This window comes from Canis lupus, chromosome 1, assembly GCF_011100685.1.
Source record: "Canis lupus familiaris isolate Mischka breed German Shepherd chromosome 1, alternate assembly UU_Cfam_GSD_1.0, whole genome shotgun sequence".
NCBI classification, from domain to species: Eukaryota; Metazoa; Chordata; class Mammalia; order Carnivora; family Canidae; genus Canis; species Canis lupus.
Genome location: NC_049222.1, coordinates 59654223 through 59942580, shown reverse-complemented (window position 1 = coordinate 59942580; position 288358 = coordinate 59654223). Strand labels below are relative to the sequence as shown.

The window sequence follows — 288358 nt, the reverse complement described above, 5'->3', positions numbered from 1 at the left end:
AGTTACATGTAAGCAAATATAAATGAAAACATGTAGTCCAGGGGGATCCCTGGGTGGCGCAGTGGTTTAGCGCCTGCCTTTGGCCCAGGGCGCGATCCTGGAGACCCGGGATCGAATCCCACGTCAGGCTCCCGGTGCATGGAGCCTGCTTCTCCCTCTGCCTGTGTCTCTGCCTCTCTCTCTCTCTCTCTGTGACTATCATAAATAAATAAAAATTAAAAAAAAAAAATAACTGTTTGTCAACCAATGGCCCCACTGCGCTCTCTGGGGAGGAGAGCTAAGAAAGAAGCACACACCAGCAGTTACAGGACTCAGTGGGAAAGACACACAGAGCCAGGAGGGTAGAGAGGGGAGATTGGGAAAGGTTGGGCTGTAGAAGAGGGAGTGGTGGAGCTGGGATGGATGGTACTGAAATGTGGAGAGGGGTGGGGACCTTCCTTCCTTCCTTCCTTCCCTCTCCCTCCCTACCTCCTTCTTTAAAGAAAAAAAAAAAAAAAAAAGAAAACATGTAGTCCAAAACCTTTGGGATGCAGCAAAGGCATCCCTAAGAGGGAAGTATATTGCAATACAGGCCAACCTCAAGAAGCAAGAAAAGGGGATCCCTGGGTGGCGCAGCGGTTTAGCGCCTGCCTTTGGCCCAGGGCGCGATCCTGGATACCCGGGATCGAATCCCACGTCGGGCTCCCGGTGCATGGAGCCTGCTTCTCCCTCTGCCTATGTCTCTGCCTCTCTCTCTCTCTCTCTGTATGACTATCATAAATAAATAAAAATTATTAAAAAAAAAAAAAAGAAGCAAGAAAAGTCTCAAATATACAACCTAACCTTACACCCAAAGGAGATAGAAAAGGAAGAGCAAACAAAGCCTGAAGCCAGAAGAAGGGAAATAATAAAGATTAGAGAAGAAATAAATTACATAGAAGCAAAAGAAACAGTAGAAGAAATCAACAAAACTAAGAGCTAGTTTTTTGAGAGAATGAAATTGATAAACCCCTAGGCAGACTTATAAAAAGGAAAAGAGAAAGGACCCAAATAAATAAAGTTATGAATGAAAGGGGAGAGATCACAACCAACCCCACAGAAATACAAACAATTATAAGAGAGTATTATGAGCAATTATATGCCAACAAATTAGGCAATCTGGAAGAAATGGAAAAATTCCTAGAAACATACAATCTACCAAAAAGGAAACAGGAAGAAATAGAAAATTTGAGCAGAACCAAACCAGCAAAGAAATTGAAACAAAATCAAAAGTCTCCCAACAAACAAAAGTCCAGGGCCAGATGGCTTCCCAGAGGAATACTACCAGACATTTAAAGAAGAGTTAATACCTATTCTTCTCAAACTGTTCCAGAAAAATAGAAATGGAAGGAAAACTTCCAAACTCCTTCTATGAGACCAACAATACCTTGATACCAAAACCTGACAAAGACTCCACTCAAAAGGAGAATTACAGACCAATATCCCTGATGAACATGGATGCAAAAATCCTCAACAAGATACTAGCAAATTGAATCCAACAGTATATCAAAAGAATTATCCACTGTAATCAAATGGGATTTATTACTGGGCTGCAAGGTTGGATATATTCACAAATCAATGTGATATACCACATTAATAAAAGAAAGGGTAAGAACCATATGATCCTCAATAGATGCAGAAAACAGCATTTGACAAAATACAGCATCCATTTTGATAAAAACCCTCAACAAGGTAGGGATAGATGGAACATACCTCAACATCATAAAGGATACATATGAAAGACCCACAGCTAATATCATTCTCAATAGGGAAAAACTGAGAACCTTTCCTCTATGGTCAGGAACAAAACATGGATGCCCACTCTCACCACATAGTACTGGAAGTCTTAGCCTCAGCAATCAGACAGCAAAAAGAAATAAGAGACATCAAAATTGGCAAGGAAGAAATCAAATTTTCATTAATTGCAGATGACATGATAGTCTATGTAGAAAACCCAAAAGGCTCCACCAAAAAATTGCTAGAACACATGAATTCAGCAAAGTCTCAGGAAATAAAAATAACATACAGAAATCTGTTACATTTCTAGACACCAATAATAAAGCAGCAGAAAAAGAAAGCAAGGAATTGATTCCATTTGTAATTGCACCAAAAACAATAAGATACCTAGGAGCAAACCTAAACAATGAAGTAAAAGATCTGTACTTTGAAAACTCCAGAACACTGATGAAAGAAATTGAAGATCTGTACTTTGAAAATGATAGAACACTGACGAAGAAATTAAAGAGGACACAAAGAAATGGACACAAGGAATGCTGGTGGATTGGAAGAACAGACATTGTTAAAATGTCTATATTATCCAAAGCAATCTACATTTTAATGTAATCTCTATCAAAATACCACCAGCATTTTTCACAGAGCTAGAACAAACAATATTAAAATATGCACGGAGCCACAAAAGATCCACAGTAACCAAAGCAATTCTGAAAAAGAAAGAAAAAACAGAAGGCATCACAATACCAGACTTTAAGCTACATTACAAAGCTGTAAATCATCAAGACAGTGTGGTACTGGAACAGAAACAGACGCAAAAATCAATGGAACGGAACAGAAAACCCAGAAAGGGACCCACAACTACATGGTCAACTAATCTTCAACAAAGCAGGAAAGGATATTCAATGGAAAAAAAGAAAGTTTCTTCAACAAATGGTGTTGGGAAAACTGGACAGGCACACACAGAAGAATGAAACTGGACCACTTTCATACACCATACACAAAAATAAATTCAAAATGGATGAAAGACCTAAATGTGAGACAGGAAGCCATCAAAATCTTCAAGAATACAGGCACCAACCAGAAGACCTCTCTGACCTCAGTCATCACAACTTCTTACTAGACACACCACCAGAGGAAAAGGAAACAAAAGAATGAACTATTGGGACTTCATCAAGATAAAAAGCTTCTGAAAGAAACAACAAAACTAAAAGCTAGCCTACGAATGGGAGAAGATATTTGTAAATGACATGTGTGAAAAAGGGTTAGTATTCAAAATCTATAAAGAATTGATCAAGCTGACCCAAAAAACAAATAATACAGTCAAGAAATGGGCAGAAGACGTGAACACTCTTCCAAAGACATCAGATGGCTAACAGACACATGAGAAGATGCTCAATATTACTTATCATCAGGAAAATACATACACATCAAAACCATAAAGAGATACCATCTCACACCTGTCAGAATGGCTAAATTATCAACACAAGAAACAACAAATGTTGGTGAGGATGTGGAGAAAGGGGAATCCTCTTGCACTGTTGGTGGGAATGCAGACCTGTGAATGCAAAGTCAGTCTGGAGAACAATATGAAGGCTCCTCAAAAAGTTTAAAATAGAACTTCATATGACCCAGCAATTGTACTACTAAACATCTACCCAAAGGATACAAAAATATAGATTTGAAGGGGTACATGCACCCTGATATTTATAGCAGTATTATCAACATTAGCCAGATAATGGAAAGAGCCCAAATGTCCATCAACTGATGAATGGATAAAGAAGATGTGGTGTGTGTATATACAAGTGCATGTACATACATATATTACTTGTATATTCCTCAGCCATCAAAAAGAATGAAATCTTGCCATTTGCAACAACATGGATGGGGCTAGAGTATATTATGCTAAGCGAAATAAGGCAGAGAACGACAAATATCATATGATTTCACTCATTTGGAATTTAAGAAGCAAAACAGATGAGCATATGGGAGAGGGAAAAATAAAGAGACAGGGAGATACACCATAAGAGACTCTTAAAGATAGAGAATAGGGGGAGGAGCAAGACGGCGGAAGAGTAGGGTCCCCAAATCACCTGTCTCCACCAAATTACCTAGAAAACCTTCCAATCATCCTGAAAATCTATGAATTCGGCCTGAGAATTAAAGAGAGAACACCTGGAATGCAACAGTGAGAAGAGTTCGCGCTTCTATCAAGGTAGGAAGACGGGGAAAAAGAAGTAAAGAAACAAAGGCCTCGAGGGGGAGGGGCCCCGCGAGGAGCCGGGCTGAGGCCGGGGCGAGTGTCCCCAGGACAGGAGAGCCCCGTCCCGGAGACGCAGGAGCTGCACCGACCTTCCCGGGCGGAAAGGGGCTCGCGGGGAGGTGGAGCAGGACCCAGGAGGGCGGGGATGCCCTCGGGCTCCCTGGGACAGTAACAGACACCTGCGCCCCGGGAGAGTGCGCCGAGCTCCCTAAGGGCTGCAGCGCGCACGGCGGGACCCGGAGCAGCTCGGGGGGGCTCGGGCTTGCAAGTTCCAAAGATAAAGAGAAGATCCTTAAAACAGCAAGAGACAAGAAATCCCTGACTTTTATGGGGAGGAGTATTAGGGTAACAGCAGACCTCTCCACAGAGACCTGGCAGGCCAGAAAGGGCTGGCAGGATCTATTCAGGGTCCTAAATGAGAAGAACATGCAACCAAGAATACTTTATCCAGCAAGGCTCTCATTCAAAATGGAAGGAGAGATAAAGAGCTTCCAAGACAGGCAGCAACTATAAGAATATGTGACCTCCAAACCAGCTCTGCAAGAAATTTTAAGGGGGACTCTTAAAATTCCCCTTTAAGAAGAAGTTCAGTGGAACAGTCCACAAAAACAAGGACTGAATAGATATCATGATGACACTAAACTCATATCTCTCAATAGTAACTCTGAATGTGAACGGGCTTAATGACCCCATCAAAAGGCTCAGGGTTTCAGACTGGATAAAAAAGCAGGACCCATCTATTTGCTGTCTACAAGAGACTCCTTTTAGACAGAAGGACACCTACAGCCTGAAAATAAAAGGTTGGAGAACCATTTACCATTCGAATGGTCCTCAAAAGAAAGCAGGGGTAGCCATCCTTATATCAGATAAACTAAAATTTACCCCAAAGACTGTAGTGAGAGATGAAGAGGGACACTATATGATACTTAAAGGATCTATTCAACAAGAGGACTTAACAATCCTCAATATATATGCCCCGAATATGGGAGCTGCCAAATATATCAATCAATTATTAACCAAAGTGAAGAAATACTTAGATAATAATACACTTATACTTGGTGACTTCAATCTAGCTCTTTCTATACTCGATAGGTATTCTAAGCACAACATCTCCAAAGAAACAAGAGCTTTAAATGATACACTGGACCAGATGGATTTCACAGATATCTACAGAACTTTACATCCAAACTCAACTGAATACACATTCTTCTCAAGCGCACATGGAACTTTCTCCAGAATAGACCACATATTGGGTCACAAATCAGGTCTGAACCGATACCAAAAGATTGGGATTGTCCCCTGCATATTCTCAGACCATAATGCCTTGAAATTAGAACTAAATCACAACAAGAAGTTTGGAAGGACCTCAAACACGTGGAGGTTAAGGACCATCCTGCTAAAAGATAAAAGAGTCAACCAGGAAATTAAGGAAGAATTAAAAAGATTCATGGAAACTAATGAGAATGAAGATACAACCGTTCAAAATCTTTGGGATGCTGCAAAAGCAGTCCTAAGGGGGAAATACATCGCAATACAAGCATCCATTCAAAAACTGGAAAGAACTCAAATACAAAAGCTAACCTTACACATAAAGGAGCTAGAGAAAAAACAGCAAATAGATCCTACACCCAAGAGAAGAAGGGAGTTAATAAAGATTCGAGCAGAACTCAACGAAATCGAGACCAGAAGAACTGTGGAACAGATCAACAGAACCAGGAGTTGGTTCTTTGAAAGAATTAATAAGATAGATAAACCTTTAGCCAGCCTTATTAAAAAGATAGAGAATAAACTCAGTATTGATGGGGGAAGACGGGGAGGGGAATGGGCTTAATGGGCAATGGGTATTAAGGAGGGTTCTTGTTATGATGAGCACGGGGTGTTGTATATAAGTGATGAATCACTGAATTTTACTCCTGAAACCAATATTGCACAGTATGTTAATCAACTAGAATTTAAGTAAAAATTTGGAAAAAAAAGGATGTAAAATGAACTTTTCCCATGTCACAAGTTTTTCATTATCACTCATTAATTTCTGAAAAATAAAATTAATTTTATCTAAAGGTTGAATCTTTGTATATTTATAATAATATTAATTTTATCGTAAATATGAACTGTGATATATAAGTGGATAGACACACGCATGAATTAAATAAAATTAATGAGCTTTCAGTATTTTATCAGTATTTCCTTCCCATCAAGGAGATTTCTATCTGTTTTATAAATTACACATTGGTAAAAACAATTTTAATTCATCATTCGTTGGTCTTATTATTTCTATAACAAATCTAAATTAACTTAGAGAAAATATCACCTCATACATTAATTGATTAATTAAATCAATTATAAATTTTAAGGTAGAATTATGATTACAACTTATATGGAAAAATCATGTTTTGTAATTTTTTGTGTGTGAGAATGAAAAGGCCTTCCTTATAATTGCTGTGATATGAAGGAGCATCTGCTGCAATGATCAAATTTTTCAGATCGACTTATCATTTTAATGAACCAAATAAAGCCATTATCTCAATGACATATAATTCATAGAACTTCTAAAATCTCCACGATTAGGCAATATCAAGGTGCCTTAGAAATAGCCTGGAACTTCTGACTAATAACCAGTGACTTCTGAATTTACTTGCAATTCACTTATTCAAGTAATTTTGCACTAAATTCCTTTTTTTCAGAATTCACCACTCAATTAGAATTTTATTACTTCCTGGCTATGAGGTATATTTAAATGCTAATTCCATTTGCCATAGTATTAGAAACAACTTCTATGTTGACAATGACAAAAAAAAATATTGTTGTGAAAAACTTTAAAATATTTAAATAAATGAAGAGATATACCATAGTATTAGATTAGAAGAATCAGTATTATTAAGATGTCAATTCTCCCTAAATTCATGTATATATTCAATGCAATCCTAATCATAATCCCTTAGATTAGAGATCTTTAGGGAATTTTACAAGCCAACATTTCAATTACCTTGGAAATAAGATGTTCCTCAATTGCCAAAAGAGTCTTGAAGAAGAAAAATAAAGCTGGAAGACTGAGATTAGGTCACCTCAAAACTTGATCAAAAGCTACAGGAATTAAGACAGAGTGGCACTGGCATAAGGACAGAGAAGCAGATCGATGTCACAGAATAGACAATTCAGAAATAAACCACACTTCCACATTCCATTGATTTTCAGCAAAGGCACCAAAGCACCTCAATGGGGAAATAAAATCCTCTCAATAAATGGTTCTGTGGTATCTAGATACCCATATGAGATAGAGGGGGCGGGGGGGAGAGCCCCATCCTCTCTGAAACCATACACAAAAAATTCAAGATGAATTTTAGACCTACAAGAAAAGCTAAAACTCTAGAGCTTCTAAAAGAAAACACTGGAGAATATCTTTACAAATTGGGAAAGGCAAAAAATTAAAAGGGAAGTCACAGAAGGGAAAACATATTTGCAATACATATCTGATATTCTGTATCCAGAGTATAAAGAATTCCTACAACAAAGGAATAAATAGACAACCAAACAAAAGGAAAAAAAAAAAAAACAGAAAGGCGCAGAAGACTTGAACAGACACTTCAAGAGAAAAGATATACAAATGTCCAATAAGCACATGAAAAGGTAATCGCATCTTTATCATCGGGAAAATGCAAAATAAAATCGCTAGAACGACTAAAATTGAAAAGACTGACAACACCTACTGTTGAGGAGGATGTGAATCAACCAGAACTCCTGCACATTGCTGGTGGGAGTATAAAATGCTACAGCCACTTTGGAAAGCAATTTGGCATTTTCTTGTCAAATTAAACATACACCTACCCTCTGACTCAGCATTCCCACTCCTAAATCCTTACCCCCTCCAAAAAAGAAAAGAAGGAAAGAAAAAGAGAAAGAAAAGAAAACATATGTTCACAGGAAGATGTTTACAAGAATCCTCGCAGTAGCCTTAACTAGAAATGACCCAAACATCTTACATCTATAGGGAGAATGAATAAATACAATGAAACACAATTCATCAATGAAAAGATAGAAATTGTTGTAATAGGTACCAACACAAGTGAATTTAGAAAACACTATGCTGAGTGAAATAAGCCAGACACAAATCATACCATATGATTTAATGAATATGAAGTCCAAAAACAGGCAAAATTCATCTGAGCTGATAGAAAATCAGAAAGAAAATCAGGAATGGTGCTCTACTGTGACAGGCAATGGATGCAAGAGTGGCTTCAGGGAACTTCTTGGACTCCTGAGACAGTAATATCTTGCTTTGGCTAGTTGTTAAATGTGTGCATGTACAATTGTCACCATCTTTTGTAGTGCACACTGAAGATCTATGCACCTTACTGTATACAAATTATACCTCAACACTCTGCCTTGCCAACAAAAGACTGAGAAAATATGACCCTTTGTTAATGCTAATTGGTGGATATATGGTGAAGACTTATTCTCTGAATGTTCTTATATTTACAAAAACCTCTAAAATATTTTAAAGTTAAAAGTTTTTACAAATATATCTAAGTCAAATAACTAGTTCCTGTTCACAGGGAGTTTGCAAAAATAATGCAGAATCAGATACGTAAATAAATGTTTGCCATTCATAAGGACTATTGTACCAGCAAAGACTTTCTCAGATTTCCAAGGCACTAGTGGGTCTGGATACAAGAGAGTGGATCTGAAGCAGGAGACTCCTAAAACCCTCATGAGCATACTTTGGAATATGCCCACAGTGTACCAAATACGTAGGCCTTGGTCTTGGACCACCAAAATTTATAGAAAGCAAATAATGATAATAATAATAAATATTTTTAACTTGTTCCTTTTGAAATATGTGACATTTACATTTTACTGTATACACCCCCTTTGAGTAGCTCAGAAACAAGTGAGCTCCACACCTACCTGCAAAAATATTGAACAAAAATAGGCAGTAACCAGATGGCACCTGCTGATAACAGCACTGTCTGAAAGCCACATCACAGATCACACAGGTGATGAGTCTGCTTTTCATTCTCCTTGTTCTGGGCCCCAAAACTGCTCTACCCTGAACTCTAAGGTCACACAGTGACTGTTTTTCGCTTGAAACTAAGTGAGTCAACAGTTGGGTTTCAACTAATGAGGGAGAGGAACCTCTGAATATCAAAACTATGCCTGAGTGGTTTTTGTTGGATGTATAAACCCTGCCTTCCTTTAACCACAGACAAAAGTGTTCAGTTGAGCTAAATGCCAACTCCACTTCTATCCCTCTGGATATTTCAGATACTGTTTCCTTGAAGCCACACCAGCAAAGTCAGTACTTAAGCAACACTGCTTTGGTGCCTTAAGCAGTGACTGTTCATGAACTGCCCCTGACAGTATTAGACTGGTTTTAAGGATGGCATTGAGGACGTTGCCCATGACATCACGAGGTCTTATGCATGAAGATCTACCAGAGACCCCTCTCCAAGGCATTAGGGTATTAGGGCAACCCCTTGAATGGTACTGAGTCGATACATGAATCCTTCCATAAATGGTGATCTCCTCTTTACTTTGCCTCTACAAAAACTCAGAATTAAATCTGCAATCCAGTTCTAGCAATTTTCCATAAACTTATTGTATGATTTATTCTTATATACTTATTTTATCATGATATATTACCGCATTCATTTCTGTTAGCTTCCCGAAATCCATTCTGGGGAAAATAAGATTATAAATAATTAAGTTTACAAATTCATCAATCATATAGCAATTTTTATTTATTTATATCCATACCTACTTTCAAAAAAGACTTTAAATGTCTCCATCAGGTATATCTAAAAATAAATTGAAACTCAGACTGTATTTACCACAGTTTCATTTTGTTTCATGAAGATATCACATATGTATAGACCATTTGGATGAATGCTTAATGAGATACATAAAAGTAAAACAGCAAATTATTTAATGCATTGGGATAACTTAAGCTGTAAATTGGGTTTTTTCCTTAGGATAATTAAGAACAAGAATAAAGAATATCTTTTCTGATATGTATATATATAGATGGACAGATGTCACTGAGTACTAGACAAACTAGTTTCCAATATCTTGACAGAGTGAGGACCCCTAGGTCTTAGCCACGACTCTGAGGGATATAAGAGGAACCTCCAGGTTGATAAAATTAAATTTGCACCATCTCAAAAATATGGAAGGTTGAAATAGAAACTATAGTTTTAGAAAAGTAAAGTTCTATGACCTGCACACCTTAATTTGTATGCATAGAGAATCATAATGTGAAGCAGGATAATAAGCAGAATGTTTTTTCTATACACATGTACGAGCCTATCTGCAAAAATTCATGTATATACAATATTTCTCTGAGCAAATATTGGTAGGAAATGTAGAAGCCAGTTAGTGTTTAAAACCTAGATTTTACAAAAAAAAAAAAAAAAACTCTTTCTGCATATTTTCCTGTGGGATTAAAATTGTCATTGTTTGTTTTTATCAGAATAGTAGCATAGTTCTATTAATACTGGCATTTTTATTTTTTTAAAGATTTTATTTTATTTATTCATGAGAGACACAGAGAGTGAGGCAGACACACAGGCAAAGAGAAAAGCAGGCTCCATGCAGGGAGCCTGATGTGGGACTCGATCCCGGGACCCTGGGATCATGCCCTGGGCCAAAGGCAGATGCTCAACTGCTGAGCCAACCAAGCATCCCTAATACAGCCATTTTAAAATAAATGTTAGGAATACCACTTAGAACATTTAAAGGAATTGATAATGGTGTACTTCTCCAAGGAGAAAAATCTTTTACTGTAACTTCCAAGCATTTTAAAGAGTTTTTTCTTCTTTTTCTTTGTTTTTGTTTTAGAGAGAGAGAGCATAAGAGCACGCAGGGGGAGGAATGAAAGGAAAGGAAGAGAGAGAGAGAATCCCAGGCAGGCTCCACACTGAGCACGGAGCTGGAGCAGGGGCTCCATCTCACCATGCTGAGATCATGACCTGAGCCAAAATCGAGTCCAACGCTCACCGGCAGAGCCACCCAGGCACCTCTTAAAGAGTTTTTCCTAATCAATTGTGAGCACATATAATAAGTTGAGGATAGACATTTTTGTTTTTAAGCAATGAGTTGCACCTGAAAACGGTTAAGTGACTATTGAAGTTGACACACTGGACCTATGACCAAAATATTCTACATACTGTTTGACTTTAAACATTGAAGGTCAATGTTTTGATCAAACCTTATATTGATCAATACGTGCCATTGTTTTACCATAATGAGCTATTTCTCCTTCACCCTTTTTTATCGTCACTTCCTCTTCTATAAATATAATGCACTTTCTATCTGTAGAATAAATTCTTTATTGTGCTGATTGTATCTAAAAACTCATTCTACTCCTGAAATAATGAGTCTGACACAGTGATCAGAAGAATTAGCAGAAACTAATGTTGTGCGTATGGGTCTCAAGACACAGAAGTGCATAGATCACAACTAGAACTACAACCTAAATCCCTCAGTGAATCCTTCACCTTGTCAAGTTAATGGCTTTGTCTGTGTGCTCCGGGCAGTTTGGTTTGGATCTGTGCCGTAGGACTTTCCCATCTTAGTTTTTACTATCATTTGCTAGTTGCGTGGGCATATCCCTTCTTGGACTCTAAGCTCCTTCAGGGCAGTAACAGTGTTATGTCAACCTTGTATCCCCCTCAGTATCCAGCACAGCTTTGTGCAGGACTGACCCAGAACAAGCATGCACTGAATTAAAATAATTTGCAATATGACCCAAAGGGAGATTCCATTTACCTAAGGTCTCATTTACAGTTGTTCACATAAGTGGACAACAAGCAGCCCAGCCAAGAACTGGCACAATATAGAAACCATGAAAAGCATCAAGCTACCTATTCATGTTTTCTCCTCTGCTGCTTGTCTCACACCTTAAATGACTGCAGTGCCAAGGCTCTGATGGAGTGCCCTTGCCATTAGCCTATGGCCATCTGTCATGCCAGGCTGTGAATGGCAGCAGGTCGAGGGATCTAGGCAAGGAGCCAGAATCAGGAAACCAGGATACAGACAAAACACGAGGGTCACATCAGTAACAGGGCTGGTCAAAAGTCATTAAACAAATAAAAGTCAAAAGGACAGTGACAGCAGAGGACAGAGAATGATGAAAGACCCGACAATGAACAAATGGGAAATCAGCTGAAGTTGAAGTTTGGTCCAAAGTAGAGGGTTATTAAACCCAAATGAGGTTGCACACACAGATGCGGAGACAAACTGATGGGATTGAAAGAAGGTATTTGTCATATAGTTTTAAATAATAGTCCCATGACCAAACCTACCAGGCATTTTGAACTAACTATTCTTCAATAAATCTTGTAATGTCTCATAGGAAGCACAATTATATCACATGGTGTTATTGTCTGATAAAAACTTTAATTTGGGGGGATCCCTGGGTGGCTCAGCGGTTCAGCACCTGCCTTCGGCCCAGGGTGTGATCCTGGAGTCCCAGGATCAAGTCCCGCATCAGGCTCCCTATGTGGAGCCTGCTTCTCCCTCTGCCTGTGTCTCTGCCTCTCTCTCTCTCTCTCTCTCTCTCTCTCTGTCTGTCTCTCATGAATAAATAAATAAAATATTTTTTTAAAAAAACCCTTAATTTATTAAATTCAAACAATTTAAATAGGCCACAATTTTTGCCCACCTCTTTTGGATTTTTTCTGTATTGTAACACATCCGGAGCTTCAAAAAAATTAGGAGACGCTTGACTTAAGGAAGTATTCGAGAGGGCCCATTCTATACTTTGCTTTCATGGTGCTGACAAACAGGTATTCAAGCAAACAAGAATTCAACTATCCCCTAGCTCACCAACACTCCATCTGATCCTTACCCTGGTTTTCAAGGCCCTCCACAACCTGGCTCCAGCCTATTTTTCCAACTTTAACTCTTACTATTGGTAAAGATTAAGGCTATCCCTCCCATCTGCCCTTCTCCAATGGCAGAAGTAAAGAGGCCAGGAGTCCGATGAGCTCTGAGTAAGTCTCAGCCTCCCCCTCACCACTGACAGGAATAAAGAGGGAGCCTTTATCCCTGCCTGATCTTGGCACGACCTCCAATCCTTCCTCCCCTGCCACACTCACAGCCTTGCCACCACCATCTGCCTCGAAACCTTCGGGGGCAATCTCACCTTGCCCTGCATCCCTGTGCACATATGTCAGAGAAGCCTGTTCAGACCTCCAGGTCTAGACATATCCCTGAAATTGTAATATCCTCCCCCAGCATCCTGCCCCTCCTTTTCCTTGATTTTTCTTTACTATATGTGATGTGAGACAGATTTTTCTTACTGTATGGTTGTCTACATTCCTTTACTTGAATACAGCCTCTATGAGGACAGGAATTTGTATCTATTTGGTTTCCTGCAATATCTTTTCTGCTGAGAACAGTTCAGGGACATAATAGGCACATAAAAAAGATTTATCTAATGAATGAGTGAAAATAATCCATTTGGAGAGTCTGCTCTCCATCTTGGATGTAAGCAAATATCATACTGTTCCACCGCTCTGTTCAAACAGTTCCTGATGCTACAGCTGGGGGCCCGCCCTGGCTCCTGTCTGCCTCTGTAAATCCTATCTGTCAAGACCCATCCATAATCCCTCCTCTGCTGGCAAGCTTTCTCAGCCCGTTCCAGCCTGCAGGTATCCTGTCCTCCTCTGAACTGCCATGGTACTTACTGTCATTTAACCATTAATCATCGTCCTGCCTGTGCCAGCTCTGCACAGTTATGCAGAGCCACTGTTTATATCCCTGCAGTTACTTAACTTATCGCTTTTAATTTGTCTTCTAAACTATATTGTAAAGTGATAAGGGCAGGAATCTCAATTTCATCCTTCCTTATTTGCCTTGCAAAGCCTTCCACAGAATAAGAGTTCAGCAGATTATTGTTGAATAAATGATTGAAGTCGTTTAAAACTGGGTCTGGAAGGAGGAACCAGGACAATTTTAAGTTATCTATTCTCAAGGATGGGATTGGAGCTGCTTTTTGTTGTTGTTAATCTTTTAGTAAAAATAGAGTAATAGATGTGAAAGTGTTTCGGGAAGTGTGTGTCATAAGTTAGGAACAGTACAACAAGTGTGAAAGTAAGCATGGGACAGACTTTATGATGTGGACCCTGTCTATCCAATATTGACTTAGTCTTCCTGCTGGCAGACCCTGACTTTGTTCAGGTGTCTACACTCAACCTCCACAGTTATGTGCTTCGGGGGAAATTATACAAGCCTTGTCCCAAAGGATCGGGTCCTGAATGCTCTTAGCTCACTAAAGGGCTCCCACGGTCTTTGCCATCAGTGGCTTCCATGTGATGCAATTCCAGACATTTGATGCAACCTAAACCAAGGAAATGTGAGACAAGCCCTTGGGGGATTTCTGGGCAAGATTCCTTGATCTTGAGAAAAATATATGAGTAAAAGCCCCATCTTCTACCTCTGGACATTGTTCTATCCAGGTATAACTGTTGTCACAGTTATTTTGTGACCAAGAGTAAGAGCAGCTCAAAGAAAAAAACCAACACACAGGAAAATAAAGGAAAGAGAGGAAGAGCTTGGGTCTTTGATGATATTGACGATCAGGTGAATTAACCCCCTTAAGAGCTATTCTTCTTTTAGACTTTTATTAATGCAATAATAAATTTCTAGATTTCAAGTTGATTTCAGTCAACCTTCTGCAATTTGCAGCCATAAGCATTCTATATGATACATTAACTTGAATATTTGCTCAAAAGGAACTAGAAACAAGATCTGTAAGTTAATGCTGATAGCAGCCTTAATAATAACAGCAAAACCCTGAAAACAACCCAAATGCCCATCAACTGGTACACGGTTAAGAAAATTATAGTATATCCATTCAATGGAATACTACTCAGTAGTAAAAAGGAAGAAACTCCTGTTATATCCAATAATATGCATAAATCTCAAAAGTAGTGTGCTAAGTAAAAGAAGCAGCCACAGATGATTATATATTGTATGATTCATTTTACCTGATATCCTAGAAAAGGAAAAACTATAGTGTGATAGCTAATTCTACACATCAGCTTGGCTAGGTCATGGTACCCGGTTTTGGGTACTAACATCACTCTAGATGCTGCTATGAAGGTACTTTTTTTAATTGTAGTAAAGTACATGTAACATGAAGTTTACCATTTTAAATATTTTTAAGTGTACAGTCCAGTCATGTTAAGTACATTCCCATTGTTGTGCAACCAATTTCCAGAACTCTTTTCATCTTGAAAAACTGAAACTCTATACCTGTTGAATAATAACTCCCCTTTCCATTCTATCCCCATCCCCTGTCAACCATACATCTACTTCCCGTCTTTATTAATTTGACTTTTCTATGTAACCCATATAAGTTAAATCATACTATTTGTCTTTTTGTGACTGGCTTTTCTCACTGAGCGTATCTTCAAGGTATACCCATGTTGTAGCATCTGTCAATTTCCTTTTTAAAGCTGAATAATATTCCATTATATGTAAATGCCATATTTTATCTATCCATCTGTTGATGGACACTTGTGATGCTTCCACCTTTTTGGATATTGTGAATAATGACCCTTGTACATGATGCTATTAATTGTACAAATATCTCTTCAAGATCCTGCTTTCAAGAATTTTGGGCATATAGTCAGAAGTGGGATTTCTGAATCCTGTGGTGTGAGGTAGTTTTTAGGTATGATTAACATGTAAATCAGTAGAATTTGATTAAAACAGATTATCCTCCGCATTGTGGGTAGACCTCATCCAATCAGTTGAAGGCCTTAAAAGAACCTCTCCTGAGGTCCCTGCAACATAAACTCTAGGTCTCCAGCCTTAGGTTTGCCCTGCAGATTTTAGACTTGTCAACCCCACAATCTCATGAGCCAATTCCTTTAATCTCTCTAGATAGATAGTGATAGAGAGAGGTCGGCAGAAGTAGATACATCCCTTTGGCTCTATTTCTCTGGAGAACCCTAACTAATGCTGTGGGGACAGGAAACAGATTAGTAGTTGTCAGGGGACAGAATTGGGGGAAAACAGATTGACTACAAAGGAACACAAGAGAACTTTTGCGCATGAAGGGAATAATCCGTATCTACACTGTTGAATACAGTAACCACTAGATACGTGTGGCTATTAGCATTTGAAGTGTGACTAGTCTGAACTGAGATGTGCCATAATTATAAAAGACACATCAGATTTCAGAAACTCTGTATGAAAAAAATAATGTAAAATACATCAATAACTTTTATATTGATTATACATTGAACTGTGATATATTTTTATGTATATAATTAAAAATATATTATTAAAATAAACTTCACCTGTTCTTACTTTTTTAATGTGTCTACTAGGAATGCAAGTTACATATATAGTTTATACTACATCTCTGTTGGACCACGCTGTTCTGTATCTTGATTGTGATATTGGGCATTACTGTTTACATTGACAAAACTCTTCGAACCGCATACTACAAAGGGTGAATTTTAATGAATGTAAATTATACCTCAATAAATTTCACTTTAAAATATGGGCTAAGAAAAATAGAAACAATTTTATCATATAAAAATATTATAATATTCATATCATGCTCATTCCCACTGTTACATCTTTGCTTGTATTGTTTCCAGTGTCCAGAAATTAAACCTTATTCATCTTTTAAGAACTGGCCCATCTCATGCATTTTCCCCCTTCTTGCTCCTTCCTGTCACTCTGATCTGCCTCCTCTGAATCCTTACTGTACTGAGAGTCACTGTCTAACTCCTTCTTCATGACATGGAATTTGAGCTTGCTGGGCCAGATACCAGCCAAAAGAGGACTTAGAGGCAAGGATTGTATTCAAAGGATGATGCATTCAAAACCTTAGATCAAGCTGAGCTCGTTTTATTTTTTTAATTTTTTTTAAATGTCATGCGATTTATTATTTTGGGGGGTTTTTATTTTTTTATGTAAATTTATTTTTTATTGGTGTTCAATTTGCCAACATATAGAATAACACCCAGTGCTCATCCCATCAAGTGCCCCCTCAGTGCCCATCACCCAGTCACCCCCATCCCCCGCCCACCTCCTCTTCCACCACCCCTGGTTCGTTTCCCAGAGTTAGGAGTCTCATGTTCTGTCTCCCTTTCTGATATTTCCCACTCATTTTTTCTCCTTTCCCCTTTATTCCCTTTCACTATTTTTTATATTCCCCAAATGAATGAGACCATATAATGTTTGTCCTTCTCCGATTGACTTATTTCACTCAGGAACTGGAGGGTATTATGCTGGCTGAGCTCGTTTTAAAGAATAGGGCTGAAAGCCAATTGCTCCAGCTCAGCAGCAAAATGTTTTCCAGGTGTTTTTGTGTATGCTAAGTGTGGCTTCCTAGTTGGAACAAGTTACCTAAAGCCAGGAACCATGTCTTATCCTTCTTCAGTAATGTCTGGAACACCAAATGCCCTTGAGCTTGAGGGTGACGATTACTGGATCTGATACCAACAGCATCCTTGCCTTAAGTGAAACCTGACTCTCCCAGGACTCCATATCCCTTGACACCATGAAGGGGTACCTGTTTATCTTCTCACATCTCATGTACCTTAGGATTTGTAGATGTGGTTGGTGTCTGTCTATTCTTTATTGCTACTTCTAGAATCATACTCCCTCACCTTCCTGGAAAAAGAGAAGGAAAAAAAAAAAAACATGTTCTCTCGAAGAACATGAGTTTCTACTGTTCAATCAATCCTCTCCCTTTCCTCAGGATCAGATCCAAGAGCTGCACTGCACATGCCCTCACTTGTCAATTTCTTCAGTACCTGGTTCACATCTTACTCTCCACTCCAAGTCCTGCCAAATGGTGACTCAAATGCACAACCTAACCAGCCCAAAAACTGACCTCTGGTGATTAAAACTCAGCAGATAAACTTGGGGAATACGGAAAGAGCGAATTAGACTCCTCTTCCTCCTATTCCTTAATTCCATCCTTTCCCTCACAAGCCTGTAATAATCTGGGGAACCCACTGGAGGATGAGGAAAATTCATGCAAGAATAGAATGTAGGGAACATTAAAAGAGGTGAGGTTCTCAAGAAGCCTTCAGGGGGATGATTTGTTCCAAAAAGGCTTATGATTCCTTTTATAATTTAAACATTGATTATCCAATTAATATATGTTAATGTGAGAATATTGAATAATTACAGGTGAAGATAACAAAAATCAAAATGATCCATAATTTTACCAATGATAGAAAATGTCTATTAACATTTTAGTGAATATTTCTTCCCAAACTTCCCTGTCTAAGCATGTAAATTTTTCCTTTTAATAAAATGCCAAGTTAGTAAATATGCTACTTCATAACCAGCTCTTTGCATTTAAAGTAACATAAATATCCTTCTAAATTAATAAACATATTCTACGTTTTCACTTTTAATTTTGTATCAGAGTTTATTTAACTAATTTGCAATTGTTGGTCATTTAGCTCATCCATAGTTTTTTGTTACTATAAGGTGAATAAAATGAGCATCTTTGTAGCTAGATCTCTGTGCACATTCTTTTTTTTTTTTTTTTTTAAGATTTGTTTATTCATTTTAAAGGGGAGGATGAAGGGGAAGAGGGAAAGACCTTCAAGCAGATTTCTGGCTGAGCGTGGAACCCAGGGCAGGGCTCCATCTCACAACCCTGGAATTACAATCTGAGCCAAAATCAAGAGTCAGCTGCTCAACTGACTGAGCTACCCAGGCACCTCCTTTGTGCACATTCTTAATTTCCTTAGGATAAATTTCTAGAAGTAGAATTTCTGGGTTAAGGAATTTGTAATGTTACATATATATTAATATCTAAGCATATTTTAGATAGAATATCTAAAATCTGTAAACAACCACCTCTTTTTACATGTTCTTAGATTATTATTTGACAGGATTCCCTAAGTGACATCAATAAGTAACCAAGCTTCTATCAATATTAATATAACTTTTGTTTATATATTCATTCTTAAAGTTGATAGCCTTTCTCATATTCATTCAACAAACATTATTTAGGCCCTACTCTGTGCTGGGCACTATGCCAGATGCTAGGGATAGGAAGTGAGTAAGACACATGGAGTAAAGATCACAGTGTGACTCAGTATACTTTTCATGGGGTTGGGTGCCTGGGTGGATCAGTCAGTTAAGGGTCTGCCTTCAGCTCAGGTCAGGTCATGGTCCCAGGGTTCTGGGATCGAGTCTTATATTGGGCTTCCTGCTCAGTGAGGAGCCTGTTTCTCCCTCTCCTGCTGCTGCTCCCCATGCTTATGCATACTCTGTGTCAAATATATAAAATCTTTAAAGGATATATATATATATATCCTTTAAAGTATATATATATATAAAGTATATATATACTTTTATATATATATACTTTTCATGGGACTATAGAGGAAGGTGAGTCTAAACTGACCTACATTGGCCAGTAAAAGCTTCATAGTGTCAGATATGATGTCTAAATGGAACTTTTAGGAAAATCATCAAATGTACCAGGTATCCCAGGTGGCCCAGGAAAGGAAAAGCATCCCAAGCAAAGAAAAAAATACGTGCAAAGGATAGAAACATCAATGAACAGGTCATTTTATATGACTAGACCATACACTACTGGAGCCATGCCTGAAACCTGATAAACACTAAAAATACTTGTTGGTAGTGAGGAAGTTCTATATAAAGACTATAGTACCGGATCACTAATACCACTAATTGATTATTGTTCTTTCTTTATTTTTCATTAACCTTCTGTAGTACTATTAATTCTGAATAAACTCACTCAGTTCGATTTTTCTGTTTGTGCCAAGGAATTAATGTTTTTCCTAGTCAAAAGACAAGTCCTTCCCCACTATCTCAATGTTTTGGGTAAATTCTATACAAGGGTACAAATGGTTATAGTTCAGACCCCACCAGCCCCAAGGGAATGCACTTTTCTACCCTAGAGGACATCCTTGACCAACACAATTGACCCATTTTTCAGATGAATTTCCTCCACAATGAATAGGAGGAAAAAATTATCTTTCAGTCCTGTATGTACTGAAAACCTTTCCATATAGGATAACTCTTTTCAAGAATGGATAAAGAAGATGTGGTTTATGTATACAATGGAATATTCCTCAGCCATTAGAAATGACAAATACCCACCATTTGCTTCAATGTGGATGGAACTGGACGGTATTATGCTGAGTGAAATAAGTCAATTGGAGAAGGACAAACATTATATGTTCTCATTCATTTGGGGAATATAAATAATAGTCAAAGGGAATATAAGGGAAGGGAGAAGAAATGTGTGGGAAATATCAGAAAGGGAGACAGAACATAAAGACTCCTAACTCTGGGAAACGAACTAGGGGTGGTGGAAGGGGAGGAGGGCGGGGGGTGGGGGTGAATGGGTGACAGGCACTGAGGGGGGCACTTCATGGGATGAGCACTGGGTGTTATTCTGTATGTTGGTAAATTGAACACCAATAAAAAAAATTATTAAAAATAAAAGAATATCCCTACTGCCCTTTACATTAAGTGGTAATTTGTATTGGTCAAGAATAAATACCCCTACTCTCCTGAAAAAAAAAAAAAAAGGATAACTCTTTTCTTACTAAGTACTGTCTAAAGTCCATTACTATACCAAAGAATACAATGCTTCACTACAGTCCAAATAGAGCCAAAAAAGTAGGTTTTCCATTTTTTTGTACAGCTTCACCATACTCAAAGCACTTTCACAAATTGCTCAGTTGAGCCTCAAAACAACCTTGATAAGTCTTGAGACTCAAAACAACCTTGAAATATTAGCCACATTTGTGCAAAGAAGGAAACAAAAAGACGGTGATACATAACTTATCCAAATTTACGCAATTATTATGACTAAGACATTCTGCCCAAAAGTCAGTTTGGCCATCAGCTAACCTAGGAAGCCTTCTGAAAGTTTTTATAAAAGATTGGACTAATTATGCTTCCTCTGGGTTCCCATTGCCCTTGTTCATGTCTACCAAGCACTCATTTTACCAGTGCTTCTCAAATTGTAATGTGCATGCAAATTACCTAAAAATCTTGCTGAAATGCAGATTATGATTCCCTTGAATCACTGGGAAAGGGCCTGAGAGTCTGCATTTCTAACAAACTCCTGAGTGATGCTGATCCTGCTGGTCTAAGGCATTCCAGTGGATCATTACAGCTCAGTGGGTTGTGTTTCTTTTTTTTTTTTTTTATTCTCCTGCACGCCACTGTAAGCTTCATAAGGCCATGAACTATGCATTATTAATCACAGCATTCCCAGTATTTAGTTCAAGATTTGACAGGTTATAAAAGGCCCAGTAAATGTGAAATGAATTAATGAATAAGTGAATAAATGAATAAGTGAAATCAATGTTTTTAGCTGAGAGATGTTTCTCCTGTTTCACGCTGTCTCTCAAAAACATGGGCCAGGACCACTTTTCCCTTTTGACTACCACATTAGATAAGATAAACTCCAGCTTCCTTAGGAAAATTCAAAAAAACCTAAAACACAGTGAAGGATTGTTTTTCTTGCTCTCTAAATTCACTCGAGTGTTTCCACTTGAGGTAGGAAAGGGAAGATAAGGAGTGCTCTCCTCTACTCATTCAGAATCCAAGCCGACAGGAGCTTACCAACTACAGCATGATGCATTCAGAGTCACCTTCAGAATCAAGATCTAACTGGCAGGTGAGGCCTGGAAATAACCCATCACATCTGCCTCTATTCCAAGAGAATCTGGGAAACATTGCCTTTGGCTGGATAGTCACTCCCTAGGAACAATATACTGGAGAAGAGAGCAAGAATCTCAGGTGGGCACAGCCCCTTCGTCTCCTGTACAAACCCCCATCTCTACCCACTGATCTTTAAAGACCTCCACACTTTCCCAGATTATATGGCCTAATCTATAATTTTCCCTTTCCTGGATTTCCTTTACCCCAAACAAACTCCATCTGTTTATCTATCAGTTGCACATCTCAAAAGATTTTTATGCAGTTTTTTCAGATCTCCCAAACAAATATATTCTCTCCCTTTTTTGAATCTTTCTAATGCTTTATACTTTTCAAATAATGTCTAACACCATTCTATGATGCTTTTCAGTTATGGGTGTACTTTTAAGTTCCCAAAGAGCAGGGACTCTACCTCAATCAACTTGGTGGCCCTCTTGGCATCTAGCAGGAAACCAGTTACTCAGCAGATCGTGGCATTTGTAAGTCAAACTAAAAACATAGAGTAAATATAAAGAGTTTTTTTCTGGTAGCAACCTTGTTCTATGTTTTCCAACATGGAAGACAGCCATAACTCCAAAAGTAAAAGAAAGTAGAACTATCCGTGCACGAAAGCTACACATATAGCTAGAGCCATGGCATAAAATGAAATACTTCTGGTTCATATACTTCCACTGAGCAACACTGCATTTTATACACTTCTTTAATGGTTCAGACGTATAGTTCTTAACATCACATGGAGACTCATAACCTTCAGAATACAGCATGAATCAGCTGACTGCACAGCAAAGAGAATATAAAATGCCATCAAGAATGTCCTAAACTGGAACAGTAAACTTTTAAAGTACAAACAACTCATCTGTTAGCAGCCTGGTATTTGGTTGTCTGGAAAGTAAATACATTAGAGAGATGTCTTTAAAAGGGATTCTATTACCTGTGTAAGTCAGTGATTTTCAAGCAGGTGTGTAGGGCAGCTCCAGGGAAGAGGTGCTGTGACCCGGCCTTTTTGCACTAGATGGTACCTAAGCAAGCCATGGGTCCAAGCATGAAGAGCTTTCTAATCACCAGCCCACAAATCTGTAATCATTTCCTTAGGCTAAGCCAGATTTGTCCTCATTTACCCAGCTTGCAGGGCAAGAATTCTTAGATAGACTACCTATAGGAGAGTATCATTAAAAACATAAATCCGAGAACAAATTCTATCCTGCATTATCTCACCTTTTTGGTTTTTCAGAACCTTGCCTAAGCGGCCTGGTTTTGCCCAAGGGTGCTCCAGGGAAGCCAGTGTCCGGGCTTAACAGCCCACTGAGGAAAACAGTCCCTGCTTTGGCTTGAGGAAGGCTGTTGCTTTTCCTCTGAAACCTGGAATTGCAGCTCTGCGCAGCTCAAACTTTCCAGGGGGCATATGTGGGAATGTAACTTAGGGAGTCTCCCCATGGGACTCCTTACAGTTCCCTTCTGGTTCCCTGACTCCCATCCACAGAGGGTGGGGAGAGACGGGAGAAGAAGTAGGCCACCCCAGACTGGGGGTGGGGTGGGGTGAGGTGGGGTGGGGTGGGAGTGGTGGGCAGGTTTAGTCAGCCAGGGAGCTTCTGGGTGGTTCTCCTGAGCAGCTGCAACTCCAGGAGCTCTCTGCACCTGCCGGCCAGAACCTTCCAGGTGCAGGTGCACAGGCCTCACCAAAGCTCCCCGGCTCCCGAAACCTGTCCCCCACCACCCCCACCCCTGCCAACCTGGAGTGGCCACTCTTCCTTTGCCTCGCCTTGCTCTGTGTGTTGGGGGGCCGATTTCAGATTATACCAGAGAAGCTCTGGAAGTTGCAAAAACGTTTCCACCAACACTGCACACCCACGTGAAAACCAGAGTACAGGAGAGAAAAGGGAAGAAAAAGGTAAGCTTGAGTCAAGTTTCTTTTGGGGAAAGAGGGTGGAAAAAAAGAAAGAATCAGACTGAGAGCTTTCCAGCTTAAACAAAACAAAACAAAAAAAAAGTACAATCCCTGCACCACCCCCCAATATGCGTAAAGGAGTATCAACACGGTTCTGATAGCTCCTCTTGATTACTTTGATCTTTATCTCTCGGCAGGGAAATATAAAGTGTGAAGCTTTTTCCAAAGAGTTTTGGATACCACAATTTTACAAATTGTCCTGAGGATGGGCTTTCCCCCCTACAGAAGCTCGGGGCTTTAGGAAATAGCTAACACCTATGACTATCAAATCGAAAGGCAGGATTTCTGGGAGTTATGACAAGTAATCCAGCACACTGGGTTTATCAATTAAGCTTACTAATTAATTTACCGATTCACTTAAGTTGTCCATTAAAGGGGCATTTGAGGATCTTGCCTCTGATCCTGGGGGATCCTGCAGGGGACACAAAGATAAGTAAAGCAGTAAAGTGTTGGTCCTTGCCTTCAAGAGGTTAATTGTCTATTTGGGGATTTGCTCTGTGGCTCTTGAGATAGCGTTTATGGCTGCAGGAAAAGAGCTTTGTTCAAAAGAAAGGGGAGCGCATGAGAGTTTGGAGGAGGGAAAGAAGGTATCTGGTTGGATGGAATGAAAAAAACACTATAAAATGGGCAGGTTTGAGAAAAGGCAAAATTTGGAGGATAGCTAGTGTTTCGTCAAAAGGAAACAGAGGCAAGGTAAGTGTAAAAGGACCGCTCGAACAACAGCACTCATCATCACCATCAGTCTGGCATCTATGGAGGCCTCACTCCACGGTAGGCACTGCTACCTCCTTTACGTGTGTGTTCGCCTCTAATCTTCACAACCACACTTTCAGTCTATTATTGTCTCCATTTTACAAAAGAGGAAACTGAAACTCTGGTTAATTGCCCAGGACCATGGAGCTAAAAGTAGCATCATCTGAAACTGAGAATGTTTCAGGTAACCGTTAGAATCTAGCTTGAGTGGAGCTTTTAGTGCATATCTATAAACTAAATGATAAGAAGTCTAGAAATGCAGGTCAGAATTTCCCAAGGTCCCAAATTCTAGATCAAAGACTGTTGCCAGGCAGCGGGCAGCCACAAAAAGGTTTTTGAACAGGTTTTGACATTACTTGGGTCAATGACATTGTAGAGACAGAATGGAGGGGAGGGATCTGGGGAGGACGGTAAGACCAAGAAGTCATTGGCAATTTCTCGGGTTAGAAGCAAACTCAGGGTGAAGGCCTCAATGATGAGGTGAGGTGAGAGATATGATAAACATAAGAAGGTCAACTCAACAGAACGTGTCGACTAATGGATGGAGCTCTGGAAATCTTTAGAGAAAATAGGAAGTCAACAGTGACTCTCAGATTTGGGGTTAAAGGCTGAAAGGATGGTTTCAGAAGTAGAAGTAGGTAAGAAAAGATGATTGAAGGGAAGATAATGCCTGTGAGTCCTCCTCCACCTGCTGCTCTTTCTCCTCCTGCTTCTCCTCATCTTCCTCCTCATCAACACCATCACCATCATCATTCTCTACAAATGATGGCACCTGGTTTGTTCCGGGGAGCATTCTAAGCATTTAACACATATTAACTAATTTAACAGTAAAAGCAGCACATGAAGTACGTGCTGATAATACTCTCGTTTTGTAAATAAGAAAATGGAGACACATAAGTGCCAGTGACTTGCCCAAGGTCACATCATCCGCAAGTGAGCAGTGGAGCCAGAATTACAAGTCCAGGCATTCTGGCGTCAGGGCCCATCTTGAAATTGTCAACGCCGAGTGAGGGGCAGGCATCAAAATGTTGTTTTTGTCGGACTTTCTTGATTGCTGTTTCTCAACAATGTACATACGGGGCACGAGGACCAGTAAACAACCATGTACTTGCAGGGGGCACCTCTAGCCTGCATTTTACAAAACAGCCGTTCTGAAGCCTTTCTTCCTTTTTCCATCCCACTCTCACAAGTGCCAGGATTTTGTCCACATGCACCTTGCAGTGCTCCATTAATTTTCCAGAAGCAGCCTGCTGCTACCTGTCTCCCTGTCCGAATAATCTTCATTCTGCCCTTTATAAGGAATAGGGATCTTCTCTCCTCTACAGAAGAAGTATCTGACCTTTCCCACTCTCATTGCTCTGATCTAATACATCTGGGCGATGAATGGCTGCCTGGTGTCCTCTTTTCTTTAACAGGGCAATTTGAAAATATTTGCATGCAGAGTGTTTGGAGAGCCCGGCTCTTGCTGTGGTGCTGGCTACAGAGGAACTGTCTTCATTCTGCTCAGTTAGAGTCTCCTCCAGCATCTTGGGGTGATACAGTTAATTGATTTCCTTGTTTCTCTTCTCCTGGTTCCACCACTATGGAGTTGGACTGTGTGGTGCCATGAGCAGGGATTGGAGGGAAGGGAGGCAGTGCCCAAGGAGAGAAGGACGAGAAAACGGAGAGGCTGCTGAGTATGAAGCCAGGAAGGGACCCCTGACATCTGGTAGCCTGAGTGGCCGAGTAAGGCAGCAGCTGGCCTGGGCCTTGCCTCCTGACTCCAGGGAGTGCAAAATGAGCTAGAAAGATTGAGAGGACACAAAATCAACAGTACGCATCATTCTGGCCTGGCATAGCCATTGCACTTGCACAGGACTCCAAGCCCACCAGGCACATGGGGCTAAGCACTAACTGATGCTTTAGGATCCCACCCCCCAAAATTTATTATGATAAATATTTTTAAACATACAAAATAGTCGAAAGATTGGTATGTTAATCATAAGTATCAGCACTGCCTAAATTGAACCGTGGTTAATATTTTTGTTAACATTTTACCATATTTGCTTTATTGGTGTGTGTACTGAAATACCTAAGTATATATTTATATATGCGTATCTATTTGTTTTACTGAACCATTTGAAAGTACGCTGCCAACATCATGGCCCTTTATTCACAATCACTTCAGCTTACCTCTGAGAGAAATTAAAATGTTCTCCTTAAAGACCCCAATACCATCACACCTCAAAAGACGAATAAACATTGTAATGTCATCCAATATTTAGACAATATTCAAATTACCTATATCGTCCCAAGTACATATTATCAAGGTTTGTCTAAGTTCAGCTTTGCATGGCTTCGTTTTAGCTTTTTTTAAGTTTTCTTTTTGTTGTCATGTAACGTATGCATAGAAAAAAGAAAAAAAAGAAACAGCCCCTTGCCCCAAAAGAAACAATTATATGCATCCAGCTCAGTTTTCACCAAGTGAAAACCTATGTGTAACTATCACTCAGATCAAGAAGTACAGTATTAGCAGCACCTCAGACTCCAGCCTATGCTCCCCCAACCAGAGTGCCTCTCTGAGGGTAACTACTGCTCTGACATCAGGTACCATCAATAATTTTTGCCTGGTTTTAAACTTTTTTTTAAGATTTTATTTATTTAATTATGAGAGACAGAGAGAGGCAGAGACAAAGGTAGGGGGAGAAGCAGGTGGGGAGCCTGATGTGGGATTCGATCCCAGGACCCCGGGGTCATGCCCTGAGCATGAGCATGAGTAGGCAGACGCTCCCCACTGAGCCACCCAGGTGCCCTGGTTTTGAACTTTATATAAATGGACTCATATAGTTCACACTTTATTTTGTCTGCGCTTATGAAATGCATCAGGGTTGTGTATGTAGCAGTAATTCCTGTATTCTCTTTTTTTATATACTATCACATTTTACTAATATTCTACAATTTATTTTCCCATTGTCGATTGGCCATTTGGATATTCTGTTTTCAAATGCATGCTAAGTCTAGGCACATTTTTAAATTAAGTTGCCCATCATTTTCTTATTAATTTATTAGTTGTTTTTATACAGAGGATGTGAGACCTTTGTTAAATATACGTATTCCAAATATATGCTCTCACAGTGGCTGGCCTTTCACTTTCTTAACTGTGTGTTTTTCTGAGGAGCTGTTTATTTTAATGAATTCCAATCTTTCCCTTTATGGGTAATGCCTTTTGTGTCCTTTTTAAGAACTCTCTGCCTACTCCAAAGCCATAAGTATACTCTCCTTTGTTATCTCCTATGAGCTCTACTCTTTTACCTTTTACACTTAGATTTACAATCCATCTGGATTTTATCTTTGTGTGTGACATTAGGTAAGAGTCAGATTCACTTTTTTCCAAATGGATACTCAATTTAACCATTCCATTTATTAAACTTTCTTTTCTCTCTTCACTACTATGTCAACATTGTCATATATCCGGTAACCTTGTATTGATAGGTCTATTTCTGAACCTTCCACTATTTGATCTACTTGTTTATCCCCCAAACAATACAGTATTGCCTTAATTACTGTAACCTCATAGTAAATATTAAAATTTGCTAGTATTAAGTCTCCCAGCTTTGTTCTTCTTCAGTATTACCTTAACTACTTTTGGACCTCTGCATTTCCATACATCATTAAGATTCAACTTCCTAACTTTGAGAAAAAGTATTTCATGGGATTTTGATTGGATTTTCATTTAATCTATCAATCAATTGTAGACAAGCAGCATCTGTACAATATTGAATCTTCTAATCACAAACATGGAATTACTTTTCATTTAAGTCTGCTTTCATTTATCTCAGTGTTTTTGTTTATTTGTGTATAAAGTCTTTGTGCATCTTTCATTAGATTTAATTCTAGGCTTCTGATGCTTTCTGGTATTAATGTAAATAAATTATATATTTTATTCAAATTTTTCATTGCTTATGTAGAGAAATACAATTGAATTTGTATATTTACTTTTTATCTAGAAACGTAGTTAAATTTACTTTTTCATCTAAGTTGGATTTTTTTTAAAGATTTTATTTATTTATTTATTTGAGACAGGGAGAAAGAGCACAAGAAGGGGGAGCAGCAGAAGGACAGGGAGAAGCAGACTCCCTATGGTCAGGGGATCTGATGCGGGGTCCATCCCAAGACCCCAAAGGTATGACCTGAGCCAAAGGTAGTAATACCTTTATCTTTTTTAAGTTTTTACTCATTTATTTGAGAGAGAGAGCACAAGAGGGGGGAAGGGGCAGAGAGAGAGAGAGAAGCAGATTCCCCTGCTGAGTAGGGAGCCAGGGCTCAATCCCAAGATCCTAAGATCATGACCGGAGCTGAAGGGCGATACTTAACTGAGTCACCAAGGTGCCCCAATAGCTTTTCCTTGTTTTATTTGAACTAAACTAGCTTCTTGGCTAAAAATGTCAGTACGATGTTAAATGAAAGAGGCAATAACATAATTTCTTTTTTTTTTTTTTTTTTTTTTTTTTAATTTTTATTTATTTATGATAGTCACACAGAGAGAGAGAGAGAGGCAGAGACACAGGCAGAGGGAGAAGCAGGCTCCATGCACCGGGAGCCCGATGTGGGATTCGATCCCGGGTCTCCAGGATCGCGCCCTGGGCCAAAGGCAGGCGCCAAACCGCTGCGCCACCCAGGGACCCCGCAATAACATAATTTCTGCATTAATTCAGTCTCAAGGGAATTTTCAATATTTCACCACAGTAAAGGAAATGTACCGCATGTGTTTTGCAGACATCACGTGTCAGATTAAAGCAGTTCCCCTCTAGACTTAGATTCCTAAGAGTTTTATTCATAATCATAATTGGTTGTTGAATTTAATCAAATACCTTTATTGCATCTAGTAAGATGATTGTATGATTATTTTCATTATTCTATTTATGTGGGGTTTTTTGTTGGTTATTTTACTGTGAAACCACTTTGTATTCCTGGAATAAATCAAATTTATCATCATGTGTTATCCTTTTATTCACATTACTGGTTCAAATTGTTAGTATTTTTTGTAGAATTTTTTTGCATCTATATTTTTGAGAGAGATTGTCCTCTATTCTGATAATATTGTTGTTCCATTTTGGTTACCAAAGTTATGCTAGCTTCATAAGACAAGTTGGAATGTGTTCCCTCATTCTGTTCTCTGAAAGAGATTTTAAAAACTGATGTTATTTCTTCTTTAAATGTTTCAACACCTTCACTGGCGAAGCCTCTGGATCCAGAGATTTTTCTTCTTTGGGAAGACGTTTATTTACCAATAGATGTAGAACTATTTATATTTTTGTATCTTTTTGTGTAATTTTTGGGAAAGTATGGATTTCAATGGATTTGTCCATTTCATATGTATATCAAACATAGTAATAATATATTATTGTTTTAATGTCTTCTAACTATATTTTAAATATCTATATGAAATGTAGTTATGTCTTCTCTTTCATGCCGACTTCTGGAAATTTGTACTCTTTTTACCTTGATTAATCTTACTTGGGTCTGTTAATTTTATTAGTCTTTCAAAGAACCAAATCCTGATTTTAGTGATTTGCTTTATTTTATTTCACTAATGTCTGGTTTGATTTTTATTATTTTAATCTTTCTGCTTTCTTTGGATTTAATTTCCTTTTTTCTTCTAATTTTTGTGGTGGGTACTTAGATCATTGATTTTCAGCATTTCTTTTATAATAAAGCACATATGGCTATAAATTCACTTCTTAGCACAGGTTTATTTATATCCCACAAGTCTTGAAATGCCATCTTTTCAGTTCAAAATATTTTTTGAATCATTCAATTCAAAATATTTCTAACTGTCATTGTTACATCCTTCTTGACCCATGAGTTATTTCCACACATTTGGGGATTTTGTAAGTTATTTTTTTTATTATTGATTTCAACCTTAATTACAATGTGATCCTACACTATACTCTCAATGATTGCAATTCACTCAAATGTGTTGAGATTTATTTTGTGACACATCGTATGATCAGTTTTGGTAAATGATCCATAGACGCTTGAAAATAGTATGTGTGGTTACATTGTTGAGGGCAGTGTTTCATATATGTCAATTAGTGTCAAAGAAAGAAATGTGATAATAGAAGCGAAGGTTGGAGTGATGTGATTGCTGCAACGTGCCACAGGCAAGGAACGCAGGTGGCTTCTGGAAGCAGCAAAAGGCAAGAAACAGATTCTCTCCCCTAGAGCCTCCAGAAGGAACACAGCCCTGCTGATGCTTTGGTTTTAGCTCCATAAGATCCATTTCAGACTTCTTGCCTCCAAAACTCTAACATAATAGATTTTTGCTATTTTAAACCATGTTTTTGGTAATTTGCTACAGCAGCAATAGCAAACTAATATATCCATGTCTTCTTGCCTTCTTTTATTTTCAGGCTTTGTGCATCCCTATGTCTAAGATACATCTCTTCTAAATAACAGTCTTTCTTTTTTTCTTTTTCATATACATCTGACAATTTCTGTCTTTTTAAAGATTTTTATCTATTAATTGGGCAACTTAGATCCTTTTCATTTATTATAGTTATTGATGCACTTTATAACTAATTTATTACTATCATATACCCATTTGTTTTTTATTTTCCATCTGTTTTTCTTCCCTTTCTCTTATTTTTTTGCTTTTCTTTTTTTTTAATTTTTTTCAAATCTAGTATTTGTTTTACAATTACACTTGTTGTCCTCTGTTAGGGTTTAGGTATACTTTCTTTTATCCCTAGAGATTATAATATGCATTTTGAGTTAAAAGAACCTAACATCAATTAGTACTGTTTTCATTTCCTAGACCATACTGATGATTTTTCCATTTCAATCCAGCTTTTCTAGGCATTCTCATTAGTACTCATCTGCTACAAGCTTTTCTTCCTTGACCAACCTTAGGATTGTGTTTTTACAACTTTTCCTGCTGTGATGATATTGCCACTGGCCCTGTTTCAGTCCTGTGCATAAACCCCACCTGGTGCCTCTCTCTCCTTTTCCTCCAAATAGCCAGTTTTCCTGGATTGGGAGAGGAACAGGCAGCAGAAATGCTGTTCTAAAAGTGATTTAAGGCCACTTTCTGCACACTAGATCTGTTATATTTCCTTGAACTTGAGGTACTCACTCTATCTTGTACACTGTGCTAAGAATGCATTTAATCACACACTAAAAAATTAAGGTATTTGATTCCAATACTCTCTTGGGCACTTGTCCATCTCATTTTCTCTCTTACAGCAGTTAGCCACACTGAGTGAAACATAGACAATAATCACAAATGCATTCACAGCTAACCCTGGGTATCTAATAACCCCCAACCAGCTCCTGACTCTTTAAACCTGGGAAGAAAATTTGGGAGAGATCCCAACTTTCTCTAGAGTAGGATCATGGGCAACCATTCATGTACGGGATACTCAGCAAATAAAAACATGACTTGCAGTGGTCCAGAGTGGGTTGAAGACCATCCATTGCTAATTTTTAATTATATGATTTGGGCAGGTTGCACACACCCTGTAACCTCTGTTTCCCCTCCTATAAAGTAGTGAAAGTAATACTACTTCCCCCTTTTGTTTGCTATGAAGGTTAAACATGATAAAGCAAGCAAAATACCCAATATAGTACCTGGCACATTAGGTATACTCAATAACGGCTAGCAATTTTTATTTTAATTCTAGCTCACTGACATTCTCTACGTGACTCCAAGGGGGGCCCTGAAAGATGCAGAGGAACACTAAATCAGCAGATAGGAGAGTAACCAGTAAACTTCACTTCCTTGGCACTTTGGCCCTGGAAGTCGTTAAGAGATTACAAGGTTAATTTGTGAAATTTTCCTGATTCTGTCCCCTATCTACTGAGGGTCTAAAAACCAGGCAGTGGACTGGGCAAAAATACATCTGCTGCATTAAGATAAAGAAATATATTTGTAAATGTGTGTGTGAGCCATCTTTTGGGGGGTGTGGCCTCTGCAGATGCTTCTCTCTGTCTATAGTCACTTACAAATATTAAGTGCCTCCTATGTCCTGGTCATTGGGCAACACAGCAGGAACTCCAATAAGGAGCCTATGCCAAGGGCCAATGTTCTATCTCCTCTATATATTTATGTCATTTTGCCTCTACTGAATGTCTGTGAAGTATGTACTATTGTTATTCAAATTTTACAGGTTGGGAAACCAAGACACAAAGAGGTTAAGTAATGTCTCTGAAGTTACAACAGATGAATATTCATTATTTAGTCCTTGTCCTCATGGTGCTTACAGTCTACCAGATAGAAACTTTTTTTAGTAGAACATTCGAAAACTCTGTTAAATGTTTAAGTGTAATACTGTCCAAAAGCCGGCAGCCATCCAGGTGATCAGAAACTAAGTTGATATTCGATTTTCATTTAAGCGTATAAATTCACGTAACCCCAGCCTGATGTCTCTAGCATTTCTGGTGTTCCATGATTTGTACACATAAGAAATATTATCTGCTCCCTGTCTTAGTAATTTTAAGGGCCTCTTAGAGGATTGAAATGAAATTGTTAGGTATACTAATGTAACTCTGGTATTTAAAAAAATGTGAGATGTGCTAATTATAAGTAAAAGTAGGTTAACAGATAATTTTGTTGGAAGTGGTATTAAGAAAGCTGGAATATTGTGTATTCAGTCAGCAAGATATCTGAAGGCATAATTAAAGTTTAAGGGTGATTAAGATATACACCACAATATGTGAGAGAATATTTAACTACTATAAAAAAAAAAAACTTAAAATCAAGTGCAATGCCTAGGAACATATGATGGAGAATGCTGCTAACGAATGTGCAATCTTGTTAAGAACATTATTTTATTAAGCATGTGTGTGGCATGATTTCCACATTGAGAATTTGATCATTGTTGATATAATGGGTGGGTCCAAGGAGACTACATCTGTCTTTGGACTTTAAAATGCCAGTACTACATTTTTAAGATGTAATATAAATATTGCTTTGAAGGAGATCATTCTTGAGAAACCACAGTCATGCATGAAGGAAGCGTTGCTAGGAGCCTGGAGCTGGCGAATATGGCTTCCTAGAGTTACAAAAGACCTTGGAGTTTCCTCAGGATTTGGGGGTAGGAGAGAACTTAAATCAATAAGTATTAATAAACAATGATCTGAGCACCTACTCCGTAGGCAAGTATGCTTCGGGCTTAGATGCTTCTTTATAACATTTTAAGCATTGTATTTCCGGTTGTATTCTGTGTTTTCTCTCCTGCCATTGCGTCCCACCACACACACACACACACACACACACACACACACACATGCTCACACACATGCTAAAATATAAGGAAGAGATCTTTTTTGTCATGTACCTACAAGAGATGTCCATGGTCTGTGCTCAATACATAACTAATGGACAAATATATGGAACGGAATGATATAAGACACAGCCTTCACCCTTACAAGGAGGCAGCATGGCAGCAAAGACAAAGAGCACTGAAATGAGAGTGTAGAAACCTGGTTCTCACCTTTGCTTGGCCAAGACCTTATTGGTCAGCCTCAAGCAAAGGACCTCAATTTCCTCAGGTGCAAAGCGGTTGGACTATCTCTAAGATCTCCTTTTTACTTCCAAATTCGGTCATTCTATGTCAGTCCCCAAATACATGAAGAGTGCTCACACTCAGGTATGAGAAAGAGAGCATCTGATCTGGGTTGCTCTGGGAGGTGGCTCTCTAGCAAGATGGATTGGGCACTGCATTAGCTCCCTGTGGCTGCTGTCCCAGGTTAACGTAGGCGTGATGGCTTAAAACCACAGAAGTGTATTCTTTTCCCAGTTCTGGAGATCAGAAATCTGAAATCAAGGTGTCAGCAGGGTCACACTCCCTCCACTGGTTCAAGGGGAGGTTTCGTTCAGCAGATCTCCTACAATTAAGCATCAACTGGACATCTCCTAGTTGTCCTAAAGAAAGTTCATCAAATCCAATTGTATCCATATCTCCAGGAGCACACGGCGTCCCCACCCAACACCTTCCTCCTCCTCTGGCCCATGTGCTCTCAGTCTGCCTCTGGGAGCTGAGGCCCGTCTTTGAGGCCCTCGGCCTCAAAGCTGCTCAGGCAGCTTGCCCAGGAAGATAGTGAGGGAGGAAGGACCAGGAAAATGGGATGTTGCCCTCAGGGGCTGTGGACAGGGGCCAAGGGCTGAAAGGGTGTCTCCACACACCGTGGGGTCTGTTCTGGACAGCAGGCTGACTACAGGGCAACAGCACTTTGGGGCTGGTGTGTGGCCTGCAGAAAATGGAAGAAGTGGGGAAAAAATGCTGGTTTTCCCTTTCCCCTTTTTCTCCCCACAGCTCAACCCCCTTCTCTTCCTAATCTTGTCTCTCCCTTTCCATGCATCTCCTTTATTTCCCTTTGTCTCTCCTTTTGTTTCCTCTCATTTTTTTTTTCTCTTCCCAGTCCAGATAATTTGGGTCTGTGGGGAAAGTTAGTATCAGTGTGATTTGAGGAAGCTAGAAGCTCTCTACACAAAGCAAGGAGATGCACACAACCCTGCTCTTTCACAGCACACGGGCCCAGGAAGGGATATACTGGACATAAAATGCACTATGTCTTTTTTTTTAATAATAAATTTATTTTTTATTGGTGTTCAATTTGCCAACATACAGAATAACCCCCAGAATGCACTATGTCTTTAGGAGGTGAAGGATTTGCCCAGACTGAGGAAAGTGCCTCATTCTTTATCCCTCCTCAGTCCCTGAGAGGAAGGACGTAGGGGTCCCCTAGGAAGACCTGTATATTGACTGTGACGGCAGTGGCCTTATGCGTGTACTCCCTGGGTTGTTTATTTTGTACAGGTATTTCTTTTTTTTTTAAGATTTTATTTATTTATTTGAGAGAGAGAGAGTGGGACAGAGAGAGAGAACGATCGGAGGGAAGGGCAGAGGGAGAAGCAACAAGCTCTCCACTGACCAGGGAGCCTAACATGGGGCTCGATCCCATGACCCTGGGATCATGACCTGAGCCAAAGCAGAAGCTTAACCAACTGAGGCATCCAAGTGCCCCTATAAAGGTATTTCTTACAGAAAAAGACAATATTAGGGTGCTCAGGATCTAGGTTCCCAGGAAAACACTATAACCTCATCCAAAACTAAAATGTCACAGTTCCCTTTACTAGCACGACACCGTGTAGTAAATTTTGGACACACTTATGGAATCCGCTTCATTCATTAATCCTCTCAGCTACTACATGCATATACATAAGAATCATTATTTCTACTCTAGAGATAAGGAAAATGAATCTTGGGGAGGGCAAACGATTGACCCAAGTTAACCAATTGATAAATGTTAGAAATGAGATTTTAACACCAAGTCCATGTTCTTTTCATCACACTATATTTCTCATTTAAAATAATTGACTCTTTGTATCCCTTGCAAATCTAAAAGTAAGAGACTCCATGATCTCTATAAAATCACCATTCTTTCCCTAAATTTCAAACAATATCCTTTCTTTGTCAGATTTCCTTATTAGAGTGGGTTTCAATTTCCCACTCTGTACTCTTGCCAAGGAGATTTTTTTCAGCTCATGCTTGAGAACTTCTCTTTCCACCCTGGTTACTTGTTTTACATAGCAAATGCTCTCTCTAGGTAAATCAAGCACCGTAATAGTATTCTCTCAAGTATACGGGGCTGATAGCGGAAGCATGTGAAGAAGTGAATTAGATCTGGCAGGTTCAGAGAGCTTGAGGAGCGACTACCAGGGATAAAGCAGAGGGAGGAGCCTGGTCTGTATGAGGAATACGTTTGCCAGGTAGGATATGATCAGATTAGGAAGGGCACTGAACGCCATGAAAATAGTTGAAACTCAATGTATCTGACATGTGGAAGCCAATAAAGGCCTTTGGTTCTACTATTTGTAGCAATAGTAAAAGCAGTGTTTCTGGAAGGTTCTCCCTGGCAGCGTGCTGCTGGATAAACTACAGCTAAAATGAGAATTGAACCAGGTGTACCAGCCAAGGATGGGTATAGAAATCCACGCGTGAACTAATGAGAGCTTAGATAGGGGTGACAGAAATGGGAATGGTGTCTCAACACTGGACTGAGTTGCCTTTCTTGTATTTCCTTAGGACACTTGTCTGTTTACATGACTTAGCTGCAATGGCAAAGTGGTCACTTAGGCCTTTAATAATAATGAAAACAACTCTGATATATGACTCTTAAAATTGCCTTCTCGAGGCCTTGCCATCCTTTTTGTTTCGTAGACTGGAGCCATTATTATCTCTTTGACGCTTTCCCAAAATATACATTTAGAAAAAGCTAATATGTGGGAGACAACTCAAGTTTTCATTACAAGTTGATTAACAGGTGCAGCTGTGAGGGGGTAGCTGGCATCAGAAGGCCTGGGTTTTGATCTCCTTCCTACCAATTAGAAGCTGTGTGGCTTTAGGCAAGTCATCTCACCATCTTGAGCTTCAATTTCCTCAGCTGTGAAATGAAGATGGCAATACCTATCTACAGGATTATGATCGCATTCAAATGGGGGAAAAAAGTACATGAAAGTACTTCATACACTTTATAGTGCAGTGTGAGTGCAGAATCGTAGTTTTGTGAGCGATGTTACATAAATCGAGACTGAAGCTCTCCTTCAAAATGAAACTTCATTAAAAATCTCTACAGTTATTTAATGTCTGTGGTATTGGGGTGCACCCAGCAGCAGGAAATGAGAGGAAGTGGCATGTTACCAGAGACAAGTTACAAGGAAAGAATCTGGCATAAGAAACAAGGCAACGATTCTGTTATGGAACCAGTACAATACTGAGCTGCTTGAGCTATTGGACTCAGGTTCTGGAAACTTCCCCTGTCCTGGTAAGGTTGATATGGTTTTAAATTTAAGTGCAGGAAGTTATATTTATACCTATTAAATTTCATCTCATTTCTTCTGGCCCACCGGTCCAGCCTGTCAGTATCTTTTTGAATCTTGACTCTGTCATCCAAGTAATTAGTTGTTGCTCCCAGCTCCGTGTCATCTTCAGATTTGATGAGTGCGCTTTCCATGCTTTGCCACTGGTTTATTATAAGTTCGACTGAACCCTGTGGCACATCCCTAAAATCTTCCTCTAAGGGATAGCCGGCTATCAGCGAGCCCCCATTTCTTCACCTTTGTACAAAAGCATCAAAAAAGGTACTGTCAGATGTCTTGCTAAAGGCTGGAAACACTGAGACTCATAGCTCTGCCCTTGACTTTCCACTCCCCCACCTCACACACTCAACTACCTCTGCCCACATCTCACCTCCCACCTCCTTCCACCTTGAAGTTGCAGCTACATCTTCTGCCAAAGGCCACTCCTACCTCTGCCACGACAAATTCCAGCACTTCCAATCTCCTCTAAGTCTTCTAACACATCATTTTTCTTCTCTCTTTGTTTTCCACCCCCACCCCCCACCCCACCCTGTGTACCACCTCTTCCTTAGCCTAGCACAGTGGCTCTCACAGATTAGCAGGCATCGGAATCTCCTGGAAGTCTTGTTAAATCACAGGTTTCTGGGGTCCAAGAATTTGCATTTCTACGTTCCAGTGGTTCTTACGTGGTGTGGTCCTTGGACCATGCAGCATCAGCACCATCTGTGAACCAGTTAGACATGCACATTCTCAGGCCCCACTCCAGACCTACTGAATCAGAAATTTGGGGGCTAGGACCAAGCAATCTGTTTTAACCAGCCCTCCAAGTGATCCACACACACACTAATGTCTGAGAACCACTGGTCAGCATATGGACTAAAAATAGGGCTTTACAGCTAGGGAAATTTGAGGTTTGACCCTGTTGTGTCTCTTCCTGTGTACTGAGGTCATATAACTAAGCCTCAGTACTTTAATCTAGAAACTAAGGTCACATCCCTAAGCCTCAGTACTTTAATCTAGAAACGGGGAATAATAATACTCACCTCTGTAGATGATAATGCAGATTAAATGAGATAATGTAGGTAAAGAACTCAGCACAATGCCTAAATATCTAATAAACGGAAGCTATATTTAGTTTATCATCATAAAAAAGTTCTTCCCTCTACCCTATGTCCCCCTCTAACCTTTATAGGCAAGCCCATAAGAATCTCCATTGCCTATTGCCATTTTCTCACATCTCATCACTCTGTAGATTGCTGTAATTGGCTTCTGTCCCCACCACTCCACTGAAGTGGCCTTGCTAAGGTCATCAATGATCAAATTCCAAAAGTGATGGGCTCTGCTTGTCTCATTTTTCTAGTCTCTGTATCCTTTCTTCTGGGACATTTCTCTTCAACTCTTTCGTTGCCCCCTTTTGGCTTCCACATACCCCCCTTTCTTGATGTTGCTTTTACCTTCCTGCTGGTTCTATCTTGGTCTCTTTAACTGATCCCTCCCTGCCACTACCTGCCTTTCAAGTGACCTCTACAACTCACCTTCATTTCTTCTTACTCCAGACCACAGCTTTACTTACCACCTACCTACTTCTCCAGACAAGAGCTCTCTGGACCTCCAGACACATCCAAAGGACAACTAGATGTTCCAACTTGAAGACCTCAAATTCAGCACAACCCAAAGACCACACTCATCGTGCTTTCCCAGATATCTTCCTCCTTCTAGGTTCCTTATGTTCCCAGATAGACTGTGAGTTCTTAAGGTCAGAGTTGGGCATCTGATTATCTCTGACCTCCCCTACCTGGCCTCAGAGCCAGGTGAGTGCTTAATAATGTATTCACCTATTGAATGTATGAATCAACAAAATGAATTATGTCATATTGTCAAGTAACTTTCTTTTTTTTTTGTCAAGTAACTTTCATAATAAGAAATTAAATACTCACAAAAGAAAAAGAAAATGAATTATTTCCAAAATCCACACTGTTGCTAGGAGTTACTACTTCTTCTAAATCTTGATTTCAAATTCACCTTTAAATTAGTCTGAAATCCACCTTTTCTACTTATTAATAATTAATAGTATTTACTCATCCCAGACTTTACATACTTCCCTTCATAAATCCTCCAAAACTACCAGTAGTTTCATAATCATACCCGTAAGTACTTCAATTCTGCTAGAATGCACTTTGCCCAGAGACTCAAGCACCTTTAAGGGAGCTAAGTGTTTTCTCAGTATTGCTTCTTTATCTCGGGTTTCTGTTCCTTTTTAACTGTATTTTTTCTACTGTTTTTATTTTGAAGACCATTCTCCTTGTAGAAAAGACAGAAGTCGAAATCAAAGTTTAGTAGGTAGCTAATCCTTTAGCCTTATACCACCCATCCCTACTCTATCAAACCTTTATCCTATCCTGATCATTTAGTTAGGAATATGGTTTGAAACGTCCTTTGCTATTACCTTTAGCATTTTTATCATGATAAGTTTTAGATCTGCTCATTTGATTCTTCCACTTTCAGTCACTATAGGGAATTCATGTTGGGCAGTGATCCCTTCCTTCAGTCTTTTGTGTTCTGGCCAAGGGAAACCAGGGTAGAGATGGAAGGGGGTAGGGAGCCAGCCTGAGAATGGGGCAGTTATCTTCTGTCCTGGGGAGATTCCAGTAACACAGGCAACCCGAGTATCAGAAGGACACAAAAACTGACATCAGATCTCAGTAAGCAGAAAAAGCATGATCTGGGCTGGCCAGGTGTCTCCTGTTGAACCAGGGAGTCAAGTATTTCAACTTCTTATCTGATAACGTGAACCCTTCGAATTTGTTGTTGTTTTAATTTTAGATTTGCCTTATCTTAATTCCAGATTGCTATTTAATCAGCAGTGGTTTGGAACATTTCAGCTTTTAGTTTCTCACTAAGTTAAGTATTTAATGATCTGTAAACAAACACTTGAGAAGATGCTACTTAAAGGGACTCTGGTCCCTCTGTACTTTGTTCAGTGAATGAATTCACTCTTGAAGTTACCTTCAATTTTGAAGGAAGCATTCTGCTACTAATGTCAAAAAGAAAAAAGCCAGCTGGGAACCAAAGGGGTGGAAGGGAAAGAAGCATCACTATGGAAAGTTTATGGGTTTTTTAGCCCCCACCCCAACTGAAGGTACAGTTTTTTTGATGAAGGCTCTCAGGCCATCATAACTGGGAGATGGGGAGGTGTGAAGGAGGCTAAGAAAGGGAAAAAGAAAGCAGGGAGGTGAAAATATAGGACGAGGAGCACACCAGGACTGTGAGTGGCAAGAGAAACTGTGTGAGTGTAGGTTGAAATCCAAGAAATGCAAAAGAAGAAATTACAGGAATGAGAGAGAGAGATTAATTTAAACACCAAGGTAAATTCACAGGCAAAAGGAAACCACAAGGTGGAAGAAACAAAAGAGCAAACAAGAAACATAATGAAGATGAGTAGGAAAGACAACTACTAGCTATTTATTTGCACTCACTTCAGATTCCAAGAATGGGATTGATGTTCTGTGATTCTGATGCTTGGAGCACATTCTTTTGAAATATGCACTCAGACCTCCCTATTTCTTTGGATAACTAAATTTTATCCTTCATAAGGATCATTTCTCACAGAGACTGTCATATTGGTTTTTTTTTCTTTTTGTTTTTGTTTTTTGTTTTTGTTTTTGTTTTTTTTGTTTTGTTTTGTTTGTTTGTTTTTTTTTTGATAGCCACTTGTGCCTCTTGGACTCTTCCAGAGTCTCAGATTTGGGGATTATGCTTTTTGAAAAATCCACCTCTCCCTAGAAGTTAGGGTTCTCTCCTCCTCTGGCTAGTACATGTGTCATAACACAGTCACTTCCACCTCAGCAGTTCATCTTTCTGTATTCATCAGAACTTGGTTCAGAGCAGCAGTTCCCCTTTTCACTTCTAAGAAACGAAACTGTCAGGAGGGCAAGTCAAGTATTCTCAGATGTTGTTCTCCCAATTTATTATCATTGTCTCATTATATTTGAAAATCTGTCATGATGAGGTTTCAGCTACCATCCCCAAAAAAGTTTCCACATAATTCCTTACCTGAGATCATAGAAGTGAAAACAATCCACATCACTTCCAAGCAGCCTCTATGACCACAGAAACCATCACCATGCAGGCAGCTCCACAAGATTTCTTGGCCTCTATGACTTCCAGAACATGAGAAGATAAAAATGGGTAGATTTCTTAGGGCCATCGTCACCAGCATTAAGTCCCAGCTTGAAGCAATAAGGAAAGCAGAAGTCAAAGGGAAGAGCAAAACTGAAGGACCTAAGGTGTGCAAAGATCCCAAATGTCTGGAGGGAAGCGTAAAAAGCATTAAACATGGTGTTGTGCCCAAATGCCAAACGGTTAGAGCCAACGTTTGGGTATGGAGCCAAGAGTTCATTTAAAAAAAAAAAAAAAAAAAAAGACAAGTAGAAAAATACTTGGAGCAAACCTACAGTTTATTTTGATCCTGGCTTTGATTCAACCTGTTGTTTTACAGGTTCATGAGTGCAGCAACTCATCTGTTTAATTTTATTCTTCTGCCCTTGGGGCCTAGGATAGCCCTGGCATATAGTGAATGCTCAAGAAATTCAGACTGAGTCAATCAAACATCAGTGTTTTCAACAATTTGAGTTTGTTTTCTTGTTTAATGGACCAGCAGGGGTGTGCACACAGTGATTAGAAGTGATTTAAAGGGCAAACACCAAAGTGGAGATTATGCCGCTGTGCCAAGTCAAGCCACTTGGCCAGGGTCTATCCTCTGTCCATGTTACATCAATTCATAATTGCACTTTCAACATGCTAAGCAATCCCTACTAATAGAGATGAGAGAATGAACCCGCATTATGTAAAAGTATGCTGATCACACGAAAAACTAAGCATTACTAAGGCTGCATGGGAATGCTAATGTCTTCTATGCCATGGGTAAGGTCAAAAAAAAAAAAGACAACCCCTTTAAAATTATAATAAAATACATTTTGAATTATCTAAAAGCTTCAAACAAACTATTACTCTTTGGAAAGGTCTTCCCTCAGCAAAATTAATCTGAAACCTTAGATAACACAATTAAATATATTTTCACCTTGGTTAAAACTGTCACTAGTGGGAATCTTTAGGAAGACATTAATGGGGTTTTTTTGTTTTGTTTTGTTTGCTTTTTGTACTGCAAAAATGAATGGATTCCATACCTATCTGAACTGTATAATAATTTAACAATTCTCCAATTCCGAGCTAAGATTTCTCTCAGAGCCGTGACCCTGTTCTCATCACTTATGTTGTAGTCTGCCCAATACATTGAAAAGATTTCTGCTTATTATAACCCAGCAAGAAACTTTCACTCAATAATCTTTGTGGCAATAGAATCTCAATAACTAATTCTTTGCAATTTTGAAATGTTGTGAATCTTTGAGCCCCACTTCTGTAAGGACTCTGAGCACTTTCTGTGCTGGTTTGCCTGACTGAACTCCAACCTTCTGTGCCTCTCAGAGGAGCATGATGAGCACCATATAAACCACCAGAAGATGTGGCAAAGGGAGAGCACTCCAGGGAACATCGTTGCTGTGAATGCATGGGCTTTCCCAAGTTCCTCTCCTGATGTTCCCTCCCCTTAAGGATGATAATTTGGTGGCCATTTGCTCGTTTTTGAGAAAGCCAAGCATGAGGTAAGGACATAGAAGGCAAATGGGGAGCAGCAACTTTGTTCAATCTTTCTCCAATTGTCACTGACACACAGAGGCTAGATTGGAGTGGGTGATAATAAAAGATAAATGCAGGATATCGTGCGGAGTGTTCTACTTTATAGAGTGAAAGTAAAGAAGACTTAAGATGGGTCCTAGGTAAATGGGCAAGAAAGCTCCTTTCTCTCAGTCTCTTTCCCTTCAGATACTCACAGAATGCTCACAGATATCCATGGCCATTGACTGAAAAAGGGAGAGAAGAAAAAAAAATTATTTTCTCTACTGACACCCCTTACCTAGCTCTGACCCTGGGCACAATCCTTTGGGGCTGTGGCTGGTTATAGGAGTGGAGCAATTAGTTGGCTGCTGAATGAGGAACATAGAAAAGTAAGCTCTGATGCCAAGCAAACACATAGGTTTCCCATGGAGGCAGGACATCTGAGCAAGGAGGAGCAAGCATCCTTGATATGGTACGATTCTGACCAGGTCCAATGTGTATGGGTTTTCTTGCAATTCTTGGACACCAGCTGGGTGTCCTGCAGTTCAACACAATTCTGACACTATTGAGCTCTCTTCACTTAGGAAACTCCAACAGCTTTAGGAGCTCTGTGCCAGAAATAGGGATAAACACCAAATACATACTTATTATAAATCACATGGGGTCATTCTGGGAAGCAAGGGAAGGTCTAAAACATCAAGGCCAAAGCCAGACAGTAAAATGAGATCTTTAGAAGTTGAAGTCTAAAAGAATGAGAACAGATAAGACCAAGAGGGTGAGTTTAGGAGCCTCGGCCCCCAAATGTCCTGGACACAGTGCTACAGGGACACGGTATGAGAACTTGTATGTATGTTTTCTTAGGCAGAAAGTTGGAAAGGAGAAGTTAAGGGCATCATATTTGCCAGGACACGTTAAGGATTGTATGCCCAATTCTTTACATGTTTATAAAGAGTGTGTGTGTGTGTGTGTGTGTGTGTTGAGAAGGGTGTTTCTATCTGCTCCCTAAAGGATCACCATGGTACCTAACAGTGTCCCCAGTAGCAAGTCATTCACTCAGTAATCACTGAGCCTATGGTAAGGCCCAGCATTGGTCTGGAATCAGTGCTGTTCTTTATATCAATAATCCATGCTCAGAGGATTTATTTTCTTCAGCAAGAAGAGACAAGGCAGCTAAATAAAGGCTTTTTTTCTAGAGAGTTTATGACATTTGAAGAATGATGTAGGTTATTGTTAATGCCATGTAAGCACCCTCTAAAAACACAAAAAAAAATTCTCTGTGGAGACCTGAATTACGCGTGTAAGGAATGCCTCTCGATCTGTTTAACTGATCTCAGTCTTGGGAAAGGGATAATTGTGGAAATAAAACAGGAAACATGACACAAACAAAACCATTTATAACCCATGAAAATGGACAAGCAAGAAGGGTGGTGTGCATGAGGTGTAGGAAGAGTGCATTTGTACCTAATGCTTCCAATGAATTGTTCAAGAACACTTCATCCTTGGAGTAGGATTTCCTCTAATTCTGTCAAGGTTGGTGTCTGCATGGGTTATGTGCCAAGTAATTGTCCGGTCGCAAGTTAACAGTGTCGAGAGGCTATTTTAAAGATGAATGGGAACATAAAACATATTTTGTCCTATTCTCCACTTTGAATATGTCTCTGGAACAAAACTTATGCTTGAAATGAAATGGAGAAATGTGATTTTTCATGAGTTATGTGTTGTTGTTTTTTCATTTCACATGACAGAACAAAAACATTTAGAGGAAGACAGCCCAATGTCATGTAAGTATTTGTATATTTGTTCTTACCATGGCACACAAGGGACGTAGCGACCCCCCCCCCCCTCAACTCAACGCTGGATATTATTTAAGCTCTGCCATCATACTCCAGTGCTTTCCAAGAGCTGAGGATTTTTGCATTTCTTCCCGTAGGAACTGTAAACTCAAAAAGATTCTCCTGCAATAAATTGTATCCATTTTATTTTCTGAAATAGCTACTTTTTAAAAATATATGCTAAGAAAAAGTAAAGGGGAGAGAGAGGGCCCCTATTTGTGAATCGTGCTCTTTGTTTATTCATACTATTTCCAAGACCAGGCAAATTATCATAATCTTCCCAACAGAGATACACAATTCCACCTAAGAATTACTGTTTTCCTAAACCAGTGAAAAAAGCAAAGTTTCCAATAGATGCTGAGATAAATCATGTGTATGTGCTTATATGTGCACCCTAGCAATTCCTTTTGAATTTCAAGGTTATAAATAATTCCCAAGCCCAACTTTGTGTCGGTATTTTAATATGGATTATTTGTACTCCTCTGCTGGTGTCATTTCTTCTGATTTAATCATTATCCCTTATGGGCTGGCACCAGTCCATTCAGCATTCTGACGGGACCAAGCCACCATCCCACCTAAGAATATCAATTATGTTGTGAAAGCATACAATTTGATTCATGCAGAAACCACTGTATATGCATCATGGTGTTTTCATAAAGACTCTCTTATTTACTCTAAACAGTGTTATGACTTTCACTGTACGGCCACATAGTAACTGTTTAACCTTCTTAAGTCTTTTCAAGAAACCTTAAAGGAGAAAAAGGAGAGCTTGGCCTCAAAAATACATTTTCTGTTCTTATAAAAATCGGCTCCTCTCTGAATAGCTGAAATGAGGCAAAGCTTCAAAGCGGCAGCCTAGAGTGCCATAAGTACTGTTCTGTAGAGACGGCTCTCCAACCATGTCTGAGCGGGCAAAAGAAAGGAACTTTCTGCCAGCTGAATGTATGTTTCCCAACGTCTTCCCCTCATGCAGATCTAAGAAGGATGCTGGACTAGAATCCCTAGTCGGTTTCCTACTTCAGGCTTGTTAGCAAGGGATTCCCACAGTAAAATCCGGATGCACACACACACACCCCATCCCACTCCTTTGCTCACTCAGGATTATCAGGACTTAGCCCTAGGCCAGCTCTGCTATCTGTGCTGCCAAGACTTCTAGAGACAAAAGAAGTTCAAATGAGCCGATCATCTGATTGAAAAGGCCTCCCTTTGCCCTTATTAAATGGGATCATGGTGGGCAAGACTCATCCACGCCGATCAAGCCTTTTGATCCTATAGACCAAACCACCTTCATCCTCTCCATACTGTGAACACACCTACCAGGCACCAACACACACAGGCGCACACGCTTATGCACACACATGCAGTGACAACGGGGATGGCTGTCCTTTCTCCCACATGTCCACTTACCATATGACAGGGAGAGCAACAAGGGGAAAAAAAAATACTTCACCTCCCAAAACCAATCCCAGTGCTCTCTGTTTAGTGGAAATGGCACACATTTCTGCATGGGGGATTCTCTGTAGGAGCCAGAAGCTCTGCGCTTCTCCAGACATGCTCATCTAGAAATAATGAGCACAACTGTACAGCGGAGAATACAGATAAACAATCACGGTACAGTTGAAAACTGCTCTGTGCAGCCTGATTATCCACAATGTACCACGCTCTACCAGGATCAGTGTGGCAGAGGGGAGCTGTCTCCCCTGTGCCATTCATCTAGGATCAGCTGTCCCAACTCATGTAGAAAACTTCTCATTAAAACCAGTTGGAAAGACTGATATTCCACCTGAGAAGACTAAGGACGTGCCATTGGTATGCTCACCCCTGGAGGTCTTTAGCACAGTTTGTCCATAACCTGCTTACCATACTCCTCAGGATGAATTTTGAAGTGTGATCAGGTTGTTTTAAACATTTCCCCTCATTTTAATTCTTCAAAATAAATTTAAAAATTTTTGTGACTATTCCTCCAATGTTTCTATAGATATATCTATGCAGGTTTTTTAAAGGATTTTATGTATTTATTTGAGAGAGAGAGAGCAGGGACAGTGGCAGAGAGAGGGGGAAAGAGAGACTCTCAGGGAGACTCTGCTCTGAGCACGGGGCCCGATGCAGGGTTCAATCTTGCAACATTGAGATCATGACCTGAGCCAAGATCAAGAGTCGGATGTTTAACCAACTGAACCACCCACACACTCCATAAGCACTTTTTTTATTAAGATCGAACTGCATAGACTTTTGTTAAACTTTTCACTTAAGCATTTTATTTTTTCATAAAATATTCTTTGGCAAGAATGGTTATAATTAAATACTCTGACACAACTTTTTTTTGACATTTATTAATTTAACATTAAACATTTAGATATAATTTATGGGTGAATTCCTGTGGTATGGATCTGATATAAACATTTAGGTGTAATTTGGGGATGAATTCATCTGTAGTATGGATCTGATAAAGCCTGTGGAAGTCCAGACCCCATTGAATACCAAGAATTATTTTTCTGTTTTATAATCCATGTTTAAGAAATGAATTCTTCTTTTCTCACTGATTGTTTCCAAATCTTGAGAACTTATGTGTTGATCTTTATTAAGTCTAGGCATGATACTCACTGGCTAAGTGTAAAATATTATTATCTCACTTGCAAAAATAAACAATCCTTAACTCTCCACAACTACAACCAACCACATTTGTTCTTAGATACTCCGTATCACCCTAGTGACGATTTAATTCTACCTCTTACACTTAAAGAGCATGAGCAGAGCTGAGAATCTGCAGCATTCCCTCTCTCACCGAAGGACCTGTTACTCTCTAATCGTCTTGTGAAGACATTTGTCAAGACAAAAGTAAAACACAGTATTGGCCACATGAGCCATCATTTTAGCACAAATGAAAGATTGTTGACTGTCTTTGGCCTTTAATTCTGCAGGCCAGAAGCAGTTACAGGTTAAGCTGTACGTCCCCAAGCTGGTAATTCTTATATAAAATCTTCTCTTTAGCACCAGCATGAGACTGTAGATCTATAGGAAGGTCCCTATATGGTCAAATCATAATCCGAATTTTTCTTAAACATGTGCTTGAATAAAATAAAACTTCCTTAAGATGCTTTGAAGCACATTCTTCACTAAAGAGAGAAAAATATCCCTCCTCAGTGCTGAGGACATAGTTTTATTGTCATGAACTAACAGCAACAATAGACAATTAATTGGCTCAGCTGTCTACTGATTGTTAGAAAGAATTGGTTATGACCAATAATTCTGAAGGTAAAAATCATTATTTTTGGCAGCTATTCCCTGGCTCAATTAGTTTATATTTAATAATTCCATCTAACAAATCATTCATGTGGTTACTTAGGACCTTGGCAGTTTCACTGGGAAGCTCTGTTGCTCAGTTTCGCCAAACCAGATGTTTCTTGAACAAACTTAGAACTCTCTATGATTGTGACAGGCAATTGGCAACTCCTACTTTGAAAATGTTCCAGGATATATTATATCCACTGCATTCTATAGTATGCAGCTTTGAGACATTGACCATTCATGTGTTTTTGTTAGTGGTGCAGATACAATGGTGCAGAAAGAGGAACTTTCTATAGAAAATTATATACTCCCCCCATAGACCTTCTTTTGTGCCATTTCAGTGGAGTATTGACCGTTCATTCAGGCATGAGTTTTAGTTAGATTGCAGCAGGAGCATCAACAATGAAACTGGCTGATAATGGAGGAAAATAGGGTCCAGAAAGACTTCTAGAGAACGTGACCCCTGTTATGATCCGGAAGGACAAGTGGGCTGGGGCTGGTTGGGGGAAGGGGAGGAATGGCATTCCAGGCAGGGGGACTACTGTGTGGAAATAGCACTGCAGCGTGGAGCAGCATAATGTACTCAGGAACTTGCTTGTGGCTGAGCAGGAATGAGGGCCAGAGCTGGAGAGGGCACAGGAAATGGGGCAAACGCCTGGTCAGAAGACAAGCCATGAAGGACATTCTGCATTACACTGAAAGTTTGATCTTTATTTGAAGAATAGGAGAGCTCATTCAAGGATTTTCAAAGCAGGCACGTGACATGATATGATTTCCCTTTTAGCATGGTTACTCTGGCAACAGTGTGAAGGAGGGTGGGTAGGACTGGAGGCAGAGAGGGCAGTTTGGAAGCTATTGAAGTAATACCAGTGAGAAAGGGCACGGTAAGCTAGTGACAATGAGACCGAAGAGCAGGACAAGGATGTAAAATGATATTTGGGGAGCAAGGGTAACAGCATAAATTGAAGGTAAAAAAAAAGAAGAGAGAGAGAGAGCGAGAGGGAGAAAGATATTGGAATTAAGAACAGTACTCAGGTTTCTGGCTTGGGAGATTATGCTGGATGTTGAATTTGAAGTGCAGATAGGACATCCAGTCCATCTTCCAGGCATTTGGGTTATCTGAACATAGAGTTAGGGAAAGAGGTCTGGGCTGTGGGTATAGATTTGAAAATCATGAACATCTAAGTGGTAGATAAAGGCCCTTGGGTTGAAGGAGGTCGCCCAGGACAAGTGACAAGGTCATGGATAAAGAGCATTGTCCCTTAGTGTTGTCAGTAACCTTAATGACAGCAATTGCTCTGGAGCAGGGGGCTCAGAACAGTGATTTCAAGGTGAATGGCAGGTAGAGAGGTTGTCAAGCTTTTGGACTTTGGTATAAACAACCAGAGCAGAAGCATGGGAACAAATGGGTTCCTTATCAGGGATTTCAGTCATCATTAAGAAAACTAGGAATCTAGAATGAAGTCAGTAAAATAACTGTTGTTATTCTAGGCTGGACTAAAGATGTGTTATGTCTGTGACAAAGAAATTGTCACATGTACATTGTTATACTCATTTCTGGGCATCATGCCTTAAATTCTAGCTTAATGGGGTTTTAAATTCAAGGATTCGCTCCTCTTTTTCAGCACTGTTGCAAAGGATGAAGACAAGATGTGAGGAATTAAGCCAAAGGAGAAACCAAAGAATTAGACTAATTACTTGTTATAACAAGTATTGGGCTCTCTAGATAAATGGGAGGAAATGGTGATGTCTCCTCCCTCTCATCCACTCTAACCTAAAAACAGCCGTGTTTTACAGAGCATGCCTGACCCGACCTACTCACCTGGAAAGCAGGGAACTTGAAAATTAAAGCAAAATAAAGGCATTTTTTAGCTGCCTCTAGAAGACAAGCTCTGTCCTGCTTCAGTGTGCTCACCGCCTAGAAGCAAGAGTGGGGAAGGAGGAAAAGTGGGTAGAGAAACAACAGAAGTGCTCCCACCCGTTGCCCCCCTACCCTGTTCCTCAGCCCTGCATGGAGAGGAAAGGAGGATTCCTCTCTTCTAGGGAAACATGTGGACAGAAATGAAAAGCTCCTTCCCCCCCAACAGAGGATAACACATTCTGAGGAGATCATGTGGAAAATACAGTATTTAGAGCTCTGCCAGCTGAGATTTTTTGGAGCAAGAGAAATGTACCTGAAATGTGTCAAAATGAATATCCTCCGAAGGAAATAATAGCACATCTTTGCATAGCCCAAGATGGAGCATAGGGCCAACAGATGGCAACTAAAGATGGAGTGACCAACCGTCCTGGTTTGCTCAGGACTGCAGGGTCCTCCAGGACACAATTTTCAGTTCCAACCAAGACATTGCTGGGCAAACAAGAACACTTGGTCACTTGGGATGACAGATTGCGATTCAATGAAGGGAAGACACTTTTAACAGTCAGGACTGTCCAACGGGAGGTAATGAGTTCACTGTTTGGAGATGCTCACTCTCGGCTCAGCATGAGGCTGACACTAACTGAAAGGGAGGTGGGAATTGGTGACTTTCCAAGGCAACCCACCTCTGGAGTCTGGAACTTCATATATGCGGAAGGCCTATGTGAGATGAGGAGCTAAATTCTGTGAGCCACGGAGGAAAAGAGTTTCTTTAATTCCAAACAATGCATTATAGTCTCAGTAGTCATAGCTTTTCTTTCATGGGTTGACCGCTCACAACTTAAAGCCAACACAGAGAACAGTGCTGGTGCCCTTTCCCGGGGCCAGCCTCAGGGCCTCAGTTAAAGGTGAATAGCCAGTGTCGCTCATAGGGGTCACCCTAAAGGAGGGAGAGCATCCCAGTGCCCCTGCCTTTTAAAAATTGTATTGGAATATAAAATTAACAAAGTCATAATTGGTTTGCTTTTAGCATGGATATAATAACCTTTCTCTAAGAGATTTATTTTTTCATGCGTTTCATATATATATGTTTGTGCTAGAAACATATATATATATATATATAACACATATATATAAACATATATATCATACACACACACACACACACACACGTTTTGCTTCTGCTAGAAACTGCAAGTACATTGTAAGTATGATGCTCTCTGAAAAGGATTCGATTTGGGATCCCTGGGTGGCGCAGCGGTTTGGCACCTGCCTTTGGCCCAGGGCGTGATCCCGGAGACCCGGGATCGAATCCCACATCGGGCTCCCGGTGCATAGAGCCTACTTCTCCCTCTCTCTGCCTGTGTCTCTGCCTCTCTCTCTCTGTAACTATCATAAATAAATAAAAATTAAAAAAAAATAAAAAAAAAAAAAGGATTCGATTTTACTTGCCATGGTAGCCTGTGTTGAATTACACAGTGGTTAGGCTGGTGAGAAGGAAGTTAGTTCATAGAAACCTCTCTCTCAGTTCCTTCTTTCTCAAAACTATGTAACAAGGGCCTGCTTTTTTTTTTTTTTTTTTTTACAAGAGGTAGGGGAGGAAACACCAGAAAGGATATGGTCAGTGTCACCACAAACTTGGATTATTTAAATGCACTTGTAACAAGAAAGTCCCAAATCCATGAGTAACAGTTCCTGTATACCTTAAAGCCTGTGGACCTAGGGCAGCAATGACTTACAGCTGCAGGAGCCAAGGCCTCCATTTGGCTCACAGGGACTGGCCTGGTCCACAGTCATCATAGGAGCTTACGATTGGAATGACTACATGTTTCCATTTGCTCAGGACAGCCCTGGGTTGTTCATGTTATCCCAGCATAATTATTTTTTAATATTTTATTTATTTATTCATGTGAGACACACAGAGAGAAGCAGAGACATAGGCAGAGGGAGATCCTGGACTCTAGGATCATGCCCTGAGCCAAAGGTAGACGCTCAACCTCTGAGCCACCCAGGCATCCCTCCAGCATAATTATTAATAGTATTCCGGTTTGAGTGGTAAATTAAAGGAGCCCTGGATATGGCTCCTTTACTGGGGATGGTCAAAGTAGGAGCTGAAATTGGAATAGCCAATAGCACTTGATTGCCTCCTGGGACTTGTGTTTCTAGCACACATCCATGCTGAGTCCAGATCTCAGGGAGATGGTTATACCTGTGGGTATATGGCAATATTTTTATTATCATTAAATCTTGACTCAGAGGAATTTATGACCACTTGAAGAAAACATATAATAAAATTAAAATTCAAAATGTTACTCAGTAATACCTCTGTGGGCTTCATTTTGTTTTTATATTTGTTCAACAATAAGAGAAAAGAGAATAACACTGGCTGGAAGTCGGTGACTTTTTAACTGCGTATTTTTTTGCACTGGTGATGCTTTCCCCTGTTGCATTGGCCCAACCTATCCTTGTAAAACATAAAGGTTGGACTTTCCTTCTAGCTTTCACTATCAGTATGCTTTACCCGGTGACCACAATTGCTACACAGTAGCTACACAAAAAAAGTCGAGTCTGCAAATAACTTTGACAGAGACACTTAGGATTTCAGACGACTAGAGACAAGTTCTGAGACTTATCTAGCTGGTCCCAAACAGGGAAGTTTTTCCAGACGTACAGAGCAAGTGTGGGACTGCAACATTCCAAACTGGCTCGAAGATGCCCACCAATCGCCACCAACACAGCAACCTGTAATTAGTGTTTAGGAAGAAGGAGGTTTTAAAACTGAGGATCTTATTGAAAAAGAAAAATGAGAGACTAGAAATGCGTGGCCAGAGTGGTATGGGTGTGTGGGAAGAGAAGGAGGAGGAGAAAAATGGAAAGCACAGACCCCAAATGAAGCTGGTCCCACATGGCTTCAGACTGATCTGGAATGAGGCGTCCCACCAGGAACTCTCTTTTTAGGGGCAAGACAGCTCCCCCAATATTAGAGAGAGTAGTCAGACAAACTTCATCCAGTTAACAAAAGCTTAGTTGTTAGAGGGAAGAGAAGATTCTAAGTACGGCATTGTGTCTATCACTCAACAAATCCTCATTGAGCATTTGTGATGTGCCAGGCACTGTTCTAGGTGAGGACATGAGATGCACAGTCAACAAATGAACAAATAAATGAACATGATCAATTCGGATAATAAATGCTATGAAGACAATAAAGCCGAGTGATGTACTGGCACCGTTATGGGGGAAGGGAGAAGTATTTCAGCTTGAGTCATCAGAGCAGGTCTCTCTCTAAGGAGATGCAATCTGAATAAAAACAACAGAGCCATCATGTGAGTGAGTCAACTCAAGAATGGATAGCATTCATTGGGTTTGACAGCGTGGAACTCGTTGGTGATCTTAGAAAAAGCAATTTCAGTGGTGAAGTGGAGATGGTGAGCAGCGGCATCCTGATGGGCGGGGATACAGGGGATGTGGGATGTGGAAGCAGAGATAAGGATTGCAGAGAGCGGTCCCCTTCAGATCTACACTTTCTAGAAATCGCAAGGGTTTGTGCAGCTATGGGAGGGTTCCATCGTGGAACATCACTGAGAGGGAATTAGCTATTCAGAAAATAGCATCAGGAGGAGGGAATTGGGTCTGACTGGTCCCTAACAATAGAAGGGACATTTTCTCTGTATTAGTAAGAAGGGACGAAAGGAAGAAACTAATGCTGGGGTGGTTTTATGGGTCTGACAATGGGAAGTTGGAGGAGTTCCCATCTTGTTATCTCTGTTTCCTTAATGAAGTAAGAAATGAGGTCCTCTGTGAGAGTGAGGGTAAAGAAAGGGGGTACAAGATGTGAAGTAAGGGGGGCGGGGGAGTATAAAATAAAAACTTTAAAAAGAAACTTAAAAATTGAAAAAAATAAAAAATAAAAATAAATAAAAATAAAAATTAAGTGGCCTGGCTATTGATCTGTCTCCAGCCACCCACAATTGCTCACACGTAGGAAGAAAGGAGGAAGATAGCTGTGCTCAACCAGTGCCTAACTTCTGCCAAGTGAGCCTGGGGGCCAGAGAGCTGAGTAAGGAGTTGAGTCTCTACAAGGACATGGTTGTGATTTCAACCGAGAAAACTAAAATGGGCAAGAAAAAAAAGAAGTGAAGTCTCATTGATGAATAATAAAACTGTCGTGGCATTTATGGAGTAGGTGTCTCAGTGAGGATGCCCCAAAGGGGCACGCAGGGTGTGGCGGGATAGTGAAATACACTAGTAGTGACTGCAGAGGAAGTGAGAAACAGGATGTGTTGTGGCAGTGGGTGGCCAAGGTAATGTGAAGAATTAGATGCCAGAGATCTTATCTCTAGTCTTCTGAAATCCTAAGTATCTAGGTCAAAGTTATTTGTACACTTGACGTCTGTCATCTAGCCACTAAGATGTTGTGGTCACCTGGGGAAGCATCTTAAGAGTGAACATTAGGTGTGTCTCTGTGAGAAGCCCAACCTCTAGTTTGACAGAGCATAGTGTCACCAAATTTCCACCTCACTCTCACTGATGACCTCCTTTCTTATTTTATCAAGAAAATACAGATAACAGGATGGAAACTCTTTCAACGTCCCATTGTCAGATCCATAAAACCACCCCTACATCAGTTCCTTTTTTGCCTCCCTTCCTACTGCTACAGAGGAAATGCCCTTCTTGTAAGAGACCAGCCTCTCAATGTGTTCTGGATCTGATTCCCTGCTAGGAGTTGCAGCAGAGGAGACAGAGGAAATGGGAGCAAGCCCTTGTGCTATGAAAAAGCCCAGGGGAACTGAAGTGGATCTGGCTTTAAAGGCTGTGACCCAAAGATATCATCATTGGATGAGGAGAGGTCAGTAGAAGTCACCGGGCCATGCATAATGACTATGGATGTGTGTTCTGGAATAAGACTTTGAGGATCTGAATCCCTGTTCCCCCACTCTTTCACAGAGCCCCCTCGGGCAACAAAATAACGGAAAACACCTGCACGGTTATTTACTGAGCACCTTATAAATACTGATATCTCACAGTAACCCAGTGAATTAGGCACTCTTAGATGTGCATTATACAGATGAGAACAAGTTTCTTGGCCCTTAAAAACCTCATGATGGTAGGATAATGATAGCTTCTACCTAAATGGAATTATTAAATGGGATTATTGTGGGTTTTCAGGTAAATAATCTAGGCATGATTATTACACTCCCTGGCTCAATGGAAGTGTTCAATAAATGTTAACTGACAGGGTTAGATGAGAGGGAAAAGGTTGGCCTCAAAAGAGTAGGGTTTCATTTTCTTTTTAAGATTTTTATTTATTCATGAGAGACACAGGGAGAGAGAGAGAGAGAGGCAGAGACATAGGCAGAGGGAGAAGCAGGCTCCCATGGGGAGACTGATATGGGACTTGATCCCAGGACCCCGGGATCAGGACCTGAGCCAAAGGCAGACTCTCAACCACTGACCCACCCAGGTGTCCCTAGAGTAGGGTTTTAATGGGAAGGAGTAGTGGCCTAAAAGCAACATTGAGAAGCAAAGAGGACACTGAGCCAACTTCTGGCCTTCGAGAACATGGAGCACGAAGCAAACAAACAAAGACTACATCAAAGTTAGAGAATTTCCTGTGAGTAATGTACTGTAACGTACAGAATTGTTAAAGCAGTATGTTGTATACCTGAAACTAATAAAATGTATAAAATAGTATAATGTTAATTTTACTCCAATTTAAAAAATACAATACAATATAATAAAAATCCTGACTCAGAGTTCCCAGCTGGGAGTTAGGCAAGGAAAGGAAGAAAAGAAAGAAAAAGCTACAAATATTGAAGAGTTTGTTATTCAAGAAAGAGGAGTTTGAAAGCATGGAGCAAGAGTGAGGGTAATGGGAAGTGTTGGGCTGAGCTGGACTAGAAGCCTGCAGAGGGTGGTAGGGCTGAGTCCAGTGGGGACTCATCTCACACACACACACACACACACACACACACACACACACACACTGATCTCAGGCTGACTTTAGATCCTAACCCTCCACTTAGGGGTCATAAGACCAATGCCCATGAATGTGACAGCTGCTCACAGAGGAAAAGCAACTTGGAAAAAAACAGGAAACAGGTGGCCTGTTTCCAAAGAACAGTGTATGCATTGATCTGACCAAGCAAGATTTAGCCTTGATTCCAACAAATATTTTTTTGAGCATTTACTATATGCCAGAGCCTGAACTAGGTACATTCATGTATATTATCTCCTTCAATCCTTACCACCACAAATCAAACCAGATGCGTATTAAGGTTGTAAAGGCCCAATATTGAAACATAGTGGATTCATCAGCAAATAAACTGGAACACTTCAGAAACCTCCACCTGTTTACCACCAGGGATGTAATTATTACCTTGAAGGAGACAAGTCAGATACACTTGCCTGTATTTTTCCCCTTTGTTCATTCCTTTAGTCTACCTCAGTGGTTCTCAAAAAATTGCCGTATGGAACTATATCCTCAAAACCGCAAAACTGTACCATCCTGTGTGGATAATTTAAAGGATTTTCAAAAGTAATTCTGGTTTTGCCTTAAACACTACCTTTATAACCCAACCCCCAAGTAAGATGTGAGTCCTCTGTTGCGGAGTCTGTTGATACATGGAGAGGCTTGCATTTTGAGTGATAACCCATATAACAAGGACAACAGGCAAAATGGAATTTTTTTCTAACCCCGTCTCCTATGGTCTAAGAGCTGGCTGCCCTAAAAGCCTCATTGAACTTTGGGACACAGGCAGTGGTAATTTAGCAACTTTCTAACAGAGTCTTACATCAAAATAAAGAAAGGATGTCTCCCCCAAACTGGCTTAAAGAAGACAAATCTTGGGGCAGCTGAGGTGGAGCAGTGAGGATGAGGCTACTTAGGAACCGATGAGTGTGTGTGTGTGTGTATAGGTCAGGACTTCCAGAAATTCTTGGGAAAAGGAATTTATAAGAGGCTAGCATCCTACATCAGCAAGTAGGATAGGGTTACCGGTGGAAATTCTCAAAAGCAAGAGACACATCTGGGTGGGGGATTTTAGAAGGATTTGTGGGTTTTGTGGTGGCTACTTATATTTTTGTTGTTTACTTTTTTCACTTTTTAGATCAAATCATCATTAGGCATATCAGTCTATTCAACTATTCAGATTTACTTTGAATTATAAGAATTTTTTTAACCATTCCACAGAGATCCAATAATTTCTAAAGAACAGATGTGTGAATACATACAACTGCAACACCTAACAATACGTTTTTAGCCCTTAAAAAATTGCACAATATCAAAATTACTGGCTGATTTACTCGTGATTCCAAGTAATAGAGGCAAAAGTCAAACCCTTGTCTTACGTTAAGTAGACAAAACATTTGAGGGACTGAATTGGTTTCTCTTTTAACCATTACATTTGACAAAGGAGAGACAATATTAAGATTAGGACATCAATGAAAACTTGCTTGTGGTTGATAAACTTAAGGAATTTCAGAAAACTAAAAATAAAAAGAGGGAACTTTCTTCCTTTGGATTTTGAAACTATGTAGTTACAAAGATTATTTTGCTCGCTTTTACATGCAATACACCCCTCAAAATGCTTTAATAAGCAAGTATGGTTTCAAGAGTAATTATCAGAGAATCTTGCATCTTGTCTTTTAATAATATTTATACACTTGTATATTATTGGACATTATAAAACCTGAAGTGTGTGTGCTAGTAGACACAGTCTAAATTTTTAAAGCACATTCTTTTTTTTTTTTTTAAGCACATTCTGATTCTAATATTCTATTCTTAGGAAAATCTATTGTCAAAACCTTTCAGAAGGAAAACTGGAAATCATCATCACAATAGATTCTATCTCCTAGATAACAAAATTGAGTGGCTCTCTCAAATCTCAATATAAGCTAGAACAGGATCTGAGTTCTTTATTTGGCTCTAACAAAACAGCTAATTTTCTTTCCATCTTCATTTATTCTTTTTCCATTTATTGAGCACCAACTCTATCACTTACTGTGTTTCCAGTCACTGAAATATCAGAGATAAAGGTCCCTGACCTCCAGGAGCTTGAAGAGGAAAATAATTTCAATATAAATGAAAAAGTGCTATGAGCTAAGCACAGGATTTAAAATAGCTCACAAGAGAGGCAACTGCACTGCTGGAAATTTTCTCTGAGGAGCCCATGTCCCGTCTGGGTTCTGAAAGATACATGCATGTCAAAGGAACAGGAGAGATGTACCAAATAGCAGTAAAAGGATTCACAAAGATCCAAAGAGGTAGAAGGACACTTGGCCCTTTCACAAACAGGAAGTTGAACATGATTTGAGTGAAGGTTGCAAGAAATAAATGGCAGAATGTTTTAAGAGGTGAATTCAGAGTCAGGAGCCAAATAAAGGAACCTCTTTACTTTGCTAATAAGTCAGGATTTTTTTTCTACAGGTATTAAAGAACTATTGAAGATGTTAATGTGTGGGGTGCCTGGGTGGCTCAGTGGCATCTGCTCAGTGGCTTGGGTCATGATCTTGGGGTTCACTGGGATTGAGCTCCATATAGGCTCTATGCTCAGCAGGGAGCCTCCTCTCTCTCCCTGTGCGCCTCCCTTCCCTCTCACTTGTGCATGTGTGCGCTCTCTCTCTCTCTCAAATAAATAACATATTTAAAAAGATGTTAAAGTGAGAATGACATGATCTGATTTGTATATTGGAAAAATGACTATGTTTTAAGATAAAGAATGGATTTTTATGACATCAGGACTGGATTTAGAAAGAGTAGTAAGGTGACTGTCTCTACCTAAGGAGGAAAATGGTGAAAATTCATCCAGTGAGCAGAAAAGGGGATGAATTCAGAAGATTCTAAAAGCATAAAATTGACAAGACTCTGCCACTAATAAGCCATGACACAAAAGGAGGAGGTAAAACCTAGGCTGTGTCCCAGTTTATCTTGGGTGACTAGATATCTGCTGGTCCATTAAACAGGAGAGCACACAGATGGGAACCAAATTCAGAGGAGACTCCACTTTTGACCAAGTTAGATTTGAGGTGCCTGTGACACAGTCAAGGGCAAAAGTCCAGAAGAGAAATCGAGGATGTGATGTGGGTTTGAGATTCATCAGCATGCAGGTCACAGCTGAAGGCAGCAAAGTCAAGAAGGCTTTTCATAGAACGTGTGTAGATTAAGAAGCAAACAGGTCTGTGCATAGACTACTAGGGAGTACCAGTGTTTAGAGGAAAGATAAACAAAGAAAGATGCCAGAAAGATATGCTGAAAACCATGAACGTTTAATAGAATGGAAAACAAGATGAGAATTTTCATAGACAAAATGGACAATAATGCTGAACATGAAGGAGCAGTGAAGTAAGAAAAAGAAATGTCTCAAATTTAGCAGTGAGGACCCTGATGACTTGGAAAGGAATTGCAATTGCAATGAATTCAGCTGCAAAAAAAAAAAAAAAAAAAAAAAAAAAGAAGAAGAAGACATTTCTTGAGAAAATTTCAGCTATACATTAATTCGAAAAATAAGCTAGTAGATAGAGGAAATAGAGGATTTGGAGGAGAGGGTGGGGTGAATGTTTTTCCTTTGTTTGGTTTGATACTGAGACTTCAGTGTCTTTTCAGGCTGAGGAGGAGAAAAGGGAGAAGCTCGGTGTACAAGATATTTGAGTGCACATAGAGGAATGGGACTGAGGGAACAAATGGAGATTAAATTTCTGGAAAAATTTTAAAAGCAATTCCTCTAAGATGGAGGGAGTAAGTTATGTCCTGGTCTAGACAGAGCTATCTTAGTAGAAGGGGGTGAAGAAAGAAATTAAGAAGTTGAGGAAGTTGCCCCCACTAGACTCTCTGTGACTCAGGAAATAAGAAAATCACTTGCTGGGAGCAATGGGGAAGCCATGGGATCTGGCCCAAGGAAGAATGTTAAAGGTCTGAAATAGCTGAACAATACTATGGATGTGCTTGCCTGCTTATTGCAAATAGCAATGCGTGAAAAACAATAATTTCACATACACACACACACACACAAAATTGTCAAAAGGAAAGAGTTAAAAACTATTCTTCTGCATATTTTCGTTCCCTAACTCTTGTACCTGAATTTCATTTGAGTCCTTATTTCCTGCCAGTAAGTGGCACCGGCACTATTAGGATACTCTATACAACCAGCTATAGTCTTTCTTTGAGGCAAATTGCAGCATTATTGGAGCAAACATTAAAAAATATTGTTTACATTTACTGTAAATTCCATTCTTCTCCAAGACAGTGGAATTCCCTTCTAATACTACTTGGTGGTGGGAGACGGCCCTAAGTCTATGGTAATAGGAAAACTGTATATTCAGTTTTTGCAGGAAGGGAATACAGTGTAACTGCAATATACCTAAATCCTTAACAAAGAGCTATATTATAATATACTTGCACTTGTAATTTTTTTCTGTTATCCTGTCATTCTGTTTTAATTCTACTTTAATTGCATTTTGATTATCTGAAAGGGAAGAATAAAATAAAATAAATGACACAGTGATTTAGACACAGCAGTAGTTTAGCTTGGATTGCAGATCGATGATACATAACTGAGGTCATTGAAATATGCTACATGAGTGAGATTTTAAGAGGAAAAAAAAACCTGTATTTTATATGTGGTTAATAGTTGAATTCTTATGGAGTCACATTCCTAAGCCAAAAGTAATGATCTAGATCTGAGCAAAACTTTTGGTGGAAGTCTCCCAATAATTCATTGGGAATGTAAATGCAATGAACTGTAAATTAATATCACCTACAAAGATTGAGCTGGGCATTTCTCAAAGTAATAAACTGGCTCAATACATTTTTTAAAAAAATCTGTTTCATTCCTATAAAAGACAAATGGCCACTGAGAATGACAAAAGAACAGTCAATCAGAGTAATACTGGTACAAAATAATATAGCTGTGCCATGTAAGCTTGCCGTTAGATAGACTAATTTGGTGTTACCCCTCCAAAGCAATTCTGTAATTGGACTATATCAACTTGAATTCAAACCATTTTCATTTGAAAACAGGCAAGGATTAGTCATTAGCAAATATTTTTAAACATTTAACCCACTGTCTCTTTCTAGTCTTTATAGGAACTGTACTAGGTTGGGGAACAGAAAGCCTACACAAACAATCCCCTAACGATAGTGCAGTGTCTGGTAATAGAAAATGAATTTGTCGTTATAAAATGGGCGATCCATTGGTGAACTTTACCTATTAAATACTAATGCACAGTGTAAGTAAAATAGTTAATTTCAACTAACATTCCCTTTTAATGCCCTAATTTTTATTATTTATAAATGTAAGATACTTTTTTTAAGTGTCGAAACAATCATTTGAAAAATTTTAAAGCAGAAATGAGAGGAGAATGGGGAGTTTTGTTGTGAGTTTTCTTAATCTTTACACTCAGGAAAATTAAATAGCTGTGCTTTTGGCATATTATATAGCACTAATTGTGAAGTGTTTAGCAAACGGGTTATCGTTTAGGTTTATAAAGCTGTCAAAAAGGTAATACCGTTTAAATGTTCAGCCCAGCAGCAGTGCTTGAAACATTGGGTAAACATCCAGAAAACAGGTGGCCAAACTCTACACTCTAACCCGTGTAGTATCAAGACATACAACAGAGGGAAAGCTAACTGGCCCAGAGAAAGACAAATAACTGTTTAAGTTTTGGATTGAAATTCTTTAAGGCCAGGGTCAAACTTTATCGCCTGCTCAACTAATTGCACTAATCAGCCATCATATAGTTTTTACTTTAAAAAAATGTTAAATTTAATTGTGGTTTAAAAAAACAATATTAAAAATTTAGCATTTTAATCATTTTTAAGTGTCCAGTTCAGCAGTGTTAAGAGTATTCACAGTATACAACAGATTGCTAGAACTTTTTCTTCTTGCAGACTGAAACTCTACCCACTGACTACCTCTTTCACACACCCCTCCTCCATCCCAGCCCCTGGCCACCACCACTCTACTCCATTTCTATGACTAGATATCTCATGTACATAGGAACCACATATTATCTGTCTTTTTGTGACAGGATCATTTCACTTAGCATGATGTCCTTCATGTTCACCCATTTTATATCGTGTAACACGACTTCCTTCTTCTTTAAGACTGAATCATATTCGATTTAATGCATATATCACATTTCCTTTATCTTCCATCCCTTGATAGACATTTGGGTTACTTCTACCTCTTGGCTATGGTAAATAATACTGCGATGAACCTGAGTACACAAATCTCTCTCCCAGATGGTGCTAGTGTTTACCTTTTCTTTTAACCAAATAACTATAAACTGCATAAAATCTGCTTAATAGAACTTTATATTTATTCTTTAATCACCAGGAATCAGGCAGACGTTTTACAGAAAAAAGGGCCCAAAGTTATAAATAACCACATCCATAAGCCATTAAACTGGGCCATAACGTCAAAAACAAAAAGTACATCTCAGATATTTGTGTAGTTTTGTTTGTTTGTAGCTCTTAGGCTTGTGTCCAGTTGTTTGATGCACTTTGTCAATAAGGATAATTAGTACGGTTCAATTTGTTTCTCTGGCCTGTGTCCTGGCAAAGCATCTGCCTGAATGCCATTCTGGGAGAGGTTTGAATGAGGCTTGCATTTAGGAAGAGGCTCTTTGCGAACAGCAGGACTGAGAGGCTGCCCACCACCCTGAACTTGAAAGCAAATCAATCAGGAGGGAAACACAGAAACATGCGAAGCTCCCAAAAAAGTCATTCATCACGTTTGTCTTTGGGGTCTGATTTACAGGGTTATGACTTATTTTCTCAATCCTCTTTAAAGAACTTACTGATCAAAAGACAGTATAAAGTTCAGGTTTAGGGACGCCTGGGTGGCTCAGCGGTTGAGCATCTGCCTTCAGCTCAGGACGTGATCCTGGAGTCCCAGGATGAGTTCCACATCGGGCTCCCCACAGGGAGCCTGCTTCTCCTTCCTCTGCCTATGTCTCTGTCTCTCTCTGTATCTCTCATGAATAAATAAATAAAATCTTAAAAAAATAAAATAAAATAAAAAATAAAGTTCGGGTTTAAAAGAATCTATTCCCAAAAAGAATGACCTCCATCCTAAAACATTTTCATTTTAAGTCTAACCTCATACAATGAGAGAAAATCAACAATGGTAAAGTGCCTCAATTAACAGTCTTGGTAATCAACTTCCAAAAATTATTATTCATATGTTTGAATCAAAGATGAAAGCCATCTATCATAAATCTAAATATTAATCAAAATGGATTCAGGAAAATATAACTTCAAAAGTCATCAAATGTTTGTCCAAAAACACATGGCTTTTTTTTTCCCTCTAAGTTTTCTCCATGAAACTCTCTCATTTTCATAAGAAGGAAAAAACGTAATAGATGTTACTTTTATATACACAGGGAGTCAGTGAAAACTGTCTATTGACTCAGCAAGTGTCTAGGAATATGGATTAGAAAAATACTTCGTAGTCACAGTTTGAGCTTGCTTTGGCCGGAAAGAATGAAATTTCAAGCCTGGACCTCAAACAGCACTGCAATCAGATGAGTCAGGGGCTTTCTGGTGTCAGGTAGACTTTTTGTCACTAGAGCACTGGCTAAAAATGTGTTCTGTGTACTGTAATGAAAAGCTGTCTCTTTCCAATAGCTCTATGGTGAATTAGCCTAGATTAAATATTTAATGCTACAATCTTAGCACAACAAACACTAATTATCTTCATGTTTGCAGTCCCAAAAAGATCCACAAAAAGACAACAGTCCTATCACCCTCAATCCAGGGCTTGGACTTCGAGCCAGTTTATCATGTGTTGGTCAAGTTGTCTGGCAGGCTGAAGCTGTTTCCTATTTTAGAATTAGTCTGGAATAAAAACTAAATATATATGCCTGCAAGACTGTCAACTAGCACTTCTCAAAAACTTACAAGTCATGGATAAGGACTCCACCTTTCCTAATTTGTCAGGGTGGTGAGGGGATTGGAAGAAATTTTTGAAACCATTATCAGGGCAATATTACTCCCTGTAGTGGGTCTAATTAGTTAACAAATAGGGGATGCATTGCCCTGACTTAATGGGAGATGAATAAAAATAAACATAAATAATGCTAGATTGAACAAAGAACGTGAGAATCCTTAAATCCACAATTTAGGCATATTTCCAAATAATTAACTTGGCAATAAGACAAAATTGCCTAATATATTTTACATAAAATATTTTTAATTATGAATGCTTCTTTTTTTCCCCCTATTGAAATAAAAGCCAAGAATTCTGTTTTAAATCTTTCAGCAAGCAAAGCTGCCCAAGAACCTGATACCTTGACTCTCTCCCAGTGGTTCTCTGGCTTTGCAAACTTTGTGAAAGTATTAATTGGATATTTTTTTAAATGCTGATTCAGAGATCTTAGTCCTAGTGGGCCTCATACAGTAGGAATCTGATTTACATGCATATACTAGGTAATTCTGAGGCAAACAGTCTAGGGAGGAGATCCAGGTACATAATTTGTGGAGCCCAGGGCAGAATGAAAATATGAGCCCCCTGTTCAAAAATAATTAGAAATTTCAAGATGGCAACAGCAGAGGGTTAAACCCAGAGCTAGGCCCTTCTAAAGATGTAGAAGGGCCCATGTAACTACATGGGCTGCATGCCCATGAAGCTGGCCCTCCCTGCAGGGGAGTTTACAAACACTGTCCCAGGTGATGTCTAAACCTAATGTCTCCAGAGCCCTTAGAAACTGGAACAGAAACTACTCCCACTGCACCAAAACCAGGCCTTACTCAGAAGAGACAGGCCAAAATGGCTTTTCTTTCTCAAAAATCTTCGAGAAATGATAGCTTAGGACCTTCTAGAATGGAAAGATACCTTTTAAAATCCAGTTTGGGGGGAAATTCAAGAAAGAGCCAAATGTCATAGCCCCGTTAGGGACCACATCTGTTTATTTTCATTATTCTCTTTAATCGCTCTTTTCTAATTCTATCTCATCAATGAGACCATTATGCAGTATAAACAGACACAGAGGATTTGTGGGAAGCTTCTCTCCAGCTGTACACAGCCCTGGCCATGAGCCTCAGCATGGTTTCTATCCTCTGGGGTCCATGTGGAAAGGGGGAGAAAGCAGAAAGTTACTATGGACCAGGATGCCCAGGTTTCCTGAAGAACTGTCTGTCCAGAGGCCTTCTGCCTAGAGGCGGTTCCTCCCCACCCAAAGCCCAGGCACAGGGTAACGGCTCCTCTCTTTATGGTAAGAGGAGAGTCCATGTGCATTGCTGGATGCAGGTCACAGTAAAACACCACAGAAGAGTCTGAGCTAAAATGGTAGTGGCTGGCAACCGAATCAAGGAGGCCTCAGACTTGCTTTCTGAGCTCAAGAGGCCAAAGAGAACGTGCATACTTAGGTTACATAGCTCAGCACAAAACGAGCCTGAGAGAAACCAAGACCACACAGGGCTTGCAACACACAGCCCAGGAGCTCAGAACAGGAAGTAGCAGCAATGACAGCAGACAGTTTATTTGAGGGATGGTAGCAAGTCATCATACTAAACCAATCAGGAGGGGGAAGGGTCCACAGGAAAAGTAAAATTCTATGTCAACGGTGCAAAGCTTGTGAGGACCAAAGGAGAACAAAGAGGGCCTGTCTAGTACTCAGAATTGGCCTTCAGTCCTAGGACAAGGAAGGTGGAGGGGAATGGAGGGAGAGGGAGGGAGGGGAAAGGAAGGGAGATAGATGATAGATAGATAGATAGATAGATAGATAGATAGATAGATAGATAGATAATAGAAAAAAATCTGCCTATCTTGAGGAGAAAATAATAATTAAATTAGACCTTCTCTGTTATATATATTGTACTGAGTTCTCAAATAGTTTCTTTTGTTTTCTGACGTCCTGAGTTTAAAAGAAAGAAAAGCTCAAGCATTATAAATGAATATATTAGACCAAAATGGACCTCAAAGGCTATATCATGCTCTTGGTTCTGAATTGGGGAATTAAATTTTCCAGGTCACACACTGTACATAATCCCTGCTACACTGTTAATTAAGTCAAACCAGGTGTGGTCTGATTGAGCATTTCCAGATTATTTTGTTCTATACATTGTGTCAAAAGAAAACACTCCAATTGGGTTTTATCAAAGCAAGTCTTTTAGATATGGACATCAAAAAAAGTACATGGTTGAAAGAGCCTGCATGTGATACAAGTTAATTAGATGAAAAGAGAGGAAGTGGCAGATGGAAGAGAGGAGAGAACAAAGCATTAGAGTTACACTAGAATGTGGACAGAAAAAAAGAATTGCAATAGAAAAAAAAATCTCGTGTTTTTCTACTTGAACATAGACTTCAAAGACCCCATCTCACTGCTCTTCAGGAGAAGGAAGCATTTCATTAGAAGGAGGCACTTGGGGTTTTTTTCAAAAGATCACCATCAAGCCACTTAATTTTTCTGAATTTCTGTCTCACCAATAAAATGGGAATAACTTTTTGGAATTGTTAAGATTAAATTAAATAATACGTGCAGTCAGTTCTTTAGAGTTTTAGGGGGAAAGCCTATTCTGGTTGCTTCATCCTTGACAGCTTATGGCGCGAGGCCTCCTGGACAGAGAAGCAGCTGACCTTCTCAAAAGCCAGAGCCCCTGCTCCCTCACTTAGCACCCACCTCTAGTAGTGACCTCTCCCAGCTTCTCTGTCTCGGCCTCCACAGCATTTTTCCCTCTGATCTGTGACTTTCTATCTTCTCCTATTAGCCTCTATGCTCCAGGGCTCCTGCTTTCTCTTGTCTGGGTACACATGTGCTCTAAACCACTTCCACCTACCCTGGGAACCTACATCCAAGCTCTGTCCAGAGAGAGCTAGCTAGTGCGTGGGTCAGACAGCATCCAGAAAGAGCATTCTTGCTGGACAGGGTTCTCTTAGCCAGGCTCACTCAAGGCCACTGACGTGTGCATGGATGGTGCCTGCAGATCAGTCCTTTGTCCAATCAGCTGCTGGGAAATTCATGAGACATCACCTGTAATAACTTTCCTTGGAAGGAGCAATCATTGGCCAGGCACTCAGAGCACCCAGTCCTGCCCCACAGGATGGGTACCCTCAGCACAGTAAGGAGCAGTGGGTGTGGATGCTGAGCTGGCCAAACCCCTAAGTGAAGGCGTACTGAGGGAATCAGACACTCTGCTCTCTCCATTTTCAAACAGCACAAACCAGAGCTTGATAAATACCAATCTTGATGAATATTAGGACGCGAAGCACAGTGGCGCGGGTGGGCTCCGGGGGACAGGAGAGCGTGAACAAGAGTGAACAAGTGATGAAGGAGGAGGAAAGAGAAGTGTGTGTGAGCAGGGATGAGAAAGTCAAAGAAGAAAAACACCGCAGAAAACGTGAGCAAAGAAATGAAGTGGGGGCACGTGGGGGGCTCAGCAGTTGAGCCTTTGGCTCAGGTCATGATCCTGGGGTCCCTGGGATCGAGTCCCATGTCGGGCTCCCTGCAGGGAGCCTGCTTCTCCCTCTGCCTGTGTCTCTGCCTCTCTCTGTGTGTCTTTCATGAATAAATACATAAAATCTAAAAAAGAAAAGAAATGAAATGAAGGGATAGACCCAGAGAAAAGTGGAGAGGAGAACAGTCCGAGGGGAAGGGATGTGAAATAAGAATGCTTGACTCTAACATCCCAGAACACAGCTCACAGCATAAGGCCAGCCGCCTAGACGTCACAGGTGCTCCCTTTTCCATTATTATTTTTCCATTATTCCCGACCAGCCTCAGCATCACATGAAGGTATAGACCGAAGGCGAGAGTCCCAGGTGGCTCCTCTCTCCCAGGTGCTTCTCACCTCCTGCCACTTGAAATGCTGCTGCTCTTCTCAGCTGAATCTATTTCTCTGACGTTACAAACATCTCATAAAAAAAAAAAAAAAAAACTCATCAGCTGTGTGTTAATTAAAGGAAAACAAATAATTTCTTGCCTCTTTGCTATGCTCGGGAATCAAGGACATAAGGACACGGCTAACAGTGTAGACAGAGATCAAAAACCAAAGGCTACTTCTCGGGCGCTGAGTGGCTCAGTCTTTTAAGCACCTGCCTTGGGCTCTGGTCATGATCCCAGGGTCCTGGGATCGAGCCCCTCACCCGGCTCCCTGCCCAGCACGGAGGCTGTTTCTCCCTCTGCCTGCTGCTCACCCTGCTTGTACCTTCTCTTTCTCTCTGTCAAATAAATAAATAAAATCTAAGAAAAAAAAAGTCTACTTCTCTCTCCTACATTCCTTCCTTCTCACCTTCCTACTCCCACCTCAGTTCCCCCTAAATTTAGGGATTAGCAGAGCAAATAGGTGCATATACCAACTCCCTTGAGGGCAGACATAGGGATTACAGCTGCAAGAGAGCTGGGGTATCTTCATGCCACGTCCTTCAAGGACGGTTTCTGTACAGTGTCCCATTTGAGAGGTCAACCTACCGAACTTCCAAAGACAAATGAAAAGTAATTAAAACCTTTACTGTAGTCTTTCAAAGATGCCTAAGAGTCATTACATTTATAATATCCAGCAAAACTTCAAATGAACCCTCTTTCTCTCCTTCTCCCAAGGCTTCACGTAGCATGAAGAGTGCTTCTCTTCACCCCTAACTCCCAAATTCCCCGAAATAATACCCCCCAAAAAACTAGTCCCTGTTGATCTATTATTTCTCCTTTCTTTCCCAGTCCCAATCTTCTTTTATCCTGAAGAAATTTTCTGCTGTGTCCATTTTTAAATCAAGTTAATCTAGGTCACGTCTGTGTGTGACCTAGGACAATTACCTGTTGCCCCAATTCTGCACAAAGCCCCCAGGGTGACCTAGCCAAGGCCACATGGCAGAAAGGAAGGGAAGGAATTAGAGGGTATTCAGATATCAGTTATATTCTCCATCGTGGCCACCATATTATTCCATTTCTAATCCCTGACCTTACAACTTTAGATGGCTTAGAGCATGGAAAAGACTTTTGTTCTATCCCTTCAAGTGGTATAGGCTCAGAGAACAAAGGTCACCACTAGCAAGTGAGCTCAAAATAAGAATCTTCTTCAAAACCTGGTTTGGGAAGCATAGGTTTTATTTCCACTCCAGCTTCAGATTTATGCAGCCCAACAAAAATTATGGCTCAGGCTTTGTGTTTTGTTTATGTGTTTAAGAAATCTCATTGTGCAAGTAGTTTATTTGAGAAACTGTCGTCTTTCTAGTGCATTTGTCCTCTCTACAGAGGAAAAGTAGCAAACCTTGTCTCTCTGGTGTCTTTTACAAGAACAAATAAGTCAGGAAAATGTAACTGCTAGTCAGGTCTTTAGCAAGCTTACCAAACAACCAGCTGGCTCAACTAAAAATTTTGCCCAATTTTCAGAGAAGATCTACTAGATAAAGCAAAGCAAATAGGTTTAGTAAATACGCTGTAAATGATGATAAAAAACATTTCACGTTATTTTTTTATTTGAAAATGTAAATCTATGCTTAAAACTTTAAATTCACTATGCTCACATTCATCAATCCATAATCTTCATTTTTTACTTTTCTTTTTTATCATCTTCATTTTTCCAATAAAATAGGAAATTCCAAAATTTTCCCTCTATCCTATAGACCAAATTTACTACTAATGAAAAACAAATCCATTATTATAAGAGAAATAAGAATGTAGAGTAAAATGAACATGTTTAAGTTAGTGAAAATCTACAGAGCTTTCCATATCCGCTCTTCTCTTTAGACAGGACAAGAAGTAAGCTCTCTACAGGCGTGTATGCAGGACCTTCTCCTCCTCCAGTTCATCAAATTATATTTTGTTGTCAGAATTCACAGGATTCACAGATTCCCAGGACAGGAGGACAGGAGGTATTATTCCATTCTCATCTTGTCCTGTGTACTAAGTACTGAAGAAACAGCAGTTCGAGGCTTCCTGGACTCTCAGATTGTAGTTCCCTATCACAGATGCACCACTTGCAGAAGCCAAGGTTGGTAGGGGGTCCCAGCAACCTTAAAATGTGCATCTAAGCCAAGGCTTTCCCACTGGTGCAGATGCCAACAGCTGCCCCACTGCTGGGCAGCCACATCCACACCCTAAACTGGCCTCTGACCCTCGCACGCAGCAGGTCAGATCTGCCTGCCAGGTTGTGTGATTTTAAGGATGTTGTTGCCATCATGCTTGCAACAGAGAAAGTGATTTTTTTTTTTATTGCTGATGATAATCAATCAGGATGATCTGAAAGTCTTTTTGATAGCTTGTTTTACCTTTTAAAAAGGAAAAAAAATTATAGTTTATTTTTAAAGTTTATCATTATAAATACAGCATACTCTTTTTTTAAGTTGAAATAGAAGGAGGAAAAAAAATCCATATTGTTAACAAATAATGATAAAGCGTGAGGAAATCTTTGTGATCCAAATTAGGTTAATTGACTAAAACAGGAAATAAAGTCACTGATGCTGCTTTTGCTTCCTTCATTTCACATTCAAATGGACAGAAATCAGATGGAAAGTCACCCTTCAAGGACAACTGGTAACATTTTGGTATAATTCTAGCCTTCTCTGCTGTATGTTTTTAAAATCGAAGTAGCAATATGCCAAGCAAACAGTATTGCACCTCTACCATTTCTCTAGAAGTCCCTAGATAATGGTCTCCAATCACATCTTCCACCATTCCTCCTCAATTATGTGACTACGGTGTTCCCCATTCCTTACTGTTCTTGATAGTTTTGCCATATGGTAATTATCAGTAGACAATATTGCTCAATTTTGCCTCAATTTTGAAATCTATTTCATGAACTCATATTCCATATATTCTTTTGTGGCTTGTTTTCCCTCAATCCTTTCTTTCTGAGATTCACCCATGTTGGGACATGTTATTCTAATTCATCCTCACTGCTGGATAGCATTCCATCACACAAGTAATGCCCAGTCTATACTATCCATTCTAGCATTGATGGAATTGAGGTGGGCTGGTTTTTGCTACAGTGAACAATGCTGCTATGAATATCCTTATACATGTCCTCTTTTGTCACATATTCTTTTTTACTTTTTCCTTTATTTTTATTTTTTTGCAACTTTTAAAAATGTTGCAGACTGCACAAAACTGACCTCAGGGTAGATTTAGCACATGGACCTAGTGCACCAGCTCCAGCTGTACTGGCCATGGGTACCCAGCTTTTCTATATCCTCTTGAGTCAATTTGATAGGTGACATTTTTCTAGAAATGTGTTCATCTTTTTAAATTTTCAATATAGTAGGATGTTCATAATGTCCTCATTATGTTAATTCCTGGGGCCCTGAAGTTATGTCCCCCTTTTTATTTCTAATATTATTTATCTGCCTTTTTCCCATTTTTTTTTCTGATCATACTTGCCATAAGTTTATCAATTTGATTAGGCTAACAAATATCCAATTTTCGTCTTTGTTGATCCTTTCTAAGGAATGTTTGTTTGATACTCCACTAATTTCTTTTTTTGTTTTAAGATTTTATTATTTATTTGACAGAGAGAGAACAAGGACACGAGCAGAGTGAGAGGCAGAGGGAGAAGCAGATTCCTCACTGAGTAGAGAGCTCAAGGCAGGGCTCCATCCCAGAACTCTGGGATCATGACCTGAGCGGAAGGCAGACATTTAAGCAACTGAGCCACCCAGTGCCCTGGGACTTCATGATTTCTATTATTTTCATTATACATTTCCTTCTTTCTTGGGGTTTACTTAGTTCTTTTGCTAACTTCATCTTGATATAAATGCATAACTCAGTAGCTTTTAGCCTTTCTAATAAAAGTCCTTAAGGCTATGTATTTTCCTCCAGTAATGCTGTAGCCACTCCCATAAGTTTTTATAGACAGTGCTTTTGTTATTATTCAATTCTACATATTTTCTGATTTTCTTTATGATTTCTCCTTTAGTATATGAGTTATTTAGAAATAGGTTTCTTAGTTTCCTATCTAAAGGATTTTTTATTTGTCAGATAAGCTTTTTATTAGAATTCTCTAAATTAATTGTAATGTGGTCAAATAATATGGTCTACAAAATGCCAATTGTTAGAAAATTTTTGACACTTACTTTGGGGCCCAGTATGTAGTCAATTTTTTAAATATTTCATGTGTGTTTTAAAAATTGATGATTTAGTTGTGAGACACCTTGATCATTTGTTTATAAATCCATTATTCAACTCTTCTATATCTTACTCTTTTTTTGCTATATTTGTCAGTCACTGAAACAGGTATATTAAAATCTCTCCTTTTTTATTTTTATGCTTTTTTGACTTAAAAATCTACTTTGTCTGATAAAAATAATAAAGCTATACTAGGTTTTTTTTTTTATTAGGTTTTGCCCAAAGTATGTTTCTCTTCTTTAACTTTTTTAAAATATTTTATTTATTTATTTATGTTGAGAGAAAGAGGGAGAGCACATGAGCAGAGGGGAGGGGCAGGGGGAGAGAAAGAAGCTGACTCCCAGCTGAGCAGGGAGCCAGCCCTCTGAACTCTATCCCAGGACCTAGGATCATGACCTGATCTGAAAGCAGATGCCTGACAGACTGAGCCTCCCAGGCACCCTTTCTTTCTTTACTTTTGAGCTTTTCTTTTTATTACTATTATGCTTTTAGTATGTCTCTTGTAAGCAGCCTATATCTCAATTTTACTTTGTAAAATTTCTTCATAATCCAGATTAATAATCTTTGACTTTTTAATGGGAGTATTTATCTACGGATACTTGAATTTCCTTCTACCCCCAAATTTTAAGATTTATCCTATCTTTTCTGTTTTCTTTTCCTTTTTTTGTCTTACTTTAGATTGCATAATGTTTTATCATACTATTAATTTGAAAATTATGTATACATTCTATGATAATTACTCTAGAAATTTTAATATGCATAGTTAGCTTAGCTACATTTAAAGTTAATCTTTTCTTTCCATTAGAACGATACAAGAGTCATAGTGTACTTCAATTCCATTTAATCCCCTCCAAATTTATATGCTATTACTATCTAGCATTTTATTTCTATCTTTAAATTTTTACTTAAATTTTTAGTTTTTTTAATACAATCAAATATGGTTTTAGAGGCTTAGATTTACTCTCTTATTCACCATTTTCTCTGCTTTTTTTTCTTGCATCGCAAATCTTCTATTTGTTTTCTGACCGAAATAAAATGTTTCCGGTATCCTTTAGTTAAGCTCTGTTGGATGCAAACTTTTTCAGTTCGTATTGTTCCCAAATGTCCCTATTATAGGACCCCCACCCAGAGGCAGCCCTTCATTGCCCCTGCTTAAGGGAGATGCTTTTGTGTTTAACGTCACATCATGGATAGGTCCTGAACATTTTTTCCTGGTTTCAGAGCCACAGTCCAAGATTACTACCCCAAAATGCAGATTAAAGTCCAAGTTCACCTGATTATACAAACACCCTGGCTTCAATTCTTTGCCCACTTTCCTGGGTTCCTGATCTTATTTTCCTTAAATTCTAGCTCATGGATTTTTTTTAAAGATTTAAAAATATATAGGTACTCCAGTATTTTTTGGAATGTCAGTCAAGTTATTGAGCGCTAAGTTTTCATTCACTCACATGATATGAATTAAAGAACATTTTCCCATGTTATTTCACAGCCTTTGTAAATATAGTTTACAACGAATTTATGTTACACAGAACAAATGTACTGTAGTTTACATATCATTCTTCTACTGTTGGTCTTTGGTTTCCATTTTTTATGACCATAAATAATACAAAATAGGAATCTCTCATAAAGCAATGAAAGATAAAAAGCAATGAACAAGATAAAAAGATATGAACATTTTTAAAGACTTTTTAAAAAAATTTTTTTATTGGATTTCAATTTGCCAACATTTAGCATAACACCCAGTGCTCATCCCGCCAAGTGCCCCCCTCATTGCCCATCACCCAGTCACCCCATCCCCCCACCCACCTCCCCTTCCATTATCCCTTGTTCATTTCCCAGAGTTAGGAGTCTCTCACGTTTTGTCACTCTCATTGATATTTTCACTCATTTTCTCTCCTTTTCCTTTATTCCCTTCCACTAATTTTTATATTCCCCAAATGAATGAGACCATATAATGTTTGTCCTTCTCCGATTGACTTATTTCACTCAGTATAATACCCTCCAGTTCCATACATGTCGAAGCAAATGGGGGGGGGGTAGTTTGTCATTTATAATGGCTGAGTAATATTCCATTATGTACATAGACCACATCTTCTTTATCCATTCATCTTTCGATGGACACCGAGGCTCCTTCCACAGTTTGGCTATTCTGGACATCACTGCTATAAACATCGAGCACCTCCAGGTTATTAAAAAAGTTTTCAGTGAATCTGGTTGAATTCTCCATACCTTCCAGAATTGATTTCACCAGTGATTCTAAGGTTTGATATATCTACAAGAATTTTATGTTAAGCTCGCTTCCACTAAAGATAAAAAGAAATATAAGGAAATAGAATCCTTTCTAAAGAGTGAACAATGGGAAATTATATGCATAGCATCTTTGTTATCTGGATATAAAAGGTGGGATTATGGAAATCTCCCCTTCATCTTCTCTTCTAGAATAAAGAACCTGAATTCTTTCAAACCTTTTTTGACACAACCAATTTTTCTTCCTTCCTGCCATGTTAGTGATTCTTCTACTTCTGTCCTTTCTCCCCATCTTTGTGATAACATGGCCGAAATTGGAGACTGGACCCAATAAGAGTCTTAGTAGGTCTATATGAGGCTCTCTTTGAAACCCTTTTCATGCAGGCAGGTCCAGAGTCCCCCTAGATTTTAAAAGGCAATACCCACCCCTTCATAATCACTTATACTCCTGAATGTACCCCCTGTCCTTCTTCCAAGAGCTGGTTTTGGGGCCCCTTCTCCTCCCTGGCCCCTTCATCATTTTTCTTTCTTGCCAATTCTTCATCTATAATGTTTTGCTTCAATTCTGTTCTCAATTTATTTCTGGTCCTGTCTTCCTTCTCTTCCCCTCAGGCCCTTATCATTACTCATTGAACATTGGGGTGCAGGTGTCCTGGCGTTTCACTGCATCTGTACGTTTGGGGTCAATCCCCAGCAGTGCAATTGCTGGGTCATAGGGCAGATCTATTTTTAACTCTTTGAGGGACCTCCACACAGTTTTCCAGAGTGGCTACACCAGTTTACATTCCCACCAACAGTGTAAGAGGGTTCCCCTTTCTCCACATCCTCTCCAACATTTGTGGTTTCCTGCCTTGTGAATTTTCCCCATTCTCACTGGTATGAGATGGTATCTCATTGTGGTTTTGATTTGTGTTTCCCTGATGGCAAGTGATGCGGAGCATTTCCTCATGTGCTTGTTGGCCATGTCTATGCCTTCCTCCGTGAGATTTCTCTTCATGTCTTTTGCCCATGTCATGATTGGATTGTTTGTTTCTTTGCTGTTGAGTTTCATAAGTTCTTTATAGATCTTGGAAACTAGCCCTTTATCTGATACGTCATTTGCAAATATCTTCTCCCATTCTGTAGGTTGTCTTTTAGTTTGGTTGACTGTTTCTTTTGCTGTGCAGAAGTTTTTGATTTTGATGAAGTCCCACTAATTCATTTTTGCTTTTGTTTCCCTTGCCTTCATGGAAGTATCTTGCAAGAATTTGCTGTGGCCAAGTTCAAAAAGGGTGTTGCCTGTGTTCTCCTCTAGGATTTTGATGGAATCTTGTCTCACATTTAGGTCTTTCATCCATTTTGAGTTTATCTTTGTGTATGGTGAAAGAGAATGATCCAGTTTCATTCTTTTGCATGTGGATGTCCAATTTTCCCAGCACCATTTATTGAAGAGACTGTCCTTTTACCAGTGGATAGTCTTTCTGGCTTTGTTGAATATTAGTTGACTATAAAGTTGAGGGTCCACTTCTGGATTCTCTATTCTGTTCCATTGATCCATGTGTCTATTTTTGTGCCAGTACCACACTGTCTTGATGACCACAGCTTTGTAGTACAACCTGAAATCTGGCATTGTGATGCCCCCAGATATGGTTTTCTTTTTTAATATTCCCCTGGCTATTCGGGGTCTTTTCTGATTCCACACAAATCTTAAGATGATTTGTTCCAACTCTCTGAAGAAAGTCCATGGTACTTTGATAGGGATTGCATTAAATGTGTAAATTGCCCTGGGTAACAATGACCTTTTCACAATATTAATTCTTCCAATCCATGAGCATGGAATATTTTTCCATCTCTTTGTGTCTTCCTCGATTTCTTTCAGAAGTGTTCTGTAGTTTTTAGGGTATAGATCCTTTACCTCTTTGGTTAGGTTTATTCCTAGGTATCTTATGCTTTTGGGTGCAATTGTAAATGGGATTTACTCCTTAATTTCTCTTTCTTCAGTCTCATTGTTAGTGTTTAGAAATGCCACTGACTTCTGGGCATTGATTTTGTATCCTGCCACACTACCAAATTGCTGTATGAGTTCTAGCAATCTTGGGGTGGAGTCTCTTGGGTTTTCTATGTACAGTATCATGTCATCTGCAAAGAGGGAGAGTTTGACTTCTTTGCCAATTTGAATGCCTTTTATTTCTTTTTGTTGTCTGATTGCTGAGGCTAGGACTTCCAGCACTATGTTGAATAGCAGTGGTGAGAGTGGACATCCCTGTCTTGTTCCTGATCTTAGAGGAAAGGCTCCAAGTGTTTCCCCATTGAGAATGATATTTGCTGTGGGCTTTTCATAGATGGCTTTTAAGATGCCCTCTATCCTTACACTCTGAAGAATTTTGATCAGGAATGGGTGCTGTATTTTGTCAAATGCTTTCTCTGCATCTATTGAGAGGATCATATAGTTCTTGGTTTTTCTCTTGTTGATATGATCAATCACATTGATTGCTTTACAAGTGTTGAACCAGCCTTGCATCCGGGTCATGGTGAATAATTTTCTTAATGTACTGTTGGATCCTATTGGCTAGTATCTTGTTGAGAATTTTTGCACCTGTGTTCATCATGGATATTGGTCTATAATTCTCCTTTTTGGTGGGGTCTTTGTCTGGTTTTAGAATTAAGGTGATGCTGGCCTCATAGAATGAGTTTGGAAGTACTCCATCTCTTTCTGTCTTTCCAAACAGCTTTAGTAGAATAGGTATGGTTTCTTCTTTAAACGTTTGATAGAATTCCCCTGGGAAGCCATCTAGCCCCAGACTTTTGTGTCTTGGGAGGTTTTTGATGACTGCTTCAATTTCCTCCCTGGTTATTGGCCTGTTCAACGATTTTGATATGTATTACTTGATGCACTGGCTTTTCTTTGATTATTCAAAAATTGAACATTTTTCCATATGTTTCATTTCTTTTTTTTCTTTATGGATTTATCTATTAATGCCTCCTTTTTTTTCAAGGAATGAGTAGGAACTCCTTTTCAACATTATTATTTCTTGTAAAAAGATTGAATAAGAGCAAGCTGAATTCAAATGATTTGTGTGAAGCTGTTTGTTAAAGTTCAATTTCTATATTCATCCTACCACTTTACTCCTAAGCACAATGCAATGTGGGTGGCAGCATTGTCCTGAAGTATTTGTCACAGCTCTATGAATGGATGGGTGAGATTATCACCTTGTTTTTCATGGTTAGCTAAAACTGAAGGCTATGCATACAACAATTAAAAAAAAAAGGAACTGAATGTGCAGATGCCTCTATTTTTAGACATCCTATATTATCTTGTGTTAATTATTCTGTTCATATCTATAATAATCAATAAAATTATAATATTGGAAGAAACCTGGGTTACATTTTGTGGTCATGTATATATATAAATACATTGTTGTGTATGTATATAAATAAAACAATTAGAATTAATCAGTACCTGTCCTCCTAAATCTGTGCATTTCTAACATTACAACCAGCCTCTTGAAGTTGCAGTCACATACGATTAGCATCGGACGGTGCCTGGCTCACTTTGGGAGCCAAGCTAAAGATCAGTTTGCTCCAGAAAACAGACCTTGGCCTCCTCTCAAGAGCTAGGGCCAGAAGAGACCATTGCAGGCAAAGAGGACATGTCTGGTAATCATAATGCCTTAGTTGGTCCCCAGTCTGAGCAGAAAGAACCTTAAAGAAGAGTTAATATCTGAATACAAAAGAAGAAAATGAAATGAAATGACTAAACCTAGTCACATACCTAGAACAGAATCGAGGTTTTCTGAGTGCTAGTCTAGGGACCTGCTCCACACCACTTGCTACCTTCTTAACCTTCTGTGAGCTATAAGATCTATAATATGCAGAGGTTTATAAATTGAAATCTGTCCCCTTATTTGGGATAGAGTAAGAATTATAAATTTACAAACCAACTACAATAAAGAGAAGTTGAAGAAATGACTTAAACCTGCTCAGCTCAAATCACTTTTATTAAAACCCTCCTTGTAGGGGCACCTGGGTGGCTCAGAAGGTTAAGAGTCTACCTTCGGCTCAGGTCATGATCTCAGGGTCCTGGGATCAAGCCCCATGTCAAGTTCCCCGCTCAGCAGGGAGTCTGCTTCTCCCTCTGCCTCTTCCTCTGTATTCTCCTTCTCTTTCTCTTAAATAAATAGATAAAATCTTAAAAAAAAAAAAAAACAACAACTGCAAATCCTCCTAGTAGTTGGTGACTTTCAAAATGTCTTTGAACGTAATATTATCCCTAGTGGATCCACAAATTATATTAAAAATGATAAAAGTTGGAGTACCTGGGTGGCTCAGTCAGTCAAGCATCTGACTTAGGCTCAGGTTATAATCTTAGGGTCTTGGGATTTGGGCCCAAGTCTGGCTCCATGCTCAGAGGAGAGTCTGCTTCTTCTTCTCCCTCTGGTCCTCCCCATCTTCATGCTTTCTCTCTCTCTCTGCCTCTCTCTCTCTCAAATTAATAAATAAGATCTTTTTTAAAAAAAAAAAAGAACATAAAAGTTAAAGGCACCTGGGTGGCTCAGTTGGTTAAGTATCTGACTCTTGATTTTGTATCAGGTCATGATCTCAGGGTTGTGAGATCGAGTCCTGCCTAGGGCTCCGTGCTGGGTGTGGCGCCTGCTTAAGATTCTCTATCTCCCCCTTGCTCTGCCCGTACCCCCACCTCTCTCTCTTTCTCAAAAAAAAAAGATAAAAGTTGTACATATTTGTGAACTGAGAAATAAGCATATATAAAAGGAAAATGATAGCTCTGTTCTACTAAAGACATTATGCTAATTTAAAATAACACCAGCCTAATAAACTAGTTAAATAGTTTCAAAACCAAACCTTGAGACAGCACCTTTAAAGATCTCTAAAAATTAATTTCTATATATATACTTCACAGGCTTCACAGTCATAATTTTAAAAATTTTAAAATAGGGCACTGTATTAGAAATGCAAAAGTATATTTATTAAAGTATAATATTTGATCAGAAAATTGTACTACAATTCATGTTAAATGGTTTAAAACAATAATTGATAAGTAATAATTCATGCAGATTTACCTGAAAATCCATAGGTACCATGACAGAAAAATCATCAAATGTTTCTTTTAATTTTGTAATTTATTGTTCTTATAGAAGTAATGGTCACTCATTATAACCAGTGAAATGATGAAAAAATAGACTTTTTCATTTCCATCAACAGTAATGTATGCTGACTGCTGGCGTCTTTCCACAACCTTCTCCCTGATCATATAAATATATAAGCTAACTTATACATAAGGGTTTGTTGTTTGTTTTTACAGAAAATGGGATTCTATTATATTACCCTTGAATGTTCTTCTTTTGCAACATTACAGTATGGATATTCTTACAGGTCTATAACTTATAGTCCTAATTAATTCTTTTTAAGAATTGTGTGATAGTACATGGAATAAATGTATTGTAATTTATTCAGCTGACCTATTAGATTATTTCAAACCAAAATTGAAAAGTAAAATAATCTTCAAAATGAGAAATGCATGCAACAAAACAGACATGGATAGATGTAAAAGGAAGTAATAGCTCATGTTTTTTTTTAATAGCTCATGTTTTAACACTTCAGTGCAAAAATTATTAAGTATGTAACTCTGCTACTATATAATATTCAGGTAGAACAACTTATTTTACCCCCAAACAAACCAAAGGTACATTTATCACAGCTTTATTTAATTATATTTTTAATCACTATATTGAAGTATGATTAACATATAATAAACTGCACTAATTAAAATGAAGGTTGATAAGTTTTAACATGCACTAAAGACATCACCACAATAAAGATAATGAACAAAACCATTTCTCCCAGAAGTTTCCTCATCCCTTTTGTAATTCCTTCATCTCTCCAGATTTATCCCTAAGTAATTCACTTTTTTTTGATGCTATTATCAATGGCATTGTTTAATGTCAATTTCTGATTGTTCATTCCTGATATATAGAAATGCATTGATTTGTACACCAATCTTGTATTCTACAATCCTGCTAAGCTCGCTTATTACTCTCAGTATCTTTTTTGTAGACTTTATAGAATTTTTTTTTACAAGATGATCATGGTATCTATGAATAAAGACAGTTATTCTTCTTCGTTTCCAATCTAGATACTCTTGTCTTTCTTGCCTTATTGTCTGATTAGAACTCTAGGAGAATGTTGAATAAAAATGATTGGTAAGTACAATTCCTTGAGCTGTTAGGGGAAGGCAAGCAGTATTTCATCATTATGTATGATGTTAGCTAAGTGTTTTATGGATGCCCTTTATCACTTTGAGGACATCCCTTTTCTTTCCCAGTTTGCTGAGATCTTTTTATCAGGAATGGATGTTGAATTTTGTGAATTGCTTTTCTGCATCAATTAGGATAACTATATAGTTTTTTCCTTTTTAGTCTGTGTTTGTGTCCCCCAAAATTTATATGTCAGAGCCCTGCCTCCCCCAATGTGACTGCAGTTGGAGTTAGAGCCTGTAAGGAGGTGATAGAGGTTAAAAGAGCGCTTAAGAGTGGAGCCCTAATCTGATAGGACTGGTCCCCTTGTAAGAAAAGGAAGACATACAAGACCTCTCTTTTTTTGCTACATAAGGACACAGAGAAAGTGGCCATCTTCAAGCCGGAAGCAAAATTGGCTGGCAGCGTGATCTTGAACTTCCTAACCTCTGGAACTGTGAGAAAAAAATTTCTGTTGTGTAAGCCACCCAATCTATAGTATTTTGTTACAGAAGTACAAGATGACTAAAACAGTGTGTTAATATATTGAATTTCCTTCTTTAATTTTTAAATGTTAAGGTTGCCTTAAACCTTGCTCTCCTGGGATAAATATCACTTGGCCATGATGCATTGTCCTTTTTATATACTATATGATCAATTGGCTAAATTTTTCCTAAGAATATTTTCATCTCTGTTCATGATGGATATTAATCTATAATTTTCTTGCCTTGTAACACTTTTGCCTGCTTTTGGTTCAGAATATTAGCCTCATAGAATAAGATAGGAACTATTCCTTTCCCTCTGATTTTCTAAAACAATCTGTGTAGAATTTATATTATGCCTTCCTTAAATGTATAATTCATCAGTAAAGACATCTGGGCGAGGAATTTTCCTTATGGTAAGTTTTAAATTGCAAGTCCATTTTTATATCAAATTTAGGGGTATTGAGGTTATCTATTTTTTCTTGAGTGAATTTTGGTAGTTTGTATTATTCGAGGAATTTAAACATTTCATCTAAATGGTCAACTGTATTGTTAAAAGTTCTATCTGTAAAATCTGTAGTGATATCAATTCTCACATTCCTGGGGTTTATATTTTCTATCATTACCTTGGCCAATCTAGCTGGAGGTTTATCAATTTTACTGATCTCAAAAATTAGCCTGTAATACCATTGATTTTCTCTATTGACTCTATTTTCTAATTCATTGATTGCCTCTCTAATCTTTATTATTTTCTTTCTTCTACTTTATGTTTCATTTACTGTTAGCTGAGGCCCTTGACCCAAAACCTTTCTTTTGTCTAATACAAATATTTTATGTTAGAAATTTCCTTCTAATTAGTGGAATAGCTACATTCCACAATTGTTTTGATATTTTAGTTTTCATTCAGTTCAAAATATTCTATTTTCTTTTTTGACCTCTTCTTTGATCTATATGTTATATAGAAGAGTATTTTTTTTTCCAAATGTTTAGTGGTTTTCCTAGAGTCTTTTTGTTTTTACTTCTAACTTAATTCTACTGTGGTCAGAAAACATACTTTGTATGATTTGATTTCTTTTACATTTTTTTAATTTAGTTGTTCTGTGGTGCAGAATGTGGCCAATCTTAGAAAATTTTCTCTGTGTACTTGAAAACAATGTGTGTGCTGTTGTCTACTGGAATGCTATATGTATGTCAATTAGGTCAAGTTGATTGACAGTACTGTTCTAGTCGTTCTAATTCTCTATCGGTTGATGGAAGAGGAGTTAAAGTATCTCTGAATATAATTGTGGATTTGTATATTTTTTGTTGCCGTACTACCAGTTTTTGTTTTATGTATTTTGAAGTTTTGTCACTAGATACATAAACATTGAGGATTGTTATGTCCTCTTGATGAATTAGCAGTTCTTTATTCTTCTTGTTATTTCTTGCTTTGAAATCTATCTGAATTAATATAATCATCCTAGCTTTCTTTTGATTAGTCCTAGCATAATTTATCTTTTCCCATCCTTTTCTGTGTAACCTATTTGTGTCTTTATATTTAAAATGGGTTTTTTATAAGCCACATGTAATTGGGTCTTGCTTTTTTATATGACAACCTCTTCCTTTTATTTTTTTTAAAGATTTTTTATTTATTTATTCACGAGAGAGGCAGAGACACAGGCAGAGGGAGAAGCAGGCTCCATGCAGGGAGCCCGGCATAGGACTCCATCCTGGGTCTCCAGTATCATGCCCGGGTTAAAGGCAGTGCTAAACCCCTGAGCCACCTGGGCTGCCCAACCTCTTCCTTTTAATTGGAATATTTAGACCATTTATATTTGATGATTATTGATATGGTTGGGTTTTGATATACCTTATTGCTCTTCATTTTCTATTTTTCACATATGTTGCTTGTTCCCTTTCTCCTCTTTATCTTCTGAATTAATTGGGTTTTTTTTTTTTGTGGTTCCATTTTATTTCCGTTGTTGCCTATTAGCTATAATTTGGTGGTTTTTTATTTTAGTTATTGTTCATGGCTTATCGTGTACATTTTTAAGTTATCAGTTTACCTTCAACTACTATTTTGCCACTTCACAGAGAGTATAATAATCTTATAACAGCATACTTCCATTTTTCCTATCCCTATTTTAGTGCTGTTGTTGATGTATTTTTTCTTCTATATAAGTCATAAGCTCCAGAAAATATTTTGTTATATTTACTTAAGTGAACTTTTTCAAAGTTTTCAATATTAAAAAAATAAAATATTTTATATGTAGCCATATAGATATCATTTCCGTGGCTCTTCACTTCTTTGCATAGATCCAAGCTTCTATCTGGTATAATTTTTTTCTGCCAGAAGGACTTCCTTTACAAGTATAAATCTGATTATGTCACTCTTCCACAAAAACTCTTCAATGGATTCCAATCACATTTAATATAAAACCCAAAATTCTAACCCATGACATATTGGATTCTACATGATCTGGTCCCAGGCTACCTTTCAGATTTAATTTCTCCTCTTACTCGTACCTTAAGTCTTCTTCAGTCACACTGGCCCCCTGCCAAGTACATGCTCCTCTCAAAGCTTTTATAGTTGCTCTACCATTTATCTGGAGCTTTCCCCAATTTATCACTTGTCCTGCTCTCTCATTCCATGAAATAAATCTCCTCCAATATCACCTCATCAGAAAGGACACACACACACACACACACACACACACACACACACACTTCATTTCTTATGCTTTATATTACTTTATTTCTTTTCAGAGCACATAATGCTACTTGAAGTCATATTATGTTTTTGTTGATTATCTCTTATCTCCATCATTAGAATTAGGTTCCACAAAGATAAGAATTTTGTTGTGTTCATCCACCTATCCCCAGTGCTTTGAAAGTGGTGCCTGACACAGAATTGGCTTAGAAAAAAATTGCCCTTCAACAACTGCCGGAGTTGATTCTGATAACCATTATTATCTTATATCAAACAAATTAGGAAAAAGAGGATTTAGAGTAGGCTGGATTCTGGAAAGAATTCAAGAATAATACATAAGTTTGGCAATCTTGAACATGCAGTTCCTTTTCTATTAATCCAAATAAGCTAGCTTTTAATTTCAAAGCTGTAATTAAGTACCTCAGGGCAGTAGAGGGTAAAGAACAAAGGACAAGAGAGCCTTGTTTCTTCTTAATTGCCCCTTCATCTCCTCCAAACCCTACACATTTACTGAGTATACAGGGGCACTAGGAAAGAGGGAGGGTAGGGTGAGGGGGATGAAGTGCCAAACCTCCTTGGAAGAAGGAGGGAGCTGCCAACCTACCCACCCCCCACCATCATAACCTGACAGCTTCAAACAGATTTGAGTCCAAGGATTTTGGATGTGGATAAAGTTTGTAGAGCTGATTCATGCTTGAGAGGCTTGTTCAATTATTTTATCCACTCAACCGGCTATGAATTAAGTGATGACCCAGCTGAAGGACCCAGCACCAACATCTTCTGTAATATGGCATCTACACCCATCTTTTCTGTGCTCTGGGTCCCCTGCTAACACAAAGGAATATTATTTAGAGTTATATTATTAGTCCCTAACTTATGCTTTATACTTAATATTTTTTGGCTTACACCATTCTCAGTCATCATTTTCTATGACATACAGAGATGAGTTTATGCTGTATAAATTGTGTCTAATGCAAATAGCGTCCTATTTTATGTTTTTTTACCCACAAAAATATCCATACTTATAACCATTATAAAATACTATGTAGTAAATTTGGGGTAGGGTTCCATAAGCAAGAATTATCTCCCAAACTCCTTTTACTACATTATGTTTTCATAATTTATATATTTCAGAAGTGTTATGCAAAATAACTACAAGACATAAAGATACCAGTTTTAGATTGGAATCCATTTTCTCTATGTTCCAGAAATATTCATGATTATAAGAGGAGTTAGATATTTTGATGACCCGTTTTTGTTTATACAGAAATAATCTAGAACTATTCCTATACAAACCAGTTTACTCATGAGATTATTTTGAAAATTAAAGATGTAAAGAATTTAAAGAATTTATGTAAAGAATTTAGCATATAATAGGCAGTAATAAATATTAGGTATCGTTGATTAATAAGTGATGGCAATCCATATAGATAAACCTATCCTATGCAGATATTATAAAATGATTCTCAAGACACTCCTTCCAATTTCCACAAACCTAAATTACAAGGAATTGTCAGTCAAAACAATATACAATATACAATGGAGGACAATAGAATAAAGCAACTTTTTAGGTATAACAATAATTCTATTATTTCCTCAGTTTATTCTACAGTGTGAGATTAATAGAAACATCTTTCATTGATCTAACAAGAATGTACTGAGCATCTAAAATAGACCAGGTACTGAAACAGTATCAAACAACACAGGCAAGTTCCCTGTTCCCGCTGAGGTTCTAAATTATCATGAAATAAAAGTATTAAGTGCATGTCTTACAAATGTGATGAATATCAATAAGAAATATAAGCAAATAACTGGCTCTTAAACTAAATTTGATCTGGATCAAGAAAGGACTCACTGAGGAAATGACATGACTTGGTATTTTACCTAGATGTATAAAAGTGCATTTCTTTAGAGATTTTGAAATACGAGGAACTGAAATTTCAAACTTACATATGTGGTTATAAAAGTCATCTTAGGGACGCCTGGATGGCTCAGCAGTTGAGCGTCTGCCTTCAGCTCAGGGCGTGGTCCTGGAGTCCTGGGGTTGAGTCCCGTATTGGGCTTCCTGCGAGGAGTCTGCTTCTCCTTCTGCCTATGTCTCTGCCTCTCTCTCTGTATCTCTCATGAATAAATAAATAAAACCTTTAAAAAAAAAAAGTCATCTTAAGCAGTAGTTAGAAACTGCAGTTGCCACCTGATTATGGTACATAATTAAAATTACCTTGGGAAACTCCTTAAATTACCCCCTAAAATTCAGTATATTTTGTAATATTCATATGTTAGTGACAATATTGAATTTAACTGAGCTTTGTGCTTCTGAAAAACAGCAAAGGTTAAGAAATCACCTGTTCCTTTGTATTCTAGGAAATGGAAGGGTAAAGAAGGACCCTTCCCCACATGACTTAAATAAAAATTATAGGTGGCCCCCAGTTACCTGGAGTGAAACCAGACAATGTCCCCCCAAATTCCCATTCTTTGTTTCATAAATGATCAGCAGAACTGCTCATCCCCACTGATCAATGTGAACAGATGCTTCTTTTTTATTTTTAATATTTTATTTATTTATTTGAGGGAAAGAGTGCATGAGTGGAGGGGAGAGGCAGAGAGACAGGGAAAAATAGGTTCCCCTGCTGATCAGAGATCCTGATATAGGAGCTCTATCCAAGGACCCTGGGATCATGACTTGAGCTGAAAGCAGTCGCTTAATGGACTGAGCCACTCAGGGGCCCCTGAACAAATGCTTCTTAAACTTTGGTTAAACCCTTCTTCTTTCCCAAGTTTCCTGAACTTGGGCTCACTCTCATCCTGAGCCAACAGACAACATTCCTCAAACAGGCTGGTCTCAGGGTAAAGCATTCTCTGAACTACCATCGGATCATGCCTCTCATCCACTTCTCTCCCCCTAATTCTTTCCAGCCCATTCCTCTTTAAAAAATAAAAACCAACCATTTTTTTTCTCACTCTTGAGATGCTTGCCTTCCCCAACTCAACAATAATCCTTTCAAATTAAGTCCTTATTAATCCAAATTTGTTTTTTTTTATTTGACATTAAACACTGGAGCCCAATACAGAACCTCTCAATAAGTACAATACAATCAAGTTTTACTCCAGCATTTGAAGAGTTTAACATTTTCTCAGTTGTTCAACAGATAAAATATTTTGTTAGCAATGGGGCACAAAAACATACGTGCCTTCAGACACTGTAATCACAAAGCAAGATACTGGCATAATAAAAGCTCTGAAAGTAACTGAGATTGAAGTTACAGCATAAGCCTGTCTTCCCTCCCTGACTCCTGCCAAAATATGTGCTCACTGAGTGGGATGGCTGATGGAAATCCCACCCAGATCTTTTTTCCTCCTTTTCTTTCCTTTCTCTCTCTCTCTCTCTCCCTCTCCCTCTCTCTTGTCCTACATACATACATATAGTCAAATTCAGGTAAGTGAAATATTAGTGGATATGTCTTTTCCATACTTTAAAACACTAAAAAATAGAAAGGGAGACAAAAGAAACAAAATGAAATGAAATCTCATCTATTAGGAACTCCTAAGAGGCTGCGTCACTCTGAAGTATTGAAGATTTGCTCTCTTAAATCTCTTTATAGAAATTTTTCTGAATCGCATTGCATATCTTATTGCTTTCTTCAACAAAGTAGTCTAAATATAACTTAACCTTTTCTTAAATGATGTACAATCATCATTGTTTGAAAATGAAATTCCACTCTAGTGTAAAGTAATGATGCCTGCATGGCCTACTGTGGTGCATAGGACTATGTACTGCTGAACTTCGGTGTTCTTTCTCCTCCTCCCCTCTCCCCTACACCCTCCTTCTCCTCCCACTCTTTCTCTCTTCCTTTCTTTCTCTTCCCTCTCCTCCCCCTCTCTTCTTTCTCCTTCTTCTTTAATGGCTACTGTCTCCTTTGAGTTGCAAGAGGCCCAAGATTTTTTTAACCTCTGTCATTTCATTTGCCTATGATAGGAAACTCTTCCTCTTTCAAATGCTGCTTTTTATATGCTTTAGATTCTGGAAGAGGTGGAGGAAAGAAAGAAATTTCCGTACTTCTAGGACCTGTTCCAGAGTGTTCCAACTCTCAGGGTAAGCTCCAGGAACTTCTCTCTGTGAGAGACTATTTATCTATGAGTAAATTGTGTAAATTTTGGCATTTTGATTTTGTTGTTCCCACCTTGGCTGTGCAGAGCTCTCTTTATTTCCTGACTTCCAGCCATGTTCCAAATGTCAAAAAAAAAAGTAAAATATACAGAAAAGAACATCTTAGAAGAGCATCGTGATGACACGGTGAAAGCTGTTTTTTAGAGAATTTGAAGGAGCAGGCTGACAGATCATATGAAATGATTTGACTGGAAAGAGCAATTCCCTATTAAATTTCCAAATCCATATTTTTTAATAAATAGAAAGATCTGGAAATGTCATTTAATGGAAAACAAACACCAGACTTGGAGCAAAGTACTTTGTTCAAACTAAGGACCTGTCATGTATTAGCTGTGTAACTTTAAATAAGTGATTTTTCTATACTAATTTCTAGTTTCTCAACTATAAAGTGGGAATAGGAATACTTGCTTTACACATGACAATGCTGCTGTCAAGATCAAAAGTAGGAACATATTTTCAAAGTGGCTTCTAAACTGTAACAGTATTAAAAGTAAATGGTCTATCTAGCTAACACCATCTGTCATGGACAAAATATCTATTTACAAGTTTTCTGTGACTCAAACCTAGCATATCCTCCATATCCATGTCCCTAAATTCCCTGATGATATAAGCACCTAGAGCAGCGGTTCTCAAATATTAATTGACACAAATCATGTTAACATGCATTATGAAATGCAGATTCAGATTTGGAGGCCTGGTGACCAAATGGAGATTTTCTTAACAAGCTTCCAAATGATGCAAACATAATCCACCTGGAGGCAGTTTGCAACTGGTCTGGTATTATGTTAGAACTGCAAAATCCTCAACCTTGCCCAGACCTATAGAAATAGAATTGACATTTAGCAAGATAACCTGGGATTTGCATGCAGCTTAAAGTTTAAGAAGCATTTTCATAGTTTATAATAGTGACGCTCAAAGTTAGACATGCAAATTCTCAAACCCTCCTCCACCTAGACTGCAGAGGTCTCAGAGGGAAATGAGGAACAGATTACTAGAAACTGGAAGAAAGGTGATCCTTCTTATAGAGTGGCAAAGAATTTGGCTGAATTATGTTCTAGTGTCTTGTGAATGATAGAACTTTTGAGCAGTAAAATTGGACATTAGTGGAGGAGATTTCTAAGCAGAGTCTTGAAGGTACAGCTTGGCTCCTCCTTACTGCTTTAATAAAATTTGAGCAGAGAAAGATGAATTGAAGAAGGAAGTGTTAAATATATAGGAACAAGAACTTGTAGATTTGAAATACTCTAAACCTACTCACATTGCAAAAGAATGAAAAAGCTTGTTCTGAAGAGAATGCTAAGGGTATGGCTGAGCAGCCACTTGATAAAGAGATCATAGATGTGGCTCATGGATTTAATCAGTCATCTCAGCAGAAGCCAGGAATAGAGATGGGATTATGCCAGCAGAGATACTGCCAGTTTGGACCAAAAGAACAAAGTAGAATAGAATGAAGGAAGTCTATCATACTTCTGGAATTCTATAAGGATGCAACCCTTGAGCTATTTGGCTATAAACATGCTTTATCCTTCAAGAAAAGAGAAAAATGGCGCTAATGGAGATTCAGAGATCGTCAGGGTCACTAACTCAATTTCAATAAGTCAGATGGCCTCTGCCCGATATAAAGATGTGACCCCTGATTAAGGTCCAGGAGGCAGGGCATCAAACTAGAGAGGATTATTCTCAAGATTTAAGATCTAATAGAATTTGCCCTGTGAGGTTTTGGACTTGCTTGGGATTCCTTCCTTCTTTTTCTACTTTTTGGAATGAGAATGTCTATCCTATGCTTCTCCTGTCACCATACTTTGGAAGGACATAACTTGTCTGGTTTCACAGGTTCACAGTGAGAGAGAAGAATTTTGCCACAGGATGAATCATACCTCACGTCTCACCCATATCTGATTTAGATGATATTTAGGTGAGACTTTAGAATTTGGAGTTGATGCTGGAATGAGTTAAGACTTTGAGGGCTGTTGGGATGGAATAAATATGTTTTGCATGTAATAAAGATATGAATTTGGGGGGTACCAGGGGAAGAATGCTGTGGACTAAATTGTGTCCCCCAAATTCATTTGTTGAAGTTAGTCAATGTGACTATATTTGGAGATAGGGTCTTTCAGAGGTGCTTAAGATTAAATGAAGTCTTAAGAAAGGGGCCTTAATCTAATAGGATTTGGAGTCAGAGGAAGAGATTTCCCCCCCACCTACAGGTATGTGCAACAAGGAAAACCATGTAAGAACATGATGAAAATTCAGCTATCTGAAAGCTAGGAAGAGGGCCCTCTCCAGGAAATGAATCAGCCAACACCTTGATCTTGGACTTCCCAGTCTCCAGAATTGTGAGAGGTAAATGTCTGTGTTTAAGCCATGCAGTCTGTGAAATTTTGTCATAGCAGCCTGAGCAGACTAAGTCAGCAATCAGGAGGGAGATATGATGAGGTGTGAAGGATGAATAGGAGTTAACTATGTGAAGGGAATAGAGGAAGAAGACAGTTCCAGAGGGAGGGAACAGCATATGCAGAGGCCTGGAGGTAGGAAGCAGCAAGGCACATTCTCAGGGGACTAAAAGAAAGAGGATTTAGCTGGGTAGTGGGGCAGTGTGCAACATGATCAAATTTTAATATTTAAATATTTAATTTATTTGGGGGGGGTATGTGCAAGCAGGTGGAGGGGCAGAGAGAGAGGGGGAGAAACAGAATGTGAAACAGACTCTGCTCTGAGCATAGAGCCAACACGGGCCTTGATTCCACAGACCTCAAGATCATGACCCCAGTCAGTTGGGTGTCTAAATGTTTAATTAAAAATTATAAAAATTAAAACACCCAGGTACAGGATCAGATTTTACATTTAGAGAAGAATGGGGAAAAGTGCAGGTAGACAAAATAGATTGTTGTGGTCTCAGTGAGATATAATGGTGACTTAGGCTAAGGTGTTGATGGTGATAGTGATAAAGCTGGAGAGAAGTGGATAGACTCAAGGGATATTTCAGAAGGAAAATCAATAACATTTAGTGGTAGATTAGATGTGGGGGAGAGAGAGAGGGATTATCAAGGATGTACCCTGGATTTTTGACTTGTTCAACTGGATAAATGATGCTGCCATTCACTGAGCATTTAAGTGCTGTGTCTGTTAAGATACAAGTAACATATGCAAGTTATATAAGTGAACTCTGACTAAGTGCAAGAAAATGGAGAAGAGATGCTGTGATGAACTCAACCAAATCAAAGGCTGCTGGAGCACAAGACCCAGAAGCCAGACAGGAATCAAACCACGTCCAGAAGTCCAAGAATCAGTGATAAGAAGAAGTGGCTTTTGACAAGAATCATCTGGCCAGAATACCCCGGACACTGCAAGAATCATGCCACCATAACCAAATATGAACCCTCATCCCATCTTTATTTATATGCTCCATTTTCAAATTTACACTCCAAGGTAGTAGTCTATCTGGAGAACTCCAGATAATGTCTCTTCCCACCTCTAGTTCCATTGTGATATATATTCTTTACCCCGAAAGCTAAATTTTAGGACTAACCATCAGTGATAAGCCATATATATTAGACTGTAGTATAGAGTAGTATAGAGAGAAGAACTCTTCACCAAACCAGTAGATTTGGGCTGGAGAAATAAAATATGATCTTAAGGGACTGTTCTTCTATTTAAACACTGAGGATTCTGTGATCAATTATTCAACTGGCAAAGATTCCCATAGTCACCCCCATTTTATACCCTGCTGCCATTATAGTAGCAGGCATCATTCCTCCAGTGGTGAGTGACCTATCTGGCTTTTACCATCTTCGGGACTTACTGTTCCTACTGAAATCAGAAAACCCATTTCTATTTTAGCTACTCCCATAGCCTCTAAAGGATAACCTCTACACCCCTTTTGCGATATGCCAATGGATGTCTCAAAACCCTAGTAAATGGAATGTCTTCTAGGATTGATTGAAGAATGTATTTAATGGATAGTTGAACAGGACACCTATGATAAATCGAATCCAGCATTCCAATCTCCCAATTATTTGAATTATTTTCTCTACATTATTCTAAGACATTTCTGACATCTCAAGTTCATTTTTAAGTCTAGTTTAGTGTTACCCAGACCAGCTTCTTTCCATCATACAGTATCAGGAATTAGGAATCTCCTAAAAGTGAACTTGTATCAATAATTACATTCAGCCTAATTTAAAAATGTCCATTTTTGGTCATATACATTTAAATTATCTTATTATATATATTCTCCAAATTATTGCTGATGTGAATTGGTAATGTCCTCTAATATTTTGATGTCTAAGCCTTCTCTTTCTGGATTTCACTTTTATAATTGGTATCCTGGGGCTTTCTGTGTTCTAACTCTGAATACAAGTCTGCAAATAATTCTAATTCCCTCTAGCAGCATAACTGCCTCATTTAAGGGAATAACAGTAACACGTTGATTCCATAAACTCTTTGTATCTTTCTAACAAAGCTGTCCCTTCCCCTTTTGTTATTAGCTGAAGGAGACCAGTAATGCTTTCTATTATTTGCAATCAGAAGCATCTTATAAAACCAAAGAATTTAGAACCAGGAAATAGAGTATTATAGAAAAGCATGAAAGCCTCTTTTTTTTTTTTTTAGATTTTATTTATTTATTTATTATTTATTTGAGAGAGAGAGGGGCAGAATTAATGACAGAGATAGCAAGAGAGAGCATCAGTGGGAGGGAGAGGGAGAAGCAAGCTCCTCACTGAGCAGAGAACCCAATGTGGGGCTCAATTTCAGCACTCAGGGATTATGACCTGAGCCAAAGGTAGATGTTTAACCAACTCAGCCACCCAGGCACCACTGTATGAAAGCACCCTTGATGTTATCGGAAGATAATCTGAAAGCTCATGGTATACAATGACCAAAAGGTAATTAAATTATCATCTTTAGTCACTTGCCCTCTGGTACCCAATAGGGATAAAATCTGGGGGGACATTGTTGCCACTACCAGTGAAGGATTTGACCAAGTCAGTGACTATGGGTAGAAGTTAGGTTTTTTTAAATAGCATCAGAAATCTTTAAAAAAGAAATAAATTCAAATACCTAAGTATTTGGCTCATGGTATGAACTAAAACCTGGGAACATCTGGTGACTGTTCTAGAAGTGACTATTCTAGTTTTGACTGAAATAACCTTTCATCTCTGGCAAAACCTAGGCCAAAATCAGACTTTCATCACTCCCAGCTTAATGTCAGAGCTTAATGTCCATCTATCTAGTTCTGACATGCAAATAAGATAGTGAACAAGTGGTATCAAAAGAATTTGGATGAGAGCATAAGGAAAGACCCCTCCCAAGTAAGTACCCTTGTCTTCAAAAGCAATCCCTACTTTTCTGACTAATCAAGCTTCAGAAACCAACAAGAACCAGATCATTCTGGAACTCCTAGTACCATAGAGGATCAAAAACATCTTTTAAGAGGAATAATTTGGCCAGAATCAGTTACTTGAGAGACAAAGAGGCAATAGGAAAGGCTATGTGCTATGAACTGGCTGTCTCGACATGGAAGAGGATGAGGATCAAACTCTTTTAGGTTCAATTATGGAAGGTGGAAAATTTCATCTTCTCAGGACCTGGAAAGGCAATGTTGGAAGGAGAAGAGTCTAAGAAAAGAGGCAGATGTCAATTAGAGATATGTTGAGATTGAAATGTTTGAGACATATGAAAAAAAGAAGCAGGTAACTAGATCTACAGATCTAAAACTGTGAGAGGCCCAGACCAGACGTATTAATTTAAAAATATCTTATATATTGAGTTGCCCGAGTGGCTCAGCTCAGTGTCTGCCTTTGGCTCAGGTCATGGTCTCAGTGTCCCGGGATTGAGCCCTGTGTCAGGCTCCCTGCTCAGCCTGCTTCTCCCTCTTCCTCTGCCCTAACCCCCCACCCCTGCTCATGGTCTCTCTCTCTTTCTCTCTCTCTCAAGTAAATAAGTAAAATCTTTAAAACTATGTATCTTGCATATGTATGTTAAATGAAGCAATGGTTCTGAACGACAGTAAGTAGAAAGAGAGTGAAGATAAAGAAGATGTGGAATTCCAGCACTGAGCCTTAAGGAGATGCCTACATTTAAAGGCCAAGAAAAGGATGAATAAGCAAGAAACAAAAGAATTGATCAGAGGTGTTGAAAACCAAGAGATTGTTGTGTCACAGAAATCAAGGGAAGGATGTTTCAAAAAGCATTGTTGAATGCTTCTGAGATGTGAAGTCAAATGAAAATTTTAAATGATCTCAGGACTTTAGGATGTGGAGGACATCGGTGACCTTCATTAGAGCTTGTTTTCATGGAGTGACGAGCCTAGAAGCCAGACTGGAGTAGGTTGAGCAATGAGTGGGAGGTGAGGAACTGTAGACAGCTGGTGTCATTAACAACTACTTGAAGAAATGTGGCTGCAAAGAGAGAGGACAGAGTAATACCTGAAGGGAGGGGAGGGTTTTTGTGGATTTTTTTTTTTTTTTTTTGGTCTTTATAGTTGAAGAAACTTTATTGCATTTAAAATAAAAAAGGAAGCATGTAGAAAGCAAGATTGAATATACACAAGATAAAATGAATAATATGTAGTATAATATTATAGAGAAAAGAAAGAGGCTTTGAAGTCCAAAGCACAGGGGGTGGGTTAGTCTCAGCCAGGAGGAGATAGTCCCTCTGTTGGAAGAAGATGGGAGACCCTGTGCAGAAATGTATATTTTGTGTTTGAAATAGAAAAGATGAGAGAGTGCTGAAAAGTTGGCTGCTATTTTCTCTGTAAAGGAAGAATAGCATCTGCTGAGCATGAAGGTGCTAGAGTTGAGTTTTTCAGCCTCAACATTATTGACGTTTTGGACCAGATAATTCTGTGTTATGCGGGTCTTTCCCGTGTATTATTAGATGGTGAGCAGCACTACCCCACCCCTGTCCTTCCAGCTATGACAATCAAAACTGTCTTCAGATATTGACAAATATCCCCTAGGGGCTGGGGTTGGGGGGCAGAATCACCCCCAGTTGGGAATTACTGGGCTAGAGAGAGTAGAAGAAAATGGAAAAGGTCTGAAAGTGTTGTGTCAGGTGGGATAGTAAATTGACCAAGTAGATTCAGGAGGCTCGAAGGGCAGTCTCCAGGCCCAGTTGAAGTTGTATATGGATCCCGGTGCAATCAGTCCGCCATATTGTACTTTTTCTACTAAGGACTGGCAGCTGGGGCAAAGGCACTGAAAAGGTAGAGATTTGTGTTTCCAAGGGATTGAGGTTTTTGCCAGAGAAATGTGACAAAAAGACAGAAGGACAAAAGGTTTATAGGATATTGGCAAAATATTTATTGAAATTATGAATTACAGAATCGAAGCAGGTTGAGGGGCAAAGGGCAAATGAAGAAATTATCTTTTTAAAGAAGAATGTTGCAGGGGGGCCCAGGTCGCTCAGTTAGTTAAGCATCTGCCTTTGGCTGAGGTCATGATCTCAGGGTCCTGGGATCGAGCCCCACACCTGTGGGCTCCCTGCTCAGTGGGAGTCTGCTTCTCTCTCTCCCTCTGCCCTTCCTTCCACTCATTCTCTTTCTCTCTCAAATAAATAAAATCTTTTTAAAAAGAAGATGTTGTAATAAGTTTAAAAGCTAGAAATGAAGTTTTGGCCTAAACACCTCTGACATCCACAGATAGACAGACATGTGTGCCTGCACACACACACACACACACACACACACACACACACACATACATATTTATTTCAAAAAACAGTTTTACATCATCACTTTTTCCTGTGTTAAATTAAGGACATGAGAATAAATAAAAATAATGAGTTCCATTTACTTTGTATCCCAATTTCAACACATTGTTTCTGTGTTCAGTTTCTCCTGAACTTGATCTGAAAGCTGCTGCAATTTTACATTTGCATTTCAAATTTCCAAGTCCCTTATTTTGCTACAGGTAATGCATAAACAGCAAGGCACTCATGAAATGACAAAGGACTCTGTTTTTACTTAAGATTGGTCACTAAAATGTCTTGAAAGGCTGTTGTAGAACACTGCCCAGAATTAAATCTTTGTTTTTTAGAAAGACCAGTAACACTGAAGAAGGAAATTAACCACAACAAAGTCTATTTTGAGGAGTAGAAAGAACCAATAAGCCAATTTCTTTTAACTGTAGATACCATGTGAGTGGTAAGGCAAAACAAAACAACAATAGCCAAAAAAAAAAAAAAAAAAAGCCAACAATCCTATTTTAAATTGAACTAAAAACTCCCAAAGAGGAAAGCAATTCATAACCAAAACTAAAAAGTAGGTACATCTTTTAATCAATCAAACCGGGTTTGGGTAACCTGAACCTGCAGAAAAAGAGCTGAAGCAGTATGGAGAACAGCTAATGCTAAGAAAAGTTCTCTTTGACCAGTTCAGATAATTCTTTCTACATGCCAAATTTCTGTAGCTTGAAAAAGAAATTGTTTAACTGTTTTCCATTTATGTGTTAAAAATTCTTTTGCCTTTAGATGTATGTTTTCTAACGACAAGGAAGATGTAAGATATATTAAATATGATTGTGAGGAGGGAAGAATTGGTTTCCTTTTTCCTTAATTTCTCCCCAAATTTTTGCAAAAAACATGTCTCTGCACTAAAATAGAAGTTACCACATTTTAATGATTTGGCATCAAGAGGAAGTAGAGAAATAGGTGGTCAGCATAAACAGAAAACTGTAGTGACTAGAAAGAGAATCAGTGATAAAACCTCTTCCATTTCCCATTGTTTTCATGTTAGCAAATGCATTACACATCTGCTTTCAAGGTCAAGTGGGAAAGAGGGGTATTACTCACTACAAATAGTTTTTAAGGGCAAGACGGAGGAGAAGGGAAGAAAACCAGAAGAAAAAAAAAGTTTATTGGAACATACTGAAAGGGCACACTCTGCTGCTTTATGAGACATGAGCACACTGTTATTGTAAAAATTTTTGGTTTTTCTTCTTTTGTTGGTCCATATCTCCTAAGTTTTCTATAGTAAATATGTTTTATATTTGTGATAAGAATATAAAATTGTAAAAATATTAAAGGCAGAATCAATTTAAGAGGGAAAAATTTAAGTTTAATGGGAGTATGAATACTATAAGAAAGCAGAAAATTTTTAAATTTCTCAGGATGTCCTGATTTTTACTATTTCTTGAAGGCATTCAGCATACTGGTTTTTATTTTGGTAGGATTAACTGAACACAGAAGAGCCATATATTGATTCTGCTATGAATTTGATACTAGGTCCTATTAAATATCCATAATTTCTTTACAAAATTGAATAGTCAGTTCTTCAAGATATTTTTCAGCCAAAGATATTGCTGATGACAGATAGGTAGATAGAATAAATACAAATTCTATCTCTCTCATCTTCCCAGTGATTCTTGCATTAGAATTCTCATCATAGGATCTCCAAGTACTTAATAATAATTAACTAATATTAGTAAATAATACTATTATATTAATACTCAATATTATTTTAATACACACATAGTATTTTATTGAATTTAATATAAGTTAATATTGAATTAATCATAACAAATATTTAAATATATGATATAATGATTAATACTATTGATTATTAATAGTTGTTATAATATGTTATAGTTGTGGAACATTTTCTGATATGCATATGATATATAATTTGATCTTCACAACAACCCTTTCAATTAGGAGTCCCCATGATTTTACAGAAGAAATTGAGGCTAAATGTTTGAATAATCCACAGAAATGAGAGCTAGTTTTAAAAATAGGTCTTCTGATTCTTAATCTAACTCCTGTGCCCCTGAATCATTTTGCTTAGTTTAAGCTGCCTACTCTGAGCAGCTTAAATTCTCAATTCTCCTGTAAACATTTTGGTCACTACAGTGCTGTGAGGTACAGTTAACTTAATAGTAATTTTCCACACATCAAAAAATATGAAAGCTATTACTTGTCTATGTTTTACTTAATAGGAAAGAGTGTGGAGTATAGAAGTGATTCATAAGTTAAAAACATTCCCTTGGTTTGACTACTCAATAAAAGTATGTATTTCTCAAGCTGAGGAACTGTAGCATTTTCCTTGTGGTCTTGAAAATGTTTCCTGACTTTATACACTCTACTTGCTACTTTTTAAGCTTAAATATTTAATAGTACTATTTAATATGATATCAACTTTATTTGTTATTTTTATTTATTTTTGCTTAAGCTATTCCATGGCTCTTGAAAAAAGATTTCTTATAAACTTGCTCTGAAAGGAAAACATTATTTTTTTAGTAGTTTTATTTAAATATAATTCACATACTATAAAATCCATACCATAAAAATCACTCATTGAGAGTGTACAATTCAGTATTTTTTAACATATTCACAGAGCCATGCAACTGTCATGACAATTAATCTTAGAACATTTTTTTCATCTCCCAAAAGAAATCTCTCACCCTTTAGTGGTGACCTTCCATTCCCATAGGACCCCAGCTCAAGACAATCACTAATTTACTTTCTGTTCCTATGGATTAGCTATTCTGGACACTTCTTTAAATGGAACCATAGCATATGTGGTCTTTTGTGATTGCAATCTTTAACTTAGCATAAAGTTTTCAAGGTTCTTCCATGTTGCGGTTTGTGTCAGTAGTTCATGCCTTTTTATTGCTAAATCATATTTCATTGTATGGATGTACCATATTTTATCAGTTGATAGACATTTATGTCGTTTGCACCATTGGCTGTTATAAATAATGCTGCTTTGTGTGATGAATAGTGCTATTATGAATAGTCATGGACAGATTTTTATGTACACAGATATTTTCATTTCTCTTGGGTATATACTTAGCACTGAATTGCTGGTTCATTTGGTAACTCTATATTTACCCTTTTAAAAAACTGCCAGACTATTTTCCAAAGCAGCCACACCATTTTACATTCCCACCAGCTGTGTATGTGAACTTAAAACACTTTTGCAAGGAGAGGGAAATGATGATGCTACACACACTTAATAAAAGGTACTTAAGGGAACATTATATATAGCCTATTAGTTAATTGAAAAGTTTCACAAATTTACATTTATTTCCTAACTTTCTTCTTATAGTCATTTATTCTACCTTATGAACTCCCATGGAATAAAAGAAATTAGCTCTAGGATTACTTAAGTAAACTAAATTCCTTATAATGGCTACTTACTTTTAAGAATATTGAAATTAATTTCTTGATAGGGATATATGTGAATTTCAATTTTAAGAATATAAAATGGTCTCTCTTTGCCACATCTACTGCAAGAATAAAGTCCATTCTCAGCAATTAGACTGTTGACATTCCAGAAGATATTGACATCACTCTGAAGGGACGCACTGTTATCCTGAAGGGCCCCAGAGGAACTCTGCAAGAGGACTTCAATCACATCAATGTAGACTCAGTCTCCTTGGAAAGATAAAGAAGAGACTAAGTTGACCAATGGTGGGAAATGCAAAAGAACTGGATGCTGTTCCCACTATTGTAGTCATATGCAAATTATGGTCAACGTGTTACACTAGCCTTCCATTATAAGATAAGGTCTTTGTGCACTCACTTCCCCATCAACACTGTTATTCAGGAGAGTGGTTCTCTTGTTGAAATCCAAAATTTCTTGCATGAAAAATACATCCACAGGGTTTGGATGAGGCCAGGTGTTGCTTGTTCAATATCTTAAGCCCAGAAAGATGAGTTAATGCTTGAAGGAAATGACACTGAACTTGTATCAAATTCAGTTGCCTTGATTCAGCAAGCCAACAGTTAAAAACAAGGACATAAGAAAATTTGGGGATGGTGTCTAGGTTTCTGAAAAAAGAACAATTCAGCAGGCTGATGAATAAGATCTAAGTTGTCCAGCCAGAGAAACAGCAAGATGCCAGATGATTTTTCAGACTTATTTGTGATATTTTAAAGATGCAATAACAGCTGGATTGATTTGGGGCTTTTTCTTAAACCAATATTCTTTCCAATTTGGAAAGTCAGCCATTCAGAAGTCATTTGTAGTGTGCCAAGAACAGTAACAGAAATAATAGAACAGGAGTTTTTTTTTTTTTTTTTTTTCCAGTAAAACTTCATGAGAGAAGTGCTTTTAATTTGTTTGGGTTTTTTTTTTTTTTTTTTTTTTTGATGGAATATTAAGGGTATTTCAGCAAGAGAAATATGGTACCAGCAACAGGCAATACCATGTGGCCGTTCATCATTGGATGTAGAACTTTTGGGGGTGATTTTGAAGGTATCTAACTTTGCAGAGGCGTGGATTTGAATATTTGTGAGGTCAGTGTGCCTGGGTCACTTGTCTATATACCAGTAGCTTTCTGTGAAAAACAGGTGAGGAGTGGAACAAAGTGATAAGCCTTAGTAAGGTTAATTTATGTTCATGATAAACGTGGTTGTTGTGTCCAAGATCCTCTCAATCTTAGTCTCTACCCTCCCTCAGCCATTTATTCCCATATGCTAGCCCTTGATATTTTTAGAAACTGACAACCTTTCCATAATCTCCTAATTCCATGTGTCATTTTTTATTTTTTTTATTTTTTATTTTATTTATTTTTATTTATTTATGATAGTCACAGAGAGAGAAAGAGAGGCAGAGACACAGGCAGAGAGAAGCAGGCTCCACGCACCGGGAGCCCGACTTGGGAATCGATCCTGGGTCTCCAGGATCGCGCCGTAGGCCAAAGGCAGGCGCCAAACCGCTGCGCCACCCAGGGATCCCCATGTGTCATTTTTTAAATATGTTACCATGCTACAGTAATTTAGCAGTGGTTCCCCTCTCCACCCCCCCTCCCGCCACCCCACTTCCTGCAGTTTTCCCCATCTCACTTGATGGAAACTCCAACCTTCCAATTTCTCAGGCAAAATAACAACATTCAACCTTGATTTCTTTTACACACCACACATTCAATCCATCAGTAAGGTGCAGGCTTTGCCTTCAAAGTAAGGTGTGTTTAAAGACTTAAAGAAATTAAGAAAAAGAGCAACCACCTAGAATATATGGAGAGAACTTGATTTAAAGTGAACCAACTGGATTTTTTTTTTTAAGGAGTTAATCGGTATTTGTTGAAACTGGAAAAAATAAAGAAAGAATATAAAATGGATGACAAGTTTAGGCACTTGATATTTCATTTCTTGTTCATTACTGTTCAAGCTATGATAGCATCATAATAGTGAAATAAATTATACACATTTCATATGTAGGAGAAACTGGAAACCTAACAATCTCAGTGGATGTTGGAAAACTATTTATAATCTAAGAGCCAGATTAAGTATCTCAAACTCAACACATTTTAAGTTTAGTAATTTGTAGAAACCCTACCTGCCAGTTCCAGACCATTAAATCCACCAGATTTGTGGGTCATTAGTTTGGAATTCTTCCCTTCACTTTTCCTATGTTAATTTCAAAATGTCCCTCTCTTTCCCACAGTCCAGACCAGTATTCATTGTACTAAACAAATAGACTACTGGTTAAAAAAATTCAGCAGATACAATTTGTTCAGGAACAATCTGCAACATAGATCTGCTTTAACCTTAGCCCCCAGTGAATTTACCTATTGCAGAATGCTCCAAGTGAACTTGAAAAATAAGCTCAGTGGACAAAGAACCATAGCTGAATTCCTAACCATTTACAGAAACCCAGGCCTAAGACAAAGTTCTGCCTGGAAGGACAATGTGCAAGTCCGAATATGTAGTGCAAACAGCACAATTATTTTGCAATGAGATTGGGAAGCCAAGTGCTGTTGTGTCATAGTTGTAGATCATTTCTCCAAAACAGGAACAAGCACATGTGGTTTCATTTCATTTTATTTCATGAAAAAAAATTTCAGTTGGGCAGAATAATGTGTTGTGACTTTTCTCTTCTGGAGTTTACTTGGTCTTTCTGGAACACTGTATGATCTTTTAAGGGACAGAGAATGAATGAAGAGGGGGTTTTGTTTTGTAAGAAAAAGAGATTTCTTTTAAAATGTATCTAATGAATTTAAAACTGAGGAAACATTTTATACTTTTCTCTGGCCATGGAAAGAAACTTTTTCCTTTCCTTTCACTCAGTTGAAATAATATACTCCCCTCAAGTCATAAAATTCAAAGGTTTTTATATACAAGGGCTCTTTTTGCCCTGAATCCTTGGTTTCCTGATTCTTCGTGCACTGAGCAGTAATATCATTCTTCTCAGTTTGAGACTTTGCCATCGTTCACATTTTCTAAAGGCTTAAAGGACTATCAAGTCGGTTAGTTGGCAAACTTTTGGGTCCTATTTATATAAAGATTGGAGACACTTGTAGGACTCTCTGCCTACCAAATCTGAGGCTGTTCCTCTGACTTTTCTCATGGATTTTACTTAAACAGAGTACAGAAGTTGGTAAGTGACAACCATGTGAAGAACCACATAATCCTAAATTTCTTGCTTACCACACTTTTCTGGTTCTTCCTTTTAAGAATCCTCTAGACACGGTTCTTTGACTACACCAGACACTAAGTCCCTTTTTAGGAAAGGAGAAAAATTGAATTAAATTTCTTGAATGCCTATTGTGCCAGACACATCAGTTATATCATTTAATCTAAGAGCCATAGCAATGCTACAGATGAAGAATGGGAGATGTAGAAGGTCAGTGACTTATTACCCATGGTCACACAGCCAAGGACATGCATGTCCTCTATAATAAATCACTCTCTCATTCAAACTTTTGCCCACTTCACTCAGAAAAATCTCTCCTTGTACTTCTCTCTTTTAGTCCTTTTGTTAATCAAGTCAAAGCAAAACAAAGCAAAAACATCCTAAAAGTAATTCTAGTGATAGACTTGAAACCAAAAGAAAACTTTATGTAATGAAGGAAAACTATACCTAAGAACTTCCATGAACCTTTCTGACCTTGAAAGCAGGTTTAGAATCTTTCTGAAATAATCATTCTATTTCCTTTTCTTTCAAATAAATGTTTGTCCTTAGGCTCCAACATTCAAGATAAATAAAACACTTTCTAATTTAATGCTACTTTGATTACTACTAGCATTGCAACAGTGTTTTTCCAACATTTTTTTATTCCCTAGAGTATTAGATCTTTGTAGAGTAGACTACAACCCAAAAGCACCATTTATAACTTTGTTTCTATGGAGAGGAGCACTCTGAAAGTTCCAAAGAGCTAATGTACAAATACTCAGTGGAACACAATGTTTTTAAGTTGGGGACTGCTCATATTTATGAAATGAGTGTTTAAAACAAAAACAAATATTTTAACAGGGACATGTAGGGACAGAGGGGTCTCACTGATTCAGCCTCTTACCGCCCCCTCCCACACATACACAAAGATGATTGGAGTCCTATAATCTATTATACAGCCAGTTCCAAAGTAAATTGAGGAATGGGAGAAAAGAACCAGAGATGTAACTGTAGCTCGTGAAATGACCACAAATATTACTGATAGTTTATTTAGTAACTTTGGTTAATTCCTATCTTAATAAACTTCATGTAAAATTCAGAGTTGCCCAATTGGGGGGAAAAAAAAGAACTATTTTTTTTTACATATTACATTTCTTTAAATTTTTTTTTACATTTTTTTAAATAAAAGCCAAAACCAAAAAAAATTTTAAAAAAATAAATAAATAAATAAATAAAGGCCAAAACCTATTCTGATCTGAAATTTGAAGACAATTAGAAAATCAGCAACAGGAAAATGTTATCAGAAATCTGATGCGTCGGGTAATTTCAGTAGTTACACGTGTATGTTAAGTGTGTTTCTTTTGTTATACTAGTCTTTATTTTAAAGTAAAAGAAAAATTCTCAAAAGTATTCTTCTGAAAACTTCTACCTAAGACCTTCTAGAAACTTCCTATTTAGAAATATTTTTGCACTTTAATTTTTTGGAATTTACAACTTTATAAAAATATTCATTCACCGTACTTTTTATAAAAACACTGTCACTTCCCCCGCCCCCGTAACTCTGTTTATAATTATTATTGTATTTAGTCTATGGCCATACCACCCTGAACGCGCCGGATCTCATCTAATTGTTACTATATTTACTTTTCAGCATGTTAATATAAAAGATAAATGAAATATTATTTTAAAAGCACAGAAGTCCAAGCAACCAAATGACTTGGGAATTTTTGGTTGGATATCTCTAACCAAAACCAGCTTTAAAAAACTTAGTTGACTCTAAAGATTTTATCTTGAAACACAAAAATTCACAAATTCTGAAAAAAAGATACAGAGATGTAAGCATTGGAAAAGAAAAAAGTAAGAATTAGGTTTGCAGGCAAACTTGCAAAAGGTGCAAGGAAGTCATACGTCAGGACTAGCTGGCCAACTTAGAAGACACAGCAAGTATTTAAACAGAAAAACCACACAGAACTACTAAAGTTGCTAAATTTGCATTGGATTATTCGTAATGAAAAAACAGCAGCTCTGTCACCATCATTGTATTCACAAAGATCATGACATATCTTCAAGTAGATGTGGTGGGTGAGTATGGATTTATGGGACACAGTCAAGGTTTATTATTTGGGGACCAGAATGGTCACCTGTACTTTTGCTTTATCTCAAGATATAGAACATCATTTTCCCATCTGTGGAACGAGAAGTGCTTATGGTATTAAAATCAGGGCAAAGTGTCGGATTTCACTTCAACAAAATGCAATTTCTAATTTATTGACCATCCGGTATTCCTCCTCTACCATGAATATACAGGATTTTGTGTGGTTATTTTAAAAGTTTTTACATGGTTAATTTAGTTGGTATGTCTCTTTAAATACCTTTTCTCTTATTATTATTATTTTTTTTAATTTGCTGTAGTCCATATATGAGCACTCCCACATATTTCTCATCCTACCTAACACAGACGACTGTCCCCATGTAAAATAAATCCTATAATCAGCCACCCATGCTATTCTCTTGTTTAACAAATCATTAAAGCCAGGCTTCATTCACATTAAATCTCTGTTTTATAAGAAACATAAGTATTAATAAAGTAATCTTAAAGTAACCTTCATAAATGGGAGCAGAAAGAAACAGCAGTTACTTTAAAAGATGTAAAAACTATAGATAAATCCAATTTGAAGTTTTTAGGGGAAAAATTGTCTTTAAGACTATATGCTAGATTTTTAATATTTCCACTACAGATGTTGGGTTAAATGTCCACACTGGTCTGGTATCAAAATTCAAGAGTGCCGGAAGTAGAACTAGGTCTATACCCGCCCCCCCTTCAACACCCTTTTAACATTGGCTTAAAAGTAGTTTTTATTGCCTTTCTGGAATACTAGTATACTATTTTTAAATTAAAGTTGTAAAATATTTCTGTGGGTGTAAGAAATAATTCCTTTCCTAAAACATAATAATTAAAGTAATAAGTCATTAGGGGAAAGATGATCATAAAGGGATTACCTTTTAGGGCATTAACCCTAATTATTACCTAACTAGCCATGAGGTAACTGAATTTTAAAGCTGTTGAAAGTTAACACTATTATTTCACACCGATCCAGACTTTTCAGCCTATCCACAACTTGCAAATGTAGTTTGGGAAAAAAAAATTACCATTTAGTTTTTTAAAAATCGTTTTCCTTTTTGGTCCTTCTAAACTTTGTTACCCTGCTTGGATATGCTGCACTCTTCTGGGCAGAGAATTTCATAGCAGTTATCAGAATAACCGAGCCCTAAGACCAGTCTCCTCAAACAATCTCCCTTTACCAGAAACGTTGGAGGTGTAAGTCCTCTTACACAAAACAGATGCACAACAAACAATGACGATTTAAGTGAAAACTGTAATAATGACTTCTGATTTAATTTTGCGTCTTCTCGCACAGTCTACACCTGAAACAACTGTACCGGAGGCACCGTCCTGGAAACTGCCAGCTGCTTCCTTTGTTTTAAAAATGGCAAGCAGACACAGAGCTAAAAATCAACGTTTCCAGAGAAGGTTGGGGGGGGGGGAGGAGGAGGAGGAGGAGGAGGAGGAGGAGGAGGAGGAGGAGGAGGAGGAGGAGGAGGAGGAGGCATAGACGACTTCTAACAGACCAGCTTTCAGAAACGAGAAGTCGGTAGTCAACTTTTTCCTGATAACGGGGGGAAAAAAAATCACAAACACATTTTGGAAAATAATGCTGTCTTGAAAACCATCTCTGTTGGACCAGGTCCTTACTTCCCTGGAAGTAATCACACCCATAGACTTCATTTCAGCACAGGGTTCACATGTATCACTCGAAGCTATGGGCATAAAGCTGCCTCCTTCAAATGGAAAATTTGACCAACCCCTAGGAGATAAGTGAATTTTGAAAGTGGGAGTGGGTGGGGGAGGTACACAACTTTTTTTTTTTTTTTCTTCAAGTGGGTGGGGAGAGGATGCAGAGCAAGCATCCTAAGCAACCACAGAACGATGAGTATCTTAGGGCATAAAAGGATGTCAGCCCGGAGAGCTCAGATGTTCTCGCCTCGCAGCTTCTCGACGGGGGACTTTTGCTCGGACCGCTGCCGGGCCCCCGGGGAACCCCCGCCCTGGGTAACAGGCGGGAAGGCGCGGGAGAAGACACACGTTGGGAGCGACCCCGCGCCGGGGAGGGGTGGGGAGGGGGTGCGGGTGCGGGTGCGGGGAGGGCGCCTCCGCGGCCAGCCAAGGCCAACGAGCCCCCCTTGCCCCGGGGTCGCGGGCCGCGCGGGACACGCTGCAGCACCGCCAGCCTCGCGGGGCCCCGCGCGCCTGCACGGCCTCCCCGCCCCCGCCCCGGCCCCCGCCCCGGCCCCCGCCCCGGCCCCCGCCCCGGCCCCCGCCCGGGCCCCGCGGGGGCTGCGCTTCCCGTCAGCTCCCCGCCCCCGCCCCCCCCGCGCGGCCCCCTCCCCGCCTCGGCCCCGCCCCCGCGGGCCCCCGAGCGGCGCGCGATTGGCCGGGCCGCGCCGTCACTCTCCGGCCGCGTCACCGCCCCCGTCTCCCGACGCCCGGCGGCCGGCGGCGCTCCCAGTGCGCGCGGGGCGGCGGCGGAGGGCGGAGGGCGGAGGGCGGAGGGCGGCGTGCGGCCCGGCTCGCTGCCACTCGCCCGCGGGTCGGCGCGCTAGCCCGGGCGCAGCGGCCGGCGGGGCTGCCCGGGAAGCCGCGGCCGAGCCGGTCCCCAGCTCCGACATGCGGGGCGGGCGGAGTTGAGCAGCCTCCCCTCCCCGGGACCCGCGTGCGCCCCTCCTGCCCCGGAGGCGCGCTGCTCCCCCGCGGAGGCGCGGCTCCAGGTGCGCGCAGGACACCCCCGCGCCCCGGGGCCCGGAAACTTCGCCCCAAGTCCAAAGCGTGAGCTCGGAGGGCGGGGCCCGGGAGAGCCGTGCCGGGGCAGCTGTCCCGGCGGCTCGGCCGGCGCGGCCGCGGGAGGGCGGGGACCCGCGGGAAACTTTACGCGCCCCGCTCGCGATGACATTTCTCCGTTTGTGTCCCCGCAGGGGCCGCGGCCGGCCGTGTGCCGCGCCTGCCTGCTCGCCGGAGGAGCTGCCCCTGGGCGGAGACCCGGAGAAGAGCCGCTGCCCCGGGGCGTACCTGCGGCGCAGCCCGGGGGCTCGGGCGGCCTGGATGCGCAGGACGCAGCCCCGCGGCCGCTGACGCCGCGCGGCGCCGAAGTTTGGCTGCTGAGCGGCGCGGGCGCCCCGGCGGCTGCGGGGATGCCGGTGGGCGGGCTCCTGCCGCTCTTCAGCGGCCCCGCGGGCGGCGGCCTGGGCGGGGGGCTCGGCGGCGGGCTCGGCGGCGGGCTCGGCGGCGGGCTCGGCGGCGGCGGCAGGAAGGGCTCGGGCCCCGCCGCCTTCCGCCTGACGGAGAAGTTCGTGCTGCTGCTGGTGTTCAGCGCCTTCATCACGCTCTGCTTCGGGGCGATCTTCTTCCTGCCGGACTCGTCCAAGCTGCTGAGCGGGGTCCTGTTCCACTCCAGCCCCGCCCTGCCGCCCGCCGCCGACCGCAAGCCCGGGCCCGGGGCGCGCGCCGAGGACGCGGAGGCGGAGGGGCGAGCCCGGCGCGGCGACGGGGACCCCGCGGCCGCCCTGGAGGACAACTTGGCCCGGATCCGCGAGAACCACGAGCGGGCTCTCCGGGAAGCCAAGGAGACCCTGCAGAAGCTGCCCGAGGAGATCCAGAGGGACATCCTGCTGGAGAAGGAGAAGGTGGCCCAGGACCAGCTGCGCGACAAGGCGCTGGCGAGGCGGCTGCCGCCGCTGGACTTCGTGCCCCCGGTCGGCGCGGTGGCCCGGGAGCCGGCCGACGCCGCCGTCCGCGACAAGAGGGCAAAGATCCGGGAGGTGAGTGCCCCGTGCCGCAAACCCGCCTTTCCGGGAGGGAAAGGCAAACCCTTGAAACTCCAAAGACTAACGTTGCGGTGTCTGGGGACGCGGAGGTAGGTGTTGCGCTTCCTCCAGGTGCAGTGGCAAAGGCTCCTTCCTTTTCCTTCCCCTCCCCCTCCCACTATCCTAGTAGATGTGGCCAGTTACGAGCTGAGGTCGGACCCCCATGCTTTTACCTGCGTGCCCTGGTAAGCGTGAACCGCGAGAGCAGGTAGTAAGTACGTGGGCAGGTGAGGCGCTGCGCAGACCTCCGCTTTCGCGGGCCGCTGCGCGCCGAATCGCCCCTGAGGACGTTGGCAGTGACGGTCCCAAACCGCCCCCTGTGAAGGCTTGGACGCGCCTGGAAAGGGAAGGATGAGTGCAAAGGCAAAGCATTAATCACGCAGGATAGAAAGGTGCTAACAGCGAGCCAGCACGCCCCGGCCTTGGGTCACGTGGCCTCGTCCTGCCAGGTGACATCCTGTGTGCACTTACACATTATAGAGGTGAAACTTGAGAACTTCCTATCAGAAGGGGGCACACTGTTGTTGGCATTCTTAAAAAACGAAAAATTCAGAAAGCCGGACCTCCTGTCTCTTGCATTTCTCGTGTAGTCAGGGAAAAAAAAAAAAAAAAAGAGTATTTTATGGGATGCAACAGGTTGGCCTCCGTGCGGCACAGAGATGACGAACTTTAATCCAAGACAAACGTGGACTTTGATAAGCCTTCCATCATTTAGTGCTTGTAATTTACAAGGTGGCACCTGGAGCATAAGGCTACTTCCCCGGCTTAAAGCTGAGGGGGACCTGGGAGGTCATTTAAGAGTGTCAGTTTAAAGATGACATTTGAGGAGCCCAAAGCTCCAGAATCAGTTAGTGACCAAGTCAGGACTTGAAGCCAGAACTTCCTCCCTGTCACCTGTCACCAGTCCCCAAGGCTCTTTGTGGACACGCTTCCTTCCACAGCTAGTGTCCTGTGTGAAACTCCGCCAGCCTGGATTTTTAACACGATTCAAGAGCTGTAGGAAACGTATTAAGAAGCACTTCTTCCCAAGTCCCCTTGCTTCCGATTTCTGAAATGCATTATAAAGTGGAAGTAGTATTTTGGCATTTAAAAAAAAATTCAGAGTCTCCGTGAAAATACATTTTGTGTTTTGCCATTGGGTAGGTAATCAGAAGAGGAAGCGTTCTCCTTCTCCCGTTTTCAGAGAGTAAACAGAATTTTGAGTTGGCGAAGAGGTGTTTAGCTTGAGTAGCTGCAGAATGGAGGCAGCTTGATTGTTAGAGGATTTGTGACTCTAGTATAAGACTAGATGAATTTGGTTAAGCTGTAATTGAGCAACTTAAAGTGGATTTGGGTCCCTTTCAGTTTGCCCTAGACCCACAGAGGTGCCTTCATCCTCCTGTGCAGATAGCTTCCTTCCAGTCCATCAGCTTTTCTGCGTTGGGACCCTCCCTCAAGGCATAGAAGCCCAGACTTGGAGGAGTGGATTTTATGCCCTCAGACAACTCTGTCTAGGAGATTCCCTTCTCCATGAAATCCTGTCAGGGATACCAAACCAGGAAAGTGGATAAAAAGCTCAGTTTCTCACCAGTTTCCCTCACCTCTTCATCTCCCATCCTCCTTAAAAAGATCCAAACAGAACCCATAGGTAAATTAACCCCAAATCTCTATGTTCATGTTTTCCTTACATTTAAAACAGTGTCATTGACACATTTCATGCCTCTAAATTCCTATGAAGCTGCCAGTTAGGGGCGGATTACAGTTGTCCGAGGAAATTATTTTAAACACTAAAGATGCAAGAATGTTGAAAAGCTATCGGTACCAACCAATAGTGATTAAAAGTGCATTTAGAGCAGAAGCAGTGGGAATTCAGGACAGCACATTCACAGTATGCCTATCTGCCCCTATTAGATCCGTGTTATCTGTCTCCGTAAATCAAAAGGTCTTAATTAGCCATGTAAAGAAAATTTATGTAGCCTTCTGTATCTGTGTGGTGCTAACATCTTAGCACTTAGATGTTTTGAAACTGCCCAGTCTTGCATAAAGTGGTGGAACTAAATGTGTTCTTTAAAATTCCATGTTGCCGTGAGAACCCAAAAAAGCTAGCATTAATTAGCTTCAGTATTTAGTCAAAAGCTAATGGGAAGAAATGGATTATGGTTTTTCATCAGATTAGTTCAGGCAGATGTGTTCCTTTGTAAACCAAAAAAAAAAAAAAAAAGTAACTAACTCCTGCTACTCTAAACTGTGCTGAAAATGCTCAGTTTTAGAAAGGAAAGAGTGGTTACCTATTGTGACTAGAGCACAGCACTTTTAACTTCACACTTTTATATTTAGTTTCTGGTACCACCATGGACTTTTTGTCATGGACCAGTGGGTCTTTGCCTTGTTTTTGATCTTTATTATTACTGTATTTTCTAGTTCTCTCTATATACTTAGGTTCTCTATCACACTTGAATGTACTAACAGTTTTATACCTAAAATTTAGAAAGTATGGGCAAGTCTAACATGTTGAGAGCCTAGACTATAATTTTTGAGCCAAACATTTATTTTGTAAATTTGGTTTAAAGACAGCTAATACTATTTTTATATTGCCAACACAATTGTGTTACTGATACTTTGGTAAATTTTTAATAAATTTGTGCCTAGAGAAGACAGTCATAATTTCAAATAGGATATTACCTAGCTCCTTTCACAAAAAGGTATTACGTGCTTTCCAGTACTAATTTGATGGATGGTAAATCTTTGACGTAAAACTTAAAATTGAAATCAAGAATCCCCCTGCCCCCATAAAAACTTGTAAATAAATCAACTCCGGAATTTCCCTGAATTTTTGTTTTCACAAGTTTAATCTTTTTAAAACTGTATTCAGGTTATCTTTAGCATTAAAAAGCAGTGTTAAAAATAATCAAGGACAGAAGTTAAAATAGCACGATGAAACTTTTAAAAGAATAGTCTAGTTTCTCTTCTATCTTAACCCTTTTTTAAAATCAGGAAGCTTTTTACTTTTTTTGTGTGTGTTTTGTGTTTTGTTTTGTTTGGAGCCTGTACAAAGAACTTGGCGCTGTCCTTTAGCATTAGAGCCATAATATTAATTTAGAGGATGAATAATTTTGGTTTTCATCTCCTGGAATTATGGGGAGTCATAGGGGCTGAAGACAAGTTGTCAGAGGCGATTCCTCCCTCCTCAAGCTGGAATCTCTTACCAACCTAAATGGGGTAGGAGTGAAAGGGCTGACAGTCAGCTTTGGGTCTCTCAGGTAAGGCTTTAGACTTGGTCAGCCATGGAGGTCATGGTTGTCTTTAGGTTTCTCAAAGCATTCTTTAGTTTCTTATTCCGGACCTATTTATATGATCATAAGTTTAAAGAAAATGTTCGTATTGATGGCTAAAGGTTAAAATATATTTTTATGCCTTACACTAGCCTTACGTGGTTCTTGCGTCTGTCATTTATGTCAACCATTGGTGATTAACCCTTTTATTTAAGGTTAGGAATAATCTACCATGACACACTAATATTTTTATTTTGAAAACTTTCAATTTATTTGTATGGATAGTTCTGGCATGGAAAATCATATTTGCAAAATAATAAAAGCCAGAATTTGAAGATCTGGCTCCAGAGGAACTTAAATACCCTTGGGTTACCTCACCTGTTCTGCTCATCCTACTCTGAAACATACCTGACGTTGACAATAGGCAAATGCAAGATTCCCTCGCTCTTAGGTCTTTACCCAGAACATGTAGGTCGAGTATTTCTAAAAATTTTTTCTCTTTAGTGAGTAAAGGAATAAGTTAAGATTTCAACAGTGTGAGTGCTAGAATAGATGCTGACCGTTGAACTTTAATACATGAAAGCATGAAAAGATTGTTAATGGATGATCAGTTTCGTTCAACTTAATTTTTTCTAAGCTATTGATAATTTGAGGGGAATATTCTCTTTCCCTCTTATCAGGTAACTTAAGATTCATAGGCCTTAGAACCTAGTTAAGGCATGAAAAGTGGTAAAAAAAAAAGTGCATTTTCAAGTCAATGCTTCTGTATTTTTTAGGGGAGCTGGTAAATAAACCATCCTGAGAAATTTATCTTAGTATTTCACATGTAGAATAAGTGCCTTTGTATGAAATCTGAGTTTGTTGGAATTCAGTAGAAAATATTCAATATCTATATTGAATTATTCTATAAAGCTGTAGTAGCACAAATTCTTCAATAGAGTTTAAAGTATGTGTCTCAAGGTCAGAGGGGAGGAATATCAGCAGATCAGTGAGTGATGAGAGAGAAATAAATATACGTGGGTAGGTCAGAACTATGCTGGAACCTGCTTCTACTCCAAAGTCCAATAGAGAACCCGTGACCTGTTAAGTTCTTTATAACCTACAAAACCATAGAAATGTATATGTTTGTCAAAGATAAGTTCTGATTGGTCAAAACAGGATCATCTACCCCATGGATTCCAGAGATACTATGAAATGCTTTTCCCCTAAGCAGACAAAAATGGTAAAGGAGTAATCAGTATTTGGTAGTTTAAGGAAGAGATTCTTTCTTTGGCAAAATTAAGTCATGACTTTTCTTTCAGTTCTTAGCCTAGTGTCTTGTTTAGTGTTACATAATTGAACCACCTCTAATCAACACCCCCTTAACCCTCCCTCCCAAACATGTTTAAAAATCCTTTACACAATCTATACAGATTTTTTCTGTTACCAACCATATTCCATAAAAATTATAACCCTCTGAATTTTAAGAGTTAATGTACACTCTAAGTCATAAAGTATTGTAACTGTATGCGTCCTTAGAGATAGTTCAGCTTGCTCATTTTACGGGAGATGCAACTGAGGCAGAGATTATTCTGGAAATCACATTAGAGTTGAGTTGAGGATGGAAGCCCAATCCTTGGTGAGTGTTGCTCACAATCTTAACATGGTTTGCCTCCTAAATAAAATGCCACAGAAGTATATAAATGGACTGGCCATATTCATTATTTGCAGACTCCAATGTAGAATGAGTACAGAACACAACTCTGCAGTATTATCTGACCTTATATTAGTTAAGTTATATTAACTCTAGTCATTCATTTTAAAATCTCATTAGTGGCATGATTTAGAAGACCTCTTCGTTTTGAAGCCACCCAGGAAAAGTTTGATATGACATTTTTTTTCCGTTTATAAAGATCTCGGCAAGAAGCAGAGGCATTTGCAATCATTCAGTTGGACATTCTTTACAAAAAGAGGTGGGGAAGCAAAAGGGAAGAAGAAGAGAAGAGAGCTTAGGGAAGAGGAGTGTGACAGCATGGGGGGAGCTCTTTAAACCATAAACGTTCATAGTCTTTTGACATTGTGTGATGTATGACAGAGGAATTGACAGCTAGCCTGGAGGACTATATTTTTTAAAAAGTAGACATACGTTTAAAAATTACAACAAGCTATGGGCTCTTTATAGTAGGAGCACAGGTCTCCCAAGTAGGTCCTAGAGAGTCTTGGGATGCCCTTGACTGTTTGGGCCTCATCCACTTGCTTGCAGCACCGTGGTGTAGTGTGGTGTGAGAAGGGCTGGTGTGGAGGCAGGTGACCAGGACCTGAATCTCTTCCATTTACAAGCTTTGTGACCTTAGGCAAGTTGCAATTGAATCTTTCAGAGCTTCAGTTTTCTCATTTGTAAAATAAATACGGTAATGGGCACCCGGTTTTGAATGTGATCCGTCCACAATGGAGCACTTAGAATGGTATCAGGCAGGCCCTGAATGTAGGATAAATGCTACTTGCTGTTATTACTGTTATTAGTCACTACCTAAAGCCATCAACCTAAGATTACTTTGTTTTATAACCTTTGGTAAATCAGGAAGTGGATAATGAATTTTCAAAAAGTTACCAAAAACAGTTCCAATTCCATTTGGTGCTTAAAAGGATACATTTCCAGTTCATCAAGATGATCTTTCCAGACAGCTATGATTTTATTGTGTCACTGTCAACTCTGATTTTCTCGGATTCCTTCCCAATTCCAAAAAAATTGTAGGTACCTTGAAAAAGATATACCTCTTCAGCTTCTCCACTTCAAGGATTTGATAATTTGTCTCTCTGATAGTCAGAGGTTCTTGTTCCTAAAGTGCTACCTTCTCATACTAATCCCAGTGCTTGACTTACTTCCTTGGACATTGAAACCGCTCCCCGAAATAGAAAGAGAAGTTGAGTAAAGTGCATTTTAACCGGTTTTATCCCTGGAGGAATGTTTTTAAGAAGTGAGAAGAAAATTATTTCAGACTTGACAGAAGTTTACTTAATTATGATCAATGCTGTACTCAGAGCTCAGTCGATCACCTAAGAATCAAAAGTCACGTACGTCAGTTGTACTTTGTAACTCAAAGATGTTGCCCATCTTTGAGAGCCGTGAATGGAGATTTATTAGGGTTTCCAGCCCAGAAAGACCTCTGAGATCCTGAAGCCCAGTACTCATTTTCCACATGAGAGACGGGGCCCAGCGAGCTGTGACTTCCTGAGATTTCCCCCAGTGCACCGGCCACGTCAGAGTGGGAACTACCTCTTAGCCTGAAGGCCGCACTCCGCCTGTGATTTTTTGACTCTAATGAGAACATATGTTTTGGAGGCTGCCGGGCTGGCCCTCCCTCCCTCCTCAGCCCTGAGTGGCAGGCCAACCATCCTAGAGAGAGGAACCTCTCCTCTAGGTGAGGACTGCCTGAGAGAGCAGTGACCCCCCCCCCTTCCCCCACGGGTCCCTGATCAAGACTTGTGTGATCATTAGGTACTTGAAAGGAAACGAAATGAGATTAAGGCTTAAGAGCATTTAAAAGGCGCAGACAGCCCTCCTTTCCATCCTGAATGCCTGGCAGTTGCTTTAGGTACATTAGAGCCCAGCAGTCCTGCAGATAATCCAGAACAGAGATAATAAAATTAAAAAGCTCGCCATCCTTTGTATTCACTTGTCTTTTGTAACTAGAGCGCGTCGCTCACTTCCTCTTTCCTGTCAGTCCATTTGTCTCCCTGGTTATTAAGCTCATCAAAGGGCCAGGCCCGAAACTGCCCCCCTGCCTTCCCATCACTCTCCCACTGTAGCCTCCGCTTTAGCAAGCGCGGGCCTTATTATAGTAACTCTTATTTGCACTTCTTCATGCTTTTGTGTGGGGGCCCCCCCTGTGTGTGGATTGTCCCGTCCTCAGTCCTTACTGTGAGGGCGCTGGGTGTGAGAGGAAGCATGGAAGAGAGAGGTGAGAACCCGAGGAAGGACGCCAGCCTGCACAGGGGCAGTCTAAGAACGGCACAGCGTGCGCTCACAGCGTTTTTGCTGCCTGTTTGCTGAGGCTGCGGGTTATGAGGAAGGGTGTGGCCGTGGGGCACGTTCACAGGCCTGTGGTGGAGAGTGAACTCAAGACCGTGCAAAGGCCATGCGCTCCTGCGGGAATCTCCATCTACCAGCCCTTTCTCACTGAATGGTCTTTTCAAAGTCCTGTGAGGGATACCTGGGTGGCTCAGTGGTTGAGCGTCTACCTTTGGCTCAGACGTGATCCCTGGTACCGGGATGGAGTCCCACATCGGGCTCCCTGCATGGAGCCTGCTTCTCCCTCTGCCTGTGTCTCTGCCTCTCTCTCTCTCTCTCTCTCTCTCTCTCTGTGTGTGTCTCTCATGAATAAATAAAATCTTAAAAAAAAAAGAAAAGTCCTGTGAGGAGCAATTGATTCTTCTAAGGGACCAAGATGGCCCATGGATAGGAGGTGAGGGCTCGTGGTCCATGCGGGGGTGGCCATGTCCAGCTTTCCTGAGCTCATGTTTGGGCATGACTGTCTGACCCTAGCTCCCCTTTCACAAGAATATGTGCTGGCACTGCTAAAATGGTGGTTTCCTCACTGTATCTCTCTCCGGGCCTAATGCAAAAGGACAGCCCTGTAGAATGATTAAGGAAGCACAGGGGTGTGTTCCCAGTCTCAAAAATCTCATTCCCAGCTGCCTGAAATTTCGCCACCAGTGCCTCCCTTTTGTTGATGTATTGCTTCTTAAAGGCTGCTGTTAAAAGTATATCACTCAAGTTGCCCAGCAGAAATTATTATACTTTGGGATTTGTCATAGCAAGGGTGAGAATAGGTTTCTAGAAGAAGGAAGTGTCTTTCATTGCCTTATTTCATTACAAACCAATGCTGGCTTAGGAAAAAATATTTTGAAAGTACACAGGAATAGAAAAAGGAAAAATATATCCTTCACATTCCTACCACTTAGTCATAGGTAATACCAACACTACTCTGCCCCAAAAGGCTTTTTTCCCCCACGGTTATAACCACACTTTATATACGTGTTTTTGTTTTTTTTTTTTCCATTTTCTTTGAAGTGTCATTTTATGATAATATATGAAATAGATGCATCATAGTTTATTTAACCATTCCCTTTGACCTGCACATCTAGATAATTTCTGTTTTTTTTTTGTTTTCATAAAAATATGCTGAGATAAACACCCTTGTCCATTAGGTGTCCGTCTCATTTTTCATTGCCCCTACCCCTGTAAGTAGGATGTCCTCTTAAATTCCTAAAAGAGGAAATGAGTGAGTCAAAGGATCATAGTGCATTTTGAGTATAATTGGTTTCCAAAACCAATTTATACTTCCACTTGGAATATAGTGAATGTAGTCTGTTGAATCTTGGCAAATTTCATAGGTGATGAATTTTGTATATTTAATTTACCTTTCAACAACATTTTTTCTGTGTTGGTTGACTTCCTTATTGTGAGTTGGATACAACAAGGAAGTTATTAAAGGGGCAGGATTTGGGGAAAAGGCAAAGCGTGGAAGCCTAAGGAGTGGGGTGTCCATTGGAGAAGGTGGCTCTAACAATTATCAGGTTAGTCGGTTATGGGCTCCCAAAGGAGGCAAGGTCTTGTAAGGTGATAGCATTTTATTTTTAAAAAGCTTATAACAACAAAATTTGCTTCTTCCCTGGGTTGGACACTTACGATAAAAAGTACCCTTTATTGATAGGAGTATTTACAAAGCAACTTAGAACAGTCCACTTTTCCTCAGCTAAGACCCAGCCCAGCTCCCATCAACTCATCCTCATTGTTAGGTTATAGTTGGGCTTTTGCATCAGATATCTGAGGAAAGTATTGGTCTCTCTGAAGATCTGGGGAAGGAGGATGGGATCCTTCCTTTTTTTTTTTTTTAGAATTCACCAGGATGGTTTCCTAATATTTTAAGATCATAGTTGAAGATCAGAAATGGTCCAAATAGAATTTTAGAAGTGATTTTAGTGATGCCAGAAAATGGCAAGTCTTACAAAGCTGAATTCTTACAGAAGAAAAATTATGTTATGTATCATATGTTAGAGGCCTTTAGTGTTTTAAATATGATAAATATACATTTTGTTTAAGGTATTTTGAGAATAAAAGAATAGCATAATTTGTTTATGAGATATGGGCTTTTTTTTTCCTACTCCTTCAAATAATGTGTTTTTAGTCATGCATTAAGATAGTGAGGAACTACACGTTTCAAAATGTATTTTTATTCTGACCTTGGTTAATTCATAAAAGTCTGCCAAATGCCAGAACTGTTTAAATTTGGCTTTGAGACTGTGTTAACACGGTGAATAACGATTGACATAAATGTACTATATTATTTTTATAAATTGTGGCTTGAGATGATAGTAATTTTAGAATATTTAGGATGCTGTTCTCTGAGACATGTTATTTTTGGAGTCAACTAGCAGTGTTGAATGTTATAATGCATCTAGTCAACTACAGGTTTTCATCTCATAATTAGAAATGCTTCAACAGTCCATACTGTGTGTTCAGGAGTTATTAGTCTGAGTCAGCAATTTTTAAGACATTCTTATTAAATGTAAAAAGAACTTTATGTAGTAATTGGTGTTTATTTAATACATTGTATACATTTACTCATTAAGCATTTTGTTTAACCCTCATTATTTATGCCTCCCAGGGGTTATTAGAATGTGTGGTGAAGAACTCAGTAGCTCAAAAACACCACCACAAAAAGAAAGCTGGTTGGGTTGGGCAATTTGAGAAGCATAAAAAATGAAGCTGATTTATTAACTACCACTTTAAGCTGCTTTAGCAGTTAGGGTGAATAAAAATTATGAAGTGTTCTATCAGTGATAAGATAAAGCCATAGCATAAGTTAGACATACTTGTTTTCTCTCCCTCCAAGAGTGTAGAATCTCTGTGATATTGACTCTTCATAGTCCTGAATCTGTTCCAGGATTACCATGTGAGAGCAGATAAAGAGCTTCCCCTTTATGTACCCAACAGGTCAGCTAACCCTAGGCCTTAACCAGAATAGGACTCAGTAAATATTTGATGAATGAATATGCTTATTTAAGCAAATATACCAAGAGGAGTTATTACACAGGTTATGTGTGACACACATATCCCCACTTTGTATAATCACATAATCGAAAAATGGTGTCCACTCCTCTTTGGAGCCCCTCCACGTATCCTCATAGGCTACAAGCCATTGTCTTTTGAGGGAAAGCCTGATATTTCATAACAGTCAAAAGTCATTCAGAACCAGATCTAGTGAATAGAGATTAATCAATGTAGGAAACATCTTTTCCCATTTTATAGTTGTTTTCACAGTGATTTATAAAATGAAAAACTATTCATTTTCTTATGTGACTCATAAACTGGCTGTGCAGGTTGTTCATAAGAGAATCTCAGGCAGTTGTAACATTGCTGGAATAAATGTAGACAATTGAGATATTCCTTTGAAAGTCAACACTTAATTGAATATGAAAGTTTGTTTTGGGATCCCTGGGTGGCGCAGCGGTTTAGCGCCTGCCTTTGGACCAGGGCGCGATCCTGGAGACCCGGGATCGAATCCCACGTCGGGCTCCCGGTGCATGGAGCCTGCTTCTCCCTCTGCCTATGTCTCTGCCTCTCTCTCTCTCTCTGTGTGACTATCATAAATAAATTTGAAAAAATAAAAAAAAAAGAATATTTCTTAAAAAAAAAAAAAAGAAAGTTTGTTTTGTTTAAAAGTTAGCCTGGGGGCAGCCCCGGTGGCGCAGCGGTTTAGCGCGCCACCTGCAGCTTGGGGTGTGATTCTGGAGACCTGGGATCAAGTCCCACATCAGGCTCCCTGCATGGAGCCTGCTTTTCCTCTGCCTGTGTCTCTGCCTCTCTCTTCACTCTCTCTGAATGAATAAATAAATAAATCTTAAAAAAAAAAAAAAAAAGTTAGCCTGCCTTTTTTTTTTTTTTTTTTTTTTAAGCCTGCTTCTTATTTACACTATTTTCTTTCTTAGGTATCTGATTTTGAAATCAGGTAGAGTTCTCATTCATTTCTGTTTATTATTATGTAGAGTTGTGGACTACATTTGAAAAGAGTTGTCATTTTTCTTAGAATTCAATTTTATATGGGAGATACCTAATTAAAGTTAGTTTGGCTCCCCCCCCCACCCCCCAGCAAATATTTTTGAGACAATGTTGTTTTTATAAGTAATGTTTACAGTACCACACGGAAATGAAAAGTAATAGGTTAAGGGTTATTTTCCACTCAAGAAATTAGAATTTAATAAAAATTTTTTCTGTAAGTGTGATATATTGAGAAAGAATCTTGGTCTTCTGTTTCCCAATTAAATATCTTGTAGCTCCTGAGAAGGGCTGTTTCATATAAATAATTGGTAGAAGCTCTGAATTTTATGAATTTGTAAATGGTGCCTTTTCCGATTCATTCTGTAGATCACTATTAGATTAATTTTTCAAAAATATCACTTCTCTCAAAGCCCCTGTCTCAGAGGTTTTAGTGGGCCTCCATTTCCTATGGAGTAGTGTTTCAAACTTCAGCCAGTTTCAGAATCCCTTGGAGGACAAGTTAACGCACACAGATTGCTGGGCTCTGCCCCCAGAGTTTCTGATTCAGCAGATCTGAGTGGGCCCCAGAATTTGTATTTTTAACATTCCCGGTAACTGATACAGCTGGTCCAGTGACTGAAGTGTGAAAAACATTGCTCCAGAATGAAGTCTCCATTCCTTAGGCTGGCATTCATGGTCTTCTATAAATCTGCCTCAGTTTGCCTCTTGAGTTATGGCTCTTAAATTAGGAGGGACTTTAGATTTGGTTATACTAAACCCAAACTGCTTTTGCTAAGCTTTCAGAGTTACCATCTCGAAAACACACCTAATTAAGGGCTTCGCCTTGTTTATTTTATTCCTATCATTTGGAATGTCCTCTTACCTGCTCAATATCCATGTCCATGGAGCCCTTTCTCACATTCCCAGCATTTACTGATCTCTCTCCCTTCTCCAAATTTCCATGACATTTGTTATGTCCATCTTTGCCCTGTCGGTTGCTAACTTCATGGTCATGTATGTTATCTTCCAACTAAATGTTAGACACCCAAAGTGTGGAGACACCTTTTTCTATCCCATAGGTTCACAGAATATAACAATGAAAGGCAATTTGTCTTTTTTTTTTTTTTTAAGATTTTATTAATTTATTCATGAGAGACCCAAAGAGAGAGGCAGTTTCCCATAAGAAGCCTGATGCGGGGACTCGATCCCAGGACCCCCAGATGACCTGAGTCAAAGGCAGACACCCAACCACTGAGCCACCCAGGCATCCCAGTTTGTTTTAAATGTAACCAAGTTGAGAAACGATTTAAAAGTACCTCACCAAAATTGTAGTCAGACTATGAAGTACCGTTGGCAGAGTATAAACCCTCTGAGCCTCCCTTTCCTCGCCTGTGAAATGGGGCTAACATTTCTCTGTGCAGAGTCGTTGTGAGAATTGAAGTAGAAAATACGTATGAATCTCTCAGCGCGATGCCTGGCACATAGCATTCATTATTCATTATTCGATAAGTAGTATTTATTTATTAGTAACTAGGGATTGGTTGGAGTAACCAGCTTCGACTTTTGTTGAGAAAGGGGTTGTCGATAAGTAACTGAGTCATTTGAGAAGTCATTTCCAGGAAAGAAAAGGAAGCTTTGGCTGCAGTATTGTTGCATTAACCAATACTAGCTTGTATTTTCTGCTGTTACCTCCTACTCAGTTGTTGTTGCCAAAATTCCCACTTCCTGTGGCAGGAAAGTAAGCATTCTTTTGCCTTGTTTCAATTGTTATCTCGTAGAAGTGATGCTCATCCTTGAGAAGATCATAGAGAGAGTGACCATTCATCAGTGTCCAGCTTGCCTCTGGCTTCCCTGGCCTGGTGTGTCACACAATGCTCAGCTTGAGGGAGAGGGAAAAAAGGAGAAGAATGAAATCTGGAGAAATACCTTAAGGGCATGGAAAGAAATATTTTGTGAGCCGAAAGGCTGAACATGTTTCATTCAGAGATAGCTACGTGTATAAATTTAGCTCAATAATTAGGCATATGGTGCTTTCATTTGGGAAGTATCTACACCCTTTGTGATAAGATCCGTTGATTATTAGAGCTGCTGCAGCTTTAACTACGTCTGCAGCAGAGATTCCTAGTGCATTTAAAACAAGAATTGAAGAGTGAAATGGAAAACAGAATTAATAATTTGTTCTTGGTTGGTTTTAATCTGCTCTTTATTAACTTTGTAGTTTATGCCTGGAGGATTAGATTTGGAAACAGAACATCAACCAATGTTCTAAAAGTTTACTTCTTTTTATTGGAGCATTATATTCCTAAAGACTTTCTGAAGAACATTTTGGCTGAATTTAGTCTTAAGTTCTTATGATTCAACCTAAAAGAATAGAAAGCTTTTGACCTACGGTATTTTTAATTTTTAAGTTTTTTCATGTGAGATTTCAGAGTAGGATTTATTTAATAAAAACTGATGGATGTGGAGAAGTAAAGGTATCCTTTGCTGGTCACAAGTATGTTTTAGTCTCCTTTTTTTCTAGCTCTTTCTTTTATGCCCCTCCCAATCTATTTTTTTAGTCTTAGAATTTTAAATCTACTTGCCATTGGTGGTCAGGAAAATAGGAATAGTTAAAATCAAAAGATACCTGTATTTCCCAAATCTTGTCCATGTTTCTAAAATTGAAATCGAATAGACAGTCATTTCATAAGTAGGAAAGAATCCTATTCCGAGATATAGCATAGTGTGATGAACTAAAATACAGAGGTTTAAAAACAGTTGCCCTTGGGAGAGATGCTGTTCATCTATTTCTTTCTTAATGCTTCTATAATGGAGTTCCAATAGAATATGCCTGTAAATCTGGGATTCTGTGTAGTTGCTTCTGTGGCTGTAGGTCTCCACCCACCTGTTATCTGGAGAATTACACTCCAGGTTTTCCTAAGGTAAAAGTCACTAAAATTTAGGCATTTCGAAAGGGACTTTGAGGACCAGAAGTTTAACAAACTGTAATACCAGGTTTGAGCTAACTGACTATAGATCTCTCACGAGGAAAGCAAATCTGGATATATGTTCTCAATAAGTAAAAGCTTTGACCTAATTCTTCTACTTTGGCTTTGATGTGGAAATAGAGGTTTAGGGTTTTTATAGCCAAACATGCCACAGGTGATCAAGTATTAGTTTTTAGCGTCTTAATATCACTGTCTTTTTTTTTTTTTTTTCATATTTTTTACCCATGCTGTTAATCATCTTCCATCCTTTTTGTGTTTTCTCTCACAGAGAGGTGGAGCGAATGACCCAAAGGTAGATAGCAGAAGAGGAGCAGGAGTGGGACTGTAGGTTACACTAGTCCCCTTAATCATCAAGAAGTGACCATGCTTATCAGCAGGAACTAAGAACACTCTCGGCTTTCCTGGAAGCTTGAGCAGTGAACTCCAGACATTAGCACCAGTGCACAGACAGATCACCTTTTCCCTGACCTGTGGGGCCCTTGCTGCTAGGTTTTAGAATTCCTAAGGGAGAGAACTGGTTACATGATTGGTTAGCATATCTGTGGGCCTTTGGCTCTCTGCAGAATTGCTGGAAGGCTAGCTCAGGAAGGAATGCCTTTGATTGATTTGAAATCTCAGGCATCACCATAGAGCTGTTGGAACTTTCCAAGGCACTGGGGGATTTTTGCCAACAGCACTTTCAAGAGCTGATCTGAAGGTAGTAAACTAAACTGGCAGGGAGGGAAGGTTCTTCCTCCATCTCCAGATGAGACACTGCTCCTGTAGGGCACTCTGGAGTACCCTGTCTTCACAAATCCCAGGGGCACAGAGCACATGAGTGGTCATAAAAGAGAATGTGCTTATAATGCTTCCTAGAGTTTTCCATCCTTATATAAGAGCCCAGTTAGGGCAGCCCAGGTGGCTCAGCAGTTTAGTGCCACCTTCAGCCCAGGGCATGGTCCTGGAGTCCCGGAATCGAGTCCCACATAGGGCTCCCTGCATGGAGCCAGCTTCTCCCCCTGCCTATGTCTCTGCCTCTCTCTCTGTCTCTCTGTGTCTCAAATAAATTAATTAATTAATTAATAAAATCTTTTAAAAAAAGAGGCCAGTTAGATATCTCTCCCTGAAACAGATTTTTGCTTGAATATTTATAAAAAAAAAAAACTTATTTATTCTTTAATTGACTCTTGAACTTCAGCTGTTAGTTTGCTGGAGAACAACAACAATAACAATACCTGATAATTTTCTCTTCTACCCTAGGTTTAAAATAGCGGGAGCAGTTAAGACCACATATTTAATAAAAAATACTGTTTCCCAGTTACACTCTATAATATGCTTCTTTCTTTCTCCTAGTGGAATACATGTTATTCTTCTTGTTCTGAGAATAGTCTCTTTAAGTGATTTTCCGTGTAGCTTGATCTATATATAATTAAAACAACCAATAACTAGATTTTTACAATCTTATCTTTGCATAGATTTTGTCTCTTTTATCTGTAATTTTAATTCTAGAGTGGTGAAAAATATGAAAGTAATTACAGCATACCATTGTTGAGTGTCTGTTTCTTGTTAGGCACTATGCTAACCACTTTACATAAACTCACTTAATTCTCAGAAGAGGCCTGTGAATTCGGTATTATTTTCCCCATTTTACACATAGGAAATTGAGGCCAGGCAGGGTCATCAAGTTGCCTGGGGTTCCAAAGGTCCTGTGTACCTCACCTGGGATTTGACATTGGGTCTGACAAGCCCTGGCACACATCCTCCTCCCATGACTGCATTCACTTCCAGCAAATGCACCCACCGCCCCTTGCCTTGGCATCCTTGAGGATCTTTCCTATTTTGACTAAAGAACTGGGCGTCACAAAGCCCCTCTCCTTTGCCTGAGAGGAAAAGGGGAGTCAGGAGCATGAGGGCTGATGATACTCCATCTCAATTTGTGGCAGACAACATGCTGGGTTTTTGTTTTTGTTTGTTTTCATTTTGGTTTTTAGTTCTTGTTTTGGTGTGTTTTTCTACTTACTCTGAAAGTAAAATCCATGATCAGTTTGTTTGGAAAAGCTTCTCTTAATAATACTGTGTTCACCATTAAGCACATGTTTATTATTAAGGTTTATTAGTGTATATTAATGTATGTGTATATACTTTAATGATATGTTTATATTTAATATACACTGATTATGTGTGTATATAATTATCTAAAATAATACTTAAAGCATTAATGAAAATAATTAGAAGTTCTGGAAAATTGTTTAAGTCAAGATGGAGAGAAAGAGGACAGTCTCTGAAAGAAAGTCTAAATGTGCTTGCTTTTCACCCCTTAGTCTTAGGGCAACTATGACTCTTAAATTTTAGAATAAATATTCTTTTTAAATTTTTTACTTAAATTCTGCTTGCCAACATATAGTATAACACCAAGTGCTCATCCCATCAAGTGCTCTTCTCAGAGCCCATCACCCAGTCACCCCATTCCCTCACCCACCTCCCCTTCCACAACCCTTTGTTTGTTGCCCAGAGTTAGGAGTCTCTCATGGTTTATCTTCCTCTCTGATTTTTCCCCCCACTCAGTTTCCCTCCTTGCCTTTTAGTCCCTTTCACTATTTCTTATATTCCACATATGAGTGAAACCATAGGATAATTGTCCTTCTCCGATTGACTTATTTCACTCAGCATAATACCCTCCAGTTCCATCCACATCAAAGCAAATGGTGGGTATTCATCCTTTCTGATGGCTGAGTAATATTCCATTGTATATACATACCATATCTTATTTATCCTAGAATAAATATTCTTGCAGTTATTTAATTCTTAAGGAAGACATTTCATAAAGTATGGCCATAGTAAACACAAGTGAAATATTAACTTTAAATTCCTAATGAGGTATATTACCAGAAAAGATTTGTGAGTCAAAGTAAGCGTTGTTACTGACCTGGCACTCAGATTCTGTGTAGAAGTAACAACAAAGCAAGTTTACTTGGTCCTAAGTGATGATATACTGGACAGTGTAACTCTTTCTGAAGTGTATGCAAATGGAGCAATGTCTAAATGTTTTGAAAAAAAATAACTTTAATATTATTTTCCTATAAAAAGCCAAAGTAAGAAAACATTTCCAGCAGTGCTCTTTCCAGAAAGATTTAAGAGTACCACCCTGTACAAAGCACTAGAGAGAAAATAGTGAGCAAGACATGTGTAACCACTGCCAGCGTGGAATCCAAAGAGATAGGAAAGAAAGGAGTAAAAAAGCAGTGTAATGAGTTTTAGTAGGGGAGCTGTGGGGTATAGTGGGAGAGGGACAGTTAGCTAAGACTTAGGGGTGTCAAGAATTCTTTCTAAAAGTGGTAAAGTATGAGTAGAAGGGTAGGAATAGGGAATGGCATGTATGAAAGCCCTGAAGGTAAGCCAAAATCTGACCCAGCAAAATGCAGTTGAGAAGCAAGTGTTAAGAAATGAACCAGAGAATTAAAGCAAAGAATGGATCTCACAGGGTATTTGGATTTTATCTTGAGATCATTGGGAGCAATAAGAGGGTTTAATATTGGGGAAATAATATCAAATTTGCATTTTTGGATAAGATTGAAATCAGGCTTTGCAGTAATCCAGGTGAGAGGCAGTGATGGCTTATTTAACATAAGGGTGGTGGGGAGAGCCAAAGTGAACAGATCCTTGAGATATTTAAAAGATAACATTACAGAACTTTGTGAATACCTATAAGGAGGTGGGCCGAGGAATTAGTGCTTGGATTCCTCGGTTTTGATGGGATAAGGTTGGGGCGGGGAGTTACCCAGGCAAAGTAGAAGAGGGGAAAGGTGTGATGGCTTTGGTTTGGGGGTTTTGCATTAAATGAGAAAGATGTCTAAGTGGAGAAGGTCTCTCACAGGCAGTTGGAAATACATGGTAAAAACTGAAAAGACAGTACTGAACTAGAGATACTGACCTTAAGACCATTAGGCAAGGGATGCCTGGGTGGCTCAGTGGTTTAGCGCCTGCCTTCTGCCCGGGCCATGATCTCGGAGTCCTGGGATTGAGTCCCACATCAGGCTCCCTGCTTGGAGCCTGCTTCTCCCTCTGCCTATGTCTCTACCTCTCTCTCTCTCTATCTCTCATGAATAAATAAGTAAAATCTTTAAAAAAAAAAAAAAAAAAAAAGACCATTAGGCCAGGGAAGTAGATAAGCTCCCTCAGGGATGGAGTATCCTATTATAAGAGTCCAGGCCCTAAAGCCTGAGAAGCATCAACATTTAAGGGATGGACAGAGTAAGAGACAACAGGCAAAGATATCAGAAGCACAGACAGAAAAAACTAGCAGAGCATGGCAGCACCCTGGGGCTTTTCTAGATATTTAACAATTTAAGTTGTATGTCTCAGCAGTGTCAAATGATACTGAGAAACAAAGTAAGGACCAAGAATTGGCCTTTGGATTTGGTAACAAGCAGGCAGAAATCAACCCCGGACTAGAGCAGGTTCAGTGGCATGTTTGTAGAGGAATCTGTATGGCAGGGGAGGTAAGGAGGTACAGAAACAGTTCTTTCAAGAAGGCCACTGTGGTTGGGACCAGAGGATGGGGTGGTAGGTGCAAGATGACTAGAGGCAATGAGAAGGTTGAGTAGAGAAAGAGACAGCTTGCTGGGCACTGCCCAACACACAGTTGGGGCTGGCAGCTGAAGAGCTCTGATGGCCCCATCTGCTCGGTTGTTTGATCTTCTTTAGCAGGTTGCAGCCACTCCGACATATTTGAAGAAGGCAAATAGGTAGAATGACCTAGTCTTGGGGTTTTCCCAAGTGTTTGGAACAAAGAAAAGACCTGTGGCCCCAAGTCCTTTTTTTTTTTTTTTTTTATTGAGAATTTGATGAAAGGATCATTTGTTTGTAAGACTATAAATCCACTCAATTCAGGTTAAAATAAGTGGGGAGGGATATTTATTATAAAGAGAAGATATCTCATGGACCCAAGTCAAGAAATGCAGCAAGACATCACAGGGCCCAGAATGAGGAGGCATCTGGAAGCCACCTGGCTCCAGGTTTTATCCTGGGCAACTTGATCTTTGATCTATAGACATATCTGTTTTATTCTGTCCTCTACAAACAAGCTCTTTATGGCTTAGTCCTTTAGTTTACATGGCCAATGAGTTTAAATATTAATATTCCAAAAAGTGTCTCAGAGACTCAATTCCAAATTCCCAGAATGGAGACTCTGACCTGGCTGTAGTTAGGTGTCTAATCAGCTGTGGCCAAGGGGTAGAGTATTGATTTTTAGTACCAATATAGCCATGACATGGAGCCTCCTGAATGTTGGAGAAGACGGGGTTGCCTGGCTGCACAGAGGTCTCCCTCCATCTCTGCTGCATCTAGCTGCATTTATCTTCTTGGAAGTGTTTTTGTCATAGGACCCCACATTAGAGGCAGATTGTCTGGGGTTCTGCTATATATTCACTACAGAAAATTCTGTGTCCTTGAGATGACAATTCACCAGCACTTTCATGTTGTTCTATTAACTATGACAAAAACATACCTGCAAAAATCTAGTCCATTAATCAAATGTTCCTACCCAGAATGTTCTCTATTTAACAACCTCTCCTAGTGCTGCTTCATAATGAGATAAAGCTCAAACACTTTTACCTTAATGGTCACTAATTAAAACACAGAAACAGGCATACCAGAATTTGATTCCGTGGTCCCCCACCAAAAATCACATCTTAGCATTCATCTTTGGAAATCCTACCTGTTCATCCAGACCCAACTCAAATCTTATTAGTCCCACAAATTCTTACCTGTTTCCCTTCAGCAGACAATCATTTGTCTTTCTGTACTTCTATGCCTTGCTTTGTGTAATCCTCTATATTTATTACATTTTTACTGTTAAAGGCAGAACATGCAAAGGCAAAGAGATAAAAGAGCTTATGGCTTTGTCACTCATTAACAGTGCAACCCAATGTAAGTACACAATGCCTTCCTCATCTATAAACTGCTTTCATGGCTGTTGTGAGGAGCCAGTGAGTAAACGGATGTAAAACCATCTGCTTCCAGGATGGTGCAGATATTTATTACTTAAAGAAATAGTTTGGAGGTTGAAAGACCGGGTTTCTAAACCCTTGTCTACCACTTGGTGATTCATGGTGTGGCGGTGGGTGAGTTACTGTTCCTCCTTGTTCGTGCGTGTTGTGTGCTGTGTTGGTTTTCTGTAGCTGCTGGAACAAATTATCACAAACCCTAAGCTTAAAACAATAGAAATTAATGTCTCAGCACTCTGTAGGTCAGATTGAGTGGGCTTGTTTGCTTTCTCTGCACTGGGTTTCATAAGGCCAACATGAAGGTGGCCTGGGCTCTTCCCCGAAGGCTCTGGAGAATAATCCACTTAGAGGTTCATTGAGGTTGGTGGCAAAATTCAGGGCTGAGGTCCCGATCTCCTTGCTGGCTGTCAGCTAGGAGCCTCTCAGCTCCTCAAGGCTGCCTATGTTCATATTCCCATCGCCTCTCCATTTTCAGACTGATAGCGGCACACTGAGGGCCACTCAGCCAAATCTCTGACTTTCTCTTCTGCTGCATCTTGAGTCTGCCTCCAGCTGAAGAACATCCTCTGTTTCCAAGGCCTCAGATGCCTATAGATTGGCTCCACCTAGATAATCCAGGTTTACCTTTGTGTTTTAAGGTTACTTTAATTATCCTTAGATAATTAGGTGTGACTTTCATTACATCTGCAAACTCTCCTTTTGCTTTGCAAAATTACATTTCACAGGTCCAGAGATTAGGAAGTGGACATCTTGGGGGGGTGGGGAGTAGGGGTTTCTACTTACTCTAGAAAGTGTGTGTGGTGGTGCCATCTGTGAGGCCATCTGTGTGGTGTGGTGCCATCTGTGAGGCCCCCACGCAGCCCATCTACTAGACTACTCAGCAGCCATTGGCAGATTGTGTGGCCTGTGGCTGTGGTTTGCAGTCAGCTGAGCTGTACACCAGGCAGTGCTCTCGGCTTGAGGTTACCGGGAGGGGTAACCCAAAGCAGAAGCAGCCAGGTTTTATAGTAGTTTCTTTGTATGACCGGTTCTAATTACTATATGCTGGTAAATAGGGAAGAGAAGCCAAAGACATATCCACATGTAAAGAGTAGGGATAAACAAGAATATTCTATTCATTATTCTTAGAACTTTTTTTTTTGAGGCATTACTAAGTACTTTTGATAAAGTATTGTATTTTAATCTCATTATTGTTCCTGCCTTACCAAGGACTCTTCTGAATTCACTAGGGATATATCAGATGCCCAGTGTTATAAGACTACTGAAAATCTTGAATAAAAAAGAATTCTGTTATGTATTTATTCTGCCTTTGTCATAGCAAGTATCATGTAGAAGTTAGGAGCATATACTCTGGAGCCAGATCCCTTGTGTTTGACTTCCCTCTCTGCCGTTTATGTGTCCATTGGCCTTGGGCAAGTAATTCAACCTCTGTACCTCCATTTCTTCATCTGTAAAATGGGGTCTAAAATAGAGTTATCATAAGGGTTATCATTGAGGCTTAAATTGAATTGTGCCTAGTACATAATGCTATAAAAGTATTAGGATTATTATTCTAGTGGAACTGTTTGTTTCTCTCCTGGGGCTCTTTAGCCCCCACCACCCCCCACCCCTGGACATTTGGCAATGTCTGGAGACATTGGCTGTCACATCTGAGGGTGTGTGCTACAGAAACTAGGGATACTGGTAAACATCCCTCAGAAGACAGGACAGCCCCTACAACAAAGAATTATCCACCTAAAATGTCAGTAGTGCTGAGGTTGAGAAATTGTGTTTTAAACCAGTGGTCTTTTCTACTTTTAGGAACAACTTAATAAGATAATCATGTTTCCTTAGTGACTTTTAACACCAAAGATATTCATGCCTGACAGCCACGGGGCTCTTGAGTTTTACCATAAAATAAAAAGAAAAAACATTTTCTGATGTTGAACAAACTTTTGTGTATCTATTTGTCTATGTTTGTATGTAACACAATTATAGAATACATAATTAGGGATTAGAAATACTCTGTTACTGTGAAAAATTGAGTGGAATTTTTAATTTTCTTAATTTCCTAGTTTTCCAGTGAGCTTTCTTCTGGAGATCATAGGAAAGAAATTACTTGAATCTGGGGACTTGCTGTTGCTGTGTACATTGAAACACAGTAATAGTCGAGATAAGTACCCATTGTAGTTACCTGTTTTGAATTTACCTACATTATAGTGTAGGGTTTGGAAGCCCTGAAATGTTTTTGCCAGTGTCATTTTTTTTTCTCTTATGTAAGGTTTGTGTGTGTGCTGTTTTCAATCCCTCCCATCCCCTTCTTTTTTTTTTTTTCAAAGATTTTATTTATTCATGATATATATATATATATAGAGAGAGAGAGAGAGAGAGGGAGAGAGAGAGGGGCAGAGACACAGGCAGAGGGAGAAGCCGACTCCATGCAGGGAGCCCGATGTGGGACTCGATCCTGGGACTCCAGGATCGCGCCCTGGGTCAAAGGCAGGCGCCAAACTGCTGAGCCACCCAGGGATTCCCCCCTCCCATCCCCTTCTTATATGTAACTACCAACTTAGAATATTCTCCAACTAATCTTTTCCTTTCACCACCCCGTCACCTCCACCTCAAGTTGAGCTATTTCTTTTTTTTTTTTTTTTTAAGATTTTATTTATTTACTCAAGAGAGACACAGAGAGAAAGAGAGGCAGAGACACAGGCAGAGGGAGAAGCAGGCTCCCTGCAGGGAGCCTGATGTGGGACTCGATACCGGGTCTCCAAGTTGAGCTATTTGAGTTGTCTTTCCTCACTATCCCACAATTTCTCCTGATGATTGGGTCAGTCATCAACACCTGCATTACCACTGGGTACAGAGAGCTGGTTAGCCTGACATCCTGGGAAGGAAAGGAAAGAATCCGGGTGCATTCCCACACTTTCCACTCTGTTGTCTACCTGGAGAAACATAACCACAAGACACAAACCCAGCAACAGCCTGCAAATGTGAATTATTATGGATTAAAGCAGGAGGAAACTGACATGCTGGGCATCAATTAGGTGCTCAAAAATACTTGATAACTGATTTCATGTTACATGATACAGTTGCTAAGTATTGGCAAAATATATAATTGTGATCATATTATAATAGAAATACATTTTTCTTGTAGTAGCTAACAAATTCTTGGTTTATATAAATGTCAGCAAAAGGAAAGTTTTTACCAAAGTGAGGATGACAATTGCTCTATCCTTTGGGTCGTTATATTACAACTTCGAATCTACAAAGAGAAACCCCCAGGCACTTCACTTAAAAGGAGCAAACAAAACATTTTCCGTACATACTATGTATCTGCCATACTTTGTCATCCTGGCCAGAAACTGGGAAAAGTGGTTTACAACAGAATTACATTTTTTTAAATGTGGTCTTCTATTAAACTTCACGGTTTGTTTTTGTGACACTTTCTAGAAGTGGTGCAACAGTGATAACTACTTCTTCACAGACTTCATGATTAAGAGGGATTAAGTGTAATTGGCATCCTTCAAGGCTTTGGACAAAGTCCAGCTTGTTTCCTCTGATCTCAGGCTGTTAGAATAGAGAACCTTATCTGTCAGCAGCCACCTCGCTCTGGACTTGGTTATGCCCTTGAGTACCATGCTAAAGATCAAGCTAATATAATAGCTGAAAAGTAGTTAATGCTTTCCTTCAATTTTGAAATGACCGTTATCCAAATCTTATATTGCCACTTCAATGTTTAGAGCCTTGTGTTGAAGACATTTTGGGAAAACTCTCAGAAAAACATGGAGGAATGCCTAAGTTTAAGTTTCTCTATCAAGAATTACTTGATTTAGGAGAGGGTACCTTAAATTCTAAGGAATCAGCATCTATATAGGTTACTGTGTAAAAAAAAAAAAAAAAGCTTGTAAGTGGGATTAGCTCAGTATCAAACATCACAGCACTGCGTTTCTTGCCTTGTGGAAGTAGACATACATGTAAGCATGTATACTGGCAATTTGTTTGATGTACTAGGCCAGTAGCTAACCAAAGGCTAGAGACCATGCTAGAAAGGCAGTTCTTCTTCAAGAGCTAAGTTACCAATAATCCTGAGAATAGAGTTGAGGTGTGAGTTTGGGTTTCACAGAATACCAGCATGGTGTATCATGGTAGTCATGGGTAGAAGCTGAACAAAGCCTGGTACCCAGAGATCCAAGTCAGAGAGAAAAGAAGCAAAAGTAGAACCAGAATTGAAGTACTTGGAAGCACTCATGAAGACTTACAGATATACAGCTGTGCAAAGGTTAGCCCCTGGTGGACAGGAATTGAAGGTAGTGTGGGTCATGTAGCTGTAGATGCTCAGCTGTTTGGGGAAGGAATGAATGGTTCAGCGAGGCACCAAGGAACATGTGGGAATGGAGTTGGAATTGGGGCCCGTAGAGTCCAATATGGAACAGGCAGGCAGTTGCACCCCACTGCTAATTGAATTTGTTCTGGAATTTTCTCTCTACCTGACTGGCAAAAGTTTGGTCTGCTTCCTGTTGTGAAAGCATGTTCTACAGGAGCCGGCCAGTGTGATGGAGGGCTGAGGCTACTCTAACACCCTCACCTTTGCCCAGCCTGTTTCCTGGGCAAACATGTATAAATATTTGCAGGCTTTGCATTTGATCCACTAGATTCCAGGACCTCAGATCTTTGTCAGAAAATTCAAAGGTGAGTAATTACTTGCTGGAAGGGCATCCTTTTTCTAAGACAGGACTAAGGAAGTGGGTAGGATGGACAGATTCCTCATAAATCCTGACAGAGCATCCTGGGAGCAGGCAAACTATCCTCCTAGTTCTGAGGAGCATTTTAAACAAGGATATTTTAAATCAAGTTAAAGAGTCCTAAGCCAAGGACAGTATTTTATATTCAGTACTTGGAAGGTATTTTCTGTCAAGTGTAGAAGGGCATACTTCTCTATTTGGAACAACAGTCTCGTTTCCAGAAACGAAGGATATGGAATTCTAATATTGTTCAAACAAATGAGAAGAAAATACATAGTATAAGAGGGTCAGTTTCATATGGAAATTGATATTTGAAGATCACAAGTATACTGACCTTTTAAAACAAGATTTGAGGTAGTTGTAATAAAACATAGGAGGAAATATATTCTTTTACGTATAAATATATATATATGCATATTTAAAGGAGAGAAATTTTACATTTGAGAAAAAAAATTGTAACTCAGCTATGTAGCTCCATAAAAGCAGATAACAAACTTTTCAACTAGTGTTATTAGTTTAACTAACTTGAAGCATAGTATTAAATAAAAATAGCTTTCTGCATATTCTTTTAACCAGAGGCCTTTTCAGATAGCTTAAGCTATGTAATATAGCTCATAAGATTGGGATGCACGTATTAGAGTAATTCAGTTTTTACCAGTGCTGTGGATAAATTATATTATAGAGGATATCTTAACTAACATTTGAGATTTTCACCCAAAAATATAACATAGTCCTCTTCTTCAATAACAATGTTTTCTTGAATACTTTAACCCACTCTGAAGAAGTATTTTACTTTTTTCAAGCAAGGTGGAGGAAGGAAACTTAAATTCTTCCATAAAGTTACTGTGTTCTAGGTGAATCTAGGAACCCTGATTACATACCTCTTCTTTTGTTAACCATTCATGTCCCTCCGCATAATCCCTGCAACACATCAGCCATTAAAGCTTGGACAGAGGAGTCAGCTACCATAATTTCTGTGATAAATCCTACAATTTATTATTATGCAGCAATTTAGAGTAATATTAGGGGATCCCTGGGTGGCGCAGCGGTTTGGCGCCTGCCTTTGGCCCGGGGCGCGATCCTGGAGACCCGGGATCGAATCCCACGTCGGGCTCCCTGCATGGAGCCTGTTTCTCCCTCTGCCTGTGTCTCTGCCTCTCTGTCTCTCTCTGTGTGACTATCATGAATAAATAAATAAAATCTAAAAAAATAAAAATAAAAAAAAAAATAGAGTAATATTAGCTACCAAACAATACTATGAAAATAAGTAATCCAAAGAAAAACTTCCTATTTCCCTTCATTGGGAGTATGGTATAAGTCCAATTTTGATTTGATCACTCAAAAAACACCTTTAGATAGGGACTTAAATGTTAAATTCATTGGTGGTTGATAGTCTATGAGTTAAGCAACAATAATCTTAGTATTTCCTTTTTAATTTCAAGTTTTTATTTAAATTTCAATTAGTTAACATACAGTGTAATATTAGTTTCAGGGGTAGAATTTAGTGATTCATCACTTACATATAACACCAAATAGTCATCACAGCAAGCACCCTCCCTAGTACCCATCACCGGCTTAGCCCATCCCCCTGCCCACCTCTCCTCCAGGATCCTCACTTTGTTCTCTATAGTTAAGAGTCTGTGTTATTATGGTTTGGGGCACATTTTTTTTTTGACCAAACATTAAATGCACATGCACTCACATACACACACACTCAAGTCCCAAAGTAAAAATTAATTCAGTTATCCAGTTAATATGAGCTTGTGTTCCCAAACTCTGCTCCTTTCCTCAGTTCATCATTGGGTCCATTTTTAGGATAGTCTAGACAGAAAAAAAAAAAGTTTTTGGCCATCTTCTCAAAGGTGATAGGCTCATTTCCCCTCCCTCACATCGGCAGAGCCCCAGGGTGCTTAGGCAAGGTGACTGACAGACTCAGTGTCACCTCTCCTTTCCCTGATGAAGATGATCCTCCTTTCCATGCTTAGCAAAATAACCTGAGTTTGAACTTAAAATATAATTGGGGGGCAGGCCCAATTGTGGTTGTCCACTCCATCAGGATGATGCCTCTGCAGTGCTCCCTGAGTTTACCCTCATTTATCATAGCAGAATATCCACTCTGACAGCTCATCTAACCCACATCATGCCCCATTCAAGGCAGAAAGGAGAGGGTAAGCAGAGCTACCAGCATATGTTGGCAAATGTCTCATTGGCCAGAACTTTGTCACATAGCCACCTCTGGCTGCAGAGAAGCTAGGAAAGCATACATTTGGCTTTCATATCTCATGTTCTGGAGACAAATGAGAGGAGATTTGGCTATGGGTTAAATCAACCTATATTATCTGCAGTAGATTGAATAGATAATCATTTTTCCCATTTTTATTATTGTTTTGTGTCATCTTTTTGAGTAGTAAAATAATTTGACTTCTGCTGATAAACTTGGCATCTTTTTTCCCTTCTCCTTAAATTTATGAAGGCATTTTGCCTGATTTTTAAGCTGTAAAATAGCTGAAGAAAATTGGAAGTCATTTGTACCCAAAGCTAATACTACGTAATGCAGTCTGCTTTAACAGGTCACTGAATTTGGCATATATTTAATGCTGGGCACTTGCCATCCAGCAACAGAATGAATGATGATTATCTTTTTCTACCATTTGAAAAAAAAAATCAGGCTTTATCAGATTTTCAAAGCTCTAACAGAGTGGTTAGAGTAATGCGTTTTCAAGTCTAGGAAATACTTGTCACATACAAAACATCTCAGGTGATCTTCAGTCCATAGAGAATCTTAGTTTATAGGGTGGTAATGATATAAGCATATTAAATGTTAATGCTTACCTTAAAAATCATATCACATATAGTCCAAGGTAATTATTTTCCATCTTTAGTGATAACCTTAGTAACATAGTGAAAGTGTAAAGGAATGTGTAGTAGAAAGAGCATTGAAAAATGATCAATATCCCTGTACTTTTTTTTTAATGCAGGTATTTAGTGAGAAATCTGATGCTACCAATTTAGGGGCAATTTATAGTGTGCTATTGACATTTAAACTCATATTGAGTAATATGTCTTTTTTTTTTTTAATATGTCTTTTTTTCAGTGCTCACAAAACAAAATTATTAGGGTGTTTCATTGGGATAAAATGTTATCTACTGTGAACCTAAGAATAAAATTATGAGCTAACACTGTAGGATATCCAAGTAGAGATGAACTAACATCTTTTAAAGGAAGGAACTTTTAGGTTAAAATTAATGTAAAGCATTACATTACATTTCATATGTTAACTTCAGGACAGTATACAAGACAGTATGTCATAGGCTTCAGAGTCCGCCTGAATGCAGAGCTAACCTCCACTGCTTGCCTAGAGGTCTGACCCTGAGAAAATTGCATAACCTCTTGATTTCTTCATCTGTGCAATGGGAATCTCAGTGGGGAAGACTGCCTTCCTTTGCAGGGTTGTTGTGAGGGACTGAGAGAGTATGTAAATGCTTTACATATTCCTGGCACGTGAATGTTCAATAAATGCTGGCTTTATTATTAAAGATGATAAGAAAGTGCCTTATATGATACACCAATTATGGACTGTAAGCCTTGTAGAATTACTGGCTGTTACTCCAAGATTATACTCAGGAACCATCATTTCTGGTATTCAGTATACATAAATATTGCTTTTCACAAGTAATTCAGTATACATAAATATTCAGTATACATAAATATTGCTTTTCACAAGTAATTTTTAAAATACCACCTTTTAATGCAACATTTTTATTATTGCTATGCCCAGATAATGTCTAAAACTGTTACCTCTGGTATACAAAAGGATTACTTTAAGAATCATATAAAATCATAGATTCTAGAATGATCATGGGCATCCCAACTACTCATTAATAATGGGCAATTTTAAGGGTAATCATTTCAGAAGGTTTAAAAATTATTTTCCTATACTGTGTGACATTTATAACTAATACATTCTACCTTCAAATAATAACTTATAAAATTACAATTTATAATCCTTTAACTGGTTTAATTTTTTAAAAAATATTTTATCTATTTATTTGAGAGAGAGAGCACACAAGCCAGGGAAAGGGGCAGAGAGAGGAGCAGACTGCCTGCTAATTAGGGAGCCCGATGCAATGCTTGATTCCAGGACCCTGAGATCATGACGGTTAACCTACTGAGCCACCCAGGTACCCTTAACTGGTTGTTTGTTTGTTTTTTTTAATTTATTTTATTTTATTTATTTGTTCATGAGAGAATCAGAGAGATAGGCAAATACATAGGCAGAGGGAGGAGCAGGTCCCTGCAGGGGAGCCTGATGTGGGACTTGATCTCAGAACCCTTGGATCACTCCCTGAGCCAAAGGCAGAAAGAAGCTCAACCACTGAACCACCCAGGTGTCCCCCCACCCTTAACTGGTTTTAATTTGAAAAGAAAGCAGTTGTGTCCTGCCACTTCCTTTTTGTTAGCAACTTTATTCATAATTACCAAAACTTGGAAGCAATCAAGATATCTTTCAGAAGGTGAATGGGTAAATAAACTGTGGTACATCCAGACAATGGAATATTATTCACTCTAAAATGAAATGAGTTATGAAGCCATGCAAATTCAGGCACAGAGGAGCCTCAAATGCATATTTACTAAGTAAAAGAAGCCAGTATGAAAAGGCTATGTAGTATATACTTCTAACTATATGAAAATTCTAGACAAGGCAAAACTGGGGAGACAGTAAAAAGATCATTGGTTTCAGGAGTGCGGTGGGGCTAGGGATGAATAGCTGGAGCACAGAGGGCTTTTACAGCAGTGAAACTCTTCTATATTATACTACAGTGGTGAATACAGGTCATTATATCTTTGTCAAAACCCATGGAAAATGTACAGCAACAGTGAACCCGAATGTAAATTGTGGACTTGGGTGATTATGATGCATCATATAGGTTCATTGATCTAACAAATGTACCCTGCTGGCACATGATATTGATAGTGGAGGTGGTCGTATGGTGTTCAGGCAGGAGTATATGGGAAATCTCTGTACTTCTGCTCAGTCTCACTGTGAACCTAAAACTGCTCTAAAAAATAAAGCCTACTTTAAAGAATATACACACAAAAGAGAGAGAAAAAAAGAAACACTTGTGCCCTGGGACCCTTTGGCTAACTACAGCAGAATAGGGTTTGATTATCTAGGGCTAGTTTGTTTACTTAAAAAAACAGTGATAAAATAATATAGTTTTTTAAATATCTGATTTTTGCTCATTTTTATACATACATTTCAAGCTAATTTTTTTTCATTTCTCATTTCCTAACTCACAGTATTTGTAAAGTTTTAAAAAGGAATATTTAAAAAGTTATCTGTCTTTACCAACTTGACAAATCTGTAAACAAATCCCTTCAAGAGAGCATATTTCTGTTCTGAAAAAACCATTGTGTCACCAGTGCAGAAAGATAAATGTAGTGAAAATTTGAGGCTGTGGAATGACATGCATGAGTTAAAAGAATGTTTGGACTTACTTTTTTATTACAAATATTAAACCTTAAAGAAATCTTTTCAGATGAGACCCTCCATAAGAATAGAATTTGTTTTCTATAGAAAAATACTTTTAGATCTCCTTCTTAGAATAAAGAGTTTCATGATATCCCAACAAGGGATACCAGTTTGTCTCAATTGCTAGCAAAGATCTGTAGATGCTGATGCTCCCCAGTTTGGAAAAGCCTTACCAGCCCATTGCCTGGGGACCACAGAGGTCTTAGCAGGATAATCTAATGAATGCAGTTTTAATCTAATGAATGCAATTAAAAACCATCAGAAAGACTCAAAACCCAGAGATTGAACCTTTGAACTCGAGTGACAGTTTCTATATAAAAAGAACCATAGTTATTAACCACAAGGCTGATATTTTTGATGAGGAAATAACTGCAAGTGATAGGTTCTCAGCTACTGCAGAGCTTGTCAATGTATAAAACATTCTCAGTAATAGTACTTCTTCCCCAAAAAGGATGTGCTAGGTACTCACACATCAACAGACCTTTTTCTAACCTCTCACTTTTGAGATGCTAAGTTACTGTCCTTTAGAATTATTTTAGAGATATGTATTTGAACATTTTAGTCAAGTTTGGGGGTGGTTGTTTTGGTTTGGAGGTTTTTGTTTGTATGTTTGTTTTTTGCCCTGTACCCTCTTCCACTTGGTAACAGCACAGAAGTTTTAGAAGTAATGTCAGAATTTGGACACAAAGGAAAGAGAAGCATTAAATAGCATATGATCCAGTTCCTTGAGCTGGATCTAGAAAAACTGGCTCCCTCTTAGGGAATAAGATACTTCTTAAAAACAGGACAGTCTGTCCTCACAAGTGGATATTAACTAGAATCCTCATTTTTTAAAACTGGCTTGATCAGGCATTCTCATGCTTTTTCCAAAGATTTTGCTACTGCTAACCACTCTTTCAATTCACTGGGGAATTAATGCTTAGTGGCCCATTGGGTTCATACAATAGCCTTAAATAATTACTCCTTTGTGTATTTCCTACTTCTTAAAAAAAAAAAAAGGTATACTAAAATTGACTGTGGAAGAATTCAGGACATCTGACTGAAGAAGTCATGCACACATACGTGGCCACTCAGTGGTTAAGAGGCAGCTTCAAGTACCTGGTAACAAACAAATTGCTCACACAGGGACAAGAAAAAAAGAGGAGTGGTGAGGAGGAAAGAAAAACTGGCCAAAGGTGGCCCAGGTGGGGGTGATAAAGCTCAGGACCTGGCACAGCTGAAGACAGCAGCTGGGGGTGAAGGAGGGGGATCCACAGTTCTCCATAAATCCAGGGATGAGCAGGGCCGCCATCTTCCCTGCGCAGGTAGCCTCCAGGGCCAGGAGGTGAGGAGCTGGGGCTAGAGCTGGCGGGAGCGCTGAAGTGGAGGGGAAGGAAGGCCATGAAGGATGCAAAGCAGGCAGGGGAAGGCAGTGCTGCAAGCTGTTTCCTTTGAGCTGTCTCACAAGCTTGTGTGGTGAGTGCCATGATGTGGTGCCAGGCCTGGCTGTCTCCTTGGAGCCTATGGTAGGGCCGCCCTGTGTACACAGAATGGTGGGAAGGCTCGGAGACTGGGGTTGACTATCTTAAGGTTGACAAGAAGCGAGGGCACCTAAGTGGCTCCATGGTTAAGCATGCGCCTCCTGGTTTCAGCTCAGGTCATGATCTCAGGGCTGTGAGATGGAGCCCACATCTGGCTCCAAGGAGTCTGCTTGAGATTCTCTCCCACCCTCTCCCCTCCCCATGCATAAATAAATAAAGTCTTTTTAAAAGCGACTAGCAGCAAAAAAAAAATAAAGAAAAGAAAAGAAAAGTGGGGGCTCTCTTATACTCTTATAGTGGCAAGAATCAGAACCAGTGAGTTTGCAGCCTTGCTCTTCCTCTGCACTATGCCTGGCCTCAGATTTCTCATCTGTAAAATGGAGTAATAATACCTCACAGAGGTGTTGTGAGGCATCAGTATGTGGTAAATTGTTATCAAGTTCCCCTTACGGTGACTTGTGGTAGATGATTGACACCGTTCAGTCACTTTCTCCTTTTCAACGCCTGCAGTTTGATTTATAAAACAGAGCATTGAAAATTCTAAATGCATCCTAAAATGTGAAATTCAACAGAAGAGAATTGCTGAGAAGTGTGTGCACAATGCTTTATACATCTCCGGTCTGGAGGACCTTACTAATTCCACTAATTTTTGGCCAAGAGACAGCACCGATGGTAGGGCCAGGACAGCCCAAGAGCAGGCAGTGAGGGCAGCCTGTGGCAGAGGTGGGCCAAGCCCTGCCAGCTGAGTGCATGTGGGTAAGCGATGTGCCCACAGATCTAAACACAGAGTGGTCAGGTCTAGACATGTACCTATAAACCGGGGATTGCGTTGCAGACTGCTGGTCTGTGGGCTATCTGTGGCTCACAGATCTATTTTTTTTTCCTTAGCTAGCAGACTTTTTTTTTCCCCCCAGCACTCTGGAAAACCTGGCTCAAAAACCTTAAACGCAAGCTTAGTATTTTTCATAAATGGCATTAGTCAGAGCCTCCACTCTTGTTTTACCATATGCCCTGTCATTTCCAGTTGCTCTGGACCTGGCCATTCTGTTTCTGTCTGGCTCTGGAGTTTTCATCCCTCTTTCAGGCCCAAGGCAGAGCAGGACACAAGCCAGGGAGCTGGCCCTGGACAGGGAAGCAGGCACTGAACGTGTTTTGTCCTTGTGTCCTAGGGGGGCTGGCTGAAATACAGGACTGTATTAGAATTTGCACGTCAGACAAACATATTTTACGTATGTCACACGAAGTCCTCTTATTCCCCAAATCTGGCATCCTACTCTGTCCTCATTTATAATTCACATCGTGCCACCAGTAGGTGCTCAAAAAGTAGCAGTTGGCATTGTAACATTAGGAAAAATGATCTTGGAAACAGAACACCTTAGCAGCCTTGGAGGAAGGGACAGAGAACTCATCTATTTCAGCATTTGAAGGAGATAAATTGAGCAAGGCTCCTGAATGAATGTTTTAATTTGATCTGGGGTAAAATTGGGAACTGTCACTGCTGGGCAGGTTTTCCTTGGTGCTCGGCCCTGAGAGAGAGCAGGGTGCTGGGCTCGGGGCCTTGCTCCGCGAGGAACTGCGTCAGGAGGAGCATCGTCCCCAGGTCTGTCTTGATCCCTATTAGTGAGAGGATGCTAGACGCTGTAATCGGGGTAGACTCCGGGCCTGCAGTCTCGGTGGGTGGATGTGGTCACACCAAGCTCTGCGTTGTCACCTTTGGGTGACATTGGCCTCTTTCCTTTTCTCTCCTGCTAATTCACTTTTCCCTGAATTGCCTTGCCTGCTCTGAGTGTAGCTAAGTGTCCTCCTTTTTCTCAGGCTCTTCTCTCTTATCTCTGCTGCTTAATCCTTGGGCCCAGGAGGGCAGTGAGGAGGTAGGGTGCATGGAGGCCCGCAGTATTCATTGGAGGTCTTCCCCAGCCAGGCGCATTCTCCGATTGGATCGCATGACCGCATGACCGTGCCGTGAGGACGGTGATGTTATTCTTCTTTAAATATATACTTTTATTTGTTTAGAGCAGTTTTAGGTTCATAGCAAAATAGAGGGGAAAGTACAGTGTGTTCCCATTTACCCCGGCACCTACACAGCCCAGCGCCTACACAGCCCACTGTTAACATCGTGCACCTTTGTTACAATTGATTGTTGTTTCTTAAAAATGAGAAAACTAAGAGTGTAGGAGAGGAGAGCCAGGCAACAGGGCTCGGTCATCCCCAGGGAAGCTGCTGGCTTTGCTCCCTCCGACAGCTGTCCCCAGCCCTGGGTCTCTCCCTGGCCTGACACTCCTTCCACTTCTCTCAGCCTTCCTTCCAAAGTGGTGCAGCTTCAGATAAGAAGGCGGCGTGCCTAGATTGTCGCCTTGTGTTCACACATCTAGAAATTCTTCCCCTATGCATAATTGAGGTTTTGGAGAAGCTGCAACCTGATTCCCTGAAATCACTTTTTATTTTTCCTGTCTGCCACTTCCCAGTTCACCAAAGATTAAAAAAAGGAAGATGGATACAGTGATCCTAAAAATGTTTTTGAGATTTTATCTGAAAGTTCTGGGAGGTACTTTCATGGGACAAACAAATCATTTCAGGCAAAGTTTGATAGAATCTACTGTCTGGCTTTTAAAATTCATATTTTTTCAAAGCATCAACTAAGTATAGTTTTAAGAGCTAAGGCTATCCATTTCTTCTTGAATGGGTAGGTGGATTGACCTCACACCCTAGATCTCACCTGAACCAGACACATACACAGCCCTTCATCTCTAGAACAGGGGGGAGTGTGAATGTCACTGAACTATAGTTTCTTCCTCTTAGTGCCAAATGTCAAGCTATTGACAAGCCAAAAGTGGCCTCTATCTTTTGGCCCTTGAGTTGCTAGTGTACATAGGCCAGAATGTTGTTATATATTGTTATATTAGTATTGATATTAGTATCAATAGCCCACTGATACTAAATTCAAATTTTTACACATCCAATTATTTTTTTTAAATCAGCATTTTAGCCATTTAGAGCCTGCCTGCTTTACATACTCTGTGAAACCTTACCCAGCATCTGTTGACCGTTGATAAGACCCTGTGGTTTTAATATCCCAGGCTGCTACCGCCTTCTGGAGTTCGCTTTGTGTGTTTGTACTTCTCTGCTTCTACCTCACTCTGGCCTCTGGATCCTTTGCGAATATCTCTGTTACACTTCCATAGGTAGAGGATTAGGTTGGTCCATCCAGTAGACAGAGCTTCACATCCAGACACCTCATCTTCAGGGCTACTGGCTGGCTCTTAGTTGTCTACCTTTGGGTCAGACACCAGGCCCTAGATCAGTCCACAGGTGCCAGGGACTTACTCTGATCACACTGTATAAATGATGAAAATCTTGTGTAAGTCCACACAGAATGGGGCTACAAGTGGGACTTGAGCTTGTAGCCTTTTTTTAAAGGGGCAAAGAAAGTTCAAGCCTTCATAAGATCTGTCTGGCAAAAACAGATTTTCAGAAAGCTTTTTAATGTATCGTGAATAACCTAAGATCATATAATTAAAGCATCAGCAAATAAAAATATTTGTAAGGGGGAGGTGTCTGGGTGGCACAGTCGGTTAGGCATCCGACTCTTGGTTTCAGCTTAAGTCATGATTTCAAGGTCTTGGAATCAAGCCTCACATCAGGTTTCATGTTCATCATGGAGTCTGCTTGAGATTCTCTTCTCTTTCTCTCTTTTCCCCCCTCCTTCCCTCCCCTCTTCACCCTCTGCCCCTCCTGCTCATGGTGTCTCTCTCTCTCTAAAATAAATAAGTAAAATCTTTAAAAAAAAAAAACACAACTCTCTAAGGCAACAAAAATGTAGGTTATGAACTCTATACATACCTGGGGAAATTCAAGCATATTTTGTTTATTTGTGGCTTCTCCCATCCTTGATTAGGTCAGGACATAAAATTGAAAGCAAATCATTAGGTACAATAGTAGAGTTGGGCACAACATTAGTTTTCTTATTCTGCTATATTTATAAATATTTATGAGTATGTAAGAACAGACAATGTTAAGCTTCCATACACTACGAGTTTATAAGCATGATAGAGTCATGTACACTTTCTTTTTAATCCTTCGGTATCTTATTCATAGTGTAGCAGACACTCAATAAATGACTGCCTAATTACTTAGCCTTGATGCCAATTGAAAAGAAAGTGCTAGTGGAGGAATCTTTGAGTACAGAGTCAAGGAGAAATAATGCTATTTTGGGGATATTTACGTTTTAATTTAAGTTTCTCTGGGTGAATATAATGGATTGCTATTTTAGAGTTTTGTATCATTTTCTTCTCTTTGTTTCCATTCACACTGTGTTAGCTATACCTCTCACTCATACAAACATAGGCATTCAGGAAAATACAAATCTTATGCTTTCAGAGTTTTTTTGTTTTTTGCTTTTTTCACACGTGGGTTTCACAACTGTGTTTGAAGTCCTAATCAACCTCTAGTTGTTTAGGGCTATTTTAATCCTTCTACTTGGGATGTAAGGCTCTACAACTCTAATAAAATTGATGAAATACTACAAAACAAAATTAAGGAGCATGTGAAGATGGAGATTAATCCTATCCGTGGACTTCTTTGTTAGTAGTTGAACTTTGAAAGTGACCTTTGTAGCCTGTCAGCTCATAAGCACACTGAGTCTAAAGACATTAAATACCTCCATCCCCATGGTCCCTTAGCTGGCTAGTGGCTTAATACTGTAAAATCAGAAGCTAGTACCATTTCAGTGTTTTCAGGTATTTGTAAAGTCATAAATCTTAGTTACAAAGCTGAGCTTACATATAACTTGTGAGTTCATTCTCACTGTTACTCTACACACACATACACATTATGTCTTCTGTTTGGCTTTAACTTGGTAAATCATTTCCAGAGGTCATCGACCACTGGAATCATTTAACAACATGGCTGTTCTTTTGACAAGTTCCTGGAGAAACCACTCTTTATGCCCCATTCAAGGTATTTTGACCACACGGTTTTCTTTTTCTTTTCTCTCTCTAACCCCTAGAAATATCATGGGATGAGGAACCCATTTTGTGAAATGTGCCACAGCAACTTTTAAAATGTAGGAAGCCAAGCAATTAGTGCCAGATTTTCCCTTGGGGAAAAAAAAGATGAAAAAAGTTAATATATACTACAGATGCAACTCAAGGAAGTTCTGTACTAGTAGTACATGGTATAAAGGATAATGTTTGATAAAGCAGCAGTCTTCTGTGGGAGAGATTTATGCCATCTTTGAGTCATTAATAGTATATGACACTGGTTTCCACTCAGACTTAGGGCTAAAACACATCATCATAAAATTTTATTGTTATTGTTCTTGTGTCAGGTATATTTCAAAAGCTTTTGAATTTATAAAGTGTCTTTGGAAATTTACAGGAATGAAGTTTACCAAATGTAGTCCATTAACAGGAAAACCAAATCAAACTCAGATGTAATCTCAAGGTGTTTTTGTGGATTTCCTATCCCTAGTCTTTTCACAAGCTTATCAGTTTCTTTTTCTGTGATGTGAATTTAATTGGTTTCAACATAGGTTCACATTCAATAAACATGTGATTACCCACCATGTGGAAGCAGTACACTAAGTGCAGTCATATGCTATGTTCATGTAATCCTTACATACACCCCGTGCGGAATTACCCCATTTTTTTCAGATAAAGAAAATCTCGTAAAAGCTATGACTCATCCGTGATATGTGACTAATCAGGGGTATTATAGGAGTTATAAGTCAGGTTATTTTATCCTTAAATCTATTATACTTTCCAATAAAATTATAAAGAGAAAATCTTGAAAATGCTATCTTGTCCACGTTCTGTGGACTGGGGGGAAAATCAACAATCTGATTCATCAAAGGAAGATTCTGTTGCTGACTCATTAAAGGAAGATGATGCAACATATTGGTTAATGCCATGGCTTTGGAGTCAGGCCAACACAGGGATGAACCCTGGCTCTTCAGCTGTGAAGAAATAGCAGGACCCTGACTAAAGTTCCTTGGGTTTTAACTTCCAAGCCTCAAGTTTCTTTATCTACCAAACAATAGTAATACAACATTTCATAGAGTTGTAATGAGAATTGAGTATGATACTGAATGTAGAGCATGTAGCAGAGTACCCAGCAAATTGTACAGATTTTTGTAGTTATTATTCATAGTAATAGTGAAGATAATATTCAAATTGGCTAAAGAAAGATGTTTATTACTGTGTTCAGGGACATATGAAGATTTAAGAAAATTATATTGATCTCACTGAAGATTTTTAGAAATAAACAGCCCTTGTGTTTGTAACTTTAGCTGATGCTTTTTAAAGGTATTTTAAAATATGGAGCCAGATTAGGACATTTTCAGATTATGTTCATATTTTGGTGACATTGCTAATGGATTGGGAATAGCAGCATGAATGAGACATGTGAAGAGTCTCCTGCCCTCTTTAAAAAAGGGATACAAAAATAATTATATTCCTTGAGTCCTAAAAAAAAAATTCAACAACTGTTATACAGTGATTATACAACTATTTTGACAGGCTCTTAGAACAATTTCTCCCCTTAAAAATCGTTCACTTTCTACTAGAGTTAATGTTTTAGCACAATAAGTCAGAACTTTATCTGTAAGCCAAGAGAAATTAATTTGGTTTTCATTATATATAAATTTTGTTAAAATTAATTGAAAATAATTGAAAATAATTTATACAATTAATGGCAGAGAAGTTTGGCCTTTAAAAACCTTCCTGGTACAAGGAGCCTAGAATGGAAGTATACGGGATCAGCTTCACATATATACACATGTATATAATTCAGGATTGATTATATTAAAACAAGCTGAAGTTTCCCCAAATTTAGATATAATCATAGAGTTTTACTTAAGTCCTCTACGCTTCTCCACGTAGACTTGGTCAAAATACATCAAAGTGTTTAAAGTGATAACCCTGAATATTTGTATATTATGAGGTTGACAAAATACAAAGAACCTTGTGAAAAAACCAGTACCTTAAATATAGACTCTTTGCAGATAAATCTTTCATGAGATTGAAATAGATAAATGTAAGAATGGTTCATCCTTTTTAGAATAAGCTAAATATCTGTTACTGGGAACTGACTTGAAAATAGTATGTGCTCTTTTAAACAAGAAATCTCCATTTGTAAATATAAAGGGGCAACGTGTGTGTGCGGGCACACGTGTGTGCCAGTTTATTCATATCATTGTCACCCTTTTAAATAATCATCCTTTTAACTAAGCAGTGAATTTTAAGGCTTTAACTTTTAGGTCTTCAATATATGATCTGTTTTGTAGCAAAAACCTCTTAAATTCAAATTATAATCCTGTTTTCACTTCTTTTCTCAGATGATGAAACATGCTTGGAATAATTATAAGCGTTATGCCTGGGGATTAAATGAACTGAAACCTATATCAAAAGAAGGCCATTCTAGCAGTTTGTTTGGTGAGTAGAATGTGCTTTGGTTTCTTAGTGACAGTAATTTTTCTCCAGTTGACAGAACCTGTGAGAGGTGACGTTTGAGTGCCCCTCCAGTCCATGTAGGAAACTTGCATACCTGATGGAAGTTATCTGCGAGGACTGTGCATAGTATGTCCTTCAGACTGAGCACTGTATGTTAGAATCACTTACCTACCTTGAAAAAGTGATGCCTGAGGCACACTTCCAAAGATTCTCATTTAATGGACATAGGTTCAGCATCATGATTTTTAGCTCCTGGGGTGATACCCAGCAGAGGAGCATTTGGTCCACTGCATTAACTGCCTCCTATCAGGTAAAAGTTGTGTCTTTATTGATAAGCTGGCCAAGGCAGCCTGCCATGGTGATCTTCACTGTATCTTGGTGACTCCCAACAGTAGCTCTGGGTTTCTCCTGTTTGTGCCATGGAAGAGAAAGTGCAAATAGATTACGTCAGTTATTTAAACTTTCATTTGTCTACTTTGGCATGCTTTATTGCATTTGGTCCTCCCAGCAGCCCTTGGTGATTGGTACTGTGGATGTTAATAACATTCTCATTGTGGAGGTGAGGAAGCTAGGTAACAGAAAAGTTGGATTCCTTGGGTCACAGAGGTACCCAGTGCCCTTTTCATTGCACTGGATTCTTCTTTAACCTACACAATTTTGCCCATAAGTCCCAGGATGAAGGGAGTAGAGTCTTATTCTGACACTTCTTAATTCCCCATAGAAAATGTGACTTTTTATACTGTAACTGAAGGTGTTAAATAATATCAAATCATACAACAAGCAACAGTGTCAGCTGACACTCATGACACGCCAAGTGCCATTTTTCCGACATCTCACTTAACCTCATTATCATAGGCACTTTATAGATGAGAAAAAGGCAGCTCAGAACAGCTTACCACGTATTAGCCACGTACTAACTAGCCATGCTGGGGCCAGACCCAGGTGTGGTTAAGGTCAGAGTCCGTGGTCCTAATCACCACACTATGCTTCTCTCCATTTATTCAGGATCTTCCGTGTGGTGGGCTCTCCTTCTAGCACTGGTTTAATCACCGCAGTACAAGTCTTTGCAGAGTTCCTGGCCTCCTACAGAAGAGTTGTGTGTAAATAGTTGTCAAATCATTAGAGGGTTCAGGAGATATTCATCTGAAGTTCAGATATTCATATGAAGCAGGAACTCAGGTAGGGAGAAGGGAATTGTGAGAGCAGTGAGGGAGAGCTGGAAGAGGGGCAGAAAGGCTGGTTGGCCTATTACAGTGAAACAGTTTAGAGATGAAGAGAGTCCAACAAACTTGGAGTAGTGACAGTAGAAGCGATTTCAGGTGTATTTATAAAGTAGTGCTTTCACGACACAGTTATCAGCAGGGATGATGAATTGCAGGAATTGAACACAAATTCAGAAACTTCATGATGACTCAGAGGACTTTATTTTTTTCATTATTTACTATGACTTTTAACATCTAGTTCTGTTTTTGTTTTTATCCCTATGAAAGTTGCTCACATCATTGATAAATCAGTTTTGTGTAAATTTGTCATAATGTTTATCAAAGAGATTATTTGGTTCTCTGTTAATACAGTGATGATTGATTTTAAATTATTATGAAGCATTGAAACCTAGTAAGTCTCTTAATATGGAATGTGCAGATGAAGAAGACAGGACTTCTCAATGAGTGAAAATATCAGTGAGGGTGACAAAACATGAGAGACCTAACTCTGGGAAATGAACGAGGGGTAGTGGAAGGGGAGGTGGGCAGGGGGTTGGGGTGACTGGGTGATGGGCACTGAGGGGGCACTTGGGATGAGCACTGGGTGTTGTGCTATATGTTGGCAAATTGAACTCCAATTAAAAAAAAAAAAGACATGACTTCTCCATTCTGAGGAAGTTTATAGACTAAAAGAGATGTACACAAATAATTATAAATGGAAGGCAGAAAGTGATGAGTGCAAGACCAACGTAAAGCCTTCATGTCAAGGGAGTTCAGAGGAAATGAATCATCGAGTCGAGATGGGCTGGGTGGGTGGGAGGGGAGGTTAGGATCAGGCCTTCAAAGAGGGGGTGAAATTCCATTTTTGAATAATCACTTATTAGAGCTATCATAATTTTAGATTTAATTATATTTAAAAGTTTTGCACAGGTGTACTTTTACGTGATTACGTTAAAATTAATATGTGTGTTGCTCCTCTGTTTCAGATCTACTTTTTTCTTGCTAGAGAATGCAGTCACAAATGAAATTCTAAGAGATTATTTTCTACAACTCAGAAGAAACTTTAAAGATTAGTGTATCAATCCATACCCTGTGATAATGATTAGTTGGGTTTTACTGCAGCTTTAAAATTTTCTTTCGTGATAGGAATTTTAGATTATGTTCAGTATTACCTTTTATTAATAAATTCAGTATTATCCTCTCCCTCTCCCTCTCCAGGTTTGGTCAATTTGCTTGTATGTATCTGTCAAATATTTTAATAGTTATTTTTCTGATATTTTCAGGTAGTATTAAAGGAGCAACAATAGTAGATGCCCTGGATACTCTTTTTATAATGGAAATGAAAGATGAATTTGAAGAGGCAAAATCATGGGTTGAAGAAAATCTAGATTTTAATGTGGTGAGTTAAACAAAAGTTGTCAATTCAGTTCTTAAATCTCAGTTTAACATGGACAAATTCTGTTGGGGGGCAAATTATGGTGTTATATGACCTAGCGGAAACAATGCAATTTTAAATAGTACCATACTATATTCTTGTCCTCCGTTACTACACAAGTACATGTCTTTGTTTTTTGGCAAATAAAATGTAAAAAAAAGGAAATGAAAATTTATGGAGACCTACATATGCCAAACATTCATGTTCAAGTCCCACAACCATCCTGTGAGATAGGCATTATTTTCATACCTGTACAGTTTAGAAATTAGAACTTTAGAGACTCATCCAGATCACAGCTAGTTGCGTGTCAGAGCCTCAGTGAGGCCAACACAGATCTGTGTGGCTCCGTGCTTGTGTTTGGCACTGGGGCAATTTCACTACATATAGATGCAGTCTGCCTTTTATTCCATATAACCATCCTGCTTTCCTATATCTACGCTATTCAGTCGGTTCCTGTGTCAAATCTTACATACATGTGGAGCAAAAAGGATAAAAGAATGTACTGCTTTGTATTCTTAATGGGGTGATGTTGATACATCAGCGGACCTGGGGTGCATAACCTTCTTTCATTAAACCTTCGTAGTCCGTCTGGCAGAGGATCATGTTATTCTTTGGGAAAAAATTTGTCTCCAACACAAAATCTTTGATTACAAAGCTGACATGCAAAGCAGTCCAGGTGGTAAACATTGTCCTTGGCGCACATCACCATCTCAAAGGCCCTGGCACATTGTTTTGATTTTGTTAAATTAACTTTTGTTAATCAGAGCACAGGGTGCCAGATGAGTGAGCTCTGCAGTTCAACAAAGACCACAAGAGAAATTAAAACAGAGAAGTTTATTACTCACAGGTCCTGAGGAGGTGCACAGCAGGCCTCTAGGGGCCACAACGGGGAGGTCAAGGCAGAGGACAGATAGACAGGACTTGGGGCACATGCCTTTATTAGAGTGGGTATAGTCCTTTGGGGTCTAGGCTAAAGCCAATTTGGTCAATGCAAACCAAAAAAGAGCTAGGGTTTGGTAAGCTCCGCAAACAAAAAAAGGGGTCTTTTCTGAGGAGTGCACAAGGGGACGGCCCTGGGAGCTGAGGGAGACTGTTGATCACAAGGACGACTGGGGGAGTCATATCAGGAACTTGCATTTGCTTGTGCCTCTGCGGGCTGTTATCCAAGGCATGCGCTTGCATGAGAGGCTGGCATTGCTTGAGGTCCCCAACAGGCCGCCTGAACGCTGAGGCAGCAATACCATAGAGATGCTCGGCTAAACTCTCAACGTACATCCAACAGCAGCTCTGTCTCCTCTTGCACAAGTACAGTTTCCAGCTTTATTCGTTGTATGCCCTTATCTGAATAAAGTTTTGTCAATATGAATTTGAAGTCCTTTAAAAAATCTTGTTTGCATACTCTCATTCTTAACAAATACTTCGAAACCCATTATACACCAAGGAAAAAGTTCAGAATTAAGGAGAATGGACACTTCCAGTCCTTCTTGATAATTTTTATTTGGGAGGACACCATCATGTCAGAGCTAATCTCATTCCATAGTCACTGTTTTACCTCACATAATGAGGTTGACAAAACATTTGTTTTAAGAGGAGTGTTGGCCCAGCTTTTTTTAGTCATTCACTCATTTGGCATTATTGGTATTATTTTTAATCTGAGATTGTTCTGCAGAAAGCATAGCAAACCTCTTGTCCATCTGGTATTCATGCAGTAATTGTCTGTAAATCCCCATAACCAGGCCCAAGCAACATGCTCTGTGTTGACAATGGGCAAAGAAAGATTGTTTCCCTGTCAACATCTCCACTTTGTGGAGCTCTTATTCTCCCACAGACCCAGTGAGGATACCAATGGCAGAGTGTTAAAGATTAGTAAAACTAAATCTTTTTCCTAACTCTGCATTAAAAACCTATGTAAATTAAAACTTCAAATATTTTGTCCCAACCCTCTTATTAATTGCCTTATATGCCCCATTTTGAAGATCACTGCCTTAAAGAACAATTAGATAAGTCTATGTTTAATCTGCCTTATAATTGAATTGAGAATATAAAGAAGACATATGCCAATATAAAGGGACCTTGGAGATCAATGTGTTCAGCTCTTTCATTTTAAAAATGAGAAAACAGACCCAGGGAGCTGGTGATTTGCTCAAGGTTCTACAGCTATTTGATTGGAATGACTTGTGGTAGCTCTAATATTATTAATGGAATATGAAAAATTAAAGCAGTGAAAAAGGAAATTCTGTTTCTTTTTGAGGGTTTGTTGTCTCTTACTAGCATTACTGCCCCACCTTGTTATTTATAAATTCAGCTACCCACCTTTAAATAGGGCTTGTCTTGAGCTATCTATGGGAGAGAAAATGGATAGTGTGTTCCCTTCCTGCAACCCTCTCAAGAAAGGTTCGGAGAATAGGAACTGAATCCTTCCAAAATCAAGTATTGTTTTTTCCTACTGTTACCCAGTATTTTTTTCTTTGTTTATTTCTCTAATTCAAGTACAATTAACATAGTTAGTTTTGGGTATACAACATAGTGATTCAACAATTCTATATATTATTCAGTGCTCATCAAGATAAAAATACTCTTAATCCCCTTTACTATTTCTCACACACACACACACACACACACACACACACACAAACCCTTGTGTTAACACCAGTTCCCTGTATTTAAGAATCTAGTTTAGGGGGATTTTTCCTCTCAGTTTCTTTTTTGTTTTGTTTCTAAAATTTCCATATATGAGTGAGATCATACGGTGTTTGTCCTCCTCTGACTAATTTATTTCACTTAGCATTTTACTCTCTAGGTCCATCCATATTGTTGCAAATGGCGAGATTTCATTTTTTCATGGCTGAGTCATATTCCAAATATATATCTCACATCTTCATTCATCTGTTGATGGACACTTGGGTTGTTTCCATATCTTGGATATTGTAAATCATGCTACAATAAACATAAGGGTACATGTATCTTTTCAAATCAGTGTTACCATTTTCTTTGGATAAATACCCAGGAGTGGAATTATTGGATCAAATGGTATTTCTCTTTTTAAGTTTTAGAGGAAGCTTCCTACTATTTTCCACTGTAGCTGCATCAATTTGGATTCCCACAAGTGTTCCCTATTCTCCACATCTTTGCCACCACTTGTTATTTCTTGTGTATTGTGACATTCTGACAGGTGTAAGGTGATATCCCACATGATTTTAATTTGCATTTTCCTGATGATCAGTGATGTTGAACATCTTTTCATGTGTCTGTTGGTCAGCTGTATGTTTTCTTTGGAAAAATGTCTATTCAGGTCCTCTGCCCATTTTTTAATCAGATTTCTTTTTTGGTCGTAAATGCTAAAATTTTTTGTATATTTTGGATGGTAACCCCTTATTAGAAATATCAATTGCAAATGTCTTTTCCCATTCAGTAGATTGCTTTTTTGTTTTGTTGATGGTTCCTTTGCTGTGCAAAAGCTTTTTACTTTATATAGTCCCAATCCTTTCACTTTGCTTTTGTTTCCTTCTCCTGAGGGAATGTTTCTACCATGTCAAGGAAATTACTCCCTGTGTTTTCTTCTAGGAATTTTTTGGTTTCAGATCTCACATTTAGGACTTTAATCCAGTTTAAGTTTATTTTTGTGTATGGTCCAAGAACGTGGTCTAGTTTGATTCTTTTGGATGTGCCTGTCCACTTTTCCCAACACCACGTGTTGAAGAGGCTGTCTTTTTCCCCATTGTATATTCTTGCCTTGTCATAGATTAATTGCCCAAACAAGTGTGTGTTTATTTCTGGATTCTCCATTCTGTTCTATTCATCTACATGTCTGTTTCTGTGCTAGTACCAGACTGTTTTGATTACTACAGCTTTGTGTAGTATATCTTGAAATCTGGAATTGTGATGCCACCAGCTTTGTTGTTTTTCAAGATTACTTTGGCTATTTGGGGGCCTTTGTGTTTTCATACAAATTTTAGGATTATTTGTGCTAGTTCTGTGAAAAATGATGATATTTTGATAGAGATTGCATTAAATCTATAGATTGTTTTGGGTAGTATGGATATTTTAGCAGTATTGGCTCTTCTAATCCATGAGCATGGAATATTGTTCCATTTGTTTGTATCACCTTTAGTTTCTTTCATCATTGTTTTAGTTTTCAGAGTACTCCTCCTTGGTTAGGTTTATTCCTAGGCATTTTATTATTTTTGGTGCTGTTGTAAGTGGGATTGTTTTCTTAATTTCTCTTTCTGCTGCTGCTTTGTTAATGTATAGAATTACAACAGATTTCTGTATATTAATTTGTATCCTACATCTTTACTGAACTCATTTATCTAAAATTGAATGATTGAAGACAGGAAAGTAGATGTTAGTGCTACTAGACCTGAATAGTATCTGATAATTAAAGAATTGCTTCCCTAGACCTTCCCACATAATGCCACAATTCTTTGCTTTCATGACTGGCAGTAGTCTGAGAAACCTAAGAATCATTTATTTAAAAGAACTAAGTACAAAGGCCTCTCAAGCTAACAGACAAGATAACAGAAAGCAGTTGGCTGACCTCAGACCACTACCAGGTGACATGAATGTGTTCTATGGACCGTGGGGACTGTGCGGAAGCAAAGGGAAGGAATCTAATAGAGGTTATCAGACTGTGGAGAAGAGCCAAATTTTTTGTTTCCTTACTTGTAACATAAAGCAATTGGACTATTGTTAAGTGATTGCTAAGCTACTGACCTTTAATGTTGTTTTTTTTTAATTGTATTTTTGTTTTTTAATAAGATTTTATCCTATTAATTGACAGACTTGTGAAAAGTAAGTACCATGTTAGAACTGTTATTGATAATCTTGGTCTGTATCTTTCAAAATATACTTTAAAAATCATAGCCATGGGTCTCAAATTTCTGTTGATTATACTATTGCGAATGTGAGAGGTTTTCAAATGTTTGTTATAGTTCTCTTTTTGGGCATTGTCATATTTTCCTTTAAAAGAAAGTTTATAAAAAAAAAAGTTTATCAATAGCAGCCAAGTGATAGTACTTCTTACATTAAAATTAGTAAATAAAATTCAGGGAACTTATACTGTTTTACTCTCTGAATCATTATTTTATAATCTTCTTCAGCTTACAGTTTTGTAGTTGGTTTTAATGTCTTATATGAGAATGTGCTTTCTAATGACTCAGGTTACCCAGAGATTCGGGTGACTATCAACAATTACACACTTTTCTTTCTGAAAACACAAACTTTTCCCATTTATCTGAAGGGTGAAGAAATTGGAAAAGCTTAAGCAAAGAGAGAAAATGTGTTTTATTTTTATGGATAAAATGTAATGTTATTCCAGCATAGATAAATTATTGCTTGTTTTTAAATTCACACTTTTTCCTGAGAAAGCATTATAATTGACAATGTGAGGGTATTGCAAAAAACTTAATGCATCCAAATTTATTACAAGGGAAAAAAAGAAGAAGGAAACAGAAACACTGATATTGAGCATTGGTTTATCCTGTGGTGCTCCTGAGTATAAACCAATCTTTCAGTCAAGGATAAATTTGTTTGTATGTGAAATATTCAATTTGTATCACTTAAAGGTATAAAGTAAATGTTTTTTATTGGTTTATACAGTCATTAAAATTCATTTAATTAAGGCATAGCAAGTTGATTCAATTTGCATACTTGGTAGCACAAAGTTCAAATGGCTTTAATAACAGACTTAAAATAAATCACTGTGATAATTTGTAGGAGCATGGGCCTCCTAGGTGGAGCTTTGTATTCCATTCAAGTATCTGTGGAGGCACATGGGTCTGGGCAGACCTCTAAGGGTAGACTCCAATGGATGAGTTTTCGGTTTTAATTCAAAGTAATCCTAAAACAAAGAATGTAAAACAGATTCTTGATTGCTCATTATTATTCATTACTTCATTCATGTACTATTCACCAAATACCCTTTAAGGATCAGTTACTTACCCTCATGGAGTGTATAGTCTAGAAGGAAAAATAGAATACTTAGCTAGAACTAGGTTTTCTTAGGAAGAAATGACGGAAAGAGGAAAATACCATCTAAAGAGTGCTGAGACATGCCAAGTATTATGCTAGGTGATTTTTTCCAATAGGTTATCTCATTTAGTGTTTGTGACAACGATACAGAGTAAATGGTATTTTCCCTGTTTTTATAGATGAAGAGGCGATTAATTAACCTGCCCCAAATCATGCAGCAAGTAAAAGCCGTGAGTGAACAAGGGCTGCCCAACTCAGTGACCCTGTTTTTATTGCAGAGGAAATACGAAGAATTGAGAAATATATAGGCAGCCAGAGAAGGAGTCCTCCAAGGTTAGGCATATACTCTTAATATCACAGCACTCATTAAAGTGCATTTTTCCATAGGTATTCAATAAATTCTAATTAAATGAATGAGAAGTTACGCTCTCTTGCCCCACTTCCCAATAGACTGTGCTAGACTCAGCTAGAAGACAGGCTGACAGGGTGTACAGGTAACTGTACTGTGCCATATTTGAAATAGTTAGAAATAATCTGGAGTTCAAGTGCAGTTGATCTACCTGTTTTTACCTAGCCTACTTTCAGAAGGGATTTGTGATAGCTCCTGGTACAGGAAAATCATTAAAGCAAGGACAAATGCTCAAGAGTTTCATCTCTGGGCATTTTTAAATTCAGTTCTGAGCTTCCTATTCTTTACTGTCACCTCAAAGAAGTATTGATCCCCTACATCCTCACATGGGAAATGTTGAAAACTGTCTTCAGTATGAATTTTATAGAATATGTAGAAATTTTCTCCAGAGGATAATTTCTTGTATAAAACCTCAGTGAAAGCCAAATTTATGTTAAAATTACTATTAAAAAGCAATTTTCTTCATTGAGGTCAAGTGAGACCTTTGTATGAGAGGCCGAGCTTTGAGAATGATTAGCCTGTTCCAGACACTTACCTAGGAACACATTGAGAATGGTGGTCTTGAGCAAGCAGCTGGATTGTACTTTTGATTGTAATGAATACTGTATGCTTTAGAAATCAGATACAAGGGGATTCCTGGGTGGCCCAGGGGTTTAGCGCCTGCCTTTGGCCCAGGGTGTGATCCTGGAGTCCCGGGATCAAGTCCCACATCAGGCTCCCTGCATGGAGCCTGCTTCTCCCTCTGCCTGTGTCTCTGCCTCTCTCTCTCTCTCTCTCGAATAATAAATAAAATATTAAAAAAGATATCAGATACAGTTGACATATAATGTTATATTAGTTTCAAGTGTACAACAGTGATTTCACAATTCTATTCACTATGTAATGCTGATGACATTAAGTATACTCGCCCTCTGTCACCATACAGTGTTCTTACAATATTATTGACTAATTGAATATTTCCTATTCTGTACTTTTCATTCCTGTGACTTTATTTTATAGCTGGAAGTTTGTACTTCTTAATCATCTTCATCTATTATCCCCACCTCCTCACCTGTAGCAATGACCGGACTGTTACCTGTATTTATGAATATGTTTGTTTTTCTTCATTTGTTTTGTCTTTTAGATTCCACATATAAATGAAATCATATGATATTTGTAAAGATTTATGGTATTCATCTGACTTGTTTTACTTAGTATAATAACCTCTAGGTCCATCCATATTGTCACAAATGGCAAGATTTTATCCTTTTTCCTTGCTGAGTAGTATTTGTGTGTGTGTATGCATGCATACCATATATCTTTTTGAATTAGTGTTTTCATTTTTCTTTAAGTAAATACCCAAAAGTGGAATTACTAGCTCATATGGTATTTTGTTTTTTTGAGGCACACCCATACTGTTTTCCATGGTGGCTGCACCAGTTTATATTCCCACCAACAGTTTAATGACCCAGATTGTTCTTTTTTTTTTTTTTTTTCCAGATTGTTCTTTTATCCAGACAGAATGTCATCCTACTTTCCAGGAAAATAAGCTATAAGGTTCCCTGTTAGAAAGATGTAAATAAATTGACCTCAAAAAACAATTTTGTATCTTCTCAAATGCATGAATGAGTACTTGACTAAGGTCCAGAGTTCTATGCCATAGACCATGAAAGAAGTGACTTTTGCCTTAGCATTTGCCTTAGTCTGTTTTAGAGCAGCATTATATCCTCATGAGTACAGATAAGTTAATTATCTTGTTGAATAGAGTTATTCAGTATTTTCTATCTGAATGCTAATCAGAGCCTGCCAAGGGTGATGATTTGGGTTTTGACTTTAAAAGGATACTGAGTTGTTCTCTCTGACAGTAATTAGTGATAGATTGGACTGCTATTTGAGGGCTCTTCTGGGTCTGCATAGTAAAACCAATCTATTCACATAGAGAAGATGGTTGTTTGCCTATCTTTGTGGCCTAAAGAACTTGCACTTTGTTCACCTTCACAGGTAGATCATATTACTTAAATATGAAACTAAAAGTTTCTAGGACATATGTTACACTAGTTTACATTGTTTAATACCGCAATGTAATCTGTTAAAAGGAGTTTATGCTTTTTTTTTTTATAAATTTATTTTTATTGGTGTTCAATTTACCAACATACAGAATAACCCCCAGTACCCGTGACCCATTCACTCCCACCACCCGCCCTCCTCCCCTTCCACCACCCCTAGTTCGTTTCCCAGAGTTAGGAGTCGTCATGTTCTGTCTCCCTTTCTGATATTTCCCACACATTTCTTCTCCCTTCCCTTATATTCCCTTTGACTATTATTTATATTCCCCAAATGAATGAGAACATACACTGTTTGTCCTTCTCCGATTGACTTACTTCACTCAGCATAATACCCTCCAGTTCCATCCACGTTGAAGCAAATGGTGGGTATTTGTCATTTCTAATGGCTGAGGAATATTCCATTTTATACATAGACCACAGCTTCTTTATCCCTTCATCTTTTGATGGACACCAAGGCTCCTTCCACAGTTTGGCTATCGTGGACATTGCTGCTAGAAACATCGGGGTGCAGGTGTCCCGGCGTTTCATTGCATCTGTATCTTTGGGATAAATCCCCAACAGTGCAATTGCTGGGTCGTAGGGCAGGTCTATTTTTAACTCTTTGAGGAACCTCCACACAGTTTTCCAGAGTGGCTGCACCAGTTCACATTCCCACCAACAGTGTAAGAGGGTTCCCTTTTCTCCGCATCCTCTCCAACATTTGTGGTTTCCTGCCTTGTGAATTTTCCCCATTCTCACTGGTGTGAGGTGGTATCTCATCGTGGTTTTGATTTGTATTTCCCTGATGGCAAGTGATGCAGAGCATTTTCTCATGTGCATGTTGGCCACGTCTGTGTGTTCCTCTGTGAGATTTCACTTCATGTCTTTTGCCCATTTCCTGATTGGATTGTTTTTCTTTGCTGTTGAGTTTAATAAGTTCTTTATAGATCTTGGAAACTAGCCCTTTATCTGATATGTCATTTGCAAATATCTTCTCCCATTCTGTAGGTTGTCTTTTAGTTTTGTTGACTGTATCCTTTGCTGTGCAAAAGCTTCTTATCTTGATGAAGTCCCAATAGTTCATTTTTGCTTTTGTTTCTTTTGCCTTCGTGGATGTATCTTGCAAGAAGTTACTGCGGCCGAGTTAAAAAAGGGTGTTGCCTGTGTTCTCCTCTAGGATTTTGATGGAATCTTGTCTCACATTTAGATCTTTCATCCATTTTGAGTTTATCTTTGTATATAGTGTAAGAGAGTGGTCTAGTTTCATTCTTCTGCATGTGGATGTCCAATTTTCCCAGCACCATTTATTGAAGAGGAGACTGTCTTTCTTCCAATGGATAGTCTTTCCTCCTTTATCGAATATTAGTTGACCATAAAGTTCAGGGTCCACTTCTGGGTTCTCTATTCTGTTCCATTGATCTATGTGTCTGTTTTTGTGCCAGTACCACACTGTCTTGATGACCACAGCTTTGTAGTACAACCTGAAATCTGGCATTGTGATGCCCCCAGCTATGGTTTTCTTTTTTAAAATTCCCCTGGCTATTCGGGGTCTTTTCTGATTCCACACAAATCTTAAAATAATTTGTTCTAACTCTCTGAAGAAAGTCCATGGTATTTTGATGGGGATTGCATTAAACGTGTATATTGCCCTGGGTAACATTGACATTTTCACAATATTAATTCTGCCAATCCATGAGCATGGAATATTTTTCCATCTCTTTGTGTCTTCCTCAATTTCTTTCAGAAGTGTTCTATAGTTTTTAGGGTGTAGATCCTTTACCTCTTTGGTTAGGTTTATTCCTAGGTATCTTATGCTTTTGGTGCAATTGTAAATGGGATTGACTCCTTAATTTCTCTTTCTTCAGTCTCATTGTTAGTGTATAGAAATGCCACTGATTTCTGGGCATTGATTTTGTATCCTGCCACACTACCAAATTGCTGTATGAGTTCTAGCAATCTTGGGGTGGAGACTTGGGTTTTCTATGTAGAGTATCATGTCATCGGTGAAGAGGGAGAGTTTGACTTCTTCTTTGCCAATTTGAATGCCTTTAATGTCTTTTTGTTGTCTGATTGCTGAGGCTAGGACTTCCAGTACTATGTTGAATAGCAGTGGTGAGAGTGGACATTCCTGTCTTGTTCCTGATCTTAGGGGAAAGGCTCCCAGTGCTTCCCCATTGAGAATGATATTTGCTGTGGGCTTTTCGTAGATGGCTTTTACGATGTTGAGGAATGTTCCCTCTATCCCTACACTCTGAAGAGTTTTGATCAGGAATGGATGCTGTATTTTGTCAAATGCTTTCTCTGCATCTAATGAGAGGATCATATGGTTCTTGGTTTTTCTCTTGCTGATATGATGAATCACATTGATTGTTTTATGGGTGTTGAACCAGCCTTGTGTCCCGGGGATAAATCCTACTTGGTCATGGTGAATAATTTTCTTAATGTACTGTTGGATCCTATTGGCTAGTGTATCTTGTTGAGAATTTTTGCATCCATGTTCATCAGGGGTATTGGTCTGTAATTCTCCTTTTCGGTGGGGTCTTTGTCTGGTTTTGGAATTAAGGTGATGCTGGCCTCATAGAACGAATTTGGAAGTACTCCATCTCTTTCTATCTTTCCAAACAGCTTTAGGAGAATAGGTATGATTTCTTCTTTAAACGTTTGATAGAATTCCCCTGGGAAGCCATCTGGCCCTGGACTTTTGTGTCTTGGGAGGTTTTTGATGACTGCTTCAATTTCCTCCCTGGTTATTGTCCTGTTCAGGTTTTCTATTTCTTCCTGTTCCAGTTTTGGTAGTTTGTGACTTTCCAGGAATGCATCCATTTCTTCTAGATTGCCTAATTTATTGGCGTATAGCTGTTCATAATATGTTTTTAAAATCGTTTGTATTTCCTTGGTGTTGGTAGTGATCTCTCCTTTCTCATTCATGATTTTATTAATTTGAGTCTTCTCTCTCTTCTTTTTAATAAAGCTGGCTAATGGTTTATCTGTCTTATTAATTCTTTTAAAGAACCAACTCCTGGTTCTGTTGATCTGTTCCACAGTTCTTCTGGTCTCGATTTCGTTGAGTTCTGCTCAAACATAATTAACTCTCTTCTTCTGCTGGGTGTAGGATCTATCTGCTGTTTTTTCTCTAGCTCCTTTATGTGTAAGGTTAGCCTTTGTATTTGAGTTCTTTCCAGCTTTTGAATGGATGCTTGCATTGTGATGTATTTCCCTCTTAGGACTGCTTTTGCTGCATCCCAAAGATTTTGAATGGTTGTATCTTCATTCTCCTTAGTTTCCATGAATCTTTTTAATTCTTCCTTAATTTCCTGGGTGACCCTTTCATCTTTTAGCAGGATGGTCCTTAACTTCCACGTGTTTGAGGTCCTTCCAAACTTCTTGTTGTGATTTAGTTCTAATTTCAAGGCATTATGGTCTGAGAATATGCAGGGGACGATCCCAATCTTTTGGTATCGGTTCAGACCCGATTTGTGACCCCGTATGTGGTCTATTCTGGAGAAAGTTCCATGTGCACTTGAGAAGAATGTGTATTCAGTTGAGTTTGGATGTAAAGTTCTGTAGATATCTGTGAAATCCATCTGGTCCAGTGTATCATTTAAAGCTCTCATTTCTTTGGAGATGTTGTGCTTAGAAGACCTATCGAGGGTAGAAAGAGCTAGATTGAAGTCACCAAGTATAAGTGTATTATTATCTAAGTATTTCTTCACTTTGGTTATTAATTGATTTATATATTTGGCAGCTCCCACATTCGGGGCATATATATTGAGGATTGTTACGTCCTCTTGTTGGATAGATCCTTTAAGTATGATATAGTGTCCCTCTTCATCTCTCACTACAGTCTTCGGGGTAAATTTTAGTTCATCTGATATAAGGATGGCTACCCCTGCTTTCTTTTGAGGACCATTCGAATGGTAAATGGTTCTCCAACCTTTTATTTTCAGGCTGTAGGTGTCCTTCTGTCTAAAATGAGTCTCTTAGACAGCAAATAGATGGGTCCTGCTTTTTTATCCAGTCTGAAACCCTGCACCTTTTGATGGGGTCATTAAGCCCATTCACGTTCAGAGTTACTATTGAGAGATATGAGTTTAGTGTCATCATGATATCTATTCAGTCCTTGTTTTTGTGGACTGTTCCACTGAACTTCTTCTTAAAGGGGAATTTTAAGAGTCCCCCTTAAAATTTCTTGCAGAGCTGGTTTGGAGGTCACATATTCTTTCAGTTCCTGCCTGTCTTGGAAGCTCTTTATCTCTCCTTCCATTTTGAATGGGAGCCTTGCTGGATAAAGTATTCTTGGTTGCATGTTCTTCTCATTTAGGACCCTGAATATATCCTGCCTGCCCTTTCTGGCCTGCCAGGTCTCTGTGGAGAGGTCTGCTGTTACCCTAATACTCCTTCCTCCCCATAAAAGTCAGGGATTTCTTGTCTCTTGCTGCTTTAAGGATCTTCTCTTTATCTTTGGAATTTGCAAGCTTCACTATTAAATGTCGAGGTGTTGAACGGTTTTTAATGATTTTAGGGGGGGGAATCTATTTCCTGGATCTGAATGCCTGTTTCCCTTCGCAGATTAGTTTTCAGCTAGAATTTGTTCAAATACATATTCTGGCCCTCTGGCCCTTTCGGCGCCCTTGGGAACACCAATTAAACGTAGGTTTTTCTTCCTCAGGCTGTCGTTTATTTCCCTTAATCTATCTTCATGGTTTTTTAATTGTCTGTCTCTTTTTTCCTCAGTTTCCCTCTTTGCTATCAACTTGTCTTCTATGTCACTCACTCGTTCTTCCACCTCGTTAACCCTCGTCATTAGGACTTCTAGTTTGGATTGCATCTCATTCAATTGATTTTTAATTTCTGCCTGATTAGCTCTAAATTCTGCAGTCATGAAGTCTCTTGAGTCCTTTATGCTTTTTTCTAGAGCCACCAGTAGCTGTATAATAGTGCTTCTGAATTGGCTTTCTGACATTGAATTGTAATCCAGATTTTGTAACTCTGTGGGAGAGAGGACTGTTTCTGATTCTTTCTTTTGAGGTGAGGTTTTCCTTCTAGTCATTTTGCTCAGTGCAGAGTGGCCAACAGCAAGTTGTATTGGGAAAAGGAGAAAAAGAGAGGAGAAAAAGAAGGAAAGAAAAGAGAAAGAGAAAAAAAGGAAGAAAAAAAGAAAAGAAAAAGAGAAAGGAAAAAAAGGAAAATAAGGGTGGGGGAGGGAAACAAATCAAAAAGCAAAACAAAAACAAAACAAAACAAAAACAGCAACAACAACAAAAACGGGGGAGTATCTTCTGATTCTGTGTACTTTAAGTCCCTTGACTTCCCCTGGAACTTGTCCGTCCAGCTGGTCGTCTGGGGGAGGGGCCTGTTGTGCTGATTTTCAGGTGTTAGCAGTTGGGGGAGCTGCTGTGCCCCTGCCTGGTGCAGGGCTCAGTGGGGGTTGTTTACCCCGTGAGGCCCCAGGAGGAATAGCCCCAGTGGCGGGGCAGCTCTGGAAACCTGGATTCAGCCCCCGCAGGAACTCCGGAGCTCTGCGTCTGCAGGGCCTGGAGGCTCCGGGGCGGGGCCGCTGATCTGCTCAGCTCGGGGCAGGAGCGTCCTGGCTGTCCTGGGCCCTCCCGGCCTCTGCCTGTCCCGGGGGAGGCCGGATCCTGGGCTGTGTCCCGGCGCCCTGTGCTCCGGGGCCTGCGCTGTTGGATTCGCGCTCCCGGGCCACAGCCCCCTCCGCGGAGCCGCCCCCGAGCCCCCCCGAGCTGCTCCTGGAACCGCGCAGCCCCCTCCGCACGGAGCCTCTTCCTCCGCCTGAGCCCCTCCGAGCTGCTTGGGTCCCGCCGTGCGCGCTGCAGCCCTTAGGGAGCTCGGCGCACTCTCCCGGGGCGCAGGTGTCTGTTAGTGTCCCCGGGAGCCCGAGGGCATCCCCGCCCTCCTGGGTCCTGCTCCAACTCCCTGCGAGCCCCTTTCCGCCCGGGAAGGTTGGTGCAGCTCCTGCTCCTCCGGGACGGGGCTCTCCTGTCCTGGGGACACTCGCCCCGGCCTCAGCCCGGCTCCTCGCGAGGACCCTCCCCTTGGAGGCCTTTTGTTTCTTTATTTCTTTTTCCCCGTCTTCCTACCTCGATAGAATCGCGAACTCTTCTCACTGTAGCATTCCAGGTGTTCTCTCTTTAAATCTCAGGCCGAATTCATAGATTTTCAGGATAATTTGAAAGTTTTCTAGGTAATTTGGTGGGGACAGGTGACTTGGGGACCCTACTCTTCCGCCATCTTGCCCCTTCTCACAGGAGTTTATCCTTTTAATCCCCAAAATATTAATACAACATGTACTTTGAAATACTATTTATAAAGATCCCTTATAAGCTTGAAAATAGACAAGTTGTATAGCCAGCTAACTGCTCTTTAATCAGTGGCTTTGAAAAGTCTTATCCTGGGGTGCCTGGGTGGCTTAGTCAGTTAAGCATCTGATGACTCCTGGTTTCTACTCAGGTCATGATCTCAGAGTCGTGGGATCAAGCCCTGCATTGGGCTCTGGGCTCAGCTTGGAGTCTGCTTCAGATTCTCTCTCCCCTCCCTCCTTCTCGCAGTCTGTTACTCTCTCAAATCTTTAAAAAAGAAAAAGAAAGAGAGAGAGAGAGAAAGAGAGAGAGAGAGAGAGAGAGAGAGAGAAAAAGAAAGAAAGAAAGAAAGAAAGAAAGAAAGAAAGAAAGAAAGAAAGAAAGAAAGAAAGAAAGAAAGAAAGAAAGAAAGAAGAAGGCTGACAGTTCATCTCACAGTTCATATATATGTAGTGAACCAAAGGCCAGAAATATTCAGGAATAAACTTATTATTATAAGTCTAAGACACCCAAGACAATATAAGAGATTAGTACTGAGGCCTAATTTTTCCATGATTTGTTACTCCTTGAGTCTAGATGTGTCCTTATTTATACCATATATTTTATTAAATTTACACATGAATGCGGTTAAGTGTATCCTTCGATTCAAGGCTGTTGGTGGTGGAAAGTCAAAATGAAAGAACAGTTTCTCCGGTCCAGATTTTTTGTGGTTAGGCCTTCAGGCAAAATTTTCAGCTTCCACTTGTTTATCAATTGTGATTTTAACTAATAGGTGCATGCAATTTAGCCAGAAGCCTGAATCTTCTCAAACTGGGACTCACATATTGACAGTGCACTAGGAGCTACGAATACATGGAGCATATTCTTGTAATGTAAACTTACTTAAAGATTTAAGGAATTAAATTTTGTTTTAAAATAAACACAGATTAAGGAAACTACAAAACTCACATTAATTATTAGAAAAAAATCACAAAATATTTTAGTATTACAGGCTGTTTGGGGCTCCCCTTCATGACATACTATCCTTTCCCTGCCCTAACCCCTCTGTCTTTAGGTTAAGTCACAGGAAAAGTTTTAGAAAATCTTAAAAGCCACTGCATGAATATTAATGACATGAATATATTCACTTAAATTTAACAAAATTATTTTAATGGAAATCATAATCAGAAATTTATAAAAATAGCCTAAGACCATGATTATAGAAATTCCCTTTTGAAAATCCAGGTATCCTATAAAGTATATCAAACCCAAAAGGAAGTTTGGTTATATTTCAAAAGAAGAGTTTTAGCCATTGAGAAATAGTACTCCCATGAGGGTTAGAGAAGATGTGTCAGTTTGCATTCTGAAATTTAGAATGTTAGGATTCTAGAGTTTCTGATTTTCCAGCAACCCCTGAGGAAATAAAGTAACTAAGCTGAGTTACTGTGCAGTGGGTAATGGTGGCAGCTGTCCACTGAGCATACTGTGCCGAGTGCCATGCGCAGTGCTTTACATTCACAGACTCATAACGTCTTGTAAAGAATGCCTTGTCCCTTTTTACAAATGAGAAAACAGAGACTCAAAGAGAGTAAGTGACTTGTCTGGGATCTTACACTCAGCTAGTTCCAGAAGCAGCCTTCAATCTCAGGTCTTTCTGACTCTAGGGTAGTGTTTTTATGGTCTGTTGCCAATGTAGAATACCAATTTGCTCCGGTGGGATAATTTTCATTTTTTTGGTCCTTTTTATCTAAGGATCTGTAAAGAGTGACCAAAAGTGTCTAAACCTCAGTCTTCTGCCCTATAACATAAAACAGCCAGGAATGTTGAAAGATCTCTCAAGCTAAGGTTTCTAAATAATTTAGATTTAACTTTGATAAAAAGACATAGAAAAAATAATATGTTGAGAATTCTAATGTCATTCCAGTTTTCACAAGGAGGAAAATGTGATGACTCTTGAGTATTACTAATGGTGATATGACATTCCAGAGCAAGACTTTAGACGACAAGGACATAGCAAACACTGGATAGCTGTATGAATTCACCAGCAAGCCAGATTTGCTTCTTAGGCTCACCAGACTGCTACATCCATGAAATTCAAAAGCAAAGCAACTGACCTGGAGCATGGTACTTGGCAAGGTCATTTCTCAATATTTTACAGACAGAGCAGGATAAACAGAATTTAGGTTCTAGAATACATTGTTAGATCAATAGCTGATTGAACAGCTGTAACCAATAGGTGATTGATATCTAGCTGAAGATACAGTTCTGATGATATTTGACATGACTCAGTCTTCTGCCTTGCAATAATTTTTATCAGATGTCTATATAAAGGTCCTGATTATCCAAAATTTTCATAGGAGGAAGAGAATGCATATCTAGTGTACCCATGGCCAGAATAAGAATATGAAAATCACCTTAACAGGCTTTAGTAGGCAGAAATGTAGAGGACTGTTCTCAGTTTTTAAAACTGAAAAATACAAGTAAAAATAGAGTCATAGGATTTGAGGGTTTAAATCCATTAGATTTTATTGTAAGACATTGCTACCTTTAGACATAAGAAATACAGCTATGTGAACCAAAATAAATTAATGAATTACCTTCCTTTTTCCTTATTAGCAATTTTGTGGAATAAAAAATCTTTTACCAATATTTATACAATGCTCATTCAGAATGGTACACCTCATTGGTAAATTCTACCTATATAGAGTGATTTTAGTCAAATTATATCAGATGCATATTGCAGATTATGAAATACTGTTAAACTCACCAAGGAGTCTTATATTATGCTTTTGTGTAGCTCTGGCTCAGTAATTCTCTCCTTAAAAAAAAAAAAAAAAAACATTTATTTACTTGAGAGAAAGGATGTGTATGAGCAGAGTGCAGAGAGGCAGAGGGAGAGGGAGAGAATCCTCAAGCAGACTCCCTGCTAAGCACATAGCCCTACATGGGGCTCAATCCAAAGATCCTAAGACCATGACCTAAGCTGAAAATGAACTACCCACTTTAACCAACTGAGCCACCCAGCCACCCTGTAATTCTCTCTTCTAAGTTGTTTTATAATCTTCCCTTGCAGGAAAGCTTTTGAAAAAATTTTTAACTTAAGCAGTTGCTTAGCTTTGTTAGATCCTTATAACTTGTTTAGAGAGAGTGGGAATTAATGAAAATATATGGAAGGAATAATTCTCTGGAATTATTTCCTCCCACTGAAGTATAGATTCCATGAGTTTGAGGACCATGTCAGTCTTCATTACCATGACCCTAGAGCCTACGCCAGTGCCTGGCACATGGTAGTTATGTGTTAAATATTTGGTAAAGGAAATAATATCGTGAGTAATTTTAACTAAGCTCATCTGCCGGATATTGACTCCATAGAGTATAGTTTGCTGTTAGTGCCCATGGTTATCTGTGAATGATTTGACCTTATTGCAAAAGTGAACATCTACTCAGGAGGCTATTCAACATGAAAAGACACTAACTTGTATCTTACACCTATTGTAGGTTGGGTCTGTTAAATTGTCTAGTAACAGCACGTGGGACAGACAGATCCATTTAGTAGTCAAGTATTATAAGATGACACAAGTACTGGTAGTAACTACTAATTATATGCCACAATGATATGACCATTAATAAAGAGACGATGCATTTTTCTGTGAGGTGATATAGGAGTCAGGATAACAGAGCCATGGGTCAGGAATCGGAGCACTCTGGTCAAATTCTGATTCAACTACTCACAGTAACTACCGTAAGTCTCAGTGTCTCTATTTGTACAATAGACATTAGACCAGGAATTATTTCACAGAGTTGATGTGAGGATTGAAGGACATAGTCCATGTAAACATATTAGTACAGGATCTGGCACACGGTGAATAATAAAAGCAAACTCCTTTATGCAGATGAAATTTCTTCTCAGAAAGATGTGACCATCTTAGGCCACAGGCAGGAATGTGGGAGCCAGCACCTGGAACCCAGGTCCCTCTAACTTCAAATTCTATTTGCATTCTAGCTGTATGCTACTTTAACATGATGTGAGAAGAATGCTAGAATGTTCAACTACCAACCAAAGTACAAAGGGTCTGCATGGCCTTTCAGGAAGGAAAAGCAGGCAAAAGAATGAAATAAAAGGAAAACACAGAATAGAAAAATAAAATGTCCTAGCCTTGTTGATGTCTGCACAAATAGAGAATGCTAAATCCAGGATCTGTTGTTGTACAGAGGGAGGAAATAATTTTATAAATATTTTATAATTGTTACTTTAAGAAAGTCAAAATTATTTCATCTGTTTACATATATTTTGACACTGTTAAAAGACAGAACTTTTTCCTCTTGTATATAAATTGCTCTGGGCAAGCATATAAGATAGAGCAAAATTTAAATATTTATTGGACTTCATCGTGATGGCATTTTTCTCAATTGTGTACTATCATTTATGTATGAATCTCCTTTGTTTCCACAGAATGCTGAAGTTTCTGTCTTTGAAGTAAACATACGCTTTGTTGGTGGACTACTCTCAGCCTACTATCTATCTGGAGAAGAGGTAAGGTGAAACTATAAAATTACATTTTGGGGGTAAAATGTGCTTTTTGTGGTATCTGTTTTCATATTTTGATGGTCCTCTAGCATACACTGAATCTCATTTAATATATACTAATTAAACGAGCATGCTGGGAAAGGTGGGCACAACATGTTCTGAGGATATGGTAAGCAATGCCTTTTAAAAAGCCTGGCTCCATTCTGTTAGGTGTGATGTGACTATACCTATAAATGGGATATGCCTGTGGGCAAATTAGAGAGGTTTAGTGCAGTGGCAGGTTTGTGGATAAATTGTTTTTCTTTAAAAATTATGTTAACGTTTGTATAATGTTAGCTTAACAAAAACTTTTTTGAAGGTGAAGAAAGTTTGACAGGTAAGATGTGACCTTACCTGACAGGTAAGATCTAAAAATTACAATATTTAAGAAATTGAAGGGGTAACTGAGGTACTCAGCCTTCCAGTGAGAAGTCCTGTAGGCCGGTGTCCCTGTGTAAAGTACTTTGGAGCTCTTCCTAGAGTGAGGCTTAGTTCATTATCTGCTCTGAGGAAAGCAGGAATCTGTAATTCAGCTGCCTTTTATTGATAGATTAAGAAAAGATTTTTGTATCATGCTTCTAAAGAGCATGGATGCTATTTTCTTGAAAGGTTTTGGACAACTTTATGAATATCCTAAGTGTCCACTAAGAGTTGTTGGAATGGACTTTGCCTTTAATGTTGACAGTATTAAAAGCTGACGTCAAGGAAAAACAGTCACATATTTCAATTGCATGTCAGTCAGATTTGTGTGAGCCTCAGCATTCTGGCTGGGGAGGAGCGGATCTTACCTAGGGTAGTATTTCATGTATTTCTGTGCTCCTTCAAAACAGATTTAAGCAGAGCAATAAATGTTTAATGAGAAAAGCTGCTTTACTTGGTTGCTGTCTCCCGGGCACTATCTGAGCCATAACAAAACAGCCTGCACAATCTTCACGTTCTGTCTTTAGATTTTATTCCACCATAGATATTTTTAAAGTATATAAATGGCTCTGTATTCCCCTCTATCCGTCCTGCTTAAGTGTTAAATTCTTTTCCTCATTATGGACTCTGTCACCTTCTCAGCATCAGTCCTCTTCTTCCCTTTCTCCAGGCCCGCATAACTTCATTTGTTCAGTTTGCTTTAGGATGTTCCAAACTTTAAGCCAGGGCATCCATATTTTGAAAAAGTCTTACGGAAAATTAATGTTGTTTTAGTTAGCAAGTTCCTGCTTTTAGAATATTTGTCTTGGAGTATCCAGTGCCTGGTGTTCTCATTGTTTTTGACGTGAATACTTAGGATGAACTTGGTTTTTAACTTTTTTCATCATTTATATGAAGGTGAGACAATTTGAAGAATATAAGAACTGCATCCTTTTGGGCACCTGAGTGGCTCAGTAGTTGAGCGTCTGCCTTTGGTTCAGGTGTTGATCCTGAGGTCCTGGGATCGAGTCCCACATCAGGCTCCCCAGAGGCCTGCTCCTCCCTCTGCCTATGTCTCTGCCTCTCTCTGTGTCTCTCATGAATAAATAAATAAAATCTTTAAAAAAAAAAACTTCATCCTTTTATATCTGGGCTCAATTAGGATAGTCGAATATATAAAGATAAACAACACATTTCTTTTAAATATGCATCATATTTAATTAGGATTTTTTTCACTTATAGTAATGTCTTATTTATATACACATGTGTTTTATGTGTGTGCATGCTTATTATAAACCTATAGTTAAATATGTTATATAAATATGATATCCATAGATATTTTGCCTACAGATAAAATCATTTGCCACAGATCTTGTAAAGGTACTTTTTTATTTCATACTTAGCTAACTTTAGTAAACAAAGTACTACAAAGAAAACTTCCACTGAAAGTATTCTTTTCGTGTATTTGCTTTGTCCTCACCCCCATTCAAAACATTGTTTTTATTACATCTAGATTTTCTATATTGTAATTTTATAAAAATTACTTATGGTTGTTCCCTTCTTACATACTCTTCTGTTTCTGTAGAATACACTTTTGGTTCATAAAGGTTCATCATCTCAGCATAATATTTGTATAGCCAGTCCCTAAATGTTGAGTAGTTATTTCCAGTGTTCCTGTATTTTGGATAATGTAGCCATAATCAGCTGATAAATATTTATTCTCTAAAGTGGGCTTGCTGGATGAGAAGTGATTAGTAGATGACTGCTTTAACATCATTTCCTTTCTTAGCCACCTCATCACTGACAATTTCATTTGACCTATGTACTTGGGGGAGTTGGCTATCAGGAATGTGGTCAAGAAAAAACATTTTACCCCCAAGTCTGTACTTGAGCTACTTGTCTCCATATCTAAATGAAAAAAATTGAACATGTTATTTCTTAATAGAAAGAACATCAACGTGGCCAAATTATGAGTTAGTTGGTTTCAGATTGTTGGTAAAGTTCTATATTATACATTTTTATGTAAATCAAAGTATTTACTAAGATAGTCTAGGCAAGTTTGTCTTCCTAAAGTATCTCATAGAGGGCCTACTAAATCACCATAATTTGAGATGCTCATTTCATTGCTGAGGCTCAGGAGTAATTTGAGAACATCATATAAATCACCATCAGAACCATATAGCCCCACATTGATATAAGCTCAAAATTCTTAAATTTATATTGCAAAAACAGAAGAGGAAGTACCACTGGCTTATGTTACATGCTTCTAAATTACAATTAGATAGTAATCAAGAATGCCAGCAGAACTCTAAAACCTACCAAAATTATGATGGGAACATGGCATACCCGTTGATAAGTACTTTGACTATAGGGACATATTCAAAAAATTCTAAAACACCCTAGCTCACTTAAAACGTTTTGTAGTGCCATTAAAAACAGTCAAACTACAAGATTTTCAGTTCGTATAAGAAATGCAAACAATCACAAGAATTACAAATGTTTAGGATAGAGATAAGATGCATACTAAATAGGAATTAGTATTAAATATAGATAAAAGAGATAGTATTGCTGTATTATAAACTCAAGGGAAACTAAAGTCCTCATTGGAGACAGTAAATAGCAGCATCTAGGATATTATTACCCAAAATATGTTCTACAGAGCACTAGTTTCTTTAGATATGTCAGGATAAGTCTGGTTCTGTATGCATACTAAAAATAAGTTCAGAAAAAGCTACATCTTATATTCTTAGAAATTCACAATGTACAGAAAAAGAAACTAATTGAATTTTATTTATCCCTGGGTTTTCCATATTTCCTTAACTGTAACCTTCCTTCCTTTTCCTTAATATAACATTTGCTAACATTGAGTTACAATACTGTTTCCTAGAAAAAATTTTGAGAAACCTCACTGTACAATGGGAGTAACCTAAGCAAAAATGATATTAAAAATTGGCAAATGAAAAAAAAATTGGCAAATGAAAAACAAGACATTGCAAGGGAAGATATATATGGAAAGGAGCATGTATGAATATACTACATATTATTTGTTGTACAGTAGTAACCAATGGCTTTATTGAGCAGAAAGTGAATTGAACAGGATTTAATGGTGCCACAGACTCATAGTGAGAGCTGAAAAACAAGTTGGAAGTAAGTTTTGAGTGGCCACAGAGGTGGCTCAACAGTCACACTGGGACATCCTAGAATTAATAAACATGCCCTATTTTTTTCCTACCCTTGTCAGGACACAAAGGCCCAGAAGAAAGAGATCAGTTGGCAGTTTTATTTACATGTGAGGAATGAATGAGAGAATATGATAGAAGAAGTCTTCTATAGGATTTGAATTCAGTATCCTTTGAGGACCAAGTATAGATAATTCCTGAACAGGAAATTGAGGCCTTATTAGAAGGGTGAGAAGAATAAATGTTTGGAAGCCAAAAAACAAACAAACAAAACCAACAATACAATGTCAGTATGGTGAGTAAGGGTATCAGAGGAAACAGACAAGCCATATGGAAATTGATAATTTAATGATATGCTTGACAAAACTTTTCCTGATTTGCAAAACTACTTTATTCTGTAAATTAAGAGAGAACATTTGGAACTACTAAGATATTTACTTCTCAGAGGAGATATTTGACTAGTGTGTTTTATGTATGTGAACTAGAAAAACAAAACATCAACTCCTGAATGCTAAAATGATGGAAGAACTAGCTTTCAATGAAAAAAGGTACCAAGACATCTGATCTAACACTGGGGAAACACACATAATGGATTCTTATATTAGATCAGTTTACTCCACCAGGACATCCTTCATTGCAAAGGGAGCAAAAAATATTTCTCCCCAAATTCACCAAAAGAAATCCGCTGCTCCAAACACCAATACAAAAGATCGCTAAAGGACTTCCTGCAAAGAGAAGCAGATAATGCCACTAAGTTTAGGAATGTCAAGGAAGAAAATGTATAGGGAGGGGATAGGATTGTGGAGTAGGGAAGAGAGAAATAAGATTAGAAATATGAGTTTACTGGTGGATAGATCTACCATTTTCTCATAATAGGATCCAGATATTTGGGGTTTCTTACAAGAAATGTGCATAATATACACAGAGCTGTTAAAAACAGAGAATAAAGTCAGACTATATGTTTTTAATTTTTAATTCCATGTAGTTAACATACAGCGTTATATTAGTTTCAGGTGTACAATATAGCATCCCTCAGTGCTCATCGTAAGTGCACTCCTTAATTCCCCATCACCTATTTCATCATGGATGAAACACCATCTCTCCTCTGGTAACCATCACTTTGTTCCTTAGAATTTAGAGTCTGTTTCTTGCTTTGTCTCTCTCTTATTTTTTTCCTTTTCTTTTTTTTTTTTTTTAATTCCACATATGAGTGAAATCATATGGTATTTGTCTTTCTCTGACTGATAGAGAATATTAAAATCACAGGTAAAATTAACAAACAGCTGGTATACCCAACTAGGCTATGGGCAGAAATTTGTCTATGGGTTTCCTAGCAGCCAGACCAAAAAAGGGTAGAGAATTAACGGTAATTTGGTTTTCCTTTTTTACAAATGCTAAAAAGTGAATAACATAAAATGACCCACATATAATATCACTTTATACTATACTAAATTTTCCATAAAATGTATAACTATTATAAATAGGGAAAAAAAAAAAGATCCACCAGAAATAGATTAATACCCCTGTCTCCAAATCCTGCCTAAATTGTAAAAATCAGGCTTAGATTTCTCCTCTTATCTGGATAGTAGTTTAATTATGGTCTCTAATAAAGTTGATTTGAGTCTAGGAAGCAAAGATATCAATAGAGGGCATAATTGCAAAACACACAAAGAAAAAAAAATTGAAAAAAAGTGTGATCATAATACCCTAAGAGCAATATATTATTAAGCCCAGGGGCACCTGAGTGGCTCAGTTGGTTAAGCGTAGGACTCTTGACTTCAGCTCAGGTCATGATCTCAGGGTTGTGAGATTGAGCCCTCTTCTGGTTCCATGCTGGGCATGGAACCTGCTTAAGATTCTTTCCTTCCCTCTCCTTTTACTCTTCCCCCAAACCCCCTCACTGTGATGTGCAAGTACTGTCTCAGAAAAAACAACAACAAAAACATTTGGGGCATCTGGGTGGCTCATCTGGCTAAGCAGCTAACTCCTGATTTCAGCTCAGGTCATGATCTCAGGGTCATGGAATCTGCTTGAGATTCTCTCTCCCTCTGTCCATATACCCGTGCCCCCACTCATTTTTTTTTTTTTTTTGAGTAATGCAGTTAAAATGGAGGCTTGAAATAATGGCATAATAGAAAAATTAGGTAACCAAATTCTTGACCAATATTTATTGTATGTTACAGACAATGAAATTTTTTTAGTAAAATTTATGTATAATGCCACAATCAAAATAAAACATTGGGTATAAAAGATACACATATTTTAAATGGTGAGACCACATGAAATTTTTTAAATAACCTCTTAAATAATTGGATCAGGGAGTGAATCTATAATATTAAAATAGGATATTCAACAAACAACTAAAATATAAGCATTTATTTATATTTAAAATCTGTGGAAAGGGGTACCTGGGTGGCTCAGGGATTGAACATCTGCATTTGGCTCAGGTCGTGATCCTGGGGTGCTAGGATCAAGTCCCACATCAAGCTCCCTGCATGGAGCCTGCTTCTTCCTCTGCATGTGTCTGTGCGCCCCCCCTCTCATGAATGAATGAATGAATAAATAAATAAATAAATAAATAAATAAATAAATCTTTTAAAAAACTGTAGAAAGTAGCCAAAGTTATTCTTAGAGAAATACATCATTTTAAATGTCTATATTATGAAAATACTATATGGTTAACTAAATCTATATTAATTAGAAGAAAAGATTCAAGAAGAAAGGGAAATAATAAAAATTAGAGCATTAAATACATTGCAAAATGAGGAAAGGGCTAGGTTTACAAAGCTTTTTGTCCCTCCTTTTCATCAATATTCTCTCTCTCTCTCTCTCTCTCATTTTTTTTTTTTAAGAGAGAGAGAGAGAGGGAAGGGGAGGAGAAAAGGGAGAGGGAAGGAGGGAACCTCAAACAGACTTCCCACTGATTCAAGATCAAGAGTCAAATGCTTCACCAACTGGGCCGTCTAGGCGCCCCTCATCAATATTCTTACTGAGATTTGTCTGGGAAAGGACGTGGTGACGGGAAGAATGTATCAGCTGAGGTGAGTTAGAGGGGCTCAGTGGGCAGGAAACCCCCTCGGGGAGGTGTGCCCTTGGGCAGAGCAGCACGTTGTCCTGGAGGTGAGATTGGGCAGCCGTGCACACACAACAGTGAGTCACAACCTCAGAGAAGTCACAGAGCTCTTCAGTGATGCTGGTTACACTCCTGCCACATGCTGGACACCGTTCTTTGCCTTGAGACATACCTGAGAACCAGAGCCCCTCAAATCCCTGCCCTGTGGATTTTAGCTTCTAGTGAGGAAAGGTAATTCTCATCAACCCAAACTGGGAAACGTGAAGGGACCCATAAGAAAAAAAGGTTTGGTTTGCGTTTTGGTTTGTAAGTTTTGCTTTTGCTGCAATAGGATAATAGGGCAGCAAAGTGGCTTAGAGCACAGCTGACCCAACCCTATCTCCAGTGTCTCAGCCCTTCAGCGAGTTCAGCACCTGAACACAAAGGAAGCTTGTAATTGGGCCACACAGCCCTTCTTGCAAACCTCCACTGGTCCCTGTGCCTTTCTAGATTGAATCTTCTGGATTTGACCCATGGAGAAGGCCATTTTAGTCCAGACTCTTGCTTCTCCTTTCTGGATTTGTTCACGGTGCCTCTCACACACCTTCCTCTCTAACTACAGTGTGCCTTTTTTCCCCTAAAATACTGCAAGCACATATGTGTGGATTCTATAGCCACATTCACTTCCCCTAGAGTGGCTTTCATGCTGCTCCCCCCTGCCCCCACCTAGGTAGCACCCTGCAGTGAGGCCTTCCAGAGCTGAGCCTGGCTCCAGTCCTACGAGGAGGCAGTCAGGGACTTCCTTCCCTGCATTCTCTGCATATGCTGTCACTCTGCATTGTTGACGGCCTTCTTCATTACTTCTTTCCCCAGTAGAATCCGTACAACTCAAAAATAAGGATTCAGCTTCTACTGTTTTTAGAGCCCTTTGCTTAGTTAGCACTGTATGCCTAACACTAGAAATATTTAGTGTTTGTGACTAAACTTTTATTAGGCTTTCTGTGACCTTAGTTTTTTAAGACTCCAACAGAAAATTCTTCCTTTAAAGCAAAATCTGTACATTGATAACACAAACAAGCAAATGGCCTGGAAGATCCTGTGTAAACTTTTTAAAGCTCCACCCCACTCCCTGCCTTAACCCCTCCCACTAACTGGCAAAACTTCTTCCTTTTTATTTTTTTTAAGATTTTATTTATTTATTCATGAGACAGAGGGGGTGGGCAGAGACACAGGCAGAGGGGGAAGCAGGCTCCCTGAAGGAAACCTGATGTAGGACTCGATCCCAGGACCCCAGGATCATAATCTGAGGCAAAGGCAGATGCTTAACCACTGAGCCACCAGGTGCCCCACATCTTACTTTTTAGAATCTATTCTAAAAATGCTGGTTCTGTGAAAGTTTTGAAAGCCGGTGAGCTAGAGACTACATCAAAATTTAATTAATTACCAAATATTATTGGTCATTTATAGTGGGGTTTTTTTTTTGTTGTTTTGGGGGGGGTGTTTTTTTGTTTTGTTTTGTTTTGTTTTGTTTTGTTTTTTTAGAGGATAGGAGGGCCCAAGGGAGAGGGAGAGAGAGAATCTTATTCAGGCTCCACATCCAGTACTGGGCTCTGATCTCAGGACCCTAAGATCACAACCTGAGCCAAAATCAAGAGTTGGCTGCTCAACAGACTGAGCCACCGAGGTGCCCCTGTAGTGGACCTTTTAAATAGAATTGACGTTAGAGCACTTTGTGAAATTGTAAACCTAAGATGAAATTATAAAAGGTAAATGGGAAAGGGAATATTCAATGTATATTTGCTTCAATTTGAGGAAACTATTCAGCTAAAACTTTATTAGCCATTTAATGATACACTTATGCCATACAGAGCAATTTTAATCATATTTACTAACTGGTATTGATTGTCTCCTTATGTTGTTTTCTACTAATGTGTTTGACCCTGATTTCTTAGAAATTTAGATTGATCCTTCTGTATACCTTAGGTATTAAATTTACTATTTAGCATTTATTATTTAAATTTTTATAAAAGAAAGAAATATGATATACGGAATAAATATTTTCACTTGAAAGGTTCAAAGTGATACTAGATTATAGTAATTTTGTTAATTAGATTTCCATGGTTAATGAGTTCCAACTGTCTCTCATTGAATGTACCATTAGAAGTTTAATTTGTACTTTAAAAGATCTAGGAATATATGGAATTGATTATAAATAATATATATTTTAGTCAAATGAAATGACTACATTTTTTTTGTCCTAGAGTGAATTACTAAATCATATCTACTCCTTAATCCAAGTTTGCAATATGTGTTTCTCTGTTTATAAAAATCTATCCTGTATTTATAATTGTTTTCAAAGACACGGAAGTTTTATCAGCTGTAAGAACTTTATCTCTACAATTCACAAAAGCAGTTCTACAGTTTGCTAGTAATTCTATTTCTAAAACTTTTTCATGTTAATGTATAATAGCAGAAGCTGTTCTGATTTCTATCTAATTATAAACCAAATAAGAGTGCTTGGCACGCAAAAGAAAAGGAAAGTCAGAAAAGTAACTTTTTCATTTCTTTCTTTTTTTTTTTTTTTTAAAGTAAACTCTACCTCCAGTGGGGGGCTTGAACTCACAACCCCGAGATCAAAAGTTGCATGCTCTACCAACTGAGCCAACCAGGCACCTCTAACTTGTTTCCCAATGAAATATTTGTGTCCCTTTTAGTTTAGCACAGTGCCTTGCACATAGTAAGCAAACAACAGATTCACATCGGTAAGTGTTGACCTAGGTGATGAAGTGACAACTTCAAAATCTCGGTGATTTAAGACAATATGCTCTGTACATTCTATGTGCTCTGCCCATGACTGCTTCTCATGATCGTCCATCCAGGGCCCAGACTGATGGAGTGGCTGACACCTGAACCATTTCCATTTGTCAAGATGGGAGTCAGAGAGTTGGAGGGTGGAGGTAGTAAAAAGAGAATCTAGAAAATGCACACTGGCTTATAATGCCTATGTCACAAAGACACCTGTTACTTGAACCCACATCTCACTGGCTAGAGCAAGACACATGGCTGCTATAATTTAAAAGTTGGGGGAGGGGATTCATTGTACCACCCTATCCCTGAGAGAAAAATTTAGTGGACAATGTTAATGACTGCCACCATGGCCACTAACTTGGATTAAAATGTATAGCCTTCCCAACCACCAGGAATTGCAGCAGATAGGAATTTGTGAAAAGAGACAAAATTTTCCAAGGATCTCCAAACTGGAATCCATCTATACCACTTCCTTCCTATGGCACCAAGATAGTAAGTGGAGTGTTGTGCCTTGGGATAATTGTTTTCAGTAACTTTTCAAGTAAAAGGCTACTCCTCTAGCACTTGTCTGCTAACATCTGCTTCTCCAAGAAATACCTTCTATTCTAGGGACACCTAGATGGCTCAGTGGTTGAGCATCTGCCTTTGGCTCAGGGAGTGATCCCAGGGTCCTGGGAACAAATCCCACATCAGACTCCGTGTGAGGAGCCTGCTCTCCCTCTCCCTGTGTCTCTGCCTCTCTTTCTGTGTCTGTCATGAATAAATAATACAATTTAAAAAAAATAGACAAGAAATACTTTCTATTCTAGACTTCTCCCATAACTTTCCAAATTTTAAACAGTAAAGTTGACAGACATAAACTACCCTGTACAAAAGTAATGACTGTTACCACCATTGCTGTTGTCTGATGTGGGAGTTAATCGCTGCTTTCTGGCAGCACCCAATTGTGTTGATCAGATATTGAGGACCTGGTGCTTCTCTTTCAACCACTTTCTCTTTGATTTAAGTGCTTCCCCAGGCCAGTCATTTCTCATTTTACAAAAGTCTAATGAAAGAGATGAGGTAATAGATTTAGATTTACGTTGAATCATTTCATAATTTACAATGTCTGTTAAAACCAATACTCCAAAATCGTTTTAAACTGCCTGAATCCTATTGACATGGATTTCTAATGCTAGGTATGTCTGTTTTAAACAAGCTGTATTTTTCCAGGAATATTCCTATGTGTTCTTTTTCTTTGAAATTGTGGTGCCCACCAGAAAGATACCAAGCAGTAGCTATCACAAGGAATTTAAAATTTGATAGGGCTAGTAGAAAATTCCTCAGAATTGTGATAATTTGCCATCTGCTAAGTTCACTTATTTAGTGAATCAGCAGATGTTTATGGAATACCTGCTTTGAGCCACTGCACTTGATGCTGCAGAAACAACAAACAAAAGGAAGACAGTCTCCGCTGACAAACCGTAATTCATTTAGATTTCACAACAACCCTATAAAATAAGAATAGGTATTTTTATCCTTATTTGATGGAGGAAGAAACAGAGCAGATTATTAGGGAACTTGACCAAAGGCATGCAGAGTGGCGGAGCTGGGCTTCCAATTCAGGCATTCTGGCTAAACAGCTAGAAATTAGGGATGTCAAACATACCACATAGATGTAGTAGGCTATAGCCTGAACTCATGAGTCATCAATAGCTAAATGATAATTGAAGGAGTGGAAGGGAAAGGGGTTCCCCAGAGTATATAACATACGGAGAAAAGAGAGCCTTAACATGTCAGCATTAGGGAGAAGAGGGGACTAGAAAAGAAGACCGAGATGTGGTGGTCCCAGAAGTTAGAGGAAAACCAATAGAATGTGATTAGCCGAAAGAAAACATTTTGAAAAATTAAGAAGTATTCAGCTGTGCCAAGGGCTTCTGCTAAGGCAAGTTGTAAAAAAGACTGAAAAGTATCTTCGGGACATTGCAAAACAGAGGTCGGGTGACTTTACCAAGAATTCTTTTGATTTGAGTAATAGCAGAGAATGTAAATTGTTTTTGATTGACAAGAAGGTCTTTAAGAAGGTGGAGAAAGGGGGATCCCTGGGTGGCTCAGCGGTTTGGCGCCTACTTTTGGCCCAGGGTGCGATCCTGGAGACCCGGGATCGAGTCCCACATCAGGCTCCCGGCATGGAGCCTGCTTCTCCCTCCTCCTGTGTCTCTGCCTCTCCCTCTGTCTGTGTCTATCATAAAAAAATAAAAAAAAAAATAAAAGGTGGAGAAAGATGGGATTCAGAGGACAGATGGCCTCAGGAAGGGATCCTTCCTCCATTGCAGAATGAGAGTGAAGGAGAAAATTGGCATGTCAGTGACTTGGTAGATTTGGTGGTGGAGATGTGAGATAATTATCATCTGATGACCCCTGTTAGCTGTATGAAGAAGTAGAAGACAAGGACATCTGCCAGGACTCAGAGAGCAAACAGACATTGAGATGAGTGTGTATAATATAGAATTATCATTCTAGAAAGGGTTGACTGGAGAAACATGGTAGAGTTTCTGGCCAGTATCTAGGTTGGTGACCGTGATATGGTGGTATCGGTCCTCCTAGGTGTATATTGCTCAGGAGTTCATATACAAGTATGGAGAAGGTAGGTGGTTGGTGGTAGTTGTGTTTTGCTAGCTAGATGTGACAGAGACAAAGGAATGCATGGATTTGGAGATACTGGCAAAAATATTGTTGGAATTACAGGCCATGATGTCCAAAACGAGTGTAAGTGTGAAGAACAGCAGATGAGTATGGAGAGAAAATGGGACTGGTTAAATGGCCTAAAGTTTAGTTAAAGTAGCACAAGAGTGGTAGCATTCATTTACAGGTGGCTGGAAGCTCTGGAAATAAAGGCTATATAGTGGGATATATGAATAAAAGATTGGACTTTCTGAATTTTTTTAATTATTTAAATTTGATTAACATATAGTGTATTATTAGTTTCAGAGATAGAGTTTAGTGATTAATCAGTTGTATATAACGCCCCATGCTGGTTACATCAAGTGCCCTCCCTAATGCTCATCACCCAACTAACTACCCCATCCCCCTGCTTACCTCCTCTCCAGTGACCCTCAGTTTGTTTTCCACAGAGAAGAGTCTTGTGGTTTGGCTCCCTCTCTGATTTTATCTGATTTTATTCTTCCCTCCCTTCCCCTGTGATCCTTTGTCTTGTTTCTTCTACATATGAGTGAAATCGTATGATAATTGTCTTTCTCCAATGGGCTTATTTCACTTAGCACAATAGTTCCATCCATATCATGGAAAATGGTAAGATTTCATTTTTTTTGATGGCTGAATAATATCCCATTGTATATATGCACCACATCTTCTTTATCCATCCATCTGTCAAAGGACATCTGGGCTTTTTCCATAGTTTGGCTCTTGTGGACATTGCTGCTGCAAACATTGGGGTTGCAAGTGCCCCTTTGGATCACTATGTTTGTATACTTTGGGTAAATACCTAGTAGTGCAATTGGTGAGTTGTAAGGTAGCTCTATTTTTAACTTTGTGAGGATCCTCCATACTGTTTTCCAGAGTAGCTGTACCTGTCTGCATTCCCACCGACAGTGTAAGGGGGTTCCCCTTTCTCTGAATCCTTGCCAACATCTGTCATGTGCTGAGTTATTAATTTTAGCCATTCTGACGGGTGTGAGGTGGTATCTCATTGTGGTTTTGATTTGTGTTTCCCTGATGCTGAGTGATGTTGAGCATTTTTTCATGTGTCTGTTGGTCATGTGTAGGTCTTTGGAGAATGTCTATTCATGGATAAGATATTTTAAAAACGAGAGCTTTGAATGATGTCATGATCAGGATAACATCAGGCGACTAAGTAGTTAAGGAGGGATTTACCAGAATCTGTCTGCATGGCTGACTGTGTAATATATTTTAATTGAAAAAAACTACAATGTAAAAATTAGTCTTTTTAAGAAAAGTGCCAAGTATCAGTGAACTTATTTTTAAACTTGATTAGGTATAATGTTTACATTCTATTCATAAATGTGTGTGAAAATATGTACTGAACACAGGTTGCTGTTTAAACAAAAAGAATTATTCACATAATATGAAATTTACATATAAGATTGTTGGACAAACATTCATGACTCTAGATGTTAGTACAGATGATTATAGTTGACATTAGACATGTCAGCAACACATAGCTAATTAGATTTAATGCATCTCTATACCTATGCAGAGCAGTTTCTTTTAAACTACAACTAGATTTTATCTATGATAAATGTAGTAAATTTGATCATGCTGATGTGAATTTATTTTGGATTTTCTTTAAGAATTATATCTTACCTACTGTATGAAACTGTTTGATTTCCAAAAATTTGCTTTGGCAAAATTGTTATGATTTGGGATTTAGTTATTATTATTCTAGTCCATTTGGGCTGCTACAACTGAATAGCATAGACAGATGGCTTACAAACAACAAACATTTATTTCTCCAAATTCTGGAGACTGGAAAGTCCAGGCCAAGGTCCTAGAATATTTACTGTCTGGTTAGAACCAATTTTCAGGTTCGTGGATGGCCATCTTTTCCATGTGCCGCCTTTAAGTCCTCTAAAGATTTCATGTATAAAGCTTTCTAGTGTTACCTTCTTATGATGTAGATTTACAGTTTACATTTTTTTTTTAATTTTTCCCTTTAAAACAGTTTAGAAATGTTGGCAAATCCTAGGGTTAACCATTGTAGTAACTGAATCCATTTCTACTACATTATGAAGTGCTTCTAAGAGATCTGCTGATATACCTGAATATGCTACCATTAATTGTACGTTTGAAAGCAAACAGTTAATCTTATAACTTAAATGAAAATTCTTTTACATTGATGATAAAATAAATGTAAGGCTTGAGGGTAATGTTTTTAACTTAATAATTGATCTTTATTTTAATTTGAGGTATACAATTCCTCTAAAGCAGTACAAATAGTGATTAATTCCAGGGTCCTGCAAAATGTGGACATCCAAGAGCTTTAATGGTAAAGGCATAGAATACAAGAATTTTTTCACAGCTCACTATTCTAAGCACTTCTTTTCTTTTTTTTAAATTTTATTTATTTATTTTTTATTTAAATTCGATTTGTCAACAATTAGGTGGAAGGTTAGGGTTAGACCAGATAAGCACAGTGGATTGTCACATTTGTCTCTTAAGTTCCATATGGTTGAGGCATTTACTTGTTTGATCTTATTTTAATAGATTTTTTTTAAGTTTTTGATAGTCACAGTTCTAATTTGTAATCACTGTTAACTTCTGTGTCTCAATTCTTACAGCTAACATGTTATATAATTATTAAATAGGGACTTCTTACTTTTAGTCTTCTATCATATCACAGACTTCCTTTGTTTAACTAGAAAGTATGCTTATTACTCAGTTTAGGTTTAACTATTTCAGATAACTGTAGCATTCATTTTGCATTTCTGCTATCTAAACTTTATGACCATCTAATGCTTTCTGACTAGGCTTAGAAGAATACTAACCCAGAATTACCTGGCTTGTAGTGGACCTTAAGCTCTCTCATCTCATCAGGCACGCAACTATTGACACATTTGTGATTCACACCTTTATTCGGCAAATATTACATGCCATCTATGATTATTTTGAGCATCTTTTATGTGCCAGGTCATGTTCCTGTCTCTGGAGGATTCAGCAATGAGCAAATTCAACAGAGTCTCAGCTTGCATGAAATGTACATGATAGTGAGATAATATGATAAATCAGTTCACAGGATAATTTCAGATAGCAATAAGTACTATGAAGAAAATACAAGACAATTGTGGGATAAAAAGTGATAGAGGAGTGGGAAGATGAGATGTCCCTTAGGTTGAATTAGAACCAGGACCTAAGTGACACCACTGAAGATTTGGAGAAAAGAACATTCCAGAGGAACTTGAGAGTTGATTGATAATAGATTCTTCTCTTAACTTTGGGATGAAGAGGAAGAGGAGGGCGGCAGTGGTGGTGATGATAATGGTGGTTATAAGACTGTTTTTTGATTATCATGTGCCAGTATCAATACCGGAGAAATTACATAATCTCTGTGTTGTGGATACACTGAAGCTGTGAGCACCTGATTCCTGAGTCCCACAGGAGCTGTTGGAACTGGGTTTAGATCCTACTGTCTGCTCCATGACCCGGCCCACATAGTATTCTCAAACCAGAGTTAGTACCACAATCTTTTTTCCTTATTCACTTGCTCATCTTCTCAACATCTAAACTTCATATAATGAGCTAGCAACCATCTTCTATTACCTGTGAAATCTTTCACTTCCTGAACAACAAAGAATAATTGAAGTATGAAAACTAAATCATGTGATAGATTTATAGCACTTGTTACATTCATAACACCTGTGAGACTATAACAGATTTTTATTCAAATTGTGTTTGAAATGATTTATTCATTGCATTCATGTCATTTTCCTAGAGACAACGTTCTTGAATTTTTTTCCAAATAGTTCTTTAATCACATTCTTATTTTCCTTCTCCATGTTTACATTCCCTCACCTTCCTCATCAGTAGAATAAAATGCTTCTCATTGACCAGTGAATTCATGAAGCAGAAACCTTCATATATAATATATAATAATATATATTATTATATATACCTTAATATATAAAAATATAAAATATATAATATATAAAAACATATTTTAAGTAAAATTTATAATACATAAAAATATATATACCTTAATATATAAAAAATATCTATGTGATTTTAGCATCAATCTCTTTTTACTCTGATTTAGTATCAGATACAATTCAGAATGATGATAAAATTTATATTTCATTGTGACACTGTAATGAGTAAGGTATACATTCACTTTTTCTTTATAAGTAAGGCACACACTGAGGATGTTAGTATTTATTTGAGAACACTGAATAATGTAGATATACATAATTTAGAAAAAGGAATAGTATTTTAAATGTTTGAATCCTATTTTCTGAAAAATAGCAAGGAGAAAAATAGTACCTTATCTTTTCAAATGAAACTAAAATATTTTGGTTTTATTAACAGACATAAATTGTGAAGGTTTACCAATACAATTGGAATGCTTTTATGTAATTAGAGAATTCCAAAAAGGATTTAAAAATAGCTGGTAAATCTGCCATATGTTGACAGTACTTGAATAAATTTCTCCTGACTATGAATAAAAATTTGGAATTCTATTGCCTATTTGCTTTTTCTATTGTATTCACTAAACAAAGAGAGGAAGGAAAACTCAGATTTATTGTCATATATCAGAAAAGTGACTGCCAAAAATGATTAACATACCTACTTATCATAATCATTAAAGATTTGCAGTGAACCAGCATTTAATGGAATTGTTTTCCTTTAATTCTGTTAACTATGATCAAAAGACAGGACTCAAAACTGGAGGCCCCTAAGGATTAACTAAGTTTACATCTCATGACCTAGCATTCTGCTAGTTTTTCCTAGGTGTTTAGGGATTTCCTGGTGCCGCCTCTCAAATAATAGAGTTTAATCAGCATGCAGATAAATGAGCAGTCCTCACACTTCTAGGTAATGCCAGTCTCACTTCTCTGCTGTCTCGTGTTGCCCTTCTCGCTAGTTTTACTTCAGTGTTTTTCTTCCATGTTCAGACAGATACAGAATAATAACTTAATTTATAAATACTCAATGTAAAATACCAACACATCAACTCCCCTGCCCCCACCCCTTACTATCAAATTAACAAAAAACGAAAGACTCTGTTAATACCCAGTTTGGTGAGAGTAGAGCAACAATTCACTCAGGCTGAAAGGAATGTAATTTGATATAATTGCTCTGAAAAGCTATCAAGTATATGCATATAAGGAGATCCTTAATAAAGATATTTATTTAGCTTCAGTTATTCCACATTGGGGAATCTATCCAAAGGAAATAATCCAAAACATAATCTTATTATGTCTAAAGCAGCTAAGAGATATGTTTTATGTACTCATTGAATAGGAGGAGACATCTTTAAAAAGAGAATGATGGAACAGATCGTGAAATGCCCACACAACTGCATACTGTGCAGCCATTAAGATTTATTCTTGCTCATTTTTTTAGTGACATGGACAGTTATTGATATCAATAAAGCAAAATATAAAATTTCATGTATAATATGATTTCAGCTATGGAAAACAATAATTACATAAGAAACTTCTTAAATATAAATAGTATTTTCTTCTGATTGGTATATGATTTTTCCTCTGCCCTTTTGTTTTTCTATACAAAAGAAACTAGTTAGTTTCTATACATTAGAAACTATACTATACATTAGAAACTAGTTAGTAATAATCTTACAATCAGAAAAGCATTAAAGAAAAATTATAATAGAGTTGGGAAAATAAACTCATTACCAAATTTTTGCTCCTAAACATACTCAGGATTCAGTTGTTCTAGACTCTTTTAAAATTTAAATTTTTTTGACTTTTTTTTACAAGAATCTAGCCTGTAGAGTCTTGAAAGTCACCTTTTTCTCTTTCTGACATCTGTTTCATAAAGAAAATGACTTTACTCAGTGATAATTGAATTTCGCTCTTTATAGTCAATTTATAGATTTCCATTTCAGATGGTGGTTTATTTACAACAACATCAATTCAATGTTAATATTGTCCTCAGTTCACACAGAGATAGAGGTGACACAAAGCTTAAGTAAACAGATTGGTCATAAACTCTTGCAGTCTCACATCCAGCTCCCTCGTCTTTGAATTACCAAGAGCAGTTTAAAAAGACAAGGGCTAATTATAGTAACAAGACTTTTTTGTTACACATACACACACACATAATTCAACCTAATGTGTGATACAAAATACTATATAGAGTATCTCATATTCTAAAAAAATATATGTGAATGAGAAATTTCTCTGCATTTTCCATCAACCATTTAAAAAGCGAAAGAATAGAATTATTTTTGTTAAGTGTATAGATTAAATAAAGTTTATGTTCATTACTAACATAGAAATCTAGAAACACTGAGGCACTTGGCACAATCTGTGACTTTTTCTCTACAGGATCTAATTGCAAAAAGGTATTAGGGAAGACATAGCAGAAAGCCTTTCTCCTGTTGTTACAGCAGTAAATATCCCTTAAGAAACTTCAAAAGCAGTGCATGCTTGTTTGAGGAAGAAGAAAGAGAAAAGCTGTTGAGTAATAAGCCAGGGAAGAAAAGAAAACCTTGTCTGAGAGATAAAGGAGGTGACTATAAAGAAGGGAGCAAACAGTCTACCAGACACTCAGAGGCTTCTCAAATCAAAATCTAGATTCACTTTATGATGGAAACCCAAGGTAATTAGCAACCATATTTTTAAGACTTGAATTATTTTGCTTTATTTTTTAAAGTCTAAAACAATTATGATTTTATGACTATATGATATGAATCGATAGAGCTTAGTTATGGGCATACAAGTATTAGAAGTTTCTAAATTTTTGAAATATGACTTTTAAAAATATTTGGGGTATCTATAGATGTGATAAAAAGTCAACAATGTCTTTTCTTTCTGGATTCTCTACTCACCTGAAAACGCTGCCTTTCCTTCCAGTTATGGGCTATTTACTTGTCTGAGATGCTGTAATGGGAGTAGACTTTTCTATAGTGATCCTGAGCCTCTCACTACTTAAAAGTGTATTTGTAAGAGAAATTGCCAAATTTTGATTAAACAATTTGTAAATGGGCTGCTTGAAATATTCATTGTATGGAGTTGTCCGTCTAATAAACTTAAGAAGTAGCACTTAGGAATGTAAAGAACCTTGTTTTTAGAATCTGGAATCTTGTTTGCATGTTGACTTTACCTTGAGCAAGCCCTTTTATGACTTTCAAATTTTTTCATTGATTTCAAATAAATGTATAATGTCTTTTAAGCATCCTGTAAATCCAGTGTTCTAAAACTATGATACATTTATTTTCAAGTTTACAGAATGTTGTAAGTTGAAAGAGGGCTGTGGTGGGAGAAATTTTCTCCCCATATCTCAGATCTTCTTAACTCATTCTCGAGTGTAAACACAATGACTGCTTCTGGTGTAATGTACTTAGGCTTTGTGTTGTACAATGCTTAGGCAGCCCAAGTATGTAAATCCCTGGGAATGAAAAAGCAGCAGCAAAGTTGGACATCTTCATGCCCTGGAAAAACTTTGTGTTCTGTGGAAAGGAAATGCTAAAAAGCAGAGAAGCACTGCAAAGAAAACAATAAACTGCTATCAACACAGACAATTAGGAGCACGCACGGATTCTTATGGAATAGATACAGTCTTAACTCCTTCCCAACCTGAAATTTGAATGCAGATTGCTTTCCATTATTAATAGATAGAAACTCAAAGGGAACTCTGGCAGCTGTAACAAAAATGAGAAACAAGACTTTTATATTTTGTAAAACGGACTTTCAGGTGCAGAGGATACAGGCAAACTCTTATCAGCATGCAAGAAATTAGAGAATATTGTTTCCAGGAGTCTTTCCTAATAAATTCACTGAAGAACAAGCTTGAGTCAACCAAAATACCACATCGTACGATTCCATTTTTATGAAATGTCCTAAATAGGCAAATCTGTAGAGACAGAAAGTAGATTAGAGATTGCCTAGGACTGAAGAGGCTGGGGGGAAATGGGGAGTGACTGCTAATGGATATGGTGTTTCTTTATTAGGGGTGATAAAAATGTTCTAAAATTTATTGTGGGGAATCAATTTAGTGTGACTATACTAAAACCACTGAAACGTACACTCTAAATGGGCAGATTGTATGATAAAAGTGTTAAAAACATTGTAGTTCTGAATTTTAATTGGAAATATTAGTATGAACCTATGAGCTATTTTGTCTTAAGCATGCATAAATATGCATTTATGTGGGTATATGTCTATCTGTATAACCACATCTTTTAGGCATGAAGAAGCCTAAAAACAATGATGAATTCAGTGGTCATGAACATCCCCAGCACCCAGACTAGGTCTTAAATTCCTATTTCTTACTAGCCAGTGCTTCTTGCAGAAATGCCTAAAATAGAAAATGTGCAAGACTAGCTTGAAACAACTCATTAAACCAGATAGCAAGGACTACAAAGTAATGTCAAAAGGACTCAGGAGCCAACTTAAAAGAGGCTTCCACCAGCAAATACGAGAATTTTATTTTAGTAAAAATTAGAAATGTAACAGATTAAAACCCATTTAGTATGTTTAAATGGATAAGTTCATAATGATATTAAAAAACAAAAATAGTTGATCACCTTCAAAACAATGACAGGGACAACTTTTGACCTTGAAAATCGATAAAGGAAAAGAAAGCATTTATCTTCCCCTTTCTGTATGAACTGTGTTACTGGTAACCAAGTAGTAGATAAACAGTGTCTCTTAATAAAATTATTTCTGTTAAATGAAAATAAAATGATCAAAGTAGAAAATCACCCATTTTTTTACAACCCCTGAGGATTAATGGATGTAGGCCATGATGACCAACAGCTTCTAAGTTCTCAAAAGGAGAGCAAACCACATATGTGCCTCCTGATAAAAGAATATATCACCTTGAGTCTTACCAAAGGGATCAGGTCTCTGGATCCAGCTTTTAATTTGTCAAAAATACGAAGAAAAGAATGTTGAACTATACTACACATGTGTGTGCATAATGTGGTTCCTATTGTTCAAATAACTCAAATTTGTCCAGATAAATTTGAAGGAAAAGAAAGGGGAAAAGAGAGAGTCTGTGCTTTAAAAGAGGCTTAAGGAACACCTGGGTAGCTCAGTTGGTTGGGCTGCCAGCTCTGAATTTTGGCTCAGGTCATGATCTTGGGGTCCTAGGTTTGAGCCCTCCATGTTCCGTGGGGCATCTGCTTGGGGATTCTCTCTCCCTCTGTACCATTCCCATCATGCTTGCTCTTATTTGCATGCTCACTCGCTCTCTCTCTCTCCCTCCCTCCCTCCCTCCCTCCCCCTCCCTCCCTCCCTCCCTCGCTCAAATAAATAAATCTTTAAAAATGTATAAATAAAAATAAAAGTTAAGGTTTAAAAATTGTAGTTTTTTTTAAGTCTAAGGATGAACCACTTGGTTGATAAAGAAATAGAAGAGAGTACATACCAGGATGTGGTTATTTTTGGAGAGAAGGAAGGAGCAGTGACTGAGATGGAACACATGGAAGGCCTCTAGTAGGGCTGGAAAAATCCTGTCTCTTGACCTGGATGGTAATTACTAGGATATATATGTCTTAGGATATTACACTAGACTATACATTTTGTATGTGTGTATGTATGTAGGGGGTGTCTGAATCTCTGTGTGTCTTTAGAATTTAAGTTTTTAAATAAATTAATAACAAAACAATTGCCCAGAAAGATATTTATGCTTGGTGGAATCAATTTGAGATCTTGAGATCTATTTTGGGTCTCTTTCTCTCTCTAAAAGAATGTTTAATATATTTGAATTAACTTGACCCATATAAATTATAGGTTATATTTCAGACATAAAACAAGCAGAGTTCAAAGATAAAGTGTATGTAAATATTCTACATGTCTTAAAGTGCTGGTTGAAGCAGTGTTTTGATAAACAGCATTCATCTTTTTACTTTTTAAAACGAGTCACCCAAGGAACTGGAAACAGTTTTTTATTTACCACTTTTGGGTGTGATAGTAGTAAATGTCCAAGTCATTTCAAGCAACTGTCTACTCAATAGTATGCACTATGACTAACATGTATAGAGAACACTAAGCAGTCTTTTCATTTATTCATTGTCATAACACATGCTACATTTGGTCAGTTATTCTGAAACTTGGTTTCAGTAGCATGTAGTAATCATGGTCAAGACCATGGACTCTGGCACCAGATTTGGGCATTCATATCCCAGCTCTACCTTTTTCTAGTTTTGTGTGAACGTATTGAGGGATGATAACCTTTCCTACCTAAGAGGTTTGTTTAAAGGATTAAATGACTTAGATGTAGACATGCAGAAAAGTCACTGGAATATATTGAATCCTATATAAGCATCAGCTATTACTAGTTGGCTCAGATCATTTATGCAGTTTTCACAGAGGTCGTCATCCTAGTGTGGACAGTAATAGAAACAAAGGATGTTCAGATTTTATGGTTTATGTATGATTATTCACATTTAATATAGTTAGCATGTTAGAGATAACTTGGAGTGAAATCTCTTTACATTCTTTATGTCTTGAAATTTTATCAGTTCACGGTATAAGGGTGCATTATTGCAAGACCTATAAAAGAGAAAGATGTTGAGTAAAGAGGGAGGAAGGCAAGAAAGCAAAGAAGGAAAGAAAAGAAAGGAGGGAAGGAAAAAAGGAAACTCACGGGGAGAAAAGGAGTTGCCTCAAAATACTTGATTTGCGGTTCACTTTCCAGAAATGCATATATGTACTGTGATTGTAATTAGTTGTGTGATTACTTTATTTAAATACATTTGCATTCCTTAGTGGAAAGTCTTCTTCAGGATTTTTTTAAGTGTAAAACTTATTCAATGAGCACAAAACTAATATGTTAATTTTACCACCTCCCCTCCCAATTTGGAATTCTAATCAGTCATTGATAAATGAAGTTTATCCTGCCCAAAGAGTTTGGAAAGGCCCGGGAAAGTTTTTAAAGGTTTATGTATTTAAATTTTTCAAGTTTCCTGAGGGATCTAGACATCAAGAAATATTTACAAACATCCACTAGTTTCCACTTCTTTCCTGCTGATTTTCCTTGTTAAGAACTTTAATGAAAAGAAGTCCAAAATACATCTTAAGAAAGCTGTACATACATCTTCTTCCCACCATTAACATAAGACACGCCTCATTTTACAAATGTTTCTCAATTACATTATTCCTGATATAACATTGCCATAGCTCTTACTGTCAAAAATAATTGTGGTTCTTTTATGTTTTCAACCTTGTATGATCAGTCCTCTGCTAAAACAGGGTTATTTTACCTGTGAACTACCACAAATAGATACAAGAGCTACTTTACATATAAATGTCCCTTCAAAACTGAATACTATTGTGTGCTGATTTGCAACCGAGTCTGTATGAAGGGAGAAAAACTGATAAATGCTGTGTTGTGAACCAGTAATTAGATTCTCAATGTGGTATAAAGTACTCACAGGAGGTTTGTTCTCAGCCTCATAAATTTGACCATATCTTTCCATTCTAATGCTATTAAGTGACTTAGAGACATGACTAACACTAAAGTAAGCTCCTAAACCACTGCGGCAAGCGCATATACTGAAATTATGCAGTGATGACTGCCATTCATTTAGGAATTGGCTGTCCCATTTGCTCTTAATATCAGGCAAACAGCAAATGGAGAGTTAGCTGTTAAACTGTGAATTCAGGGTCATGTGGCTTAATATCTCTTGTGCAATTTGCTAAACTTAAAGATTATTAAAGATTTTCACTTGGTTCATTGCAGAAACCGTGTAATACCTGTGGTGTTATATAAATATTTGGATGAAAGTTTTGTTTCCAATCAATTTATTTCTCATTCTTTTTGAATTACCTGAGTCCACTTACATTCAGTGCTTTTCAAACTAGCATATATCCAAAGCCCCAGGAAGGCTTATTAAATACAGATTTATGGACCCCCCTCTGAGTGTTTCTGTTTCTGTATTCTGGATGGGAATCTGGTATTTGCACTTCTTGCAAGTCCCCAAGTGATGCTGATGCTGCTTGCCTGAAATCCATCCACACTTTGAGAACCACTGACCTCATACCATGAAATCGCTTGCAATCAAGAGGATTCCTTAAAAAAAAATAAAATAATAAAATAACTAAGAAAATAGACATCCAGATTTGGCTGTCACCATTGTTTAGGAAAGCCTGTCCTAATTTATGACATCAAGTATATTGAGGGAAACATTTCCTCTTTTGGGAGTCCTGATGAAGCTCCTTTCCTAAAATCTAACAAACATTGTATCAAATGGAGTATAAGTTATTTGGGGTTTCATTTATATGAAGTAAAACTCTATAGTTAAATAAAGCAAATAGAAGAACCCTCTCATAATCCCAGAAGAATGTGTGCACGGATTTCTGTCATTACTCTCTAATATTTAATGAAGATTTTTAAAGCCTTTTGAAATCTTATTTCATCCGAAGTCCAAGATCCAGGTTGGAATTTGTCAGAATTTTTGTTTTTATTCTTCTGTCACAGCCCCTAAAAATAAGATAGTTGCTACTTCCCATGGATTTCTGTTATTTATCCTCAACAGTAGTGTCTTGTAGTCCTTTAAATTAGGGCCAAAGTTACAGTACTCCACTCTCTATTTTGTTAACAGATGAAATTTTCAGCATTCGTACCAAGTTTTTATCCAGGGCATCACCCTTGTTTTATATTAGAAGAGCTTGACTCCATTTCTTTTTCACCTTGATTCTGTGGGTCTGCTGCTTGGTCCTTAGACTGGACTTAGGACTGCCAGGCATCTTCTATCACTTCTGTTGGACTCCTTTTTTATCCTTGAATGCCATGTTTTCTCCACTTTGCTTCACCTCAGAACTGTGAGTCCTACTGTCTGCCTCCCCCTCAGCTTTACTGAGATATAACTGACTTACAACAGTGTGTAAGTAAGATTTACAGCATGATGATTCAATGCACCTATTTATTGTGAAATGAGTACTGCAGTAGCATTAGTTAGCACCTCCATCACCTCACATAGTTTCCATTTCTTTTTTGTGGGGAGAACATTTGAGATCTACTCTTAGCAGCTTTCAACTATATAATACACTGTTGTTAACTACAGTCACCGTGCTGTACATTAGGTAGCCAGAACTTATTCATCTTATAACTGAAAGTATGCATGTACCCTTTGACCAACATCTCATTTTCTGTACCCCTTTTCCCTCGTAGCCCCCAGATCAACCTCCATTCTGCTGTTTTTATGAGTTCAGCCTTTATAGATTCCACATACAATGGTATCATATAGTACTTGTCTTTCCTTGTGGGTTTTATTTTTTTAAACACGCAGTGCTACTATCTCAATCTTTCCATTAAAGCTAGTTCTTCTGAACAGATCTAATCAGTTCCTTATCTTACTAAGGGTGATTCCCATTTGAATGATAACCTTCAAGATGTTGACCAGGCACAGAAGAAAAGATGTATATATGTACATAGATATAAAAAAAAAAAAACCCACGTGAATTAAAAATCTTCAAAAACACGTAAATGAGAACTTTCTCAGTAGAAAGTATACAGATGTCTTTCTACATATCTCTGATGCTTTTACTGATTTTATGTGGTTAGGCTGATGGCAAGAATTTGTCTACTATCTTGTGTAGTACTCACAGCAATATTTGTTTCTTCTTCATTTTCTTTTTGGAGAAGAAATGGAAGTTATTACTTGATCCTTCATCAAATACTACTCTGTATCATCAAATATCACACTACTCTGGACATTTTTCCAGAGTCACACTTCAAAAACAAGTGTTATTATGAGTCATTGACCACAGCTGTCTTATTTACTTATGTATTCCAAGTGCCTCATGCAACTCCGCGTGTACTACATAGGTACTCAATAAATATTTGTTGAATAAATGAATTGACATTTTTTAAAGGTCAGAATTATAGAAGAGGTCTCTTTCTGAACGTTCCTAACTTGGAAAGTTTCCACTATGTTGAAGTGTGTGTATGTGTTTGCGTGTGTGTATGTAATAGCTTTTAAATAGCTTTGGATAGTACAAGAGTGGCCACAATGGACAAGATAAATTATGTTTCCTATTAGTTATTATGTTTGTGTTGTAAAGAGGAAATGCTTCCAAGATCATTTCAGTTTGTTATTTTTTAAGCTCTTCTAGTAGAAAAATAATGAATAGCATAACATTTTGATATCCTGATAATGATTGTTATTAATACAAGAATTGAATTATTGATGGTAGTATAAGAATAGAACACTGGTCTATTAAAATATGTAGTGTTGTCATGAAATAGGAGATACGAAAATATTTTAGGACGTCTTACTGTAAATGAAAAATATTTAAGGCACTCAGTAAAGTGAACATAATACAGGGATGGCAAACTGCAGACACACCCATTCATTTACGTTTTGTCTGTGGCTGATCTGATTCTACCTCTCTTGTTAGTGAGTGAATGAATAAGTGAATGCCTTCTGAGCAGAAATTCTGCTTTCAAACACTTAAAACCTGAGGAATTAGACATGTACAGTTATTTATACAAATAAACATGTACAGAGATGTTCATGCTACTGCTGTTTATAATATCAAGACAATGGAAATCTAAGTGTCAAGTAACAGGAGTCTGGCTAAGTTCTCGTGTATCTATACACTGGGATACTATGTAGCTTTTTTAAAGAAAAATGTTACAAGAATGTATGCATTTATATAAAACAGGGATCAGCAAATTACAGCACTCTGGCCAAATTCATCTGAGACCTGTTTTTTTTACTACCAGAGCTAAGAATGGTTTTTACATTTTAAAGGATTAGAAAAGAAAAATCAAAACCCAAGAGAGAGAGCAAGAGAATATATATCTGACACTTAACTATCTGACCCTCTACAGAAAATGTTTGCTGACTTCTGATGCAGTGTTTGATGTAGATTAAGCTGCTGCGGATGGATTTAAAACATTACAAAATATTATATATGGAAAAATGCCATTTTTCAAAAACAATCCCATTTAGAAGGATAGACACTTAAGATGTTAACAATCATTATACGTAGGTAGGTAGGATTAATGGGACTCTCTTTTTTCTGTTTGTCTATGATTTTTCAATAATGAGAATATATTCACTGTATAATAAAAAAGAAAAATTTAATTTGGATGTTTGGTTTAAAAGAATGGGAGATGAGCAGGAATTTCTCAGATGCAAAGATACAGTTTCCCATTTTGCAGATGAGGCAGCTGAGGCTCAGAAGTTAAATCCGCTTGCTCAGGGAGGCACAAAAGTAAAACAAAAGTAGCACTGCTGCTGAATTTTTTGTTCACCATCACCATTTGGTAACTTAAAATGTTCATCCATCAGCTGACATTGTTAATTTTGAACTATGTGCCCGAAAGCAATTTAGAAGTGTCCTTTATAGGATAAAAGAGGGTTATACAGAAATCAAAACTGCCAGATTAATGGGATTAGATTTAGAATCAGATGGGTTTACATTTACTTAGAAGGAAAAAGGAGTAGCTTACACTCTGCATTTTTTTTTTAAATAAGCAAACAAAACCTTTGTAGATGTAGGTATTTAGTTCACTTTGCAAATTTGTAAACTATTACTACTAAATAATGTCCTAAATCACTGCTTTTTCATACCTATAGAGATAATAATACAAATTCAGTCACCCGACACAAAAAAGGGCACATTTCCTGAAGCTCATACCCTTCACCATAAGATAAGCATGGAAGAGACATTTGACTTCTCCTCGGGCTCTGGTACAGACAACTGTCTACAAAATTAGTCGGCAGTTTAGAAGGAGAATAAATATACTGCAACGTTGAGGAGTGTTCACTGTAATGCACGGATAGCCAATCACAGAAGGAAGCAGTATGGCTGTAGAAAGCAGACATAAAAGCTCAGCAGTTTTTGGACCATTCAGTGTATGGACAAAAAAGCCTAATATCCTTCAATTATTCCTGAGGGAACCACTGTCTTATCGCAAAGAGCAACGATGATAGTAACTATCATCGCTCTTTAAGAAGCATGTGTGCATTTAATCACATTTAATCATCTTGTGATTTGGGAAAATGATTCCCTGTTCACATATTTAGAAACTGAGGCACAGGGCAGCCCCTGTGGCGCAGCAGTTTAGCACGGCCTGCAGCCTGGGGTGTGATCCTGGAGGCCCGGGATCGAGACCCACGTTGGGCTCCCTGCGTGGAGCCTTCTTCTCCCTCTGCCTGTGTGTCTGCCTCTCTCTCTCTCTGTGTCTCTATGAATAAATAAATAAAAATCTTAAAAAAAAAAAAAAAAGAAACTGAGGCACAGAGTGGGTTAAGTGAGTGCTCCAGATCTAGTGCTCTGTCAGCAGATGGCAGGGACCTGGATCTCTTCATCCCAACCCCGTGTCTGCATGTGATGCAGATGCTGAGTCAGCAAGACAGGATCTCCCTGCACATTTCGCTAAATCAAAAGAACAGATAAACATGTGTTTAAAACCAGTACAAATACAAAGGTTATAAGCTATAAATATTTTGATGTGTTTTAGAAGTGAGATTTGGTATCTGGAAAAATTCCTATCGTAGAATGTCTCAGAACTAAAAAATGCCAAGGAATCATAATATATTTGGAGAGACGAGGCTGTCATTTTCTTATCTTTCTATTGGGCAAAGGTTACCAAACCGAGATTTAGTATATTTCTAATGGTTTGTGATATTCAAATGGTTTGGGAAAGAACAGTCCCTGTTTGAACACTATGATAGCACATATTAACAACCGTTATGGATTCCACAAATTCTGTTAGAAATCATAGCCAGATAGGGTACAATGCTTTTCTCATTTCCTGTCTCCTTAGCAGGCACTATGTTTTCTCAAAAAGAGTATTTTCTTTTTGATGTGAAATGTGTGTTCAGGCAGTATGTGGCACACTTAACTAATATGAAATATTATTAGCAATATACTGCACGTTTTTCAACACTTCATGTTGGTGAATTGCCCATTTTTTAAACCTAAATTGAGATAGAACGAGCAGCTCAACAGCCCATCTTTGAGCACTGTCAAGGCTTGAACTGTTATGCTGTCACTTATTATTCATCAATGTTTCAGAAGTTAGAACATCTAAGGTAACAGGGTGCTGGTATACCTACGTGCCACAGCTGTTAGAACTTCCGTGTTGAGTGAATGTTATGAGAGGGACACTTTCTATCGTCATCCTGTTTACTTTCTCCAGCCCCTGTACTGTCCCCCTTACCTGCACACTAAATATACTTTCTTCTTGAGAAGCAGGTTTTTTTGGGGGTTTTGGGTTGGGTTTGTTTTGTGTTTGTTTTTTGTTTTTGTTTTGTTTTGTTTTGTTTTTGAAAAACAGTTTTGTAAAGGACCTGAATTATTTCTCAGGATCTTTCCTCTATCACACTGCCAGCATAATGTTTCTTGGTGTTGTCATTTATGTATCTTTGCCCCTTACAACTCAGAAAATTTTTTTCCATAACCAGTGAGAATTCCTGCCTTTCTCCCTGCTGCATTCCTCAGGACCCTGATTCAGAAATTCTTCCACTTGTAAATGGGAGGCACTGAGGTGATGAGCGTTGGGACTTCCTTGACCCAGTGATATGCTCTTCTAACCAACACTTTAACTTCTTGTCCCTGCAAGAGTAATGAACCTCTGTGACTTCATCCACCATTTTCTAGGTCCCCTTCATCTAGCTCTCTACCCTGTTCTCTGTCAGGTTCCTTCCTCTCCCCTTCTGCTTGATCTACTGTCCACACAATGACACAGGCTGTGTACAAACAGGTACGTACCTACCCCCAAATACACACCCACCTGCACCCACGTAAGTGCCACGTCTCCAATCTTACCTCACCTGCGGGACCTAACTCGATTTCTTGCTATGTTTTATTCCCATAGTTACAGCCTGTATCAGTGTAGCCTCTACCTAGATGTTCATATTATTGTTTTATGGTGTGCATTTTATGTGTCTATAGTTTTATACACCTGGCTCGCCTTCCTGGTTGTAAGTTCCTTGAGACCAAGGATCTTTTCTTTTCTTGTGTGTCTCTCTTATAGCCTTTATTACATTGGGAAACATGTAGTAAGTGCTTCTTAAGTCTTAAAATCAGTTTCTGTGGAGCAGAAAAGTACCTCAGAGAGTATCTTGTCTACTGCCCTTGTTGTGCATAACAGAAAATTAGAGAAGTGAAATGATTCATCTTCACTGTGACAAAACTGAAAAGTAGCAGATCCTGAACTAAAACCCAGGTCTCCTGATTGCCTCTTCAGTGGGCCTCTTACCTCTTACCAGGCCACTTGACTCTGCCATATGTTCAGGGAAAACACAGGACCAATTCCAGGAGTAGGTAGGTGGCAGTGGTTTCTGCCCACATGGATACTGGCAATGTCTACTTTAAACAACAGCCTAAAATTCTCCCTCGTATTCCTCCTCAGTTGTCCTCTTGCTGTCTTAACTTTATAATATCTTTCCTCTTCAGGAGCTAGGGAATGAAATTAGAGCCCTCAGGAAAAAATCGGTACCAAGATGCGATTTTATTAATTCATTTACCAACATTTATTCATTTTGACTAGGGGATACTATAAAAGCAAACTTTTAAAAAAAATCACTGTTAATTTTTTCATAAGAATAAATATTTTTGACAAGCTGGCTAAGCCAAAAATGCCTCTTCACAAGGGTATTCTATATCCATATTTTAAAATTATACTTACTGGAAGTTTTTATTTCCTTTCACTTAAACTCTGTACTTCCATACAGTAGAAAATCCAGTCTAAGGTACAGTTACATTGATTCTTCTTCATTGTAACTCATGGTTACTGGCAGATTAGCATGCATAACGTTTTTATTTTGAATAATCCAGTTGAGAGCTCTTGGTGTTTTATTTTTCAGGAAAATGAAGATTACTCTCTTCATCTAATTGCCTAAAGACTAAAAATTGAATTATACTGAGTCATAGAGAAGAAAAACAAAACAATTGACAAAAGCAGTCATCTAATTTATAAATTCAAAAAATGAAGTTCATAATGCAATTCAACAAATAAAACAAAATTATTCTTATTTAGAAAAACTTCAGTTTGGGGTTTTCATTCGTTACAGTGATAATGCAAAGATTAGAAAAAGGCAGTGAAAGAGGCGTGCACACATACATACAAGAGACACACAGAGGAGAGTTTTTCTGGATCAGAAGAATTACTCGTCTCTGGGGTGGCATGAAGCTGGCATTCTCTTGTCTACAGCTATTATGGAAGTATCCCACATCAGAGCATTTAATTAGGGGACTAGGGCCTCTGTAAACCTCAGTTCAAGATTATCGAACTAGATGACTTCTGATTTCCCTGCCAGCTCTAAATTTCTGCTGAATTAACCATTCTTATGTATCTTTATTCAAATATTTAAACCTTTAGTAGTTCCACTCTAAATTAAAAAGCCAGAGTAGTAGCTCAATAAGTACTTATTGGTTGAATGATTAAATCTGGCCCATATAATGTGTGTTAATCAACTCAGCTAACAATATAGGTTATTTCAGTTATTTTCAGCCAAAGATATTTATCATATCTATGGCATCTTGTGCTGAAAGCTTTATGTAGTGAAAATGAGTAATAGGTAAATGCTGCTTATACTAATGGGGAATTATTATTTGATCTTTTAACAGTGAAGTTTTCAGCATAAGCATTTGAAGAAAGGCTTTGATATTGATTGTGTGCTTCAAACTGAAGCATGTCTGAACTGAAACGAGTTCTTCCAGAGCCAGAGCCGTCTGTTCTTATCCATTTCCTCTTTCCTTACTCTTTGGCATGTAAATATTTCTGTACAGTTCTTCAGGGATCTGCAAACTAGAAAGGCAAAAAAAAAAAAAAAAACAAAAAACCATACATCTTGTTTACAGCCTTGTCTAATCCTATCTGTGAGGGTAAAGAAAAAAGAGAAATGTTCTTATTTGATAGATTCTAAAAGCTGAAGTTTTTTAAACATTGATCAAAAACAGCAATAAGGCTGTGATGATGTTCCTTAAATGTAATGAAAAGATATAGTTTTGGTGCTGTTATCTTGAAATTCTTAAGTTGAGACCATAAAAGTTTTTTTTATTATTTAAACCTATTTGTTAGCTACGTGCTTGAGAGATTATTTTAGAAGCTATGTCATCATATTTTACCACCTCATATTTTACCACCGTTTTTTCAGCAAATCATATTAGTTTTGATTTTTTTGCTATGGATATAATCAGAATCTCTATGATGCAGGATCTTTTTGAAGATTTCTTCATAAATCTGAAGATGGGTCATAAGATGTCTGCTCATCTCAAATTGATTGGTGCAAGTTGCATGAAAACTTTAATTTTAATGGTCGTTTTTTTAAAAAAGAAAATATCTTCTGTTATCAGCATGGATTGCATTTTATTAACTGTCATTTTTCTTCTTGCTCTCATTATAAAATCCTCCCCATCAAACATAAACACTAGTAAACCCTGGAAACCAAGATTGACTAAGAATTTAGTGGCAAATTAACATTTCCTATCTTTATAAAAAGGATAATAGTTTTTGGGGTTTTGCCAGTTTCATTTTAGTACTAGCTTTGTGACTTCTGAGTACTAGTTTGTCTATAAATCAAAAATAAAAATCACCAGCCCCCATCTCCCATTTCACTGGGGAAACTGAGAACCAGAAAAGTTAAGTGATGCCCCCAGGTCTCACTTTGAAACAATAGCAGATTCAATCCTAGTATCCAAGTGATACCCAGGTCTAGTATTACCTTCATCTTGCCGGTGCCATTGGAAGGAGCACTGACGTACCATTGAAGTGTGCTTTTTGTGATGATTTTCCTTTCAGCACATTGTCTAGAATGTGCTAGTTAAAACTTAACTGTTCTTTAGAATGATTTGTGACTCTCCTCCTTTTCTTTTAACAGGATTAACTTTACAGGCTAATTGGGAATTCTATTACGTAGAAGGATGTTCTCTTTGAGAATCTAGATTTCTATCTCCTCTCTTCATGTCTCGGGAGGAGATATCAAACATTAAGAATTGGGATCGACTCAGGCTCACATATGATTTCATTTAAAGTATCATCATGTTAATGATTTCACCCAAAACTCTTGCTGTTGTGCCCAAGGTTGCGACTCCACAGTATTTGACATAATTAATTACTTGCCTGCATTAGAAACTAATAGAATATGATGCAGTATTTTGCAAGCACTAAAATATCAGTGGTTTCTCATTACAGTGCCCTGTATACTTATTAATATTGGATTGATTCATTCGTTTATTAAATGAACATTTAATGAGTACCAGCTACTTTCCTAGATACTAGATATATGTCTATAGCAACAAAGAAGACAGTCAATGCCCTCGTGAAGCTTACATCTAGTAGGATTGCCAAACAATAAACAGTAAACTAATTAGGGATGTGATAAATAGAGGAACAGAAATATATAAGATGGTATGATGAATAGGCAATGAGAATGGCTAATTTTATGTGGGGTTAAGAAAGACCTCTCATAAAAGGGGACACGAAAGCAGATTCCTGAGGCTAAGATTGAACTAGGCATTCAGAGAGCTAGGGAACCTGCAAAGGCAGTCTAGGGAGCCTCAAGATAGAAGGGTCACTGTTCCCTATCTATTAACTGAAAATATAAAGATCCTACTATACACTACTCGTGGGAATACTGTGGTGACAGCAATAAATTTAAATACAAAATGGCCTAATGGGGTGTGGAGGGGAGGCCTAACCTGAGTTGGATATGTATAATAGGCAATGAAGGAGAAATGGAAGTCTTTTTCTCTACTTTTAGAAAGAAAAGAAAATTACCTGGGTGTACAGGCAGTCACACAAGCATTTAGAGATCTGTATCTTGCTTTCTGTAATTAGAGGCTATGTTGTGTGATGCCAGTTGTCAATGTAAGGAGATCACAGAAGGCAAAGATTTTGGCCTGGAGTTGGGAGTTGGCTTGGGCCTTGAGGTATGGGCGAATTTGGATTGGCCAACAGGAGGCAGAAGAGGGTGTTTCAGGCTGAGAACTAAACAAATAAGTGCAGTAAGGTGGCGCCACCAAACATTTTTTTAAAAAGTATGCAGAAAGAGATGTTAACTAAGCTTAATGTGGTAATCATTTCATAGTATATACATGAATCAGATCATAATGTTACATGTCAGTTATATCCCAATAAAGCTGGGAGGAAAATCATTTTTTTCAAAAAAGATAACTAAACAGGACTGAACTTCAATGAGCTTGAGACCATGAAGACTCAAGCTGGAGCCAGAGTGGTATTTGAGAGAATAAAAGATAATAGATTGGTCTGATTCATAGAAGTCATTGAAAAGTTAGTGCACCTATTTTATCCTGATGTTTTAGACAAGAGGGAATAATAATGATTGTTTCTTGAACAAGAAAATCATAAAAAGAGAAATTTGGTGATATAGTTACAGGTTAATAGGGACAGGAGGGAAAATCCTGGAGGATGGGAGACTAGGTAGGAAGAGGACCTTCTTTTTTTATCCTGCCATTTCATGGTACCCGGTGATGAAAATGTGGACCATGCTCATATCATAGAAAGGGAATGAGCTGTATATGAGACTTTTTGGGGAAATGAACACTGACACTTGATGCCTAAAGAGCGATAAATCAATAGTCAATATGCCTGCTCTCCTGAGCCCCAGGGACTGGCTGACCAGTGTCATTGATGGAACTGGAGAAGTTTGCCTGGAATGTTAAGTGTCACTTTGGACATATTAAGTTTCAGAAGACAGCAAGACACCCAGATTGTGATGTGAGCACACAAGTAGAAGTACAGAACTAGAGCTAATGTGGAAAGTCAAATTAAGAAATGCAAACAGGTGATGAGAACTGAGGACTTAGCTCTTGAGAATGAGTGCTTATGATAAGGGTATGCATTATGGGGTCACAGTACACAAACAGCCTGAGTAGAAGGTACCAAACAGCAGTGGGATAAAAGCCAACACAAGAATTTCAGGCAGCAAAATAGGGAAAGTTCTTAGGGAAATGCCATTATCATTATCGCGATAATGATATAAGGAACCTTTTAATGTGATTACTACGGGTCCTAAGGTCTTTCAACATAAAAACACGTTCCTCCCCACAACCTTTAAAATAGCAAACGCTATTGTTATCCCTACTTTATAGATGAGAAAGCTTGGCACGGAGGGTTAAGCAATTTATCCAAGATTACACAATTTGAAGAAGTTGGAACTGAGATTCAAACACAAGCATTGTGTTTTCAAAGCCTGCATCCTTAACCTCCCACGCCATATGGTTATAATATCCACGATGGTGTTTTAATTGCATCGTTTGACTTCCATCTTATGTAAGTTTCTTGAAAAGGAGTTAATTAATTAACAGTTTAAAAAGTGGAAACTAGGAAGTCAACAGATGGCTGGACAGTGATTGGATAATCCCTTTCAGCAGACAAGAACATGGAATTCTCTAGGGTAAGGCAGAGAAAAGGAAGAATAGAGCTTCTGGTCTATTTTTTCTTTCTCCTCTCTCTCCATATACTGTTAGCTGTTGAAATGGGAAAATCGTCCACTTTAAAGAGAGTGGGGGAATTTTCTAGTGCTTTCTCTATACTGTAAATGTCTGTGTCCTTATTTTTATACCAGGAAAGATAGTTTATCTGAATTGTCAATCAAAAATTTGTATTAAAAATCATTGCTTTCTTCATTTTCGTTAATAAATGAGAGATTGCAAAAGAGTAGGGTTTCTGAAATAGCATCAACATGGGCATTACTAGAGTATATTCAGTCCGGGAGCCCAAGGTCCTGCATTTCTCTCTGGAGAGACTCAGGTCTTAGAGCAGGAGTTACGGACTGGAACCCTTCCCTCTGGAGAAGATACACAAGACTTCTTTGACACTGGGTTTAAAGAATGCTTTCCCATTGCCTGGGAGAGGACTTTGTTCCCATTTTCCATACTTTTCCGGGTTCCCCCAGCCTTTCTGACATCTCCATTGTTTAAGGAAAAGGCAGAAGAAAATAGTTCCCAGCCCTCCAGTATAAGAAGGGTAAGGCACCTGCTAGCTGCCTCATCTGTCCTGGGGAAAGCTGGAGCAGGTCTTCCTTTAGAGACTGTGAATGGATGTCATCTAATTACTCTTCTTGAAGCACAATCTGCTCAAGTGAAGTGGCTGCTTAAAAACTTTCAATATTTTCCCATTTTAACAGAGTAAAATTCTTAGCCTTATATTTAAGACCCTCCGTGATTTGGGCCCATGCAGTGTATGTCCGACCTTGTTACCTGTATGCTTCCTTTTTTGGTTGGGCAAGCTGACCTATTCCATTTCTACTCCATGCCACCACTTGCCTGTGGCTATGTTTACCCTGATGCCTACGGGGGTGCCTCCTCCACTTTCTAATCTCTAGTATCACTGCCCCCCCCTTACGTGCTGCAGACAGTGTTCATCCAAATACTGTCTCCACTGTGAAGCCTTACTGAGCTCATCTGAACTCCCAGATGATTTTATCACCAGTTCTCATTTTATCTATATTCTAGATATTTGTGTGCATATATTATCTTCCTTATACATTCTGGGCAGAATTTGTACCTAATTTAACTCTGTATCATCCATTTCACCTACTCTTAACATCAGAGGAAGTTAAAACATAAAGGTCACTTGCAATAATATGTCTTTTTTAAAAAAACTTCTCCTTTCTCCGTGCCCTGGTAAATAAGTGAAGCTAGAACAGGACCAGGTCTCCCAATTTTCAGCCCAGGACTTACCCTCCAACAGCAGTGGTTCTCCCCCTGGCTTGTGTTTTAGAATCATGGGACATCACCCATGGTGCTTTTAGAAATAATTCTGATCTGGAAGCCTCAGACTATAGAATTTAGAACCTCAGGAGTGCAGCCCAGACATCAGCATTATTCAGGTCTCCCAACATGATTCTAATTGTACAACCAAGATTAGTAATAAATTCCCCACAGCATGATGGCCCTTGGACCATTCTTGCTTTGCTAGGTAATTCTGTTAATTTGAGAAACTTGTATTTTTTCACATAAAGAAAATTTTAAAGTAGAAAAGTGCTAAATGTGCGATGATAGTAGAGCACTTTTTGTTTTGCTTACAACAGCAGCTTATGTAATTGTTTAACTTTTCAGATATTTCGAAAGAAAGCAGTGGAACTTGGGGTGAAATTGTTACCTGCATTTCATACTCCATCTGGAATACCTTGGGCATTGCTGAATATAAAAAGGTAAAACTCTTCATTTTAACAACATATATTTTTTTTAAGTTGGAACATGCAATACCGTGATTTAACTGAATGGATAATTACTTGTATGATGTCAATGACTGATACCACTGGCAGTGGAAGCTATTAGTTTTCCAGTGCTCCTTGGCCTTACGGGGGTCCCTGTCACAAGATGGCATGACCCCACAGGGTCATCCAAGCCAAACATGATTTGAGATCTTTGTTATTTCATGGTGATAGTACATTTCGTTTCTCTATAGATACCAAGAGCATCCCTTCATCTTTAAAATTGTCCAAAGCATTTAACTTCCAAAGAGTCCATCCAGTTCCTAAGAGCACTTACTTCAGTTAGGCCTCTGGCAGAGTAATTGCAGAGCTTAGAGCCTTGGACTGATCAGATCTCCCCTGTAAGGGGTGACAAAAGGGGAGCACCTGGGGCTGCCCTGCCCACATCTGTAAAGGAGAGAAGGGAACTGCCCTGCCGACCCAGATTAGCCAGACCTGCTCATGCTTGGGTGGAGAATCTTGTTATGCTAAGTCCATGGGAATTTTGCTCTCAGAAAACCGGGATTAAACGGACTTTCTGGTACTTTCCCAAGGAGTAGTTTGAATTTTCACAATAGCTTCAACATTTTGTCAATCAACAGTTTTATCTTAAACTTCCTTCTTAACTCCTTCATCCCCATAAGTAATTCATTGCTTATGTAACTCTTTGTGGTGATGGTGATAATGATGATAACTATAGCTATTTTATCATCATGAAATATGAAGCTTTGTTTTAGGCTCTGGGCATGTATTGCGACATTCAATCCCACAATAACCCAATAAGGTCCATACTGTTGTTATCTCCATTTTACTAACGGAAACTAATAAGGAACTTGTGTTGCAGAGAAATTAAGTAACTTGCCCAACATCATACTGTCTGTTACTGGTAGAGATAAAATATGTGCTTAGACGTTTATACACACATTGATGCATAGGCACGAACGAAAGGGCTTCCTTGGTTTAGAAATGCCAAGAGGATGTACAGGGTGGTTTGGCAGGATTAATGCACGCTTATTCTTAATTATTTCTTTTAGTGACTTTCCTAAAATTAATCTTAAAAATCATGAAATTAATTATTTGGTTAATAAATCAGTTAAATGCCATGCTTTGTTTTCATTTGTAGGTTATGTATCTGTGCCTTGAAATCACCCTGTACCTGTGTATAAGTGTGTGTGTGCTCACCTGTGTGTGTAAGCGTGTGTGTGTTTGGGGCTGGGGTATTGTAGAGCAGTGAGACAGGGAGAGAACACACAGCTAGGCCATGTACTCTATTATATATTGTGATGTCTCAGGATCCATTTATCCCTTTAGGGGTCTTAGGGTTTTCTCTGTCACCTTGAGATCATAGCATCTGCTACAGGGACTTAAAGCAAGAGTGGGTATATGCTTGGCCTGGAGGCAGGATGGTGTTTGTTTGGAGGACCATGAGTTTTTTATTTAGCTCATATAGATCACCTATAATAACCTTCCATATCTTTGGACTTTGTATTTATAGATAGTATTCTGACCTAGAAACTAATCTCCATGAAATAAGACCTGGTTACAAAAACACTGCACATTTAACACTTTTTTTTGTCCTATTTACCCTCTGAAAAAAATATGAGAATAATAATACATTGATTTCAATGATTATCAGGAGACCTGGTTCTAAATCCAGGTGTCTTTAGAGCAGTCATTTCAACCCTCCAGGATTATTTGTAAACGGAAGTTAGGCTACTTCGGTAGTTGTTTTGTGAACCTTTACAGGCTTATAGGCCCCTTTGAAATTCAGATGAAACATGGCTCTCTCTTCATAAAATGCACATTCCTGAGTACACATATTTTTACATAATTTCCAAAAGCAAACAGTACCATTGGAGCCCACCTAGAACCTAAGAACCCCAAGCTTAAAATTCTGGAGTGAATGATCACTCCAACCTTCTACTCTAAGATTCTGTGGAGCTAGTTCATAATGCTTCCTGGAAAGTATTGAAATTAAGTAAGTCCCAACTAAAACTTGCAGAGAGAGGTGTGCATCTACATCTTTGCAGAAGTTCAGCCAATTATTGTAGGGTGCTGATATCATTCAGTTAGTTCTAGCCTCTCTTAAGAAAAGCATAAGAAATTAGATTATTTTAAAGCCTATTTAATTTTACTTAGTGTTTATTTCTAACAGCCAAGATGATTTTCCTTCAGTTAAATCTATCCTTAGTGTAGAAAAATATGGAGACATTTTTCAGTACATGAAGAAATACTTCTAAAAACTATTAATCCTCTGTTGACTTTCATATCTATACCTCTTAGAAACTCATTAACTGGGGCATTATGCTTTTTTAATAAAACATTATTTTGAATATATAGTATCTTACATTAGATTTTTTTAATTTCGGGGATTACATTGGGATCCCTGGGTGGCGCAGCGGTTTGGCGCCTGCCTTTGGCCCAGGGCGTGATCCTGGAGACCCGGGATCAAATCCCACGTCGGGTTCCCGGTGCATGGAGCCTGCTTCTCCCTCTGCCTATGTCTCTGCCTCTCTCTCTCTCTCTCTCTCTCTCTCTCTCTCTGACTATCATAAATAAATAAAAATTAAAAAAAATTTTTTCGGGGATTGCAGGATAATTATATATGGTAAAAATGAATGTGCCATTTTATTTATGTATTCTCTAATATTTTCATGTCAAACAAGAGGAAATTAGGTGACCCTTTGACAGTTGATGGGAACACTTAAATTCTTCCTGGCGATCTGTATGAATTTTCTTTTTTTAATTTATTTATGATAGTCACACACAGAGAGAGAGAGAGAGAGAGAGGCAGAGACACAGGCAGAGGGAGAAGCAGGCTCCATGCACCGGGAGCCCGACATGGGATTCGATCCCGGGTCTCCAGGATCGTGCCCTGGGCCAAAGGCAGGCGCTAAACTGCTGCACCACCCAGGGATCCCTGTATGAATTTTTTGATCATACATTTTATCTATTCTCAATCCCATTTATGAAATAGCGGTAACTTACCCAAATGCAGAGAATAAGCCATGGCAAAATTAATAGTACGATTAATACACTAAAATGCCTTGTATCCCTTTGCCCAATCAAGTGTACTCATTGAATCCATTCTCCTTCCAGCTGTGAGGTTTGTTTATCATCTTAGAGAATATCCTCTAGGAGAAGAAGACAGAGTTTCATATTTATCTGCAATAACTACATTTCAGGATGTGCTGTTCCTGTCAGCTTGTACATATATGCTGTTTCCTCTGAATATCTATATTTTTACAGTATGGGCTAGAGGATAAAGGACAGCTGGCAGGGAACTTCTTTTCTAGTTTTTTAAAGACTGTCACCAGTAGAATTTTCAAAAGAGAGGAGAAAAAAATATGTCTGGCAAAAGCAGATTTTCTTAATTATCTTCTCAGAATAAGGGAGTGTCTGTGGAATGATGCCCACAAGAAAAAAGTGCTTGAGGATGCTTTTTAGAAGAGCTACATACTCACTGTTGACTGGCTTTGAGAATTTGGGCAATAATTAAAATGGGAGAGGTATAGAATATGCTGTCTGTAATATCATAGTCGTCTTCTCTCTCAATTCTGAAAATATGGATGCTGTCCTTTGCCAACACCTATATGTTAACAAAAAAAAATGTGAACATGTTGGTGTTATCCATTCTCATCCCTCTAGTATTCAGATCATTGCCTGAAGATAATTGGTTTCTTTACCTTCTCTTTGTAAGAAATAAACATTTATTTTAGTCGCTGCTGTGATGAAGTTTCCATGCTAGGTCCTGGGAAGATTTTCCTGTTTCTCTTCACTTTATTTAAAAAGATAACAGACATGGTCTTTCCCTCAGGGTATTCAGAGCCTGGTTGGTAAAGCACAATATATATTTTATATGTTACTATATTATACACTCATGTAATTGACAAACGTAAGATTGTGCCAAGGAGAGATACTAAGTCCTCACTGAGTTGAGTTTAAAGCAAGCAGTTAGTTTGAATTGGGGAGGTTGATGCATTTGGAGCCAAAACACCAATAAGCCAAATTGGATTTCAGCATTTGTACAAACTGAGAAGAGCAGAACTTCTAAATTATTTACTCATATTCTACCTTAGGAATTCTGTCCCAAAATCTGTTCAGGAAAAAAAAAAAGTAATTATCTCTTTTGCTACATCTGTAATAATTCTTAGTTTCATAGCTGCTATATTTAAGTTGTAAAGTTAATCGGAATTGTGACTTAGTGGTAATTTGAACAGATACCTAGTGTTATTATACACAGGACCTGTTTGGACCAACATACTGGCTTCACCAGTACAATAGTAGAATGAAGATACAGGAGTTTATATCACACCTCTGCTAAAAGGAAAGCGTTGCCTTTTCAGTAGATTAGATTTTTGGTAGAACTCAATTTCTCTAATGTGAAAAATGTCAAAATTTGATGTCTGATTTTATTATTACCGTGAACAGGAGGCCCTCTGCATTCTTTTCCTCTACCCTACAGAAGAAAAATCGCCTCTTTGGTTTGTGAAATCAGGCATTTCACCATTTCCATATTCCTAGGTGTAAGTCAAGCGTAGGTAGAGTAAACTTATTAAATTTGGGGGTTTTCTCCAGTGTGTTCTTAATTTAAAATAATATAGCTAATGTTCCCATTATTCATTTCTATCACAGGGCATGCAGTCTAGGCATTCCTAATAATTATTCTGTCTTTCTTGATAAATGAGTTACTTTTAGCTATATACTATTTTATCACTTGTTTCTCTCTTGGTGGATTTTTCTAAAAACTGACACTCGCAACACTTGCCTGGTGGTTATATTAGGTTGGTGGAATGTCTACAGTGTGCGCTTTTGTGGCGCACATCAAGGAATGTGCTGGGAAATGACTGATCTCCTTTCCAGCTCTCATTAGGCAGCAAGGTGATGAATGAGCAGAACTCTCTCACCTGTTTTTATTTCCTGCTTTGTAAAGCCTTATTTACTGACTACTCTAATTACCAACACAAATGCATACTCTATCATTAGTTACATTGCAATTTGTATTATTATTATAATTAAATTGCAAATTGCTTTACTTTAACTGAAATGGGACCTTAATTAAGAATAGTACATAGCTTAATGTTTTCTAATAGTGAAAGATTATCCTGTGTGATGCACGTGTACCATGTATATTGTAACAAAAGGCGGTAGCCCCTTTATTGCATTCTATTTTGGTGGGGTAAAGTGCTTAAATATTGATTGTAGTTGGTTTTAATAGACACAGACTATGAAAGACGGTCTAATTAGACCAAATATCTTCTAAAATATTTTCCATACATCTCCCTGTGTTTTATTTTGGACAGTTGAAATATGGATGTCCACATTATTAAATTTATAAAAGCAGAATACGGTTTCATACTTCAACATCATAAGAATAATATTTTTTAAAAAATCAAGAAACACATTTTTAGCATGAGTATGACAAACTTATATTTAAGGATTTGCTAATATTCTGAAGCAAAATAGCAATTATGCTAAAAAAGGTTCTGCAGAAGTGATACAGCCTGAGTGTAAAATCAGAGTTGTGTCTTATTCTCTTTTATTTATATGTTTTATGGATCTATTAAGAATTCAAAGAGGAGTCCAGCCAACTTTAGGAAAGAAAGAAGTTCTGGTCTTTCTAAGCATCTTAAGCTAACCTCCTCTGTGTCTTTATTTTTTCTGATTGAATGTTTTATTAAATTGGACTTCCCTCTTTTATCTATTTTAATTCTTTTGGCCATTTGTACTTTTTTGGAAATAGTAGTAACCATATCTTAAGGTTTTAATACTGACATGTACAAAGTAATTAATAGGAGACATTAGAATATTAGTACCATAGTTAAAGCTGCTATTTATTAATATTGTCGATATAGCTCTTGGTCTTGGATTATTCATTAAACTGAGTTTGTCTTCTCATAAATTAAATTAAAATAATGGCAATTATCATACTTATTCTGATGACCTCATAAAGCTTTCGTGAAAATCTAATGAATTAATTGCAAGAAGAGATTTATCATTTTAAAGTGATAAGAAATAAAGGTAAATTGAAATTATTATTAATTTATGGTCTTGTTCTCAGTTTTCATTATAAAATTATTTCATTATAAAATTATATATCATTATATATATATACACACACACACACATATGATAATATATAGCTAAAACTAATTTGGTTTTGATGCCTCTTTAAGACAGTATGACAGCCATTCAATCTTTCTAACCCATTCTCAAGTCCCATTTTCCAGGTCAGGAAGAGAGATGGTATTGGTAGAACCAGCTGGGAGTATGGAGAGAATGTCTCCATGTAGTACAGGATTCTGGTAGCTCCATACTGTATTTCCTTAAGGACTTATTATTTTTTTAGATAATTTTGGAATTCGCCTGTAGGACCAAAACTCATTTTTCTAAAATTGTACTTATTGGTGAATTATCTCCTCTAGAAATAAGAACTGCTCCATCCATAAGATTTAAGAAGAGTGTGAGGCAATAAAATGCAATGTTCTTTTGACAAGTCCCACATATTAATTAGTATTCTATTAATATGGCACAAACCTTGTCTGTGAAAATATGTATGTATTCTTGCTGTAAACATCCACACAGCCCTCTTTCCTAATTCTTAAGCTGCCCAACTTGTGTTGAGAGCCCAACTGCTGTGGTTACCTTCTATCAATGATTCTCAGCCTTTCCAGTGCTTGAGAATAACTAGGGCATTTAAAAGTATATATTATTGCTGCCTCCCTCTCTACCAGTCTGTTTCATTTGGCTTGGAATGAGGTCCTGGCATTTTTCAAGCCTTCCTCAGCCATTCCAATATTCCGCTGGGGTTGAGAATCACTGCTTTAAGTCTAGTATATATGTATATCCTGAGGATTCCAGCTTCATTCCTCTTCTCACTTAACTTTGAAAACACTTCTCTGTCCATTGATGGTCAATTTAACATTGAAATATAGAAATATTAGAAAATTGGTTTGAAAATATCCAGCGTTAATAGAACAATAGTTCTCAAATTTTAGAGTATGTAAGAATTGCCTAGAGGGTTTCTTAAAAACACATATAGCTGGACTCCACCCACAGAGTTTCTGTGGACAGGTTTTTGGTAAAGGCTCAATAATTTGCATTCCTCATGGGATCCCAGCCAATGCAGAAGCGAATGCTTCAACCACACTTTAAGAACCATTGTAATATAAGAAATGAGCCGTCAGAGCTATTTAGATTCTTAAATCTCAGAGCTGCTCAGTGAAGCCCCCAATTCCAAACATCCTTTGGGGGGGTGGGGTGAGGAGTGTGGGGGTTTCTGTTTCTATGACTAGTTTACTTTTGTTATTACCCAACACTTTCACTTAACTCTAAGCAGTTTGTTGCTGCTTCTGAAAAGCCGCTAATTCCAGACAATTACCCAAAAAGAATTTACATGTTCCTTTTTCCCATGTACTCTTAATTTTTTTTTAAACCGATAAGACTAGAAAGCAAATGTTGGTGCATTTTAGCATAGAGGGAGGAAAAAAGGCATTTTTAATTAAGGACTTCGGGGTAACTTAGAAAGGAGAATCATTTCTGTAAAGTCATGCCATGGCTCAGGCAAAGCAACTTTATTTTAAGCAGCTGGTGACCTGCCCCTGTACCTGAGGGCGTTCCAGAGCTAAAGAGGCTGTGATCATCTTCCCAGAGGAAGGGGGCGGGGAACCTAGGCTTCTTCTGGATCATTTAATTCTCTCACCAAGCTTCATATCACTACATCTATGCCAGGCACTCAGTAGCTTGACCAAACTAAAGGCTTTTATTTATTCCAAGTGGACAATAAAGGTAGCAGTGCTTAATTTAAATGTCCTTTGTGTATATCCTCCTTTTTTGAGACTTAAGAGACAAGCAGTTCTGAACAAAGGATGCTTTGCTATTTCTTAGTCATTGTGAGGCAGTAAGAATTTGAAGAACCTAAAGGTACCTGAACTGTTCCATTTCTTCCCACTCCCCTGGCTGTAATTGAAGTTAATACCCAGGTAAATGAGATTTTCCATGTCTTTTATTCCCTGGAGGAGGAAGCAGACCACATCTGTCTTTGAACACAGGCTTTCACAGTCCTCATTACTTCTCTACACCACCCCACCCTCTTGCTTCATGAATGCCCATCTGCCACAGATCACTTCAGTTGTGCTTCTGGTAGGGAATGGGAGAAAATTGACATGTGAATGGAATAAAGCGGCTAATGTTCTATTCAACCATGGATTAGATGCTGAAATTTTTTTTTTCTGTATTTCCTTAAGGACCTACAGTTAAGGTTAAATTACAGCATATGAGTAATTAAAGTGCAGAAATTTATCAAAGGTGATGTGTAGGCAATTGAAAGACAATCTATCCCAAGAGGGCTCCTTAAATCTCTTTAAAAATGACTTGTGGTATGTGGGAAGTCTGTTAAGAGGCCTTCCTCACTTTTCAGTTTTTGGCAGATAGATCCTTAATACAAAATCCATGAGACTGGTTGTTAAATATGACCACTGCTTTCCCCACAGCATTCCCACTGTTTAAGCAGTTAACTCACCAGGGCAATTTTAAGGACAATTATAGTTATTTGAATGCAACAAACTCAGTGGCTTTCATCTCAAGTTTTTCAAAGGCGCAGAACTAGTATTTTACAGATTCGGCTTTGTTTGCTATATTCACACAATCGGTGGCAAATCAGACTTGGCAATTTGAAATGTATTCGGTGTCCAGGACTTAAATTAGGAACAAGTCAGAACACATAATTCATACAATGACTTTACAGGTCAGCAGTGGAATAATCTTTTCAAGGAGCTTGCTATCCTGGGTTTTTAATGAAGCAGCAATCAATTTTTCCTGTGATTAATCTCAAGACCAGGCTCATGTTTTTAGTGTGGGGCAAACCTTTCAAATATCTAATTAATAAAGTTTAATCTAAAAGTTTATGAAATCGTTTGATTAGATGTTTGGAAATCAGCCTAGGTATCAAAGCACTTTCTCAGCCCTTATTATTGTTAATCACTATAAATATTCAATGAACTACTTTGAATCTTTGGGAATTGGAAGATCAATATAAAGTATTTATACTACAGCCAATAGTTTTTAAAGGCTTTATAATCTCTGTGGGTACATTAACCACTCCATGTTTCCTGCTCATGCAGTAATAGTTGTAGTTGATCTGTTCTAAAAATGGGATGAACAATAATTGATTACAGTCTTTTATTAACTAGAAAAAATGATGGAGCAATAATAAGAATTAATTGTAATTTACTAATTTGGAAATTAATGTGCAGCTGGGCATGAGTACAGGCAATGCAATTTGGTGATTTAGCAATCATGACAAACTATCTTCATCTCTAAGGTAGAGAGCTGCTGGCTTTCCTTTATTTGATTTTTAGTAACAGACCTAGTTTTGGGAAGACTTTATATGAATGCTCATGTTGCCCTTTTATCCTGGAAATGTCAATTGAAGTTTAGCATTATTAATTAGATCTTACCTTCCCTCTTTGTCATGTCATGCTATAGTTTTTATGGAACATTTGTACAAAACAGTGATTACTGGTAATTGACCTGCATATGTTGAATAATCTTAAGATGCTACTGAGAGTTTAATGTACCTTGTAAATTGAGAGGCTTCCAATTAAGTCAAGTTCTTAAGATAATCACTTTCAAAACTAATCAAGTAATAGGACATTAGTAAAGCTCTTATTGACTTAATTGTGACAAATTAATAAACAGATCCAGTGCAATTACTATAATGGTCCTATCAGTGAAAACTTTTCCAAAATTTGAACATAAATCTATCCTACCCTCTGGAAGTACAATAAAAGTTACATAAACCATTTTAAAGGTGGGTATCATTCTTAATAACTGTGTGTGAGTACATCGTACAAATCCCTTGGATTTGTTGTGTTTCTTTCTTTTTAAGTATGACTACATTTATTTCAAAGGTCAGTGAATCTACTTGCTAAACTCTTAAAGCATATTTTATAAGAGATCTTCTGTATGCCATGGACAAAATGATTCAAACACATTTTTGGGTTCTCTCATCTCTGTTTTTCTATGCCTGTGACCTGGAGGTTGGTGCCCTCTCTCCTCAGACTACAGAATGTCCTGTCCCACTCTTGGTCCCAAAGAGCTGTCAGCATAGTGCCTTTTTATACCTCATAGACACTCTGCAAATGGGCTTTGGGAAATAAATGAATTATGAATTACAGATTTGCCATAATTTTTTAATATCTGACAGTGCCAATTTCTATCACTTTGCTGATTATGTTAAAGAAAATGGCAGCAGGAAGAACAAGAATATAAGTCCTGCTTTCACTACCTTAAAAACAGTATGACAAACATAAATATTTCTCAAAACACATCAAACCATGCGTTTAAGATGCTGTGTTTTACAGATAGAATTCTATTAAAAATTAACATGATCACATCTCTTCTTTGGTTTTCTCATTTGTTGAAGTGGGACTAATAAATTGTATCAATTTTATCGGGGTAATGTCTGTGACAGAACCCTGAAATTCAAAAAGCCTAGTCTTTTAGATCCAAAAGACACTGGAATTTCAGGATCCTGAAATCATCATGGCAGCTCTCCATACCGTCCATCCCTACCACCTGTGTTAAAATTAGACTTCACAAAAGAGGGGATTTTCATGTAAAGAAGTGTGCACACACGCACGCATGTATGTGTATATGTGTGTGATAGGTATACACACATCTGTGATTCTAACAAGCCTCCCATGTACTCAGTTTATAACTCATAGGCTTCCTCAAGGGAAGCATTGTAGGATCCTCATAGCAATTGTCCTCATCTGGAAAGACAAAGGGAAATAAAGTACACAATTGAACTGCCCAGCTGAAGAAGGGTTATTTTTAAACTATTGGAATAAACTAAAGTAAGGACTGCAATAAGGACTAAAATTGTGGTGATTTCATTAATTGTGAGGCATTAAAATTGTGGGTCTTGAAAATTTTATGTTAACACTGTACAAAGGCAGCACTTTTAGCCACTGATTTACATGTAATTACTGTAGCTAGCCACACAAAGGAATTTGCACCCCACTATTCTATCAGGACCATAAGCTCATGGTTTTTAAGTTTTTTTGCCCTCTTATCAGTAAAATATTTTTGAGCACTTACTCTAGAACATGCACTTTTATTTGTAAATTATATATACATATACCACTGTATTAATATGTGCTATGCATTTAAAAACACTCAAAAGTAAATTTGTAAAGGATAAGAAACAGATGAGGAAAGGAAATATTTTATTAGGAATAAATAATAATTTTAATCAGAGCGGTGTGTGTTTTTTTTAATTTTTTATTTTTTTTAGTGTAAGGCTTGTGATACAATAAGTAGTAGTCAAAGGTCTTATTCTGCATTACTACATATTTCAAAATTTGATTCTGATGCTGCCCAGAAAAGATTACGAAGTTGTGTTAGTGAGAGAAGAGTGGTACTGGCTGACCTTCCTAAACGTGATGTTTGTTTTAAATCCCATCCTTTGATTATGCAAAGAATATTCTTGTAATTCTATCAGAAAATGTCAGTCTTTCCTGATACCATCCTTTGTTCTTGCAAACGAATAGAAAGATAGAAAAACCTCTGGAACTCTTCCTTTAGATTTTAAAGCAGAATAGAAACTTTCATTCTCACGATACAGATATGAGTTGTAATATGATCCACTTTCATAAATATTTTTATAAATGTCCAGTTTCTAAATGATCTTTCCTTAGAGTTCTTTACAAATTCAGATTCTTTTTCCATGTTAAACTGTTACATTTTTTTTTTCAAGTTGTAGATTAAGTGTGTTGTTTTCTTCCTGTTTCTTCTCTTCCTCCTCTCTCTCCTCCTAACTTGTAGGGTAGCATACTACGGACAACCACCTGTCCCAGAAAACTTCAGCAAATAAAGACACTTTTCTTTTTCTGAAATAGCAACTCTTGACTAAATACTTTGCCTCAAGACAATGAGAAAATCTCTGTTGCAAAATATTTTCATGGTCACTGTCCATCTCTTTACAAAATACTGTAATACCACAATTACTCTACTGCGAAAGGTCTTGGGTTTTAAAATTAACTGTATCAATGACATTCTATAGCTCATAAACCACAACATATCAAAAGTCACTGACAGCTGTAGAACAAGTGAGGTCCCCTGCTGACCTCTGCTCACTGTGTAATCTCTGCAGGAACATCGTGGGAGTATCTTGTATGAAGCCTTTTACATAAGCACTAAGGGAGGGGAGCGTGAATATCTGAATATTTAATTTGATAAAGCCTTCTTTTTTTCCTTCCAGATAAAAAATTTAGGAATAGCAGCTTTGATAGTTTCTTCCTGCACTCTAATTAAGAGTCTTGCATTCTGCTTCAAAGGCTGCTGCCATAAACAATAAATATCCAAATGTCATTTACCTTTGTCAAGCCCAGACCAATGTCTTATCACTTGGCAGTTTATAATGGGCATATTGTCTCGTTATATTAAGTGGACTTTGATCCTGTTTAGATTACTCTTGAGAATATTTTTTAAATTGGTTTCAAGGGAAGTTCTAAATTACTTTTAACCAGCTCTAAATATTATAAGACTAAATAATCTTGTGGCACACTCTCTGTTATTTGTATTAATTTTCTCCACTTTAAAATGGGTCAGCTGCAGAGGCATGCCTGAAAAGATCATCAATTAGATCAAGAAATTTTCTAAGGTGAATTATTGGTTTTAATATGAAATATATCAGAAAGTGCTTGAAGACATTAATATTTAATATTGATTGGGTAAACACTAAAATGGCTGCAGGTATCCATCTATCCTGGAAGTGTGATATTTTTTTAAATGAACAGCATATTTTGTGCAAGTATGCAAAGTTTTTGCTAGATTCGAAGGGTTTCAAGTTACAGAATTGGCTAATCTGAGTTTCTGAGGCCTATGACTAAGAGTAATTATTTCATATTTATATTTGAAAATGAGATTTCAAAAACTGGAATTTGTAGAGTAAGTGTTGGCTCTATATAGAATTTATAAAGATAATAGGTTTACTTTTTGAGTTTTTCTAAAGACAGTAAAACCTAGGTCTCTTTTCAAACAAAAGGTGCTGCAAAATTTATTTATTCTTATGTTTATCCTAAAGGAAAAGGGTGTAAAAGGAAGGAGATGGGAAGCAAGAGGAATTATGAGTGTATAAGCTATAGGCAGCCAGACAGCTCATATTAATGCCTTATGTGTCTGCCATTCTCTGTAGTCTATGAAGTTCCAAATATATGTGTATTTTTAAAGTTTCATTAATTTGATTGAATCTAATCTGGCACAGACATAAATATCCAATTCTGTAATTTGAATTCCCTTTTGAAATCATTTGGAACTATTTGAACTACATATATATTTTTTTTTTTAATTTAAAAGCATATATATCTACTTGGTACCTGGTAGAAAGACAGAGGGAGATGTCTAGGTATTTTACTGCCCCTATAGGCTAGTATGGTGCTTCTCTGTTTGTACTCTATTGATGACGATGAAACAATTCCAAGTTGTTGTTTTTTTAAGGGATTAATTTTTTTTATTGGAGTCCAATTTGCCAACATTTAGCATAACACCCAGTGCTCATCCTGCCAAGTGCCCTCCTCAGTGCCTGTCACCCAGTCACCCCAACCCCCCGCCCACCTCCTGTTCTACTACCCCTTGTTCATTTCCCAGAGTTAGGTGTCTCTCATGTTTTGTCACCCTCACTGATATTTTCACTCATATTCTCTCCTTTTCCTTTATTCCCTTTCACTAATTTTTATATTCCCCAAATGAATGAGACCATATAGAGTTTGTCCTTCTCCGATTGACTTACTTCACTCAGCATAATACCCTCCAGTTCCATACATGTCGAAGCAAATGGGGGGGGGGGTAATTTGTCATTTATAATGGCTGAGTAATATTCCATTATGTACATAGACCACATCTTCTTTATCCATTCATCTTTCGATGGACACCGAGGCTCCTTCCACAGTTTGGCTATTGTGGACATTGCTGCTATAAACATCGAGCACCTCCAGGTTATTAAAAAAGTTTTCAGTGAGTCTGGTTGAATTCTCCATACCTTCCAGAACTGAATTTCACCAGTAATTCTAGGGTTTGATATATCTACAAGAATTTTATGTTAAGCTCGCTTCCACTAAAGATAAAAAGAAATATAAGGAAATAGAATCCTTTCTAAAGAGTGAACAATGGGAAATTATATGCATAGCATCTTTGTTATCTGGATATAAAAGGTGGGATTATGGAAATCTCCCCTTCATCTTCTCTTCTAGAATAAAGAACCTGAATTCTTTCAAACCTTTTTTGATAGAACCAATTTTTCTTCCTTCCTGCCACCTTAGTGATTCTTCTTCTACTTCTGTCCTTTCTCCCCATCTTTGTGATAACATGGCCAAAATTGGAGACTGGACCCAATAAGAGTCTTAGTAGGTCTATATGAGGCTCTCTTTGAAACCCTTTTCGTGCAGGCAGGTCCAGAGTCCCCCTAGATTTTAAAAGGCAATACCCACCCCTTCATACATCACTTATACTCCTGAATGTACCCCCTGTCCTTCTTCCAGGAGCTGGTTTTGGGGCCCCTTCTCCTCCCTGGCCCCTCCATCATTTTTGTTTCTTGCCAATTCTTCATCTATAATGTTTCGCTTCAATTCTGTTCTCTATTTATTTCTGGTCCTGTCTTCCTTCTCTTCCACTCAGGCCCTTATCACTCATTTCAACCATTGCCATAACCTTTAACGGATCTTCCTACTGCCAGTTTCCCAAGACGTCTTTCAAAGTTCTGCACTGTGGAAGTGTTTTTTACATGGAAACTTTATCATCTCACTTCCTTGTGTCTTCTTCTTTCATGGTGACTCATTACCTTTAAAAAAAAAAATCAAAATTAGTCAGGCAAAAAGATGGCTCTGTATTTCTGTTGTACAGAGCTGTATAATTTCTCAGTTATGTCATGGTTTCTCTTTCCTCCTTGCATTTATATTATTTCTGGCTGGAACAAGATCGCCTCTCTCCCATCCCCTTCAAGACATGGCATAGCCAGCACCACTCCCAGGAACCTTTCCTACTTCCCCTGCATCTGCGGTCCTTCCCTGGTTGCTCATCGAGGGGCCTCCCTTATCTCAATCCTCCCAGGCTGGGAATGCTCTTGCAGGGACAAATGAGCGGCAAGTGTCCAGGTCCTTCTTTAGGGCATAGATGAAGAGGCCTCCCCAAAATGCTGAAAAACATAGTTACCTTTAGCCATCTGTAAAGGCTGTGGCTACAAGCAAGGCAAGGGTGCTAGGCACACATTTTGGTGTGATCCTGACGCCATGACACAGTTACACAAGGAGGAGCTGTTTCATTTCTGCCTTCTAGTCTTCACTGTCTGCACAAAGATAGGCGTAGGTCTATATGAGTGAATCAACATCTGAGGCTCTCTTTCAAACCCTTTACATGCAAGCACATCCAAAGTCCTTCTAGACTTTAAAAGGCAGTAGCCACCCTTTAATCCAGATCTCCAGCCCAGCCCTCACTACAGAATTTAATCCCAATATCCTACTGAGTGCCAGATAGCTCCTCAACTTCATTTGTCAAAAGTCATGTGCAGTATTTTAATCCCCAATTGAGTTTCCCTTCCAGACCTTTTGTTATACCAGTAACCTCAATTCAAACATCCTGAGGTCTTTAAATACTTCTCCCTGACAGCTAGTCTGTCATCAGATCCTATCTATTTCATCTCCATAGTATTTTTGACACCTCTCACAGCCAAGCTTCTTTCCCATTCTCATTTATCACCCAGTCCTAGATCCCCCTTTGGTTCTGTTCTGAGCTAGAACAGTAGCTTTGGAAATAGTCTCCCTGCTGCCAATTTCTCTCCCCTCCAATTCCACTGTATTTATATAGATATATAGTTGTGAGATATATAGAGAGAGTTATCTCAAAACATATCATCCTTCTGCTCTCCACACATTCTCCCTTTAGTCTAGAATCTTTTTTTTTTTTTTAAGATTTCATTTATTTATTTTTGAGAAAGAGAATGGTGGGGGGGCGGGTCAGAGAGAAAAGCAGACTCCCTACTGAGCAGGCCTGATGTGGGACTCGATCCCAGGACTCTGGGATCATGACCTGAGCCGAAGGCAGACACTTAACTGCCTGAGTCACCCAGGTACCCCAGTCTCAAATCTTTAATAGCTTTACCAAAGCTCTAGTGGTTTTCTTCAAATTGGCACTGTGCATTCAAACCCCCGTGTTCAGGTATATAGAGCCCCTTGGCCTAGGCAGACCCTTTAACTGCCAAAAAATACCTGCTACTTTTGAAGGTCGAATTATACTACTTATTCTCAAAGATTTCTTCAATCTCTTTCACTCTACCTTGTTCCTTCCCCACCCTGGACAAGTTTAATCATCTTCCTTTCCTTGTTCTTCTGGCACTTTGTTTACCTACAGATAAGACCTATTCCATTAAGTTGTGGGATTTCAAAAAGTTCTGTGTAACTGAGTGTTGAATCCATGGAGATAAAAACTTCTGGGTGAATTAAAAAGTAATATGATCAGGGCACCTGGGTGGCTCCGTTGGCTAAACATCTGCCTTCAGCTCAGGTCATGATCACAGGGTCCTGGGATCGACCCCCCCTGAATCGGGCTTACTGCTCAGCAGGGAGTCTGCTTCTCCCTCTGCCTCTGCCCTTTCCCCTGCTTGCACGCGCGCTCTCTCTCGCTCTCTCTCTCTCTCAAATGAATAAAGAAAATCTTTTTTTTTAAAGTATATCAATTATTTTTCCCCTACAACAAAAAAACTGTGCATTGCAGTATAACTGGAAAAAGTACTTTGTTGGTAAATCTCTATTCTGTAAATATGTGTTAATTATTTAGTGAAAATAATGTGTCTTTTTATAAATCGGTATTTCACTATTTGCTTTCTTTTCTGTTTTACATAGCTAGATAAGAGACTAAGGCTTCCCCATAACCTAAACCTTAAAATCTGATGGTCCAAGTCCTGTGATTTGTCTAAATACTGTCTAGAGTCTCTTATTCTGGCATGATAAGAAAACAAGACTTATAAACATATGAATCGTAAGAAAGATTTAAATTACATTTTGATACTCTAAGGGATGGAAGAGGATGTTCTGTTCAGGTAGGCTGATTTTCAAAGTAGAGATAGCATTTGGGGAAACATTCTTCATAATTTTCTCATATGAAAGCATTGTAATTAGAGGATGAGGGGGAAAGTAAGTCCGATTAAGAGTGTATACACATGATCTTTATAGTCCAGTGTGTCTGGAATGTTGAAAGTGGACTATCACAGTGCCATGTGGCAAATCTTAATGTGCCATTAATCCCTGACCTGCTGCCCAGACAGTGGCCCAGCAGGGCAGTGCTCTTCTCTTTGCCTTTTAAAATCTAGGTAAATACCTTTGTGTGAAGATTTTTAAAGATTCAGGATTATGGTTCTAACACTTGGGGAACTCTATCCAATCATAATCTATTTTCCTTAGCATTTTGATAAGCAGTTTCAAGGGTTAATGACAGGGTGAAAAAAGTTTCAGTAATTCTTTGGCAAGACAAAAAAGCAGCATGCTCAGGTATAGAGCAAGCATAGGATGGTATAATCAGTGGAAAGACCATGTAGTCCAAGATACATTCTTGCAATTATTACCTGAGGTCCAGTTTTACATTTTATGTCTATAACTGTAGTTGCTACAGTTATATTAAACTGAGATGAGCCCTGGCACAGAGAAGCTATTCAGGGAAAGTAGTTGGTTAGTTGGTAAGCTAGACCAGTGCTCTGATTAGGAGAAGCTGAGGAAACCAGCTCATTTATTAAAGGAACCTGTTCATTTAGTCAGCAAACATCAGATAGCCACCATCCTCCTAAACACCTCCCTGTGCCAGGGGCAAAGGATAAACTGGTAAAAAACAAATCAACAAATACTTTACTCTCGTGGAATTTATAGTCTACGGGAGCAGACATTAATTAATCACAAAAATATACCAATATACCAAATTGCAGGGGAGTCACAGAAAACTCTCCTGAAAAAGTGATTTCAGACTGAGACCAAGCAGATGTATAGATGAGATCTAGGTAAAGAGAGAGTGGTCCATCCAGGCAGTAGGGCATATGGGAAATTCTGTGTCCAAAAAGAGAAGGGTGAGGGTAAGGCAAAGATGCATATTTGAATGTCAAGACTAGTTGGCTTTTCTCATTAAAAAAAATATGTTCTAGGAATCATTTAAAAATGTTTAAGAATTATTAATATACAGTTGACCCTTGAACAACACAGATTAGAATTGTGCAAGTCCACTTCTATGTAGACTTTTTTTGATAAATACAGTACTGTAAGTATGTTTTCTCTGATTTTCTTTATAATGTTTTCTCTAGCTTTGCTTTATTGTAAGAATACAGTATATAATACAAAAATATACAAAATATGTGTTAACCAATTCTTTATGTTATCAGTAAGGCTTCCAGTCAGCAGTTTAAGTTTTTGAGGAGTCAAAAGTTATACGAGGATTTTCAACTGACGGGAGGTTGGCATGCCTAACCACCACGTTGCTCAAGGGTCAGCTATATAATAAAGAAAACCATAAGTCAATATCACAATATCATGATATTTTTGGAGTGTGACCTTTTTTTTTTCTTTTGACCAAAGCTTTGTAAACACATGAAACAGCTATAGGGTTAAAATGAAATTAATCAAATTCTTCACTCTTGAACTAAAGATAAAACTTTCTTCAATGAAGTTATCAAGGAGGAAATATGCGGGGAAAGAATCAATAATTACCAGAAAGCTGTATTGCAAGGGTCTCTCTAAACTATGTCACTTTCACAAGTCTGATAAGTTTGATATTCCAACATTGCTTAAATTTCTATTGAATATGTTAAATGAAGAGCTAGAAAATCAAGCACTTTTTCTAGTCTCCTTTTTCACTCCAATACGTATTTTCAATATCTAGAAAAATTTTGGTTTTCTAAGGATTTAAAAGTGTATAGCAATGAATACTACAGGTGTATTTCTCTATAAGGACAAATTTTCTTATAATTTTAATGAATACATTTTAGTAAATATTATTTTAAACAAGTTTTAGTTTTTTCTGATTATAGAATTTTAATCTAGTGTAAAGACTTAATTCTCAGTTTTAAAGAGACACCAATGAAATACACTTTTGTGCCATTTTTTACTTTCATTGAGTTTATTGAGGTATAATTTACATGCAAAAATACATCAATTTTCAAGTTAAATTTCAGCAAATTTTGACAAACATAGACCATTTAACCATAGACCTATTATTTTAGCAGTGGTTAAATAATCAAGATCTACAACATTTCATCACTCACAAAACTTCCATGTGACCCTTGCAATCATTCACCCCCCTTCATCTGACCCCAGGCAATCACTGATATGTTGCTGTCACTATAAGTGAGTTTGGCCCTTCCTAGAATTTTATTCAAAGGGAATCATACAGTATGTGGTTTTATCTGACTAGTTTCTTTTGTACAGCATGGTGCTTGAGGCTCATTAATCTTATCCTGTGTATAATAGTTCATTCTTTTAAAAAATATTTATTTATTTATTCATAAGAGAGAGAGAGAGAGAGGCAGAGACATAGGCAGAGGGAGAAGCAGGCTCCATGCAGGGACCCTGATGCAGGACTCGATCCCAGGACTCCAGGATCACCACCTGAGCCAAAGGCAGATGTTCAACTGCTGAGCCACCCAGGCATCCCTAGTTTATTCTTTTTATTGCTGAGTAGTATTTCATCATATGGATGTACCATCACTTTTCCATTCTCTTGTTTATGAACATTTGTGTTATTTTCGATTTTTGGTGATCATGAATAAAGCTGCTTATGAAAGTTCATGTTCAAGTCTTTCTGTGAACATCTTATGTATTCCTTTCTCTTAGATTAATACTTAGAGGTAGAATTTTTGAAACTCACCAACTTTTTTCCTATCTTTTCAAAGATGTTTTATACAGCCTCAGAAGGTAAAGTATCTAACATGTCTTTTTTTTTTTTTTTTTTTTCTAACATGTCTTTGTTTTGTCTTGTTGCTGTTCAGGGTAATAAAGATAATATCCCCTTCTGGAGCAATAGTTGGACAACTTTGTCAGCAGTTCCTTTAAAAGATTAAGGTTTCCTCAACTATAATGCAAACCAGCTACCTGTGCAGTGTCTACATAGGCCACTGTACCTCACCCCTGTGTGATATCAGGAAAAGGGGAACTGATGCAAATACGGAGCTGATGTTGCCTGCTGTCCTCTTTTTCTCCTTTTCTGTATTATTACAGAATTTTCTTTTTAATTTTAATCTAGTTAACATGAAGTGTTATATTAGATTCAGGTGTGCATACAACACAGTGTTACATATATATCTATATATTTTATGTATTTAGATATGCATATAGATTTACTCTAGGGATTATAGTCTACTTAGAATTTATATTGCATTTCAGATAAAATACAGGAACTTTTCAAAAGTATCATTCCTTTGACCTCCCTATCCTTTGGAAAAGAAAAAATTCAGATAAATAGGCAAACAGCTAAATAGACAGACATAGACAGGCTTTATATTTACCCCCATAGTTTGCCATTTCCAGTGCCCTTAATTCTTTCCTCTAGATCTGAGTTTCCACCCAGTCATTCCCTTCAACCTGAGTAGATTCTTCTAGTATTTCTTTTACTGCAGGTCTTCTGACAGCAACTGAAGTCAGTTTTTTGCTCATCCAAAAATATATTTCCCTTTCATCTTTGGAGGAAGGTTTAATCAGATGTGGAATTTTTAATTTTCAGATTTTTTATCAGCATTTTGAATATGTAATTCCTGTAAATTGTGGCCTTGATTGTTTCTGTAGGAAGTCAGCCATTGTGTTATCATTGTTTCCTTGCATGTAATTTGCTGTTTATTTCCTGCCTGCTTTCAAAATTTTCTTTGTCTTTGGCTAGCAGAAGTTTCACTCTGATGTACCTAGTGAGGAATAGTTTTCCTTGTATTTATCCCCCTTGGGTTAACTGAGTTTTTAAGACTAGTACCTTCCTATTTTTTCACAAAATGTGGGAAGTTTTCAGCTATTATTTCTTCAGATTTTTTTCTGCCTCTTTCTCCTTCTCTCTTTCTAGGACTACGTTACATTATTTTTGACTTCCAAATGTTACTCTACTGGTCTCCAAAGCTCTGTTCTTTTATATTCAGTCCATTTTTGCTCTGTTCTTCAGATATGATCATTTTATTGGTATCTTCAAGTGTACTGTTCCTTCAGCCCATTTCTTTGGCAAGTTTCCCTTTAATTTTTTGAATGTATTTGAATAGTTGCTTTGAAGACATTGCTAAATCCAGCACCTAGACCCACTTAGAGTCAGTTTCTTTTAACTGCCCTTCCTGAGTAAGGGTCACATTTTCCTGTTTCTTTGCATATCTAGTAATTTTTTACTAAAAACTAGATACTGTGGATATGTTTAGCAACCTTGATGTGTTATGTTCTGAAAATTATTTTGTTGTTGCTTAGCAAGCTATGAGCTCTCTTAATTCAAACCATAAACTGTCTCCCCTGCAGTGTGCAACAACTGAGATTTCTGTTCAGTTTTTCAGTTTCCAGCTGTTGCTGGCTTTTTAATCTGGCCTTCTGGGGACCTTCCCTATACCTGTGCAATTTAGCATTCAGTCAAGGCAAAGTTTATGGTAAACCATCATCGGGCTCTGTTCTCCAACATGAAATCATTTAGGTTTTTGCTTTCTGCCTCATGAGTTAGGCGTGGATATAGGACTACCTGAATCAGAAAAAGCAGTACACCCACAGGGTTCTTCTGGTTTCTGCCAGCTGGTTTCCTGGTGATCCACCAGAACCTTATTTAGTGATCCTCCAGGATTTGGACAGAGCTTATACCCAGATTTTTGGTCCTTACCCCTCTATGGCTCAGAAGTTTCCAGGACCTCTCCCACTCCTCCCACTCCATCTCCCTCCCCTCACTAAATTGTCAGCTGCTCTGCCAATCTTTAACTCTGTCTGAAGTAAGCCTGCAATTTTGTGAGATCAGAAAAAACGGAGACTAACTCAAATCTAACCCATTGCAACTGCTGCCTTTCAGGGCTTAACACTGCTTAATTTGTGCATGCTCTTGGTCACTCTCTGGTGCCTTTAAAACACTTGCATTAAATATACAGATCACAGAGAAGTGGGGAGCAGTCAGATTTTATAAATGTAACTTATTGGAGTGCTTGCCAACCAAGACCCTTCATCATTACTGGAAGCCACAAATCCCTCCACTTCTACAAAAATATTATAAAGAATTATTCATGTTATTAAGCACTTTCTTACAATATGATTTTTAATGGCTGCATACTATTGGATCTTCTAAGTGGGCATAAGTTTTCAACCTTTCTCTTATTAGAGAGCCAAGTAATGGGATGCCTAGGTGGCTCAGCGGTTGAACATCTACTTCAGCTCAAGGCATCTACCTCCAGGATCCAGGATCGAGTCCCACATCGGGCTCCTTGCGGGGAGCCTGCTTCTCCCTCTGCTTCTGTCTCTGCCTCTCTCTCTGTATCTCTCATAAATAAATATTTTAAAAAAAAAGAGAGAGAGAGAGAGCCAAGTACTTTTTATAGTCTTAGACTAGTATATATAGGACTTGAATGCACAAGCCAGGTATTTACTTGGGGATGTAAATATTTATACTTGGGGATAAACTTATAATTACTTCTTTAGGATGAATTTCTGGAATTGGAATTTTTAAATTACCTTATGTGACTATTATTAATATTTTTGATCCATTTTGCCAAACTTCCCTACAGAATGCTTGTACTAGCTGTCAGTGCTACCTGTAAAATGAGATTACTTACTTCCCTTCAAGTCACGTAACTTTTCTTTTTGCTTCTTAAAAGAGTTATCTGGTTTTTATAAAGCAGAAAGAGGTTATTTCTGATTTATCCTTTTGTCTCCATATACTGTGCTTATATTAGCAAAAGTCAGAATTGTAGTATGGTTACATAATCGAAAAAGTAGAATGAGTAGGAGCTTTCATTTATTTAATTTAATTATTGGGCTTTTATTTTATTAGCAAGAATACAAAGAAAACTTTTAAATTCTACTTTAGGAAACTAATTTTGTTAGATCACATTTTAGAATGAGTTTTTGTTCCCTCCCTCCTCTTTTTTTAAAAACTGCTTTATTAAGATATAATTCACATACCATACCATTTACCCACTTACAGTGTAAAACTCAGTGGTTTTAGTGTATTCACAGAGTTGTGCAACCATCACCACAACTGATTTCCCTTCCTTTTGAATAATAAGATGAGGGGAGAATCCTGGCAATTCTGTGCATGTGGAGGGTGAGTCATGGTAAAAAAAAAAAGGGGGGGGGGGTTCCTAGGCAAATGTCAAAATGAAGCTTATTTAGGCAGTTGTTATTTCTTCTTTGTTTTTGCTTTTGGATAGAGGTGAAAGGCACTAATACAAATAAGATGACAACACCACCACAATTTAAAAATAAATACTGTAAACTTTCCATATTAGATAAAAGCTATAATATTTCTCTTATGCTGGCAGTACTGTAGCCAAAAGAGCTCTGTAAAAAGTAATGGTTCTTCACATTTTGAGGTTAGTTGGTGAAACTTGAGCAGTAGACAGTAGATGATTTGAAGAAATTATTAATTTCCTTTGGCATCATAGGATATTATGGTCATATAAGAAAATGTCTCTACTTTTTAGAGATGAATGCTGAAATATTTCATAGCTTAATGTCTATGATTTTATTACAATAATTCCCCAAAAGAATACTAATATGCTTACAAATAGAGAGGTGAAGTAAATATGGCGATATAAATATTAATAGTTAAATCTAGGTGGTGAATATATGAGTAAATCTAGATGCTTACTGAACTTTTGCTGTATCTTACATGTTTTAATTTTTCTATTAGAAATAAGGTTTTAAAAGATGAGTCTGAACATTCTATTTTTTTTTTAATTTTTTATTTTATTTATGATAGTCACACAGAGAGAGAGAGAGAGAGAGGCAGAGACATAGGCAGAGGGAGAAGCAGGCTCCATGCACCGGGAGCCTGACGTGGGATTCGATCCCGGGTCTCCAGGATCGCACCCTGGGCCAAAGGCAGGCGCTAAACTGCTGCGCCACCCGGGGGTCCCGAGTCTGAACATTCTAGACCTGAAATAAGAATATAGTTTTAACACTGTTTAGTCTGCTATTTATGTAAAAAGAGTTTATTTGATATTTATTCATATTTGTAGTATACATAAAAAATTATCTTTGGAATGAGAATAAACAAATGATAATGGTTATCTGTGAAAAAGAAAGAATAGGAAAAGAAAGGATAGGACAGGAATTGGAGTAAAACTTGATTTTTATGCTTTTTAATATTTTGAGATATTTTATGTACAATAAAAATATATATGTTGAGAGAGAGAAAATATGGCCTTTAAGAATTGGATCCTTGGGGATCCCTGGGTGGCGCAGCGGTTTAGCGCCTGCCTTTGGCCCAGGGCGCGATCCTGGAGACCCGGGATCAAATCCCACGTCGGGCTTCCGGTGCATGGAGCCTGCTTCTCCCTCTGCCTGTGTCTCTTCCTCTCTCTCTCTTTCTCTCTCTCTCTCTCTCTCTCTGACTATCATAAATAAATAAAAATATTTTTAAAAAATTGGATCCTTAAAAAGTAGAAATTTTTTTTATGTTCAGAAGACTCTGATTTTGATAAAGTGTTGGGCTTGTGGCTCTAGTAACTACTACTGACCTGGACATTTAGAGTTCATTGTTGGGGCATTAAAAAACAGAACTTGTTTTAGTTACAACATATCAGAATTATTTTTCTTTTTATCCCTTTGTATCATGTTTGCCCTGGGGATTTTTATCTTAAAGAAAAAAGTATATTTTGAATTTATTCTGTATATATTATTCTTTTAAAAAATATGTTGTTTCAAATAAGACTGGTAATATCTCAGGTGCACTGCTAATAAATTCTTTTTGCTCTCCTAGCCTCCTAGAATCCAGAAATTAGTTAACCCCTAACATATATAGGAGCATGAAAAATAACGTGATATAGTATATGAAATGAGTGACCCATACACTATAAAAATAATCAGACCTAATATGGAATTATCCTGTCTCTGTCCCTAAACTGAAAACCTTAGGCAAGTCACTGACCCTTGCTGAATCTCAGTTTCTTCTGGTAAACAGATAATACTACCCACATGGTTATTGTAAGGATTAAGTGCATTATATATAAACACTGCCTATCTGCCATGCCTCATTTAAAGGAGGTACCAAATGGGTATTTTTTAAAGATTGATTGATGATTAATTGATTGATTGATTGATTGGTTTATGACAGATGCACAGGGGGGAGGGGCAGAGAAAGAGAATCTCAAGCAGACTCCTCACTGAGCAAGAGCCTGACCTGGGGCTCACAACCTATGAGACCACAACCTGAGCTGAAACCAAGAATTGGTTGCCCAACTGACTGAGCCACCCAGGCACCCCCTCATGAGTATTTTTAAAGTATGAAATACTAATAAGTCTATGAAGAACTATTATTTTTGACATTGGTTACATTGCTTCATTTATTTATAGGTAATTCTAACAAAAATGAAATTTAAACCTTTTTGCCTGCAAACAAGACATTATGTGAAACTAATTTTAATTAAAGTTCAGATTAGTTTTTGTTTTGTTTTGTTTTTTTCTGAGTGAGAGAGAGCGCACACATGTGTCTTTGCACAAGTGTACTCGGGGTGGTGGGAGAGGAGAGAATCTTAAGTAGGCTTCATGCTCTGGGAGATGGAACCCATCACAGGCTGTATCTCATGACTGAGAGAGAGATCATGACCTGAGCCCAAACCAAGAGTCAATTAATCACTTAACCAACTGAGCCACCCAGGCACCCAAAGTTTAGATTAATTTTTTTAAATGTATATTACACATCTCTTCAAACTTCCTGAGTTATCAAATCTTTACCCTTTAGAATAAAGCTTTAAACTTTCTTTGGGTTTAACAACCCATTGATGCACAGTTGATTGGATCAGCAGCTAAGGAAATCACAATATCCTTTATAAGCATTACATATTATCTATAGTAAGGTAATTGCATTATGAGCAAGTCTGGCCCAAGAAAGATTCCTGTAGTAGGCTTTTAAAAATCATCCTAAATGAGTTTTGTGGCAAAAGTCCTGTTTTGGCAGAAGATAATTTGAGAGAAGAATCTTTGCTGATTTCCTATGCATATGAATATTCATAAGTAGATGGATTTTTAAATGATGATTCATTAAGGACTCATAATTAATTATTTAGCTGCCTTGCAGAAAGGATATACTGCACCTGTCCAGAACAGATTAAGATTTTGTACCTGTGGACAGGAAAAAAAAGTCACTGGACAGGATTTTCATACTCTTCCTAATTAATGCATATTAAATGTCATTGGTCTATGCAGCTGTCTCTTACTACTAGAAATATTTTTTAAACTACCTTTTTCTAGACTACTTGTAAGACTTGTAAGAGATTCTTGAAGTGCTACATATTTGATAGTTGAACAGCAATTAAATTGCTATAAGAAAGTTGGCTGTTAACAGTAGCAATTTGTTGTATTTTTAACTCTTGGGAATGCCTTACGTTGTTTCATTATTACTTGTGTTATAATTTCTATCTCCAAGTGAACATTTGGTGAATTTATTTTTATTGAATAGACATCTCTAAAATTGAAGAGAAAAACCCCAAACCAGATTTCTTTTGGTTAGCTAAATGTCAGTTGCTTAATGCAAAGATAAAAATACTTTCTTCGGCTAACCTCTTTATAGTTTCAAAGCATTTTCATGTGTATTATCCCATTTGATCCTGTGAAAATCCCATGAGGTTCGTTGTACAAGTATTAGTTTGTTTTAAAGATCAAAAGATTGCTGCCTTAGAGAGTTTAAGGGACTTGCCCAAGGTCACACCTCAAAATTCTCTAAATGCGTAAATAATGTTTAAAGATGATCTGGCCCATTCTTTCATTTACCTATAGCCTCTCTGTTGTCAGAATTCTTCAAAGTGTTGTCAATTGTTGACTAAATGCAATCTTTTTTCTCCTCTTTTAATTAGGAGATGTTAATGAAACTACTAAATCTCTATAGGGAAGAAATAAATCAGTAAAGTTTTGCAGTAAGATCAAAAAGAGACAGAGAGAGAGAGAGAAATCCTAATGGAATGCCTGGCTGGCTGAGTCAGTAACGTGCCACTCTAGATCTCAGGGTTAAGAGTTCAATTCCCATACTGGGTGTAGAGGTTACTTGAAAATAAGATCTTAAAAAAAAAAAAAAAGAAAGAAAGAAAAAGAAATACTAAGAGAGGGATCCCTGGGTGGCGCAGTGGTTTAGCGCCTGCCTTTGGCCCAGGGCGCGATCCCGAAGACCCGGGATCAGGTCCCACGTCGGGCTCCCGGTGCATGGAGCCTGCTTCTCCCTCTGCCTCTGTCTCTGCCTGTCTCTCTCACTGTGTGCCTATCATAAATAAATTTTAAAAAATTAAAAAAAAAAAAAAGAAATACTAAGAAAGAACTTAAGTTTAGAATACTCAGATATTCATTAGCTGAATGAACTGAGCTACTAAATAGGAGAGCCTATATAATTTTTTTTAAAGTGATAAATGATATTTGAAACAAAAATATTTATAGTTTAGAAATACAAAATACTAAAAATAATAATGTGATTTTCACTGTTAAATCCATTTAAAGAAGATACTGCTCAGATTTTCACAATTTTTAAAACATACTCTTGGGTTAAGGGAGAAGACTTTCCAAATAGAGCACGGAACCCAGGACATATATAGGGAAAAAATGGAAATTTCTAACAAGTAAAAATTAGTAGACATAAAAAAAAAAGAAGAAGAAAAAAAGAAAAAAATGGCTAGGGATCCCTGGGTGGCGCAGCGGTTTGGCGCCTGCCTTTGGCCCAGGGCGCGATCCTGGAGACCCCGGATCGAATCCCACGTCAGGCTCCCGGTGCATGGAGCCTGCTTCTCCCTCTGCCTGTGTCTCTGCCTCTCTCTCTCTCTCTCTATGTGACTATCATAAATAAATAAAATTAAAAAAAATTTAAAAAAAAAAAAAAAAAAAAAAAAAAGAAAAAAATGGCTAAAATTAAAAGACAGTAACTTGGAAAAAATTGCAAAACACATGATGGATAAAAGGTGGCAAGTTTTCTTAATGTATAAAAGCCTCTTTTTAAGAGCTTTACTATAAGTATGGTTAATGTAGCATGATTATAGTATTTAAAAATTAGAGCGGTCTACCTGTTTGTCAATAGAGGACTGATTTAATTAAATGTGATTATCCATTTTATGGAATATTATTATGCAGCTGTTAAAAATTATTATCCTAGAAAGATGTCTGTGATGAGCTACTAATTGAGGCAAGTGCCTTGCAAAGTAAGGTACATAATGCAATCCTGTCTTACTGAAAAGAACAAATCCTCGATATATGCACATACCTATATGTTTGTTTGTATGCATGTAATTGAGAACAGTGGCTAACTAGGATTGGCAAGTGGGAGACCTTATAGGGGAGTAGGAATATAAAATTAGCTTTTTCTCACTGCCTGTTTCCATTGTTTCTTTTTTTTATTGAAGTTCTATTTGCCAACATATAGTATAACACCCAGTGCTCATCCCATCAAGTGCCCTCCTCAGTACCCGTCACCCAGTCACTCCAAACCCCGCCCACCTCCCCTTCCACTACCCCTTGTTCGTTTCCCAGAGTTAGGAGTCTCGTATTTTGTCACCCTCTCTAATTTTTCCCACTCATTTTCCCTCATGATAGTATGCATTTTTTAAAATTCATTTTTAAATTTGTATAAATTTCATGTATTTTTTAATTTATAGAAAAATAATAGAGTGGGAGAGACAATAACACCAATACATAAATGAGACAAGTTCATAAACATGCTTCCCAGAAAAAGATCTGCATTGGCCATTGAACATCAGAAGCTCACAAAGAAAAATGCAAATTAAAATAGCATTGAGATGTTATTTTTTACCTAGCAGATTACCAAGTTTTTAAAAACTTTTTATGTGTTACATAGTATTTGTTTATTGAAGTATAACTAACATGCAATGTTATATTAGTTTTAGGTGTATAATATAATGATTCAACAATTCTGTACATTTCTCAGTGCTCATCTTGGCTTATATAGTTATCTGTCACCAAACGATGTTTTTACAGTCCTATTGACTGCATTCCCTAGGCTGTACTTCTCGTCTCTATGACTTATTTATTTTGTAAGTGGGACTTTGTATCTCTTAATCCCCTTCAGTTATTTCACTCATCACCCTGCCCCCAAGTTTTAAAATTTGATAAATACCCAGAGTTAGCAGCTAGGATATTCTCACACATAATTGGAAGGAATATGTATTGGGGCAAACCCTTTAGAAGGTAATTGAGAGATGTTTATTCAATTTAAATGCATACTTTAGGGATCCCTGGGTGGCGCAGCGGTTTGGCGCCTGCCTTTGGCCCAGGGCGCGATCCTGGAGACCCGGGATCGAATCCCACATCGGGCCCCCGGTGCATGGAGCCTGCTTCTCCCTCTGCCTGTGTCTCTGCCTCTCTCTCTCTCTCTCTGTGACTATCATGAATAAATAAATAAAAATCTTTAAAAAAAAAAAAAAATAAATAAATGCATACTTTATCACCTGGAAATTCCTCTTGTAGGATTTACTCTGGAAACCAACTCATGAATGTGCACCATTGTTTTTAATAGTAAAACTTGAAACCCAAAAAATGATTAAGTCACTGTACCCCCACACACACTGGGATACTGTGCAACTAGAATGAGGCAAAACAACTAAATACTTTACTTTTTTCATGAAACACAGGATACAGTACCATGTAGAGTATACTTCTGTTTATGTTTTTAAAAATTTCATCTAGCAATCATGCACTAGGAAGTTTCGGGAGAGAGTCCAGTAAATTATTGATGATGTTTATTCAGAAATAATAGTAGGATCTGGAGGAAGAGATAGATTCATTTATATCGCATGATCTTTTGTATTTTTTTCACATTTTTGCAATTCACGTTATTTTCATAACCTTAAAATAATTTCAGAAAAGCCATTGCAAAAGAAAAGTTTCTCATAGAGAATAAACTGATCTTTCTAAAAAGCTATGGAAAAGGAAAATTAAAATGATCAGATCTGTCTTTTTCCTTGTAATCATGAACGATGGCTACTCTAGCCAAATCAGAAAAACATAACCCCTGCTTTACTTTGTCATGCCTTCTCCTACCTCTTTCCCATCTTCTTAAATGGCACCAGTACCCACCCAGCTGCGAAAGCCAAGAAAACTAAAAATCATCCTTGATTCCTGTCTTCCCTCATCCCCAAATCAGTTCTTCTGACAGTTCTTACCTCCAGACAGAGACCAAATCCCTCCTCATCTGTCCGTCTATTAGCACCTAGTCCGGGCCACCATCATCTGTTTCTTGTCTGAATACCTGTTTGCTTGCTTACTTCCAGTCTTGATCTCATCTCATACTTGTTCTTCCCATGGTGTCCAGTGTGAACTCTAAAAATGCAAATCAGATATCATCATCTTCAACTGTAAAACCCTAGAGAACTTTCCATTGTACTTAAATCCAAACGTTTGCCCTGGCCTTACAGATGCCTTTATCAGCTTGCTAGTGTCCCCGACTAGAGTCCCCTCACTGACTGTCCCTCAGCCACACAGCCAGCCTCCTGTGTGCATATCTTGCAGAGTTCTGCCTAACTTAGGGCACTTTCAGGGGCCACTCCCAGGTCTTTATGGATGGGCTCATTTTATCTTGCTGTTGTCAGCTTGAAAATCTCTTAGCCTTTCCAATGAGCCCATCTTAAGAAACTCTGTGTCAGATTCATCACATCATACTGTTTTATTTTCTTCTTAGCGCTTCACATTACAGGATAATCATGCCATTTTTCACACTGGCATTCTACTATTAACTGAAGTAGGTAATCTTAAATTCCAAGAATGTTCATTTTCCCCAAGGGAACATTTTCATTTTGAATGGAGGGTGGGCAGAACCCAGGAACGTTGTTATTGTTCTTATATTGGCATTCAAGGAACAAGACAGCACTCATCAAAGCTGTGAGATTTATTTTGCACCAAGAGTGGCCTCAATCCATAAAACCTTGGAATCCTCTTTCCAGTTCATTGCTTTATTTCACAACAATTCATTTCAGACCAGGTCTATCTGGAAAGTCTGGTCTTACTTGGTCGTGCTTAGGCTTAGACTAATTTGTCCTAAGTGAAGCCTCTCCCTTTCCATCCCAGATTCCTCTGCTCTCAGAGATTCTTTTAATGACATCACCAAACCCCATCTTCAATAAGTTTAAGAACACCAATGTTTGGGGCCAAATTACTACACAAAATTTTCTGGGCCAGCACCAGACCCACTGCAGTGTAAAACCCCAGAGTCCATTAGCCAGAAGGTAAAGAAGGTTTTTTTTTTCTCTTCCTTTTTCTTACAGGTAAAATGGATGATTATCACTTCCAATTTCAAAGTACTATTTTGACATTTTCATTTTTGCATTTTACCTAGCTAACACACATTAAAGATTTTTAAAAAGCTATAGTTAATATCTGCCAATACTCCTACATTTTGAATATTTCTTCCAGATAATAGGTAGTTTTACTACTGAAGTTCCTCGAACCATTTACTTAATATTTTAAAACGTTGCTAAATGTTAATATCAACAATAGGAGGCTACCCCAAAGTTCAGATTATGTAAACTGTCCATTTTGATTATTCTCACTTCATAAAAATTAGTTCAGTTATATTTTTCAGTATCTTTTTTCTATAATATAAAGAATCTTAATTGCTCAAGATATATAAACATGCAAGTTAAAGTTAAACATAAAAGTATGACTACATATAAAATTATGAGTTATAAACCTTGCTTAGAGTAATAACCGAATTTTATAGAAAATATATGGATTACAGTAATGTTAGAAATGGATTTGTTGCTGAGCCATATAAATGCAACAATCATCAAATTATAATACCTGTTTAACTATCTTGGGAGTGGGGGCGGCAATAAAGAAACAGAATTATATCTCTGCCTTTACATCTTATTCTCCAGTTAAGGAAATAAGCTAAAGCATATAAGAAGTTAAATAACAGAGAAGATGTCACAAGGCAACAGATAGCTAATTATACACAGACAATCCTTTAGCATTGACTATATTTATGTAAAGATGTCACCGAGGGCCAAACAGAAGAGTTGCTGATTTCAACTGCAGTGGCCCATGCTCTGTTGAGAAGGATACCTATCTCTACTGCTGGGTCTTCCTCAACATTGGTACTCTTCCTCTCTATTCTCACTGACCTATTCATTCTCTTGTCACGACTTTTTCTTCTTTATATTCTTAAGACTTTAGTTGCCAGACTGTTTCCTAACACCGTATTCCACAGCCTCTAAACCATAAGTTGCAGGCAGAAGGCAGGAAAATGAGAATGAAGTAGTTGGATAGCTTTATTCTCCAGCATCCATTCAGAGTAATCCCTGAATCTATTTGTTCTTACAAGCTATGCACATATCTTTGTTTGTGTGATACTTCTTACGTAAAAATTCAAAACCAAGAAAAGCTACCATTTTAAATTATAAGGTGGTTTACTCAACCAGAATTTCTTTTGGTTGGTTAGAGTTGCATTACATGTTCAAAGAAACATCTGAATTTACATAATGGAGCCTAAAAGAACACACTAATTATTGGCCCTGATCACCTGAACATCATCTATTTTCTTGAACTTTCTCCCTGTTAATTCATCATTTGGAATTTGAATAGCATTTGTAGCATTTAGCTACATTTTCCCACTACAGGTTCCTTAATTAAGCAATTTTTTTTTTTTTTGCTTTAAAAACAATCTATTGCCCACTCTGTAGTGATAACTAATTTATGAAGTAAGCATCAGGGAATGAATCTTTCCCAGTTACTCCCCAGTAATTTAATATCTGGAAAAGACCTACAATGAGGATCTGTGGAGCTTGGTAATGAAATATCAATGTACTTCATATACCAGTCAGATGAAGCTCACATTCTTTCATAAAAATTTAATTAGACCCACTTGATTTCTTTGCTGAAGACTTCTGAATAATGCCCAAAGGAAAAACAGAAATGGTTCTCCAGAAATTGTTTTGCTTCTACTCAGGTGTGTAAACAAAAACTTAACTGAGTTGCAGTTGATATCCCAACCCTCCAAAATTTCAGAGCAAGCCGTCCTGACCAGTATGATGCTGCAAGGATAAGATTTAAGCAATCTCTAGGTACTCCACACATACTCACTGAAAAATCCCATTGATTATTTCAACTCCAAAGTCAGGTGGTTCTTTAGTAAATTGAGGATTTTTATTTCTTTTTTTATTTTATTTTATTTATTTATTCATGAGACACACATACAGAGAGAGAGAGAGAAAGAGGCAGAAACACAGGCAGAGGGAGAAGCAGGCTCCATGCAGGGAGCCCAACGTGGGACTAGATCCCAGTTTCCAGTATCAGGCCCTGGGCTGAAGGCGGCGCTAAACCGCTGAGCCACCCAGGCTGCCCCAGAATTTTTATTTCAGTGTTCCTTTTCTAAACCTGTATTCCAGATGAAATCATTATCACCCCCAGAACTCTTATTTATATATACTATGCCTTCAGAGAAAAGTTATCTGAAATTTGATAATAAGGCAAAAAGGTGAGTATGCTATCAAGTCATGTTACAGTAAAAGATTATCTAGGGAATTGGATTTAATTCAAATCCTTATATACTGTTGATTAAAGGTCCTAGAACTAGTGAGGTTACATGTTAAATTGTGGAATTTTGATGAAATATAGATTTTATAGAGTTGCGAATAATTTGTCTGGTGGTAAAGATAATCCAAAAGTTACAATTTGTGATGCTGTTGGACATGACTTAGTGTTATAGCTGGCTAGAAAGGTATTCCTAGCATTGCCTAAAACAACTAATTTCTCAATGCTCTTTGATTGTTTTATTAGCTTACTAGTTCCTTTCTTAATTGAGTTCAATAAAATATTTGACATCTAAAAAAACTTTAGTGTGTTTCCTATAGTGTTTGATGTTTGCATTGCACAGTATCTGGCACATGGAAAGCGCTGAATAAATTATGGTTAACTGACTGGCTCAATCTTACTGGACTTTGGCAAGTTGTACCCCCAGAGTACTTATGTTTTAACCTGTTGAACAAAATCATTTAATATTATCCTCTTATACTGCAGAATTTCTGCCAAAAACTAACATTAGTTTTGGCATAATTGATAGTGAACTGTTCTTTCCAATAGTAATTGTTGTATAGCTTCAGCTGTGTCTTAAGACCAATGGTGCCAGGCTTTTAGCTTTCATGGGCCACATAAAATTGCCCTAATTATTGTGAGGCTGGCTTTAGATTACCAATGTTTTCATTTTATCAAAAAAGCAAAACAAAACAGTACCCTACCTATTAGCATCATTATTTTATTTAAAAAGGAAAACCTTAACATCGCAAAACTAGGAAGGAAGTAAATTGGAATCAAAGATGATCATTTAAATTGAATAAAATTTAGCCTTCGTAATTGTTTACCACCCTGTTCTTCTTTTCCTCATTTCACCATATCTCAACTAGAAATCACAACTTCAGAATACTTCAAGTTTGTGATAGAAAACTAGTTATCAGCCTAGAAAGGAAGTTTTTCTTAGATTGGCTATAAAAAGGCTTGTGTATGGTAATGCTAAATATAAGGATTATATTATTGAGCTATAAATTAAGGGTAGGAGCCAATGACATAGACCTTTCATTATTTTTTTAATTTTATGAAATGAAGATGTGTTAAACACTTTTTTTTTTCTTAGTACCAACTTAGACTTTGGGATTAGACTTTTAGTGTATAAAGCAGAATCTTTGTCCGTGAGGATCTTAGAATCTAGAAGGAAACAATCCTGGCCATTCTGGTTACAGAAAGAGACTGAAGAGCAGAATTTGAAGAATTAAAAGCCTGGAATCTGTACTGATTTCATTTATCTTGATCCATAGATGACCCATGGACCCATAGACCCATAGAATGAAAGTCAAAGGGATAAATAAACATAGCCAAATTTCACTGTAATCTCAGGTCTAAAGTCATGTCTTAGAGTGATGATATATGTTAAAGTAATGAAACAATTGTGTCTAAAATGTCTGACAAATTAATATTAATGAGTTACCATTTCTGAAGATGGAATACAGTGTGCTCCTATTCCATCCTAAGGTTTATTAGAAAAGTGTCTGGATATAAATGCTTGTTTGTGGTTTCTCCTTCCTCAGTTTTAAAGGACTTAATGCAATGATTTATAGTAGATGAAATGCAGATATCCTAAGATTCTAGAGGCTACCAAATGTGGCAAGATATAATAGGTCCACACCATTAAGAAATAACTCTATAAACAGTAGACATTTATGCCTCCAATACACATTCCCAAATCCATCCTCATTATTAGTTTAGACAATTAAATTAACATCTTCCAGCTGAAATCTAGACATGTTTGCATGAAAATTAGTTAGCTTTAAAAAAAAAAGGTAGACTTACCCCCAAATTGTTTACAGTGGCAAAGAGTAAATGAAAAAATAAATTGGTTTCAATGTCTATCAATAAATGTACATTTAAATAAATAGAATACAGTTGACTCTTGAACAACATAGGTTTGAACTGTGTGGGTCTCTGTATGTGTGGAGCTTTTTCCAGTATATACAGTATAGTACTATAAATGTATTTTCTCCTCCTAATGGTTTTCTTGACATTTTCTTTTCTCTAGCTTACTTTATCATAAGAATACAGTATATAATACATATAACACACAAAATATGTATTAGTTATTTATGTTATTGATAAGGCTTCCAGTCAATAGTCAATACTAATAGTGCACTATTAGTATTTAAGTTTTACAGGAATCAAAAGTTATACATGAATTTTCAACAGCATAGGAAGTCAACACCCTTAACCCCTATATTGTTCAAGGGTCACCTCAACATCCATTCAGTCAGGTATCTTCACTCAACAACAATGATGTACATTGATCAGTATGGGAAATGTCCATGAAAAATATGATATACGTTTAAAAGAAGATGTAGAATATAATTCCTTTTTTTTTCTTAATACAATAGAGTAAATGTGTGTGCATGCCCACAAATTTTAAATGCATTCTAATGCTTTCTAATCAGTACTACTAGCCTCTTCAGAGTGTTCCCCAAACTTAATAGGATATCCCAGTTTGCCCAATAACTAGGCAGAAACTGCACTCAACTTATTTGCAGTCTGTTGATAATGGCTAGCAAGGAAATCTTACCCAAAGGACAGCTGGAAAACAGAATTTTAGCATCTTTGGACCTGTGGAGCAGATTATTTATGGAATTAGAGAGGGCTTCTCACCATTTATATTTTTGCAAACCCCAACTTCTCCTCTAATCCTAGTAGATAGTTAAGTACAGGGACTGCAGTATTGTCAGAATAACTAAAATAATGAGTATTTAGTTTCAATTCTGTCTAAAATAACTACCCATAAGGCAAAGCAAGGTAGCTAATTTTAAAATATTATTTTAGCCTTTGGTTCAAAAAATTAAGTGTGGAAATTCTTTAGAGATTTAACCCACATGCTGCTGTTCAGAAGCAGTAAACCATGGCTTGTGAATTAATCAAATGACTCCCCTCAGCACCATTTCCCTGTAGATGGCTCTTGGGGAAGTAGTCCTCCCCAGTGGAATCTTCTATAGTTGAGCTATAATAGAATCTTGACTCGTCCTAGAATGCCAGCCCCTGAAATTATTAGTCCCACTCTCACTGAAGTCTTAGACTACAAACTTGAAAGATTAGCATTGTGTGAATCTGTTCAGGAAGGAGGCATTGGTAGTAAGTGAAGCTGAAATTGCTTAATCTCAAAATCAACTCACTTGGGAAATACAGTTAAAATGAAACAGTCGTTCATGAACTTTGTAATTATTCTTTCCTAATTTGTGCTAAAATCCAAAAGGAATAATATTGGATTATCTGCTCTTTTGAATTAAATATCCCTATGAGCCCCTAATTTGCATATGTAAGTAAGGTTTTACCATAATATACAGAATGTTGGGAATTTTTTTCTCCCAAAACTTGTTAACTCCATAGCCCCAAGGAGTAACCTGTGTTTTGAACTTTGAACTTGAAAGGCGTTTGTTTACTGATCAGCTCTTCAGAAATTACTCAGACAAGAATCCTCAAGAAAATTGTTTATTGGCCCATTTCCCATTTTGCATAAAGAAGCAAGCAGCAAGAAAGAATAAACTGAAAATCATAGCTAATCAAGACTATATAACTGTTTAATGCTTTGTTTACATATTCATCTGACAATTTTTTAGAATTGTTTCAGTTCTGTAAATTCTTTATTTGTTGTGTTTGATTATGCTAAATGGCCAAACGTTATTTCTTAATGATCCAAATTGTATCTGGACAGCGTCTATAACCTTTCATTGTGGGTACCTTGGTTTAAGATTATTTTGAAGGAATATACCATCAATCCTGAATAACTTTCCAGCTACTTGATTATTAGAAGCTCTAGGAGGAGGTAGCAGCTCTCCTATGAGATTTAAACATGAGTAGAATAGCAATGTTAGTAAGGTAATTCCTTTCTCTGGTGTCACTAACCATTCCTAGGAAAAGGAAAAAAAAAAAAAGCATAATGCCCATTGCTTATCAGAGCTATGAGGTCAGTAAATAATTATATCTTCTTGTTTTTGAGTGTAGTAGGATGTGGAAGTATATTACTACTACTAAAGAACTACATTCAAGTTATATTCTCTAAAGCAACAAAATAGTATTTTTCAAAAGAATCATAGTGACTCAGTCTTTTAAAGACATGTTTCTAGTTGCACTTGCCAAAACCAGTTATTTTTTGTTGTGATGTTTTATCTTCAAAGAATTATTACCTTTGTAGAATACTGAAAATTTAAATTAAAAGTTGAAAGATATGTATTAAATAATACTCCAATTTAAAATGGAAGAACTGAGGATTGGAGGAAACAGAAATAAGTGAAATTAGAGTGATACAAAAGTTTGAAGTTCTGCTTCAGGATCCTTTGAACCACACACTTGGCAGTTTTCCAAATCATGTTAATTGCCTTTTTGTGTATACATTTCCATATGCTGACTCATCATTTTGGCTTAAAAAGCAATCATTGTAACAAGACTGGGAATATTTAAATATTCTTCCCTTTTATGCCTGCCTGATGGAACTAATGGTTTCTGAACACAAACTGTTATTTTTAAAATATTTTTCTAAAGTATTATTAGTGTTTGTAAAATAGATAAAGAAAAAATAAAGAACACCATGACTACCTTTAAAATATCATGATAACAGAACTGAAGTTGAAAACGATTTAAATCCCCTACTCTCTCAAATGAGATTGATTTTGACCCAGAGGTCTAGAAACCTTTAGCATTTGGTATCATGGGATGCCAAGGGCATCCTGACCCCCAGACCAAAGGAGCAGAACTCTGTTCCGTACTCACTTACCATCATTTTGATGTCAGATGCCCAGTGTCTGTATGTATCAGTTTAGAAATTAGAGCCACACAAATATATGGGTTCCTCAATAGACTTTTAGAATTTAGAGACAAAAAGACCATAGAAATCATTCTATGAGTGTCCAAAACTGGTTCTGATACAGTGCCGTGCAAACAGGTAGCCATTTCCCCTAATACACACGTAATTTAGCTGGCATGGCCTATGGCGTGTGCCCCAAGCCCTCCCCAGACTAACCTCTAGTCATTGCACCTTTGCCTAAGAAAAGGATAATGACCTTATTAAATATCTAGATATAACAGTGGCCTCTCTGACTTCTTGGAACCCTTCTCTCATTTCTGTTTGAGAGCTAGCACAACTATCGATCTTACACTTCTACTGAAATACATTAATTCTGTAGGTTGCAAAAATGGTAACCAAAGCTGTTCTTTCATATAAACATACCATGCATTCTAAACTCAGCTTTCTGTTAGCAGGATATATCCTTTGCTAGTGCATTTACTGTTCTTGCTCCCTATGTAATTAAACAGTGATAGAAAAGTATGCTGTTTTCCTTCTGATACGAATGGGTCCAAAGGAGAAAGAAAGAATACATATATAACCCTTTTAAATCTTAATTTTTTAACATATTGAAATTTTTTCCAGTGTATCTCTGGTTTTCTCTTAACTAACCACATTAATAGCAAGGAACAAATGCATGAATACAAAAGTAATTTGAATTTTATTTTGGTACATTATATTACTTGAGTTTCTCATCTCAGTGTGCCACCACACTCTCATACCCTGAATTCAAAAGAACTGGTCTTTGAAGATCTGGAAACTGGGTGGGTTCTTAGCACACCGTCCTCTTCCTTCTTCAGGACAAAGTCATTGCCTCTTACTTTGGTATTGTGACTTTGATTTTAGTAGCTTCTCTAGAACACAGAAATTTTTAGTTTTGCTTAATTAGGTTTATTGACTTTGGTCAGTGAGAGAATGGTTGGAACAAAAAGAAATGTGTCTTGACAACAAATTGATGACCAATTACCATGTGCACTTGCCATATGTTAATAAAATTTGAAAGTAGTTGTTCATCCTATTTGGATGATTGGCTATTCCTTTCATCTAAGCCAACCATGAAAATAAATCCTGATTAACCTTCCCAGAATGGAAGAAATACAAGACATTTTTAAAGACAAATGAATATGTGATTTTCAAATCTCCTTTATTTCTGTTTACTTTTTTATTACTACAAATCTATGTTTGAAGATAAAAATCTAGGTTTTGCTCTCAAAAGCAACAGAAGAGTGAGGCCAATCTAGGTTTTTAGAGACCAGTTGTCCTTGTTGTTTTCCTTCTCTTACACATTCCTGAGCAGAAGTTAGGATAGCTGAAAAGAGTTGTGAATGATCTAATGCAAAAAACAAACAGGGAAGAAAATCTAGGGACATCAAGAGCAGTGTTCAAAGGGAGCCAACTTGGAAAGGGAAGAAAGTGAGAAATCCACAAGCCTCCAAGACCTGCCCCCAATTGATCCTTAGAGTCTTCTCTCCAGCCACCCTGCTTTCCCTCCACTCAGCAGTATCAGGAGGTTCTTCTAGATCCTGGCTGTCCCTTCTGTGTACTCTCAATATCCAGATGCTCCCTCTCATCATTCTTCCCTCACTAATTCATATTCATTCTTCAACAATCAACTCAGGAGTCTGCTCCTTGCAGAAGCCTTCTGTGCCCTCCACCGTGTAGGATTACATGTCCTGGCCCTAGGTGCTCAGAGACCCTTTCACATGTTTACTTATCTTGGTACTTAACCATATTTAATTGGAATTATCTCTGCTTAGGTTACTCTCTCACATTGCACTATAAGTCTTTAAGAAAAGAGTGATTTGTTCATTGTAATCATCCTTGGAACCCAGAGCTATGCAGGGTCCCTGGCAAATGAGAGGAATGCAATAAATGAGCATCTGAAATAAAACCAAAATGTTGGTTTTCAGCTTTCTGCAAGGGAACTTACCAGTCAGATCCTTGACTTTATTCTTTATTTCAGTTATCACGTTAATTCCTAACGTTTTAAGTGGCTCTCCAAAAGTAAACTGAACCCAAGAGTATGACTGTGGCTCAAAAGCCACTTTATGTGTAGTTGTGTGTGTGGACGTGTAGGACCAACTCTTTAAAAACCATTTCTCTGTGATGAGGCAATAATTTTTGCAGCTCATGCCTTTTGATCCCTTTCAGATTTGAATCATATAGTTCTGTTAAAATTCTTGAACATAGATTAAATGGGTCACAGGATAAGTGAGTGCCCTGGATAATATACTTAAAAAATTGTGTGAAGGAAAACAAAAGAAAGCCTAGTAAGTGGAGAGAAGGCTTGGGGACAGAGGGAATGAGTATATAACCAAGGAATCTTTGAAATTTATCTTATATCAAAGAAAAATTATAAATATAATATGAATGTCTATAATAGTGCATGGACTCTCAGGTTGAAATTAATTAAAATATTGGAGGGCTTTATGGGGGATTTGGGGCAGGGGAGGTGTGTGTTTTATATTCTATTTGGAATGGGTGTGCATCTCTATATGGCACCTGTACTTTCCAAAGTATTTGTTCATCAACATCAAGCACATAGAAACTTTTTTCTGACTTATGTCAACACTGATTTTCAGTTTATAGGTAAGGGTCAAAGCCTGAAACCAGTAGCCAAAGACAACAATGCTGGACATTTTTTAATAACCAGAGTAGACTATTAGCTGAGATGCCATTATTCGGAACAGGTCTCTTTCACTTCTATTTAAGCCTGCAAAAATCAGAATTGTTCTGACCCATAACTCTTCACTCTCTTCTCTTCTTTAGTGGAATTGGAAGGAACTGGCCCTGGGCCTCAGGAGGCAGCAGTATTTTGGCAGAATTTGGAACTCTGCATTTGGAGTTTCTCCACCTGAGCCACTTATCAGGAAACCCCATCTTTGCCGAAAAGGTGAGATCCCCCAATACACCTTGCATTGCAATGCTGTACTTAATGAGAAACAATATCCTCTCCTGGAAGATTTAGTAATATTAGATATGGAAAAGAATAACCAAGTTTAATAGAGTTCTTCAGGAAGTTTTGTTACATGCAGCATTTCATTTTACCGAACTGTAACCCCGCAGTCTTTCCATGGCTCCGTCTAACTCAGCATGAGACAGTGTGGTGTACACGTCTGATTCTCTAGACCTCGAGCAAGTCACTTTCCCTCTCTGATATTTTTTTTCCTGATCTAAAAATACATAGTGTTGTATGGAACATGTGAAAGACTTTTTAAACTCAAAGTATCATACAAATTCGAGTATAATACAAATTGAATCTGTTTCTAATTTTCAAGAAACAACCCGTAGATATGTGAGTAAATCTATATTTCGCCCACCACTCTGCTCTCAGCTTTTGTCCCACTTGCATTTCCTCTTCATAGCAAAATTCCCTGAGAGAATTGTCTCTGTTACCCCCTCTTCTTGTGTCCCCCACTCTTGAACACTTTCCAGTCAGGCTTTTCTGCCCACCACACCTGTCTCGGTGACCAGTGAGTTTTGTGTTGCCAGGTCCGGTGATCATTCTCAGCTCTCATTGTCCTCACCCTCTCAGCATCTGAAGCATGTAGTCACTTCCTTCTCCATGAGGTGCTGCACAGGGCTGCAGGCGTACGGTACTTCCCTGGTTTGCCTCCTTCCTCAGTGGAGTGCTCCTTCGAAGCCTTCTTTGTTGGTTCTTCCCCAATGCCCCAAGCCCTAAATATCACAAAGCCTCAGGACTCAAACTTGAGCCTCTTCTTTTTGTGGTCAGTCTCGACATGATTTCATTCAGTGTCATGGTTCCACATACTATTTATGTGCTGTTGACTCCAAATTTATCGTTCCAGTCCCAACCTGTCCCCCATTCTGTATCTGACCTTTCCACTAAGAGGTCTGAATGACAGCTGCTGCTCAAAATGCCTCAGACTCAACCCCCAGACCTTTTTCTACTGCAGTCTTCACTGTATTGATAAATTCCACCTCAGTTTACCCAGTAGCTCAGACCACAGATCTTGAGGTCATCCTGGTTCCTCTCTTTTTGGTAAACCTGAGGTTGACTCCATCAGGAAATGCTTTGGCTCTATCCTATTACCCTGCTGCCACCCTTTCCCGGGACCCACTGTCTCTTGCCTGGACTCTGCTGTACCCACCTGAATCCTGCTTCCTCTCCTGTCCCCTTCAGTCACACCGATCCCGCAAAAACACAAAACTTCAGTGACTTCCCATCACACGTGGAATAAAATAAGCCCTCATTTTGGCCCATGAGGCTTGCATGATGTGGGCCCTGGCTACCTGTCTCCTCTCTGACATTTTCTCCTTTTCTTCCTTACCTCTAGCCTCAGCAGTCTTGCCAAACCTTCTCTCAGGGCACCTCTGCTTGCACCTCCCTCTGCCCCGGTTGCTCTTCCTCCAGCTTTCTGCATGGTTATTCCTTTGCCTCTTTAAGTTTCTGCTCAAACCTCTCCCATCAGGCTCCCCTGACCTCCCTGACTGAGAATGTAACCTCACAACCTCACATCACTTGTCCCACTGTTCTCTATAACCTTTTCATAGATTTATCACCATCTGATATATTTATGTGCTTATTATCTGTCTCCTCCCACTAGAAAGTAAATTCCAAGAGGATAATGACTTTGTTTATCCACTGATAGATCCCCACTTCCTTCTGCAGCGTGTGGCAGATCCGTGTGACCTATATTCACTTACTGCGAATATTCTTGTAAGCTGGTGGCAACCCTCGTAGTTCTAATTCTTTTAAATCAATCTTCTTCCCTAACATGGAGAAATGTAATGGAGAAAGAGAGGAGAATGGCCCCAAAATTGTTTTGTAGATTTTCATAGTAACATTTCATTTTCTGTTGTAGGTAATGAATATTCGAACAGTACTGAACAACCTGGAAAAACCACAAGGCCTTTATCCTAACTATCTGAATCCCAGTAGTGGACAGTGGGGTCAATGTAAGTCAAAAGATTAGTATGGTTTTAGCTCTTTATGGTACCCAGCACTGTTCTAGTAACAGAGAGGAGGAACACAAAAAAAGCACAAATTGTTTTGGGGAATGTTTCAGGAAGAGGAAAGTGGGCATGGTTCCTTTAATAAACAGGCCTGTCGTGAGAGAGACTATAAATGTTACCATGGGTCTTGATTGTTTATTTTTCGTGCATAACTGTGAGCATGATGACATGTAAGCACATTTAAATTTTTAATCAAGAGGGGAAGATCTGGTCAGGTTGTTTGGGCATGTTAGCCCATAACAAGCTGGTCATGTGGATAGAAGGGAAAATTGTTCCTTTATGCTATTGGCTATCATAGTTTTGCACGGAGTAACTAGATCATTCTACTTCATAGCATTTTCTCTTTCTTCTTGGCTCCAAGATGAGAGAGGAACCTGAATCTTTAAGGGTTAGGAAATTGAAAGAGCAAACAGGATGTTTTCTTGACTTAATTTTAAGCCACCAGATAAAGGTTGCCTCCCAGGAGAATTATCTACAGATTAGGAGAAAGTATTATACAAGGAGCCCTCACTTCAGATCCCTTAGGGACCTTAGGGATATGAAGATCCAGAGTAGTTGAAATAAATGTTCTCAAGTTGATTGGAAAAACAGTGGTAGATTAACCCAGCAACAGAGAGTCAAGTCCAGAATATTAAGTGAGGTGCCTGTCTGTGCTGGGGATATTAGCAATGCCTTACAATTTTATTCTAATTTGAGTATTTTCTTTATATGTAACATTATATTCTTAGATGAACATGCCTCCCTGTTACTTTAGAAGAAGTACTTTTCATAAAGAATAATTTAATAGAAAAAAATTGTGCTAAAATCTATGTTTGTTGCCATTTAGCCAAGTGTGGTCTGCAGGTCGCTGGATATCCCTGAGACCATTCAGGGAGTCCACAAGGTCAAAGCTATTTTTACTTCTGCCTTTTTGCTGTGTTGATGTTTGCACTTCTGTTGCAAAAGCAGTGGTGGGTAAAACTACTGAAGTCACAGTGAGAACCGTGGCAGGGGAGCCAGATAGTACTAATAATTGTATTCTTCATTGACAATAAGAAATAAAAAGATGCCAGTTTCACTTATGAATATTTTTAATGAAAAAACTTATTGAGTCTAGTAGATCTCAACCATTGATTATGCTTCTTTGCTGTATAATAGGAAATAGTGTCTACCTCATAGAAAAGCACTTGTGTGATTGAGTCAAAAGCTGAGCCACTCACATACTGCTTCATGGATTAGCATTTTTGCTTGAAAGAACAACTGAACACCATCTTTGGTTATTTAGACTTGGGTAATTGGTACATGTTCTCAAAAAACAAGCCTGCCAATTCAAAGAAAACTGACAGTATCTTTGCCAATGATAGAATTTTAATTTCTAAATGAAAATTAGAATTTTGAGAAATGTATATATGCTACCATGACCTTAATGCCTTTAACTAATACTTAAAGACTTTTCTAGGGCACCTGAGTGGCTCAGTTGGTTAAAGCGTCTGACTCTTGATTTCAGCTCAGGTCATGATCTCTGGGGCATGAGGTGGAGCCCCATGTCGAGCTCCACACTGGTCATGGAGCCTACTTTACTTAAGACTCTCTCTTTCTCTCTTTCTCTGTCTCTCTCCTTCTTCCTCTGCCCCTCCCACCCTCTCTAGAAAAACCTTTCTGATGAGATTAGTGTGATATTAACAAAGGCAATTTATAGGAACCCGTGGGTGGCTCAGCAATTGAGCGTCTGCCTTCGCCTCAGGGTGTGATCTGGAGTCCCGGGATCGAGTCCCACATCAAGCTCTCTGCAGGGAGCCTGCTTCTCCTCCTATCTATTCTCTGCCTCTCTCTCTCTCTCTCTCTCTCTCTCATGAATAAATAAAAATCTTTTTAAAAATGCAGTTTTTTATATTATGTACTGAACTATGTCACCATTTGGAAGATCTGTATAATTCAGTGAACCAGTATTTTCCAAATGACCACTTCATGCTATTACAAAATCATGTGAGGAAAAAGATCCATGCAAAGTGCAAGATGGACCAATGGATTCTAATGTAACAGTACAAAAATTCATTGATGTAATTTCTAATTCCACATTACAACCAACCTTTAAGAAATTTTAACCTTTAAAAAACTATTTGTCAAGTTTTGTTTTAGTATCAGAGAAAAACATCCACAATTATCTGAAAAGGCTCTTTAAATACTTCCCTTTCCAACTGTGTAACAGTGTGAGGCTGAATTTTCTTCATGTATTCCACCAAAATGATATATATCAATGGATTTGAATATACAGATATGAAAACCCAACTATCTTCTAGTACAGCAAAAATGTAAGATTTGCAAAACTGTAAATCAGTGTCAGTCTTTTAGCTAATCTTTTTAGTTTATAAAATATAACATGTTTATATGAAAAATGTGTTAACGTAATGCTTGTATTATTTTTTTTAATTAATAAAATATTTTAATTCAATTTAAATATTTTAAATTTAATTTTCAATATGGTAAATACTTATAGATATTACATAAACAAGTTATTTGGGGGCATTTATTCATTTTTAAGAGTGTAGAAGGTGCTCAGACTAAAAGTTTGAGAACTATTTGGGTATTTGAGAGAAAATAGTAGCTTTCTGAGTACAAGGACCAGATAAGATTCTCTGAAAGGACAGGCATTTGTAGCATTTTCCTTCTCATGAATGACTTTAAAAATTGAAAAAAAATTCTCTATGATTGACTGTTTTCTTCTTGTGACTTAGGATTTAGAAGTCACTGTGAAGAGGGACAAAAAGTGTCAGTTATACTGGAACTGGAAATCCAGTTTTGCCTTCTGGATTGCCAATATGTTGTGTATTTGGCCATGTTTCCTGATGCAGAGGGCCCTTTCTATTTGGATTGCACATGGGCCAGTTTTATAATGGCCAACAAATAGGGTTGATGACTCTCATGTCTGCTCCTCCACCCTCAACCCCACCACCACCACCCTGTGTTCCAGCCACGAGGGAGACACTTATTTTTTCATTCTTTAGTTAAGGCCCGTTGGTCATATCCAGGTCTTAGTTTGTGCTGTTTCCTCAGCCCTTTTACCTCTCTTCTGACTCTGCCAAGGTCCAGCTGAATTGCTCTTTCTTCTAGGAAGACTCTCTTCTTCAAGACAGTGGTTGGCACCCATTCATCCTCTACTCACCCTCGTCCTCCCTTGCCCCAATACTTTGGGTGTTTTCCTATCCTTACCTTTTTCAAAATGATTCATATACATCCCCATCTTCTAGGGATTCAAAATGTTTGAGGCCAGTGACTTTGTCTTAGTGACATTTGTTAACCTTACTCACTGTATCTTGCACTAGTAGGTGTTTACTTACTTGAATTTTGTGAGTATTCATGCACTCTGTATCCAATCTATCTTTCCTCCTCTGCTTTTAATAATGGTTCTGTTTATTCTCTGCTCCTCAGTTGTGGCTGAGAGGCAGCATCAGATCCTGGTAACTGATGATATAAAGAGATCTTGCAACTGGAAGCCAGATGTGGGACTCCGTGTCTATAGACAGAACAATTATCATTCTTCCTTGATTAATATAACAACATTAATATACATATAGTGTCACTAGCATCATTGGGGGAATGCTTTGAGAGGTTTAGGTTCAGATGAAATATACAAAATAATAAAAAATAAAGATACTGAGTTTTTAATCCTTTTTGTCTTGATTCTTTTGCTATTTGTTTTCTCTCTTAAGTATTAGGAATTCCTCTCGGGAAGGAAAGAGTAAATTGCCTTCTATAAAGAAGAGCGTAATATTTGAGTGACTGCAATACACATTACCTTTGGAACCTTTGGGAATAAAAATACCATATATGTTCTTTGTAGAAGTAGGAGGTCCCTTCCTGCTGATAAAATCAGGCATGTTCTCTCCCACACCCACTAAATATTTACACAGGATTCTGTTGCCAACACAAATAGTCCTTCAGCCATAAGGAAGCATAGTGAGTGATATGCTAAGTTATCAAAAAGGCTTGCTCTTGTTCCTCCTCCATGTTCCTTTATTTTGATTCTTTCCAAATATGAAAAATTCATAGGCAAGAAATAAAAATATAGAATATTAACCTGCATTCACCAAAATAAATTAAACCAAATGTATTATTATGTAACCTTTTTCCTTTTTTAAAGGAAATGCCCAAACTTGCTTCTTCCATCCATTATAGAATCATAACCCAAGGGGAAAGAAAATGAAGCTGCTTCTGGCTGTTAGCGTTCAATTCTCATTGCTTAACTCTGAAGGGCATGTCTGGATCACGGCCATCATTTCCTATTACTTCATTTAGTCCTTGTTGTTTTGACAGTAACCGGACAGTGATTTGCTTTACCATGCTCACTTGCATTTGTCTCCTGCAATCATGTTTATAACAACAGGGCTTGTTATTGATGAGATAGTACTTAGTGTATTTAGTTTGTAAATGTCAGAGGTTTCTGTGGTAATTTCTTGAGGAAATTGCAAAGGTCACTTCAAGCACTGCTGTTTTAAGAATCAAACTTAAAATTATAAAACACTAATTTTACATTAAAATTAAAACCGTACATCTGGACTTTCTGCAATAATAAAAGTCACATATTTCACTACTTAAAAATATAGCCCTTCTCGCTTGAATGGGAATAGTCCTTTTTAAGGTTGACTTACGAGATTTTTCTTTGTTCATCAATTATTTGCTGAGTACCTACTTATATGCAGGCTACTTGGAAGAGCTGATGTGGACCAGGAAACATGATGGGTCTCCTGGATTGTGATCCTTCCGGATTGTGATCCTCTGGAGAAGATGAGACAAATCCTCTGGAGAAGACAGAGAAAAAATTCTATCATTTTAGGAAATTGCAGAGTATAGTAGACATGGGCTATCCCAAAGTGTATAATGAGGGAACCCAGTGGGTGGGGGTCAGGAAAAGCATCTTTGAGGAAGCAACATTTAATCCTAGATATAAAGTATGAGTAAGAATTACTAAATGAAAGGGAAAGGAGGCAGGGAATGTATATCATGCAGAGAGAACAAGGCCTTTAGAATTCCTGTGGTAGAATGGAGCCTACTGGTTTTGAGGGACCAAAAGAAGAGCCATATGACAAGGGAACAGAGAGCAAATAGATCAGAACCGATGGTGATACAAGGAAGGTGGAGACCACGCAGGGCCTCCCACTCTCCAAAGACCCAAGATTTGAGTCTTTGCCATTAAAGGCTTCCAATTCTGGAGGATCCAGTTCACATGTTAAAAGAGTTGCTGGTATAAATGAGGGAATAGATTGCAGTGGCATTGCCATTAGAACTTTGTGTGATGATGGAAATGTTCTAGATCTTCCCTGTCAATGAAGTAACCAAGGGCCACTTGTAGCTCCTGAGCACTAGTATGGCCAAGGAACTGAATTATGTTTATTTTATTTTAATTAATTAAATGTAAATAGCTACACAATATCAGAGTGCAGAAGGCCAGATAATTGGCCACTGCAGACTCAGAAACAGGAGATAACAGTAACTTCCACCAGGATTGGATTGGTGAGGACGCAGGAGTGGATAGATTCAAGAGATGTATAGGAGGTACAATTAGTAGGGTTCAGTAGCTCATTGGATATGGGGGCAAGGGAGAAAAGTAGTAAAAAATAACTCTCTAGTGTCTAACTTGCACAATTGGGAGGATGGTGGTGCCACTTAGTGAGACAGGAACCAACGGCAGAAGGTAAGATTGAGAAGGAAAAGAGAATGAATTCAGTTTTAACCTGTTCAATGTAGAGGTCCCCACATAAAGCTCCGAGTGGAGTTGTTGGGCAAGTGTCAGGAGAAAATTGTCTTGATGGCTGTATAAAAACAGATTTACTTTTATGTGGCAGAGTCAACAAAAGCCTTATTTGTAAAAAATAAAAAAAAAAAAAAGATACATGAAATTCACTTTGAATTATGAAACTTAAAATACGGATTTCCAGAATCAAGCTGTCTTATTAGTGCTCAAATTCTCCATGAATTCTAGGAATGATATTTCAAATAGATTATGTCTCTGTTTTCGTAGGTAGATGTGCTTTAAAAATTGAAGTATTGATTCAAGCAGTAGGCAAAAGAATACGTTTAGTGTTACATGGTAGAGAGCAAGCAGTTCCAAGTGTGAGATCCCGAGTGGGCTATGGTGTCAGGTGGCCCTTATCACTGTTGTGATCTCCTTTAGCCTCACTCATCATTCTTTTTTTTTTTTTTTTTTTCACTTTTAATGAGGATGCCTACCCTATAAACTCTAAGGTTGTTAGCACTATATGTCATGGATCTGGTATAATAAATAGCAGTGGGGGAGGATTGTAGGAATAGAGTATTAGGAAGGATATGTCCCACCCCACCTTCTTTCTTCCTGGCCTCTCCTGAAAGGATCTTGACCCTACAGATTGATAACACTAGAAAACTCATCAAATAATAATAGTAATCATAAAAAGCTGAGGAGCTTCTTGTTTTATTGCAAGCCAATTCTTTTTAAGGTTTGTTAAGACTTACAGTATTTGACGTAGTTTATGTTATTGAGAGCTAAAGCAATTAAAAACTTGTATAAATATATACTGTGAAACATTTTAATTTGATGGTTTTAACTAGAGAACTGATTTTTGGAATTACAGTTGATTATATATTTTTTATCTCTGTGTTGACAAAACTACCCTGGTAATTATTTAGAGTATATCACATTAGTTAATAGCACATCTGCTCATTTCAGAATATCTTTCTGAAAACAAGAGATTTGTTGGAATTTAAATGTAATGTTGAGTTGCAGTTGACGTAGGGTTTTGCATCCTAGTTGCTAATGTGATTTTGCTGCATTATCTGAATTAAAGCCTCAATCACTCTGAAATTCATTTTCCTCTCTTTGCAGATCATGTATCAGTTGGAGGGCTCGGAGACAGCTTTTATGAATATTTGCTAAAGGCGTGGTTAATGTCTGACAAGACAGATCTAGAAGCTAAGAAGATGTATTTTGATGCTGTTCAGGTAAACCCAATATTTAAATCATCTTTGCCATTAAACTAACCTACAACTTGCAATATTAATCAGCCTTTAGTGGGAAACAGAGTACTATATAAGTGGGTTACAAAATATTTCCAGTTAGGCTGAGTTCAGTGTCTGCTAATATAATTATAACAATAGTAATCCCACTTGATGTGTTTAGTTCTAACAGGGCAGTTGAAGTGTTTTATGTGGTTCACATCTCAGTAATGATTCACATACCTGAAAAAGAGGTATTTTTCTTTGAAGTAGTAGGAATTCCATGCTTAGAGTCACAATTATAATCATAGGGAGGAAAAAAAAAAAAACCTAAATTTATATTCTGAAAAGTGACAAAGTTAACACTGCCCAAGATTACAGACATTCCTAATGGCTATCTCTCCATTTGAAGTAAACTTATCTCCAGAGATAGACAATGCTCTCAAATAAAAATCTGAACTAATGGTTTCCTGTGATCCTTTATAATGGAGGAGGAATGAGAGGGAACAAATAATTTGTTGCATTGTCTACTGTGAGCTAAGTATGTTAGGCAGATACTTTATTTTTTTTTTTAATTTTTTTTTTTAATTTTTTTATTTATTTATGATAGTTACAGAGAGAGAGAGAGAGGCAGAGACACAGGCAGAGGGAGAAGCAGGCTCCATGCACCGGGAGCCCGACGTGGGACTCGATCCCGGGTCTCCAGGATCGCGCCCTGGGCCAAAGGCAGGCGCCAAACCGCTGCGCCACCCAGGGATCCCTAGGCAGATACTTTAAATGAAGTGTTTGTCTCCTCACAATAGCTTAGATACTATTTACCTAGTTTTACAGATATCTCTGAACAGAACCTCAGAAAGGTTGAATATGGAACCAAAATTCAAACTAAAATTTGTGTCACCACTATTCTCTTTTTACCTCATCACTATGGATTTATTTGTGAATAAGAATTTCCATATTACACTTAAATGTTCTTTGCATTCATTAAGTTAGTAAAAATAAGTTAGAAACTGCTTAGCAGGGATCCCTGGGTGGCGCAGCGGTTTAGCGCCTGCCTTTGGCCCGGGGCGTGATCCTGGAGACTCGGGATCGAATCCCACGTCGGGCTCCCGGTGCATGGAGCCTGCTTCTCCCTCTGCCTATGTCTCTGCCTCTCTCTCTCTCTGTGTGTGTGACTATCATAAATAAATAAAAATTTTAAAAAAAAAGTTTTATAAAAAAAAAAGAAACTGCTTAGCAAAGTATATATGAGGTGACCAGTGTAAGAGTAAACTAAGCCTCAAGCAAATGTAAGCCCCATCAAAAATGAAAATAAAATTTGAAAGTAAATAAAGTAAAAGAAGGTTATTTTATGTAAAACACTTGATCTCACACCCAACTTTTCAGAAACAAATTTTTTAGCAGAACCTTTGTGATTGTTAAGCATTTTATATGGTAACTCATATTTCTTAAAAATTATTATCAAGGCATCACAATAAACCACATTATCACAAATAATGTTTTAAAATTGTGGCTAAATAATCAGGAAAATGACTTTTTATTGACTATTTAGAATTTTTTTTATAATCGAGAGTATTAATTTACGGGGGGGGGGTGGAAATTTGCAACTCTAATAATGTAGCCACTGTTCTAAAATTAGTCTTCATGAGAGGCGGTCAAAGTAATTTAGACATAGTCCAATTTATTCATTTAAATATATGGGGCGCCTCGGTGGCTCAGTTGGTTAAACATCTGCCTTCAGCTCAAGTCATGATCCCAGAGTCCTGGGATCGAGCCCTACATTCGGCCCCCTGCTCAGCGGAGAGTCTGCCTCTCTCTCTCAAATAAATAAAATCTTTAAAATAAATAATTAAATAAATACACATGCAACTTGCTTTGTTCTGGTTGGCCAGATTGAATATTACTGTGGTTCCCTCCCAAAGGTCAATTAGAAGCATCACTAAGCACAACAGGTATGACTCTTAACTACTCCACCTATAGGAACCAGGACACCTTAGTTAGTATGCTGGCTTTCACTTAGCACAGCCTTAATTAAGGCACACGATGAACATAAAAAGCAAACTAGAATATGGTCCACATGGCCTCTTCCAGGTCTGTTTTTCTTCATTCCTATGAGGTGTCAAGTTTGAAGCTAGGGAATTCTCCCTACAGTATGGTTTCTGCTGTGTCGTTTTTTCATTGCTATCCTGGCAGATATTTCAATTATTCTAATCATAAAGTGGCCCCCTAAGATCTTGATGTTTAGGAAAGGCAACTTTAAAATGTTCCGTGAAATATTTTCCTCCAGTTTCTAGAACTATACCCACACAGCTTTTAATATACTGTATTTAGCCAAACCATTGACAGGAAAATCCATTAAGAATAAATGAAGGAAAATGTTTCCTGCTTCTCTTAATAGTGAAAACATTTTCAAGCCATTGTGTTTTCAACTTAGAAAGCAAAGCTAGAACAATTAAATTTCTGATTTGAGAAGTAACCATGTCTTAGAGCGAAGTTTCTTTCTGCTTTAAAAAAAAAAAAAAAATCTTACTAATAAGAGAAGATACTGTATATTATTGTCCTGGACAGTTGAGTTACTGGGGATACGGCTCTTCAGTTTTAGCTTCAAGTCGATTTTGGAAAGCATTTAATTCCAGCATGGTCTATTTTCTTTGATTGTTTTAATAACAAAATACTTTGAACTTTCAACTGGCTGTTGTGTTCTCTAGAGACCACACAAAGAATCCACCAGAGTGAACGGGTACATGATGTATTAGACATTTAGGTTTCTAAAAGTTTCATCAAACTAATTTTCTTTTTCAAATATGAAAGGCTAAAATCACAAAATACATGATATTCTTTTTACCTAATCAATTCTCAGATTTAACACCTCTTTTTAGAACCACTAACAACTGTTTTTTCCTCCTTTATATTTATTTACATTTTCCCACGGTTACACAAACATTACTTTGAAGGTCTTGGAACTTCATTGTAGTTTATTTTAAGAGGTAGCAGCTTGGTCAGAATCATGCCAAAAATAATACAGTTCTTTATTCAGGATCCATCTCTAGTCCATGCTCAAAAGCTGTAACTTTTGCCATGTAGAAAGAATAATTTCTTGGATGGTGAACAGGTATCTGCTTGAAGAACTTTATTGTAGTTGGTGCTATGAGAAGTATAAATAGTTAAGGTGTTCAGTTGCATTAAATAAGAATGAAATATTAATAGAATAAGTCCATCAACAAAATTAGCTAACCACAGTTACTGAGCACAGTAGTGTGTTCATTTATTTCTTACCACCTTGTTTCATCTGTTTATTTCCAGTAAAGGTAGGAAAGGTATTATCTGTGTATTCATTTTCATTCATTCTTCTCTATCACAAGTTTTGTCTGTGTCTACTAGTCCCAAATGGGCATCCTAAAAAACTCAGTTTCTTTTTTTTTTTTTTTTATAATAGCGTAACAGGTATAGACATAGTTATAGCTCTTTTTCTTCTAGGAAGTCATTGGGAGGGAAAAAACATTTCCTCTGACAGTAACTAGAAGTTAATAATTCCAAACAGTTACACTTCATTTTTGCTTTTTAAATATAAGGCTTATTTTATGTTTTCTAGCTATTGTAAAAGAATATCAACAGTCCTAGGGCAAAAACAAAAGATATTTTACGACTCATTTTTGTAAACATCACTTCTCCCCAATTTTCAGACCTTTATTCTTTTTTTAAGTTTTAATTTTAACTCCAGTTAGTTAACATACAGTGTTATATTAGGTTCAGGTATACAATATAATGACTCAACACTTGCACGCATCACCTGGTGCTCATCACAAGTGCCCTCCTTCATCCCCATCACCTATTTCATCCACCTACTTCCCCTCAGGTAACCATCAGTTTGTTCTCTATAAGTAAGAGCTTGTTTTTTGATTTGTATCTCTCCCATTTTTACCGCTGTACCTTGTTTGTTTTGTCTTTTAAATTCTACGCATGAGTGAAATCATACGGTATTTGTCTTTCTCTGACTTATTTTGCACGACATTATACTCTCTATACTTCCATCCATGTTATTGCAATGGCAAGATTTCATTCCTTTTTATGGCTGGATAATATTCTGTTATTGCCACATCTTCTTTATCTATTGATGAATCAGTGGACACCAGGGCTGCTTCCATGTCTTGGCTATTGTAAATAATGCTGCTATAAACGTTAGGGGTGCACGTATCCCTTTGAATTAGTGTTCTTGTATTCTTCAGATAAACATGCAGTAGTGTGCTTGCTGGATCCTAAGGCAGTTCTATTTTTAACTTTTTGAGGAACCTCCATATTGTTTTCTACCACTGCACTGGTTTGCATTCCTACTGACAGTGCAAGAGGGTTCCTTTTTCTCCACATCCTCACCACCCCCTGTTGTCTCTTGTGTTGTTTTTAGGCATTCTGACAGGTGTGAGGTGATATCTCATTATAGGTTTGTTTTGTGCATTTCCCTGATGATAAGTGATGATGAGCATCTTTTCATGTGTCTTTTTAAAATTTTTTTCATTGTATGCTAATGTGCTTTTTACTAGAATTCCTAGGGAGAAATTTTTTTTAAGATTATATTTATTTATTCATGAGAGAGACAGAGAAAGAGAGAGAGGGGGAGAGACATAGGCAGAGGGAGAAGCAGGCTGGATCCCAGGACCCTGGCATCATGACCTGAGCCAAAGGGAGACGCTCAACCACTGAGTCACCCAGATGCCCCTCCTAGGGAAGAATTTAATTCAAATGTTATCACACTGGAGATGTGAGGGATGATAAATAAACCTTATCAAGTGCTAGGTACACTACTGACTGCTTCATAAAATAAATGTTGCAGAGTTTTCTCCATAGATACTACTATTCCCATTTTATAGATGAGGATTCTGAGATTTAGGGATACAGCAAGCAAATTACCCACTAAGTCCATAGATAGCAAGTGTCAGAGTTGGAATTTGAGGCCAAGCAATCTGTTTCAAGAACAGCACATCTTTCCTACTCAGTTTACTACCCTCTGAGCTAAGATAACCAAAGGCAGCCTGGATTTTATACTCCAGTATGCTCTATTCCTCATCCCCAGAAGAGCTTGTGCTTTGTGTTGTCCATTGTGAACATGGGAATTCATTAACTGTTACCTCTACACCAGTGCCTACCTTTGAGAAGGGGATAGCTTTTGAGGTATGAGGACTATGTTTGGTCATGGAATCAGGCAAAACCAACTGGGCTGGCGCGATAGCAATAGTCCTAACTAACCAAACTAATAAGGCATAGACTAGAGGAAGAATACAGAAAGCAGTAACATAACATTGCAGGTGAGTGGGATTTATGACGCCAAACCCAAAACTGGGAGTGAGGTTTTATCCTTTTTCTCTCTTAGTGTTGAGAATGTTTTTAATATAAATTTGGAAGGGGATTTAAAAATGTTGAAAATAAGTATTATTTACAGGCAATCGAGACTCACTTGATCCGCAAGTCTAGTACGGGCCTGACTTACATCGCAGAGTGGAAGGGGGGCCTCTTGGAACACAAGATGGGCCACCTGACCTGCTTTGCTGGAGGCATGTTTGCACTAGGGGCTGATGACGCTCCTGCAGGCCTAACCCAACACTACCTTCAGCTCGGGGCTGAAATTGCCCGGACCTGTTACGAATCTTACAATCGCACATGTGAGTCCATGTTATTCTTCATTTTCAATCTATCCCCATATCCTTTTATTCTATTCAATAAGGAACTTTGTCACTGTTACCACCAGAAGAATGTCCACTGTGCCTCATGAGACTGGAAGCTCATGATAAATATGTTAAAGGAATGTCTGTTTTTTACTTTAAGAAACACTGTTTTTCTACATAAAAATATCTACCCTTGGTTTACCAAGCAACAAAAATGGAAACCATAAAGCATTAAGCCAGTCGAATTTGTTGATCCTGCTTTAGGTAAATCACATGGGGTAAGAATGTCCCAGGTGCAAAAGAAACTTAGTATTGCATTATTAAGCTTTTCAGTATCTCCATGAATAGAGTCTGGCTCGCTTCTCGTAAAATGGGAGTTTGAAATTTAAATAACCTTTCATGACATAATGACTAACAATTCTCAACCAGCTAACTGGTTTTCCAGCTAACTGATGAGGGGTGTTGTGCCTGGTACCTACCTGGGGGGCACTCAGTAAATGATGGTTAAATTAAATAAAAGATCATTGTGATTTTCCAAAAAGGACTCTCAGATGACTGAATCTTAAAAGGATATTGAATATTAGTTATTATATGATGTTTATAACTGTTCCTTAAAATGATTTGGCATCTCTCTTGAATGTTGTAAAGTACTTTCTAGTTTAATTTGAGTTGTAGAACTGAGGGGTGTCCAAGACAGTAACCCTTGTCATCCCTGCATGCCCTTTAGATATGAAACTGGGACCAGAAGCTTTCAGATTCGATGGCGGTGTTGAAGCCATTGCTACAAGGCAAAATGAAAAATACTACATCCTACGGCCAGAGGTTGTTGAGACGTACATGTACATGTGGCGACTGACTCATGATCCAAAGTACAGGAAATGGGCCTGGGAAGCCGTAGAGGTAATGTTTTAATCTGCTTATATTTCTTATACATAAATGTTGTAGGAAAAAATGTTCAGTGATTTCTATAAATACAGCATATCAACCTTTCTATGATTTTTATAGCTTTTTTGGAGGGTGGCAGGGGGGTGGGGAGAAGGACAGAGAATCTTAAGCATGCTCCACACCCATTGCAGAGTCCAGCAGGGGCTCAGTCTCACAACTCCAATCATGACCAGAGCCAAAATCAAGAGTCAGCTGCTCAAATGACTGAGCCACCCAGGCACCCCTGGTTCTTAAAGCTTTAATCAGACTTCTTCCCAATTCAAGACTGAGTGCTTTCCGTTGTCATCCTATATCCCTGGCTTCAGCTTTGCTTTATGTAACAGTGATATTAATATTAATACTTTGATAAAGAAGGGGGTATCTAGAAAGGCATATTATAAAATTAAATTCTCATAGCCATAGAAGTGATGATCACTTAAGTCCACAGTTACTGACAACTTGGGGATAATCACCCCTGCCTGTTGTCTGTTTCAAGAAGCCACTGTGGTTTTGTTTTTGTTTGGCGGAGGGCGGGTTATAGTCTTTGGGCATTGAAATGAAAATATATGCTTCTACTTAGAGTTTCAACCTAAATTAAAAGGTAAACTGAGGCAAACTCAAAACTGTCCAAAAAAAAAAGTTTATTCAGGAACAGCAGAGGAATTGCAATTCAGGTGAGTCAGTTGAGGATTCAAGGTAGGCTGTACTTATGGACAGGGAATGTAAAGAAGAGAGAATTCAGTTAGAGTCTGTTATAATAAAAAACGAATGGAGACCAGCTTTGGGAATTCCCTGAGCAAAGTCCGGTCATACAAATAAAGCTTAGTTGAACTACTTTGTGAGGCAGCCCGACCGAGGTCATTTCTAATTCATTTCTCTGAAATACCATAAGTAAAACTTCCCAAGTGGTTGATACAAGGCAACCCCCGGCCAACTCCTTACCATCCCAGCATTATTAGGTTTCCATAAATCCAGCGTGTACAGGAAATCAGTCTCTGAGTCCTTAAGTTTTGGTTTCCTGAGGGCACATGAGTAAGATTTTCTGTTTTCTGTCTTCTATTTCCATTTCCATTTTAGAATGAAATTTGTCCACGGAGTAAATTAGCTTAGATCTAACTTTTAGAAAGAACCTATAGAAGAACTACTTTGTGCAACAATATTCATTCACTGATCTCAGCTTTCCCTGGATATCTCTAAGCTTTCCGTCTGTCCAGTGTGCTGTCTGAATTGTCTTTGTCACCCTTTGGGTCTCTATCTACAAAACATGGCCTATCATCTTCCTAAACTAATCTAGTGAATTCTGTGTGCTGGTGCCAGGGGCTATGCCCTCCAAAATGCATCAAACGATAATTTAAGGAGCTATCATTCTGGAAGGAGTTGTGGTGGAGCATTGAGGGGATAAGAAGAAGCTAACGCTTTAATTAAACTCACTGTTAGAGAGTTAGCCATCTTTAAAACCTGACCGTTAGAAACCTTTTCTCGGGAAATCTAAAAAAAACATATTGCCTTTGTTTAAGTTATAACTAATCTCTTAGAAGCCGTTGTTGAATCTTGCTTATTACTCCCTTCGCGTAGTGTGTGTGTTATCACCAGTCATTAGTCATTTTAAGTAATAACGATTCTGTAGGCCCCTTTTTGTCTTTTTTTTTTCTTGCGAAGTTTTCTAATTATGTTTAGTCAGTGGTAATTCCAATTTCTTTAAATTTAGAGTTTTTTTTCTCTAAAAAAATGTATAAAAATTGAGGTTCATCTAAGCTTTGGCAATAGGAAATTATTTTGTTTTTCAATAGGCCAACAAAAGAATTCAGGCTAATAGTCACTTTGGAAATACCAGTTTAAATTGAAAATATCCGGAATAATGTATTTCATCCAATGTGAAACAACGTACTTGATAAGAAACACTATTATTTTATATCCCACTAAGAAAATACAACACTACTGGGTAAATTATGACACGCCAGTTTTGAAGATGTTAAAATGTGAAAAATGAATGGTAGAGAACTGACAAAACATGGAAATGAGGGGATCCCTGGGTGGCGCAGCGGTTTGGCGCCTGCCTTTGGCCCAGGGCGCAATCCTGGAGACCCGGGATCGAATCCCACGTCGGGCTCCTGGTGCATGGAGCCTGCTTCTCCCTCTGCCTGTGTCTCTGCCTCTCTCTCTCTCTCTCTGTGACTATCATAAATAAATAAAAATTTAAAAAATTAAAAAAAAAAAAAAACATGGAAATGAGTAGACCTCTATTGCCATGTGGATGGGAAGCTTTGGTTTGCTTGGTTCTCCAGGGGAGCGTGTTCACGGGGTAATTTGGTTTTAGGGGTTGGGATTTTTGTCCATTGTTAATGTCTATGATGTAAGATGGTCTCCCTGTGCACAACATAGGCACCCCCTGCCCCCCCTCCTCGCTTTTTGCCAACAGCATTTCTGCTAGAACTTGAGGTCTAGGGGAGGAAGGAGTGCTGGCACGCTTGCCTTTCTTAAAGTGCAAAATCATAGACACAGAGAGCGTGGTAGCGCTCTTTCCCTCGTGTGACATCCTCTTAGCCCTCCTTTGTTTGAGCCCCGCCTGCAGGGGCAGCATCCCCACAAGCTCCCCACAAGCTCCCCACAAGCTCCCCACAAGCTCCCCGCAAGCTATCACATCTGCCCTGGCTCTGAGCCTCTCCCCAGGCAGCTGGCTGTACTCTGGGAAGTAGGAGGGTTAAAGCCCCCAGGGGACCACCCTGAACCAACAAGATTTCAGAGTTGATGAATAACCCTCTCAGTCTTCCCCCTTTGAGATGCATTCTACATGGTTCCTCAGAGGGTTTCCAGCGGGAGGGAGCCCTGTGGCCTACCGCTCAGTGCATTTCCATGGCTCTTCTCCCCTCCCCGTTTCACTTGCCCCACTCATTCCCTTCCTGATATCACCTCCCTTCAAAAGTTCCTGCATCCAACCCTTGTGTCATGCTCCATTTTTTAGGGGAACACAAACTAAAAAATAGGAGTATATCTTAAAAATCACATAGACTAGCCTTCCACTCATAGAAAAGATCTTGTCATCTTTTTTTTTTTAAGATTTTATTTATTTATTCATGAGAGACATCAAAATAGAGGCAGAGACATGGGCAGAGGGAGAAGCAGGCTCCCCTCGGAGAGCCTGATGTGGGAGTCAATCCCAGGATCACGCCCTGAGCCAAAGGCAGATGCTCAACCGCTGAATCACCCAGGTGCCCCAGATCTTGTGGTCTTTGCCACATGGCTATTCCTCATCTAGTCAAGGACTTTGTAGTTAACAAGAACATACTACACGTAAAGTAATTCCATTTTTTACTGGCTGGAAGTTAGAAAGTTACCCCTTTAGATACCAGAATTTAGGGTGTTTTGCGGTCTGGAGGTCTGGGTGGGGGGGAATGCCTTCTCTTTTCACACTGCAGCTCCTCAGTTATCTGAAGACAGCACGTTCTGTCCACAGCTCCATCCTCCTCCATCACTTCCCTCCACCTCTTCGTGACATGTGTGGTCTCTCAGGACTGAGTGGTGTGACCCAATAACCTGTCTTCTGAGTGTTATTTCCCACAGCCTGTGGTCCCGCTTGTTTTCTGAGTAGATTGTAAAACCCCTGGCTTATGTTGAAATTGTGGTCAAATGATACTAGCTACTATATTAGTTCTTATCAAGACATCTCTTTTGTTCCATGCTTGTTTTCACCCACGCTTGCTATTTCTAAAGTATTTGTCAGCCATCCTCCTATCTTCTCTTGAAGCACTCCCTTTGCAGCTTTCTTTCAGCGACACACTAGATAAACCTGCTCTCCATGTCTTAGCCAGATTTCTGAATAGTAACACTGAACACAATAATAATGTCAAACAAGATAGCAAACTATGCAATCCAGCATACAGCACTAGAAGCTTCTCCACAGGTTACCAATAGTCCATTAATCACAGATGTTCACACGATTGTGAATCTACATAGCAGAAATAACATTTACCTCCGTTCTTTTACTTATTCTCAATGATGTCATAAAAACTTCATTAAATTCCTCCCAATTACGTATAATATTCTGATGAGGTTTGGCTATAAGTTATGCTTATGTATTTATATGTGTGTTGGTAAATATAGATTTTACAATGTCTATAAACCTGTGTGTATAGATTATATGATGTCTCCCCTGGTTCACAGATAAGTCTTATATAGGGATTTTTTTTTTTCCTTCTTTTGCACATTTTTTTTCTGATCTCCTAAATCTAACCTTTTCCATATGGACATTCTGGCCCTGAAAAAAGTGATTTGTCTTCCCAGTCCCTGCTTCTCCCTCCCCAGGCTTGATCCCCGTTTCCAGGCTCTTTGATATGTCTGTTTTGCTAGGTTCTACCTTTGAGCTCAGACCAAACTCAACCATTCAGCCTTATTATTAGCACTATTCCCTAGAATCCACTCTTGGAAATCCCCATGGATCAGCTGTTTATCTAACCTGTTTAACCTAAAGATAAGAGAATGCTTTTCTATCCCTTTTGGACTTAAGATTTAACTCATGCTGCTCGCTATTCTCTTACCTTTCTTTCCCCTAAAAAGATATAGTCACTTAGGATCTGGGTTGTCCTTCATCCTTTATTTGGAGCTCTGATAACTGTAAATATTTTCCTATTTTTCTTTTCTCTGCTATTTGTACATCCCAGACACACATGGTCACTAATAATGTAAGAATTTACATAAAATCGAGGTGGTCCCGATGCCTAGAGTCTGAGAGCCCCAAGAACAGAGTATAGTAAAATGATGTTCTGATCCGACTATGCAACATAAATACACAGCTGCTTCCACTGTTGAGATACTATAATATTAGTAATGTCAGGGTCTGTTATGGGTGCCCAGGAGGGCTGCTTATCCCCAGCTTCATATCCCTAAAGTTTTAAAATTTAGATTTAACATGAAGGTTTTTCATTTTTTAAAAGTAAAAAAAAATAAAAAAATAAAAATAAAATAAATAATTTTTAAAAAATAAAGAAACAAAGCCTCTTTGGCATTTCCCTTTTTTTTTTTTTTTAATTTGCCAAAAGCCTCATAAAAGGAAAATAGCTAGGCTTCTCTAAACCCCCAAAAGGTCCCTGTCACCATGCAAAGTGTATCTTCTTCTTGTTTTATTCTCACAACAACCCCATGTTGAACAAAGGGACACTGCCTGGGTCCAGGAACGTCTGTGGGCTCCCTTAGAGAGTCCAGGGCCAGGATCCAGCCCCCTCTTCTGAGATTTTAGAATGTGTTCCGGACAACTGTGGCTCGCCACATTAGGATGAGAAGAATGAGGGTGAACTGAAAAGAAGAAAAATGTTTGGGCACTGTCCACCCCACAAAACGACTCTTTCCCTATAATGAAAAAAGGAGCTTGTAGAAATTTCTGTGGGAGAGAGGAGTAGCAGTTTATCATGACTGGTTCTCTCATTAACTTATCACCAAAGAACTTCAAGGGTGGGGAAAAAAAACATCTAAAAGTTTTGTTGTTAAAATCTTCTTTAGGAACTGTCTGGAAGTAGGATTTAATTACGTTCCATAACAACAAACTTGTCCATTTCTTCTAAATCCTGTTTGGTTTTTTTTTCTTTTCTACAAATAATCTTGGGCCTACTCCAATGTATCTGGTATTTGACTTTTTAATCAAAAAGAACTTACAAAAGAGGAAGGAAGGAAAAAAATAATACAACCTGAAAGTTCCTTTCTGCAGGTTTTCCCCCTGCTTGGTTTGTTGTCTGCAGCAGAGACTATAATCAAAGCAGTTTTTTTCAGTTGATCTTATTTTCCCAGTGGCTTTTTAAAAGTACCAAATCAGGAGATATTTTCTTTGTTCATGGAACCTGCAAGTTGATAGGTTATTATCCAAATTTTCATTCCCATACTGCCCAACCCATCTCTTTCTCAAATACTCATTAGAGCCAGAGAACTTCAGGAATGTAGGATCATTTCTCTCCAGACAGTTAAGAAATGAATTCCTCCCATTTTCTTCCATCCCATACTAGAGAAAAGAAAAATATGTTTTAGAAATAGATATGAGCCACATTTTTTTTCACTGCTATCCATTTTCTTCTTTGCTACCTGTCACCAATATCACTAATACTCCACCATCGGTGTTTACAAAATAAGATGACCTGGGTCCAGTAGCAGCTGTTTTTGATCCAGTACCCTTTCTCAGTTCTTGGGTTTTTAATCCCAGTTGACATTCACAGTCTCTTTTGATCAGGGGTCAGCAAACTTTGCCGTAAGAGCCAGAGAGAACTAGGCTTGGAGGCCATATGCAAGCACAAGCATGCATTTTATTGTGCTCTGCAAATACTGTGCTTTTTACAAATTGAAGGTTTGTAACAACCCTGTGCCCAGCAAGTCTAATCGGTGCCATTTTTCCAACAGCATTAGCTTGTTTCCTATCTCTGTCACATTTTGGTAATTCTCACAATATTTAAGTCTTTTTCATTCTTATTATATTTGTTGCAGTGATGTATGATCAGTGATCTTTGATGTTATTATTGTAACGGTTTTGATGTGCCACAAACTGCACCTTTATAAGACAGAGAACTTTATCAATAAATGTTGTGTGTTCTGATGGCTCTACTCCTCTCCCTCCCTCTCTTCGGGCCTTCCTATTTCCTGAGATATGACAATACTGGCAGTAGGCCAGTTAATAGCCCTACAGTGGCCTCTTAAGTGTTCGGGTGAAAGGAACAGTCATACATCTTCCAATTTAAAGCAAAAACTAGACACGGTTAAATTTAGTGAGGAGGGCGGGTCAGAAGCCAAGAAAGGCCAAGAGGTAGGCCTCTTCTGCCAAACAGTCACATTGTAAGTGCAAAGGAAAAACTTCTTGAGGGAAATTAAAAGTGCTACCTCAGTGAACACAGGAATGATAAGAAAGCAATATGCTGATAGGGAGAAAGTTGAGTGACCTGGATAGAAGATCAGCCCAACCACAACATTCCCTTAAGCCACAGCCTAACCTCGAGCAAGGCCCTAACTCTCTTCAATTCCGTAAAGGCTGGGAGAGGTGAGGAAGCTGCAGAACAAAAGATATTTCATGAGGCTTAAGGAAAGAAGCCATCTCTGTAACATCAAAGGGCAAGGGGAAGCAGCAAGTGCTGATGGAGAAGCTGCCGCAAGTTATCCAGAAGACCTAGCCAAGATCGTTAATGAAGGTGGCTGCACTACACAACAGATTTTCATTGTGGTTGAAATGGCCTGCTATTGGAAGAAGATGCCATCTAGGACTTTCAAAACTGAAGAGGAGAAGTAAGTGCCTGGCTTCAAAGCTTCAAAGGACAGGCTGACTCCCTTGTTAGGGGCTGATGGAGCTGGTGACTTGAAGTTGAAGCCAATGCCCACTTACCATTTCAGAAATCTTAGGGGCTCTAATAATTATGTTAAATCTACTCTGTCTATACTCTATAAATAGAACAACAAAGCTCATGTGTCTCCAGCATGGTTTACTGAATATTTTAAGCCTGCTGCTGAGACCTACTGCTCAGGAAAAAAGATCCCTTTCACAATATTACCGCTCCTTGACAGTGTACCTGGTAGCCCAAGAGCTCGGACAGAGATATACAATGAGATTTCTGTTTTCATGCCTGCTAAGATAGCATCCATTCTGCATCCCATAGATCAAGGAGCATTTTGACTTTAAGCATTTAAGAAATACATTTCCTAAGGCTACAATTGCCACAGCTAGTAATTCCTCTGATGGATCTGGGCAAAGTCCATTGAAAACCTCCTGGTAAGAATTCACCATTCTGGATACTATTAAGAATATTCATCATTGGGATGCCTGGGTGGCTCAGCAGTTGGGTAACTGCCTTCAGCTCAGGTCACGATCCCAGGACCCAGGATCAAGTCCCGCATCGGGCTCCCTGCGGGGAACCTGCTTCTCCCTCTGCCTGTGTCTCTCATGAATAAATAAATAAATCTTAAAAAAAAAAATATTCATCATTTTTGGAAGAGGTCACAGTATCAACATTAACAGGACTTTGAAAGAAGTTATCTACCCTCATGGGTGACTTGAGGGGTTCAAGACCTCAGGGGAGGAAGTACCCACAGAGGTGGTGGAAAATAGCAAGGGAACTAGAATTAGAAGCAGAAGCTAAAGATGTGACTGAATCGCCAAATCCCATGATAAAACTCAAACAGATGAAGAGTTGCTTCTCATGGACGAGCAAAGAAAGTGGTTTCTTGGGATGGAATCTACTCCTGATGAAGATCGTTGACCGCCAAGAGTTTAGAACATTACATAAACTTAGTTGATAATGCAGCAGCAAGGTTTGGGAGGATGGGCTCCCATTTTGAAAGAGGCTCTACTGCAGGTAGAGCCTCCATCAACTCAACACCGTGTGCTGCAGAGAAATCATTTGTAAAAGATACGATCCCGACTTGGCAAACTTCATTGTTGCCTTATTTCAAGAATTTGCACAGCCACCCCTACTTTCAGCAGCCTGAGAAGGGCAGCAGCCACCAATATCAGAGAAAGACCCTCCAACAGCTCTAAAAAGAGGACAAGCCCACTGAACCCTCAGATGATGCTTAGCGTTTTTTTAGCAACAGTGTTTTTTAATTAAGGTATGTATATTGTTTTTCAGAAATAACGCTACCACACACTTAATAGACTCTAGTACAGTGGAAACATAACTTTCATATGCACTGGGAAATGAAAAAATTCACTTGACTCACTTTATCACAATATTCACTTAGTGTAGTGGCCTGGAGCCAAACCCACAATGTCTTCGAGGTTTGCCTGTACTCCTCTCTGCCGTTGTAATGGAAAAAAAAAACTAGCCACAGACAATATGTCAACAGATGAGCATGGCTATGGTTCAGTAACACTTTATTTACAAAATTAACAGTAAACTGGGTTAAGCCTGTGATCCATAGTATGATGAACCCGACTATGGACCACAAGAGGAAATGCTTAAAAAAAATAAATCACTGAAAAATTATTTCAAAATTAAATGTAGAAGTGTTTCTAATAGATATCTAGTCTATATACCCTTTAACTTTTTATACTTTATATGCCTTTGCATTTTGTGGGGTTTTTTTTTTAAATGTTCGCCTAAAACCCTTCCACATGTATTCAATTTGAATCCTTATTTTATTTGCATCTGGCAATTTCATAATAAAAACTGGCGACAAGCAGTTTATTGCAACATGACCGTTTCTCCCCTCTTCCTTGGTAGGCCCTGGAAAATCACTGCCGCGTGAACGGAGGCTATTCAGGCCTAAGGGATGTTTACCTCCGACACGAGAGTTATGACGATGTACAGCAGAGTTTCTTCTTGGCAGAGACACTGAAGTAAGTAAAACGTATTCCAAAAGTATGTGGCTGAGGCACCTGATCCGATCTTCTTTGTCGATGTCTTTATCATGAACACATTCAAACGGTAGCAAGTATGACGGCTTCCGAATGCCCCCTCTCCCTGTGTGGCAGTGACTGTGGGTAGGTTTCCAGTCGTTACCCAAGTCTGATGCCTTAGCGCTGCATTGTGGGATTTCACACACTCATCCCTAAGCACAGAGCAGCTGCTTTACTCCACATTAGTGAGTATATCGCCTTGGGGTTTTGCAATACTTGACTGTCGTCCGTGATTCTCCGTAAGACATACGGAGACATTGATGCGGTTTTTGCTGTGTCTTTATGCTTTCCCTGCCTGACACAGCCTCTCGGGCCTCATATACTCATGTTTTTCTCTCCAGATATTTGTACTTAATATTTTCTGATGATGATCTGCTTCCACTGGAACACTGGATCTTCAATACCGAGGCACATCTTCTCCCTGTACTCTGTACGAATAAAAAGGAAGTCGAAGTCAATGCAAAATAAAAAAGATCTTTTATATTTTACTGTGCTCCATTCCCTTCACTGCATACCTTAATAATTCCTTTTCTGGTATTCAGGCACATGATGAATTTTTATCAATAGGTCTGTGATTATTCTAAGTTCTAAAATTGTTTTGCAGTCTTTTATGTTTATTATCATAGGCATAGATGGACCTAAATTCCTTATCATATCCTTTATTACTCAGTCAGTGGATCATAGGTTTTTACTTTTTTTAAGTAATTTCTGGAGTTCATGAAGGTATATCATTTTTATTAAATTGAACAGAATGGTATACCAGTGACCTCTTAGTTACAATTTTGATTTGACTGCAAAACTTTTTCCTCCTCTATGAGGAGATGACGTCTGCTTTAAGCTGTAATGTTTTGCCATGTTGCAAAAAGCCATAATAATAAATTAAATATTAAAAAAAGCTTTTTCCTTTTCAATTTCATGTTAATCTGGTTTGTCTATCCACCAGAGACAGATCTTATAACTGTGACAGACAGCCTCTTTATGCGGGTCTATCATTATTTGATAGAATGTCTTCTAAAATCTTCACTCACATTGTAATTCAAATTAGAGTGTCATCCCAAAAGGATCATCTCGTGTTGACCTCATTTCATTGGAACCACAGTATATTTTTGTTGGTTAATTATATTAGTGTTTCCTAATTTGTGAATTAGTTCTCAAATTTTACTTTAAATGCCCTGTGTCATTTCTGGATCATGTCCTGGTTAATTTCTTCCATCCCCTACCACACGAGTGGAGCTTTCGAGTTTTGCAGAACTCTGCTATTACTGAATTACATTTTTTGAAAGACAACAGTATAACTTTTAGTGTGTTAGCTTTTGCTTTTAACTGAGTATATGAAGAAATTGAGTCTCTCCAAAGAAAGGGTGAGTATTTAACATGGTTTTTAGTTTGTATTTCACCTTTAAGGTTTTTTTTCTTGTTCTCAAAAAAAGCATTACATTTGGTTCAGATTTTTCAGATTTGAAAAGAGCCCTTTCTCAAATGTAGTAAACTATTTCATTTCAATTTATGACAGCAGGATTTAACTCTGAAAGAAGCTCTGCTAATGTGTCTATTCATGGTCAACTGAAGAAAATCTAATAAACTTTTAGGCTAAGTAAGAATATAGTACATTTTGTCAGGTTAAATTCAATACAGAGATCCCAGCTTAAAAGCAATATATAGGAATGGACATTCCTAATCCCCCACAGTCATATAGCAGATCAAAATAATTACATGATTCTTCATTAAGAATAAGCATCATTTTGAGATATGAGTGGCTTTCCCTACAACACGTTTGGTGGCAGCTTGTGCTTTCTCATATTAGTTCATATTTTATATATATTTCTTGAAAGGGCTAATATGATGATGCATATACTGAGGAGCAGAGACTTTGAGCCACCTGCATTTTCAACCGAGAGTGGTCGGATGGTTCAGTGCAACCCCATGAACTGGGCTGAAGTATATGAAATTGCTGCACTTGTAGTAGAGAAACTGCCCAATATCAGCAATTTCATATGCTTCAACATAATGTTTTTTAATTATTTTCTTAGATCTCAGTAGACTCAATTGTTTTCAGCTGTTTCAGCTTTTGAAAGTGTTTCAAAAGATTTCCTTTGTCTGAAAGGACCACCTGTGTGACCTGCTCTTTTTTCAATACTGTACGTTGTTTTATGTCAAAGAATAAATTAATAAAATTAGTAAATGAAAAAGATCCTTTAGTGCATCATTATTGCCATGTTAATGAGTTCCTGTGACCCAGAATAACTCCTTCCACTCATATCTTCAGCTCACTTTATGAAATGAATGGTTTGTTGAGAGTCCTTTCTTCCAGAACTTAAAAGCAGTGTGTGAGATTATTGCAAAAATTGGGCCATATGTATTTAAATGATAATTTTCACGTGAATGTCCTTGGACTGGAAATTTAATTTATTTTCTTTAAATTTTCAGTTTGATTTGAAAGAGCACAAAGCTGATATGTATTTCTGCAGCAGATACTTTGAAATCAGGTTATGTGTACACACTGCACTATAACGTACCTTTTGTATCCTGATATAAATAGGCAAGATGATTGTACTATGTTTTGCTCTGCCAATGGCAAGGACAAAGTTTTTCAATTCTAGAACTTGGAGTTTTCAACCTAAATCCCAAAACACCAAAAATGTAAACATGATTAAGAGATTATTATTATTAGGGTGATGTAATTTAATTAAAGTTATATTTTGTGTTAATTATTTCGAACAACTGAAGTCCTTAGGTAGGCATTTTCATTCATTTTCAGCAAAACTGTGCAGTTAAGTTTACATATGTATTCACATCCTGAAAGGCAAATAATTAAAATAGCACTTCATTTTGTGTTTCTGCATATATTTTTGGTATACTGTGCACAATTACTATTACACCTATAAGTTGTATGAAATTTACAGAACTCGATGTTTGTCATGACTCTTCCATGTGTAGCACCCATTCTTTTCATTGGTTGTTTTTAATTTGTACATAAATCTATTCTGTCATTTCCAACTTTATATAAATCTCTAATGTTATGGGAAACATAATAGATTGACACATAATTTTTAAAAACTATATTTGTAAAATTTCTCTATTGTGAATAAAGCCTTTTAATATATCTCCTCATTTGTTATTGTTTCTCCTTTTAAATAAGCTTTTGTATATATAGGGGTGAAAACATACAATTGCAAATTGAGATAATAGTGATTATTATTAATCCTAATAGTGGGGACACCTGGGTGGCTCAGCAGTTGAGCATCTGCCTTTGGCTCAGGGCATGATCCCAGGATCTGGCATCGAATCCCATGTCAGGCTCCTTGCAGGAAGCCTGCTTCTCCCTCTGCCTGTGTCTCTGCCTCTCTCTCTCTCTGTGTCTCTCATGAATAAATAAAATCTTTTAAAACATAATAATAATAATCCTAATAGTGATTCCATACCACGCCCAGAGGATCTTGACAAAGTTACATTTCTCATTAAAAACTTTAAATTGCAAAAAAAATTGCATATACATTTTTTATTAACTAAATATCTTATTAAGATTCCAACATAGGGATCCCTGGGTGGCGCAGCGGTTTAGCGCCTGCCTTTGGCCCAGGGCGCGATCCTGGAGACCCGGGATCGAATCCCACGTCGGGCTCCCGGTGCATGGAGCCTGCTTCTCCCTCTGCCTATGTCTCTGCCTCTCTCTCTCTCTCTCTCTCTCTCTGTGACTATCATAAATAAATAAAAATTTAAAAAAGAAAAAAGATTCCAACATAGGGGCGCCTGGGTGGCTCAGTTGGTTAAGCGTCCAACTCTTGTTTTCAGCTCAGGTCATGATCTCAGGGTCCTGGGATCGAGCCCCACATCAGGCTCTGCCCTCAGCAGGCAGTCTGCTGGAGATTCTCTCCCTCTCCTCTGCCCCTCCCCCCCATTCTCTCTCCCTCTCTCTCAAATAAATAAATCTGTTTTGTTTTTTTTAAAAAAAGGACTCCAATATATATTCAACACCAGGGCATATGGGTTAGAAACAGGGAGTTGATGGCAGAAATAGCATAAAGTATGATCCTGTTCTTCAGTTCCCAGTCCAGTCAAGGAGATCAGACTCACCCCACCACCAAAACAAAGTGTTTAGTTACCAGTTAAATTCTGCTATAGAAAAACAAAAATTTCTTTTGCTACAGAAGTCCAGCGGAGGGACGCCTGGGTGGCTTAGCAGTTAAGCACCTGCCTTCTGCCCAGGGCATGACCCTGGAGTTCCAGGATCGAGTCCCACATCGGGCTCCCTGCACGGAGCCTGCTTCTCCCTCTGCCTGTGTCTCTGCCAGTCTCTCTCTCTCTCTCTCTCTCTCCCTCTCCCTCTCCCTCTCTCTGTGTCTCTCATGAATAAATAAATAAAATCTTAAAAAAAAAAAAGAGTCCAGGGAAGCAGGAGGTCACTAGGATCTGAGTGATCAAAGAAGCTTAGAAAAGAGAACTTCAGCTACAGGAGAGCCTCCAATATTTCTGTAAAAGTCTAGGTTTTTCAAATTCATGTTGGAACTTTTTAGACTGTTTCAGACATTCTGGTTGCTGTTCTCTCTGCCTAGACCTCTTTCCCCGTGTTTTTTTGTTTCTTTGTTTTTAATTTGAAATTGAAGTACAGTTAACACAGTGTTGCACGAGTTTCAGGTGTATCACACAGTGATTGGACAAGTGTGTACTACACTGTGCTTGCCGCAGCCGTAGCCACCATCCGTCACCGTGTCACGCTAGTACGATACCCCTGACTGACCATAGTCCCCGAGCTGTACCTTTCATCCCTGTGACTTACTCCTTCCATAATGCAAGCCTGTGGCTCCCACTCCCGTCACCCGTCAGCCCTCTACCCTCTTCCCCTCTAGCAACCACCAGTTTGTTCTGGGTTTAGGGATCTGTCCCTGCTCTCTTTGTTCATTTGCTTTATTTTTTAGATTCCACGTAGAAGTGTAATCAGATGGTGTTTGTCTTTATCTGTCTGACTTCACTTAGCAAACACCCCCCCAGGTCCATCTCCTTCCCCAATGTTTTTGTGCCACATTCTTCACTTCATTCAGGTCTCTGCTCAGTTATCACCTTATCAGAGTGATTTCCTTGGCAAATTAATATAAAATTCCCCATCACCCTTCGTTCCTTGCTCTTTTTATTTTCTACTTAGCATTTAAGAGCTCACCCTCGAAAATTGGTCTCAGGCTCTTTCTCAAGGTGTGGGTTACATATTTATTTCCTGATTTGCTTATTGTCTGCCTACCCCCTTAAAACCAACCCCCTCTCCCCCCAGAACAGAAAGTTACTTTGGCTCTGCTCCTCACCACAGTGTCTCGAGTAGCCACTTGGTGGCACATAGCAAAGTATCTGGTGAATGGGTGACTGAATGAATGAATGAACCTTATATTCATAAGTTTTGCTGTGGCTATTTGCAAATATTTTTTAATACACAGTAATTTTTAAAAAAATATTAGGTATCAGTATTATATAACTTGCTGTTGTTTTTAATAACTATAAGGATGGGCATTTTTTATTGCTACCTATAGTCGTTTTAAGGAAATATGGAGCAACTTTGTGTTCGTGGCTAGATTCAACTCTAAACCAACAGAGTTTTTTAAACCACGTGTATCATGTAAGGCCCTGTGTAACATACCAGAAAAATGTAAGCCAGTTTTCTAATACAGAGTTTTTCAGTGTTAGGATTCGAATAGCCTACTATTGTTTCTATGATTTAATCTCATAGTCCTTGTCTCCTGAGAAAACTATTTCTGCAGCATCAAGTAAAGGAGTTGGTTTTTCACTTAACATATAGCTACTCAAATGGGAACCTTCTGAATTTAGTTATTTGCAACATAAATAATGTCTACTCATTGCTGACAGAATTATTAAAAGATATTCTAAACATGATTCTTATTTATACTAATCATCAACCATCCACACAGAAATGGCAGCTTGGCAGTCAATACATCTAATTTCTGATAATTATATGTAGACAACTGCTAAAAATTTTATGAAAACTAGATAAATCTTTTCTCATTTGAGCATAGAATTCATGTATCTAATGGCCATTCCAGCGCCCTGACTTGTGGCTGAAATGTGAGGATGGGAAGGGGTATCTTAATTAATCTTTTAACTGATATAATGGCCCAAAGACTGATTTTTTTTTTCCTGGCTCATTCATTCTATACTGGCCAACACATGAGTCATAATCTTCAGGAAATATTTGCTAAGCATCAGATATGCATATAAAATATCAGAACTACATAGGAGTCTAGACAGCATTTAGTCTAACTCTCTTATTTTAAATATGAGAAAACTGGGGGATTTTTTCCAAGGACAAAAACTATTTTCTGTCCCGCCCTGTGCTTCCAGACAGGGATTTGGTAAGATTTATGCTAATAAAAAAAAGAACAATCTATGAGAGCATACATTGTTCCCATCCAGCCACTCCAAAATAAACGTGTAAATTCAGAGCTCACCCTTGAAAATTGGTCTAAGGCTCTTTCTCCAGGCATAGCTGTCCACCTATATCAGAGTCTCTTGCAAGTCCTATTGAAATGCAGATTTTCCAGCCTTACCCAAATTTAGTAAGTCAGAATTGTGGTGGGACCCCGGAAGATCCATGTTGGGCTAGCTCTTTTTGTTCTTCCCATGCGTGCTAAAGTTGGAAACCACAATTGTAAGTTATAGGTAGGTGGAAGTCCCAAAACTAGCAGAAGAAATAATGAATAAATTAGCAAGTCATGACAAGCGTATTTGGTTTCTACTTCAAGATTTAAGCACAACAACTTGAAAGAAACATATTTTGGATCACTTTGGAAACAGAAACGTGTCCTTTTCCAAAAGCATTTCTGAACAAGAAGCCATACACCTAAGGTTTGAGAAACAGATTCACATTGGATTTTCAAACCTAATTCTTCTTATTGAGGGAATCTCAAAAGTATTCACTTCATTCCCTGCTGTTTCATTCAGTGACTGTTTCCTTTGCCTCTTTCCCAAAAGCTGCTTCTAAAGTCATTTCAAATGGTTTCTTCTGATCTGGTTGAGTTTGAACACAACTGTCACTTGCACAAAATACACAGAACTCCTAGTTTGGCTGTGTGTCAAGTAAACATATAAGATGTTCTTGGAAACGACCTCCAAAGAGCACCTTCGTTTCTATCCCCTGGTCCCTAGTGTTTTTGCATTCGTTGCAATGCTAATCATCAGATTTGTTGGCTCACCATTACTATGATCACTTTGAACCTCCTAAAACATGCCATTACTTGCTGAATAAATTAATGTAAATTTGTGTCACAGATCCATTTAATTCCCCAGAGAATGCAAATTACCATGAAACCTTAGAAAACCGTAATAGATGTATAGCTTTTTTTAAAAAACTCCACATACTGGAGTATTTTGGCCTTAGGCTATGAGCACATATTAATTCATAATTCTGCAAATAGGGCTATAAAATGTACTGCTTTCAAACACCGTTTTCCAAAACGACTGGCACCAGAGAGTTCTGTTTTGTTTTGCTTTGCTGTTTTAAGTCTCTTGGGAGGAACAAGTGAATGATCCTCCTTCACAGAATCATTGGAACATTGTTCCTGACTTTGCAACTCTTTTGGAGTTCTTTGTGGATAGTAGAGGCTCATGGCTTGGAATCCCCTCTTAGAAGCAGGATGGGAAACCACCGTAACAACTTTAGGCAGGCACAGTGCTCTTAGTACCAATTCATGGACATGACCACTTCGGCTTGTTGTAACACAAGGCCTCAATTTGGCAACAGAAAAACAACGCTCTTCCTTCTTTGTGCACAATTTCATCACCATTCTGCTATTTTTTTTTCTAAACTCACCAAAATGACTTTTATTTGTATGTGCTACATAAACAGTGAATGGTAATTCATGGCACTTGTTACTTGGTCCAGACATGAAAAGGTTTATGGAGCCAGTAAATGACATTTTGAAAAGGTTCTTCTGTCATTGTCATACATCCAAAGTAGACCTGTTTGCACAATTCAATACTATTCCTCCAGTATTTTATAAATGGCATTTTCTTCTACATGTATCCATTTCCCGGGGCTTATGGACCCATTCATATTCTCCATATTTAGAATCAAAGGTTCCTTTCTGAAGAGATCTTAATTTTAAGGTAAAACAGAGTCCAAGTTCCTGAATTCTCACTTTCTTTTCACTCTTGAATATGCACCTATGAAATCTGAAGAATATATAGTCCCGTTGATTATGGAATGTGGCAACTTGCCTCCCAATACATTGAGGATTATGGGGAAAGAGTGATGCAAACATACGTCCAATAGAATGACCCAGCCTCATCGTCAAGTCATTCAAAATTATTTCAGGCATGGGTTCTGTAGGGTCCTTGCCTCTTCTCTTAATTTCTTTACGCAAACGAGCAGTTTGGGCCAAATGAGCAGTTGGGCCACTTGGCAAGTGACTCAGAATTAACCCATTTGGTGTTTTACAATCTTCATTAATAACTATCAGATCTGTGAAATCTCTTGAAATGCGCTGTGGAGTAATTTTTTTCAAAGCCAGTCCTCTTGGGTAATAAACGTGTGAGTTTGGTGAACTGTGGAGAGCTGTTCACAGTCGTACTGTTCTCCCAGGAGGTCTGATGTTGTCATGAGAATCTTGGGAGGAGTTTGTTGGAGGAAGATGCAAATTCATCTGTGGCTTCATCAGAAGCAACGCCTTCAGCATTGGGATCTACCATGGTCTCATCGTACACTCGCTGGTTGCCCGTGGCCTTTGGGGTGGGCTTCGGTGGAGCCTTATCGCCAAGAGCTTCTTTTTTTTAAGCTTTTTCTTAATCGCCACCTTTTCCTTATGCTGCTGCTGCTTCCACTGCGTGAACATTAAGTGTCTGTTGTTTGTTCTGAATTTCTGAAATGCTGGAGCCTGGGGGAAAGGCAGCCGATTTCAGAGGTTGGGACCCCCTTTCCCCCGCTGCCGCCCTCAGCCCCGGCCTTTGCCAGGCCATCTACCCTCCTGCTATGTGCCACTCCGCACTTGAACCCCCTGAGTAAATCGCCCTAAGAACATTTTACCCCTATTCACGTCCCTCTTCTGTCTTGTTATTGCCAAACTGATAACTTTGTGTCTTACATGGTCTTAACCAGAGCTGCAAAATTATACACATTTTAATTTCTGCCATTTAACAAATTAGGTCCTTCTAGTCTCTTTTCTTTATGCAATGCAGTACAGAAAGGGCAGAGAGGCGTCTGGGTGGCTAAGTCAGTTGGGCATGTGCCTTTGGCTCAGGGCATGATCACGGGATCCTGGGATCGAGCCCTGCATTGGGGTCCTTGCTCTGTGGGGAGCCTGCTTCTCCCTCTGCCTGCTGTTCTCCCAGCTTGTTTTCTCTCTCTCTCTCTCTCTCTCTCTGTCAAATAAGTAAAATCTTTTAAAAAGAAAGAGAAGAAAGTAGATGCAATAGGAAGTTGACTTCACTAGGAATCAAGACAACTGAATTCCAAACTTAGCTCTGCTATTAACTTCCTGTGTGATTTGGAACAAGCATCAAAGTCTTTACAACTCAAGTTCCTCATCTATAAAGTAAGAGGAGTGATTCGCCCATGTGTTGCAACTAGGTTATGCCCTGAATGATGTCTGTTGTGAATGCCGGAACAGGAAACAGTAGGAACCTTCCATGTATAGACTGGAGACCACTGCACCCAAATACAAGCTTCCAAACATCAGTTTCTTCATCTACAAAATGGAAGTAACAGTACCTACCTCCTAAGAATTAAAATAGCTAATATGTGTACAATTTTTGGCTCTATGCTTGGCAGGATTATGCCTTCATAAGTTTCAGCCCCTGTTTTCAGCTCTTATATCCTATTAAAGAATCATCTCTCTTCTCCCTTGGGAAGCCTCCAGCTTCTTTTGTTATGACAACACATTTGCTATTATTTTGCCTGTTGTTTCCAACTACCCTAGGCTTTTTTTGGATGCCATTCTTCAATCAGACTGTGTCAAACACATGTTTTTGCTCATTTTCCAAAGTCAGAGTTTAGCACTTATTTTCTGACATGAGAAGACAAATATCCAGCTCTTTCTTCACCCGTATCATGCACTAATTGAAGACCTTTCCACTTATTTTCTTATTGAAGAACAAGAGGTGTTCTTTTAGCATTTATAGAAGAAAAGAAATAGAGATCACCCTGCATGATTTTTTGCACTGGTAAAAACATCATATCAATTGTGTCATTGATGTATTCAATAATCCCTAAAAAATAAAACAGTGGCTACAACTTAAGAACTCGTTTTAAACAGAACTATAGTTTTATTTTCATTCCAGAGAAGCTTTGAAAACCAGCAAACTCAATTTTATGAACTAGGAAGGATTGCTGAAATAATTCTTCTGAAAGAACCAGTATTGCTCCCAAAATCAGCTTATATGTTTGAAAATCACTTATAGTGACTTCAAATTAACTACATCCAAAGAAAAATGCATACTGGTTTTGATTAAGAATTGATTTGTCTGCTCACCCTACCCCAAAAAAGAGAGGAGAGAGAGAAGAAGAATAATATCAGAAGGAAGACCAGAAAATAACGCCCGATCACCCTCCCCTCCTCCTCCCGCCCTCCTCCCCCCTCCCTCGTCCCTCCTCCCTCCCTCAAACGCCTCCTCCTACTCACCTCCCTCCCCTCCCTCCCTCCCTCCCTCCCTGACCTGCCCCCCCTCAGCACTCCCACTCCCCTCCAGAAAAGAAAGAAAGAAAGAAAGAAAGAAAGAAAGAAAGAAAGAAAGAAAGAACTTAGTTTCTACTAAGAAACGTAGGCCTTAGTTTCTACAGCACTGGGGACATGAATTTTGTGAGTACCCTCCCCTCTTCTTCTGGTACTCCCCACCACAAGAACATAAGACTGTTAACTTTCTTTTTTTTAAGATTTATTTATTTATTTTAGAGAGAAGCAGAGCATATCAGGGAAGGGACAGAGGGAGAGAATCTTCAAGCAGACTTCCCCCGCCCTGAGCTTGATCCCACAACCCTGAGATCATGACCTAAGCCAAAACCAAGTGTCAGATACTTAACTGACTGAGCCACCCAGGCCCCCCAGCTTTTTTTAAGAGAGAGAGAGAGAATCTTAAACAGGCTCCACGCCCAGCACCAGGCCCAACACAAGGCTCAGTCTCACAAGCCGGAGATCACAACCTGAGCCAAAAATCAAGAGGGGAACACCTAGCCAACTGAGCCACCCAGGTGCCCCAAGACTGTTAGCTTTTAAATAGAGGCATCCAGATTCTGCTTAAGAAAGTACTCAAAGTTCCCTTTGCCTCTCCTGGCATGCCACACTCTTGCCACACTTCTATTCACGTGCATCATACTATAGTGGCCTTCTATGTTTTCACTTATTCATTCCACAAATAGTAAGCACCAAGAATGTTTCAGACACTATCCTAGGTCCTAAGGATTTAGCAGGGAGCAAGTTAGAGTTGCTTCTTGTTTTCATGGAGCTAAAGACTAAAAAAAAAAAAAAAAAAAGTCAAATATGCACAAAAAATTAATGAAGCTTAAAAAAGGAAGATACCGGGATCCCTGGGTGGCGCAGCGGTTTGGCGCCTGCCTTTGGCCCAGGGCGTGATCCTGGAGACCCGGGATCGAATCCCACGTCGGGCTCCCGGTGCATGGAGCCTGCTTCTCCCTCTGCCTGTGTCTCTGCCTCTCTCTCTCTCTGTGTGTGACTATCATAAATAAATAAAAATTTAAAAAAAAAATAATAATAAAAAAGGAAGATACCAGGGGTTATTCATTAATATAAATGCAGGACTTAATATGGCATTTGGCATATATTTGTTTCTAACCCAACTGTCACCATCCATCCTGCACGTAGGAGACACTAAGAAAGCGTTTGGTAAAGAGTGAAAAAATTGTTAAAAAAATGGATAAAAGTTTTTTTAACTTCTGTTAAAAAAATATCAACATAATTTTTCATCTTAAGTTTTGCCTCCAATAGAACACAGCTCCTGCTGGGCCCTACTAACTCAAAGTTGAATGCAGACCCTATTTTTAGTGGATAATCTAGTGTTTACCTTAACTGTGAGATACCTAATTATAAGCTGTCATTAGAAAATTTACATCATTGTACTTGCAAAAGCAAACTCACCCAAAATAGGACACTTTCTCATCTTTTAGTATGTTCATATTATACCAATTGTCTCAGGCAAAATCCATAGGAGTCCAAGCTGTGTTCCTCCATTCTAATTGCTTCTGAAATACTCACCATCATTAAAATAAACAGACACATCACATAGTCTCAACTCCATTAGGGTTTGGCTTGTTTAGTTTGTTTTGGAGGTAAGGGGCTGTTTGTCGTTTCAGTCATCATAGGTAAAGGCTGCTCCATGGCATGCCCACACACCTGGGGCTGGCTTCCTCAGGTCAGTGAAACACTCGAAGGGCACTAGCAGTGAGGTCAACGATAAAGATCTCCCTCTCTAGTGTCTACAGCCTTTTTGTAGCCCTCTCTAATAATAGGATGAAGGATTCTAAGTCTGAAGTACATCCGTTAATAATTATATGATTATATTTTTTTTCTAACAAGTTCAGCTTCCTTTTCCCAAGCTGGTCTTTCATCAACCATTCTAACAGTGACTAACTGATTAGAATTATCACCCTCATTCACCTTATCTTCTTGTCTCTCACTTCTAGGGGAGGTGTTAATATAAATGAGCAAATAACAGAGAGGGAGAAAAACAAAGGATCTTAGATTAATTGATCCCTGAAAATCTGAACGTGACTGTTGTCACTATCATAAATCAATATGCGGGATCTCTTTAAACGCTGGATAAAAACCATATGTCAAAACCATGATTAGAAGGTAAATAAGTAAAATGACTTTAACAGAATCTTGGATTTATTTTTCCACTTTAAAAAAGTATAGGATAGATTGTTTTTTTCCTCTGGCCTCCTTCATACAATGATGATTACATTAAGGAGAAGTTTCAAAATTTCCACATTGTATAGCTGGGCTTTTAACCTCTCCCAAAGATCAGATAAAAGCTGCCAAACCAAAAAGCATTCTTGGCTCCTGTACACAGCTCAATCTTTAAATAGGAGTTTCAGCACGTCCAGGCAGGAGCAAAGACTTCTCCAGAGTCTTTATCTATTGATTAACTGTAGAGGATATTCTGTTTAAAATGAATCTTGAATACTCTCTAAAATAAGTGTTTCATTCTATTTTGGAGTAAAAGGTGTGAAGGGAAAAATGAGACATGTGTGCCCCTCCCCCACCCTGCAAATATATGTTACATTTTTGCCCATGATATTTCTGTAAAAAGCTAGAAGCAGAAGGAAAAAAAATCCATTTGACAATGAGAAAAATCCAAGATCAAGTGCCAAAATAGGGCAGAAGTCACTTGGTGAGTGGCTCTCACCACTCCCCACTTCACACTAGGAACTGCCCTAAGGCTTCGGGTTAAATTACTAATGTGCCCCACACCTCCAAAGGGGGGAGGGAGACCTTCCATTTTCTGTGATTCTCATGGTTAAGATACCAAAATTCCTAGGTAGAAGCCTCAGGAGCCCGCATCACATTGTCAAGAGATGAGTTTAAAGTGAGGTTCCTCCAGTGTTCTTTTATGGTTGTTATCTTTATAATCATTACAAGTGGTGAATCAGCTAGGAAAACAGAAACCACTCTTGTCTCAAAAAAGAAGAAATTTAACACAGGGAATTAGTTGCATAAGTAATAGGAGAGCTGAGAAGCCAAATGGGATGGTGAATTGTGATTTCAAGTCAGGAATTAGCAATGACAGGATGCCACTATCTTGGGCAGGAAATAGAAAGGCACAAGGTGGAGGTGATGTCATCAAAGATCAGAAATGGTCAAAACAAGAGCTAGATCCACAATGGAGGAGTTTCTAGCAGGACCTGAAACTGTAAAAGGAAACAGGAGTTAGAATCATGAAGGTGATTTAGCAAATGCTTAGAGGCACCACTAGAAACACAGTGAATGGAAGAGATACCCTGGCTTCTCCCCGCCTCCTACCTTCCAGTCTCTACCAATGCCTTCACTGGTCAAGACTACTAGGAAAACAGGTCAAGAGAATCTGGGAAATGTAGTTCACTGAAATGTGAAGCCAAGCTGAGGATGGTTGAAAGAAAAACGTAAATGTCTGACAAAGGTGACTAGAGCTAGACTCACCATTTGGGATCTCTGCTTAGATTAAGGGGTCTTCATAGAAAAAACAAGCCTTAAGACTACCAGCTTATAGATAAGACACCTGGGTGGCTCAGTGGGTTAAGCCTCCAATTCTTGATTTTGGCTCGGGTCATCATCTCAGGGTTGTGAGATGGAGAGCCCTGTGTCAGGCTCCATGCTGGGCGTGGAACCTGCTTAAAATTCCCTCTCTCACTCTCTCTCCCCTGGCCTCTCTAAACAAAAACAAAAACAAAACAAGACTACCAGCTTCTAGAAACTAATAGATTGAGAGCTTTGATTACAATGATCTATGCACCCAGGTACCCTCCCTGAGCTACACAGCGAAAATATTGGACCTATTTTTGAGTCTTCGTATCTCAGTAGTCAATTTGCTAGCTAGAAGCCACATCTGCCCATCCATGAAAGTTCAAAAAAAGTTTAACAAGTGCTTTCAGCCAAAGAATAGACCCAGGGAAGGAATCCATGAAGCATTTGTTCCCAGAGAATAATAGAAGGGCAGATTGACTTAAAATAAAACCCGCAGAAAGCATGGCCATCAAAATGATTGTCTAAGAAGTCAGTGATTAAACTTTGGCCACCCTGCTTTGGATCACAATTGATCTTAACTCCAAATTTTCATATGACTGATAGTAGCACTTTTTTAAGCCTTTATCCGCCAACCCAAATACATCAGGCTAGTTTTATATCCTACTTAGTGGAGCATAAAAATGATGAAAGCTAAATGATCGTGCAAGAGACAGAACTTAGATTTTTTTTAAGACACTGACTCTATTAGTTTAATAATACTCACCAGTATAGAATCCTGTAATTAAAGAAAAAAAAGTACTTAAAAGACATTTTGGAGCATTCTGTTCTGCATTCCTCACTTGGTTTAGATGGCAATGCCTTCTTTTCCAAGCCCAGTTCAAGTGTTACCTCTGAACCTTTTTCTGTCTTCCTCCTTTTTGTTCTGATAGAACCGTGTACAAGTCTAAATGGTTGTATTTATTATATTGGAAGTATTTGTTGCCAGTCTAACTCTCTCAACTAGTGATTTAGATCAAAACAACCTGTCGAAAGCAATTTAACTTTACAAATTGGGCAAATATAAGTCTAGTTTGCACTATAATTTGGTCAAAAATTAATAACTCTACTCCCTGTTGTCAAATCTGATTATTTTGTT

General features: G+C 38.4%; 1 protein-coding gene, 4 long non-coding RNA genes and 2 pseudogenes across 13 annotated transcripts; 3 read left to right on the top strand and 4 right to left on the bottom strand.

Moving 5' to 3' along the window:
* The first annotated feature begins 23461 nt into the window (after positions 1-23461).
* On the top strand, positions 23462-51756 carry LOC119870782. Its single transcript, XR_005353845.1, has 4 exons — positions 23462-23591; positions 42727-42902; positions 44661-44696; positions 49661-51756. It is a non-coding gene; the product is annotated as an uncharacterized LOC119870782 (long non-coding RNA).
* LOC119870783 lies at positions 36987-39267 on the bottom strand. The gene is made up of 2 exons (XR_005353846.1): positions 37835-39267; positions 36987-37500 (listed from the first exon to the last, which is right to left on the bottom strand). It is a non-coding gene; the product is annotated as an uncharacterized LOC119870783 (long non-coding RNA).
* A 37307-nt stretch (positions 51757-89063) lies between the features above and the next one.
* LOC100687379 lies at positions 89064-99566 on the top strand (annotated as a pseudogene).
* Positions 99567-107344: 7778 nt separating this feature from the next.
* MAN1A1 (mannosidase alpha class 1A member 1) lies at positions 107345-276158 on the top strand. Its single transcript, XM_038526670.1, has 12 exons — positions 107345-107971; positions 147372-147468; positions 149972-150087; positions 169276-169356; positions 206517-206611; positions 247961-248084; positions 250018-250111; positions 257007-257122; positions 262548-262767; positions 263498-263670; positions 272877-272992; positions 273394-276158. Exons 1-12 carry the CDS (start codon positions 107345-107347, stop codon positions 273518-273520), a joined length of 1986 nt encoding a protein of 661 aa, XP_038382598.1. The 3' UTR covers positions 273521-276158.
* On the bottom strand, positions 193249-206229 carry LOC102156986. Of its 8 annotated transcripts, none has more exons than XR_005353840.1 (6): positions 206139-206229; positions 203212-203421; positions 200119-200335; positions 199690-199889; positions 197084-197291; positions 193249-193542 (listed from the first exon to the last, which is right to left on the bottom strand). It is a non-coding gene; the product is annotated as an uncharacterized LOC102156986 (long non-coding RNA). The 8 variants fall into 8 exon arrangements; XR_005353841.1 differs by lacking the exon at positions 193249-193542 and adding an exon at positions 196573-196821; XR_005353836.1 differs by lacking the exon at positions 197084-197291 and having other exon boundaries at positions 193252-193542.
* Positions 245888-255408, bottom strand: LOC119870781. 2 transcript variants are annotated; one of them, XR_005353844.1, is made up of 4 exons: positions 255199-255408; positions 254797-254946; positions 253486-253661; positions 245888-246045 (listed from the first exon to the last, which is right to left on the bottom strand). It is a non-coding gene; the product is annotated as an uncharacterized LOC119870781 (long non-coding RNA). The 2 variants fall into 2 exon arrangements; XR_005353843.1 differs by having other exon boundaries at positions 254838-254946.
* A 4879-nt stretch (positions 276159-281037) lies between the features above and the next one.
* On the bottom strand, positions 281038-282007 carry LOC100687227 (annotated as a pseudogene).
* Positions 282008-288358: the final 6351 nt, after the last annotated feature.

Coding starts and splice junctions, on each gene's coding strand:
- MAN1A1 (XM_038526670.1), top strand. CDS start 107,345: ATGCCGGTGGGCGGGCTCCTGCCGCTCTTCAGCGGCCCCGCGGGCGGC. Junction 107,972..147,371: donor AGAGGGCAAAGATCCGGGAG/GTGAGTGCCCCG, acceptor TTCTTTTCTCAG/ATGATGAAACATGCTTGGAA. Junction 262,768..263,497: donor CGAATCTTACAATCGCACAT/GTGAGTCCATGT, acceptor CATGCCCTTTAG/ATATGAAACTGGGACCAGAA.